The sequence below is a fragment of the Sylvia atricapilla genome, chromosome 4, assembly GCF_009819655.1.
Source record: "Sylvia atricapilla isolate bSylAtr1 chromosome 4, bSylAtr1.pri, whole genome shotgun sequence".
In the NCBI taxonomy this organism is placed as follows: Eukaryota; Metazoa; Chordata; class Aves; order Passeriformes; family Sylviidae; genus Sylvia; species Sylvia atricapilla.
Genome location: NC_089143.1, coordinates 10,052,132 through 10,303,479, shown reverse-complemented (window position 1 = coordinate 10,303,479; position 251,348 = coordinate 10,052,132). Strand labels below are relative to the sequence as shown.

At 38.3% G+C, this 251,348-nt stretch overlaps 10 protein-coding genes across 21 annotated transcripts; 5 read left to right on the top strand and 5 right to left on the bottom strand.

The window, feature by feature from the left end:
* Positions 1-2,519: 2,519 nt before the first annotated feature.
* On the bottom strand, positions 2,520-7,215 carry LOC136360118 (toll-like receptor 1). Of its 2 annotated transcripts, XM_066317101.1 has the most exons (3): positions 7,119-7,212; positions 6,462-6,617; positions 2,520-4,620 (listed from the first exon to the last, which is right to left on the bottom strand). In XM_066317101.1, the coding sequence occupies exon 3, from the start codon at positions 4,555-4,557 to the stop codon at positions 2,605-2,607; it is 1,953 nt and encodes a 650-aa protein (XP_066173198.1). In that variant the 5' UTR covers positions 4,558-4,620; positions 6,462-6,617; positions 7,119-7,212; the 3' UTR covers positions 2,520-2,604. The 2 variants fall into 2 exon arrangements, with proteins under 2 accessions (XP_066173198.1, XP_066173197.1); XM_066317100.1 differs by lacking the exon at positions 6,462-6,617 and having other exon boundaries at positions 7,119-7,215.
* Positions 7,216-8,725: 1,510 nt separating this feature from the next.
* Positions 8,726-38,906, top strand: FAM114A1 (family with sequence similarity 114 member A1). 2 transcript variants are annotated; one of them, XM_066317097.1, is made up of 14 exons: positions 8,726-8,780; positions 11,194-11,552; positions 12,326-12,413; positions 20,842-20,955; positions 21,117-21,223; positions 23,433-23,567; positions 25,326-25,478; positions 27,645-27,768; positions 29,731-29,813; positions 30,397-30,564; positions 31,803-31,942; positions 33,193-33,265; positions 35,236-35,289; positions 36,692-38,906. In XM_066317097.1, exons 2-14 carry the CDS (start codon positions 11,202-11,204, stop codon positions 36,818-36,820), a joined length of 1,719 nt encoding a protein of 572 aa, XP_066173194.1. In that variant the 5' UTR covers positions 8,726-8,780; positions 11,194-11,201; the 3' UTR covers positions 36,821-38,906. The 2 variants fall into 2 exon arrangements, with proteins under 2 accessions (XP_066173194.1, XP_066173193.1); XM_066317096.1 differs by having other exon boundaries at positions 29,728-29,813.
* A 2,665-nt stretch (positions 38,907-41,571) lies between these two features.
* On the bottom strand, positions 41,572-67,199 carry TMEM156 (transmembrane protein 156). Its single transcript, XM_066317099.1, has 7 exons — positions 67,047-67,199; positions 62,467-62,748; positions 60,479-60,727; positions 58,251-58,358; positions 55,104-55,208; positions 50,508-50,608; positions 41,572-42,901 (listed from the first exon to the last, which is right to left on the bottom strand). The coding sequence occupies exons 1-6, from the start codon at positions 67,144-67,146 to the stop codon at positions 50,538-50,540; spliced, it is 915 nt and encodes a 304-aa protein (XP_066173196.1). The 5' UTR covers positions 67,147-67,199; the 3' UTR covers positions 41,572-42,901; positions 50,508-50,537.
* A 2,699-nt stretch (positions 67,200-69,898) lies between these two features.
* Positions 69,899-121,339, top strand: KLHL5 (kelch like family member 5). 4 transcript variants are annotated; one of them, XM_066317108.1, is made up of 12 exons: positions 69,899-70,005; positions 72,786-72,899; positions 91,463-91,645; positions 97,533-97,669; positions 98,463-98,659; positions 106,106-106,318; positions 111,045-111,231; positions 112,127-112,351; positions 112,648-112,810; positions 115,320-115,532; positions 117,818-117,989; positions 119,821-121,339. In XM_066317108.1, exons 3-12 carry the CDS (start codon positions 91,503-91,505, stop codon positions 119,875-119,877), a joined length of 1,707 nt encoding a protein of 568 aa, XP_066173205.1. In that variant the 5' UTR covers positions 69,899-70,005; positions 72,786-72,899; positions 91,463-91,502; the 3' UTR covers positions 119,878-121,339. The 4 variants fall into 4 exon arrangements, with proteins under 4 accessions (XP_066173205.1, XP_066173204.1, XP_066173206.1 ...); XM_066317107.1 differs by having other exon boundaries at positions 91,460-91,645; XM_066317109.1 differs by lacking the exon at positions 106,106-106,318 and having other exon boundaries at positions 91,460-91,645.
* Positions 121,340-122,918: 1,579 nt separating this feature from the next.
* On the top strand, positions 122,919-165,223 carry WDR19 (WD repeat domain 19). 2 transcript variants are annotated; one of them, XM_066317104.1, is made up of 36 exons: positions 122,919-123,182; positions 123,267-123,332; positions 124,813-124,938; positions 126,637-126,752; positions 127,356-127,471; positions 127,815-127,895; positions 128,249-128,361; positions 129,602-129,775; positions 130,979-131,049; positions 132,167-132,339; positions 132,438-132,552; positions 133,262-133,368; positions 133,779-133,901; positions 135,185-135,334; positions 135,863-136,010; positions 136,619-136,823; positions 137,374-137,533; positions 138,132-138,242; positions 139,869-139,978; positions 141,088-141,145; positions 141,370-141,510; positions 141,623-141,705; positions 142,936-143,019; positions 144,064-144,210; positions 144,627-144,751; positions 146,388-146,500; positions 147,383-147,451; positions 147,808-147,885; positions 152,311-152,407; positions 154,461-154,585; positions 155,242-155,323; positions 155,955-156,105; positions 157,402-157,525; positions 159,168-159,244; positions 159,924-160,044; positions 165,147-165,223. In XM_066317104.1, exons 1-35 carry the CDS (start codon positions 123,016-123,018, stop codon positions 160,036-160,038), a joined length of 4,101 nt encoding a protein of 1,366 aa, XP_066173201.1. In that variant the 5' UTR covers positions 122,919-123,015; the 3' UTR covers positions 160,039-160,044; positions 165,147-165,223. The 2 variants fall into 2 exon arrangements, with proteins under 2 accessions (XP_066173201.1, XP_066173200.1); XM_066317103.1 differs by lacking the exon at positions 165,147-165,223 and adding an exon at positions 160,822-161,102 and having other exon boundaries at positions 123,001-123,182.
* On the bottom strand, positions 161,356-194,196 carry RFC1 (replication factor C subunit 1). 2 transcript variants are annotated; one of them, XM_066317105.1, is made up of 25 exons: positions 194,113-194,196; positions 188,990-189,118; positions 187,960-188,035; positions 187,373-187,492; positions 178,192-178,421; positions 177,398-177,472; positions 175,487-175,564; positions 175,093-175,180; positions 174,762-174,997; positions 173,576-173,683; positions 172,885-173,064; positions 172,462-172,566; positions 171,087-171,483; positions 170,072-170,181; positions 168,639-168,753; positions 168,109-168,197; positions 166,931-167,068; positions 166,408-166,503; positions 166,136-166,234; positions 165,549-165,703; positions 165,317-165,434; positions 164,315-164,460; positions 163,650-163,863; positions 162,449-162,640; positions 161,356-161,898 (listed from the first exon to the last, which is right to left on the bottom strand). In XM_066317105.1, exons 1-25 carry the CDS (start codon positions 194,113-194,115, stop codon positions 161,797-161,799), a joined length of 3,399 nt encoding a protein of 1,132 aa, XP_066173202.1. In that variant the 5' UTR covers positions 194,116-194,196; the 3' UTR covers positions 161,356-161,796. The 2 variants fall into 2 exon arrangements, with proteins under 2 accessions (XP_066173202.1, XP_066173203.1); XM_066317106.1 differs by lacking the exon at positions 187,373-187,492.
* A 5,397-nt stretch (positions 194,197-199,593) lies between these two features.
* KLB (klotho beta) lies at positions 199,594-216,192 on the top strand. Its single transcript, XM_066317126.1, has 5 exons — positions 199,594-200,439; positions 208,197-208,704; positions 210,975-211,243; positions 212,755-213,898; positions 215,603-216,192. The coding sequence occupies exons 1-5, from the start codon at positions 199,702-199,704 to the stop codon at positions 215,962-215,964; spliced, it is 3,021 nt and encodes a 1,006-aa protein (XP_066173223.1). The 5' UTR covers positions 199,594-199,701; the 3' UTR covers positions 215,965-216,192.
* Positions 216,193-217,415: 1,223 nt separating this feature from the next.
* On the bottom strand, positions 217,416-222,608 carry RPL9 (ribosomal protein L9). The gene is made up of 8 exons (XM_066317132.1): positions 222,517-222,608; positions 222,100-222,146; positions 221,904-222,019; positions 220,982-221,077; positions 220,542-220,674; positions 219,061-219,141; positions 218,514-218,627; positions 217,416-217,516 (listed from the first exon to the last, which is right to left on the bottom strand). Exons 2-7 carry the CDS (start codon positions 222,143-222,145, stop codon positions 218,521-218,523), a joined length of 579 nt encoding a protein of 192 aa, XP_066173229.1. The 5' UTR covers position 222,146; positions 222,517-222,608; the 3' UTR covers positions 217,416-217,516; positions 218,514-218,520.
* Positions 222,590-232,045, top strand: LIAS (lipoic acid synthetase). Of its 4 annotated transcripts, none has more exons than XM_066317129.1 (11): positions 222,594-222,745; positions 223,831-224,003; positions 224,645-224,738; positions 225,508-225,588; positions 225,833-225,989; positions 226,795-226,852; positions 227,897-228,025; positions 228,774-228,919; positions 229,188-229,258; positions 229,999-230,110; positions 231,105-232,045. In XM_066317129.1, the coding sequence occupies exons 1-11, from the start codon at positions 222,668-222,670 to the stop codon at positions 231,155-231,157; spliced, it is 1,152 nt and encodes a 383-aa protein (XP_066173226.1). In that variant the 5' UTR covers positions 222,594-222,667; the 3' UTR covers positions 231,158-232,045. The 4 variants fall into 4 exon arrangements, with proteins under 4 accessions (XP_066173227.1, XP_066173226.1, XP_066173225.1 ...); XM_066317128.1 differs by having other exon boundaries at positions 225,743-225,989; XM_066317130.1 differs by lacking the exon at positions 229,999-230,110 and having other exon boundaries at positions 222,590-222,745; positions 225,743-225,989.
* Positions 232,046-236,126: 4,081 nt separating this feature from the next.
* Positions 236,127-250,884, bottom strand: UGDH (UDP-glucose 6-dehydrogenase). Of its 2 annotated transcripts, none has more exons than XM_066317094.1 (12): positions 250,703-250,884; positions 249,949-250,117; positions 247,541-247,642; positions 246,001-246,201; positions 245,717-245,914; positions 245,097-245,244; positions 243,780-243,874; positions 242,359-242,489; positions 241,534-241,667; positions 240,365-240,456; positions 240,165-240,275; positions 236,127-237,388 (listed from the first exon to the last, which is right to left on the bottom strand). In XM_066317094.1, exons 2-12 carry the CDS (start codon positions 250,108-250,110, stop codon positions 237,278-237,280), a joined length of 1,485 nt encoding a protein of 494 aa, XP_066173191.1. In that variant the 5' UTR covers positions 250,111-250,117; positions 250,703-250,884; the 3' UTR covers positions 236,127-237,277. The 2 variants fall into 2 exon arrangements, with proteins under 2 accessions (XP_066173191.1, XP_066173192.1); XM_066317095.1 differs by having other exon boundaries at positions 249,949-250,112.
* Between the last annotated feature and the right edge of the window lie 464 nt (positions 250,885-251,348).

The window sequence follows — 251,348 nt, the reverse complement described above, 5'->3', positions numbered from 1 at the left end:
AAATAGCATTCCTACTAGTCACCAAGATGACTAGTCAAATGCCAGGAATCTGCTCTGATATAGTATCTGACACAGTATCAGAACACATTTACACACTCCCTTTTCCTGATAACTGGAGTGCAGCAACAGTGAGACATTTCAGTACCAAATGCAGGCACACATCACCAGGCTGTGCACAGAAAAGGCTAGTCCCTTTCCAAAATGTGCAGATAAACTGGCTTATGTGCTGTGAGACTACATGTGGCCCCATGAACACAGAAAAATTTCTTCATGGATTAAAGCTGGTTTTATAGAAAGGGTTGAGAGTATGATAGAGGTCAAGATAATTGTTTGAAATAGTCTAATAACACTTGAGAAACTCATTCTCTCGTGCGGAATCAGAGAAACTAGCTCTAATGATTAGTTGGATGTTTAGCTGTTTCATGAATTATTTGATAATTATGAAAAAATTGAAATATAAAAAAAGATAATAGTATGTGGGCTTCTGTGGGAAAAAAGGTAATAGCACGTGGGCTTCTGGTTCCAAAGTACAAGTTTTAATTGATGCCCATGCTCATTAAAAGCCACCCTTTCCAATTTATCCACTCAAGGAATCCAGAGACCTGTAATAACAGAGAATTGTAATTACCTGCTTCTGCTTATCATAATATCAGCTACTTTCCCTGAGGTCAAATAGCTCGAAGCTCTTTCCTAAGTGGCAAACAAACCTTGCTTGCCTTGCTAAAACCTTCCACTCCCTAATTTCTGGTAATGGCTATGGCTCCCACATGAGTAACAGGGAAGGTTTCTTGGTGTGCACTCTGAGTTTCAGAAGGTTTTTCTGTCTTCCAGCCAACAGAAGAAGCCAGATGTGTTCCTAAGGTTAAACACAACAAGGGGATGTTAATTGTATTGCAGAGGTTTCAGGGGTTACTGGCCGAAAACTCTGAGGCTTTTGAAGAAAAATTTCAAGCAAGGCACCACATAATCCAGCTGTCCCTGGCTGTGAGAAAGGGATAGGCAAAATAAGCTGTCTGATCATCTTCAGTTTTCTAAGGGTTAAATGAGTCACACACTGAAGCAGTAGTCAGAAGGGAAGAAGGAAGCAGAGAAAACATTTATTTCCACAGTCCTGAATTAAATGTCTTCAATTTGGTAATAGGTGTGTTATATTAATTTTGAGGCTGAGTCGCGTGAGAGAGTTCAGGTGTTAAATTTGACCTTTCTTCTACAGGTCATAAACAGTCACTCACAGTTCAAGGATTCAGGTCAAGAAATCTCAGCCTATTTAGACCTCAGGCAAAAAGAAGCATCAAAATAATAACCCTTTGCTAATAATAGAAGACAAAAATAAGACAAAATGTAAACATTCTATACTACTTGAGGATTTCATCATAACATCTCTTCTTCTTTCATGCACATGTCGAAACACATTTTTGAAGGGAAACTTCCTGCTTGATGGTGATCTAGCTCTGGTATTTCAAACAATCTTCCCTTGTCACAGAAAAGAGGAAGTTTGCTGTCATAATCTTTAGTAGTTGTGAATGTTTGCCTGAGGCCAGCCACACTTCCTTGAAGCTAAAACAGTATAAGTACAGACAGAGGAGCCTGCTATATTTCTGTAAAGGAAAGCAAATACTGTAAATGTAGTTTGTTTTTCTCACTCAGTGAATAAAGTCTTACCTGCTGTCTCAAGACCTGGGAAATTTTTTCAGGCTCTGATTGGCTATTGACTTTCTGACCACAAGTCATAGCTGTGTTAGAAGAGATACTGTTTCAGCTGAAAAGGACAGATTCTTTTAGTAATAAGCATAAAGTAAGACGTATGGATGAGAAGGCAAAAAGTAGAAAGCTAGGGGGAAAGAGCATGATTTAGAGATGTCAGGAGTTTCTCAAAACACAGACAATATGATGGAGTTCTGTCACTGTAGACGCCCTCTCACCATGGTAACAGGACCGTAGAGGTATTAGAACTGTAAATTCACTGCTTCTCCCTTGCCACAATGCCAAGCTAAAAAGTGAAGTACATCACTGGTTTTTTTGTTGGGGTTTTTTTTCCCTTCCCCATTAAGAAAAAAACCCAAAACTTCACTTCCTTGCTCAATCCTTGGTTTTGGCAATTTCAAAGCTCACAAATTTCTGGGTCCTAGCCTTTCAGTCTTCACTGAATCTGAGCAAAGACTGTTTGGCAACCATTTTGAGCTCTGGAATTCAGGCATCTTCTCAGGACCCTTAATTTTCTTTCACATGACCCAATTTTAGCAAAAGATCTCCTTTGATAAAGCCGCCTAAATTTTGTGATAAAGCAGCTCTGCAAACTATCCAGCAGTGGAAGCATTCATCCACATAACTAGATTTTATTCTGCTGAGAAAAACTCACTATAATATTTCAAGTTGTATTTCATAATCCACATCCAAATTCATTTGCAATTTGCAATCTCAAAAGATTTGAAAAAAGGTGAATTGTACTTTGACTACAGTTAGGAGGCAACACAGACAACTAGTTAGAAACAAGATTGTGTAACGAAAAATTAAATACATTTACAATGAATGAAATGAAATCATGTTTATTGTTTCACAAAAGAAGAAACAGATGAAATTCCATTAGAAAGATTCTTAATCTGTTTACTCATAGCAGTTTTCATCAGCTTTTGGCAGGTTAATGCTAATGGCTGCCCTCAGGTTAGCCCAGAATAGGGCACGCTTGCTCCTCTCCTTTGGCCACTCCAGGTAGGTGCGCTTCGCCATGAGAGCTTTCAGCTTGTGATACCTGGCAGGGATAAGGTACGGAGGGATCGGCTCCAGTAAAATGAGGATTAAGCTGTTGGAGTTCTCACTGAACAACTTGTGATGGGCAAAGTACAGCTCATAGTGACACCACTCACTCTGCACAAAGTTGGGAGACAACACAAAGATCGACTTGTAGCTCTTCTCAATGCAGTTAATGATGTTCTCCACGATGCTCTTGCCGGGGATGAAGTTTCGCTCGTGCTGGCACAGTTGGATGCAGCCCTCCCCCTTCTCCAGGCTGGGGATCAGCTCGTTCTTCACCCACAGGGAATCACGCTCGCTGTAGGAAATGAAGGCGTGAAATTGCAGAACGGGCCCCTGGTCTCCGGGGGAGTCGTGCCGAGCTCTGCGCTTGGTCTGCGTCCACTGCCACGTCATCCGCACGTACCACGGCACGTCCAGGTAGATGCACAGAAAGGCCACCACAGCCACCAGCACCAGCGTCAGCAGCAGAGCTGTCACAAGCAGGAGCGTCGTGTTGCAAGCCAGCTGGCTCAGGTGGAAGTCCTTGAGCTCCGTTCCTCGCACGTCCTCCGGGTACTCGCACACGTAGGCCGCCGGCCAGCCAAACAGCTTCCCCCCCGACTGCCTCTCCAGCCCGATAAAGGCTTGCAGCTCACAGGAACACTTGAACGGGTTGTGCCCGGCCTGCAGCTCCCTGACCCTTGGGCAGCTCTGGAAGAAGTCAGCAGATGGGGTGAGGATCGAATTCATCTCTACGTTCAGGAACTGCAGCGACGCAAAGCCGCCGCACTCTGGCAGGTCAGCCAGCCTGTTGGATGCCAGGTTCAGCTCTTCCAAGGATTTCAGCTCCACCATCCCCCTGGGGACATTGCTGATCTGATTGTTTTGTAGGCTGAGTTTTCTGACGTTGACCGGCAAGCACTCAAACACAGCATCGGCCAACTGATTGGAGGACAGGTCCAGCTCTGACAGAGACTCACTCCACTGGCATCGCACGGCAGCTCCATCGTGGCGCAGCAGGTTGTTGCTCATGTCCAGGTACTGCAGTGAGCTCATACGGCTGGTCATGAAGCTTACCTTGAGAAGGCTCTCAAATTTATTCTTATGCAAGATTAATGTCTCCAGCTGATGTAGGTTGTCACATTTTTGAAAAAGTAAATCTGTTAAATCGTTCTTTAAAAAATTTAGGTATCTAAAGGGACTTTTAGATGAAGGACAAAGCATATGAATCATCTCTGAATCAGCTATTGTCATGTCTGCAATATTCATGTCTGCAAATATTCTGTATACGTCATTCTGTGAGAAGTACAAGTCAGTGAGTTTAATTTTCTTCAATGTCAATGCTTTCATAGAGGTACCTGAATAGTTAAAGTCATATCTTTTAATGTCTGACTCTTGTGTTACATTGCTAATATTGAAGTATTCAACGGATGAGTGCCATACAGTCTGAAGTATTTCCATAAGAGCATTCCAATCCACTGACATATTCGTCAGTGTCAGATTTTGTAACCTGGATCCTTGTCTAAAATTAGATAATAAAGCTAGCAATTTGTTTACATTTTTATTTGTGATTTCCGACAATGACAGGCTTTCTGTAGTATTTTGTATCACAACCCAGTTAGAATCATCTCTGGACTGATTGCTCTTTGTATACAGGAGTGGCAGGCTCTTGATTTTTTGGTTAGAACCATCTTCTGGAAAACTGTTAGAAACAGATGTAAAGAGTTCATCTTCCACAGACAGGCTGACATGGTTCCAAAAAGTTAATGCAAATAGACACTTGTAAAGAAAAAAGTTTCTGAGAAAGCTCATATTTTGTGTCATACTGTTTTTTGTTTCCTCGGAGATGCTCAATACTTTTCTTAACTGTCCATCTTTGTTCTAATCCTGTTGGAAAACAAAGAAATACAAGCAAAAAACATATAGCATTATTAAGTAACTGTGTAGGGACCATTAGAGATTTTTTTAAGGTTCCAATTTCTTAATTCTCTGATTCAAAAAGCAGTGCTTTTCTAAAATAATTGAGGACAGACATTCTTTATTAACAAAATATCACTGAAAATTTTATTTGGCAAATATGGTGTATTTAACAAATAATGAGTCAGTTTTTTACAAAGCATCTGATTTCATAGGTGTCCAAAATTTGCTGCTTATTTCTGCTGCGATACAGTGTATTATGAAGGCTTCCTAAACTATGTAATACACTTTGATTAGAAAATATAATAACTGGGGTCAGCACAGTCATCCTCTCCTGAGAATCCCTCTTAAGGGATGTGAACTGGACCCAGAGACATTATTTAAAAATGGGCTTTTTGACAGTAACACTTAGACTGAAACACAGGATGGAGGTTCAAGAGTCTGAATCAAAAGCTGAATGTCCTTAGACACCTGAGATTGGATCACCAGTGCTTCTTTTAACTGAGGAAATTGGGGTGAATGATCTATATTTATGTCGTGGGAAAGTCCACAGGAGAGTTCACTTCTTGTTTGAGCTTGATGATTTCCTGAGTTCAGACTGCAAGTGGGGTGCTCACATCTGGTTTGTCACAGACACACACACAGAGGACACCAGACGCACACTGGAAATATTTGCTGGCTACACAAAAATATATCAGTTGTAGAACTCTGTACACAAAATCCAGCCCTGATCCAAGGACACTGACCTTAAACACCTCTATTGTGAAAGAGAGGTTTATTTAAACAGACTTTAGAGGAAAAAGAATCATAACTCATCAAAGCCTTTGCTTTGGTTTTCCCTCTTAGAAGTCACTTTTTCTTTCCAAATGTAGGAGTATAGGGTAGCCAGCCTCTCTTTGCTTAAGTCAGCCATGGAGAATAGTGTTTTAAACTTCCTTTGGGTATTGCATAAATCCATTAGACCACTCCTCTAAAAGAGGAACTGGTAAGAACTTGGCTAACACTTTTACATGTGTAAATCTTATTCAAAGTTGTTTTCTAGATTTCTTTTTATTTCCTCTTCTTTCCCCTTCTTTCCCACTAATTTTAAATCATAGTCTTGCCTGAATCTTCCCTTAGTACTTACTAATGACTGCATTGGCCTTCAACTTTCCCTTGACATTGAAGAGGTTAAATTGTGAGTTTATATTTCTAATGACTCTACCATGAGACAGTAGATATCACTTGATGGACTGATTTACAACTTCAGGGACTACATTCACTGCACCATTAACTATTCCACAATTTCAGATTTTTCTCAGAATTACTGGGGTAAAATACATGTTCCACTCGACCTAATGATGCAAAAAAATCAACTGAGTTCTTTTGTAAAGAATGCATGAGACTAAGCTTGGAAATAATCTAGAAATCGTGGGGTAATACGACAAAACTTTTCCAGCCTTTTTCCAAATTATCATTTGGAAATGCATCAAAGCCCTCAAAATGCATTTGGGCATCTTCAGTCCTGTTCCTCTGATTGTCTGGGCAACTCTATTAATGTGTTTATAATCAAACAAAGTATATCACTTCAAGAGAAATCTGAAAAGAAAAATCTACTTTTAAATCACTACTCCTTCTTTGGATACAATTTCAGCAATATTCATGGACTAGATGAAAAAAGGATATGATTCTTCTAAATGTGTTTTCTTTTCTTTCTCATTCATATCCTAGCATTCATCCTAGCATTCAGTCAAATTATTTATGAGTACCTTCAAACTTTCTTTAGCATATCCTATGAAGAAACACAAATAAAAACTTTTATAACATATAACCTGTGATTTGAGGGTAATACTGTAGAAATTATCCTTCATAGTCATATCACATTTAATTCAGAAGTATCCTCATGTCTTCAAACTTGATTAAAAAAGCTTAATCAAGAAAAGCAATCCAGGAGGGTAGGTAAGCCAAGAGCATAGCAAGAAAGTGTCCTGTTGTTAAAGAGTGAAGGGAGAGATAAAAAATGAGGTTTTAAGACGTTTTCCAATACAAAATTTGTATAATCTGACTAAACTCCCATATAAGAAATATACATAATATATTCAGCTAAGACAGCTCAGTATAAAGGCATGCACTTCATAAGTTACCAGCGTATCAAAAAACTCTAATGTTACAAACATGCCTTTCACAAGAATGAAACACATGATCAAGTTAGATCCGTTGCAAAACTAGAGAAACTACTGCTATCACTCTGCCTCCCCCCCCCAACTATGGGTGCAGTGCTAATAAAAAGAGACTGCTACTTAGACAGTTCCTTTGGATAAATATTCCAAACACAAGCAACTTTACCATCGTTGCATATCCATACACTTGAAAGAACATCGTACATTTGCTACGGAAAACCAGGCTCATTTTCAATTAAGATAAAGAATATAAAACAATTCCTGCTAACTAGCAACAGCATAAAGTCAAGAAAATTAAAACTTTCTCACCAGAAATCCCTGCAGTCCAAAGAAGCAGAAAATGTCCTCAGGAAAACACAAAAAGAAAACTTCCCGCAACTATCCTACTGAGTAACAATACTTAGGAACGCCCACATTTTTATGGACATGTTTGTGCCATCTACTGACAGCTTGTGAAATGGCATCTGCTTTTCCCCAGATGTATTCTTCACATACAACATTACTGTAATATCCCCACTACTCTATTATTATTGAACTTTGTGGTTTTATGCTATGCAATACATTAAACAGGAGAAAAATGAACATTTTTACCAACTTTCTACCTTCATTAAATTAATATGAAAATAAGTACTTCTTTTGAATAAGAAATTAAAACAAGTTCCTATCTGAACTTAATAATGATCTAAGTCTATATGCATTATTGTAATTTTTTGTCCATTTCGCTTCAACAATTTAGTTGTCAGGCTCTTATCAAGGCTGGTTTATAAAAGTATCATCTGTCTTAGTTTAATTTCCATTTAATGGGAATGGAATAATAATCCCTCTCCTGCTCCAGCAGTGTTGGGATTAGGTTAAACAGCGAACATGGAAACACTGAGTGTGGTTTGGTTTGGGTTCTTTCTTAAAATTAAAACAGACTTTGATACTGAATGCCCAAACACAGGGTTACTGTCCTGGCAAAGACATAAACTAGTCTCTCTTTATTTCCATATAATGTTGGTCAGAAATTTTACCGTTGCTGACATCTAAATACAGAACTGCCACACTATAACCTACCTTTCTGGGTTAGCATATCATAACACATTTATGATTTAATATTTGAATTATTCAGGAAGCAGAGGAAATAATCTTTAAAAACTACTTCAATAAATATATCTAACATTAATAAATTAACCCGCATTCCCTGACTTAAATTCTCTCTGAAAGACCTTCAAAAGAAACTTATTATGTAGGGCTATAAACATTTGGTATGCTACTAACTACCTTAAGGAGAAACTTTAGAGACTTATGCCTGGTAAATGTCTAAGTCACACAGCATGATCGGTTCACTTCGAGGAAGGATTAGACTTTCTAAAAAGAAAATAATAAATTGTTATGCCAGCTCAGCAACTAGATTAATTTTGACTTTTTCTCTCAGAGGACGGCTGAGTACTGAACAGGCTTCCCAGTGAAGCAGCCACAGCACCAAGCTTGTCCGAGTTCAGGACGCGTTTGGAGACAACGCTTTAAGGCCAGTGGTGTGATTCATGGGGTGTCCTGCACAGGGCCAGGAGCTGGACTCGTTCATCCGGATAGGCCCCTTCCAATTCAGCGTAAAATTCCATAAAATTCCCCCCTTTCCCGCCTCAGCGCGGAGGTCCGGCCGGCGCCGAGGGAAGCGCAGCTGCAGCCGTGCCCGGCGCTGCCAGCGGGGGCCGTGAGGGGCGGCCATGGCGGACACGGCGCCCCGCGCTGCCTCAGAGGAGCCCGCCGCCCGGGCACGGCTCGGCAGCGGCGCCGCACGGCCCCTCCGCACCGAGCGGCCGCCTCACACAGGCGGAAGGGGAGCGAGGGACAAAAGGCAGCCCTCCCTCCTCCCTGAGGCCGGCCCGGGCTGCCCGGCCCGCTCTGCCTCCTCCCCCCGCTGCTGCCGACGTGGCGGGGCGGGGAAGGGAAGGAGCCGGGGCGCGCCGGTCGGGGCACTGCTGAGCGGTAAGGAGCGCGGCGATTTCTGCATTTTCTGCCGCTTTTGCACTGGCTGCGCCACACAGCTCTGTTCCAGAGGGCAATTTCGAAAAGGGGAAAAAAGAAAAGGAGAAGCGGGAAGTTGTGGCCGCTGTGGGCTTGCGGGAGCGGCGCCCCGGCGGCTCCTGCCCCGCCGGGGGCAGAGGGCAGCGGCGCAGGGGCGGCTGCCGGCGGCGGGCGCCGCGGGAGGTTCGCCTGCGCTCGCTGTGCCCGCGGAGTCCCGCGGAGGAGAAGCCACAGCGGGCGTCGAGCGAGAGGGCAGCAAGGTGCCGTCGTCAAAAATGTTATTCCTCCCTGCTGCTCGGGGACGGTGGTTCGTGCCCGAAGTCGCCCGGCGGCGGCCGAGCTTTGCTTTCCAGGGGAGATGAAACTCGGACGGACGCTCGGCAGGTGCCGGGCCCCTCAGCGCGGCCGGTCGGTGCGGGCCGGGCACTCCCCTGCCAGCGGGCCGGCCTTAGCATCTCCTTCACCGGCTCCCCGTGGGCTAATTCCCTTTGGGCGGAGCTGTCCGAGTTGATTTAGACCGGGACAGTCTCACGGATGAGAGGTTGAATGAGGCTGACCCCGCGTCCGGCACGGCTCGTGTGTTCTGACAGAGGCGGTAATTCGCCGTTTGTGCTCCTGGAAGGAAAGTTCAGCAGGGAGCTGCAGGGCCCGTGGTCCGAGTGGTACCCAAAGATGACCCAGTACTGCAAAAAATCCATGTGCACGTTTATGTGATCCTTTAAAAAGCGCTAGGCTTACTCAGAGCTAATGCCCATTCAAGATTATGAGGTGCATGTGTAAAGGTTTGGCAGGTTTTGGTAGAGGACCCTCATATCTCATGGTGAATAAAAGAAAAAAAGTTTTTCTTAGGTGATGCTGCCCATCACACAGTGAGTAATCGTGAAACAATAGCAATACTTCCCTGCACTAAAGCATTTTTTAATAATATTTGCTGTTTTTTTAATGGAAATCTCAAATGCAAAGATTCTGACTCGAGATTTCATGTTTTCTGAAGATAATTAAGGTAGAGTGTAAGCTGAGGTAATACAAGTGGTAGCAAGTGCTTGCTTTTTCACTTATGTTTCTTGTTCAGTGATCCAAAGTACTGCTCTTGGAACTGCTTAAACAAGTGATCTACTTTCATGTTAGATAAACAGACTGCTAAAACTATACATACATACAGTTCTGTAGACTTTAATAAAATACACTCATCTAAATACCTGCTTTTCAGGCAAATTTCTCCTAAATCCCAGTTATGTTTTGCTTTTTGCCTTTTTTTTTCTCCTCTGTTCTTCAGTATCTCATAGAACCTCCATTCTTCCTGACAGATTCAAAGCTTTGAGCCATTTTTAATTAATATGGGAGTCAATGAAAAGGCAGCATCTACAGAGAGGACTGTACAAGTCTTTTCATGCCATGCAACTCAACATTTTGCAAGCTCTCTGTTAAGGATTGTCTTCTGAGTGCCAAGTGTACTGTTATTACCAACAAATCAGTGTTAGTAATCACTGACCAGCAGTCCTTTTGGACTCTGGCAAGTCCAAAATCAGCTGCAGATCTTACTCTATGGCTTTATCTTTGCCCATCAGGCTCCTCAGCACAGTGGTGGAAAATACCTCCAAAATTACATTGGAAGATAAGGAATAAATGAGAGAAAACTGTACAACCCCCCAAAAAATCAGTAACTACCTCATACAAGCTTACCTTGGCTTCAAAACTGAAGTTTAATCACACATCTGGAATTTTTGGAGATGGTGAGAAGTGTCGCACTCCCCAAAGAGTAAGACTGGGACAAGTGATGCAGGAACAGTGTGATCAATGACTGTGCTGTGGCTGTGTCTGTGAAATGGCTCTAGGGCCCATGGCCTGTCATATTCACTGATTATGTCCCTTCTCATACACATGAATATCACCACAGTTTTAGTTAGAGAGTTATTCTCCCCTCTATCCATCAGCAGGCTGTAGGGACCTGCATATGTTGCAGTGATGAAAGGCAGAGCAAGAGCTGCTTGACTATTCCAGATTATTTTGTTCTGCAATGGTCTTTCATACACACCTGATAGTGAATATAGAAATTAACCATGTGGAAACTGCTACATTTGACTTCTCCAGACAAATTAATATCCTTTCAGCCTCACTAAACCATGTTTTGGAAAACATTAATAGTGTTCTTCATATTTGAGTGAGATTCTGCAGAGTGAGTGGAGTATTTCCAGTATGATCCTGATACCAGTGCCAGCATGGTGTATGTGCCACAGGGCTCCATGCTTTAGGAGGTCTTAATTACATCAAGGCTGTATTGTTTTTCACCAGTAGCATATGGCAAATGGTGTGTATTTTATAATAAACATTCAAGTGTTTATGGTACCTAAAAGACTTTACTTTCTGTATTCAGAACTGAAAATGTCTGAAGACATATCTGATGGCACCCCATCTGAAGAAAAACCTGAAGTAATGGAAATGCCCGGCAATGAGGTATTGCCTCATGAATCAGTACCACACCTCATAGAAGCTGAGATCTCGCATGAGTCTTCACACGATCAACATGGACAGGCCACTCAGAATGTCAGTAATAGAGAGGAAGGAGACATTCTCATTAATGAAAACCCTTTGACTGAAAAACTCGAAGGTCTGCCTTCCAGCCTGCCTTCCAGTGAAGAGACAACTGAAGACATGCCCACTGAGTGCATTGAAACTGTAAGCCTTGATGCAGAACCTGAATTGGAAGAAACACTGCATGAGCAAAGCAATCCAGTAAGCAATACTCTCTTTTCTGTAAAAGCCCTCCTCTCCCTGCATTGTAAGGACAGAATTTTGTATAATGTGTGTACTGTTTTTCACAAAAACCAAGGAAGCTATGCAGAAAACCTGCATAGGCGTGAACTAAATTGCAACACCAAGCTTTTGAAAACTAGGAATAGTTTAATTTCATTTTTTGCCAGTATAATATTAATTTGGTTTTTCAAGTCTGGTTGCAATGAAACTTGCATTGTATTGAGGTGGTACGTTACTGGAGACTTTCTTGAGACAACAGTTTCTTAACACAATTTAAATATGAATACTGATAATTGCTTAACACTGCCCATTACTGTAAAAGGTGTGCAGCACCTCCCCTGGCTGTGTTTTTATTGAACTCAGTTGTTAGGAGTTCCCTGTGCACATCCACTGAATTACACATGTAGAGGAGACTTCAGAAGAGAAGCTTTCAACTCTGGCTCCTGCCTCCACCCCAGGAAAGAGACAGGTTCCTGCCTCTCCCTAATATTAGCCCTAATAAACTTGTGTGGCTTTATAGGATTTGGTGCCTGAAGAAATCTTAGGACATCTGTAATGATGTCTCTGGAGTTTAAGGCTTCTCCAGGAACAGATGACGTGATCCGTGCTTCTGCTTTTTTGTACCCCATGTAATACCCAATCCATCATCATCTATTAAATGTCAGACTTTGTTGCCTGATAGGTTCTTTGTGTTTCCTCCTGCCTTTTTGAGAGCAAGATTAGACAGTGGAGTAACATTTTTCTTCTTTTAGGCTGCAGACTCCTCATCTAAAGCAAGTAGGTGGGGAGCGTGGGGTACCTGGGGAAAGTCTCTCCTGTCATCAGCTTCTGCCACAGTGGGTAAGTATTCAGTTGGTAAAGTGTGTGGAACTAATAATTTCCATGTGTTATTACACAGATTAATGTTGCATCTTAAGGATTCATAGACAATTTTGCCTTGATTAGCTTGGGAAGCATGATTTTTTTGAAGAGGAAGATGGGCCTCCCTAATTATGGACAAGGCACTAGGTTTATTTGTAAAGTTAATTAATTACTTGATTCTGATTTCTTCATAGAAATTCTTAATTAATTACTTGATTGTGACTTCTTCACAACTTCTTCATAATCCAATACAACTACTATCAGCCAAAGGTTTATGGTTTCTCAAGTCAAAGCAACCCAGATTCATGCTCATGCATGTTAATGGTTTGTATGCCAGGTTTGACTGCTGCCTACTCAACATGAATTCACTTCTAGTAAATCATTCCAGCTTTCATTGCCACCCAGTGAAACTGTCACACTGTCACACTAGATATCAGACAACATATTGAAACATGGGCCCTATACTCCCTCTCCCTATACTATCATTTCCAATATTAGGCCAGTACAAACTGTCTTTGTGAAGACTTTAGGTAAAAATTACTGCTCTTTGAAAACTGACAGACAAAAAGCAAAGCACAGCAATATGTAGTTACCAGTGGGAAATAATTTCTCACAAACCAGAAATGTTTCATAACAAAAGAATCTGTTAGCTAGTCAGTTCTCCTAAAGGTTCCACAGAACACCTTTAAAAGATGAACCTAGGAATTAAAATTAATTGCTAGTTACTAAAAATGAGTTCAATAGAGATACTGGTTATAAGGCTGAATAATTCTCCTCCTCTTCTGTTTCATGGACAGTAAAAGGTTTCTGTCTGTTTCTCAGAGGAGGAAGGAAGTTTCCTTGTACTCTTTTTTTTTTTTTTTTTTTTTTTTTTTTTCTAGTAACATCCAGAGTCAGGACTACATAACTGCATTTTCTTTCAGACAGTCCAACAATTAACATTTCCAGTTACATTCAGAATGGGTTTCTGGGGTGTGTAGAACAAGTTTGTTGTGTAGGCAGGCTGACTTGATAAAGTTGTGTGATGTCTGTTTTGAACAGGCATGTCATCACAGTGAATATATGTTTTTAGGATTATTATTGCCTAAAAATGAGCTTTTTGGTTCCAGTTGGAACAAGTCAAGTTGAAAAGAGCATCCACATGCAGAAAAGTGCAGGAAAAATTTAAAATAATTTTAATTCAACATCAGAATGGTTGCACTATTTTGCACTGAAGACCCATCTACTATTTAGGTTCTGGCAGTGACCAAGAGCAACTAGAAAAGCACGAAAAACCAGATTTATATAAAGCAGCAGTTCCCCCTGTTTTCCTGTTTCTTGGAATCTGCAGCATAGACAGACTTCCTGACCCTGATATCAGGGTAGGTTGAGTTTCCATGTTACTATGTAATAATTTTGAATCTAACTTTGTGAATTTATTAAACAAAATGGACTTTGAATTAAGCAGAAATCAAATGTATGTTATTCCATATTTTCTGAACCCAAGGTCATGTGGGTAATGTGTATGTAGCACATAGCTAGTCTTAGATTTGTTCCAGGAAATCAATGCATCAGGCAATATTTTACATTCCTGATACAGAGGGCTAATTTCCTACTTGTTTATTATGAAAACTCATGCTTGATCCTGTCAAATGTTTACTCTCTGTCACTGTCATGGACAGGATATGGTACTGTGTAGACCACATATCTCCTTCAGTATGATAATTCCCTACTGAGATATCTGGAAAAAACTAAACCTATTGAGAATTTCTATAAATTTTATTATTATTATTATTATTCCCCTTCAAGTTACTCCATTTAATATCTGATCAGTTCATCTCCTATTCCACACCAGAAGATAGTTTTGCTATGGACCAGTCCATTTAAAGTTGCTATTCCTTCAGTGTAGCAAATGCTGTAAATAAAACTGCCTTCTTGGAGTGAAGACTTAATGGCAATACTTTCAGTCTGTGATTTTTCTGTTGGTTCTGTTGTCATGTTGTACAACACAGCTGCTTGCCTGGTGAAATATGACCAATGTTTACTGTTCCTTATATTTTTCTTCAAAATCGTACTTTGTAAAAATAGCAGAAAGTTTGAGGTGGACTAAATAATATTTTAAAAGCTTAAACAAATACATTCTGCTTTTAACAAAGAGTATCATAGACCAGCCAGGGTTGGATGCTACCTTGAAAAGTGTTCTGGTCAAGGGTTTTGTGGGAAAGGCTTTATGCATCTAAATGAGATTATCTAGCATGTTGTCCACTCACATCTTGAAAACCTCCAGCAATGAAGACTCTACCATATTCCTGGGTAGGTTTTTCCAGTGAATAATTTTTCTTACTGTAATTAATTTTTCTTGCATTCCTACATATTTAAGACTGAGTTAAAATGTTGTCCCAATGATCTTAGTTTCATTTTCCTTCAAACACTGATAGAGAATTCACAAGCACATGAGCATTTTTAATGCATGGCTATAATTTGTTTAGCGCAACTGATTTTAGTTCCTGATAATAACACGGTTTCTATATAATTTGTATCTCATCCTCCTTTAAGTTACTCTGTACATACAGCCAGGGATTGTTTTAGTGGTAATTTTTTATTCCAGAGAAAATATCTGTTGTCTTTGGACTGATTTTGACTTTTTTTGGATCGAGGTCCCCACAGTAAGAGAGATGTGATACTCTCCTACACAAGAGAATCTGTGATGCTTTTGGATTAGTTTGTCACTGCCTGAACCATGTGTGGGGTCTTAACACTAGATGTCACACTAAGCTAACTATTGAATCAGGTTCATCAACGAGGTGAAGAGATCTCTCTTGTTTTTAAAAGATGCAAGAAAGTTGGTTCTTCCTTGTGGAACCACAGTGGAGCAGAACCACTGAAATAGTTGCTGGAATGATGAGATGGGACAAGGCAGCTCACTGTGGTATGGAGGAACAACTTGTACTAATTATCAACATTTTAGACTCTTTCTTTTCAATTGTTTTTTTTAGTAAATCAGCCATTGCACAATCCAGTCTTTTTGAGTGTTGATAAAGCTATCCTGCTCAAGAGGGTGACTATTACAACTGAATCAGTTAATGGGTAGTAGCCACTGAAATGTGTAGACCGTCACCTGTCTTTTCCTTGCATGTTTCTTCCTCTCCTTGTGACAGAATTCTGAGTCCTTCTAATCCAGTTCAGGAAGCTAAAATGACATATGAATAACTCTAGAGGAAAGAAAAATCATTTTCTGACTCTTCAGTTCTTTAAACTGACTCTTTGAGAGCAGTTTCAGGGCAAGCAGGAGAGACAAGCATGGAATATGGGGAGGAGTAGAACTTCCCATAACTGCACCAAGGAGCCATTAGGTTAGCTTAGCTGTAACAGCAAACTCTTTATCTCCGGGGCTTATGGGAGGCAAAATATATTTTCAGTTTGTACTGGCAGCTTGTGACTTACATTTTTAAAAGAGCTTCTATGCTTTAAAGCTTGGCTCTTTGGTTTTTCTTCCAACTAATCTATCAGCTAGCTTAATGAAAGTGCTGCAAGCCTTGCCTTTCATGTGCTGTGGTGTTTTGAATGAGGTATGGCACTCATAAGGTACTGAAGTTACGATGCTCAATGAGCTGCATTTCCAAGGAAAGTATGTTCTCTATCATGCTATATACAAATGCTGCGCTCTGTGTAAGTTTAAGGTGTTTTACCTTTATGGCTGTTGCTAAGACTAGCACCTGTTAATACATTCACACAGTAAAAGTAATTTAAAAAATAACCCAGCTGTTTGAGTCACATGATCTCTGAAATTCATACTATAATGCTGCGTAATGCGTCTTTCTAATGTATTGTTTGTAACTGATGTTCTGCTATCTTGATTGTTTTGTTCTTGTGTATATTCTCATACAGTTCCTCAACTATGAGAATGGCACATAAATAATCAGATACCCATAGTTCTCCTTGGTATGCTGAAAAGCACTTTTTGTCATTCAGTATGACAGAACGAAATGTCACTTGAGATGTCACTGTGTTGATGAGCTTGTATGTTATTACGCATGGATGTGTGTAATAATCTGTATTGCATAGCTTAAGTCGACTTCTCTGTGGAACAGAAATGCCAGTGCTGCGGATAATGTGAAACTAAAGTGTTCCAACATTGCAAATGTCTTTTCTAATCTCTATAGATACTATACTCCTATTGCAAAATAAAGTACAATACTAAAAAAAGAAGGCTGGGTGTTATGCTTGTACTTTATGTGATCATAAAGAGGATAGGTAATCTCTTCAGACTTTTTTTATTTCATAAATTCAGCTGATTAAGGGGGAACTACTTTGGGTTGAAATCACATGGTGATCACAACTGTTTTGTAAATAAACTTTACGGCTGCTGTAGCAGCAAAGCCCTTTTTTTACAGTTACTCCTTTTTAAGAATGCTGAATGCAAGTAACAGATGGAAGGAAATGTGGATGCTTTTGGGGTTAGCAGTCCCTTTTGCTTTCTTTATGTCTTTTAACATGGGCATATAGTCTAGAAGAGACTGAGAACCAATAAAATTGTGTTAACAGCCTTTATACTTTTTGCTCTTATTGAAAACTTCTTTGCTTACAATAAGGAGATCTGAATTTAGTCTCATTTACTAGATTCCTGATTTATAGACCGAATAGTAGAAGTATTATAAGAATCTAGCCTGGTTTTCTTTAACTGCAAGGGAGAGAAATTTTGTGAAGGCCTGAATTTTGTGAAGGCACTATCCTTGAGTGCACGTAGCATAGCCTAAAAGGGAGCACAATGGGGTCCCACTTTTTAGTGTACAAAACCAGAGCACAGTTGGATTTTCCACATCTCTATACTTCAAGTAGTGGAGTGATTCTCTTCCAGCCAGTTTTAGGTTCCTCAGTTTCTCATCTAGTGAAAGATGCTTATTTAAGGCCTAAGTCTTCATCTTTGGCTTGAGCCAGATGAGGCCTCATTCGTGTTACTAGACTAAATTTTGATCAGTTCTTCATTAGATGTGCTCACATGGTAGGACTCAGGTTACAAAGGCAGTGTGGTAGCCAGGGACAAAATCTGAAACTCCTCCCCATCTGTACCCCTGAATCAAGAGAGTTTACTTCCCTATGAGTACTAGATGGACCAGGAATCAGTGAATCCTGTACCAGAGTGGTTTAGGTTTCAGACCTAGTGAACTGCCCTTCAGAGGTGTTTGTTTGCATCTCTCAGCTCTGCTGGGACTCCAAAGCTACTAAGCTGGGAGGTGGAATATAAGACAGCTTGCAATGAAGTGGGATGTGTCTGACCAAAGGATTTGTGAGTGCTGTAATCTGGCCTTGGGCAGATCAGGCAAACCAAAAGGCAGGTCATGTTGTTAGGCAGTGTTAGCAAAACCTTCCTATTCAAATGAAAGATCCCAGCTAGGAACATGAACAATAATATTCTGTGGAAATTGCCAGCCAATAGAAAGGCAAGGAATCATGGAGGCAAGAGAAACAAAAGCAACAACACAGGGAAAAAAGAGTGCTTTCTTTCAAAAGCTCACAGTTAACAATGCCCATTGCATAGCTCTTCTGTCTGCTGTTAACAGAAGAGTAAATGGAAATGTCAGAGGTGTCAGCTCGGTTGCATTAGCACACCCAGTGTAACAAAATGAGTGCATCTTTAAACTGTAGGCTTCTCTCCTGTGACCTCTTTTATTTCTGTGCCTTTTGAAGTTACAAATAATGATTTTCAGTTCCAAGGCAACACACATTTCTGCCCTATTTGTGCATGTATGTGTATCTAACAGTTGCTTCAGTTGTGGTCTTCTGATCTCATCTGGTTTTGCTGCTGCAGTCAAACATACATGCCATATAGCTTAGTACAGCAAAGCCACCCCTTGCTGACCCGGAGTATTTTCTTGTTATTCTAGCGCATGTAACCACAGCCCCGAAAATGCTGCCTTTTTAGGTCAGTAAATATCAATACAGCAACTGTGTGCTTTCTCTTCTTAAATGTGTTAGCTTGTCTGCAAAACTATAAGAACCAATTCAAGGCTATAAAAAAAATTGCCATAAAAAAGTGGGAAATTGATCTGAAAACACGTAACTTTTCCAGACAATTCAAAATTTTACTCAAAATGTATAGGATTTTTAATATGACTACAGGACCGCAGTATTTTGTTACCAAGTCAAGTTGATTAAGTCAATGAAAAGAATAAAACTCTTGTTCATTTAAAAAGTTGCGAGCAGAAGCAGTGGAAAGGAATGTGACAGGCAGTATCTATTGTATTAGTGTAAAAGCACAGTTGATAGTGATTTGAGTCCCAGGAATTTGGGGATTAAATAAATGAGTCCAGAATCTATCCACACTAGTATTTTCATTGAGCTCATTAAAATGTGTGGGAGATTTGGATTAGACCAATCAGTACATTGCTCTCTAGGATCTGCATTGGAACAGACTTTGCAAAATTTAATAAATTATCCAGTGATGACTTAAACATTGTGGTGTATAATCCGGTATGACCCACACAGTTGAACTCACTGCTGTTTTTTGTAGACATAAGATAAAATAGATAAAGGTCGTATCTTCTTTAGACTGGTAAAAACACTTATCTGCCTAGGCTGTTACAGTGTAAAACATTAGGACCTTCTGCAGCCTATGAATTCCAGGTCTCTGCAGTCTGTTCCTTAGGATATGTCTGTTCTTTGTGATCACCTCCAGATAGTCCAGTTTTCTTGTATGTAATCTTTCAGATGTGCTGCTTCACATATGTTTTCTAGAGAATATTTATTACTGAAGTCACAGAGCACTTGATGTGTACTTCATCTGGAAATCACAGAATCATGAATCTAATCTAATATTTCCTTTTTCCTACTCCATTTCAAATAAATTTGCTGCATCTTTCTTGAATCAGATATTCAGAACCATATTTCTGTGGCTACACATACACACACACATGTATATGTTTATTCAGAATGCTGCAGAGCACTGGCAAGTGATAGGTTATTTTGCTGTATTGAGTGCAACTCAGAAAAGATCCTTTGAACTTATCTAATAGAATGCACACAGTTGTGGGAAAATGTGGACAACATTTAATGAATCATTATGCATAACTTTTGGCCTTAAATGTCTAGATATCTGCCCAACCATCTGTATTAATGCCTTTTCTGAAATAATTTATCCATTTACAGTTCAGTTCAACCAAAGTGTGAAATTGTCACTAACATTTCTTATAAGTCGTTAGGCAGATAGTTGAAGCACTCTGGATTGTCCTGCTTTAGAAGTGATAGGTGTCATGCAAGATGCACTAACAGTCTACTGTACAAGATAAAAACCAAATCCTGTCACTGCTGCTATTTAATTTTGTGTTGGAAGGAAATAGTGCTCACCTGGTTTGTTGTTCACCTGTTGCACCTCAGCTGATACACAGAAACTTCCAGCTAAGGAGGATCAACAGCTGAGTTGCTTGTAATGAGAGAAGTATATCATGGACATACTTGTGCACATAATCCAGAAGCAAAATAGGCAGACAACTTTAGAGTAGTCTTTTTTGAGGGCAGCATTTTTCAGCTACAGTTGATGCAGGTTAGGAAGATACTGCCTCCCCTTAACTGACTGACTGCCAGTCAGTCTACCCTATCCTACAGTGGGATATTACCAGTCCCTGTGATCTGCTAGTGCAAATAAACTCTGTGTAGAAAACTAGCAAGGCAATTATGTTCTGTCAAAAATATTCAGATAAAAATGGTAGCAACATTAATACTTTATTTTAAAGTAGACCATTTTAATATGGGGCTCGGGAGTCACTGCATGAGTCACGTAAAGGTGGTAAAATCTCTGTAGAAGATAACCTGCCACTGAAGCAATAGTTCTGCCTGTGTCAATTGACATCAGCAGACTTTACAAAGTGTATTTAAATAATAGCTTTGGGGAGAGACACTTCAGAATTTTACTTCAAATGAGAAACTAAGGAACTTAAATCCTGAAACAATTTTGAGGACTGGGGTCAGTATTCCTAAAAACATAGTACCAATTCAGAGGACTGAAGAACAAATTCCATGCCTCAGTCCTGCAGTCATACACAATCCCTTAACTTTGGGTTAATTTTTCTAGAATTCTGAAAATTACATGAGCTCCTACCCCAAGGCCTTAGGAGGACTGTCAGTTTCCATTTAAATTGATTGCAATAGAATATTTGGCATCTTGAAAAGCAGGTAACTAAACTTAAGTGTGCCACTGAAATAACTTCTGCTTTTCAGATCCAGCATAATTTGTGTTATATTTCAGCTTTATCATTTATATTCAGTTAATATAAATATAGTAGAGGAAGTGAATTATTAATCTAGAGAAAATTAAGCAATTGAGGTAAGTTTAATAAATATTTTGTTTGTCATAATTAATGAAGTATAAGAGTATTATGCATGTTAGTCACAATTTTCAAATCATATAGCCTAAAATATGCCTCTGCTACAGGTCATGGGATAACAGCAGTAAAAGAAAAAGCAGGAACTACCCTAAGAATTCATAGTGGAAGTTCAACATCTCTGGAAACAGCAGAGCCTCCTGCAGCTGAAACATCAGTTACTCGTAAGTTGAAGTCCACTGAAATTGGACAAAACACTTTCACCCTGCCAAATCAGTTCATTTTATAAAATTTTAAGATTTTCATCACGGAAACCAGTTTATTGTAATTTGTTACTTGCAGGGTTGAAATTATGCTGCAACCTGCTGTTTTTTTCTGTTGCTAGAAGCAGAAGATTCTCTGGACCAAAGCTCTTCTGAGAATATTCCTTCTTCTCCTTCATCTGGATCTCGTGGCATGCTGTCAGCTATCACTAGTGCTGTACAAAACACAGTGAGTCATTTTAGCTGGTCTCTCTGCTCTAGTTATTTTACATTATTTTTAGGTTCAGTCTCACTGTAAGTCATGTTTTTTAAGTCATAGGTCTTTGTAAAAACAGTTCTTTTGTAAGTCTGTTTGGAGTCTTTTCCATGACAAAATAAATTAAATTAAATTTAAATTAAACTGTCAAATTAAAAAATAAAAAGCAAAACAGAACTATAACTCAGTTACTATGTTGTCACCAGTTTCAGTGAAAAAAAATATGATCTTCTCCTAAACTATGTAGAATTCTGCAAATTTTTGGAGAACCTTTTTTTATAATTGTACCATTGTCTGATTTTTTATTTTTACAGTTAAGCCCTTCCAGATAAAGTGTGATAGGTCTTGTTACCATTTTTGAAGCCAGATAAAATAAGAAAATACTCCATTTGCTTATTTAAAGGTTTTTACTAAGCTCTCTATTTTTAGTTCCTGCCCTTTACCTTCACCTCTCTATCTAGTCCCTCATTTTCATACCCTTTCCAGATGAGGGTCTGATTGCAAACTCAGTGAGGCAAAATCTTTTCTTCACAGTTCTTTCCTATTACACCATCCTTATATTTTGTGTGTTGAACTTCATCTTTTTCTCTTTTGTTGGGTTTCAGATTTTGCAAAATCCTGTACTGTACGGTTTCCAAATCAATTTTTATGTCATCTTCTTGCCCTACTTTTTTTTCACCTTTAAGTATGGTGTTTCACTTGAAATTAAAAGAGACTTTAAAGATTGGCTGCAAGAGCATAGAAGATTCATTCCCCACTGAGCAGGTTTTATGAAATGGCAGTTCTTTTCATTGTGTATCCAGTTCACTCCACCTCATCACTCTAATATCAAAGATTTTGGGAAGAGAAGGAGATTCCTTCCTAAGGAAGGAATAGATTATTCCTAAGACTGTTCCTACAGAGCCTGGAGCATCATATGGCTTGTGAGAGCTGGCCACCAGTAAGATTACTTGAGCATTATACTAGATTTGCCAATAAGAGCAATGTGCTTGTAGCCAGCCTGGAGAGGCTGCTATTCCACAGTGATCCATGTGGTACAAACAGTATCCCTTATGGTCTCAGTAAGTCACCTGTAATGCCATTTGAGACTTTGGTAGGTTTTCCACTATATATCAGGGTACATCAGCATTTGAGTATCTGACATACACATGATCCAGATTGAAATGGAAATCTTTAGCCAGTGAAACTAATTCAGTGTACATAAAAAATATGAAGACACAGAAGAACGTATGTATTTAAATAGACAGTTCCAGAGTCATCACAAGTGTTAAATTTTTAAAAATGAGGTAAGGCACAGTCTTCTCTTCATGATGGACTTGGCTCCATATTTTTCATATCTAAAACAAGTTCCTGCAAACCAGATTCCATTGGATGAAATTGAAGTGGTATTCATAGAATGATAGAGGCACAGAATAGTTAGGATTGGGAGGGAACTTAAGGATCATCTAGTTCCTATGCCCCTGCCTTGGGCATAGACAAGGCTTCTGCTAAACCAGGTTGCTCAAAGCTGATCCAGCCTGGCCTTTGATACTTCCAGTGGTGAGGCATCTGCCACCTCTGGGCAACCTGTTCCAGTGCTTCACCATCCTCATAGTGAAGGTTTATTCCTGATATCCAATCTAAGTCTATCCTCTTTCAAAATAAAGCCATTCCCTTTTGTCCAAACACTGCTTGCCCTTGCAAACATCCCTCTCAAGCCTTCCTATAGGCCCTGTTCAGGTACTGGAAGACTGCTGGAAGGTCTCCTCAGAGCATTGTGTTCTCCAGGCTGAACAGTCCAGATTTTCAGTCTGTCTTCACAGGAGATGTGCTGCAGCCCTTTTACCATATTTTCTTTTTCTTTTTCTTTTTCTTTTTCTTTTTCTTTTTCTTTTTCTTTTTCTTTTTCTTTTTCTTTTTCTTTTTCTTTTTCTTCTTTTTTTTACAATTGTTACGTTTCCCCTGGTTAAGTTCCCCTGGTTAATTAATTGGAAATATTTCTTTGGTTCTTTTTTTTTTTTTTTTTTTTCTTTTGGAAAATGTATTCAGAACAAAGTAAATGCATCAATCCTCTTGTTAGCTAAAGTATAGGAAATGTAGGGACCTGAATGTTCAAAGATGGTGTCTACAAAAGCACTGCTCTTTACAGTTCATATTAGCCTAAACTGGGAAATAAATAACCACATTGCAATATTTTATACAGGGGAAAAGTGTATTATCTGGAGGCTTAGATGCTTTGGAATTTATTGGGAAGACAACCATGAATGTCCTTGCAGAAAGTGATCCTGGATTTAAGAGAACCAAAACACTGATGGCAAGAACAGTCTCACTGTCTCAGGTTGGGTATATTTAAATACTGCTCTGTCAATGCAATTTCAGATTATTTTTCCAGAATTTCACATGCCTCAGGGAGAGGCTTTATTTATTGCAGTATTTGCTGGCTGGGCTTACAGAAATGAATATTATGATTTATAGTTCCTCTACTTTATTTTTCTTCACAGAACAACAAAAGATAATGTAAAGTCATCTTTTCTGCATAATCACATATACAATTGCTGATGTAATTAAGATAGTATATGTGGTGATAAATCATTACACTGTGGAGGCAAAATCAAATTGTTGGTGTTTTGGTAACAGCTGTAGATAGATATCTTCCAGCATAAACATCACTATGCTGTTTTCCTTGCACATCAGTAATACTGGAATATGATGTATGTTTCATTAGGAATTAAGCCTGTACAAGGCTGTATCTCAGTGTCCATCTAACTTAATGGTACCCTTACACAGTTGTGACTCATATTTCTTAAAGCGCAGAAATGCAATAAAAACTGAAGTATAAATACCATCAGTATAAAATTACTTTAGTTCTCCAGATGCTGAGAGAAAACAATAGACATTGAAAAGAAACTATGTTTACTGCATGTTTACTTCCTTGTAGAGAACAGTAAGGTACTTTTCTTTTAATGAGATGTTTCATCTTAAGTATTGTCATTGGAAGAGTTAACAGACTTATACTGTTACAGTCGATCAAAAGCAATTAACTCTTGTTAAGGCCCACAGCGTTAAAATGAGCTTTTGAGAATGTCTCCTTTAACAACATGCATGGATTTGCACATAGAATCTGAGGCAGAACGCAACATAAACCAGTTCTCATGGGTTGCACTATAGCTTTTCAGTGATTTGTTCATAAAACTTAGTTAGCTGAGTTAGCTTCTGAAGATGGAGACTTCAGAGGAAAAATGTACCATTTAAAGTCTTCTGTACTAAATGAATCACTGAAGACAGTATTGTAGGATTTTTGAATGATGTAATAACATAAGTGGTGGGAGTTCTCCTGTATTCAGAGACTTGTATGAGACCTAACATGGAGTCTGAATGTATTTGCCACCTTTGTGGTAGGAAATTCATGAGAGGCCATTTTATCCAGGAATAGAAGGAAGGAGTAGAAGATCATGTTGTATATACTGTTCTATTCTTACACAGATAGAAGTGTATTAAAAGCACACCAAAATATATCCAAGTACATAGAGGGTAGCTCTTCCCTACCTTTGGTGTAAGGCATCAGTCTCTTTTGCCAGTCCTGCTGTCACATTAAAGTGACTTTACTATTTGCTAAGAATATTTTATAGGAAATATTCATGTAAGTGCATTATTTATGCCATTTGGTGGATAGGTCCTGAAAATAATACTCTTCCCATTTTGTGGTCCGTAGAATGGATTGCATGGCTCTTTAAGGCTGCACATGAAATAGTCCTTTCATTATAATTGGTGATGAAATTGATTATATGATATCTGTAGCTGACATTGCTTCTGAAAATATAAGCAAGATAATTTTTTTTGTTCATTGTATTTTAAAGAGAGATGGTTAGAAAATACCATTGGGAAAACCCCACTCAGAATACTATATAAATATTTTATCAGAGAAAACTATCAAAAAAGAAGTTAGCTATTTCATCTGTAAAATTTTAGCTCTGCAGGTGTGATATAGTCCCAAATTTTATTACTACTTCTAGACACACAGAAGCAGATAATAATAAAATCTGTCGCACTTACAGTGCTATCAATAAAACATAGAATGATGTATATATTTTTACAGCTGTTGCGAGAAGCCAAAGAAAAAGAGAAACTGAGGCGGGCCCAGCAAGTTACAGTTGAAAGAACAGCACATTATGGACTACTTTTTGATGAATTCCAAGGATTGTCTCATCTTGAAGCTCTGGAAATCCTGTCAAATGAAAGTGAAGCTCAGGTACAGTGTGCAGACAGCATAAATCAATATAGTTGGTAAAAATACATCTTTAAGTTAATTTTATTCTGCAGATGCATGTAGAATGAACAGTAAGTTCTCCATCAAGTTCAGAGAAAGCTGAATTGATCCTGTGGGCTAGTCCTGGGTTTTTGGAGCTCAATCTCAATACCTCTAAAGTGTAACTACAAGATATAGCTCAAAACAAACCTCATAACTGACAGGTGTTTTTGTCAGGGCCATATGTATTGTGCCATACACAGCTTGTGACACTGCAGCTGTCTTGCAAATTCGCTGCAGAATTTGCAATGAGGTTGAAATCTTTTGGTTGAAATCAGGTACAGATACTTACATTCAGGAATTCCAGACATAATACATGTGGAGGCTGGTTAACTAAAATTAGTTCCAGATACTTATTCACTTCTTATTTTTTTAGTTTTTAAGGTTACATAGAACTACACCAAGATACTATTCCTGGAAGTATGCAAATGTCTCTCTGAAGATGATAATGTTAATAAGGCCTAGCTGATAAATATATATTTCAGTTTCAACTCTCAATTTATTTGCTCTGCTAATACATCAGTAGATCTCTGACAGTGGACCAATAGATTTTCCAGATTCCTAGCAGTGATATTTTTGTACTGAAACCATTTCCTAAATAGATTTCTTAAAAACAAGTTTTCTTTTTTGTTTGTTGTTGTAATTAGTATTCTTTGCCCTGTGGGGTACTTCTTAGTAAAATATAACCAACTTATATTTTAAAATATTTTATTTGCTCTCACAAATAAAAGAAGCTTATATTAATAACAGTTAGGTGCATACTGTCAATGTTGTAATTTTTTGTTATTATCTAAATGAAAAACTATACATTCAAACTGCACATGTAAGGTTCAAGAGTCTGCTTTTGGGAACAAAAACAAAACCAAAACTGGCCAAAATCCCCCACCCACTAAACAGGAAAGAGATAGAGAGAAAACAAGTTCAGGCTAATTGCATGTGTCAACAATATTTTTATTTTACTGTGAAATACCAGAAGGTAAGCAAGACATGTGCAGGTTACCATGAGGTTTCTGATGCACTTCATTTATGTCCTAGAGATGTACATAGTCCTACTCAATCCAAGAGGATTGATGGTAACTGTGTGGGTCAGCAAGTGCAATATCCAGAGAAATGTCCCACTTACACAGATGCACACAGACACAGAATACAGAAAGACTCCTGTAAGCTTGAGACCACTTCTAGCAGCCCAAAAGCCACAGGACAAGTTCAAGAGGTATTGAAGACATCTATGTTTAAGCTTTTATTTTAAAAGTTTCCATTAAAAGAGGTTCCCAGTTAGCCCTTGAAACGGACAGTGCTATAGAGAGAGAGGAAAAAAGCCCTATGTGGTCCTTCACAACCTGACTCGAGTGTCACAGCTTTCTCTTGCTGTTTAACCCTGAGCACAGGAGCTGGACGCAAGGACACACCAGTAGGAAGGTAACAGCTGTCTCCAGCCTTGCACTGAGGTAGTCTGTACATCTGTGGAGCAAGCTTTAAAAATGCCCCTTTGAAACAAACATGAAGGTAAAACTTTATATCAAGGGGAGTAAGGGCATTTCTCTTGGCTTCCATTGGCAGAAGGAGTGTTCTGCTCACAGAATTAACACCAAATAACTGTAGTACAAACAGTGATTCAAAGAATCTGTTTCCATCCCTCTTGCATGTACCATCTTTATTAGAGATGTAGGGACTTGCAGATAGCTGAGACATGCAAAGACCTGCCAACACATTCTTCAGAACATTCTATACAATAATTTTGGCTGCATTTTGAAGGTAACTTTTCCCAGCTCTTCCCATGAGTGCTCAGACTAACCAGTACACCTATGCTCTTTTTGCCTGCTGTCTTTATCCAGTCAATCCCCAAATGTCTATTACAGTTTGCACTTAAACCACAGATTTATAGTTCAAAACTCATGTTCTGGAGGAAGGAAGGGACCTGATGATCTGGCAAGGCTGGTGTAATTTTTGTGATACTCAACAAATTCTGTTGACAAGATCTAAAAATATGTCTAAGCTGGAAGATTAGAGACAAGACTTGAACATAATGGAAGTTCCCATTTCTTAGTCTATTTTGAATTCAGGCTCTAAATTGGCATTTAGTAATACTTATTGTCCTTTCTTTTACAGATTCAGTCACATTTAGCAACACTTGATGGAGAACAGTTGGAGACTGTGAAAAATGATTTAATTGCTATAAAAGAGATCTTTGTTCCAAAGGAGTTAGATGATGAAGTGGTACAGGCACAAAAAGGTAATTAGAAATAGAGAGTCTTAGCCATATGAATAATTGCTACTTCTTTAGCTAGTATTTTTAAAAAACCAGTCTGAATTGTAATTTCTCATATCCTAATAGTCTTCATAAGGTAGTTACTAAACTTAATACTCTAAAAGTTCTGGAAGCTGATCAGTGCTTAATTTTGAATTTAAATTAACTGAAGTGTGAGATATGGAAGACCAAAAGATCAAACGTAAATAAATATTACATTTTCTTGCTATAACATCAGTGAAAGCAAAAAATGCAGAATAATAATTTTTTTGATAACTGAGCTTTTCTTACAGAAATTGTATAACCTGGAAGTTTTGAAGTACTTGGAAATGCTCTTCTGTTCAGCAACTTCATCCTCACTCTGTACCCTCCCTTGCTGGATGGGGGAAAAGATTAGACTATCATAAAGAAATTTAAGGATCCTGATTTTTTTTGAATGAAAGTGACTTTGAAACATAGAAGCAAAGCTGTATTTTAGATATTGCTTGGCAAGACCTGGCATGTGGAGTGTGCGAAGGAAGGCAGAGCAACATAAGCGTTTCTGTAACTGTGACACAGCACAGCATTGAAGAGAATGAGCTGAGCTCACAAAAGTTACAATGAAAGGAGTGGATGCTTTTGTTAGGGGCAAAATAAGTGTCTTAAACAGGTCGGAACAGAAGGATAAGAAGTCAACTTAAAGGCAGCTTAAAGTTCATGTCTTCAGGCCTTTGAGATCCATATCAAACCTCTTAGAGCTAACAGCAAAAATCCCCATGACCTGAAGACTGGCTTATGCCATTGAACATCATATTATTGTGTTTTGGAAACAAAGAAACATAAAAGGATATTTCTTCCACATCCTCTTGATCTTCTCAGGGGTACTTTGCTCATAAAACCCACATTTTGCAAGATGGTGATATATGATTTCTTTAGCCTTCGGAAAAGTTAGAAAAACTTTTTTTAACATCCACATATTCTAACAGGAAAGTAATTTCTTCTCAGACTGCTCCTTCTGGCAGTGCTTACCTTGCCCTGTCGATCCTTCTCACAGGGAGCTCGTTGTTCCTCACTGAGGGGGACAGCAAGTGCTCAGTATAAAGTCTCAGTATGGTAAAGTTTTGTGCTGGTTTTTCCCCTCTTAGTTGTTCCTTAAACCCCATTCTACTATGGAGTTGTGAGAACACAAGTCAAGAAAGTGTATTACCTGCTTAGGAGTGAGAATTCATGAGATGTCTGTCGTTCCTTAATTTCTGTGGAAAGTAGTTCCTTGCTTTGAAACCAACTCCCAGGAAAAGCTCTGTTTCTTGCATGAAGTGATGTTTTCTCTGAAGGTCGGCAGTTCTGGTTTTTTCAGTAAAGAACAACTGCTTATCCTGCTCCTTAAAACATTTACAGGTGTTTTGAATGGCCTGCAACCAAGGCAGTGAGCACCTTAAAAAAAAAAGAGACCAAATCAAAGTGTGCTGCAGATTTGCCCCTAGAAAAGCAAACCACTCATCAGTGAAATGCATTCCTTCTTCCTGTGACTGCAGAAAAAACTATGAGGGTTTTCTGGTACAAGTAGTGGAAGGCCACACACATACCCTTCTCTCTAATGTTTCCTCTCACTTTGATTATGCAACCCTTTAATGTATTTTTCACTGCAGCTTCATTTCAGTTGTTTATGAAATAATAAGAGGAGAAAAAGTGGCTTTACGTACATTTTGAAAGCCATTAACACCAAAAATTTCGTACGTGAGGTTAAATAAGACAGTAACCACATTGAATATTCAAATGAATATCCTAGTTATCAACAATTTGGTGCATATACATGCACACCCCCACACACTCCTTTCTTGTGTCTCTGTCACTGTTTTTCAAGTGCTGGAATACTTGGTGAAACTATTTCACTGGATGTGTTTGATCATATAAAATGCTATAGCAGTAACACGCCAACAAAAACTGTCTTGTTTTTTCTTGCAGCAGATATGGGAGAAGAGTTTGTCAGCATGCTCACAGAACTGCTGTTTGAATTGCATGTTGCTGCTACTCCTGACAAACTAAATAAGGTTAGCACCTCTTGGTGAGCTGCCTTCAGTTTCTTGGGCAAAGAAAGAGGCATCATACATTTCCTTCTAAGCATAACAGTAGTCTGAAGTCCTATAAAGCTTCAAGACTCTTCAGCTTTGATTTATTTGCATGTCAGGGAAATCAGCTCAAGATACAGTGATGTTATATATTTATTTTTCCTTAAAGATTTTAGTACATCTCACCTTTCCAAATTATTTTTCTTTTTTATACACACTTGTCATTTTCTTATTTGGGAAACTGTGTAAGAAAAGTTTCTGTGTAAATTCATTTTAATAATACCTAATAAAGCTGAAATACTAACTTTGGAATTAACAACACATGTATGCATTGATTAGGAATATTATACCTGTAGAGGAGTTATCCCTGGGTGATCTATCTTTATGCTTCTCCCTACAGTTTCTTAAATGTACACTTAACTAAATGCCACTCAGAGGCTTGATACATTCAAATTTCTGAGTATAAAAAGGAAATAATTAAATGTATTGTTAATTGATGTTCAGGAGTATCATCTAATAGTCTCTTTTCAAACTGAACTTTGAGGCTGAGTTCTTTGTTTGGCAGGCTAGGAAAAAAGCTCATGAATGGCTGGAAGAAGCCAGTTTGTCCACCCCAGTAGACATAGAAGAGAAACTAAATGAAAAACCTGAAGAACCTGGTGAAGAAGCTACTCAAAAAGACAATAAAATTGAGAGTGATAAAACAGAAGTAGACAAAAGCAAAACTGTGGAGGTAAGATAACTTTTGGAGGATAAGTTTCATAAAATGGATTAACATGTTGTGTTTGATAAGAGTATTTCTTTGTGTGTTGGCTTTATGTGTCATCCTTATTTTTTAAATTCATGGAAGTAGTAAGAAATAATAATACACAACTATTCACTGTAGGCCCAGCTGAAGAGTAAATTACATAAATATTCCTACTGTTATTCTGTTTCCAGAAGTAAATATCAAAGTAACAGGTATCACATTGTTTTTATTGTTCCATATCTGTGTCTTTGTGTGTATGCATGTGTGTACTCAACATACAGTGAGCTGAGGGATTCTGAGGGTCATGTCAAACGTTACGTGTACACTGAAAGTTGTATCTCAATGTTTCTCAGTATGTCCTCTCAGTGAGAATACATGGGAAAAATGTTCAAACTATTTAAACAGTTTAAATCATAAACAGACAAAACAGAAATATTATTTAGGCAACTAACAACTGTTCATTCTCTTTATGAAAGATAGCTCTTAAGGCTGAAAGTGTTCATTTAGACAGTTCTGATAAGGTTAATTGTGATTGAGTATTTTCTGTCAAGTTAATGGCAATATTAAATGTGGTTACTATCTTTGTTGAGATTATTATTTCTAATTAGAAATTATCTGTCCTGTTTCCTTGCAAAAAAGTCTAAAGAAGCAGACAGAATATATACACTGTATGGATTTCAGATTTTTTATGTGATTGCAGATTTCCAGCTGGCATCAGCTTGTGAAAGTTGTAATGCCCAAAGTGCTACATAGAGATTTCTATCATTGTTGATAAAAGCGACTTTTTTTATTGGGCGCATTACCTGTTTCTGCTCTAGAGATTCAGCAAAGAGGTGCTTCAGTGCTTTTAGCTCCATATGAAAATAATTATGTTATGACTTATTCTAGAGTTTAGGTATCTTTCTGTTTGTTAGGACAAGGTTTAAAAGTGGTATGTTAGAAAATCCAAGAGCCTGACCTAGTTCCCAGCCAAGTAAACAATAGACTTGATCTTACTAATTTTTCAGAGTGAGTAGAATAGCTGTATTTTATAATCTGTGGATATTTAATTTTCCAGTATTGTTTGTGAGGATGACATTATGGCTGATATTCACCATGTATGTGTGGGTATTTCCAGTTGGGGTAGGAAGGGCTCCTATGTTTGAAATTCTTTTATGTATATCCATAAATATATTTATCAGTGTTGTTATTATTGATTATATTACTCCCATTTTTAATTTAAGGAAATCTACATGCTGTCCATTGAAAGTCTGGCTGAGGTAACTGCTCGTTGTATTGAACAGCTTCATAAAGTAGCAGAATTAATTCTACATGGGCAGGAAGTAGAAAAAACTGCTCAAGATCAAGCAAAAGTACTGACAAAGTGAGTATTATGTACTTCATATGTGAACATTTGACATTTGCATAGAACTCAAGAAGTTCCATTCAGCTTGAAGGCACAGTGTTCATGGATCAACAAACAGCATTGGCCTTAGGAGTCCTGGTGCTGTATTTTCTCAGGAAATCAGGTTCTGTAGGCTACCTGTCGTTTTTTGACATAGCTGACATATGTATGTTTATGAAAACATGACCTATACACAGGCTAAAAGTTGTTTCTGCTCCAGCAAGCAAATGTACATGGCAACTTGGGTTGCATTTCCTGTTCCCTCTGCAGAAGATACTGCCCTGCATATATGGAATTTGCTTTTAGAGTATAAAATGCAGTCTTATTATCTGCTAACAGAGTTTCATTATCTAGTGTTTATCTGCCAAAAACATACAAAAATCAATCTGTTGTTCTAAACAGTAGACCACATTTGTTAGCAACTAGTTAACTGTAGTGAAACACCCAGAATTTCAAGAAGCCAGTCGGTCTAGTGGGACTCTAAATTCAAATCTCAAGCTCTCTGTAGTTATTGAGTCTACTGATGGCAGTAAGTTTTCATGTTAAAATATTTTAAACAGTTGACTCCTGAATAAGTAAAATATTTAACTGAGTGCTTATCCTTAAGAATGCTGCTAAGAATGGCAAAGTCCATGGGAACACTTCAGTCTGAAACAAAGCACTTATGAAGTATTTTTCAGGATCAGAGCTAAGGTGTGGTGAACCTGGGAGGATGAGGCCCTATGGGATACACTTGTGAATGTCTAGGAAAACAATGAAAGATCTCAGAACAGAACTAGGTCTTGTTCTCTCATATTTTAACCACAAATGGTCTTCTGCATTTAGCACAAGAGTAGATGTTTTATTGTTCACATATAAAACTTCTCATTGTTCTCATTCAAGTTTGTTTTATTTCCAACACTATTCCCAGAAGTTGCGTTGCTGCAATCATCAGAAAAACCATAGTTAAACTAGAAGTTTAAAATTTGAACAAGTGAAACATTGCACTGTCAAAAAAGTCTGGTGTGTGCAACACATCATTTTGCTGCTGTAGTCAGCAGTGGATTTTTCAGTGAAGGAATATAAAAAAATTATCATTAACAGTTTGTGCCTAAATGTTTTAAAAATAATTAGAAACAAAATTACTTTAAGAACATCTTTGCTTCCAAGATAAAGTTTGTCATAGAGTTTTTGTCTATTGATTGGTCAAGGATGTATATTTATATATCTCTCTTGTTTTTTTAAACTAGTTTAACAAGTGCCATGTGCAATGAAGTTTCATCTTTATCAAAGAAGTTTTCTGATTCTGTAACAGCAGCTGGGGTAAGATGACAGCATTTTCTGTAGCATTTGGGCTTTTTTTAACATAGTTCACCTCTTGAAACAGAAATTCTTATGTGAGTCCAGAGGCTGTCTATCAGCAAAGAGGCCACTTCTTTCCTCACATCAAGAACACAGAGCATTTTTACAGCAGGGAAAGTTTATAAGCCTTGATAGATGACACTGTGTCCCTTGCCTTGTAAAGTCTCTGTTTCTAGAAACCATTTCCTGTTTTTCCTGATCACCACTCTACGGTTCTTGTCTTCTCACGTTGAGGGGCCTCACATTTGAAGTGATGATAATTTCTTCTCAGACTCAGCCTACCCCTTTTGAACACATTTGTGTAAAAGTCATTAACAGATTGTACTTGCAGCACCTTAAGGTGGTTTCACGAGTTGTCTTCTTAGCCTTTACTAGATCCCCTGGCTTAGCACTGCTGTGTTTTCAAAAGGTTTAAGAGATCAGAAAATCTGTTTGGCCCATCTTAAAAAAAATTCCCTCTGTCTTCTATCACAAGATATTCTGCTTAAGAACATCCATGTATCTATGAACATCTTTGTTAGAAATAGCATCCTGCCTTTCAAGATGCTTCAAAGATGACTGACATCTGAACATTATAGCGGGATTTGGAGGTAAAAATTGTGCTGAAATCATTCTGTAAATATCAGAGAAGAACAAATTCTGGTTCTCCTGATTGTTCCATGAAAACATGAATGTAATTCGAAGGAAATTCTTCCAGTGTCCAATTAGCTTTTCCAGCTAATGAGCATGTTTTGTCATAGTTGTTTGTAAAGGACATGATTTATTTCTTTGTTTTTATTTTGAATAATTTACATAACTCAGATTACCGTAAGGAAAAATGCTTATTTTGCATTTTGGGATTGTGCTTTAGCATGTATCTGTGAGATATTTAAAATAAATACATGCACAAGAATTTAAAAATAAATTGCACACAAAATATTATACTGGCTGACTAAATACTGCATTTTGTAATTGATTTTCTGGTAATTGGGAGTAAAAGTGTACTTCTTTTTTCTAACCATCTCTCCTTGGTTCTGCCATCTTTCTCCAAACTAAAATTAACATGTTTCATGTTTCTGTAAATCTGTAATATGAGAGCTAGAGGGTTGCAAGTGGAAATCCTTCAGTTAAATTAATCAGTGTTGTATTCAGTGTTGAAAGAAAACAACTCCTGCTGGAGGTTGCTGTTGTTCTAAAGAACCACAATGTGAAGAACAGTGAGAATAAAAAAGGGAAGAACTTTTGCCATTTTAAAAAGTAGAGGAGCTAATAAATCTTGATTTTTTAGCCTCTAGTAATGTCACTACTCATTGTAACAGCCTTTCTTCTTACCTGGTGATTGAGCAAAATGTCATGTGTGCTGAGCTGTTTCACCAGCCCTGCCCAGCACAGTACATGGGCTGCCTCCAGTTTGAGGATCTGAGTTTCATCTGGTTTTCCTTCTTTAGGGGAGCCCCTCTGGACCCTTCATTTTGTCCTAACCACAGATATTTGTATAACTTCTAAGAACTTTATTTCCTTCTGACATGTCATTTTTTCTTTTTGTGTCCTTGAAAATGAGCAAGGGGTTAAAAAATTTGTGGGATGTGACAAGGTCACTGATAGACAGATGGACAAGCAATGTCATTACATAAACCTCACACCTGTAGAAAAGCAGGCAATTTGAAACTCTGTGGTACATGAATTAATGAAGAAGTAAAACCCTGGGCCTCTCTTAGTTCATTGTACTAGATACAATGTTGTGATCTGTTGTGATAGAAATGTATAGGGTGTACTATGGTGTGTTTGAAATGCAGACACAGTTACTAGCAATACTGAGATAAACAGTTTGAACAAGAATCAAGGTGAAAGAAGACCTTTATAGAATTCATAAAACCGCATCTCAGATATCAGTATATTTCTGTTAAATGTATTTCTTGACCTGGCTTTTTGTTTCGTTTTCTGGTTTACAGAGTAATATGAAGGCAGAGGTTCTTAACCCCATGATCAACAGTGTGCTATTAGAGGTAAGCTCCACCTCTTCACATCAGAAAATGTTGTAATAAAATCATTTGAAATGAGACAGGCACATTTATTTTTAAAGGAAAAGCTATTTAAAAAGTAATGACCATATCATTCTGACCATATCATTATGTTCTATGCCAGCACATAAATGTCCCAATTTTGTGTTCAGCCTCTCCCACAAACACTGTAGTAGTGAGGTTGCATTTACTGAGGATTCTTAAGAGCTGTATGACTGAAGTGAGGCTGGCCAGCTCTGAAACTCTGTATTGGTCAGAACACAGCAACAAGGAGCAGTTTCAGACTACTCTTTTCTTTAAAATTTGGATTGTAGGTATGCTACAGTATTTCTCATCTGCAGACACTTAGATTTCTAGAAAGATTCACAGTCTAGCAACAGCCTTGTTCAGCACATGGGTAACCATGTGTCAGACCAGCAAAACGTTCATGAGTGATTTCTTTCATTGACACCATGATCTGTTTTTCTTCAGAAAAGCGCGGTGAGTAAAACATACTTGAGAATCATCAGGAGGAGGTTGAGATGAAATAATATCCTCATAAAGTCCTAAAACTCATAGGATATGCAGCACAAGTTTTTAACTCTTGTTAGATCACACTTATCTTAACATATAAATAAACATATAGTAGTGACCATAAATTGTCATTCTGTATTTAATAGCTGCAGTCTCTTACAAATAAGGAGAAGATTGCTTTACAAAAAGCGATTTTGCACTGAATTAGCAACACCTTTAAGGAAAATGATGGAAAGTTGAACAGAGCTGTAGTGAGGAGTACCATGCAGTTCCTTTTGTTATAGGGTAAATTTGCTGTTGCTGCTGACTTACCTTCCTGCGCTCCAGGAACTGCAAAATCTAGGAATATTTAGAATTGTGGATTACAATGGTTTGTACTTCATAAATCCCACAGTTGTATACAAATGTGTATTAATACAACCTAGGATCATGGAGAATTACAAGCTGCTATACTGTTCAGCATTAGAAATTCCAAAAATAGTACTGCACATTAAAACAATTATAATTTGAACTGTTAATTTCAGTGACACTCCTTCCACCTACAGCAAATTCAAAATTAGTTCAGTTGATGGAAAGACTAGCTAGTTTGTGTTTGAAAAGTCAAATCTAGTTCTGAGCACTGTGGTATTTTATTCTATTCATATTACCAACGAAACTGTCCAAGAGTTCAAACTTAGAGGCAGTCAGATTTTTCTATATTTATTCAGGCTATGCTATCTGCAGATTCTAAAATCTTGTGTGAAGACATATGCTAATATAGCATCATGCAGATGTTAAAAAAAAAAAAAAAAAAAAGAAAAAAAAAAAGTACAGTGTAATTCCTGAAGTACATGGCAGCTGTACTGGTGAACCATATGTTTTCTCTCCCCATTAGGGCTGCAACAGTACTGCTTATATTCACGATGCTTTCCAGTTACTGCTTCCAGTTCTGCAAATTTCCCACATCCAGACCAGTTGTTCAAAAGTCCAGGAGTTGACAGCAACCACAGACTCAAAGTCTTGAGCTGTGCCAAGAGAAGAGCTGGTGCGAGAGATGTCTGGCCACTCGACTTCTTTGAAGACACTAAATGCGGTTTTGCACACACAGTACTGAACAATATTTTAAAACTCTTTTAGACTTTCAGACTTTCGAAGTAGTCAGTAAAGTGAGTCATTTCTTTTCCAGTACAGTTCATGCTTTGCATTAATTTAAACAGAAGTTTATTGATTTTAACATTGACTTAAATACAGATTCTAAATGTTGACCCTTTCAGTTATAAACAACACATGAAACAAATTGGAAGGTAAAATTCCTTAAAACATTTCACTTAAATTAGCATTTATATTGCTTGTATTATAGCTGCAGTTTAAGAAGTACATTTCAGAAGCTGATTTCAGTATTTAATTTTTGCCAACATGAACAAATTATCATAGTGTTGAGCTTGTCAAATATTATTTGCAGTAGCAAATAATAACATCATATTAATATGTACCACTAGTATTGAAGAAGTTGCACAACATTAGGTATTAACTTTACTAAATTAAAATTATGGAGGTTATGCCTAAAGAATTATAGTGAAAAGGAATTTTCTGAGCCAGTAAAGGTTACGGGTATAGCTCTGTATTTGCTGACCCATAAGTTTATATTAATTTAGGTCTAATTCTTCATTTCAGTGGTTGAACACACAAAAGAAATCTTTTTAATGTGCAAGGGATTGAAAATTTCCCTTTTGTTTGGCAATCAAAGCACCTGCTAAACAACCTTCTCTCAGATGGGTAAACTTTGGGGTTTACGGATACCTACAGTTCAGGAATAGAAGTTGTAGTAAGAAGTTATAAAAAAATTGCTTTGGGTGTGGAAGTCGTCTGTCAGAGCAATCACCTTCTTTTCTGAGGCAATAGTAAGGGCATAAACAAGCAATAGAAATGACATTTCATAGCAACACTAGCAACCATGCTCATTTGTCCATATCTTTAGTTTAAAATCCTGAGCTTTGGACCTAAGAATTTGTTTAGGCTAGTTTACCTCTTAGACAGGAAGAACCTTCCAATATTTTACATAGCCTGTTCTCTTGGATTTTTGTCATTTATTTCTTTCCATTATTTTGTACTTTTTTCTCTTGCTATACTCATGAAGTGTATTTAAATGCTAATTTTACAGTTAATATTTTAATACCTGTAAGCATAGCTCATACATCATAAAAATAACGACGTAAAGCGTGAAGCAGTTTCTGTGTTTGACAGAAAAGAGAAACCATGTATCTGCTTTGCACATGGTAACTTCTTTGAGTCCAAATAAGAGGACAGAAAGGTCTTTTTGTGTTTCACACTATAGTAGTACCTGTTCTGATGTCACACTCATGGTGACGTTTCCATTTTTTGTTATTTAGAGATGAAATTTTCCCTATCCCTGAAATAAGGTTTATTATGCAAAATCTATTTTCTGGCAGCCTGTAATTTAACAGACATGAGATATCTTTCTGGGCAAGTAGAAGGTGTACAGTCTTCAAATTCATTTGTACAGGCTGAATATAATATCAGAAGCCTTGGGGGAAAATGTTTGAAATCATTGAGGGGCATTCTTAAGACAAAGATTTCTTGTCTGAGATACTCCTTACTAGTGGTTTCACTATCTTGCTTGAATTATGCATTTATGAATAGAGTACCTTACCCTGAAGTAAAAGAAGGTATAAAAAGTAACATGGAGACTTAAAGTATTAAATCCATACAATGTAGGAAGGAAAACAGGGCAGGATATAAGCATAGGGATACTCCCATCTGGTCTTAGATTCAATCATCTTGTCCTAGGACAACTGAATATTGTATCTTTAAATCAATTTTAGGTAAATAGTGTTTCAGTCGAAAAGTACTGTATGGACATAGCCAGAATATTTTGTTTACACTGATTTGTATTATTCCACCAGTCAAATAAATCATTTGAGATACTGAACTGAGACAGTACACTGAAAGGGAGTGGTTTGAAGAATAACGTGGTGGGAGCATATTCTCAGTGAAGTAATTTACTTTCTGATTTTTTGATTTACCTTTGGAATGATGAGTGTGATTTTACTGGGAGACTGACAAAAACAGATGTTGTCTTAAACTTTTAATGAAGAGTTTTCTTTCATCACCACCCTTTTCCAAGTTAGTAAACTGAGTGTGCCTTGGCGCTTGGTAAACTACTAGGTTTTAATTACTTGTGAAAATTACCTGTTTTCTTGAGCAGATGTGGCAGTCCATTCACTTTTGAGCACACCCACCCTGTTATGCAGCGACAAAGGAGGCAGGCTTGTGCACTGACTTAAGTCCAAAATTTATTCAGAATAAAATCTAAAATAATGTCTGCATAGCTACAGCCTTGCAGATGATCCACAATTACAGGTCATCCCTGAAGAACAAGCTGGAATTAGACTGTTAAAGGAGTTAATTTACTGTATATTAAGGATATTGACTTCTTTTTTTCTCGGGTTTGGGTTTTTGGTTTGGTTTTTTTTTGGCAAACAAACCAAAGCAAGCTGTAAGTTGTTTACTGCTTTTTAGGGTATAATCAATTCATGTGTAAGCATCTCTTCCCCATGAGTTCCTCCTACACTCCAGCTTCCATTGCTAGAGACAGCTGAACAAAAGAACTGTCTCTTCCACTTTTGATCATGCTGCTTAAATCACCCACTGAAGCTGTTAATATTTTCCTCCAAAATGTGCCTCGGTCATATAATACAAAATCACATCTATTACCAGTTGGGATGTCTTTTAATGATGTGTGTCACCAGTAATGTCCAGTGTCACTCACCAGTCAGGATTCATAACAATTTCAAAGAGTCTAAAACAACACAGTATACTGAATGACAAATACAGTTTCCCCCCTTTTTTCTGATTCAGAGAAGTGTTTTTATCATACAAGCATTCACCCAGCTCCTAGGATTATCTTTGAGAGACATTCCAGTTCTATTTCAGATGACAGCCCTGTCCTTTCTGTTAGTCTCAGAAGAATGTAGAGCGTGGAAAAGGACTTTCCTGAGTTCTTTTGAAAACTATCTCAGAGCAAGGCTTAACGTGATGCCATCAGCCAGTGTGACCTACTTTGAAGTTCTTACAGTTGGACTGGAAAGCCCTCTGGACTTCAAACACTGTTCTGTCTCAGGTCAACCTTTGTTTCTGAAGCTGCTTTTATTGTGTAATTTGTACATTTTCCATGCTGTTTCCCACTTCAGCATTCATACTGATGACGGTGTGCAATTTTAGAATTGAAATTTGAAAATAAAATGTCAAAAATTCAGCTGTATTAAAAAGATGGGTGACAAAAATTATTTTCAAAAGAAAAAACAAAAGAATATGCTCTCTGGAAATAAGAACAATTTTCAAGGTTGGATTCTCTAATCTGTAAAATCTCTAATTCTCTAAAAGCCTCTGTAAAAATATTTTTTCAGCATTTCTCAGAACAAACAAGAGATGGTATCTGATTAGCTCAACAGAACAGGAATAATGCACTTCTGAAGTAAAATAAAAATCTGCATTAACTTAAAGGTTGTCAGAGGTGGAACATTAAAAGAGGAATAGCTCAAAGGAAAGAAGACAGTTAATTTGATCACTGTGGATCTGCAGTGCTCATTCTCCCTCTATTGCCTACCCTGCAAAAGTCCCTGAGTACACATTTGCTAAGAACTCCGTAGAAGTCTCCCCACTTTGATCTCCTCTTCACAGCCTCCTTTACAGACTTTAGAGGATGTACCCAGAGCACCAGGTAATTCAACTAATTTTTAAACACCTTAAGAAACCTCTCAACCCATTTAGTAGATTTGGGAAAATGCAGCCCTGCTCTTCCTGCACTTTGAGATCTCAGGGACTATCGGCAGCTTATCTGGTGCTGGCATTTAAGATGGTCTCTGCCTTCCCTCCAGTTCCCTTTGCCAGTTCGGCCCTGTTTCCATTTTGCATGTTCTCTGCTCCATCAGTTCCCCCTTCCCCACCAGTTTTGTTCATACACACACCCCCTCCTCCACCTTCATGTCTCCTTCCCCTTTCTGGTTTCTGAGGCTCTTCCCTCCTGCCCATCATCTTTTGCTTCAGAGGCTCCATCAGGACATCCTTTCTCTCCTCACATGTTCAGTTCTGACAAAGCCACAGATGAAGACAAGGAGGCGAGAAACCAAACCTCAGGAGAAAATGGCAAGGCATTAAACCAGTTGTTTTCAGTCCCTGCTTCAGTGTAAGGAGGTCGGACCAGCCACCACCTGAAATCCTTTTTCAACCAGAATTACTTCAGGATCACATTTTTTGTTACTATCCTTACCAATGTTCCCCCATTCTTCCATTATTTCCTGTAGTTTGGATCACAGTTAGAAGACAAGGTGAGCTTTACTCAGCAGACAAGAAAAGCCTGTGAGAGCCTTTTAGGGTGTTTTGTTTATGGTGTTTTGAAAGGTAACTTGGAAGATGGAACCTTCCAGGGTGGTAAAACCAAGCGCTTGGAGAACTGTGGGTAATGAAATAGCAAATCATAGGAGAAAGAAAATTAAGTTGGGGTCACAAGAAGCAGGGCTGCTTCTGTCAAGATGTATGGATTACTGAAGGGGAAAAGTGAAAAATATCTTGAATCATTTGAAGCATTTAAACACCAACCAAAATGGCCTTAGCAACTCTGTAGTGAATTGTGACAAATACGTCTCTTAATCTGTAAGTTGTTTTCTATAATAATAAGAAAAAACAACCAAGAAGCAAATTGTGAGAGGTTTACTTCATAGGCTGTATTTAAAACTCTGCTTCTGAAAAGCTCATTAAAAACTCTACTTCTGAAAAACTTTGCTTCTGAGAAGCTTAGTTGTTACCATAGACAAACAATAAGAAGCCCCCAAATCAAGAAAGTATTTTCTCTTATTTTTTAATAATATCTTAAAATAAAAAGCAATATAAACAAATGCTTCAGACTTACCCAACAAAATACAAAAATTTCCATTTGCCATGAAATCATTCAGAAGCTGATGTTCACAACTATTCCTATTAAATCTGAAGTGCTCAGTATAGACTGGAAAATGCAATTTCAGAAAGCTTCAGGAGGGAAAGGCTATATAAATGTAAGGAATGGAGGTAATGAAGTATTAACTGGATGCTAAATTGCTGCCTAGCATGTTTGCAATGGGCAGTTTACAATCTGTTCGTCCTGATGGATTTAGCACGAGGGAGCCTGAAGTCCTGGCAATTTCTGTCTCTGCCTAGTAATGGATGGCTGAGCTGTACCCACAAATCATGTGTTAGCAACAAAGGAGTTTGGGACCCTGCTCAGCCTAAACAGCTCCACTGCACTCAGAGGAGCACTAGTAAATGGAAAGTAAGGAAAAGCTCCAAGAGATAATAAGTCAGAATGCTAATGACCCAAGCTAGAACAAAAGATGGGAATGCAATTTCTCAAAATGTACAAACCCATTTAATGTCCTAATGAGTTATTAAAAACCTGTTATAACGATTTTGTGATTTGAAGCCAAATTAGTATTTTTCCACATTTTTTTCTTTATCCACTAAGGTATTGCATAAATTATGATGGTCTTCCTGGTTTACTGCAGAAACTAACATACTTGCTGAAGAATTATTTTCTTCTGCAATACTTTGGCCACCCTTCTCAACAGCCAGAAACTGTATCTTTTAGGCGTCTTAGTCTTCTAGAGCATTAAGTTGGTTGAAAATTGTGCTCATTCCATGAAAGTAGAGAGGATAATTCCTAGGTTTATACAGACTTCTTATCCTATGGGATATATAAAAATAAACTTCTGCCCTGATAAAAAAAAAAGTAATTATCACAAGGATTATCTTGCAACCACATATATATCAGTATGAATCCTGAACAAACAGGAAATAGATGTGAAATCTGTACTCTGCTGTCGAAGTTGTTTATGCAGCAAAACATGTGTTGTCCATCATTTGTATTTTCTTAATACCAAGTAATTATGATGGAAAAAAATGAGGCTTGTCAAGTAAAATGCATAATTGGCATTCCCATGAAAAGATGGATAACATAGCTCCCCAAGCTGGAAATAGGGAGGCTTTCTTCTGTGGTGCATGATGTGTCTTCTTTCATCAGAAGTGCTGGTATTTCACAGGGTGGTACCTGAAACTAAAGAAAATAGTATGAGAAAAGAATGAGGAGGTTGATTAAGTCTTCTCTTATTTATCTCATCATAATTTTGACTTTCATAGTAACAAATGCTCCTCTTTATCACAAAAGAAGACAACATTGTAACTAAAAGGCAGACAAAATAGATGATGCACATCAGATTGGCACAAAAGACTGAGGCTGATACGTGACAGCTGAGTAGTGGCTCAGGTACCTGCCCACGAGAGTGTGATACAGGAACTTGAGCAAGGCACACCAGGCCTTACCCACTTCCAGAGAAGCTGGCAATGGAAGGGTGAGCAGAGCCAGAAATGTTCACCACATCCACCTAGCTGAAGTGCTCTTCTGTGCCCAACTGTATTTCCCATTCTAGATTTCTACATGGCAGGACAAAATTGGAAATAACGAAATGAAAGCAGCTTTTTCCACATTCACAAGTGAAATGCTTCTCACTAACCATCTATGACACTTTTGAATTTGGATTGCAGCTCCCAGAGCTCACAGATTCCAATCAAGCTTATCTTACTTTTTAGGGAACTGTGCAATGCTGAGGGATGAAAAGAGGGAGGTGGAGTGGAAGTAGAGGATTTATGTACTTCTAACTTGCACACTGAGTGAAAAAGCAAATATAGCATGTCACCCATTCTGGTAGCTCCCATAGCTGCAGGCCGGATTACAACATCTGTCTACATTTTCTTTTACATGATAGGAACTGGGTTCAGAAGTGTTCCTTGGCTGTGAAATTGTACTGGAGGCAGCAGCTGCCTAAGTGAGTTAGAAAATGACAAGTGTAGGCAGGATACATTGCATCAAAAATTGATGCCAGCTAATGGAGCAGTGGGTTTAAACAGTCTGCACAATGCCCCTTATAGTCCAGTTCTGCCAGCAAGCAGGAGTGCTTCCCTTGGAAACTCTCAGTGTCTCTTTTGGAGAGAAATACATCCTGGCATGCATTTAGGACAGGACCCAGTAATTGTGCCAAGTATCCTGGAATGTGCTCAGCAATCTGATTCTGTGAGCTCTTCTGTGCTGAGAGGAGTTGTCATTTTAATGTTCAATTAAAACTAGAATCTCTTACAGAAGCAGAAACAGGAGGGATTACCTTTCATGATATTTAAAAAATAAATACATAATTGAGTGCATACAGTTCTGAAAGCAATTTAAAACTGCATGAGGGCATAAATCATAGAATCATAGTTATCAGCAGGAATTATGGTGTAAAAAAATGAAGTCTTACAAAAACGGCCAACCCACAAATCCAGTAGGTCAGTCCTAGTAGGAACTTCTCCCTTCAGCACCTTCACTCCAAATTTTATGATGACTTTAATGACAGTACTATGACTTCAGAGCACTGAAATTATGCTTTTCAGAAAAACTGTCAAAAGGATAATTGGAAGAATCCCAGCAATTTAAAATCACACCTACTGTTCTTCACAAATACTTGCATGAAAGCAGCTTAAGTGTAATCTTCCTCTCACTCCTGAGCTCACTCGTTACATGCCTTTGCTAGAATGTCTTATGAGTTTCTGTTTTCTCTGCATAATTTCTACCTTCTGTTGTTTGTGTGGGTGCCTTGCTTGAAGACAGATGAGAGAGAGATTCTTTTAAATATGAAAACATTTTTGCAAAGCCACAATCACATAAGGAAAACAGGCAAAGAATATTTTTAGTTGCACTTTCTGTTTGTGCTACTAAGTTCAGCAATGATGGAATTTAAAGACCTCTTCAGGAAGGCAGCAGCAGCGTGAGCCAAAGCCCAGGTAATACCCTAGGCTTTAGGGTATTAGTAAAATTGCCTGGCAGTAGACTGGGGTATACACAGCCAAATTTCTAATTTCCTATGGGAGTGTTTCATTAGAAAACAAGGATGGTGATGATGATCTGAATGTTACTGGATAAGAATCTGCCTCTCACAGACTTGTTGATCTCTTGTGCCAACCCTTGCACCCATAGGGGGTTTCATGCCTACACGCTTCTCAGACTGTAAGAGAGGAAAGGGATGCATCAAATTCTTCTATTTTACAATTTCTTTGACAGAGGTTTTCATCTTTTTAGCCATACACTGTGTGTTGTCCCTGCCAGTTACCTGTCATTTACCTCATATTCCAGTTTTATAATCCATTTCACCTGAAGATAAGATCGTGCCTTAAATTCTATATTCACTGGATACCAATTTGTAGTCTTTAACTGTACAGCTAGACTGTCACTCAGAAAGAAGAAATGAAGCTCCTTATATGTTCAAGGATCTCAAAGCTCTTTACAAAGACAGATGGCCAAAGGCAGTGTACTAAAAACCATTGGCAGTTGCTGATGTGGAACTTTCATTAGCTTTTATGCAGCCTTTGACATATCTACCAGTTTTTTTAAAGAATTAGTGGATGCGGGATACCAAGATTATTTTATCTTGTCCTTGGGGCATTGGTTGATGCAGTAAATAAAATGTTTGGGTAATAGTGACCAGTTTGTGTGAATTTGATCTAGCATCAGGTCAGAGCGTAACACTGGGCACATTCAAGGAGAAAATAAAAAGAAAAAAAAGCAGTTGGCTTTAACGCACTGAGTTTTTCCTCTTTCTCTCTCTCTCTCTCTCCCTCCCTTCTTTTCTTTTCTTTTCTTTTCTTTTCTTTTCTTTTTCTTTTCTTTTCTTTTCTTTTCTTTTCTTTTCTTTTCTGTTTTTTTTCTTTCATTTTTTTTCCTCGTTTCTTTTCTTTTCTTTTCTTTTCTTTTCTTTTTTTCTTTTTCCCCATAACATGGCAGCTCTTCATCCAAGAACTGTCAGATATCTAGCTGTCTTTAATTTCCCCAAACAGAACACTGTTCTGTGCATAGCCATTCATGAAATCTATTAATGCCTGAGAGCCCCTTAATTTCAAAATTATAATGATTCAGAGGGAGGGGATTTACATTCTCCTTTCCAAGGGAGGCTACTGCCTTCCTTAGCAGACACCTGTCTTTCCAAGACACTTGCCCACTTTAATTTCTTACTTCAGTTATTCTTTGCCCTCACTATTTAGGGAATGGCCATTGAATCAAGCAGTTTCAGAAGTGTTAGTCCTCATGGTTTCTCAAAGCAGATATACATCACACAGCCTTTTACAGCAGCTGAAAATAATAGTTGTTGCAAGTAGTGTTCTTAAAGTTAAAAGTACCAGCAAATGCAAGTAAAACTTTGTTAAAAGCACTATGCAATCTCTGTGTTAGCTGAGGATAAACAGTTCGTTCTTATCATCATGCTAATTAGTAAGGAGGCGTCATTAGGAGAGACAGAAAAGTCGTGTCTCCAGAGCCTTATTCTAGCGTGCTCTTACCCGAACAGCATTGCCTCTGAATGTAAATATATGCCCTGAATAAAATGTTCATGCTTCCAATCTAAATAAAATTAGGGTCATTACTGTCACAACCTTCTGACAGCACTATGGAAATACATTGACAGCTGTCATATGTTGTCCTGGTTCTGGCCAGGACAGAGTTAATATTTTGCAGGAGCTGTGAGGGGATGAGCCTGGAGCTGTGTGGGCATGGCTAGGAGATTATTCTATTATCCTATTATTCTATTATTCTAAGCTCAGGTCATTGCCAGGAGCAGGGATAAGGGACTCTTGCTTCCAAGGAGAAGGGTGTTCCTTCCAGTGAGGAGAAAATGTGGTGGGGAAGAGCCAGTCAGTACTGTCCCAGGCTTTCCATGTAAATTGTTTCCTTGCCTATACCTTTTGTTATTTTCTTATCTCATTGCTGTTTCCACTGAATTGCTCGTATCTCAAGACACGATCTTTGCCTTTTGTGCTTCCAGTTGCAGGGGAGGGGAAGCGAGATGCAGTGTGGTTTGGAAAATACCATTCCTAAACCACGACATATGTAAAGTGTGTTTCAACACTTGAAGGACATGGCTCGTTCATTTTTTTCCTGAACAGTTGCTAATATGGTAGTTTAATGAAAGAAGGCAGAAACAGAGGATTCTTACTTTTGGTATTCAAGTGTAGTTGTAATAGTTACTGTGAAAATACACAAAGACATTAAGTGATCTATGCTGAAAACATTCACCTTTGGCAAAGACACAAGTGCAGAAGTTGGTACATTTTTTATTAACTAAATTAGCTATCAGTGTAATAGTGAATAACAAAGCATTTGGGTGCATTTCTGTGTGCACACACAGATAGATATATAGATACACCACACAACTGGATCTAAGTATATTGATAAACATGGCAACACATGTACATTCATGTGTTTATCAATATATTTACATTTTATAATCAATAGTATTGTCTTAAATCTAAAGACTTTAAAAATACATTTATAGAAAGAAATGTCTTTTTCTTGACATAAAAATCAAAACAGCAGAGAATTGCAATGTCTAATTGATTGATCATTGGTATCTCTCTCAATCTATTAATAAGAGCAATACTTTACTGTTGAAGACTAGAGCAACAAGCAAAGAATAGGCAAATAGGTCTCTCCTGACTATTCCTATGGCTAAAAACCATGTTTTTCAGACTTTCATCTTTCAGTGTATTGTGTTAAGGGCTACTGCTGAGACCATCAGCAGGTTCTCCAGCTCATTAGCTATAATGATCGTGATCAGAGTGAGCCTTGCTTTTACATTTCCTCCTCCTCACAACTGCTGTTACACCTACCACAGCTGCTGCGTAGGTAGTCTCCTGACAGAGAAATCAAACACTCTCTGCTGTGGTTAATGATTTCTCTGAGTGCAGCTCCAGCTGGCTGAAGATGAGGAAAAGTATAACTCATCTTGCCTGTCTAATTCAGGGCAGGCATTGTGGTAACTCTTACCAACCAGACCGAAGCCAGGTTTGAGGCAGGGAAGAGCAGTATCCCCAGTGGAGCTCTCTCAGGTTTCTAGCTCTGCCTAGAACCTTTCCTTATTTGAGGCTCTTGTATTAGTGGTCTGAAATTCACACGCTTCAGGGGAGCAGCTGTCAGTGATACAGAGATGAGGAGTTTGATCAAGAAGCTCCCTGGTACATACTTCTCATCTCCACCCCACCTCCTCCTTCAGAGAAAAACCCACACTTTATCAAGCTGATGTAGTCTAGAACTGTCTTTGGCAATTCTGGGAATCTGATTATTTTTTGCATTTTTCCAGCTCAGTACTTGGCTTTCATGTGCAGTACTTTTAACACAGCTTCTCCGTGTTGAGTGAACGAGTCTTCAGCAGCATTCTAGAGACTTCACAGAGGCAAACCGAGCACTCATGCAAAAAGCAAATCACCATTTCCTTCCCCCGCCTCAGCTACCACAAGCACTCGTCACTAGCAAGCTTTCCTGGAACTGAGGCACCCACAGACACAAACAGTAATGACCTGCATCTGACCTTATCAGATAAGAAGAGGGGGTTTTGCAGGAAGTAAAGAAAACTAAAGCAGAAAGTGCTTTTTATTATTTTCACAGAGTATTTAGCTCTGAGACATTATTCCTTTAGGAAATGTATTCAAAACAAAACATGATGAAAGGCAAAATCTAGATCTAAGTTTCTGCAGCCGCATCATTTAATAACATTTCCACCCAATGTCATGTAACACTACAATTTACAATGTATTCAGCATTATTCCCACACATCACATCTGGATTTCACCTCACTGCCAGCTGTCCCTCTGACAGGAAGACTATTTGGAAAAGCAAGCCTAATTCTGCTTCTTCAGCCAGCACTGAAGAAGGCTTTTGGGCTTTCTCAAGATATCTAATCTTTTACTTTAGTCATTCACACAGAGATTAAGGAAAGGGAATAATCAATCCCAAAGTGTCCTGGATCTCACATGTTGTCTCACAGAGCAACTGAAAATATGAAAAGCTGTTACATCTCTTCTTTCTATCCTTCATTTCCTAACAATTAAGATAATGAAAGCAAAAGGTCACTCCAACAGTTACTCCCACCTCTAGCAACACAAAAGTTAGATTTGTAGGGGAATGAGCCATGATTTTTCCCCCCCCCTGCTTCTAAAGGATGAGTTTTAGGTGAATGCAACATCCTGGAAGAAGTATTAACAGAATTAACAAAGCATGGTAATGATCAGCTGTAATACTGTGTAAATGAAGGCACTGAATACGTGAGCACCTGCTTAGCAGCATGTCCTATTTCAACCTTAGAAATGTCTTATTTTTAACCCAAGAGTAAAAAAATCAATTAAGTTGGGCAGGCACCTAGCAGACATGGATATGAGAAGTCACAGGTTCGTCTGAGAGACAGTTGATAGATATCAGAAAAATAAATGGTGTAGTTAGTACTGAAGTGTCTTGGAGGAATCCCTGGAGAAAAGGAAGAAGCTGCCCTACAGAAAGGCTAACTGGAAAGCACCTCCTCAGTCAGAATTTGAGTACAAATGGCAAACAGCTGAACTCAGATGATCCGAGAACTGCTCTCAGTTATGGCATAGAGTTACCAAGTCATATTGTCTATTTGTGTCTCCTGATAACCTCATTTTAAAATAATAATAATAACAACTTCTCACCTTTGTAAGTCTTCATGAGATCTATGGATGACAACCACTTAAACAGTATTTTTAACAACTATAATATACTATCCTATAACCCAGCTAGTCTCATTCAAACACTAAAAAATTATCTATCTTAGTTATTAATTTACTATGGAATTACATCATCTTCTGTCAGCAAAGCTGTTCGAAATTATTTCCTTAGCTCTGTTCTCAATGTACAATTTCATCTTCATGGTTCCAGATGAAGCTCAAAAATCAAACTGCACTTCAGTACAATTTGTTTTTTAAACATAGTAAAAAGATAGCATGACATGATATTGAGTTTCCAATAAAACTCCATCCATTTTAAATAGAAATATAAAAGAAGGGCCTCCTTAAGCTTTTAACCTAAAAAAATTCACCATACACAATAATATCATGCATGCAAGTAGCCATCATCTGGTCTATGCACTTGAAATATTAGTCTGCATTACTTATTCAAGTAGCAGCTGGTCTTTTTCTGGACATTTTAAGTATTTTCAGGAAGAGATATCTCTTATTGCCCATTTCTATGGACACTTGTTTCCTTACATCTGGAATTCCTGAAACAATTACTGTAGCACGGTTTCTTTATATCTGGAGTTCCTGGAACAATTATTGCAGCACAGTGGCTGCAGAAAGTTATGATTGGGAGATTAGTTTTAGTTCTGAACAGAAACAAGCTTCTTGTCATTCCTTCTGACTGGTGCAAGAACAACAGAGTGCTCAATTTCTCTTGCTTGAGGAATTTCATAAAGAAGCTATTTATTTCAAATATGGAATTTTCTTCAGAGATCATTTGCAATTTGCTTTTTTCCTCTGCCCTTGTCAGAAACAAATGTCAGCACAATGCTGAAGTCTAGAACACGATATTTTACAGAGACACACTGGGTTTATTAGGCTAACACATGTGATTATAGATCACTTTTGGTAGCAGAAGTAAAACTGATTCTCTTTTCATGCCACCTAGCTCTCACAAAACACATTATCCAGTTTTTCATCTCACATACTTGGCTAGAAGAAGTAATAATTTATTTTGTGCAGATATCCACTCTATTAATTCTAAATATATGAGGCAAACCAGAATAATCAGGGTTGTAAGATTTACCTTCTTTTACTGTAGAAGGTTTACTTACCTTCTAGAGCTGATCCATATGACATTGCTCTTATTCAGGAATTGCAGGCAATATCTTTGTGGTCTGTGCAGGAAGTGGAATCTCTTGTTTGCTGGTTTTCACTACTGAAAGTTAAAGTAATTTTTATCCATATTATTAACAGCAAATATATCTGCAGAGTGTTGAACTTGCATATGCAAGTTTGAAAATAATTGAGACCTATTTGAACACAAGACAGAGATGGACAGTACTGAAAGTACTAACCATGTTTTGTATTTAACTTCCTCTTAATACTAGTAGGACTGCAGTGTGCTGATTTTAAGTCTCCCTGGGAAGCAGCTTGAAGGTAGGCAAATTAATTTGTGTGAAATAAATTTGTGAATAAATTGTAGTGAAAATCCTAAAGCATGTGAATTTGAGGTTATGTAAGTGTCTCCCAAAATACAAACCCCTACATTTAAGCAGAAACAATGGAAATTTAGAGAAATTCCTGACTCATTTTCTCATGAGGGCAGCACAGACTGCCAAAGGCACACATGGTGTGGCCTCAGCTCACATGTTATACACACAGGGAGAGCTCCTGGGTATCACCCAGTTGTCAACAAAGATGACAGCATACCCCTCAGAAGCAGGAAGGGGTGAGGGGATGCCTTTAGCACATAGATCCTGACACAGTATCTCATGGAATACAGATAAGGAAATGCAGAGATAGCATTGTCAGGCAAATGCATACAGAGTTGTTTATTCAATGCGTTTTTTAAAGAGCTGCTGTAGAACACGAATAATATTTTGACTCTAGGTCCATCTTGTCCCTGACTATCCATTACTTCTGTAAACCTACAAATGGGTTTCTACTGAGTTGACAAGAAGAGGACAAACTGTGCCACTTATATCTAGCTATGTTTATTCTCCACTCACTACATCATTTGGGCTTCTCTCTTCACAAAGGCAATTAAAAAGTGGAGTTTGGATCTTGGCACTTAAGCAGCTGAATATGGAAAGCAAAGTCAAAATAAAACTGGGGTAGTTAAAAAAAATAACAATGAATCTTGTTTCACCCTTAAGGTGAATCTGGAGAGAATGGGAATATAAGCTAATGTCCCCTTCAGTACCTGTGTGTAACAGTGTTCTACGTGCATGCAAATTGAGAAAAGGTAGATGAAAATGTAGAGAAAATGTAAAGAAAAGGTCCTTTGTGCATCAGTGCTCTATGGAAAGCATACAGGGGCTATAAAAAGTTCCCTAAAACCACCTGTATCCTATAGATTTTATCCTTTTTATCTGAAAAAAAAGTTTTACAAGCTCTAAAGTGGTAATAAGGCTTCACAATTTTCTTGGATATGTCGCATTTCAGAAACATTTAAGTCTGTGTTAAATATTGAATACTGTGAGAAGCTTTGCTTTTGCCAGCATTATTAATGTAAATTGTAGAGGGAAGGATAATTATTCAGCTATGTCAGGAACTGAGAGGGACCACCAAATAGGTGATGTTCCAGTTAGCCAAGATTAAACAGGTTTCACACATTTTATGCCACATTCAAAATAGAATAAAAATAAACAAGAAATGTCATTCTTTCTCTAGGAAAAGAAAGTCTAAATGGAAATTTATAGTGATAAGATTCTAGTAATACAAATTCCCACTTAGTATAACCCAACTTATTATATTAATGAATCTTCCAGACCTACTAAGCAGATTCAGCTTAGCTATTAAGTGCCCTGATTTATGCAATCTCATTCGTCTACAGCTTTGTTGTTGTTGATGTTTTTTAATAATATAGCATACAGTTCACGCACACTGGCCTGCTCCCAACAAGTAATTTTGTGCCATGTGCCCAAGATTATCTTTTTTTCAGGATACAGCTACATGAAAATAACTACACTTAGTTTCTAGTAATGGAAGAGGTACCAAAGTGGTTTAGGGGAAATGGGCTAAGGAAGAGGAATAACAGCAGGATAAGTATAACTTTCTTCCCTTTATCTGCATCAGAAACTGATTTAAGCAGTAAGCTGTAAATGACAATTCAGCAGTTTCTATCTGAGCTCTTTTAAAACTCTGTGGGGAATACATTCTAGTCCTTCTAATTGCCATTATTAATTTATTAAGCTGTTCTAAAACCTCTTCTACTGCTTCTTCAATTCAAGAAAGCTCTTCAAAGAAATTCTTGTAATAAAATTCTCTTATGTGGGAATGTCACTAAGATTCTCTGTAGTAAATGCAAAGCAAGGAAGTGTCTTCAATGGGTTATTTCCTATGTGTTAGTTATTACTATCAAGTTCTATTTGATGAAAATGCTCTGTGTCTGGAAATACAGCTCAGCCACTTAGAGAATACTTACTTCTTGCACTAAAAAAAAAGTACCCTCTCTTCTTTCCCTTATCTTGTGGATGCATTTAAGGGCAACTCTTTTTTTTGTCAGTTCATACCATTTAAGGGACAGGTAATATACTTAAATGCAATGGCAGGACTAGCTCCTAAGTCTAGAAAATGTGCTTTGTACAACCAATGGTCTAGTGCCTTGTTTTTTAGCTTAACACCCCAGACAATGTTTAGTCAACATTTATGACCAGAATGCTATTAAGCTCCCCTCTCCTCACTACATGTGCTTAATTCTTTGCAGAACTGTGAATTTGGAAGGTTGTAAATTTAATCCTTCCCTAGAGAACGTGCTATACATTTTCCCCACTCTCCTCTGGTCACTGGACTTAATGACAATGATTCATGGATATAAAGCCATTAACAGTTCCACAAAACTAATATCCATGCTGTAAATTAGCTTTTTGTAGGACCACAGTGACATAAAGCCAGTAATTTACTGTGCTTCCTAAGAATTCACTCCCTTTCTCAGAGTATAGGCTTCCCTCTTTTTCTTCCCTTATAATTTCTTAACTTCAAATTACCTTTTAGTAGTACCTATACATCTTTTCATCTATATGATCTACTGTCATATCCTCTTAAGTACTCATTACTGTGTTTCCAGGGTGATTGTCTTTTCTTCAGTGGATCTCAATGTTTTTTTTTTTCAAGATTACAACCTATTCTCTAATTATAATGAAAATATTGTCAAGGGCTGACAACAAAGTCATCTGTAGCTATTTATAATCCATTATCATGGTAGCAATTCCTAAATTTAGAAACTGTGGAAAGAATAAACTCTTCATATTGATTTGATTCCACTTTAAATTATACTGGTATAAACTGTGAAATTGATTGGATTGACTGAAATTATGGTGTGTGAAACGAAGAAATTTTATATTAAAATAAACCCCATTATGGCAGTTCATGCAACTAAGCATCTTTCAGGGTTACATGGATCGAATGTAGTGGGAGGCACTTAAAAGTGAGAATGCCAGACCAATAAGGGATTCCTATTCTCTTCAACATTATCTAGCAAAACCAGATTTGATTTTCCATAAGACCACATCATCAAAAATGCCTTGGATATACAACATTAAAAATGCCGTTCCGAACACGTGATAAAACAGGTATGATATTAGTGAGGCTACACAAGACAATAGATGTCAGAAAAGTAATTCCTTTCTTGCAGAATGAAAATAACAAGCTCATAAATATATCTCAGAGGCGGCCTGTGCTTTAAGAGGAAGAATCATAAATTGTACTCACAGGAGAGTTCAGACAGACAAGAAGCTATTCACTCTTTTCTAGGTAAAATTGAAATGCCATGAAATAATCAGTTGTTGACATAAATTATTGAGTTTCCTCTTACTCCCGAAGAACTAACAAGACAAAAAGCAAAGTACTTAAGCCTAGCCAAATTTAAACCAATTTTTTTCTTTTACTGGCTTTGTATTTTTCTTTTTTTGAAGAGAGGTTAGTTTGCCATTCAGAACTATTATCTATATGTTCATGTTAATGTTTTTAAAGATATAGCTCCCTTCACAAAAGCAAAGTCTTTGAAATTTATTAAAACATTTCACTCTTTGAGCAATGTCAGTAATACTCACAGAAAAACTGGTAATTGGCACTCACACAGATATTTGTTGCCAAATACAGTTTTCTAGAATCCAAACTTTGAGTTTATCCATGCCATTTAGCTTATCTGTGCTAAAAATACTATGGTCTCCAAAGACCACAATTTTTTACCTATCTGAAACTCAAATATTGCATTTTGTGGTAATTTGACCCTAGAAATAGGCTATGAAGTGCCAGCAAAGCCATTTTTTGAGTCTTGCTACAGTCATTCATTCCACACTTTGGTAGCAAATTTTACCAAGAGTCACAAACATAGAACATACATACACATGTGTACATCTGTGTATACTTTTCATACACACATAAAACACTCAGCTTCCAAACCTCAAAACTGGCACAAAACATGAGCAAAAACTAAAAAAATTCAAAGTCATTAATGCAACACACTGGGAAGACTGGGAGAAGCTTTCCCATGTGATATATATATCTTATAGTTTTGTTGTAAGATTTACTTCTTTATAATAAAAGTGTTTCCTTAACATAAACCAGATCAAGTTTGTGTTGGACCAAAGTAACTCTGAAACAAACCGGAAACATCTCTTGACAGGAAAGTCTTAGAAAGAATTTCTTGACCTCCTCACACCTCAAGATTTGTTAAATTTTGTTTTTACTTTTATATTACTTACCAGGAAGAGGATGAATTTTAGTAGCAGATACAGTTCTTCTTACGTGCCCAGAACCCTTTCTTCTTAAAAGAGTAGAAACTGATGTTGCTACTCTGTGTTTATAATCTGCTTTAAATAAAATATGTTAGCATCAGTCCTGATTAGAAGGAAAGCTTGTAAACCCCTTATTATTAAACTGTTGAACACCTTGGAAAGTGTCCAAAAAATCAGGAAGATGTTGAAATAAGGTGATGAGGAAAACCAAGGGCCAGATAATTTTTGTTTTCCTGAATGAAATTTTCCAGAAATTTAATTCAAGTTTGTCTCTTTCAAATCATTACTTGCCTTTTTCTAGACTGTGTACCTTGAACAAATTTTGGAAGGATATAAAAATAAGGACATGTTTCAGTACAGGTTTGGACTCTCACTGCTGACAGTGGAGTAGCAAGGATGGAGTGTACTGGAATCCTAGGAAGCTGACAGATTCCTTGCTAGTGTGGGATGTTCATCTTGGAAAGCACAATCTGAGAGCAAGCTCCACACCACTGGCAAAGCTAGAGTTGGACTGGGCACCTCTGGCTGTTCCTCAGCACCCAGTTCATAAACTCTCAATCTTTCCATCCCTCTGCTGCTCTCCAAATGCTGTTCTCTCAGTGGATTTATTGCAGACAGTTGTGCAGCTGCTGTGGTTACCCCTGTTCAGCAGTGACTGCAGTCCAGGGCTCAGCCAGTGACAGGCTTGCTCCAATTCTATGCAGCAGAATTTATTTTTATCTTTTTCCTTTGAGAACACTAAGAAATTCATTAAGTTAAAATTATTTAGGTCATGAATTTTTTTATGAATAGCCAGTGGAGATCTAAAATGCTGAAGCCGCAAGCATACACTGTAACAGTTAATGTCAAAGGAAGCTCTGGAAGTGTTTGTGAGACAGGAGTGGAAAGGAAAAGGCAAAACAATTCATTTCTAGTTTAGGGCCTTTGTCACGGATTGATTGTAACCTCCACCAAATTTATTTCGATATTTTATTTTATGCACTCATGAAAATAGCTTAATGATTCAGAGAGTCTCAGAGTCTACCTAGCAGAATATCTTGCAAGGTCTCAAGAGGAAATGAGTAATTCCACATTTCTTAACAGCTTTTAGTGGTGCTCAGAAATGAAGAGGAAAAACTACTAACTGAATTATGGCTGGAAAAAATTCATAACAGCTGTTTTAGGAACATAGTTATGTTCTGCTCTATTCTTTGAGCGCCACTGAAAAAAATTAGTATATAGACTTGCAATGAAAGGTGGCATCTTTATATATATACATAAAACACAAGTTTTATTTTTTATGCCCTTGTCTTTTTATCAGTAACATAACGATGTTGGTTATAATTTTATATATTATAAATTTAACTCATAGACCCACTTTTCCTCAATTAGCAGAAAATGTATCTTTGAAGCTAGTAAGCAATTAGAAGCCTCAAAAGGGCATCTTCTCCTCCCTGATCGTGTTCTTGATGACTCTGCAAACTCGAATTTAATAAAAAATTTATACCTTTAAGAATTAAGGTACTAAGTCATTAATCATCACTACTTACAGTTCTACATTAAAACTAGAATGTTATGATTCAAAGCATAGAAAATCAGAGACATGACATTTATAAGAAATTTTCAAATTACAAATAAAAGTCCTTTAAATTAGAGCACTTAATAGTCCACTTACAAAGTCCTAATTTACACTTTGTGGGGTTTTATATACATGAAATAATTCTCAGAAACTGGTTCTAGCAATGAGGAAAATATCATGTCTTTTAAGCAACATAATCTGGTAAGGAGTTCCTTTCATTGTGGTGGGGAGGGTACAAACTTGACATCTCAAACAAATATTTTGCTTAATCATTAAAAATACATGCATAAAGTATTTACACTATGCAAAAAAAAGCACAGAAATATTTTGTGTGTGGGCACTATTCTTCCTTCTGTTCACTTATGAATAAAGCTAGATTTCTATTGCTCCTTCATTACAAAAGTACCTGTGCATACAGTAAGAATGGTCAGGGGAGTGGATATGTCTTATTATTTGTTTTACTACCCCTGTGACCAGGGTCTCCTTTCAGCACCTCTGAAATACAGAGGGAATGGACACCTGCCTGGGAATAGCAACTAAATGCTGGTTGTCTGGAGGCTTTCTGCATACTCAGGGCTGATGCAAGCAGAATGTCTCTGGAAACTGCTGTGAAAAGCACCTAGGAGTTATTCCCTCAGGTAACAGCTTAAGTAATATTCTTTTCTCAGTGATGAAAGGTAATGTGCTCCTGGTACCACCTTCCTCTGACTTGGCAAGAGGAACAAGGAGCAGCAACTGACCAGAGGTCAATTCTCTGTACTGTGTTTTTTGCAGAGGAATTTATCTTGATTGCTCAAAAGTCTCAAGAACAGGGTATTCCTACAATTTTATTCTTGTTTTATTCATTGTATATTGCTAGAGAAAATACTCTAAATATTATTTCAGCTTGTATCCCAAGAGAAGAGGCTGTCTTGGCTGAAGTAATATTGTAAAAACAATTGTTACAGTCTCTGAACTAATGGCAAGCTCTCTCACAGCAAAATTAGTTACTTGGGCTTAATTCAGCTCTGGGCTTAAGAAGGCACTCCTTTGTTGCCCTTCATGGGATTATGCCACCAATGAATTTGAATAGCCAGTTTTAGGACAGACAGATGAGTGTGTATCTACTCAAATCTCTCCTGTAATTTTTCCTGACTGTCACCTAAATGAATCATCTTCAGGAAGGAAAGGGTATTTCAATTCATTTATACTGGTCATTGGCATTTGTGCCTGAAAATTTCCACAAAGTTTAACAGCAAATGTTCCATCTACTGAAATCAATGTGAAACCAGAAGTTCCTGTCACTAGGCCACTAATCATCTATCAAAACCCCCACATTTAATTTGCCATCAAAAAGCTTGGATTTACATCCACAATTTTTGCATCCAAAGAGGTGAGAGTTGATACTACCAATCATCTGAGTACTTCAGTCAGTCTCTAGGAAGCTTTGAACTTTTGACAATCAAAATATCAGTATCTGAGCTACAGTAATAATCATCAGTTTTGTTATTAGAAATTAATATATTTTTACATGCATAGAAATTTTAATTCATGCAGATTAACATTTCATTACTTACAGTTCTGTTTATTTTCTTGGACTATTTTGTAGATGACAATTGAAATAGTAAACAGAAAAACTACTGAAATCATAGTGAGCCAAGTGATCTTCGTCATACACATCGGATCTGTCCATAAAATGTACAAGAGAGAAAATTAAACAGCAAATCACTAGCAGCAGAGAAAAGCAAAACATTCCACATTGGTAGGTTTCTGGATTGCACCTATCCCCACAAATTAAGAGAGAAAAAAAAAAAAAAAAGAGGGAGAGATAATGCCTTTTTCTTTCATCCTTCTCTGAGTTTTGGTGTTAGAGAATTTAAATTTAGTTTAGTTTAAATTTTTAATGTATTTTAGTTTAAATTTAATTTAGTTTAAATTTTAGCTGTACTTTTATATCTCTATCTGTATATTGCCCCACAGCTGAAATAGATACAAATGACTAATTGAATGAAAACTTTTCAACTTAGCCAATGAAAATGCTTCAAAGATCAACATTTCTATTTAAGGTAGAACAGGGTAATACATGTCTCCTCTGTCTGGACAGAGCATGGAAAGGTTTGGTTCACTGTCCAACATTGGCCTGTTACTGGCATTCTTAACCTCCTGGTCCATCTTCATATATGAGAGATGGCAAGATTCTACATATAGAAATTTTCTTATAAAAAAGTGGGGAAATGCCACCAACAGGAGCCCTCTGGGAAGTCCTTTAACTGAATTTGTCATGAGGGAGAATTTCATGGAACTGGATGCAGGAGGTAGGCTGATTTTTTGGATAACATCTGCTGCAGAAATGCACCCACATTCCACAGGGATTTAGTTCAATAACTAGTACAAGTCAGGACTATAAATGACAAAGGAACAATGTGGAGAACTTTTCCCTCTGGTTGTTTGAATGGCCTTTCAAACTTCTTTGGCAGCTGCATGTTGATACATACCTTAGTACTGTCAAAAAACTGTTTTAAAAAACAGCTATGTTACTATGACTCATAAAAAACCAAATTACACACTGTAGCCAAACCACTGTTTCCCTTTCCCTACCTTAGAACAGTATAATTAGATTTACTCCGACTTCCCTTGTCCCTTGTCCATCAAGAACTCATGAAGCAAATGCCAATGACCCCATGGCTCATTCCTCCTAACTTAAAACTAAAAATATTTTTTATACAGTAATCTAGGCTCCTTTTAAACAAAGCACTCTACTCCATCTTGTAGTGGCTTGTAGTGACTTGATAAACAGCTTTGCTTAGTAAAAGCCCTGAACACCTCTTTACCTGTTTTGAAATAAAGAGGAAAAGAGGATTTATTGTTAATTTTCATTGCTAATATGAGATTACTACTATCCAAGTAAGTCAGTATTAGCAAAGGGTGGTTAGCTCATAGTATTGACTCAAGTTACAGGGCAAGTTATAAATTATGCTCCTCTTATGGCTAGACACACTAAAAAAAATCCCAAACAAACAAAAAAAACAAAACAATACTAAATTGCCCTTTCTTCTCTAGGATTTTCCCAGGAATTATTTAACACACATTATTCCAACTCTAAAAAACACTTTTTCCAGCAAAGGTACAGCATAAAATACATTTGCCATGCAAAACCAAATGTATGCAATAATTCAGCAGTTTCCGAATGACAGGTGTTGCATACAAACAGGAAGCCCTGGCCATGGTCAGGCAATCAGACTAAAAACTGTTGCAGCACAAAGAGAAATATAAAAAGCTGAAGGTTGTCCACTGGGAAAACTGAACTTAGTTCAGCTGAAAAATTATCTTTTAAGCATACTGTAGTGAGACTATATAGTAGGCTATTGGAGTACAACATCAGAATGGTCAAACCTATCTCCTGGTTCTTTTCCCACTGCAGGTAACAGACATTTTTAAATTTACCTCCAAGACAACAGGGTTATGCCATTATCAGGAAAGAGAAAATTATATTTCCAGGGTTTGTCACATGCAATGTGTGAGTGTTGCTGCTAACCAAAAAACAATGTACATATCTTTATTTTGCTGTATTTCTTCTAGGAATAAAGGGCACAGCTAAACCTGATTTAAATCAGTATAAAAATCATCAGTTGCCTACTATGTATTGTTTTTTAACAAGAGATGTTCAAAATTTTGTTCTCTTTTTGTGAAATATTTAAATATTTTCCAATGGTTGCTGGAAGCAGAGAACCACCTACTTGAGATTTTTTGCAAGATTATATTGTTTCTAGTTTGATTTCCATTCTGACTCTCCTTTGTAACTTACATTCCATATAAGACTTCAGTTGCAGTGAAGTATTTATACAGTTGTTTTGGTCTTCCATAATTGCCAAGAGACAAGAATGATTCAGTTGTTCGTCGGCCGCATTTTGTACTCCAACTATAGAATTGTTGATGTAGATTTCCATCAGGTAGTTCATATTATGCTCCACTTCTTTCTTGGAAACCGTATTGAAATTGAAATATTTATAAAAATATGTAACATTTTCTGGTTTCACTTCAAGAGAGCCTTTTGCTTTTGGAAATAAAAATTGAAACAAAAGTGTTATACAAGTGGGATACCAAGAGACAACTCTCAAAAAGAACAGTGAATTCTCTGTCTCATTTGCAAAAACATAAAGATTTCTACATCACTGACTATAAAAATATGGATAAATGCATACTGTGTAAAGTTACTCTGAACAGATCTGAAGAGCATTGATTATCTATACATTTTTCCCCTTTTTGCTTTATTATCACCTTGTTGTTGTTGTTTTTGTTGTCAGTTGTCAAAGGCAACAGGCAAAAATCAGGCTATGAGAAGGATAGAACCCAGGCAGAAGCCATATGATGATAGAGATGTGAATTGTGCACATTGTCTATCTGCTATCAGTTGCAGGAAGCCCTTGCTTCACTTCAAACCACAAAAGCTGTGAACCTTATTCTATGTTTACAAGAAACAGGCGAGAAATTGTCAAAAGTGTTAGTTGTACAGAGAACAACTGAGAACAGAGAACTGAGAACAGAGTCCATATAAAAGTTTTTATATAAGTTTATATGTAAAGTTTTTATTTTTCATACTTGTTAAGACAGCTATTTTGTAGTAAAGAAAATATGCAGTTGGAAATATGCAGTCCTTATATTCAGGACTTGGCCTATTTCTCCTGTTGCTGACAATATTAGAAGCAGGTATCCTCTTCCCCAAAGATTTCAAGATATTTGGAAGTGTATATGGCACAGAAGGAATGTGCTGCTACTGCTCTGAAAAGATGTGGGTGTTGCTACTAATGCCTTAAGTTTTAGCTTTCATGTTTTTCGGATTCTGTGCTGCCTAGGTGTGTTTAGAGCCTCACATTAAGTGTTAGTAAGCTCTCTTCACAGAGCAGAGAGACAAAAGAAATCCTTTTCCTGATGAAGACCAAGGACAACAAGTACAAGTTTCATACCCAAAAGCACAAACAACAGTGGGCTGAAGAGAGAAACAAGAAGGATGAGACCTCACAACCTGAAGCTGTAATTGGACAATTAAACCCCAATATGCAAGTGGACCAAAACTCATAAAAGTGTGAGACCCTGTGACCAGTAGTCCACTTTTGTGACCATTTTGAGTCCACCTTGGGTGTAGCACTGGCCGGGCTCTTGTACTGCCCAAGGTGTATCCTCAAAGGCCTTTTAATAAATATCTACTTTATTCTTTAGCTCTGCCCTGTCTGTGTTCCAGGTCAACCTTCCAATAGGCATCACTAGCTGTCCTCTGTATTGCTGTGCCATTCCCTAGTCAGTGCTGCTTTCTATAAAACATGTAAGGCTGTTTCTGATGCTAAAAAGTTGTGCATAATGTAGACTACAAACACAAAAATGGTTATTTCTTACAAAGTTGCCATTGGAATAGTTACCTACTGAATTAGTTCTTCAGATACTGTCTTCATAATGCCAGCAATCTACATGAAGAGTTCCCCAATGACATTTAAAAGCAAATTCAGCTTGAAAATTTGTCAGAAAGTACAACTCCTTGGAAATAAATTAAGTACTTTAGAAAATACTTGCTACCAACGTGTTTCACTGACAGCCAGGAATGAATGCCACTGAGAATCTGGCATAGAATTTGCATTTTCTATACAGGCAAAGCTAAATTCAAACCCCCATTGTTCATAGACTTGTGAAGACCATAGAGAACCAGGAGCATATAATTTTCTTCTAAGTAGCAAATAAGAACTTGTCTTTTATTTTGTAATTACCTATTTCAAAATTAAGTATTTCCCTTACCTTACTTACTTTTTTTAGCTATTGACTCTGATCCTTGATGATCAACATTCACATTCCCCTTGGATTCACACTCTGTCTGTTTAGGGTGGGACTGTTGTTCCCACCAGGATAACTGGCAAATACATGGAATATTTTGGAAATTGCAATTATTTACAATGACTTTCAGCAAAATAGTCTGGTTTTCTCTTCTTCGTTGCACTGATCTTTTGTAAGAATTGTTAAAAGTACAAAGTGGAAAAGTGGTATTACTTGATGAACAGGTATCCATGCATGACATCATTACAGTGTTAGCTGTAAAAGAAAGAGTGCTATATTAGCCAGACAATCATATAGGACACATGCATATGTGCATAGAAGCATCATTTAGTGGATATTCCAGCCATCTTATGATGAAATGCATTTTTTTTTCTTGAGGGTTATGACAAGGTGTCAAATGCATCATATGTAAGACAAAGCAAGCACAGCTTCCCACAACCCAGATGCTGAATATTATTTGCTGAATTGTATTAAAACTCTTGTGATAGTAACTGTAATTCGTGATGGTATCTAGCCACATTCCTGCTTCAAAGCTGCTCCAATTTGACTGTTCTTCGAAAGAAGAGAAAACTTGTTTGGAACTGAGCCCTGGAACAGTGCAGTTGCAGCATTCCAATGATTAGCTTTATGTTGTAAAATAGCTATAATCAAAATGAAAGATTTCTTTCCAAATGACATTGAAACCACAGATTGAAAATACACAGAAATGCTGCTGAATCCTCCAGCCACACCCTTCACACTCTCTTATATTCAGTCAACAAACATGGATTTTAATTATGACCTTTGGGTTTGGTATTCATAGTCAAATTTCAGTATCAAATTACTATAGCTAGAGTACATTAATGCAGTTCTGGCAAGCAACAAAACCCACACAGTTATAAATAAGTGTGATTTGTCTTCCACATTACAATAGAGCTTTATCATGCAAATTTTTACTCATGTCAACTTTGAACTACTTTTTCAGCATACAAAAAATCAAGTTTAAAAAAAAAATATTGTGTGACCCCCCCCAACATGAAATGTATATTTATGAATAACCACTTCCCAGACCTGATGCAGCACTAACCTACAGTTTTATAGCTGTTTCCAATTCTAGTAGTACCCTTGCATCTCTATAAAGGGAAATTTTTGTATATAACTCCCATTATGAGCAATATGATGATAAATCCTTATTTATAGAGAACAAAATATAGCCTTTAGTTGCTCCAGTGCTCAGCTGCACTCTGACAGCTTCAACGGGCCACCTGTGCTCACAGAGCAGCAGGCTGGCCTCAGAAATGGTTCAATAAGAGATTCCAGACAGGATACAGAAATAAAATCCAAACTCCAATGTCAAAGTCAATTACCTTCTCTTTACTAACACAACATCAGAGAGTCATAAACTCCCTATAAAACATAATAAATTGAAATGTAAAACACATAGATAAGAAAAAGTTAATTTTGATGTAAAAAGGAAAAATATCACACAAAATTTAGGGCTTGATCTTTCCCTGAGGCAAGACAAAGTATTTTCCTTGAAATGCTTACAATCTGACCCACACAACAGGTCATGGAGTAGGCTTCTGAAATCAAATTCTTCCACCTGAAAGAGGCATTTTGTATAGAACTTGTCTGTGGAGATGAGCCAGGAGCAAAAATTGAATGCCTACTCTGCTCTCATGACAAGCCATGACAAGGCATCTGGGCAACCAGTCTAAAACCAGTGCTACACCTTTCAATGGCAATTAATCATAATTCCCTAACCTTTTCACCAAGAAATATGCACATGGACTTGGGAATCTGCTGACTGGACTGTGACAGACATCTATGTTCAGCACTGTAAAGTCCATTTTGAACTTCACAACTGGCTAAACAGATTCTAGAACTGCCTGTGAGTCACCTTGTAGATGTGTAAAGGATGTTATCTGAGTGGAAAAGATGTGAATGCTGTTGAGTTATGGAGGGTGCTTACCAACCTCTTGAAAGGTCTCTACTGAGAAAGCCAATCAAATGATGAACTAGCATGAACAAATTTCTTTTTTTTCCATGTCACAGGACTGTGGCCTTTCTAAGGAAGGATATAGATTGCTGAACACTTGAAGGAAGGCCACAAAAACACTACACTATCCCAGTGGGTTACATGGCAGACAGAGAGCCATCCCATACTCACTGCTCCTTACTGCAGGACTGGGAAGCCCCTCCCAAATGCAAACATCACTCTAGAAATGTGGAAAGGGTTTTGTGAAGTCTGAACACAGGCAGCCTGAATAGTAAAAAAGGATTGCTGAGATGAAGCTGTGCAAAGTAACTCTAGAAGACTGATTTATATTCAAAGACCTGCAATCACATGCTCATGTCAAGAAGTTCTGAGATTATTAAATTCTTTTATAAAACTTCTATTTACAGGGTGGTTTTCCATATAAAATCCAAATCCATTAAAATTAAATTATTCACAGAGAAGATCAAAATTTGTAAAAAACTTGCTTCCCATTAAGAAAATCCCAAATATTTCACTTCGCATGGGTTTGACTCTTTTCCACTTGATCTGCAGTATTCTGTTTTAAGTCAGAGAAGCAGTGTATGCATGCAGTTGCATTTTTTATCACTTCCTTATGGAGGCTAGAGTCACCACACAACATTGTAGAGATGCAAAACTTGCAGTACAAGCTGGGGAATACACAACTGATAGATTAAAGGAGATGCACGCCATCAAGTAGCAGGATCCAAGGGATAGGACTGGAATTGAATACATCAGACCCCAAAAGGATAACCTCCCACTCTAAATCAGTGTAATTTAAAGGTTCATTGACGCGGAACCGAACAAGTGGGTTGCTTTACAAATAAAAAGGAAACATTTCATTTCTGATAATGCTGAACTGTATTCTTTAGAAAAAAATTTAAAGGCTTTTTTTCCCCAAATTGATTTCCCCCTAAATTTTTGTTTAATAAGAAAGTTTCATTTTTATTCCCTCTCCAGAATGAACATAAATGCTGGAACTTCCCCTGGCATGAGATATCCAGGAATTAGGAGCTTTCTGCCATTTTTTTGGGAACTCGCAGAGGAAAAGCCAGTGATTGTATTTCACATCTCAAAGATTTCAACAACTCTGTCTGCTGAAGCCTCATGGTGTAAACAGAAATTTGAACCATTTACATAAAAATCTGTACATTTTAGGTTTGTCAGAAAATCTAAAACAAAACTGCTTTTCAACAGAAGGTTTTTGGTGAACAAGAGACCCAAAATCCTAGGAGATTCTGAATAAATTGTTCAACATATTTTCTTTCTAATGTAATTCAGACATCATTACACAGTCTGTTATATAGTAATTTAGTTTTTAAAACATCCCAAATGCAGCAATAATTCTAATTTTCCAAATATAAATCTGTGCTGCTCCAACTATAATTCTGTTCTGCACATGTGTTTCACAATCTTATTTTAGATATGCTGTGATTAAGACAGAATTGAAGTGATCACACTGTTGCAGCCTAAAGCATGGCCAATATAAGATCAATCTAGAAAAATTATCATGGAAAAATGCAATTATTCTTTGATTTTTGACACTATGGTTAATGTTTCCTTCTGGTAATAGTGCTGTAATTGTTTATTTGCATAATCTATGCTACAAATACTTTGTTTACTTCTGCATGGAGGTAAAACAGTCATTATTCCAACAGCCTAAACTGAATTATAAATGTTATGATATTCAAAACTTATGACAGCTTACCAAGTTTGTTCACTTATAAACTATAAAAATCTATACATTATATTCCAATTACTGATATGTCCATTCTTTATTGTTAATTAAAAAAAATTAAGTAACCCAATCTGGATATTTTGATACTAATTTTTTTCAGAAAATTATATGCTTGATAAAGATAATATGGTGCCTGAGAATACACTCTTTGTCAAAGGGATACTTTTTATTATAATACTTAACTATTCAAAAACTTTCTTAGGAATGAATAGGACTAAACTATTTTAAAATTAATTTACTCATGGACTTTTAACAAAACACTGAACAAGTAACTTGCGCACATGTGTAATTTGCAGTTATCCTAAACCCAGTATCAGCCTTTAGGATCACAAAGAAGCATTTGGCATTTATGCTACAAGATTTGCTTTACTCAGTTACATCTATTCTGCTCACTTTTTGTCAGGTTACTACTGCATATCTCTTTCACAGACAGCATCTCATTACCAAATAGTAATTCTAGAAAGTTTTACAGTGTCTAAGTATAAAAACTTCTAAACCTTTTCTTTGAAGACATGAGCTCCTGCTATAAAAGAACATAAGCACTTTAACTATTTTCTTCATGATGAAGGCAGTAAAAATACAGTTTCATGGAAATAGTTACCAAAAGATTTGCAGTGTATGTAAATGAATTACAAACTTGTTTCAAATTATCACATATAATTAACTCTGCTTGTTTAACATCTAAGAAAAAGAGCCTATATCCTTTGCAAATTCCACATGTGCAACATCCTAACCATTACTTTTAGGAAAGCACATGATAACTATTCAATTGCAGACTTCAGAATAAATGAAAGGTTATTTTAAAAGCTCATCACTCACCTTCATGGACTTTGAAAAATTCAGGTAAACACAAAATAAACACAGTAATTATTCCTAGTGCTAACCTGAAGACTACTGGTTTTCTCAAAAGTAAGCACATGTCACTGAAGCACTCCCATCTAGCATAGTGATGGTAACTTCCTGGTTTATCTTTTAACTCACTGCAGCCATTATGCAAAATAACATCTATTCATTTCCTTTTCTTATAAGGACTTTCCTTTCTACTTCTCACTACATTAACTTGCAGAAAGCCACAGTCTGTTTTCACATGGGCATAGATGAGGCTGATTCATTCAAATATGCTGAATATAAAATTCATGTACCACAGTGACAATAAAAAAAAAGGCAAATATTTTGTATGTTTGTGGTAGTTTTGCTTTAAGAATCCCTTAATAACCACTTTCGTATACCTGTTAAATATTAAATCAATTATCTTTGTGAAGGAATTTTGTTCTCATTTGGCCAAGAAGATTTTTTAAAAATGAGTCAGGCCCTCATTATAAAAATGAGTCAGAACCACATGAGTCAGTTAGGGGGGTTTTATTGTTTTATTTATATAAATTTGCATGAGGCTAGGTGGAAGATAATGTAACATAATAGAGAATCTTTCAGACTTTAATGGACTATTGATTTGATTATTACAATCTAAAGTTTTTTGATATGGCAATCAGTGATATACTAAGTACAATGAACTGAGGATGAGTTGTTCATGTCATTGCTGTATTCTTAAAAGATGACAGATGTGTTGCCAATCTGTCAAGTGTCTTCAGTTTGCATTTTACTATTCTTTACACCACAAGGCTGGATAGAGCCATTGCTATTTCTGTACATCACAGTCACAATTTTTCAGCTAAACTTTCCAGTTAAAAGTGAAGTATTTAATTTGGAGAACCACCATGATATTCTATAAATTTTTCTTATAGATGAGACTGCAAAGAACATTTCTGAAATGTTCTAAATAAAAGTACTCTGAATAATGCATATGTAAAAACAAACAACTTGACTCAAATATAAAGTAGTACAGTATAAAGGATTTCATTAATTCAGAATGATGTCTTCTGAAGTATTTTTCCCACAAGCCATTAAATATTGAGTACTACCCAAATGAAGTAATAGTGTTGAAATTAAAATAAGAAATGCCCTACAAACTCAAAATGCTCTCCTTGTCATCTAGTTATCTCAGAAAATGAGTAAGGCAAGTGGAAGCAAACACAGTATTCATTCTATAGAAAGAGTCCTAATGAAGCTGTCATGAATATAAATATATTAATATGATATTTTAAATGTAGCATTTTCATGCAGTGAAAGCAATGAAATGAAAGCAAAATGAACACTGATTTTTTGGCAGTATGGTATAATTGAAGCAATAGGATGCAAAAAATTATAGGTATGAGTTTAAAAGAAAAACATTACACAATTTATGTGTAATTTAGCTCTACTTTGTTTTTGCTGATTTGCATTGCCCCTTAAGTATCTTCTGTATCAATTCCTTGTATTTTCCTGTTTTCAGTGTTGTATGGTGTTCACCCATTCTATTTGTCCAGAAGAAATGAAGAAAATACTGGAAAACAGCAGGAAGACTTTTCAAGTACTATGTGTATCTATCTGTTTCTGGTACAGGCTGTCACCACTGATGACAGTGCCCAAGGTCAGAATAGATATTGCCCTACAGGATTCCACCCAAGCTCAGGCTGATATAGTACCAACGTGTGGAATACTTTGATCATCAGATTTTTCAGAAGGTGGCTTCCAATAACTCTGCAGTAAACCAATGGGGCATATCTATTTTAGTGCTATTGTGACAGTAGATTTTAGTTTTGTTTCTGAGTTTGGAGTGCCCATGTATGACCTGCGTGCACATCCCTCAAGGACACCGTAAACATTAGACACCGCTACCTTTGGGCAGTTCTGAGAGTGTGTCCGTGTGTGAACTGGCTGAATCAAGTGTGTGTGTGGCCTGGAAAACAAGAGCTTTCTTTCTTGGGGACAATCTTCCCTCCACCTAGCTAGTAATTTTTACACAGCTGGAGCAACTAGCATCTTTGAAACCCACATGTTCCTGTCAAGCTTAGTCAAAACCAGCTCAGTCATTTAATGCCAGGTGGGATGAGAACTGTCAGACAGGCGAAGCACACACCACGCAGGCCGTATTTCTGTGCATGAGCTCTATATCTCATTACTGCATCAAACCTGCACCACCATGCCTCAGCAATGGCCTCCTGCACCCTTACATCAGTTTGAGCAGTTGGAGGTGCATCTGGCTCTCACACAGTCTATTAATTCGGAAAATTATCAACCTCTGGATGGCAGCGGGCCTGGTAAGGCGTTGCGAGACGAGGGCAGGAAAGGCTGTGTGTGTTTGCACGTGAGGCAGTTAGGACCAGCTGCCTCAGCATCGAGTACAGGGTCCTGAGAGGAGGCGAAAGGCTGCACTGTTACTACCACAGGTTTCTTTCTCTGAAATGGGGCAGCGTGCAGCTAGGGAAATGTTCGGCGTTGTGCTTTTGGAGGAACGACAAAGACACCCAGCGACACGATGAGACGGACACCGCCTCCTCCGTCGCTTCCTCGCCCCGCCGGCAGGGGGCGCGCGGCGCAGCCTGAGGGAGCGGCCCCGCCTCCGCCCCGCCACACGCGGCCACGCGCCGCTCCCGCCTCGGGGCAGGGGGCGGGGCCCGCGGGCAGGGGGCGGGGCCCGCGGGCAGGGGGCGTGGCTCTGCATGGCCCCGCCCCTCCCGGGCCGCCTGAGCGCAGGGAGGGGCCGGAGCGGGGCCGCCACAGGGGCGGGCGGGAGCGCCCAGTGCCCGCGGCTCCCGGCGGAGCGGGAGCGCTGGCGGCCTCCGGGCGGGGCGGGAGGAGAGGGCACGGGAGGGGACGGGAGAGGGTGCAGGGGCCTTCCTTGCGATTTTTTTCTTTCTCCGCCCCCTCCCAGCCGCGCCCCCTTCCCGGACCGTGAGAGGTGAGAAGGGCGGCGGGGGCTCGGCAGCGAGGGGAGGGGGCCGCGGCTGCCTGGAGGGGGAGGAGAAAGCGAGAAGAAGGAGGAGGAGGGCGAGGGCCGGCGCCTGTGAGGGGTGGGGGCGGGTTCGCCCTCACCGCCACCGGGCTCCCTCCTGCCGGCCGGCTGCGGAGAGAAGCTGCGGCCGCCCGGTGTCCGGTGCCCGGTGCCCGGTTTCCGATGCCCGGTGCCCGATGCCCGGTGTCCGGTGCCCGGTGCCCGGTGCCCGGGCTGAGCGCGGCCCGGCGGGAAGCGCGGCGCTCGGCGGGGCAGTGCCGGCCCCAGGGGGCGGGGCGGGGGCGGCGGGGCGGGAGCCGGAGCGGGGTCCGGTCCCGCCGAGACGGGCGGCCCCCGTGTCCGGCTGGGTTCAGAGCAGTCAGGGCTCGGACCCGGTGGAAGTGCACTGACACAGCTCTCAGGGACTTAACCCCATGTCTCTTAACCTTCACCATCACAGTATGAAATTGTGGAAAAGAATTTTTTTAAAAAATTTGAGACTGATCGAAAAGATTAGAGCAGCGACTGACTGCCAGCTCGCTACTACGTGGGGAGCGGCGGGGAGGAAAAAGTATAAGTGTTGAACATCACAGAGCTGCTGATTATATACGTTACTGGTGTATGTTTTTCCTTAAAGCGTTTTTGTGGCTTAGGGCTTGGAGCTCGGACTGGTTGAGCTTCGAGAGCAGCGGGACAGCCCATCTGAAGCCCAGGCACCCGGGGCTCGTGGTCGGCTGTTTAGGCAGTAGTGTCAGAACAGTAAAAAGGGAAGGCTTGGCTTTGTTCCTTTCTTTTACTTAAAAGTCGATTATGAAATTACACGAGCTCAACTCCAAATACAACTCCAAATTCATCTTTTGAAGAAAAAAAAATTGCTCAGGCTTTCTACAAGCATGAACAGAAATAAAAATTTGAACTCATGGTAATGTTGATGTAGCGTTTCTATCTAGACGAACTCTATGTACTGGATGGGTGGATGCTTTTTAAAAACAGATCACACAATGTATTTTCATGAGCAAGTCATCAATTTTGCCAGAAATCATCTGATCATTTCTCATAAAGGTCTTTTTGCCTGGGAATTTCATGGGGCATATGTGGATTAATATTAAAAAAATAAAAATAAGGCAGTACCTTGTTTCTGAACTTCATAGGTGCATTCCTGATAGGTCAGATTGTTCCCATTTTATGTTTTTCCTGTTTTCCCCTTGCTGAACAGTGGTAAGGAGCATAAAGCAGGATGAAACCAAAATAATAAGTTATAATCCCAATCTGAGTCAAATAGTGTTTTCTTCTGCTGTGTGTCAGCTTCACTGAACCATCCATCCCTCAATCATGTCCTCTGCATGGGCAAGTCAGCTACCAAAGGCAGCGTGTTTACACCGTGGCAGTAGACTAACATGTGTCTCAAAGAAATGCAATAACTCCTAATTTAAAACAGAAAAGAATTTGAGTGAAGATGAAGAAAATCTTCCATTAGACCATTGTGGTTAAACAGTACTTGCAAGTTGTTGCTAACAATGACAGTTCATATTGGTGGACTTGTTCCAACTCTCTGGACTTTTGTATCACCCGTGTTTTTAAAAAGATTATTGTTTGTTTATTTTTATGTCTTGAGGCATTGTTGATATAATGCAGTGTTTCATAATATGGTAAAAAAGATTACCTAATCAGACATAACATGACCCAATAATGAAAGTTTCTACTGCTCTTAAGAAATTTTAGTATGATTTTACATTTCCCTTACAAAATTCTTACTGTTTCCTCTTTCCATAGCAATTAAATTGCTTTTCTTTACAGCAGTCTCACTAAATAGAAAAGTGCACAAGTTACAAACCTGACTATCCACTGCTTGCTTTTTGTTGTAAGAACAGACTCTTTCATTCAGAGTTACCAGCAAGGCAATGCTGACCATAGACACATGTATTATTTGGCTGCATGGCCTTAAAAAACAGTCATATGGGAGAGGTGAGATTATGTGTTCCAGATGCAAGAATGAGGTGGTATTACCCTTCAGAGACCTGCAAGGTTCTTGAAACTAGTAAGAAAGATCAGGCTGTGAGAGGTTACATATTAGGTATCACATTATGCATGCAGGTATCATGTAAGGCTACTTTCTTTCATTTCCAAGTGCATATAGTAATGTGTTCGGTGCCAAGCCACAAGGATACACATACTATTTCAGCAGGCTAGAATTTTTGGGTCTAACTTTGGTAAGAAAATTTTTAGTGGCCTGTAAATAGGTAAGCTTTGAAAACCACTGTAAGTGTGAATTTTAGAGCTGCTTCGTTTAGGGAAGCATGTTTAGTGGTGGTACTTGGCTTTATTCACCAATGCAGTCAGTGTTATTCTTTGGCACCAGTGTTCAGCTTAAGTGCTTCATGTGGCACAACATCAGTTCTTCACTGTTTCTCCCTTCAGGGAAGACAATCAAAGATAAGGGTGACAGTAGACTAAGGTTAGGGGTTTTTGGGGTTTTTTTTCAGTAGGTCTTTGTAAACCAGTGTTTCTTGAGAATTTACATATTCACACTTCATATTAATTTCCCCTCTTTTTTATGAGTCTTTGTTGATGGGTATGTAAGTTGAAGTTGTGGGAGGAGCTGGGGTGATGGTTGTGTGCTGACACACTTTTAGCATCTTCCTATCAGTAAGTGTAAGAATCACAAAACAAATTGAAAGAAGTTCTATCTGAACAGAGTAGGGAATATGCTTTTGAGATGATTCCTTTTTTTTTTTTCTCCCCTCCAGTGGGTGCTTTTCTGCCTCTAGATTTTTTTCTGCTACCTCAGTTTTTTTGGAAAGAGGAAGACAAATGGAACTAGATGATTCTTTGAACAACTTGAGATGATTCTGGTGTTATAGGTAAGTATTGTATTTACTCAGTTCTAATAGTAAGTTATGCCACAAGGAATATAATTTTAGCCCAGAAGGGTACATAGTCTTCCTTACACCTGAAATTTAATCCTTTTTTTTTTTTTTGGTCTTATATAACACATCTTGTAAGGGCTTCTTGCTGGCAAGTGTGCATAAACAGCAATAACTTTGCTCTTCTGTGGGCTTCACATGCTAGTGTTTGGACCATTTTTATGTGATTTCAACACCTGTGCTCTTTATCAAAGCATGCATTATAGAAGACTGTCAGCATTACTGTAAAGTTCAATTTTGATCTTTTCAAAATGCATGAGAAGCCTTTGAATCTTTTAATCATTATAAGAAAAACGGGAAAATTGATACTGAGTCTGTTAGAGAAAATACTGCTTTATAGAAATTCTTATGAATAAGAATAATTTATTTATAATTCTTATGAAAAAACCAAATGCACAATCAAATCTCATCACTGTAATAATACTGACTGGGTTTTGCTTTATTTCAGTTTTTTAGCAGGAAAATAGTAAGACTGTTCTATGTGAAAGTAATTTTCAAAGGGAGTAGCTTTGACATTTGCACAAAGGAAGAGGATAAAAGAATATTGAAAGCATGAATACATGCAAGAATCTAGCTTTATCTGAACTCTCTATAAAGTAAAATACTGCTGGAAAATGAGTGCTAAGGGTGAAAAAAGCAATCCAATTAATTTAGAAATACTAGGTTTTACTATAGTGAAAAAAATCTGCTTTCTCAACTGTGAGATCTCTCTGCTTTGGGAAAGTTGATAAATCCCTTTAGAATTTACTCGTGATACAAATACAGAAGAGAGATGGTCTTTCTCCCTGTTCATGATATGATCAGTCCCATTGTTTCCCTCAGTCAATCCATATCCTTGTTGGTATCTTCCACCACAGATGATATCAACACTTTTGTTAGCTTTAAAAATTATTAGAACTGCTAAGGTTCCTCGGAAATTGCTTTCTGCACAGGCTTTGTGTTTTCATTACTTTGCAGTAATTCAAAATGGGGTAGCTCCACCTACCAAAATAGCCAACCTCCTCCAGGCTGTCAGAATTTGTGCAGACTTGACCTGCATCCTTTCTATAGTGGTCATGAAAGTTGAAAGGGATTTGGAACAAATGTCAAAGTGTACCACAAAGAGAAGGAACTGAAAAGGTTGATGTCTATATGGGATATATCTTTATTCCTATCTTACTGCAAGGTAGAATGACTAATAATTGAGCAGGGCTGCTGATCTTTAATTATGTCTTATGGACTTTGCTGGCATTTTTCTAGAGGACAAATTTCTTTCAAGTTGATTATTGATTTCAATCTGTTCAGAGGAATACTTCGCCAATTCATTACCTCTTCTGGCAGTTCTAAGTGCAACTGATGTTAAAAATCCTGATGTCTTCCATAACAAAAGGATATACTTCAAAGAAAAAAAATTGAGTGGTAGCTTGGATTCTTCCAAGAGCATCCATCAGATTTTCAAAGTGGAAGACTGTTCACAAAATTGTACAGGGTGGTTTTGTAAAACAGTGAAATTTAAGGTAGACTGAGTACTGGTTTAATTTCTTTGAAAATGCGGGTGGGTAGGCTTGTCTCACTGCCTTAGCTGATGCTTTTGTCAAATAGCAAATATACATTGTATTGATTCTCTTGAAAAGAACTTAATAAAGGACAATGATATGATCTGTCCAGAACAGATTTGAGTGGAATTGGATGGAAGTAGTATCATTCATTACAAGTAAGAAAGTTCACACTATTCTGGGACTTACTGTAGCCTTGATCTCAGAACCAAAAGAACTTGTCAAAGTGAGGCTAAAATATAGCCTTAAAACAGATTAAATATTCACAGCACCTTGCTGTATCATATGATACATATTCCTAGTGTAGAGTAAGCCAAGACTCAAATCCATAGAGATTTACTAACCTGAACTGTAAAGAATACAAATAGTCATACGACCGAATTAGCGAATTAGTTAAAAGTTTACAAGTAGTGTGTGTGTGGTGAGGAGATGTAGAGGAAGTTCCTAGGAAAATGAGATTTTTATCAGTGGTTTTGATGGTTGGATTGTTTGCAAGCAAGTTCTTACTTGCTTGAGTAGATGTTTTATGTTGACTTTTGCATGAATAAGCTATTAGCCTGACAGTTGCTGTGAAGCATTATATGTTGGTTATTCATTAGATCCCTCTGCATTGCCTTGTAGATAGATAAAATGTATTCTAATATTCTAAAAAGAAATACTTTTGAATATTAAATGATCACTTCATCCTTGCCAAAGGTGAAACCAAAGTTTAAGTCTTGCTCTTTTACATGCAGTATGGGAAATTATACTTTTGAATGTGAATGTAAATGTAATCACAAGCTTTTGCATTCAAACTGTAATGAGAGCATTAAGGAGGCAGGGCATTTCAAAATGTTATCATAGCTTGATATGGCTTGGCAAGATCTTCACCAAGCACCATAGCATTTTAAACTTGGAAGTATTTTCCAAGGAAATAAAAGTAATTGACTAGAATTTGTCTATGAGTTTATAAACATGTGGTCAGATCAAGTGATAAGTAATAGGACTTCATTTTGTACCTCCTCTTAATTCCTGATAGTTTTTGTAATTAACAAATACAAACTTAAATTGCACTTTTGCATAAGACATTGTCTGATGGTTCAACTCAAGAACAATTGTACCTAAACCAGATTATGTGATAGTTTTCAGTGACTATTCGAACATTGTTGTTTGAAAACCTGTAAGCTCAATGAATGAAAAATATTTATTACAAATACTGAAAGCTATGTAAAGAATTCTTAAAACTTTGAACTAATGAAGAAGAGCAATGGGTAAATGATTGCAGATCATCTAAATCTGAGGAGATCTATATGCAATAGTAAAACACAGTTTTGTATTTCTTTTAAGAAGTGACTAGAGTTGATATGAGAGAATGGAAAAAAACATATGCTAAACAAATAATTAATGTTTTTATCAATTATGCTTTCTCCTTCTGACAGTTTAGCAATCTGGATTCAAGATTTTTCCCTTTTTTGAGCATATTATTTCAGTAATCGACCTCATGCCCCTGCTAGTGCCCACAGTTCTTCCTGGCACTTTACTTATATTGCTGATGTCTAGTTCTTGCTCCTTGTGCAGAACAGGAAACATTTAGGGGTTCCTTTAAAACCAGGGGTAAGGCAACTAAAATGGGATCAGTGTCCCATTCAGCTATCCTAGACAGCATCAGTATGCTGTTCAGGATAGCTGAACAGTTAACTCTGCAAATAATTCAGTGATTTAAAGCTTTAATAAGTGGTCAGATTTCTGCCATTGTTGCCTCTATCCTTAAGCTCATTTCAGTTTTACGCAACCATGGAAGGGTAAGAGCTCAGAGCTGTGTTTGAACAATCAGTCAGCTTTTGTGTTGATTTCATTTCTCCTTTGTTTATTAATCCTGGGCTTAGGCAATATGTAGCCACCCAGGCTAAGGCAGTTGTGCATACTCAGAAGCAAAAGATAGGCAACTTGTGAGTCCATAAGTTCCCCAGGCAAGTTTGGTTTATGTCTTGTGGTTTAGTCAGTTCTTCCCTAATAACATCTCTGTCTACTTGCCAATTTCAGTCAAACTCTGACAGAATGGAGCCCTTGTTGCATTTAAATTCCTGAAAGGTTTTGAAAATACAGGTAGGTAGGAAAGGCCAATGAAATAAAACTGTTTGACCTGCCAGCTGATGAGCCTGTCTGTTCTCAGTCTGAATATGGCAAAGAATTTGCTTGTCCTGCCTGTTCTGGTGCTTGGTAGGGAGGGATGTGTACATGTAGGGTAAGGGAGACTACAGGAGGTGAGACATGCAGAAGAACTGTAGTTATCATCAGAAGAGTTTGTAAAATAAACCATACTGGGGAATATGAGATTACTTTCACATGAAACTGTGGAGACAGAATAAAGAACCTAAGCAACCAGTTTTCTGATTGTGGTTAGGAATACATGGTGACTTGATGCATAGCTTAACCTGAGGTTTAATAGTATCCAAGTATAGAATTAAAAGGTCTTTTTCCTTATGTGCCTCAGATACATACTATTTTTAGCAACATTGATCCAGGCAGTAGACTAGTTTTGTTTTAGAGTGAAGAGGATAGTTAAATATACTGCGATTTGTTCTGCATTTTTTTTTCCTGGTAATACATCCTTGAGCCAAGTCACTAGTAAAATCAATGGAAGCCTTTAATTAACATCTCCAATTTAGTCATCTTGTTTTTACAACTTTGGGAAGCTTATTGAAGCATGAAAAATTTATCATCAAGTTACAATGCTTGTAATAAAAGCATATAATACAAGGCTTTGTGTTCTCTCCTCAAGTGGGGTCACCAAGAGCAAGTTGCCCAGACAGCTTTTGAACATCTCTAAGGATGTAGACCCCACAATCCTTCTGAGCAACCTGTAGTCAGTCATCCTCACAGTGAAAAGTTTTTTCCTCATGTTTAGATGTTGTGTTTTAGTTGTTTCCTATTGATTCTTGTCCTGTCACTGAAAGAACTTTTGCTGCATTTTCTGTTGCAGAATTTCTTAGAGAGGGAGGACATGATTTATATTTGGATTAAGGTTTGAGCTACTCCAGCCTGGGCCCCAAATTCAGGCCTGTGAAGCCTGTGTAGAAATTATGTTAAGGTGTGCACATGGGATAGTGGGTTTCTAGGTGTTAATAGGTATAGTTTGTAGTGTGAACATTTTAGCCACCTTAAGAATAAGAGAAACAATGTTTGTTTGCGTTTTTCTTATGACCTGTAATTGTAAACCATACCAAAGTGTATATAACCCGCCATTTGAGATAGAATAAAGGCAGAACATAATGTTAACCATATTGGTTTGATCTGCATTGCTCTGTCCAGGCTTCCCATATTTTAGGGGTTCCCTGTCGATAATTTTCTTTGAACCTTCCTTTCAGATATTTATGCACGTTGATGAGACCCTCATGAGTCTTCTCTAGGCTAAACAGTCCCAACCCTCTCAGACTTTCATCAGACAGAAGAGCTCCAGGCCATTCCTCATTTTAATGGACTTTTTTGCACTTCCTCTTAAGTGTGATCATATCTCATACTGCTGAGTAGAGGGGCAGGGTCAGTACCTTCACTTGCAGGCTGCACTGCTAATGCAGGCCAGAGGGCCATTAGCCTTCTTTGCTGCAAGGGCATACTACTGGTTCATGTGCAGCTTGGCCACCAGCAGGTCCTTTCCTGCAAGTTGCTGTCCTGCTGTGTTCCCCACAGTGTGGGGTTGTTCCTTCCCAGGTGCAGGATTTTACACTTCCCTTTGTTGAACTTCATCAAGTTCTGAAGGCTGATATTAGTAAGGACTGAGGACATTCAATACCTCAGCCTTTCCCATATCCCATGTCACCAGGGCCCTGCTCCATTCAGCAGCAGGCCCATGTACAGAAGACATTCCCTAGACATCCTTTGTTACCTGTGTACATATGCAAGTCCTTCACGTTACCTATGATACCTCTACTGAGATTCAGCTCCAGGTGGGCAATGGTGGTAGAAATCTTTATATTGAGAGGACTTTTATGAGAAGTTCTGTTTGACGTCTGCAGTGTTATGCACAATCGGGTTCTAAAAATAAGTCCAACACTGATTCTAAAGTAGAAGTTGTTTTTCATATTTATGAGACATTATGGTTCTCATAAACATTAATCTTGATACTTATAAATTTTGATATGATTCTTATAAAGCCTTCTGCCTTTTAGTGTGGGGATTGTTGGTTTTATACTTTGATCATGTGTGTTGCCTTTCTGTAAACCCTGTTTTATTCCAGCTGGTGGATGGGATCCGCCACTTGGGACCCAGAGAGCCACAGCCACCCCAAAGGAAGTTTCGCTAGAAACAGCTCCTTGGGGGGTCAGGGCGCTCCTCAGCTGGACAGAGGGGCTTCTCAGCAGCGGGCAGAGCAGTGATTTTTCAGCTCAGTGATTTCAGCTTTCAGTGATTTCAGCTCAGTGCTCTTAGCTCATGCCCTTGCGAGTTAGCCCCTCTTTTAGCCGGCCGTGGTGAGAGAGAGAGAGGTCTCATATGGAATTTCCGCAGGTGGTACTTTATTGAGAGGGTACCAGCGAAAGGGATGCAGGGACGAGGAACCTCTGCCGACCAGAGGAAACCCAGGGGTTTTTATGGGACACCAGGGTGGGAGGAAAAGGGTACAGAACCAATCAATTGTAACAGATCTACATAAAATCCCGATGGGGCTTGTGGGTCTCCAGACAGGTCGCCGTGGCTAGGAGGTTTGTCTTTGTCTTAGGGGCTCAGGGTGAAGTTGCAAAATTCTTCCTTGACTCCTCAGCTTGGCTCCCTCCAGGGCAGAGCAGCCGGGGATCCGCCCACCCCCACACCATTTTCTGCAACACTACTTTTGAATTGCAATGATCGACTGCACACAAGGAATTCCAGATGATATGGCACCACTTGTTTTATAAATATGTAATAAGATATGATATCGTCATATATTATCTCTTATACAAGTTAAAGTTTCAATTGGGGGGTGGGCTTAACTGAAGCTGCTAATTAAACAGAAGTCCTCACTGAGAGAGAAGTAAGTCTCTTCAGGTGTTCTTTGGTGTTAAATGATTAGTTTAGAATGCTCAAGTCAGTGTCTTGAAATGCTTTGCTTCAGGAGCTGTGGCATTGCATCGTTTGACATTTAAATACAGTGTAAGCTTTTCGCCCACAAACCTCTATGTATTTCTCTTAGAAGTTTGTGTAGTCTGGCATCGGGTACTATGTTGCATTATCTAATCACTTGCAAATCTGCTTCTTCACTGTTTTTTAATGTATCATAACCTGGTGGATTTTTATATGCTGCCTAATATAGAACTGTGAATATTGGTAATTTTTTACCAAATAAACATCCACTCTGCTGTTGACAATGTTGAGAGTGTTATCCTTTACCCAGTTTTCTGTGAGTTTTTGAGTCAATATGAATAGTTCATGGTGAAATAACACTGCTGCTGTCTTGGAAAAATATTAAAATATTGTCTTTAGTTTGCCCAGCAGATCTGCCTCTAAAAGGAGACTGTCTCCTTGTTATTTTGTTTTGATTTGCCTCACACTTCCAGTATGTCCTTTATGGTCTTTTGTAACTTTATTAGGCAATACCTTCCTAAACTGGTTCTAAAGAATGGTTTTACTTTCAGCAGGACATCTTTAAATGTCTGCAGAAAGTGTTTTTGTCACCACTCATGCTTAACAGTGACATTTCTAAAGGACATGATTTGTGCTGGACTATTACTGTCTCTGGATTGATGACTATCTTGTTTCCACTAGAACTGGTGCTACCAGTATTCCTGGAGTGGATGAACTGGGAATCTTTTGCTTGTCTTCACTTTGTGTGTTGCTACTTGACCCTTTTAGTGCAGAAAACTGGTTCTCTGTTTTGAGAGACTGCCCGTTCACAGTGTTGTCCATTTTGTATTACAAGTAAGTTTTAACCTAAACCCAGCATCTGACCTGATGGATCGGTGTGCTCATTTTTTGAGAGTGAATAAGCTTACTGTGCTGTTTACTTAGGAATAGCTCTTCACTATGGCTTTACTTGTAGGTGGTGCAGTCCCTGATGATACTTCAGCATGAATTGAATAAAGCAATATTATTGTTTTAATCTTAAAGAAATACAAGCATCTTGAATCACAACTTCTGTTGTTTGTGAACCAGTAAGATATTTGAGTTTGGATCTAACAGTGTAGTCTTGTATTACATGTGGAAATCTCTTGTTCCCCACCCCACTCTTAGCTGAATAAAATAAACTGCAAACCAGGCTGTTGTTCTGTACAGGACTTTTCGTGCTGCTGTTAAACTGACTGCTCCCTCATGTTCGGAGGGAAATGTACAATGCAAAGTGGCAGAAAGTTGGGATGAAGTACCAGTAATTTGGCTACAGCTCATTTCTGCCAGTCAGAACAATGAATTTAAGTACATAAAGTCAGTAGCTGTATGATATTTTCCTCTCTTTCTCCTGAATGAATTGTTCCATAGGTGCTAATGTAAGGCACTTTTCACAAAACTGTAAACCAGAAGTGTTTGCATTTATACGAAACTTCGGGATAGGAAGCAATTATTGTTTTATAGAATCATGAAGCATTATTATAGCAATCTTCCTGACATCTTTGTTGAGATATTTCTGTAACTTTGCATCTGGAGCACAGGAATAGGGAAGAGAAAAGAAAGTAAATACTTAACACTTCTTCTAACATAAGAGTAGTTATAAGCAGAGTTGGAGTTTGAAGTTCATCTATAGCAGTTTTCTTCGAGTAGTTGTTTTAATGCCTCAAATTAATATCTTAAAGTTTGGAAATTCCAGTTCAAAAGGTGTTGGAGTTTGAATGCCTTTTAATGGTGTAAGTATGTATTTGGTTGATTGATGAACATCTTGTGGTCAGTGAACCTTTCTTATGTTTTCAAATACACATCTAGGATCACTAAACACTGTTGGTATTACTTTTTCACATCTTAATGAGTCTACTTATGTCTAAAACTTATCTTTTTATATTTAATGCTTTTTTAAGCAGTATTTTTTCAGAAAACAGGTTGTGTAGTCATAACAAAGACTTTATGTAATTATTTTGACATTTACATTCTTAATTGGCACTTAAAATGATCATTAATATCTTCTCTGGACTAACTGATCTTTTATGACCCCTTTTAAAATTCATTTGACACACTAAATACCTTGAAAATATTATATCTGAATTGCCTTGAAGTTGAGTGGTGAAAAATTTTGGAGCCAAATCATAGTAGAGACAGAAAAAAATGTTACCATGAAAAGCAGTGTTGAAATTTAAATCTCAAAAGTGCCTCAAAAAAGGAATTCCCTATACATGTATGTTTATTTGAAAACTTGATTAATTTCCTTTGGTAAGAAAAATGAAAAATAACAATCAACAAATGCACTGTGATTATTATTTAAATAATAATATTTCCATATTTCCCAGAGATACACGATAAATATGAAGCACACCTTCTCTCAAGATACACAGTAGAAGTATCTTTAGACTAAAATAGTTTAAATTTATCTAGTTTATGCTCGATTGCAATCTATCTATAACTCTTGTTTGAATAAATGTATAATAGATCAGAGAATATCAGTGTAGTAATTTTTTTTTGATTAGTAAAAAAAAGGTTTTTATCTCTGTGCAGATAAACTGTCTGAAGATTTTGAAAAGGGCAATTTCTAAAGCTGTCAGGCTGTGTTCTTGGTGTTACCTATTTACAGATTTAAGAAACAGCATTTATTTAGATGTATAGTTTTGTTCACAAGCCAGAATCTGGGAAACTGTCCCCCACTGCTAACTGCAGGGATTTGTAGCTTTGTGAAGCCCTTCACTTGAGAGAAATTATGTGCTTAAAATGTTCAGGTGTTCCACTTGAAGGAATATCAGTCTGTTCAATTAAAAATCAGAGTTCTCCAAGTTGTTTTCACAATAACCTTACACAACCTCATTAATATGAACAGAATTATGTTCTCAAAGGTGACAGTGTACTTATATTTGAAATGTTATTTTGATTCACCAGAAAATAGAAACTGCAACAATGCCTCAAGGTCAGAAAAAATGGATATAAACACTGTTGTTTTGTCAATAAATATGAACTTCTGCCCTTCTAGATGAAAAGATACTTCAGAATCCTTGCCAAGTCTGTGTGTACTGTGCTTGACTAAGATGGATTTTATCAGGTTTCTCAGAAATATGTTAGTGCCTTAGAAGGATGTATGATGGAAGGCCATAGAGGGTGGGCATTTGGGTTTGTGAGCCCACATCACCAGATGAGATGTCAACGATGAAGTCTGGGTGATCCTAGTCAGTGGAAGTCCTGACAGTCCATTGTTTGAGATCTCAAAAATCTTTTAACTCCTGGCTGGGGATCTGATAAAAGATATCACTTTATTCATAATAACAAAGATTGTCCAGAACAAGAGGCCCTCAGTTATTTCTGAGGAATACTGTCAATTTAAACTGAAGAATTAAATGGCACTTGTCTTATCTTGTCATCTATAATACAAATGTTCCTATGAAACAGAGAAATATTTTAGATATTTATGCAGTCACTCTTAGAACTGTAATTTTGAGAATGTGTAGAGGAGTGAGAGTTTCTTTAATCTAGAAAAACTAAAGAGAAAAGAAAACAGTCTTGTGGTATGGTCTGTTAAAACTACAGCACATTTTGTTTCCTAATCTCTGTTTGAGCCCATAGCTTCACAGCCAAAGAAAAGCAGTAATTGGGCTGGTTTTGCCAGTAAATCAATGAAAAGTGCTGAAAAAGCACTAGAATCGCAAATCTGCCACTGTCTTAGTAGACTTGTACTGGGACAGTTTGAATTTTAAATGAGTCTGTTATACAAGAATGAAAATCCAGGTCACTCCTGATGTATAATGGATTTACCATACCAGCAGAAATAAAGGTATTTAAAGCTTACTTTTTATAGTTAAATGAATAATTAAAATATTAGTGGTTTGATGAATGATAAATACACCAGTTACTTATCCTATTTCTTCACCCTTGAAGAACACCCGGCACCAATACAAAACAAAAGGAGAGGATAAATAAAAATATGCCATTTTTTTTACTTCTTGAAGCCTTACTCCAGTTTCACTCAACTTGCAGTTACACAAATGATGGTATTTGACCACTACAGTTAAGCATTTAATAATTAGCTATATACATACAAGATGAACAGGGGCTGCATGTCATATCATTTCAGTTAAACATCCACACAATTTTCATGCTAATATATTAAAACATTAATCCTTTCCTGAATATTTCTCTGTATATCTGTGTTTAAATTAAATCCCCTGGAAAGATGATAAGGGCTTTATAGATTTACCTGCTTAATCATCTTACATCTGATGCATCTTCAGCTTTTTTTTGGATATGCGGCAAAGGTCTCAGTATTTGGCTTCTGGTAGGCCAGGATGCCGGCAAGATGCACACTCTGAAATGCATCTCTGTGGAAACAGCTGGAATGCAGCTCCTATAGAAATGAGCTTTTGCTAGCCTTTGTGAGAAGCACTTAGATAAATGACTGCACTCTGGGCAATGACAGGTGAGCTTTCCAGGTTAAAATTAGCACTTTCAGCATTGTGTTTCCTCAGAAAATAGCGTGATATTCTCCTGGCACTGAGTTTGAAGCAGCGTGGGGTTAGGGTGGTAAAATTTGACACTGTTTAAGTTTTCATGTGGACTCTGCATGCAGCCTGTTTTAAAGAATACTGCAGGTATCCTAATTACAAGATTCCATAGTTTGGAGTTCATCGTGTTCATCTGAGAGAGACTGGCTTTCACTTTTGATGAAAACCGTAGGGTAGTAAAGAAACACTTCTTGTAAATTTGTTGCATATGTATCCTGGAGAGTTGAACAGACTAAATAAGGTGTAAAGTTTGAAAATGTAGATCTCTGTATCAAAGACTGATAAAATCCAGTGCCTCTTTTTTGTTCTAAAATTGTTATTACAATTTCCATGTGACTGAAATTAATCTCAGCATTTTATACCTAACTAGCTTCATGTCAAAGAGGAAATAGGTTGGTTTTCATGGGAACTGTAAATTGTTCATTCTGTATTTTGTGCTTTAGGCTTTCTATTCCTCATTTGCGTAAAAACTTTTGCTGGATATTTTAAGGTGTTAAGTAAATTCCTAGGGGGAATTCTGTCTCAAAAGTATGCACCTCTCTTTTTTGCTGTTCCGTCACGGTACTTCTGACATGATGTGGAACAGCTGATAGTCTAGGATTAGAAAGAAGCTTTTTGAGTGGTCATCTTGTATTGTTAATTTTGCAGGGGCTTGTCTGGTATCTTGCAATGACCGATTGGCTTTTTCTTGCTTTCTGTTTTAGTGAAGTATAAGTGAATGGAAACCATTAGCTCATTTCAGATAGAAATTTTCAGTTACTGCAGACCTAGATTTTAATCAAAGCGCATCAAGATGAAAGGCTTTATAGCCTCCACTACTAGTCCCTTGAGCCTTCTGAGGCTGTTCTTGTCCTTTTTAAGTTAGTTCATGTCCTGTAATGAGAAAAAGAATTATTTACAGTTCAGCTTCTCCCCAGCATAATCAGTTATCTTTGGGTTGGTTTTAATTATTTGTAAATTTATTTTTTAGCAGTGTAGAAGGAATTTAATTTGATTTTTCCAGTTTTTTCCCCTCTGTAATTGCAAGAGTTAACAGAATAAGAAACAGATTGTAAGCTGCAGTATAGGAATTGCCTTTGCTGTCATTTGTGGTTTATGCAAAGGGGGTGGTATTTAGCTCTTGAAAGGGCTTTGATGAATATTGTTTAGTGTTTTTAAAACCTAATGGTCAGAGGCAGCATCAGAAACAGCCTCGGAGCTTTTAGTGTGAAGTGATTAGCATTTTTCCTGATGGAGGTGATTGTTTCACCTCCTCTTTTATGTCAGCGTTTTTCACTGTCTATTGCCTTTTGTTTATATTCCAATGACAAACCGTTAAAGAAGCCTTTTTTTTGTGATTGCAATGCTTTTTCCCCTCCTTCTGTAGAAAATCTGCTTGCCACAGACAGGCAGAGCATGTGTTTCTCTTGTCTTGGTTGGGTGCACAAATCTCCTTTTATGTGTGCTGCTTCTTACCCTGTTGCCTAGACGATCGCTAGCTTTCACTAAGAATGTCTGGTTCTCGTAAAGAGTTTGACGTGAAGCAGATTTTAAAAATCAGATGGAGGTGGTTTGGTCATCAGGCATCAGCCCCTAACTCTGCAATTGAAAACCATCAGGCAGACTTCTGGAATAGAGGACAAAATGTAACAACTGGTGGCACGAAGTTTTTGGATTCAGGTAACTTACCTTTAACATCAGTTGGTTACAGAAGGTCCAGCCAACAAGATTTCCAGAATTCGCCTCTTTGGCCAATGGCATCCACCTCAGAAATCCCTGCATTTGAATTCTCAGCAGAAGACTGTGGAGGTGCACGATGGCTTGGCAGACAAGAAACAGATGATAGAGCAAGTGAAGAAGAAAATGAATCGGACAGCAGTTCGTGCAGGTTAATTATTACTTTTGTATTGTGAGAAATATGTTTTTATTTCATGTTTGTAGTTAGCATGCATATATAGGCTAGCCTTTGTTCTGAACTAAAATGCTTCAGAAACCTAGCAGCTATTGTGAATCAATATTGTGAATCAGAAACAAAATATTAATTATAATCAGATTCTGTGTATTTACTAGGACCTTTTTAAAAGGCAATCAGTAGGGATAAAGCACGAACATGGATGTACCTGTGTTTTAAGCAGTGTGCTGGTACATGCTGCTGTGAACAAGGTACTGCTCATTACATGGTAATGTTACAGAATGCTTTCTGCATTATTTTGAAGTTATAGTGATTGTTTAGTTATGTCAGTTAAGAGAAGATTATGAACATGTAAGCTTTTTCTGATTCTCACCTTGTGTTTCCATGTTTGTCTTTAGAAGACAGAGAATAAACTGTAAAAAATACTTACCTATAAATCAAAGAAAAAAATTACATCTATTGAAAGTCAATCAATTTGTGCTTTAAAGTGATTGCAGTATCCCATTTGATTGTATTAAACTGTGCATCTGGCATAAAAAGAAAAAATGTTTCTATTGCATCTGTGAAGATGTTTTGGTGTTCTTTTCTTAGACATCGTTACTGAAGATGAAACTGTAAAACTTGTACTTGGATGAAAGTTGCTTACCAGTTGTTGTAAATTAGGCAAGTTAATAACCTTTCTTGTAAAATATCAGTTAAATTGTTTTATTTCGTTTACTGCATGTCAGTCATTCTCCACTAAAAGTATTTTTCTTGCTTTGTAGTTCATGTAGTGCATAATAGCTTACCATTTCAGCAAATTTTATGTTTGCTTTCTCGCTGTCAAGATAGCTTTGCCCTGATGTGGCATTTCAGAAAGTGTGGCTACTTAAAAGGGTACACTGTTTAATAGAGGTTATTAAGGACAGATCGATCTACTTATAGCAGTTTAGTGTTTTTCATTCCTTGGGAGAAGAATCAATTTAGTGGAAAGGCAAAGTAGTCCATAATATAAATACTAACTGTTTATTGTGTATATGACCTTTAAAAATTCAAGGAAAAGAAGGAGAGTAGAATTGCTTAGAAGTGAACACAGTGTATTTGCTTTTATCACCACATGTCAAAATACTAGAATTACTGGGAAAAAGAAATCCTACATACTGCTGCATCACAACAGCAGTCTCACCATGCTGCAACAGCTATGTAGTTGTAAGTAAAATACCTGTGAAGAGATCCCATTTTAAATTACATTCAGATGTGAATTTTTAAATAGCTATGTCATTGGATATGATACAGGTGTAACATCACCTTCCATTTCAGCAACATATATTTGTGATGGGAAAGTTTTATGTGCAGCGTTTCTCCAGTTAGAATATTCTCTTCACAGCAAGGGAATCACTGTAGGAAAAAAACCTGTGAAATTTTAAACAATAAATGTGTAAATTGAAAATACTACGTGTGGTCTTAATTGTAAGAGAATAATGTGCATATGACAAAACTAATTTATTACATTGTAGGGCTGGAGAACTGCAGGTATTTATTTAGGAGGTTTTAGAAAATCTTCTTTTTTTAGGTTTTTTGCAGACAGTTGTATACTAGAGAAAATGCACAAAGGATTTTAACTTAGTAAATTGCAAATATCTTAAAATATGTGCTTAATCATGTATAGCATCTAGTGGGTTTTGCATTTCTGTTATTGTCTTCTAATTCATGCTAATGTTTACTTACATGCTTTTAAATAAATTTAGGTAAATTTTGAGTTCAGTGTCAGTACAATTTAATACGTAACTAATGGCAATGCAGGAACTTGCTTTGGATTGTTATCTGTATCTCTGTCTTATGGGGAGACTGTAGTCAAGCCATGTTTTATTCACTTCATTTATTAAGAATGTATAAGCTCTTGGACAGACTACATAATTCTGCCTAACACCTGGAGTTTTTCTGATATTAGGAACTTAATAAATGTTTTTCCTTTGTAGTATAAAATATGGATTCTTATATGTTGACTCAAAGAAAAAAAAAACATACCAACATTTTCATCTACATAGTTTTCAAAGAGCCATTTTTCACATATGAAAGACCTGTTACTTCCTTTACAAATAAACTGTGCTCCTGAAAAAGTCCTTTTAAAAAACCTTCTTCTAGAAGTTACAGTTACCATACTTCTATGCTCCGCTGTAACTTACTGCCCAGTTACAAGCCCTAAAACGATGAAGTAACAGAAGCAGCTCTACTGCTTCATTTGTATCAATCTTTCCCTTGTCATATAGTAGAAGGAAAAAAGCATTTAGATCAGGTCTTTGTCATTATGACATAATTTGGATCATTATGTGATTCACTTAGAGGAGAGCTGCTGTCACATTAATTTGGTGTTATTATAGAGCTGAATTCCAAGTTTAGAACCAGATCTTTGACCAAGGTTTGGTTTGAGTTGCAGACAGATCATTCAGATTCAAGAATCAGAGCTAGTCAGCTGTAATACTGTTCCCATCATACTCCTATGTGTCATTTGTAACCAGCATTAGCTCGAATGGTTGTTTACTGGGACAGTGAGTTTTGAATCCTTCTGCAGATTTTCATCTCCTAGATCTCCTCTATTGCTGCTGTTTGTCAACTGTCCTGCATCCTGGAGGCAATAAGCATCCTTTTGGATTTGTACACTTTTAAGAATTCACTTAACAGCTGTGCAGGCTCTTGTACAGGAAGTGTAAGCATATGAGCATTAGATTTGTTTTTCTTTTTTTCATGGTGCCTTAGCAGCAATCTACAGACCTCGAAGGCATGGTGGAGATAAAGCTAAAAATACCTACTGTACCTAGTGTGCAGTGTTATATCTGGTTCATTTCATCCAGGTATTAAAATACGGGAATTACTTTATTATAGATTGAAGTCTGGAAATGTATTAAAATATATATAAAATGTGTATTGATATTTGAACATGAAATACAAGCAGAATTTGAGAATTCATCAGTTGTGTGCTGACCTTGAACAGTTTAGTAAAATGTCTGTAATTATTTAAGGCAAGGTCTGAATGTACCAGGTGGTAGCAGCTCTGCAATACTGCTCTGTATGATCAGTCTTGGAGATAGTATGTTGTAATTTCCCATCTAAGTCTGTCTCCTCACCCTGAGTTTTTGAGCAACAGAATCCTCTGATATGTCTTTTCTTTCACCTCAGACTCACTGAACTTTGAGGGTATAAGTTCTTTAGGAATTCTCCCAGGTTGTCATTGCTGTAGCAAATGGAACTGGAAAAAGATTCATAAAACAGTTTGTGGAAAGAGGGGCATTTAAATTTTTCCTACCCAGTCTCAGGGTAACAGGTACAAATAGCTTTTGAAGTGACTTGGTTTTGTGGGGGGTTTTTTGTTTTGTTTTGGTGGGTGGTTTTTGTTTTGTTTTGGGGTTTTTTATTGTTGTTGTTTTGTTTTGTTGGGGGGGGGGGGGGTTGTTATTTGTTTGTTTGTGCGTTTTTTGTTTGGTTTGGGTTGGGGTTTTTTGCAAATACCAGAACTATTAGACTGTCTCTTTTATATTCTCTTTATAGACCACTGAACCTTAGTCTTTCTTCCCTTCTCCTGTACCTTTGTTCCTTTGTTATGGAAAATAGTTTGTAAGTGACTAGCTAGAGGACAAATATGGGATTGAACATCTTTAGATGAGGGGGAGAACTAGGCTTGACTCTGCTGTGTCCTGAATACATGCTTTATTGTGGGTACTAGAAAACAGACACCACTGCAATTATTTTTCCTTATTGAACGGGAATGATGAATGAGTTTTGTGTGGAAAACCTGCAGTTTTGAGGCTGGCAATAGCTCCAGTGAGGTTGTGTTCAAGCAAGTGCTGGCTTGGAAAGCTTTTTCCTTTGTTGTTTTTTCCATTCTATCTGCAAAACACTTTGTAAGGTTGTAATATAAATAAAATCCTGATAGCATGTAATTTTTTAAAACTTACTGATGGAGTTACTTTAAAGAATATGGGTTAAAATATAGTTCAAACAAACAGCCAAACAAACCAGAAATAACCCACAATGTGTTAACCCAATTGAGAATGTGCTAAATTGTGATACAGACATACAGAATAATTTCCTAAGTATTTGTGTGTTCACCAGCCACCTACTCTTTCCACTGCTGTTTTTGCTTTTCAGGGCTGCTGGTTGAAGAGTTGGTTTTACTGAGTGCTTCTCGCTCATTCCCTTGAGAATGCCACGCAGCTGGCCAATATAATGTTGTCCATGGTTACATGGTTACATCTTTGAATGAGCTCCTGATTCAGTTTCTAAAATGGCCACAAAGAATACTTGTTCCCGCCTGTTAGAGGGCCGGTAGTGGAGCAGAAGAAGTGACTTGTAGGTTAGGGAGATTAGGGAAGAAGTTGACAAATAAATAAATGGCTAACCAGAGCTTCAGCAAGAATATTTAACATAAAGTCCCCCAGGGGAAATCAGTAGGCAGGTATCTCATTTCTGATCCATTATCAGATTTAGCTCTGAATTAAGTACCAAACTGCTTGGCTTTTTTAGCTGCCTCAGTATATGCAAAAAAAACCCCAAAACCAAAACATACAAAACCAAGACCAAACCACAAAGTTCCCCTTTACAGAAAATCTTCTATTGGAAATTTAGACTTTGGTTTTGAGGAGCTGTGTCTTTAAATGAGTACCCTATACCAAGGAGTGAGAGAATTTTTGTGGTGGATTTAGCCCCAGGCATGCTGCTCAGTTCATGACATCTTTGTTGAAGCAGGGATTGGGATGCAGATCTTGTGAAACCACATCCTTCCAAATGTTATGGTGCATCCAGAGTATTTTCTAAGTTGCCTGGATTGTTGAAAACTAAGTAGTAGTCAGTTAAAGAGCTGTGAGCAAGAAAACGTGCTTTCCAATGCCCATAATTAGGATTCATTTCCTGTATCTCCTAAGCCCATGCATTCCTTTTGCATTTTCCCAATCTTCTGTGTTTGTGTATACAGACAGGAATAATTTTCCTCCCTATTCACCCTTGCTTTCACTTCCCTTGACATCTGATGTTGTAGATCTCATATCAGACACAAGGAGTGCAATAGGAGTGGTGGGGTATCAGTGTGTTTCTTTGTGGTGTTTTTCCCCTTTTACTAGCTGAGTTTTGTTCTAGCCATCTTAGGCTAAGTGTGAAACAAAATTGGCAGGGAGGGATTTGGTTCCTTTTTGCCATCCTTCATTACTTTTTCACTTCATAAAGTCTTGGTGGATGTTCTTCCTTAACCATTAGACAGTGCTACAGATACAATTGCTGGGCTCATCTCTGTGTGTCTCCTAGTTGAAGAGTACAACATGAAATGTTTGTACCTTTTTTACCAGGGTGTAGATTAGGTTTGGAGAGAAATTATGAATATGAAGAAAAATAAAATGGCAAAGGAATATATATTAATATAAATCATGCATATAAACTTTAAAATCACATGTGATTTTTATTTTACCCTTTGTAGATAAAATTTCATGTGAATACTGTGTGAACTAAGATTTCTGTTATTGTCTTCAGCAGAACCTCTGACAGCAGTCACACCTTATCATCTTGTCAAACAATGGAGCCCTGTACCTCAGATGAATTTTTTCAGGCTCTCAACCATGCTGAGCAAACTTTTAAAAAGATGGAGAATTATCTTAGACACAATCAGCTATGTGATGTGGTGTTAGTTGCTGGTGATCGTAGAATTCCAGCTCACAGGTGAGTTTATTATAATTTGAAATAACTTCATAATTATTTACAAATGCACCTTCCAAGTGTATCCCATGTTTTGTTAAGAATATGTCAGAACATCCTAAACAATCTAGAATACTTTAAACACGTATATGTTTTCTTAACAATTATTTGGAAAAGTTCATTTGTCTGTTGTACGCAATACAGAATTAAAAAAAAATATTTCTTTTTGTTTCCAAGTATACTTACAATATTCGCATAATGAAATTAAAAGCCCAGAAGTCCCAAATACACTCCCAGAATATTATAAGTTGCAGTGGTTTCTTTACCATAGAATGATGTCAAATTTTTTTCTTAGATTTAATTTTTTCTTTGTACTAGCAATTATGTTGTTGGAGTCACAGTTAACAGTAAGGATGATCTGTCCATATGAAGGTTTTTTTGCTCCCATAGTAAGAAGAGTCTTTTGATAGGAGACTTCAGAACACTGCCAGTATTACGTGTCTAAATTAGTTCAAACATTACCCTCTCTGTCATCTGTGTAATCAACAGATCATATGTGTGCAACGTAAAAGCTAGGAAAATACCAAAGATTGCAAAACACAGGCATGTGTAAGTGAAGCACATTGCGGTATTTAATGCACAGAATTTGTAGTTTGAATAGGAATCTAGGTATAATTAAGCTGTGATTTCCTAAGTTGAAGTCTACAATAGAAATAGCATCCTAAAGCATTCTTGTATTCCATCACTCATTCCTACTCCCACAGTGAAACTGCAGCTCAATACTTTAATAGTAATAAAAAGATGGGAAGATGTTGCTGGTTTGGAGTTGATAGTTTCCTTAAAAAGCCAGATCTCTGCTTTTATTCATGTATTATCCACATCGTTGTGCTCATTCAGGTGAGGGAATGACTTGAGAATCAGCGAGGCTTTTAAACTATAGCTTGCTGTTGCTCTCAGAGACTTCATTTTATGAAATGTTCAAATTAGTTACTAAACTGTGTTGTCCCTGTGAAAAGAATGAATCAGGTGAAAACAGGGAATACACACACCCCTAAGTGGGCACATGCTCAAGTAATTTAGGGTCAAAAAACTTCAGAGTGGTTTAAACAGGAAAAAACAGTGATTATAGTAAGGAAATAATTTTATTCCTTATGGAGCCAAGGTAACACCTTTGCAACACACATTTGGACTGTGGCTTATGTAATAGTTAAAAATGTGTAGAAAGTGTGCAGAGGACAACCATGAATATCTTGTAAGGACTGGAAGATTTTATTTGCAATGAAATAAACGGATAGACAACACACTAAAAAGTCCTTTATGTGGTTCACACTTGTTTCTCATTTATTTAGTGGACTGACTTCGATTCTCCAGTTTCTGCTACTGCATCTATTTCTGTAGTCCATGAGGCGTATGCTACTACCTGTTATATGCTCCAGACTTGTCTTCTGAGGAGAAACATCTTGCTGTAGTTAGTATATTGTGTGTTAAATACGCATGAAAGTTAAGGCCAAAGAAGCACACTTTGTGCTTGTAGCAGGAGCTGGGAGTCCCTTGTTTGCTTTATAATGTTGGAGCAACTTACAAAGAAGCTGTGCCTTTTGCATAATAAATTACTTCTCTGTTTTGTTTTCACAGAAAAGCATAGCAATAACCACAGTCTTAATCTCAGTAGATCCAAAGTGTCTTACTGAAAACTGAATTTTTTTCATAGTGGGAAAGATACATATGGAAATCTTAAATTTCATTTAAATTTTGTAGAAATTGAGTAAGATGACTGCCTTTATATACTTGTAGGAGCCAATGTTAAAAGAAAAACTTTTGTAGTATTTTTTGCTGCCTCTGTACAAGTTCTGACTTCTTTAGTATTGACTGCAGGCTGGATCAGTCAGGGCATTTCAGTCTTGAGACTTAATAAGCAACAGAATATGTATTAAATAGATCTTTTAATGGCTTGGCATTCTAAGATGAGTAAGAAAATAGAAGGTTCACTTACACTGGACAGCTTTGTTTTCCTTTATTTATTCATAAGCGAGATAAGAGTTTTTCATAGTATGTGGTCACAGAGCTGGTAAGAAAGAACATTTTTCATTATTATTACTATTATTCACACTCATATGTAGAGAGTATTCAGATTTTCTGTTTTGAAACTAGTATTTTTAATAATTTCTGTACTGTTAAAATTATCAGTTTCTACTTTTATTGAGTTTTGTGAGATGCATGATGTATCTTTTTAGAGAAAAGAGACATGAGTTTGGTGTCTGCCTTGGTAATAAGCACAGGTAACACATTACTGTGAAATTCTGAGAGGGTTTGTATCTATTCAAAGAATTCAGGCTACGAGTCTACTACAAGTAAATGCATCACATACAGAAATGATTTTTCTGAATATGGCATTCTCTATTGTTCCAGAACTGTTTATCTTCTTTTTCTATGCTGAAATTATAGTTAAAATCTTATTTACAAGGTCAAGAAGAAAGTAGGAAAAGGGGACCATTCTCCACTAGGAAGAAATATATTATATTCCCATCCCTTAAGCTTGCAGTTCCATAAAGAAATTTTGGATACTTTGATTTAATTAATTTAATTAAGTTTTTCATAGCAGGTGTTTATTTTGTGTCCACTGCAATTTCAGATGTCTGCCATTTATTATGTTCATATTTATTACATTCACCTAACTGCTATATCCGTAATGAAATCTTGTTTTGTTTGGTAATAACCCACTGATTAGTACCCTCATGGAAGAAAAGGGAAACGTGTAAATTCCTGCCCAAAGGGTGTTTAAAGCCTGCTCCACATCCTTTAATGAGCAGTCTGGACAGAGCCATTGTCTGTCTTTCTGTTGACACTGAAAGATGGAAATAGAAAAGACAGGGAATTAAGAAAAGAAGGCAAATGGAACCTTTTGTACTCAAGGGTTTAGGAAGCTTGTTTGAAAGAGGGTGAACTCTTCAGTATCACCTTACAACTTCAGTGTATGCTGATAGTGAGTTTCCAAGGACGGTTTTCAGCTGTTACACAGCCACAAACAAGGAGCTGCCTAGGAAACATCCCTTTTATCTCTCAGATCTTGAGCAGCTTCGCTTCATTCTGTCAGGTGAGATGGGTTTGGAGATACTAAACCTATAAATTGCCAGGTTTGGCAGCTGTCATCATTTTACACAGTAGTTGCTTTGGTGACCTAGAAAACTATCTAGATGATGCAGATTGTGGCAGTTCCAACAAGTAGGGATTTTAAAGAGTGCCACATAATTTTGCTGGCTCTCAGTGGAAAACTCTTTAAAATAAGTTAAGCCGTTATGGTAGATCTTTCTAGTTTTGGATTAATACAAACCACTGAAATTAAAGACATCAGTAGCCTTGGAGCCTCCTATAGGACCAGAAAAAATGTACTGAAACGCCCAGGTTTTGTCAGTTCTTAGTGACAAGTAATTATCAAGTCACATGTGTATAGCAATAATTGATTTTTACTGACTAGTGGGAAAAAGACAGGACAAGAAAAGGCCAGTTGGCTGAAAGTCTACCTTTGTTTTCTTTTATCCTAGCTCAGTGTCACCTTGATGCATTGTCACATTATATTTTGATTCCATTTCTTTCTTTGAAAGAACTTTTTTTTTCTAAATTAGTTGATTAAGAGAAAAGTGTGAATACCTCTTCTAAGGCTTTTCATTGTGAAATTATTACAAAACTACTCTCAGTATAATTTGTGCTTTTTAAAATTACCTGTATTAACTACTGGACTTCACATCCTCTGTCAGTATATGCAAGTCACTCTCTGGAAAGCACTTACCACTGTGAAGCATGTATACCTCCTCATGAATCTGAACATGTTTGCAAAAATAGTAAATAGATTACATTTCTGATAATTTCCTTTGGAGAACTCTTGAGTCTGGAAATTACAGGGAGAAATTTGCTGATATCAAACCTCTGGTAGAAGGCATTGGGGGCCTCATGTTATTATTTGGCATTTGTTCAGCAGTTGTTGCTAAAGTGTGTACAGTCCAGTGTTCTAAATAATAGTGCAGCTACCTAGTCCAGTTGCACTGCTGGGAAAAAAAAACAAAACAAAACAACAACAACAACAACAAACCAAAAAAACAAACAAAAAACACCTCCCAAACTGTGATATGACTAAATATTAAGTTCTGTTTCCTATTGCAGAAGACCTATCTTTTTCATGCTCTGTTCTGTGTAGAGGTTTCAAGTCAGAACTGCCATATGTGCATATGTTAAATTGGTTGTTTTGCCTTTTTAAATTCTGGATTGGACCTGCAGAGATACTTGGGTTATTCAGACCACTTTCCCTTCCAATGAGAACCTCTAGTTTGTACACAGAAATGTGATCTTGTCATCTCATTTTGGCATCAAAAGCACTTGCAGAAATTCTTTCTTGATACTTACATGAACATACTCTCTCATTTACTCTACTTCTATAGATCTCTGGGAACCAGTATTTTCATTTAAATGCAGATTTCATTAACCTGAGGTTAAAATGCCTAGAAGTGATGCTTGAGCCCATCCTTGGCAGAAGTTTCTATTTTTTCTAGTCAGCCACAGAATAAATCTCATATTTCAATAACATAATTTCATTTTTCTTTAGAAGAACAGAACTTTGTTTCTTTTGACAAAACTTCAATCATACAAGGTGTTAATCTTTTTCCCTTGCGCTCATAACTCGACTCTGTTGCCTCAAGAACTAGAAGAAAAAGATTACCCTTTTTTTCTGTAAGTCTGTAAGCCTGACCAAATGGTCAATTATGAGAAAATTAACAAGAAAAATGTATTATGAAAGTGATTAGTCAAAATTTTATTACTTTGCCATTAAATAACTGAGACAGTTCCTTGTATTTCATTACTTTGTATATGTACCTGTAAATCCTCCCCTAAGGTGCTCACCTTTTCAATTAGTTTTGCTCTGTTTTGTGGTTCCTGATCTCTGTCATTTTAACACACCAGTATTAAACTGCCTGAAGTATTTGATTAATTGAATGTATGCATAGGGACTGTTTAATATATTTGCAGTAGGCTGTGTTCTTGGCCTTGCTGTTTGTATAGATCACGGTGTATACCAAGTGTATTTATACTGAATTCCCCATGGGCAAGGCAACAATGAACTGCTGCAGCACAAAAATTGATCCAAGCCACAAGGCCATCCCTGGAGGTGTCTTATTCCTCCTGAATAGTAATGGTAGGTTTCATATTCCTGCCTCATATAGTTTTCTCTTTAACCCCAGTTTCTGAACACATACTCACACATTTTGCAGAGTGGCATTATTATTTGTAGTGAGTGTTTTACTCTCAATAATCCAAAGAAATGTTTGTTGTGCATTAACATGTTAACTTAGTATTGTAAAATAGTCAGGATTGTTAAAAAAGGCTAAATACCTACCCACAAAATAGATTACTCAGCATCATCTCCTCATTTACTGTGACAAGTTTTGTTAACAGTATTAGTAATTGAATGTATATGTGTGCACCAAGAGTAAAAGCATTTTAAAGCATTTCAAAAAGGAGTGGTAAGTCATTCTTTCACATTTTAAAAAGCATCTAATGTAATATAAATGAAAGTCAAATGAATTTTATTTTTATTTAAATAATGTGTATTTATATTCCATTTCCAATTTAGGTGGATCTGGGGGTGATATGTCTGTGTTGGCTATTAAAAGTCATTGAGCTTTGAAAGGGTAATTAGTTTAGATCAGTAGCAAATGTAGGTTTAGTATCAGTATTTCATTATTCATACAGAGAAACTAGAGTATGGTGCACTTCGTGTCAATTTTTAAATGTTTTTCTCCCTACAGTGTTTCTTCAAAGGGCAAAGTAATGAATCATAAACTAACAAACATCAGGTTGACTAAGGTTTTTTTTCTTTTCTTCTCTGTTTCTCTCCTTTTCTCCTGCATGTCAAACTCAGATTGGTTCTCTCCTCTGTTTCGGACTACTTCGCAGCAATGTTCACTAATGATGTAAGGGAAGCAAGACAGGAAGAAATCAAGATGGAAGGTGTGGAGCCAAAGGCATTGTGGGCTCTGGTTCAATATGCATATACAGGTAATTGAAGTGAAAATGGGAATTTCATCTAATGACTTGTCCTCATGTGAGCATTGTATTCCATTCCTAGATTTCAAATGCTCTTTACAAATTTTTCACATTATTTAAATTCTTATAAATAAATAAATAAAAATAAAACATAGAATATCCTGGGTTGGAAGCAACCTGCAAGGATTCTCGAAGTCTAACTCCTAACCCTGCTCAGAACACCCCAGCAATCACACCCTGTGTCCCAGAGTGTTTTCCAAGCACTTCTTGAACTCTGTCAGGCTTGGTGCTGTGACCACTTCTCTGGGGTGGATCCTGTTCCAGTGCCAGCCACCCTCTGGGGGAAGAACCTTTTCCTAATGTCCAACCTAACCCCCTGACACAGCTTCAGGCCATTTCCTGGGGCAATTCCCATTCCAGTCAGCAGAGAGAGGAGATCAGTGCCTGCTTCTCCCCTTCCCTGGTGAGAAAGGTGTAGACAGCAATTAGGTCTCATTGCTGTTACCTGAGACAACCTGACAGGATAAAGTTTCTCTGATAATACTATATTCAGTTAGTTAACAAATTATGTGACTCTATTAAATGCATCATGACTGACAAAAAAAAGAATCTCATTAGGATTCCCTTTCCTTGCATCATTATAGATACTAATTTTGAAAACTGTTAGTTATCTAATGCTGAGGATGATGTTTCCTAAGCCTTCTATTCTGTCATAATCTGTAAGTAATTCTGTTGCCTTGGGGTTTCAGGGAATTTTTAAGACCATAAGAGCAAATTAATGTGATTTTCTTTTTGATATTACTAGGTCGCCTTGAATTAAAAGAAGATAACATTGAGTGCCTGTTGTCTACAGCTTGCCTCCTTCAGCTCTCTCAGGTTGTAGAAGCATGCTGTAAATTCCTAATGAAACAGCTTCACCCATCCAATTGCCTTGGAATCCGATCTTTTGCTGATGCACAGGGTTGCACTGACTTGCACAAGGTGGCTCACAATTACACAATGGTAGGTTGTTAAATTAAGTGTCACCTGCTTTGTTTAGTAAGGAAAATACAGAATGTTTTCCTAAATACAATACTAATGTTTTTCCCCCAGAAAGCCTTCATCGTTTTCAAACAAGAATGCTCCTATGTTCCCATGATGAAAAATTACAAAATAACTGCTAAGTTGCTGGTTTAGAGTTGGAAGGAAACACACAAGCATTAATGTAACAGAAATGGGATTATGCATTTAATAAAATATTGCAAAATCTTGTTCTTTCTGACAGTCAAAAACTGCAGATGTCATACTGGGCAAGCTGCCATCACCTATTCCAAAATTACACATTACTAAATGGAAATGTAGAGGTTTTTTCCTAATGAACTGGAGTAATCAGATTCTGAGTTATACTTGGGGTATGAATGTGGACATTCAGCAATGTAGATTCTGCATTATCCTTAATAACTTAGCAATGGGATGTCAGGCATCAAAGAATTTAACCTTAGGCTAGGTAGTATATGAGTAAGTACAAATTTGCCAGTTATATTTTTGAGATAACTCACAGAAACTCAGACCTATCAGCTTAAGTAAACTTCATCTGCTTAACAGTCATCCTTTGATTTTAATACAAACTGTTCTTTTTTTCTTCTCAAAAGAGTATTTTAGTAAAGTTATCAGAAGAAGGCTGGAGAGCTATCTCTGAAGATAGCTCAGTTCATCTGCTCTTTGCAGTTTTGTGAGGCATTTTGCTCACTTGTTGATGAAATTTTGCCTAAGTATGCTCTTGGGATCTGAATGAGGGCATGTAGATACTACATAAGAGATGTGGGAATGAAGACAGTAGTTAATTTGCTTGTGTGTCATGGCATTACCTTGCCATTAAGATACTGGCTTAGATCCAAGAGTTGTAATTTATGTCTTGTAATTAGTATTAAAAATCTATGGGTCTTCCTCTTGCTGCCTTAGGTTTAAAATAATTTTTCTTAAAAATTACTTCTTCTTGGCTTAAAATTAATCTAGTTTAGTATAAATTGCAGTCTAAGATAGAGGTGTATTAAACAAAAATATTGTTTAATAAACAATATTTTATTAAATGCATAATCCCATTTCTGTTACATTAATGCTTGTGTGTTTCCTTCCAACTTTTCATATACAAGACAAAGTTCTTCCACAGTGAATGGATCTCTCACATATTTAATATCATGGACACACAGATTTACTGAGGCAGATCAACAAATAATGTGCAGATTGTAACTTATGTTTCTATTCTTGGTCTCCATTATTGCACAAACAAAAATAAGGAGATTGCAGTTAGGTAGAATGTGCAATGAAACAGTAAAGTAGATGTGGCTTATGCCTTTGAGGAGTATTACAATTTATGTTGAGTGAGACCAGTGATAGAAAAAATATGTGAAAAGAGAAACTCCCTCCTCTGACCTACTTGTTCTTTTTCAGAATAAGCATGTATTTTGGTCTGGGCTATTGTCATGTCCTTTATAAGTGAACTGCCAAGATCAGAATAGTAAGAATTATTCAACTAATGCATCCTTAAAGGGGAATGTTGGCATTCCAGTCTTAGTATTCTGACTGGCAATTCATGACTTAGAGCAAAAAGGGACTGTGAACTTTCTAAAAGCCATTCCTTTGCAGCACCTATCTTTCTTTTCTTCAGACCAGAGAAAAGTAGTTCTGTGCCTTTTGGCTGTTGTTTACTTCAGTGGCAAAATTGTTGCTTTTAAGGCTTTGATGTGAATGAAATTCTAATTAGGTGGATTTTAAAAAGCCATTTTCAAACCTAATTAGTTGTGCTAGATGGATTTTTCCCAAGGCCTCTTTTAATGTTGTTTAGTTCCAACAGAGACATTAAATTGAATTTTAGTAATAATGAGTAATAGAGAAGCAGCTTCTTTATTTTGAAATGAATGTTGCTATGGAAACTGCATAGAAATGTATAGTCCAATTGAATCTTCAATTAAAATAAATCCCCAAGTAATTTCATTTGTTTAAAAGCTGTTTGAAAAAAGAAAATGTTCAACACTAATAAGTGCTAGGTACTTGATGCTCTTTCCATTAAGAAGTATGAGTGTAAGGGTTAAGTACACCTGTAGTAGCTGGCAAAATTCTCTTTGTTATAATGGGGAATTATTTTTATGCTGCATTGGGCTGCATAGAACAGTGTGGGATTATACTGAGTACACTTTACAGTTCTTTATAGTTTATGGTTCTTTTAAAATACTTGAAGGTAGTGAATAGTATAAAATACTTAAATTTTAATTTGCACATGTTGTTTTCTATGTTGTTTTTGACAGAAAAAAAACCCTGATTGCCATCTAATATTTTTACAAGTAAAACAACTTCTCAGTTTTAAAAGTTTTTATGACACACATAATAAGTTTGTAATCATCTTACCTGCTTCATTAAAATACCTTTTTACATGAAGATGTGAAATTCAGGTAAAATTAATAGTTGTTTAAACTGGAGGGTGAATCAGTGAGTTACCCCATTAGATCTGCCTCTATTAATAGGGTTCTTCTGCCTGAGTAAAGTACATTAGTCATTGGAAAGCATCACTGATTTAAAAAAAAATATTAAGAAGGACTTGAACACTGCATTTCTTCATATTATAGATGTGTATTATGCTAAAAGGACTGAAGTGTTGCATTACTTTATTGCTTACTGTGTTGACACTTGATAAGTTGTTTTGACAGAGGGGAACAGTTTATCAAAAATGGTCAATTACTGGCATTACAAGCTTAAGCTTAAAAAGTCCTCAAGATACATGAAGTGAAACATGAAATGAACTGAAGTGATTAGTAGTGGATTTAATGCTGTATAAAGAGCAACTTTACACATCACAGTTTTTAAAATAGAGTTGATAGAATCCTGAAATGTATCTGATTAAAGATATCTTTTGAACAAAGGCTATCCTGTTTTGCTGTTGTTCATATATAGTATTTGGGGCATACAATTATAAATGTAGCAATTTTATTAGACTGGCCAGTATTTTATCTGTTTGCTTCAACAAATTTGTAAGGACATTTTTGCACAAAATGCCTTCTGCTCATTTTATTGCTGTCTTCAAAGTCAGAACAAACACCCCTTTTTGACATCTTGTTTGTTTGAAACAGTTGATAGTGTACCTTGAATGAAAGCCAATAGTTCCTTTTCCATGAAAAAATAAACAAAAAGGAAGTTAATACTTTGAGATAAGGAAAAGCTAGCCTGTGTTATTTCCAGAACATGAAATATCTGTTGTAACTAGTGAGGTGTTCTTACGTAAGTGTCAGTAGCTTCTTCAGTAGCCAGATTTTAACTTTCTGATTTACACCTAAAAAAGAAAGAGCAGACATTTGAAACTTTATGTGTGATAGTGCCTGAGTTAGTCCCTGTGTAATCATTGTTGCTCAGCTGTGCATGCTTAAAGCAGAGTGAAAAGTCATTTTGATTTTCACCAGAAGTCTTCAGAAAGTTCATGAGCAGTGATAGTATTACAAGATTCAGATAAATTTAGTTTCAGAATTTGTGTGATTTCTGATCAAACCAATGGATGTATAAAAAGAAAAACTTAAAAGAACAGAGTAATAGATTGAGTCCAAGCACAGAAACTAGGTGGTTTTGCAGAAGAAAAAGTATGGCAAACTTAGACTTGCTTTCTTCTGTAAGGCAGTAAGTAGTTGGGTAACAAAAAGTCATGGAGTTACGATTTGAAATAAAAGAATTAAAGGAGAATAATTTGTCTTTTTTTTTTTCCTTGCAACAACCGGGATAGCTTTTTCTTTTGTTAGTGAGGAGCATGAAGAAAGAAGACATTTAAATGCTTTTTGTCCATAAAGAGCCAGAACCAAAGATTGTCATAGTGCCTAAAACAAGGGTTTACATTCTTGCACCTGAAATTGCAGTCCAAAATATCCTGCTCAGTAATCAGCTGACTTAGAATATACTGATTCACTTTCTTTTTACCTGTGAAAACCCAACATATTTTTGTCTTTCAAGTTCCCTCAGTCCTGTCTAGCACAATAGATCAGTACTGCCTTTTTTAGACTGAACAGGTTTCTGAATGCTGCTGAGCCTGTTTTGGAATCCTGAAACAGTGCAACGAGGAGTCAAGCTACAATAGCTGTACTCTAAACAAACCCTGCACACAATGCAAGTATTAGGTTGGTTGATTGTTTAACACATCAGTCAAATCTGAGTAAAAGTGTAAAGTAGGTGGTATCTGACAGCTATTTGACTATTAATAGTTTACCAGGAATTCAGCTCAGTTCTTAGTGAATTCATACTTAGTTGACCAGTGGACTGAAGCAGTCAGCAGACAAAATAACATTTCCTGTTTGCTCTTGCTTTTTGGTTGCCCAAGTTCAGAGTTTAGGCAGAGCCCTGTGTTTAGAGCTGCCCATTGGGCAGCCTCAGTCCCTCTCAACCTCCAGGTGTCTGATTCTCTCCAAGGTTTTCATCCTTCTGACACAGTTTGCAGGGAGACCAACCCCCTCACTGCATCCCACTGTAGGAATTAAGTATAATTTAGAAATGCACATAATAACATCTTATTTTTTTATGTGCTCCTAATATTTTTTTGCTCTGTACCAAGTCCAAGGCAGATCTGTGGTTAAGGGTACGAGTATTACTCACTCTGCAGTTGCTGAAGAATGAATTTGAGGTTATGATGTGAATGAGCAGTACCCAGCATTGAGCATGAGGACTGAGTGTCCCTGTCTTGGTTTACACATTCGCCTCAGGCTACTTATTTGATAAAGTTCCCAAGCTCTTTGAGGAGGTAATTTTGGGGTAGGGAAATTCTGTATTCTTTCAGGACCAGAAAGGGATTGAAACTGCAGACGGTTTGTTCTCTGAAACATCCTGTTCTTCTGCAGAGAGTTCCCATAACAAGGACAGAAAAGGCTAATGAGGAGGTTAAGAATGCTAGGAGATACACTGGCTCTTTCTTTTGTCTTCAGAAACTCTGTCTGTAAAGGAAGAGGAATTTTCAGATTCTGATTATAAAAAAAACCCAGACATAGGACAGAGAGTGCTGTATTCCCAGTGGAATGCTTTGATACTGTGCTCAAAAGGAGTCTCTGCTTTAAAAATAGAATGGGAGCAAGAGGAAATTGAACTTGTTTCCATCAGAAAGCAATGGTCTGCAAGCAACAAGAAGGAAAATCAGGCTTTTCATACATTACAACTGTTGAAGTGATGAAATCCAGTTGGAAAAAAGCTTTCCAGAGAGGATCCCTGATTGACTTATGGGGGATCAGCTTGTTGTTGCCTCCAGAGACAAAAGAACTTTTCATGCAAGTGCTTTCCCCTTCCTCTTCCTGTGATCTGGATAGACAATTTGAAAAGTTTAAGGTAGTAAGTGTTGGTGTTTCTCTTTGTCAGTGCTCACTGCATGTTCATTCAGCAAAACTAAAAGCACAGCTCCAGCTTGCATACTGTCTAGGAAAAAGAACCAACAAAAAAGCAGCCAGTGGAAAAAATGAACTCAGTGGAATATGAATTCCTGTGAACTGCATGTTTAAACTGTGGAAATAGTTTTGATCACTTCTCAGAGTCAATCTTACTGCCAGGCATTTAATATCAGAGTAAAATAAATAGCAAGGCATGTGTACTGCTTCTGAATATTGGTACAGTCCTTTCACTGTTTTTAATTCATATATTTGTTAATTTGGACTTTTATTTTGTAATACAAATAGTTAAATTAATGAAAGAGGAAAAGACAATTTTCTCTCCCTTCTATTCTACTATAGCTTTCACTTGGAAGTACTTTTTTTGTGTAGACAGTTGGATCTTTGTTGTAGGAAAGCTTTTCAGATATTATATATTTTCAGTTATTAAATGTAAAAGTTTTCTTTCCAAATTCTATCCACAAGTAGAATTATTTACACTGATAACAGTTTCAGTTATTTTCCTGATTTCCAGAATTACCCATGGAGTGGAGTAACTTTGATCTTTCCCTTTACATATCTTGTAGCCTTTTTATATACATCTGGCTTTCATGTAAGATGGACTGTTTACACCTAATTAGTTTTTTCCTCTTAGTTCTGAGGGGTTTTTTTATTAGTCAGTGTCTTTGGAGTACAGAGGTATAGCTTTGAAAGTATTAGACCAAGCAATAAAAAATGAAGTATTAACTCTTTTGCTTTGTTGTCATGATGCCCATTGCATATATAATGCCAAACTGTACTGTCTTTTTTTTTTTGCAATTTTAAATACTAAATTCATGCCTGTTTAGGCGTCTAATCTACAGGTTTTTTTATTAGCATGCAATTCTTTCTTTTTAAATTGTTAAATAAGACACTAAGTAAGGCTGATTTTCATATTAGGTCCAGTCAGATTTCCAGGTTTATGGATCTAACACATTTTGTTCTCCAGGTGTTTTAGAGGTGCATATGATAGCAGAGCAAAACCAGCATACCATTAGTTGGCTATCTAGCAATCCACAGTGCATTTAATAAATCAATTGTAACACTGTTATTATCATGAAGTTACTCTCAGTCTTGAGAGTGAATTTAAGTGGAGTTTGAGTTACCAAAATACAAGAGTATATTGTGATTTTACTTTTCTGCCTTTGCATTGCTATGCTTTGCTGCCCTGTAAAGTTATATGAGGAGAGAGGATAGACACCATTTTCTGTTACATTCAGGTTTTTCACTGTAAATTCATGGTGCTGATTGTGTTTCTACATACTTCTGCTATTTCAGCCTAAAATGGTCAAAATCCTTACAGAATATGCTGCAAGTCCTCATATTATGAAATAATCAGATATCAGTATAGGATATGTTACATATTATGAATTTCTCATTTTGAAGTAAGGATTTGTTGCTGAAAATAACAGGATGAAAGTTAGAAGATTGAATCCTATCAGAATAAATATTGTCAGTGTAGCAAGGCATGTGTAATATCGTGCATTCTTTGTATGTTTTGCTCCCCAGTCAAATCAGATCAATTGTATAAAACCTATGAAATAGCAAAATAAACTTAAAATAATCCCTTTTAAATCAACAATAAAATTGTTAGTGTTGCTTATTCCTTCTGAAAACTTACTGCCACATTTTCATCTTGCAGTAATGGAAACAGTTACATGTGCCCAGTTGTTGTAGTGTGTTGTGCTCTTTGCTTGACAACAGGAACAAACCACATCTTTTTAACTGTGCTTCAGAAAGTATTTCTTCACTCTGCAGTGCCAAGATAGTAACACCCACAACCTGTAGCTCATTTCTGTCTGTACACTTCCCTCGGTTGTTTCAGCACATCTGTCTGTGAGACTTGAGTGACTGAGTTGGGGAAATGATCAGGAGTGAAAATAATTCAGCACTTTAACGACGTTTTTGGTCTTCCTCCTGAGTCAGTATTCCAGTGGGACAACTGAGAGATGGCATGAAGGGAGGGAAAAGAGGGGAGGATACAGCAGGCTTTGCATAAAATATCTTCAAATTATGATCTTGCCTCTATTAAAATACTTTTCTTTTTCAGGAAAACTTCATGGAAGTAATTAGAAATCAGGAATTTCTGTTATTGCCAGCCACTGAAATTGCTAAGCTTTTAGCAAGTGATGACATGAATATTCCTAATGAAGAAACTATACTGAATGCACTACTTACGTGGGTTCGACATGATTTGGAACAGAGAAGGAAAGATCTCAGTAAACTCCTGGCTTACATTAGACTGCCTCTGCTTGCTCCACAAGTAAATTGTTCAGTTTCTCTCTAGTTTGTATACTGGTTACAGTGGGCATAATGTCTTCAGCATAAATATATTCATAGTGACAAATCATAAAGTTTATAGTGATCTGGATTCTTAGAGCTGCATGTAAGAAGTTAGAGTGTTGTCTATAGTGATAGACACAGACACAGATAGTTTGTGTCTGTGAACTGCAACATATTCTGATCCTAGGACACAAGAAGGGGTGGAGCTTCTAGAAAAAGTTGTTTTTCTTGCCTATAAAAATGCTTGTCAAGGATATCTTAGTCACTAGAAGCTGTGACCTTTTTAAATTTCTTCTGTATTGAACTTGTGCAGTTTATTTGGTTCATTATATTTCCTTCATATAGAAGTAGCTAGTATTGTAGTTTGAATTAATTGTTTGGAGTGGTTTTTCTTCTATTAATTCTTGATAGGCCATCATTGGGTACTTGTTCTTTCCAGTCAATACTTTTACTCCTTCTTGGACATTAACAGGAATTGTTGGGGAAGCTTTGGGCTCAGTTTGTTTAAATAGTTGTGAATTAGTTTTCCTAGTCCTGTAGGAATGACAACTCTCATTAGTCTTGTGCTGACTCCCCCAAAGGAAGGGATGCCCTGCAGAGAGACCTCGACAGATTAGAGGGCCGGGCAATCATCAGCTGTAGGAAGTTTAACAAGGAAAAGTGCCAGACTCTGCAAATGGCACGGGGCAACCCTGGATGTACAGACAGACTGGGGAATGAGATGCTGGAAAGCAGTGACATGGAAAGGGACCTGGGGGTCCTGGTCAGTGGCAAGATGAACATGAGTCAGCAGTGCCCTGGCAGCCAGGAGGGACAACCCTGTCCTGGGGTGCATCAGGCACAGCATCACAGCCAGGCAAGGGCCCTGCTCTGCTCTGCACTGGTACAACCTCATCTTGAGCCTTGTGTGCAGTTTTGGGCACCAGATATGAGAAGGATCTAAAGCTGTTAGAAAGTGTCAAAAGGAGGGTAACAAAGATGGTGAAGGGCCTTGAGGGGAAGCTCTCAAATATAAGGAGTGGCTGAGGGCACTTGGGTTGTTCAGCCTGGAGAAGAGGAGACTAAGGGGAGACCTCATGGAAGTTACGACTCCCTTCTGAGGGAATGAGGAGGAGGGGCACCCACTGATCTCTTCTCTGTGGTACCCAAAGACATGACCTGAGGGAATGACCTGCAGTTGTATCAGTACAGATTTAGGTTGGATATTAGGAAAATGTTCTTCTCTTAGAGAGTGGTTGGGCACTGGAACAGGCTCTCTTGGGAAGTGGTCACAGCACCAAGCCTTTACAGAGTTCAAGAAGTGTTTGAACAATGCTCTTAGGCACAGGATGTGACCCTTGGGGATGTCCTGTGGGGTGCTGTCAGTTGGAGTCGGTGATCCTTGTGGGTCTCTTCCAACTCCACTTATTTTGTAATTCTGGGATGTAGTACCTGATAGCAGGTTTGTAAACTAGGTTTGATTGTTTTTTTATTTCTTTTTCCTTTCTTCTCTTTCCTTGCTGGACCTTCTTTAGTAATATTTAATATTTACTATATAGTCAAAGGATTTTGTGTTATGATTTTCATTCTGTTTAGTGAGAATTCGCTCTTAAATGAAGAAAATAGGATTTTTATGGAACCTGAATAGTAAGTAAAATTCATTAACACAAGAAAAATAGAATTCAATTAATTCATAGTGATAAATCAAATGCACTACATTCTGTGTATTACTTCTAATCTGATGTCCTCTTGCTGGATAGTAAGATTCTCTTATGCAAGCATTTTTGTATTTATTTCCATACTGATTATTATATATTCAAAAGTGGGATTTTCTCAGTTGTGGCCTTGACTTTGTAATTCACTTTTTCTAGAAACAATTCAGTGTAAGGCAATTGACAAGGAAGAAATCAATCTTTTGTTGAACATTTAATTAATTGATAACTAAGTAACCCCTGCTGCATTCCTTTTATTTAATTGGCTGTCATTGAAACATCTTTAGAAAGTGAAATTACAGAATATATGCCAGAAATATGTACTGAAATCAAATTATGTCCACTCAGTAACTGATTAGAAAAATAGCAAGATGAAATACAAAAGCAAAATTATATTTTACTTATTTTATGTTTAATTTTTCATCTCATCTCCAAATATATACTCATATTTCTAAAACAAGATTTTTCTGTTACGTTTTATTTATTACTTTCTTTAACAAAAGTGTTAGAGCTTTGATTTTAATATGGAAACATAGTAGATGAGTAAACTAATAAGTTTAGTACCCAAAATAGTCTTAATATTTTCAGAATTGTGTTTTTCTTCATGATCGTGTGACATTATATATAACATAAACAGGAAGTATAACATAAAAGCTTTTTAGTTTTATGGTTGATGAGTTAAAGGTGTTTGAAAGAAATTAAATTCGAAAATTTAACAACTTGCTGAAACCAAAAGCATTGCAAGCAGAGAGGCAGATGCACTTAAAAAGAATCTTCAGGAAATACTGTAAAACTGTAGCACTGGAAGCAAAAAAATTGTAAGTAATTGTTAGTTTTATTGGTTGGTTTTATTCATCTCTTTTTAGACAGCATTCTGACATCTCTCTGGTTTTAATGCAAACAGTGTCCTAAATATTCGTATGTTTCTTTTTCCTAAAGATGAGTATTTGTCAGCCTCTTAAGCTGTAAGGTGGCTGTGATAAATAATGAAAAAGATGATTTAGCAATTTCTGAATTACAAGATGGCTTACATTCCTTTTAGACAGAAATTCTTAGTACTGGAGTGTCCACACTACCATTCTCCTTATCAGATTTGCAGTTACTATGATTTCATGCTAACATGTCATTTGTAAATGCTGTTAGAAATGTTTTTAGCACAAGGACCTATGTAAATAATAAAACTTGGGAAAAATGTACTTTTAGTAAACCCATTCTAAGTTCTTTGAGTGAGGAATAATTATAGTAGTTTTAGTTTCAAGCGCCTGCAGGCTAGATTGCATTTCTTTTGAAATGAAATGCTTTCAGAGACTGTCACTCTGCTGTGAGAATTTCTTTATAGGTTGAGTGGGTTAGAAACCGTAGAAAATGAAGGTTGCATCTTGTTGTTGCAGAACTCATATTCACACATAGTGTTGCTTTAAATATTATATGCTGCTTGTCCATCAGAAAAATATATTGAAAGTCTGGATTGGTGATGTTGTGTACCAGCCTTACTTTTCATGCATGCAGCTCTGATTTAGGACAATAAGAATGGATTTCTTTTGTATCTGTTTTTAATCTGTGTGCAGTTCTACAGCACTGCAGTTAAACACTGGCAGTTAAAAGACAGCTTATAGTTTACTATTTTATAATCACAAAGTGCCCCTGTGAAGTGATACAAGTGATCCTTTGAGTCAAAAGAAGAAACAAGGGAAGATATGAAAGTAAAGGATGAGATTAAGTTCCTCTACTAATTTACATGAGAACACTTCATTTACTATTTTAAATAGTGAGAACTTCAGCCACTTAGAGAAATGCTGCAAAAGTCTGTTTTCTGAAAACCACTGATTAGGGCTTTGAAAGGGTTTTTTATTCTCTCTGTGGTGGTTAGTTATGTTTTCTGTCATAGTTTGTGTTACTTTGCCTGATACTGAGGTGTTCAGGTTTAGCCATCTGTAGTTACCTGTATCTCTTCTGGAACCATGGTTATCACATTTGCCACTTCACAGCCCTAAGACAGCTTTAAGCCAGGGATATTCGCACCATATTGTGCACATCTATTTCACAGCAAGACCCTTTAGTACTTCTGATGACTGATGTCAAGCAGTTTTGTACCTGTTAGTAGTTGGCTGTCAACAGCTCAGTAGTGACATCTCATTCTGGTTTGTGGACATGTATGTCTAATATTCACAGTGTTTGGATTTTGGCTTTTCAGAGGCATCTGCTTTTTTTCTCTCTCTCTTTTTCTGACAAATGTCCAAATCCCAGTGGGGCACTTAATTTCTTTTTTCTCTGTTATTCATGCCATGTTGTGCAGCTCAGAAAAATGCCAGTTTCCAGACTTCTGATAATTAGAATGTGACTCTGAACCTAATATTTTTTTCCTGCTGTTTGATAAATATGGAGTACAAACCACTCCAGAATCTTTTAATTTAAAAACTTCTGTTAGCAGTCTTAAGTTGAATTTTATTTCATTCATATTTAAGATTTAAAAGTTGCCAAAATTGCTTGTAAGCTTGATATAAAAATTTTAACAAAGGCTTTTATTAAGTGATTCACTGTGATCTTGGTCACTGTCAGGGTGAGGAACAGAATATATATTAAAATATTCAGCATGTGCTGAAAGGGCTTTTACAGATCTCTGCACTGGGTAGATTTGGGAATAAAAGCATAAGGTTGAACTGATTTACATACCCAGAACCTGTTTCCATTTTCTTGAACATTCCTGCACAGCACTGGAACTCAGGGAGATTATGTTTCTTTCCTTTGGACCATTAAGCTTAAATCATCCTTAAGATCAGATGGGCTTCCTCTTTAAGTATTTGTTTGTTTGATGGTTTTGCTCCAAATGTGAATGTTCTGTTTATTAGAGGTTTATTTTTACCGTAGCCTTTTTTATATGACCATTTTGAAAATACAGAGATTTTGATCAAGAAGTAGAAGCGTTTGTATAAAATATTATTTTGATAATCCTGCTTTTATTCTTCATGTGGTTTATATCAATACAGCTTGTTTGATTTTCTTTCTTTTTCACAGTTTCTGGCAGATCTGGAGAACAACGCACTCTTTAGGGATGACATTGAATGTCAAAAACTCATTATGGAAGCAATGAAGTACCATCTGTTGCCAGAGAGACGACCTATGTTGCAAAGCCCTCGCACCAAACCTAGAAAATCTACAGTGGGCGTTTTGTTTGCAGTTGGAGGAATGGATGCAACGAAAGGTATTAGCCTATGTAATGTTTAGCTGATGAGCTGGCTTGGTTCTTTTTAAAAGAAATGTTTGATAGATTTTTTTTTTAACAACCTGCTAAATCTAAAAATCCAGGATTTGTCAGTACAGAACATAAAACATCTAAAGTGTATACTGTTTATTAGGTTTAAAAGCCCTATGTATCTTTAAGAATACTGTAAATATTCTGGAATCTAAAGTCCTGACTTGAAATTACCATAGGAGTACCTGATATCTGAGTAGTGAAGTTTAATTGAATACAAACTAATCTTTATTTACTTGAGGGGGCTGTAATTTGGAAAAGGAATAAAAGGACTGAAAGGCCACAAAGGTGACCTGCACATGCTTAAAAAAAAAAAGCCAAAACAACAAAAATATTTTGACTAATTATTAAATAGTTCTGTCACAACTACTTAGATTATTTTTTTCATTGAAAATTCCATATTTTTTAATGGTAACTAGAAGGGATCTGGAAAATTAGAGAGAAAGTGTTTTCTTTAACTTGTTGTTTTAAAGCTGTTTCTTGGTAGTTCATGATACATACCATCAGCTTTTTTGTCTAATATTACAAAACATTTGATTTCAATATATGATTGTATTCCACACAGTTTCTATTCCTAATATTTATATTTCTAAAGGCTTGATTCTGCAAAGCAGTTACATTACCTGTTTTTTGTCTTGAAAAGTACCAAGAAAGTTGTCCTTTGTAATGGTGCAGGTAATTCCTGAAGAAGTCAAAAAAGACTATGTGTCTACACAAACTTAAGAATATGCTGCAGAATATCATGGTGTCTTGTGGGATCAGCATATTGCTAAAATAAAAACTACCCTAATACTTCAGAACTCTTTTTTTTTTCCATATATAACTTGCAAATATTGTCATTCAGGAGCTACAAGCATTGAAAAATACGAACTTCGTACCAATACATGGACTCCAGTTGCAAACATGAATGGACGAAGATTACAGTTTGGAGTTGCAGTCTTAGATGATAAATTGTTTGTTGTTGGTGGCAGAGATGGACTGAAAACATTAAATACTGTGGAGTGCTACAACCCTAGATCAAAAACTTGGAGTGTAATGCCACCGATGTCGACTCATCGTCACGGTCTTGGTATGTACAGTTCTGTAAAGGCTGAGTGAATATTTTTAAAGGTTACCTCTTTTAGGATTGGTCAAAAAAACATCCAGAAATAAAGTTTAGGAGGGTGGAAATTTTGTTTTAATGCCAACTGCTTATTCAATGTCCTTTCTCCTTCAGATTATACTGAAGATTGTATTTGGCAGGATCAGCTACCAAAAGGAATTTTTTTGGTTTTTTCAGTTTTGTGGTGCACACTGGACTATCTAGAAATTCTGATCTTAATTCCTCTTATCCAGAAGCAATTGATTTTCATATCTCTGTTGTAGGAGTAGCTGTATTGGAAGGCCCCATGTATGCTGTAGGAGGACATGATGGCTGGAGCTACCTGAATACAGTGGAAAGATGGGATCCACAGGCTCGTCAGTGGAACTTCGTAGCTAGTATGTCAACTCCCAGGAGCACCGTTGGTGTAGCAATATTAAATGGAAAGTATGTGAAGGAATTTCTGTCTTCAAATTTAAAATTGCATTATTTTAATGTTATTAAAAGAACATCCTAAATGACTACTAGTAATTTCTCTTGATAGATACCAGTTAGTAGCATTAAGAGCTAAGTTTCTTCATTCACAGAAAAGATGCCTGCTGGGACAAGCAAACCTCTCCACAGCGTTACAGCTGTATGTCAAGTGTTCTAGCACCCTCCTCATCCTAGTGACCATCAGCTGGACTTACTCCAGTATGGCAAGATCTTCTTTATACCAAGAACCTGCTGCATTAAGTAGGAAATTTGGCAGAAAATAATCCCCCTTACGTTCCAGCTGGTCCCCAGAGATCAGAGGGGCTGGGTGCAGCTTGGCCTAATTTCTGTTTATAACCAGTTCAGTGCTATAAGTGTGGTTGGGTTCAATACTTTCACAATCACAGACCCACAAACAGTGTTGTTTTTTTAAGCTACAGAAATGCAGGTTTGGAGCTGCTGCTGCTGCTGAATGCACCTAATGCATCAGCACTAAATATACTAAGACTAACCAGTGATTAACCAAGCTAAGTCAGCAATTCAAGCTAAATTAAGAAATTCAGTCTCTCAGTTCACCCTTAATTAAGCTTAGTTTCACCTGGGTATGCACCTACGCAGTTGGAGATGCAGTTCTTACTAAAGAAGTGCCCCTGCTTTGGGAGTGGAGAGAGGAGCAAGCCATGTTTTGCCAGGGTGCCTACAGGAACACCACAGCAGACAAATGCTACTGATATACGGAGTGCTGCTGTGGTTGTGACAGAATATTTGCACTCTGTTGTCCACAAATTTTCACTTCCTGATAATGTGCTATCTGATGCATCTCCCGTGAGCTACTTGAATGCTGTCAGATAAAAAAACATTTCTCACACTTTTTTTTTTTTATTTTGGAAGCTTAGTCACTGGTAAATTAATGCTGCTGAAAGGCACCTACAAAGGGTTCTGTAAGATCTGGAGTAAGTCCAGGAATTAGTGGAAATGCTTGCTGCCTACAGGGAGGAGGGATGAACTTGAACGACCAGCAAGCAGAGTTCCTTGGTTGCCTTGGAACTGCAGTCTCAGATTACTCAGTTAGGTGTTAAGTTTGGTCTAGCGCCTCACATTTCCCTATTATTATAGAATGTTGCCTAAACTCTTAAGGGAGGCAGCAACAAAAGATCACTACAGCTGACAATTTTAAAATGCATGCAGCATTTCAGTTGCAGGAGCAGTAACCTCTGCACTTTCCTGTAATGTCTTTCTGTAACTTGGGAAGTTTCAATGACTGAATCAAAGCCTTCATATAGAGAAATTAATATGTCTTTCTCTGTGTCCAGGGTGTGAAATCACTGCATAAGTGATCAAAACTCTCTCATGTTTTGAGGGAAGGTAAAGTTGGGGGCTTCATAAATGTTATGTTGCATAAAGGATTGATTTTATCATGGACTTTATGGAACTACAGCAGTGTTCTACAGAAACGTTCAGTACTTTCCTTACCTCAAACAAACTGTATTACTAAACAAAGGAACTTGCATGAAATTTTTTTAAAAGCGTATTAAAATTGTTACTGAGAAGGACTAGATCAACCATAATTACAAGATGTTTGTATTTAAGTTCCTTGGTCAGTATATTTAAAAAGCCAAACAGTATTATTATCCAACCTGAGGACATTTTGAATAGTGCTTCATGGTAACTGTTGAAAATTGTTCACACTATCATTATCTACAGTATCTAATGTTTGTTTGATTATTTAACCATTCTTAGGCTCTGAAATTATTTGAGGTGATCTCTCACTGGATTTTACTTCTGTGCATTGCTTCCTTTTTAGAATGGCTTCTGGATTCCTGCTTTTCCAAATAATAGTGGTGGCATGTCTGCTCTATGCCTAGATTGCTCATAAATTCTGTTCATAAGCTCTTTATGAAGTTTGATTATTTGATTAGTTTTAAAGGTTCATCAGCGATTGAGTCCTCCTAAACCAATTTTTTTTTTAATTCATTTCAGCCAGCCCATGCAAATAATTGAAATCCTTTGTACCAAATGCTAGAAACCTTTTTCTTAGGACTAAGCAAATTGGGCCACCTAGTGGGTGTGAGGAATTTAAGATAGTGCTGTCAGTCATGAATTAAAACCCAGGTCCAGAAAAGTACTTGAATGCCTAAGATGAGGCAGGGCAGAGATGGTGCATGCACGGATCCACTACTGAATTTGTCCTTCTGACCCTGTAAGTCACATATGTGATTTTGAAATTGCTAGCTATAGGCATAGGTTGGAATATAAATGCTGTGTCAATCTAAATTATTGTTGTTATGCATTGATCATTACAGTAGGAAAAGATTGGAGCAAAATCTTGCCTGTGATTTCACAACAGAGCAGTCTACTGAAAGTTGAAATTCTCCTTCTAAACTTCCCTTTTAAACAAACTTGGAATCCTTCATGTTTCACTAGAAACATGTCTTATTCAGACAACATTTATTTTCTTCTTCTTTTTTGTTTTACTTTGTAGGCTTTATGCAGTTGGTGGTCGAGATGGAAGTTCTTGTCTTAAGTCAGTAGAATGTTTTGATCCTCATACAAACAAATGGACTCTCTGTGCTCAGATGTCAAAAAGAAGAGGTGGTGTAGGTGTAACCACCTGGAACGGGTTCTTATATGCAATAGGTGGCCATGATGCTCCAGCATCCAACTTAACATCCAGGCTGTCAGACTGCGTAGAAAGGTAATATCCTGATGGAGGCATATCCTGCTGTGAGATTCTAATAGTGCTAGTCTATTGAGTGATTTAGGGACAGAGATGTAAGTAGAAACCAAATAAAATAGGTGTGTTATTTTTAGCATGAACAGAGGAAACTTACATACAAAATATGCCTTGTAGTCATACTGTGATTCAAAATGTTACCAGCACAGATTATTTAAAGCAAATTCTCCTTAATGCAATTCATCTAGATTATTTTAACAATCTCATTGAATGAGTTATGATTGATAACTGAAACAACTTAGAATTAATGCTTATAAAAATGGAGCAGATCTTCTTTCACAAAAGAAATCTGAATCTAATCATCTAACTTTCAAAGGAGTTAACAGTTAGGCTTTGTGGATCTTTATATATCTAATTCTTTCTTGAATCCCCTAATGACACTGAGGAACCGGCATGTAATTCAGTCATTCCTAGGTTGGTATATCTTTCTGTAAAGTGATTGATGAATGACTATATCACAAATTGCAGATGCACATGTGATCCATAAAATAATTGTAAAAGATAGTAAATACTTAGTAATTCACTGTATTAAATGTTCACTGGAATTTTAGGTATTTCTGAACTATGCTTTAATTCTCTCCCTGCTCCCCCACCACCAGCTGTAAAACTTTTCTTCTTTCCTGTTACTTCCCATCACTTTAAGTAAGTCTTCATTGTCCCTATTCTTCTTTTACTACATTTTTTCATGCCACGACATATATTTTACCCTTAACCCCCCAAAAACCCCCAAACAAAAGAAAACAAACACCCTCCCCCCAAAAAAACCCCACACCAAAACCCCCCAAAAAACACAACAAACCCACAAACCAAAACAAAATAACAAGAAAACACACCACAAAAATCCACCACAAGAGAGCTGTGTTTTTCAAACTTTCAGTCCTAGTAGACCTGAAAATACAGTGTGGCCCATGGCTCTTAACATGTGGAAGTTGCACTGAAAAGACCCCAGAAAGGTTTGCAGATAGGAAGTTACTACTTAGCAATTTTTAGGGCAATACAGATAATAAGAAACCCAAGAGAAGCAGTAAGTCTGCATATTTTTCTACATCAGTGTTCTCTGAAACGAAGTTAGAGAACTCATGACTTTAATAAATAGGAATCATCTTGTAATGCATTTTGTCGTTGCTATTTAAGTGAGTTGAAGACCATCAAATTCATGGAACTAGTTTCTTTAAAATTAAAGAATTAAGAAATATTATTCTTAAAAATCAGGCTTTTATAACCCCACTAAGCTTCTGAATTGTATTTTGCAACATAAGTTGCTATTCCCAGATAAATACAATTGTTTATAAATTATAAAATAATGAGGAAAGTAATTTCTACATGTGGCTTACTGATCACCCTCTTCTATTTGCGTATGTGCTTCAGGTAGTGTTTTTGTGTTACGGTTATGCTTGCATGCATTTGTGTAGTACTTTGACTAGAGGACAGAGAATAAAATTGTTAGAGCTCTTTCTATCTATGCTCTTCATGCAAAAAAATTAAGACCACTGTCTTTCAACTTGTTTCTAGCAAGTATGATTTTAGCCAAATAATTATTGGCTTTGTACTGTTTTTAGTGCCCTTCAGAGCTCTGTAATTACATTAGTTCTGCTCTAAGCGTCTGCAATTTTAAAAAAAGATTGTCTCTTTCAGTCAGATTAAAATATATTCCTCGGCATAAGCATAGCATGGAGTCTCCTATGTAGTTCTCAATTTAACTTGTAAAGAATGTTGATAATATTCTAGAACCACACAGGTTTTTTTCATTAAACCATCTGGTGTTTACTGTGCTGATACTTCTGATTTGAGAAGTGTTGTAAATTGTCTTAAGGGTTTTGCATTTCCCATATAATTTTCTCAATCCACTTTTGAGGGTCATATTTTTGAAATTGGCCATCTTAGTAATGGTAATATTAGTACCACACCAAATTTTAACAGCCTGTGCCTTGACATACAGTACCTCAAGTAAGCACTTGCTCTACTGTGGTGTAGCAACAGAATTGTTTGGGGCATGGTATGTTTAGACTTATAAAATGTAGTAAGTATATGGCTGTATGACTATTTGGAAGTAGACATCTGGCTAGTAGTGACTGTGTTACCAGATGACTAAAGAAACAGTTTCAAAGTGAGGGGAATATCCTTTAAAATTAGCACACAGATCTGTACGGTCCTGGTTTCTACTACCTAGATAGCATCAATTCCAGTACATTTTTTGTTGTTGTTCAATTTTACAGTTTTAGAGCCTAACGCAAATTATCTTTTAGGTATGATCCCAAAACAGATGTGTGGACTGCTGTGGCCTCCATGAGCATTAGCAGAGATGCAGTGGGAGTGTGTCTTCTTGGTGACAAGTTGTATGCTGTTGGAGGATATGATGGTCAAACATATCTTAATACTGTGGAGTCTTATGATCCCCAGACAAATGAATGGACACAGGTATAGTTTCTGATCAGACCATACACTACTAATATTGTTATTTCAAACAAGCCTACTTTTGCTTCTCTAAAAAGCACTTTCATGCTAGTCTGTTGTGAGTCTCTTTTTTCTTTTGTGTACCATCTTGAGATGATTTATCTTGAACAGACAGTTGTTAATTTCCAATCAACCGCCCTCCTTTCTTTTGTAAGAGTATAGCTATTTTCTTTGACAATTTCAGCTCCTTTTAATAAAATGTATTGCCACATTCCCCAAACTGTCATAAAGGATTTTGTTTACATGTCTGTTCTGAAGATAAATTATAAATGTAGATTACTTTTAGCTCTAATGAGTCTCTCAACATTGATTTCATCAAGGTTTTGGTCATTTTTTTATAAATAATCCCATCCTGAGGTGAATACTATGTCCAGTGTGTGCAGGTTTCAGAAAGCCTTTACCCATTTTTCTATTTGTAGCTTTAAAATAAAAATAATTCTTCAGTTCATGCTCAGAAACCATTTCTGTCAGTTCAGAACTCGGTTACTTTTATATAGCTCCAGGAATGTGTCTCTCTGTGGGAAGAGCACACTCAAGGACATCGTGAGCTGATTGTCCTTTGCTATGTGAAAAAAAGAGAACTAAACTGCTGTTTATAAAAGTTCCTGAACACAAAAGACTCAACTGTCCATTTCCCTCCATTTCATACTGCTGCAAGCTCTTAAAACACAAGTCGTCAAGGAGGATCATCAGAGCTTGGGGCATTCACTGGTACTCGTAATGATAACCCATAACATTGTTAGTCCTGCTAAAGAAAAAAAAAATGTACCAGAGGACATCGACTGCTTCTCACCGGAGAAGAGAAACCATGCTTCTCACCATTGCATCTAAACGAATCTCACATGTCTAGGTGGTGACCATCTGTATGTACCTTTGTATCCTTAGCCTTGGCCTTCTGCATCTCGCTGAATGCCATGATCCCGGTATTTAGGATAGTTTCAAACCCTTCCCAGAGGGATCTGGAAATATTTGTATAGCTTCCCTCTCTCTTGATTTGTCAGTAGTCTGCCACCTCTTCATCTATACACAGCTCAGGAGAAGGCAGTGGAATTTGCTCAGGTGATGGTTGTAAGAGCCACAGACAGCTCTATAAAAGTCTATTGTTCCTGGGGAAAAAAAAAAAGAAATAGGAGAGTTGGCATAAACAGCCTTTTTGTCTTCAGGATAGCCTCTGTACCACTTGGTGTGCTATTCACATACACTGCAATACTATGAAGGTTAAAAAGGGAAGCAAAGGGGAGTGTTAGAAACTAGTGCCCTCTGTTCAAGTCCAGCAGAATCTCATCAGAAAAGCGTCTTGCCAGAAGTAAATTCTGTTTGCAGTTAAAGAATAAAGACTGGTAAATTGGTTCTGATTTCAAGAACTCTTAACATGATTTTATCAAATAATCAAGTAAAAAGGAGAGGTTGCTCCTATAATTTTAGACATTTTCTGTTTCTGAGGAAATGCATTATTTTATCGCCCTTTGTTCAGTTGTCTGACTGTCTAGCTCCTTTATACAGTTTGTACTATAAAAAAAGGTTTCTTTTTGCTGTACTTCCAAATAATTGAAATTATCAGTTAGAATTGCTTGATGTCCTTAGGGCTTGCTCTTGTTTTCAGAGTGCTTCACTCTAATATATAAAATATCTTTACCTTTTATTTGTGTTTGTATCCAATTTTGGACCATTTTCTAAGTCATGTTAACAGAGCATGGGTGATATTGTCATTCTGCTGAAGCCGTATAATTAGGGGGGAAAATTACTTAAAGCTGACTGCATTTATCTCACGGATGGTTTGTTTGTTTGTTTACAGGTTGCACCACTGTGCTTAGGAAGAGCTGGAGCATGTGTTGTGACTGTAAAACTCTGAATTATTTTCTCTGGGAAGGTGACATTCTCCTGCGTAGACTCAGAGGATTACCTTTTCCTCCAGCAAATTAGGAGTGCACCAATAAACACCAGGTGCAGGATATCTGCCACAGAAAAGTGTTTGGTCTGAAGCTGACGGGATGTTCTTATGGACCAATATTAAGCACTTTTTAAAAATGTATCTTTGTCATGCATACGTTACAAGAATTCTACTTGTAAGACAGTCAGCTGCAACCTGCCAGTTGGCAGTAGAGGACTTCTGTTTAGGAAGTGCTAAGAAAATGAGTGAACTCACTATAATAATCAAACGTTATGGTTCCAGGGCCTTGATTTCCCCAAATGCAGAGCAATGATGCTATAAATGGATATACTTTGTTACAATTGGGTCTGTCTCTGGATGCAACAAGTTATAGGATTGGACCCCATAGATTTAATTTGCCTGTAATAAATGGAAAGAAGTATCTGAGTGACTACAAGGCAGGATAACAAACCAATGCAAACTATTGTAAATGGCAGGTGTATTGCCTGCCTTGGAAATGAAGTTGTGTATTTGGTGAATCTTTTGCACTTTTTATCATCATTCCTAGTTTAGAAAACTTTTAATTTAACCAAAGCCTTATTTTAAATATTGTCTTATGCTAACAGAAACCTGCTATTTAATAATTTCTGACAGATATTTTTGACATCCAGTGTACTTTTGGGATTTTCAAAGTTGTTATGCAAGATGCAGAACATAATACCCTTTTCTCTGCTTTGGTTCTTGTATTTACTTTGCTATTTGTATGAGTTATTGGAAGAATTCTGAAGTGTGATAATTAACTAATTTAAGTTTAACATTTGCACTTGGGAATTTTTGAAGCATTCCATTACATCTAGACTAATTACATTTTTAAATGAGGCTTTGCACTACTATGAGAAGTATAATTTTATAAGATGAAGAAATTATCTGTCTTTCCTGTAAGGTTATTTAAAAATGTAAAGGGCCCAATCCTGCCAGATGCTCAGCTGCCACCATGTAAAAGCACGTTCGGCATCTTGCAGGAGAGTGAGGTGTGCCTCGCAGGACTGTATCAAATATATTAGTTACCTTATTTAAGTTACCCGGTTTTTTCAGATACTTTATAATTTGCCTTTCTCGAGCCCTCCGCTGTTACATCGAATTGCTTTGAACGGTCTAAATGTTCTCGGGAGAAGCCTTTTCGTATTTGCTTTTATGTGCCTTGTCCTTTTTGTTCTCCGAACAGCGCCGCGCTTGAAAAACGGGAAGATGCGAACTCATTGAATGTTTAGGGCTTGTTTTTTTAAAAAAAGGCTTGAATTGCCCGATACCCAAAGTCCTTTGTACATTTGTAATTTTAAACCTATGTTTTAACGCTCTCGACGAACTCTTTATTGTTTAAAAAGAAATCGGTGACACTTTGTGATGAAGCTTTGCAGTTGGAATACAGCTGATCTCAAGAGGCTTTTGCTGGCGGGTGTGTGCCTTTATTCCCTCGCTTAGAGCCCGTTCTGCGTGCCTGCGGTCCAAACCCCCTCCTTTTCCTCTTGAGAGCTGCCCGTATCGCTCTCCGGGAGCCGCTGTCTCTGGCAGAGCTCCTCCCGCTGGCGGCCATGGCCGGGGCCGGTCTCTGCCCGCCCTCAGCCCGCTGCGTCTCCGCGGTAACCGCGGCGCCGTGGGCGGGCGGCGCATGCGCGGTGCGGGCGCTGGCAGCCCGCGGCGGCCGCGATGAAGGTGGGTCTGGGCGCCGCGGCCCCGGGCGGGCGGGGGGCGCGGGTCCCGCCCCGCGGAGCGGCCGGCGGCGCCCGCGGCCTGAGCAGGGGCGGGAGGCGCGGCGGGAAGGGCCGCCAGCAGCGGCAGGGGGGCCTGGTGTGCTTGCCTGCGTTCCCGTGTTTGTTTACTTTCTCGTGGAGAGACTTCGGCTAGAAGGGGTCTTAGAGGTCGTCCAGTTGCAACGCCTCTGCGATGGTCAGGGGCATCGTCCGCTAGCCCGGGTTGCGCAGGGCTGCGTTCAGCCTGGCCTTGTGCGCTGGCCTTCCGCCGATGAGGTGTTCACAACTTCCACGGGAAAACCTGTCCAGTGCCTCTCCACCGTCAGAGCAAATGCCTCTTAATAAGTAATCCAAACCTACTCTCGGCCTGAAGCCTTCCCCGGCGTTCTGTGGCTGCATGCCGTTACAGTAGTCCCTCTCTGTGTTGTAGGTTTCCTTCAGGTAAAGTCCACAATTAGGTCACGCCAAAGCCTTCGCTCCTCCAGCCTGAGCAATCTCAGTTCTCTCAGCCTTTCCTCAGAGATAGAGAGGTGCTTCATCCCTCAAATCATCTGGGTGACCTTCTGCTGGACTAAGATTTTTTTTTTAATTATTTTTCAAAATCAGACGTCATTGTCAGATTCCGTTTGTGAGTGTGGCATGTGGTGGTTGCATTTTCGCCGTTCTTGTGAGCAGAACGCAGATTCAGTGTGAAGAATGCCTCAGTTTACATTGACCGAAAGGAAGGGATGAGAACCTGTGGCAGACTTGAGCAAGCCTGACAGGCATTTGGTGGACAGCAGGTGTTGGTGTTTATCTTATAACATGTAGAGATACAAGTCACCATAGCAAGCTGTGAAACAGACTTGTGGGCTTCATCTATACCCAAGTTACAGAAAAATGTTTGTGGGTGGTGTGAAAGAAAAAGGACATTCAGAAATTTCCTCCGTTGGAAGTCAGAATCTCTTTCTATAGTGTGTTGCTTTGAGATCTTAAGCTTTTAAGACCTAGCAATTCAGTGTAACACAATGGTTACCTGTCTCTATAAGAGTGAGTGTTGAGCCTTCTGTGTTTTACAAACTAAGGATGCTTTCTGGTCCCAGACTTTTCTATTAAATTTAGAGAACTATTAACATTGTGGGTTTTGAACCAGAAGGGGAGAGTCCCATGCAATTTTTTTATTCTTGTGACTAAGAGGCAAAAATAATAGTTTTAATAGATCCACAGTTCTCTGTGCAGACACCCAGCAGCAGAAATTTCAATTCTTTCCACTCAAACTGAAAGAACTTTTTTGTGGGATTTTGGTACTTTGGTTCATTGGAATCAGACAGAAGTTGTGTTTTGGATTGTTTGGTGGGGGGATTTACCTCCACAGTACTCAGTTGCTAACATGCTAGGAAATTGTAGTATTCTTATATCTTATGATTTTAAGATGTATCATTTCCTACTTTTTTTTTCCCCCCAGCAAGTATTCAGTCTGTATGAAAAAGCTTGGTCTGGTTCGCCTGTGCAGTTTGCTTGGCAGAAAACTTTAGGAAATTTTCTTGCTGTAACAGGGTAAGACTGCAAGTATTTATTGCATTTGTCCATCAAAATTACTGATAAAGAAAGGGAATTATTCTATATATTAATCTCTTTTAGAGGTGATCGTGCTGTGAAAATTTTTGATCGTCATGGTCAGAAGAGAAATGAAATCAGCCTACCAGGGTAGGTACTAAGATAGGTGTAAATTTTTTTTGTTGCTGTTTTCTTTAAAAATGCTTCTCTTCTGGTGAGATACTTGGTATAGCATCCTACAAATTTCTCACATGGTGTGTCTCTGGGAACTTACCTGGCAGAGAAGACAAATTTTGTAATTAAAATGTAAAAAATGCCCCCTATCACATTAAATAGGATCATAATGAGGTTGGGTACAGTATATCGTTGTGTTCTTGATACTGTTGATTTTCTAACAGTTTCTTATCATGGCTTTGCCGAGGAAAGATACTCCTTTGGTTTACATCAGTGACATAAATGGTAAAGCAACATTGGCATTGTTGCTTTAGGTCAAGATGATGCTTCTGAAGTGAGTCTTTTTTCTCAGCTTATCACGCTTTGGTTCACATCAGAGAGTGGTATGGGAATTTACTGGATTTTTTTCAGATTAAATTTAAAAACTTGTGTACTTTGGAAGATATATTGAACTTCTTAAAAGGCAGTCAGACCATAGGAACAGGCTGCATGTGAATCAGAGGAAACCTAGGGAAAAATAGTGTGACATTTTGTCATCATATTGGTTTGCTCAATAAATACACTTTTATTTGGCACCATTAATACCTCATGTGTTTTCATTTGTGTACTGCTAATCTCTTCTTAACACTTTAACTGTTCTTAGTCATCATGGGAATTTTTAATTTTATTTCCAATTACCTGGTTAATTTCAATTAAGATAAACCCCTTAGTAAAGACAAAACACCCATGGTCTTTAAGGCTGGAACTTCTAGTCAAGAATATAACTTTAATTTTCAGATTGTCACTTACATAGCCCTGTGTCATTGGTAAATATGAGCCAGACTCACTTAGTTCCCCAAGAAGTTAGAAATCCAGTTTTTGCAGTTCATGATACTTGCCACCTTGCACCAAACCAAGAGATGCAATTCTCATTGTCTTTACCAGACTCACTGTATTTCACTGACCATCACATCTTGCTGTTTGAGTTAGTCATCATTCATAATATGGTCTGGCTGTGTCAGTTTCTTTTGCTTGGTAATATCCATGGCCTGGGTCTTTCTGTGCAGCGTTTTGGATGATAAATGCACATTCTCTCTGGAAAACTGTCCAAAGTGAGGACAGCTGTGTGGAATCAGAGGTGTATTATAGGAAGAGTAATCTCAACTGTGAATAGCCTCTAACAAACCAGAACCTTACAGAGGACTTTACCTGTCTCTTGAAAATCAAGGTGACAGTATTTCAAGTACTAGAACATATGTAGCAGTGTCTTTTTTGACCTTCCTCTTAGCCTCTGTCGTCAGTGAGATTTGAGTAAGAGTGGGGTTGCTATAAAATTAGTTTACAGATAAATCTGCAGTCTCTCATAGGTTTGCAGGGGAGGGGAGAGGAAGAATAGTGACTCAATTGTTCTGGCTGTTTCTGTACACTTACAAACACATTTTAACATTCATAGTGTTTTTGTTTTTTTTTTCTTCAGTAACTATGTTGCTATGGACTGGGATAAGGATGGAGATACTTTAGCAATAATCACAGACAAATCTAGCACCATATTTCTGTGGGATGCAATCACAAACAAAACAAGCCAAGTAGACAGTGGCATGAGGTAAGAAATTTTTTTTTAACGTGTATTTAAAGACTTGGACCACTGTGACTTGTTGATCTGAAGACTGTATTTCAAGATCAATCTTTTATTGGAGTCCTCATATATACTCATTAAATTAATATGCTACAGTTCATTGTTAAATCATTTTTATATGATTTGCTAGTTTTCAAGTGTTTGTTGTGGATGGGGATTTTGGGGATTACAGGGTGTTTGTTTATTTTTTGAGTGTCAGCAGTGCCATAGTCTCTAGAGAGCTTCTCTTCCGTGTTACAGCTTTATGGGCGCAACAAGGATAGGTGAATTTTTTATCTGCACTGACTGCTCTTTCTCCTAAGTCTTTTAACACCAGCTAAAAGGAGCTTAAAAGTAAAGGAGATGATATCAGTGGTGCTAAGATTTTTTTTTTCCCCTTAGATTAATAAGGGGGCTAAAATGCTGTTCACAAAGTAGACTAGTTTAGGATAGAAGGAGATATCTAAGGTTCAAGTTCAAAGCCTTACCTTTCTGAATTTGGTCACAGAGTTTAAACTCTTCTGGAGTCTGAATAACCATCCAGCATTGGATTAATAGATAAGGTTGGTTGAACAATTAAACATTTGGCTTTTTTGAGTCTATTCCACTAAACTCTTGCATTCTACATAAACATTCTTCTTGAAGGAAAGAACGTGGAAACAGCTCTGTCCTCTGTTTGTTAAGGTGTATGCTATACACGTGTTATATTGTGGGAATGAACAATACTGTAACATTTTCATATGTGAACCAATACCATGGAGAGAAGAGTAACCTGCCAGTATGCAAGCAAAAAAATCCGTAGAATGTACTTAACAGAATGGAGTCTGCAGTTAATTGCAGTTCCTCCATGACCTTTCTCTCTAATACTGGAGGTAAATTGCTTACTGGAGGCAGTCTTGTTAGAACATTATATATCAATGTAACTCCCTAATCCTTTCTTTGTCACAGTGTTATTGCTTGAGCAGAATAAGCACCAAGACATAAACAGTATGATAATGAGGCTTTTCTGATATCCTTCTCTTTCTGAAATTGGAAAAACTCGCCTATATGCAAACCAAATATATTGGAGGTCATTTCACATGTCAATATTTCGAATTTCTTTCAAATTTCTATTGCATGCCTACAGTGAAATTTAAAAAGATGGGAAGGGCTGCACTAATCAGAAAATTCTGATTTCATTTTTTTTGCTTAAGAGACTCTTTGTTTTTTACATGATGTGTATAGTATCTGTATAGCCTTAAATATGCTTCAAAATAGGCCTTGCCCTATTTTAAACTTGAAGTTAAAATAAATCTTTCTAACTTCTTTATTATATTGACTAGAATGAGACCTACTCACTTTTGAGTTGGCTAAATGCAGAGGGTTATTTAAATACAAAAAAAAAAAAAAAAACAGTACAGAAGGTGACTGGAAAATTACCAGTGATTCCATCAAAAACTCTTGATGTTTGTAGACCCATTTTCATTTGTATGATTACATTACCTCATACAATTTATATTACTTTTACTGTCTTCTGCATACTTTGATAGTTCTGATATTGGTAGAGAACATTTGCTTAATTTAAAAGTTCTTCTTGGGCTGTATGACTCATAGAAATTAAAGACAATTGCAGAATTTCTTATGCAAAATATGTGAACACACGGAAGAAATCTCTACTATACAAAGTAAAATTTTTCTTTGTTTTAGGGATGCAATGTCTTTCTTGTTGTGGTCTCGAGTTGGAACTTTACTTGCTGTTGGAACAACAAAGGGAAACTTACTGATATATAACCGTCAGACTTCTCGCAAGATTTCTGTTCTTGGTATGGGCTGGTTTGAAACTACTCTGGCACATGTGAAAGTGGAATTTTGCTAATATACATAGTTTCCTTTCCAGTTCTCTATATGAACATGCAGGTAAAAAATGTGCTCATACTCAGCTTACACCTTCTGCTTTGGTGTACTCAGCAGAGTATTTTTAGAGTATACTAAGTTTTATATATATATATACGTACACAAATACTTAATACTGCCTTACTGCCTCATGAAGGACTTGTGTTACCTTTCTTGCAAAGAATTTGTGTGGTGGTTCATTTACTAAGTTACTCTTTCTTACCTGCTTAGAGTGCCTCTGGGAATAAGGGCTAAGGGTGTAACACAATCCCCAAAAATGTGATGCAAACAAATGGAAGAACAGGGGCTGTGCTCTTTCATGTAAAGTCAAACGACTTCCATCTGAGAGTGGATTTTTTTTTAAAAAAGGCTCTTGCTTTGACAGGTTGTTTCACATTCTGACAATCTGTGTTTGAATGGCTGAAGGGTATATATTTCCATCACAGATCTTTATTCTTTCTTTTTTGTTTCTTTTTTTTCTTTTTTTGGTAGTTGTGCTTGCTTTGTGTTGTATAAGTTTTTTTCTTTTTCAGGTAAACACACAAAGAAGATCACTTGTGGCTGTTGGAGCATTGAAAACCTCCTTGCTTTAGGTGGTGAAGACAAAATGATTACTATAAGCAATCAGGAAGGGGATACTATAAGACAGGTAGTATCTATAGTGCACATTTGATTTTAAGGTGTACATTAATACTCCTGGTTCCCAACAAAGCTGGAACCTATGAGAGCTTGTGCCTTTTGAATCCCAGTCCTTTCAAGGACAAGGAGCTCTTTTTTTCCCCCCAGTATATTTTATGCTAATGTGTCATTAAGACCTCAACTAAGGTCGTGTTTTCTCCAATGATTTTCTTGATTTTTGGTACTAAATGCAGTAGCAACTTTCTCTGTCTGTCTTTATGCAAAAGTATACATTGCAGGAATAATGCAATTATTTGTCATCACTATGTGCTACATTAACTGTTGATTTCTCACTCTGCACTTCTTTCTTGCAGACCTCAGTCAGCTCAGATCCCAGTGACATGCAGTTCTCAGTTATGAAGACTGATGAAAGAGTATCAACCAGGGAAAGCACAGTAAGAAGTCACTGCAAAGTACTGTAATTCAAGTGGGAATAATCTAACAGGATAACTCCATGTGACCTGCTGCCTTTTCTTCTAAGGAAATGGAGCTGACTTCTGTAGGAGGAAGTCCTGATTTTGAGATGTGTGTTCTGTTGAGCTTGCATTTACATTTGTGAACCACTGGCTCATGCAGGGGAATGTCCTAAAAATCTTTTCCACTGCTGATGAAGATTCAGAATTCAAATCCATGGGATCCTTAAGGATTATTCAAATTCCTAAATCTCATCTTTTAGTGAAGATATAGGGCCTTACTTTTAAGTTATGCCATTCTTGTCATGTTAATTTTTCTTTTCATTCATTGGCAGGTAAGTGTAGTGGTTGGCAAGAGGACTCTCTTCCTTTTTAATTTGAATGATCCTGATAACCCAATTGATCTGAAATTTCAGCAGCCTTACGGCAATATTGTAAGCTACAAATGGTGAGCAGAACTTTCTTAATTAATTATTCTAGTATCAAGAAGCTGCCTATTTTCCAAGTAGTTCTGATAAATGGTGGAAACAAAACCATCTATCTCTTGCTCAGACTGGATTTTTCTTGGCTGTATTGTAGACTTTTCAGCAATTCTTTTCTGAACACAAGGTAGTCTACATTTTTTTACTATTCTGCTCGATGATTAATAGCTCAATAGCTATAGAAACAGTATCTTCCAATAGAATCAGTGTTGGTATGCTCAGCTTTAAATGAAAATACATTGCTGTCTTGACAGAAGATTAAACTGAGGGTTTTTTTCTGTTTGGATGAGTAACTGATGAAAGAACTAGGAGTTGTGTCCTTCAGCTAGTTTATTGGTTTGCAAAGTTGTGCAAAGTTCTCATAGCCTTCTTATTGTGCAATACCACTGGTAGTGTTCCTATGAAGAAAACCTAAGCTAGAAGTTTCATATCTGTCCCAAAAAAGTAGTTGTACTATTTCTGTATCTTTGAATCATTACAGCTTGTCTTTTAATCCCTGTTCAGTCAACATGGGATTGACATCCCTTTGCACTTCAACTCTAAGAAAACCTGAAGCTGTATGCTTCTTAATTCATGACCATGTGTAGTAAGGTGTACCTGGGCTGTTTCCCTTGCAGTGATTTTTCTTGCAGTTGAGCTGATGAGATACTGTTTGGATTCGTCTTTACATGCTGTAACTATTTGTGCCTTAACCTCATTATTTCTACTTGACACTGTGAAAAGTAAACAGAATATTCACAAATTTCTTGCTTTGGTACTTCCACTGTGTTTGCTGTCCCTCAAAGGGCACAGTGACTGGCATTATTGTTTTGACATGGGACCGCATAGGCCAGCACCTTGAAATGAAAGTTGCCATCTTCTGGTATGCTTATTTCAATGAAAGTACCAGAAATCTTTCTCCTGGCATCACTGCCATGTGTGCAGCTAGCTGAAAATGAAGTGGCATTATAGAATACAGGAGAGAATAAAGGTAACTTACAAAGCATCTGGGCACAGACATGGTTCTGTCCTTTAAGGATTTTTAATAGGTTTCCCTTAACCCATTTTATATTATAGGGTTCAATGTGATATATATAAATTTCCATAATTTGTTTATTTGTTTTGTTACTGGGAGGCATTGACAGTACTCCAGCAGTCTGAAAGAAAATGCTTTTCACACGTTGCATTAATAGATCTCTTTTCTAAATTGCTGCTTTTTTGTAACAGGTATGGTGATGGCTACATTATGATTGGTTTCTCACAAGGGTGTTTTGTAGTCATTTCTACACACATTCGTGAAATAGGACAAGAAGTCTTTCAAGCTCATAATCATAAGGATAATCTAAGCAGCATTGCCATATCACAGTCATTAAACAAAGCTGCATCATGTGGAGACAATTGGTAAGTGTTGGTTTTATATATAAATAATAGGATTCAACTCCCAGAGCTGGAGGTACTGGGCATTCATGCTATGCTTCCTAAGGCTTCAAGGCTCCCTAAGAAGTGAATTTAGAAAAAGAAAGATGAATTGCTCTGTGGAACTGCTGCTCTGCCTGGAGTTAGGGGAAGGTATTATTGACAAAAATCTCTGCAACTTTAATTAATATAATTAATTGTAAACAAAAAAGAAATAAACTTTAATATATATTATTCCTTTTGATTCATTATTTTTCTGTTTTGTTGCTTGGCTACAAAAAAGTCCAAATTTCTTTACTGAGATTTATTGATTGAGCATAAACATCTGCTTAACAACAGGAGAAAAATTAATTTAAATCTCTACTGAGTATGTTGATACTTGATATCCTCCTCTCTGATGTTTGGTCTTACCTGCAGTCTAGGCAGAAGTTGAGAAGTGTAAGCAATTAATGAAATAAATAATTAAATATACTGGAGTTTTTCCAAAATGTTTTGTGCATAAGATAAAATAGCTCCTTTAGTTCGTTGTCTGCTAATCCCTGATTCTGTGATATCTGAATTCTTCAGCAAAAGAGGAATTGTGTCACAGTAGAGGTCAAACTGTTCTTTCTGTCCTCAGTTCTGTGTAGGACCAACTGCTGATTTATGACACTTGTACATCAAAAGTGCTGTAACTATGAGCAAAACATGGTGCAACTTCAAGCACTTGAGCTATTGTTCAGTAGGGGTTATTTCTTTAAGGAGTGGTTTACCTTGCATTGAGTGACATGACAGCATAAGTAGACTCTCACTCTGTCCCTTTTATATGCAGCAGGATTAAAAGTATTATTTGCATCTGTGCTTCAAACCCTGTGTGTCCATCAGTAATGTCTTTTAAAAATAAAATACTATAACAGATCAAAAGGGAGTAACAGTCTATGTTTCCCAGCCCTGAATTCTTTCGAATTGGATTTGTGCCCTTTCCTCAAATTTTAGTTCTCTGAGCAAATATTTTTGTACTGTGATACAGTGATACACTATTTACAGTGATGGATAATAATGTGTTGTTTTTAGGAAATTAAATACATTTTGCATTTGTATTCTACTTTTTGCTCCGTTAGGCTGTCTTGATTGGACTGGATTTCTTCCAGTTAATGATGACTGAGATTTGGATGCATGGGAATGACTGACTCTTTATTTTTGTTTTAGCATCAAAATCCATGATCTGACCGATATGAAAGAAATGTATGCCATAATAAACCTGGATGATGAAAACAAAGGTATGTTAACTTTCCCCATGGGGATAGAAAATTTTACAAATTAAGTTAACTGGAATTTTGACAATATCTCTGGTCATGGAGTGAAAGTACTGCTGTTGGAAAAACTGTGTAAATGTAGAATTTTTCAGAAACTGCTTTCCCAACTTGTATTTTTTAGGTGACCTGTAGCGAAATGGGAGCATATTTTACCTATTCAAAGTATAGAGAAGTACAGCTCTCAGAATATTTGATCAGTTAGTGTTATGCAGTTTTGAATCTGTATTACAATATATTCAGATTATTACAATAATACACTTAACTGGTTTCTGCTTCTTTCTATGTTATTTTTCTGTGCTTTTCAGCCTGTTTTATACTAACACTGATATTTGATCTTTTTTTGTCCTGATGTACAGGACTTGTTCTTGTGGCTTCAGTGAACAGTGTTACAAAACTGTTTTCTTGAGTAGTGGATTTCCACCTTTATCTCCTCATGTAGTGTTTGTGAATGCCTCAGTTATTGTCAAGTAGCTGGTTGCCTCCAGCATTTTAATTTCTAAGAACCTTTCTTTTTTAATTTTTTCTTTTTAAGAAATTTAGGATCCTTTCAGCACAACACTTCTCTGTCTCCCTTGGAATATTGGCATTAGTCAGTTGGAGTATGATTTTTCTAATGACATTTTCAGACACTGAGGAACAAACACCAGTTCTGTGTTTAGTACTTATTGATTTGGCAGTAAGGGGAGTAAGATGGAATTCTGCTCAGCTGCTTCCAGTATTATGGAAGTCAGTATTGAAAAGAGTGTTGATCAGTTTTGTAAGAGATCTGTAATCTGGTGTAGTGGAAGGTGACTTGCACCTAGATGACCTTTAAGGTCCCTTCCAACTCAGACCATTCTGTGATTCTGTGAAGTCTTCACTCTCAGGAAAATGCTATATTATTAAATTATGTGTTTGATTTGAGTGATTCTAATTTGTCTTGGAATTGTATTAGTTGGTTAGCTTTGACTACATTCGTACATATATTCTAGATGTTAATTTACCAATTTCACAGTTTAGAGCAAAGTAATTGCTTGTTGGTTACAGTAGTTAAAGCAAGGACTGTATTTTTTTTTTTTACAAAAACTTGTGAACATTTTAGGTGTAGATCAGATGGCTTGGACAGATGATGGACAGCTGTTGGCAGTATCTACACGAAGAGGATCACTCCATGTTTTCTTGACAAAGCTTCCAATCCTTGGAGATGCCTGCAGTACACGGATCGCGTACCTCACTTCTCTCCTTGAAGTCACCATCGCAAATCACGTGGAGAGCGTATGATAACCTCTTCCTTTTACACTTCGTGTAGATGTAAGTCAAGTAAGTATTAAAAGTGGATGAAAATGGTATTATTTTGTTTTGTTTTCTTACAGGAGCTGCCAGTCACAGTCTCTGTTGAAGTAGAGCCCAGTTTTGTCGCTATTGGTGTTTATCATTTGGCTGTAGGAATGAACAATCGGGCTTGGTTTTATGCACTTGGAGAGAATAGTAAGCATAAATTTAGTTCTCTTAAAACTAATGCAGCATTCTGTCTTATTTTATTTATTCAGTATTGTGTTTAGTTCTGGACATTCCACATTGTACAATAAAAACTTGAATTTCCTATGGTCCTGCTAGGATGAGATAATAATTTTTACAGGCTGAAGCAATTATGGCAAAGCATTATAAATAATAGAAATAAAACTTCTCATTCAGGATATTGGTCATGAAACATAGACTGTTGCTTAGTTGTTTTTTCACATCATTTTGTTAATCAATGAAGGACTTCACTGTCTGTGTCTTGAAGTACCAAGTTTGGCAAAGTACCTAGGAACGTTGATCAGAGAGTTTAAAATTTCAGTTTGGTAGATCTTCATGTTGTTTGTATGGGATAAGGAAAATTTGGTTATGCTGTATCCAAATTTTAGATGGTGTGTTTCAAACTTTCATGTTTTTCTAAGCATCTCCTTTTTTTCCGTGACAGTGAATTAAATAAAACTGTAACAATACTAGTCAGAGTTGCATAGGAAAAGAGCTTCTCTTGTAGTTTCTAACCACTTCTCTGACTTCTGAGAAGGTCTCTTTATGTGTGACTTGTCCCCTCTCTGCTCAGTTGTGATATTTTCACATGTGCTTAGTTAGCTGCAAATATAGATAAGCAAAGACCTGTACAAAATCAAAATATTTTTACCTTTTCTTTTCTATTTGAATCCTTTAGATGTAAAAAAGCTTAAAGATACGGAGTACCTGGGGACAGTAGCAAGTATGCACCTTAATTCCGATTATGCTGCTGCTCTATTTGAGGGTAAAGTCCAGTTGCATATGGTAAGAGCTCTGACAGTTTGGATTGTTGAACTAAAGAGTTGATATAAGCTGAACAAGTTAATGTAATTTTAGAAATTAAATAAAATGAAATTATCTTCAGTTAATGGAGATAAAAATTAAAAATTCTTTGGAATAGTTTTGCTGTCTAAGTAAAATACAGAGCTGAATTTCTGTAGACTTAGAAATACAACCTAGACTAGAACAGGTGAAGAGAAACGTTTTCTTGTCAGCTATTTAACAGGTTTTATTTTAAAGGTCACTGATAGTGTGGCAGAAGTAGATGCTAGGTTCTTAAGAGATGCACATGCAAAGTTTTTTCATCTAATTTTCTACAGTTTTATACAAGCAACACTATGATACCCTATTGTTAACAGTGGAGTTTTTCAGTTCATTCTATTCTTTATATTTAGATAGAAAGTGAGGGTTTGAGTGCCCAAGAAGAACGAGAAACTCGACTTTTCCCAGCAGATGATGATAAATACCGAATTTTGTGCCATGCTTTAACTAGTGACTTCCTCATATATGGTACAGATGTGAGTATTACATGAGTATTACTTCTTTTAAAAGATACTTTTAGACGGAATATATTTCTGTCTGAATTTTTTTTATTACTGTTCATGCTTTTGGCAGAACAAAAAGTGCATCTGTGAACTTTAGAGTGGATTATTTTCTATACAAGAACTTTGAGCAAATACAGTCAAAATTGCATCCAGCTTCCTTTACTGTTGCATTTATATGATGTGCCTTGGCAGGAAGGTTAAGTTTTGCTTTTAGTAGTGTTTGTTGCAAAACACTGCTTTTAATAACAATAGAACTTAATTCTATTGCATTACTGAGAGGATTGGCAATGAAAATGTCTTCCAGATATAAGAAAAAACATAGCGCTTGCCTTGCAAATTTGGTGATTTAGGTAGTGATGTGAAAAATGTGGACAAAAAGGTACTCCTATACATGTGTCATAGCATAAATGAAAGCCTTGACTTGCTGCTGAAGCCTTTGTCCAAAGAGAATTTTTGTAATGTTTCAACAAGGATAGGAATTAAGGAGGGCACTGAAGAAGGGTGAGGACATGCTGATGGATTTTTCTGGAGATTTTTTTAATGTATGAGGATAGTTTTTTGTCCTTTTAATATTTTCTGGCACTGGGAATACAGGGCACATTTGGCATTGTAGTATCATGCTCTTTGTGATACTGACTGATGTATTGACCTTCCAGAGGCAAGGCAGAACTGTCTCTGGTTTAGTAACTTGAGTGTGAATTTTGTAGCAGATGAGGCCTTTCCCACCTCCTAAGTACCTAAACTGATACTGGTAAATTTGGAGTACTAAATTTGCTACTGATCAATTTGATGTGTACAAATTGGTGACACTGATATCAAAGCCACGTTTTTTAAATATACCTTTAATCACAAATCAGTTTGAGTGCTTTTATTCCCTGAGTTATGTGCCTCTCTTCTTAAGAATGTGTGGTTCTTCCTTGGAAACAAATTTTACAGCATTTTTTAAAGGTTAGGCTTCTCTCAGCAATGAGACATGTTTCATTTGTTTAGAGAACTGCACAATAAACACTTGTCTCCACAAAGCAGAGGGAGGTAAGTATCAAAAACCACTCAAACCTGCTAAATCCTTTCTTTGTCCCACAAAAGTTTCTCCTGTCCTACCCAAAACAGGGTGTGAGAATGAAGGAAAAAACCCCTCTTGGAGGTACTTTTTTTGAGCACTCAGTACTCTAAGATGGAAGACAATACAGCCAAATTGATTACCTGCTTGCCACTTACTGATGTAATTATTAACATTTTCTGTTATTTGTTGTTAGACTGGAGTTATTCATTATTTCTACATTGAAGACTGGCAATATGTGAATGAATATCGACATCCTGTCAGTGTGAGAAAGATTTTTCCAGATCCTAATGGAACCAGAATGGCTTTCATAGATGACAAAAGTGATGGCTTTGTCTATTGTCCAGTAAGTTGTGTGGGATACCAACACAATATATTTACAAGCAGGCTTTCAACTATATATATATATATAGTGTTTTTAATAGAAAATGAAGAAGATTTTGTCACTCCAGCATGTATGCTGATACAAGAAATTGGCAAGGAAGCTTGAAGATAATTTAATGGTAATGTGAGGAAATAAAATCTGTCATACTAGATTAGGACAATGTCATTATACTAAGTTCCTGATAAGTAATTTTAAAAAATGTATGTGTTTGTGTATTTAAATACAGATAATTTAGCCAGTTTCACTGCCCCTCTCCATACCTTTTTTTTTTAAGAATAGTAAATATCATTTATATAATGTGTATTTTCTCTGCTTCAAATTTAAATTCTTGTGTTATTCAGAATCACTGCTTATAAGGAAACCTTTTCTTAAAACAATTTTCATATTTCTGCACTAACTATATTATTTTTAAGAATTTTAATCACAGCTGAGATTAATATTTCTTGCCTTAGTCACTTGTTGGTAATTTTACTTTTGCGTTATATGTAGGCAAATGATAGAGTATACGAGATTCCAGACTTCTCACCAACCATTAAAGGAATCCTGTGGGAAAACTGGCCAATGGATAAAGGTGTTTTTGTTGCCTTTGATGATGATAAAGTGTACACCTACGTTTTTCATAAGGATACCATTCAAGGTACCATAAACTCTTTAAAAAAGTTATTCTTAAAGGTTGTACTATGTTAGTTAATAAAGTAAAATGTTCTGAATCTTTATTTGTCTTAAATAAAATGCATATAGAAATAAATAGTACTACAGAAGATTTTAAGTGCAACTGATGAATAGAAAACTAGTTACTTTACAGGTTTCTCTGTAAGACATTTTGGTCTCAACTCCATAAGCTATTATAATAGTTCATCTGAAAGTTACCTGTGCTTCAATTGTATTTGGAAGCATTAATGAGAAAAATTTCAGGGTCAGGGTGATAAAACTTGCATCAGGGTCACAAAACTTGTATTCACTGAAAGTGTTAAAGTTGTAAACATAGCCATTTCTATATTTGCAAGAAATAAACATTTCAATTTACCTACAAATATTTGGAAAAGGACCTTACTGGTTTAGAAGCTTTATATTCTGTATATTTACTGAAAGATGTGTGCTTGTGTAGTTGCTGCTGACTGCCAGAATTACACACCCTGAATTAATGTCCTGCAAATATACATGTTTTCAGCTGCTTGCTATACTTTTTACCATGTAGGGATTTTTACATGACGTCTTTTTTTTCTTCCTGATCTTTGCATCTAGGATCAAGGATTATTTTGGCAGGTGGCACGGAAGTCCCCTATTCGTATAAACCTTTATTGTTGTATAACGGAGAATTAACTTGTCAGACTCAGAGTGGGAAAACAAACAATATCTATTTAAGTACTCACAGTTTCCTTGGCAATTTGAAAGGCTTTGGACCTGATACACTGAGACAAATCCTTACTCAGACTCTAATGTTGAAAAGGTACATTTGCATTTTAATTATATTGTGTAAATTGTTTTCTTCTGTGCTTATAGTTCAATAATATCCTGCTGATTTTGAAGTGTCCTGCTGAATACTGATAAAGTTCACATAGCTCTCCAGGCAGACCAAGCAAAGTAAATGACCCAGTGGTGGTCTGAGGTTTTTTTACTGTTGAGTAAAAGCCTAAAGTAAGTTTTTCAAGATTTATTCGGGGTTTTGTGACAGTGGCTCCTCCGAAACTGGTTGAAGGCGCTTCTGTTGTACTCTCCTCCCTCTGCAATGAAGCAATCCAAAATCAGTACAATGGAAAGAATGCCAGAGTAGGGAAAGCAGATGGTTTCCTGAGAAAGTATGGTAGAAACAGGAGAAACAGAACTGTAAGGTACACATTTGTACTTTTACTTTCTTCCTGATACACCTCTCTCTCTGGCTTAGAAGTAAATGTTTTTTATGTTTTCTCTAACAGAGAGAAAAAAATATTGAGAGGGAGTTTTGAGTATGAGTAATACTTAAAATTAAAAGAGTTGTAAATATGTTTTACCTTCTATAGGTTTTCTGAAGCATGGGAGGTTTGCAAACTTCTGAATGACCAGTCTTGTTGGGATGAGCTGGCCAAAGCTTGTTTACATCATATGGAGGTGGATTTTGCAATACGTGTTTATCGAACATCTGGTAATGCTGGGATGGTGATGTCACTAGAGCAAGTAAAGGTAAAATATAAAGTCTTACCTAGGAAATATGGTTATTTAATTCCTCTTTAAGACTTGCTGAATTCTTGGGATTTTTTTGCAAGGGGAAAGGGTTGTTTTTGTTCAAACAGAAGTTGAGTTGCTTTCGAGGGACATAGAGGATAAAATGCCCAAACTACAGACTGTTAACTTGGTTTTCTCTTGAAGCAGTTGCAGTCTCTACTAGACTGCACAGTATTTCTTTCTGCATTTGCTTGAGAACAGCAGAATGTATTCATGTCTCAGGCATTGGGAGGCTCTTGTTTCCTTTTGTTATTTTTGAGAAAATGTTGAAGACTGCTATTAAAAACAAATCCAAAACAAAGCCAGATTGTATTTATACATCTAAAAATTAAATAGTACCTCAAAATTATACTTCTGCAAATTGCTGATTTTAGACAGTGTTAGCTGTACTGGCAATAAGGGCTTTTTCTGGTTTGTAGAATTCAATAAACATCATTGTAAAATGTAAGGATATTTTATTTTATTATTTTGCTTTATTTTTCTTACTAGATTATGTTATTTGTACATTATTTCTTTTCTTTTGGACTACTTCTGTACCTATTATGTCTTTCTGTAGGGAATAGAAGACCACAACCTTTTAGCAGGACATCTTGCAATGTTTACTAGTGATTTTAACCTGGCTCAGGATTTGTATCTGGCATCCTCCTGTCCTATTGCTGCTCTTGAGGTATTCATTTATGATACGTGTTTTTTCTGCTGATTTTTTTTCCAGGTTAATGCTGGAATATTTTACCTTCTGATAATTTTGTCCTTTTATGATTTTGATCTTGCCGTTGTGTGACTGGAATCATAGACTGTCCTGAATTGGAATGGAACCACAAGGATCATTGAGTCCAACACCTGGCCCTACACAGAACAGTCCCAAGAGTCACACCATATGCCTAAGAGCATTGATCAAATGCTTCTGGAAGTCTGTCAGGCTTAGTGCTGTGACCACTACCTTGGGGAGCTGTGCCAGTGCCCAACCACCCTCTGAGTGAGGAACCTTTTCCTGAATCATATCCAGTGTAAAACTGCTCTGACACAGCTTCAGGCCATTCCCTTGGGTCCTGTATCTGGGAGATCAGTGAGATCAGTGTCTGCCCTTCCTCTTCCTCTCAGAAGGAAGTTGTAGACTGTGATGAGGTCTCCCCTCAGTCTCCTCCAGGCTGAACAGACCAAGTGCCCTCAGCCACTCCTCACATGGCTTCCCCTCAAGGCCCTTCACCATCTTTGTTGCCCTCCTTTGGACACTCTCTAATATCTTTATATCTTTCTTATGCTGTGGTGCCCAAAACTGCACACAAGGCTCAAGGTGAGGCCACCCCAGCTCAGAGCAGAGCAGGACAATCCCCTCCCTTGCCTGGCTGTGATGCTGTGTCTGATGCACCCCAGGACAGGGTTGTCCCTCCTGGCTGCCAGGGTACTGCTGACTCATGTTCATTTTGCCACTGACCAGGACCCCCAGGTCCCTTTCCATGTCACTGCTTTCCAACATTTCATTCCCCAGTCTGTCTGCACATCCAGGGTTGCCCCGTGCTATTTGCAGAGTCTGGCACTTTTCCTTGTTAAACTTCATACAGCTGGTGAGTGCCTAGCCTTCTAATTTGGCAAGGTTCCTCTTCTTCTCAGGGCCTTCCTACCTTTCAGGGGATCAAGAGCTCTTCCAACCTAGTATAATCAGCAAACTTATTTATTATACTTTCGGGTCCTGTGTCCAAGTCATTTGTGAAGATGCTGAAGAGCACAGGGCTGAGGACAGAGCCCTGTGGAACCCCCCTAGTGACAGGTCCCCAGTCTGATGTCACTCCATTCCCTATAAGCATTTGTGTCTGACTCGTGAGCCAATTGCCCACCCACCCCATTTTGTGTTTATTCAGCTGGTGGCTGCACATTTTGCATACTCTAAGAGACTGTATTCAAAGCTTTATTGAAATTCAAAAAGATTACATCAACTGTCCTTGATCAGCTAGGTGGGTTACCTTATAATAAAAGGAAATAAAGTTTGTCAAGCAGGACTTTGCTCTCCTGAAGCTGTGCTGTCTGCGACCAATGACTGCATTGTCCTTCAAGTGTTTTTCAGTAACTCCCAGAGTAATCTTTTCCATAATTTTACCAGGCACTGAATTGAGACCAACAGACCTGTAATTTCCAGGTCAACCTAACAGACCTTCCTTCTGGATGAACATCTCTCAAATTGTCTGAATCTTTCTAGATATTAATTCAATATTTATATTTAGAATAATTTAAAGTTCAGAATAGAGGACCAAATTTGATACTTGCATGAGAAAATGTTACTCTTTTTTGTTAATAGATGCGAAAGGACTTGCAGCACTGGGACAGAGCACTTCAGCTGGCTAAGCGTCTGGCCCCAGACCAAATCCCTTTCATATCAAAGGAATATGCAGTGCAGCTTGAATTCATGTAAGTTCTCCTGTATGGCTGTTCCTATAAAACCAATACTCATGTAGTATTAAAACAATACTCATGCTCAATAGAAGAGCACAGAATTGAGATATTTCAGATTACTGCATTGCTGAGAGAGGATTTAGTGAGGTTGTGCAGCTATAGTATGAGGAAGAGGAATTTTGCAAGGAATCTTTCATGCTAGAGACATGTTAGTAAACCATAGTTCCTTTTGACTATTTCTGGTTTATGTAGATTCTTTGCTACTGGCAGATCCACTGTATAATAACATCTACTAAATAAATACTTTGGTGCAGGCAAGTGCTTGGAAAATAGAGAAAGTCCGAATCATTTAACATTTCTTACATTGGTTGAAAGCCATGCCTTTTGCCTGTCTTTCTTTAAATATCTATAAGCCTTCATTTTCTTAAACCATTTAGGTATAGATGTATCAAATTTCAAGGCTGCCAATCCCTGAAAGACAGAAGGTATTAACCATTTCACGTAATTTTAAAGTCTATTTAATAGTTAATTCTTCCCAGATAAAACCTGGTCTATTTGATATCTAAGTCAAGAGGAAAAACTTAATTATTATTAGTTTGTAGACAACTCCCTCTCCCTGGCAGTACACCTGGCATTGAGAGGACACTTGCTGCTCACAGAAAGGAAGGAATGGTCACAGTTGAAGCAATGGAACCATCTGGAACTTGAATTCTGAATATACACTGAATATACAGGGAAAAAAATTCCCTTTAATTTTGTGTTACGGAAATTCTAAATAATTTCAAGAATTACCTTTCATTTCAGAAATATCTGGAATACACCTGAGACTGCTGACGTGTATTTTGCAGATAGATTCTTTGCATTTCAAGGGAGATTTATTGGTCTCTGTCCAACAGAATCAAGAGGTGGAATTGCCTCTTTGACCAAGAGCTTGATCAAGTCCATGGAAAGTGCCATGACATTCTGTGTAACTCTCCACATCTCAGATACCTCACAACCTTCTGTGCAGTTGTTATGTCTAAATCAAGACAAATACATGCATAATGCGTGCATAAAGTGGGAGAAGGGCAAACATATCTTCCAATTAAAAATATTTGTCTGTATAACTTCCAATTTTCTTTTAGGGGTGATTATGTTAATGCTCTGGCACATTATGAGAAGGGAATCACTGGAGACAATAAGGTAATTCCTTTTTAGGAATGCTAGCATTGTACTGTCACAATATACATTAAGTTGTCATGTTTCAGACTCATTTGAATTCCAATTTTTTAATTCCGCTCTAAATGAAATGTTATTAAGTCTGTAATATTTTGTTAGTTTGTTTCAATGCTTGATTATACTGTCACTTTTGTGGGTTTCTAATGTGTAATCTATAGTTACTGCTTTTTATTTGATTGCCACTCCAGGAGCATGATGAAATTTGTCTTGCTGGAGTGGCTCAAATGTCCATTCGAATGGGAGATATCCGTCGAGGGGTAAACCAGGCCATTAAACATCCCAGTAGGTTACTAAAAAGAGACTGTGGAGCTATCCTGGAGAATATGAAGGTATTCAAAAGACTTAATATAAGTTAAGGCTGAATATGTGATTTCACTAGGTTAGTAATTTATCTATGATCTTAATTTAGAAATTCTATTTTAATGGTTTCCGATATTGTAGCAATTTTCAGAAGCTGCTCAGCTGTATGAAAAGGGACAATATTATGACAAGGCAGCGTCAGTGTACATCCGGTGTAAAAACTGGTAAGTACAGGTTTCAGGGAAATGTTATATTTCAGAGGATTTGCTGGGGTACTCTTTTAAAAGATTGATTCTCTGAATAGCACAAATGCATCATTAACTATGTTTTATTGATTTTAATGTTCCACATTCAAGCTGAAGATTCTCTCAGAAATTTATGTTGTTTTACTATAGTCCTACTGTAATTGGGAAATAATTTTTTCCTTTTTTTTTTTTGTGTTATGGTAATGTCTCCTGCAGTTTCAAGTCCTTTGTGGGTGTGTGCACATGCACACATCCACACTGAATTTAGTGCTCACTGAATATAGTAATTATATTTGTGTAGTTACTGTTTAATTAATTATATTTCTTAATTTTATAACATGCATAGCTGAGACTGAGTATTTGGACAAATGGAAATGATTCAAGAGTAGCCAGAAACATAATTTTCTTTTTTTTTTAAGTTAATTTGATTGTTGCAAAGTCTCCATTGGAAAAATCCAATTTTCTGAGAGATTTAAGGGCTCAGTTCTGGCCTGATTGCATTTTATGGACTCATCACATTAGGAACTGATCAGACAGTTCAGTAAGACCTCTTTCATATGAGTGCTGTCAAGATTAGGTTGGAATATTATGTGCATTTATTTGAAAAATGAAAATGTTATTCCATCAAAGAATTGTCAGTGGCATCAAAATGAGCCAGGAGAGCAGTTGGTTAAGGGGAGTAGCTTCCATCTAATGATAACCTTGATTTGGTAAGTGGGAGGTACAAGTTTTGTTTACTCCTGAAGTGGGAGGTTCAGTTCGAAGAGTGCCCATATTTTAGTCAGAGAGGTGAGATTTAAAGTCAGCCTCTGTTGAGTCTCTGATATCCTTTGTCATGAAAGGCCCACTGCTTGGTTTTCTGGGTTTTATAGATCTTTCAGGTTATAGTTTTAATGCTGTGCTTCATTTGTTGGTTAATCCAAGAACACCTGAGGTAAAAATGGTTGGTCTTGCACTTCTTATGCTTGTATACCTCAGACTTACAAAAAGAGAAGAGACTGTCTTCAAGCCTGTGTGCTCATAAAGCAGCCTGAATTTCCAGTTCTTACAAAGGGCAACTTTTTGAAAATATTGGAGTGACTTCAAAGCTTATCCATTATGTTCAGTTTCTTCTATCAGACTCTTTTTTGGTGTTAATATAAATATGACAGTTTTACTGGAGAAAAATTGGAACCAGATGTATTTATTAAATAGCTATTATCTTTCTAGGGCAAAGGTTGGTGAACTTCTACCTCAGGTTTCATCTCCAAAGATTCACCTACAATATGCAAAGGCCAAGGAAGCAGATGGCAGGTACTTTTGAATGCTCTTTTTAAATATAAAACATGTTATTGCTGTTGTTGTTGTTATTATTATACATTGGTGTTTTTGTAAAATAAATTAAAGCACATACTGAAACTTTTGCATAAAATAGTCATGTGAAAATGGATTCTAAAATATGTTAAATTTACACTTAGTGTCTTGAAAATTAGAAATACAATCTAAGGACATTCATCTGGTATCAAAGATGTGTTTCTAATTAATTGTTTTCCTGTCTAAACATTAATCTTTCTAACAAAAATCATCAAAAGTTTTAAAGTACTGAATGTCATTCCCCTTAGCAGAGTATTCAAGTTCAGTTTGTTTCTAGCAACTCCTTAGTTGTGATTTTAAAGGTCTTTTAAAGGCAGAATAATCATTAAATTTTTTTTTCATTCTAGAATCAAATTACTGGTACATCTTAATGGCTGCACTTGCATAATATTTTATTAGCTGAAGTGAAAGCCCCAAATAGGTTATATTTAATCACAGAATGTAGCTTCTCCTAGTCCTTACCTGTAAGTAAACATGCTTCAGAATAATGATACTTTACAATATGAAATGGCACCAGAGTTTAATGTTTGCATTGATGAGACTAGAAAATACTATTTGTATCAATTGCATAGTAAGAGAATGAGAAATTTCTTTGTCTTGTCTACAGCACAGAAAAGAGGTCTTATTTTTTAAATATTGAGCACATAGCTATCATGTTTGGTTTTTATTGTTCTCTTGCTCCCAAGGGATTTCATATGGAAGAGATGAACTTTTTTTAGTATATAGCAAAAGAGATGCTGGCAGAGTAGGTTAAAAATAGTATTGTGGTAGATATTTTTCTGTTGCCTCTGCTTTTCATTCTCCTAAGAGAAAATGAAACCAAAAATAACATAGTAAATGCAGAGCAATGTGATTACATGCAAACTGAAAGGAAGTTGCTATAAAGTAATCTCACAGAAGTAAAATACTTTGTATCCTTCACACTATATTATGAAGAGTTATTTACAAAGTTAAAACACCTGATGTGGAACCATTATTTTGCAGGTATACCGAAGCTGTGATAGCTTATGAACATGCAAAACAATGGGATAGTGTAATTCGACTATATTTGGATCACCTAAATAATCCTGAAAAAGCTGTTAATATTGTGAGAGAAACACAGTCTCTTGAAGGAGCAAAGATGGTGGCCAGGTAACAATCATGTTATGCACATTAAAAAGAAGTCTATATCTATTGGGAGTTTATGAGGCTTGCTAACATATAAGACTCTGGTTATTGGTACTTGGCAAGTGACTGTATAATTCAGTTAATTGATTTGAGTTCTTTACGATTTGGACAACTAAACAGGTACTGATTTTTTTGTTGTTGTTGACTTTCTGATTAAAATTATATTAACCTGTAGTGATAAGTTTATACAACAATAAAAAATCACCATGCTGTATCATTCATACTAAGTTAATTTTAGGACCCTAGTTAAAACAATCCAGATAGAAAATGGATTGGAAGTGTGTCATATTTGTATGTATGTAATTTACTATCTTCCTAAAACATTTGGTGTTTTCATTAAGCTAATTAGTACTATGGTATTAATTTGTCATTCTGATTAGATTCTTTCTGCAGCTTGGTGACTATGGTTCTGCCATCCAGTTCCTGGTTTTGTCCAAGTGTAATAATGAAGCTTTCACATTAGCTCAACAACACAACAAGATGGAGATTTATGCTGATATCATCAGTGAGTATCCCAGGCTCATAGTTTGCATGCATTATGTTTTGCTGTTCTTTTAGTTGATTTTTAACCAGTTTGAAATCATAAAGACAGTGAGCATTAAGTTTTGTTCCCCATTTCCAGTCAACATGGCCAGTTTTGGCAATGATATGTGTCTTTGTTCAGGCCTACAAGCCAGATTTTGCTTTCAACTTTGCTGTCTCCTTGGTTTTCAAATCTTGCCTGTCCTAAAGGGTTTTTTTTCTTTATCCATAGCGATAAAACTTTTTTCTAGACTATTTTCTTGTGCCCATTAAAGATAATCCCTTTCTTTGACCTTGATACAAACCAGAGCATTTGACTGGTACAGTTCTTGATTTTTGTTCCCTTTTCCTTTTTGTCTTGGTTCCAGCTCCTTTCTTACATGTCACTTTATTTCCTTTTCTACTCTTTAAGACCCTTCACGGCCTCCTCTTGTATCAGTGAGAGATGGAAGGGAGATCTTACTGAGAAGCTGACTTTTATCTTAGTTCATCAAGCCAGTCAGAGTCCACCTTGTCAATTTGCACCAAATTTTATAGTTTCCATTTGTGTGAGGCACCTTTGAAGAGTGCCCTATCAGCTCCACATATATATCTCCCAAATTCTCATATTTTCAATTAATCTCTTTGTTTAGACGTTGATTTCTTATTTTGAAGGTTATAAAAACTTGGCAACAGTTAGCTTGGAGATGTATGGTTGCAGATGATTGTCAAGGTGACCACAATTGTTCTACAGTTCCTTATGCTTTTTTACTTCTATCCAAAATAGGATCAAACTGTAATCTAAGTGGGTAAAAAAGGAGTTTAAAACTAACTTCGGAGTAGTGACTGCCTTTGTTTCATGTGTGTACAGCAGAATGGTTAGAAGACTTAACTAGCACTCGCTGCTACCACATGGTTGCATTGGCCCTCATAGCCTTGCTTTGTACAATACAAAGTATGCTTCCATATTCTGAAACTGTGAAAGTAATTCAGGTGATAATCTCATAATCACTTGCCCTGCTTTATTGTTGCCAAGACATGACGGAAAAATTCATTATCAGTTCATAGCAATGCCCATTTCATTATGATTTTTTAGAAGAGATTGTAGTGACAGGATGAGGGGGCATGGTTTGAACTAAAGGAGAGTAGATTTAGATTAGATCTTAGGAAATATTTCTTTGCTGTGAGGGTGGTGAGGCACTGGAAAGGTTGCCCAGAGAAGTTTTGGATGTCCCATCCCTGGAAGAGTTCCAAGGCTAGGTTGGATTGGAGGTCTGGGCAAGATGGTCTCATGAAACCCCCCCCGCCGTATGGCAGGGGGCTTGGAGTTAGATGATCTTTAAGATCCCTTCAAACTCAAATCATTCCATTATTCTATGATTGTGTGAAAAACATACATTTCATTATGGTGTAAAACCTGTGGAAACAATTTATTTCACTATGTTACTAGCTTCTAATGTCTGTCATTTAGTCTGATTAAATAGGAAAAAATAAGTAAGACATAATTTGAGTCTGTTTGGCTTTGGTTTTCTTTGAATGCAAGTAGAAAAACAAAATAGAATTGGAATATATTCCTTCAGTAGGGTCTTCATCTTATTTGATAAGAATACCCTGCTATCACTCAGATGTGTTTGTTGCAGGTTCTGAAAGTTCTACCAATGAAGATTATCAGAGCATTGCACTATATTTTGAAGCTGAAAAGAAACATTTTCAGGCGGGGAAATTTTTCTTGCTGTGTGGTCAATATGGACGGGTCAGTATTTAAAGGATAATCTGGTGAAAGTTAAATGTTTATAGAAACTGTTCAAAATGCAGTTTTCAGGAAAGTTCATATTAGATTTTAAGTGCCTTAACTGATGACATACTGGTATTTTTGAAAGGGTAAAAAAATGTAAGCAAACTATTTATATTTACAGTTATCTAGACTGTGTTCCATGAATGATACATTGCCATGCACAGAGGTTTTTCATAGCAGTAGAAGCTTGAGGTGAATCAATGATACACTATTGCAAATGAATTTCTTGAGTGTCATAATCTGCAGCAGCAATTTATTTGCATTTCATTGCCTTGACCAGTGGAGACTTGGTTGCAGAGTAACTAGTTCGTTTAATTGCTGTTGCATGTCCTAACTGAAAGCTTTTTTAAAAAAAAGAAAATATGTTAATTGAGGTATGTTGATTGACACACTTTTGATCAGTTACAAGTCTGTGAACTAATGCTTATGAAAAGTTTGACTTTTGCATACTGAACACATACCAAAATAATATGACTGATTTTTGCAAATTGTAGCCATTGTAGATGACAGCTCCTTCAACTGTGGCATGGGGGGCTCCATGACATTAAAAACATTATGACATTAATCACATTGTGACCTTATTACTTTAATCATTAATTTGTTATCACCATATTGCTGTGAACATCATTCACAGTTAGTGAAGGTGTACACCAGAATTTGGCAAAGTCTCAATTGTTTCTTGCATGAGTATCTGTAAGAGCAGCTGCTACCTCTGTAGTTGAGATAAGCATTCAGTGTGACACTTGTCTTATCAAAATGCAGAGAGCGAGAACTTGATAAAAATGAGAAAAAATTAGCTTCATGTGTCTCAATTTTAATTTCTCTTCTGTATCATTTTAGGCATTAAGGCACTTCTTGCAAAGTCCAAGCACAGAAGATAACTTGGCTATGGAAATGGCAATTGAAACAGTAAGCAACTTTGATAAAAAATTCTTCTTTTTAAGATGTTTACCTTCAGTACTGTGACATTTTTCCAGCGTCACTGACTATATTTAGACAGATTTCAAATAGAAAGAAAACTGTATCAGTAAAGATGATATCTAAACATGTCTAAAAATCCCAACTTAACACGTTAGAAAATAAATGCAAACTGCTGCATGTCAAAGCTGATGAACCAAGGAATCATCTGGTTTGAACATACAGAACTAAAAAAACCCAGGTTCTAAATCTATCTAGTTTCAGTGTTTTATGGAAAGGCTCCTTATAAGTAAGTTATTTTTTTCCTTCTTCTTTCATGTAATAATTTCTTTTGTCTTTTTTGATAGGTGGGACGAGCAAAAGATGAAGCCTTGAAAAATCAGCTGATTGACTATCTTATGGGAGAGGGGGATGGCATGCCTCAGGTATTGTATTTTTATCAGTGCTATTGTGTCGCTTTTCTGTGCTACAAGATATTTGAGTTTACTTGGTCCTAAAGTTCTTAGTAGGCACAGACTGTGCTTTAGCTTTCATTAAGGAGCAAGACTTGTATGATCATTCCGTGAGTCATTCACCCAGTAACTCCAGATTCAGATATATAAGAAAGGAAGCAACTATCCTAGATATAATATTTTTCTTCAGTTATCTTTATGAAAGCAGGTAGTTGGACAGAGGAGGTTCAAATTAATGCTCATAATGAGAGTAAGAGACAAAACTTAGCTGTTTGTTATCACCAGTTTGCCAGCTGGCTGTTGCCTTTCCCAGGTGGACAGTCAACATGTGTATGTCTGGAGACGAGCTACAGCTCTGATCTCTTCCTGCAGGGGCAGAGTTGGTCTGGCTTTTGTGGTGGAAGAAAGCAGTTTAGAGTAGGAGATGCAGGTTGAAACCCCAAAGTTGACCAGGCTATGATAGTTCTTGTGGTCAACATCAGTGTAAGGCATAGAATGTTGTGGACAGATTTTCAAAATTAGCAGCTCCTTTTTGATTTCTGATTGGCTTTGATGATAATAGAACTTGTTGTATATTCAGTCATATGTGGGCTTCAGTTCATGGAACTAAGTGGCTGAACCACTTGAAGTTTTACTGCCTGTTACAGCAGACCTGGAATGTGAGCTAAGTGGTGAAAGCCAAACCTCAGGTGAGGGTGTTTGCATCTGCAATCAGTTGCTTAGTCAAGGAATACTGGGTCTCATACAAAGTAATTGTAAATACAGTCAGGTGCAATATGGCATGTGTGGAAGAATAAATTATGCCTTGCTGAGGGCAGTAAGATTTGGTAATTATGGAACTGACAGAGGCTCGATGTAGTAAGTTGATTTCACCCCTAATATTACAGCTGTGGTTTGCAATTCTGTTAGGAAATTTGAACCTCTGTCTCTTTCCTCTCTGTATGGATTAAGAGCTTGAGATTTTAGACTTTTAGAGACACTATCTATTTGATGGCCAAGCAAACTTTGCTTTTGCAAAAGGTAAATAAAAAGAGGAACCAAACCAAACTTCTTATCTCTTTATTATTTATGTCCTACTTTACCTCTAATAAGAAATTTGAACTTCAATAAAATTATGAGAGAAGCAAAACATAGCAAAACAAACAGAATTCATCTGCAAGAACCCAAAGGGAATTAAGCTGTTGGAGGCACAGGGTGAAAAATCTGTGTGGTATCAGTGTAAGCAAGACTAGTTTTGTATTTACTCTGGAAGTTGGGTGGAGAGAAACTGTAGCATTCAGTGTCTTTTCTCAGAACAGCAGTCTAGCTGCCTTGTTCAAAGTCCATGGGACTGTGTAAGGGAAGTGATCTCCAGTATGATCTCCAGTATGATCTCCATAGTGAAGAGGTTCTAAAGATTTTAGAAAAGACTTAGGAATTTTTTGAATGCCATTATTGCTATATTTAACATTGTTATGAACTTCAGTGTAGAGCTTTGTTTTCCTTATTTAAAAGCTCTCTCTTGTTCTTCTGAATGCTTTAATCCAATCTACCATAGTCTCTCTCAGTGAGTAACAAAATTTTACTTTATCAAATCATACGTATTTGCTTTAAAAACTACTATAAAAACACCATTATCTTCATTATGCTAAGGAGACTGTTCTTGAACTTGTCAAGCAAGATATTATTGTTTTTAGAAAATAGAAGCTTCTATGTTGTGACATTTTTGTAAAGCTGAAAGTAAGAGTGAATTTAATAGTAGCCATGCAGCAGAAACTTGCTCATCATTTCAAGCATTGGTCTTCAAACCAGATCATCACTGACAGCAGGCTGATTGCTTTAGCTCTTTCACAGCCAACAATTGTGTGGCACTTGAATGAAGTGCCATATTATCAAAATTATTATGCTCACCAAAATTGTGCTACACTGTTGTCTGACTAATTATAAACTATTTCTTAGATGTGTGATTATGTCAACTGTTGTGTTTGCTAACTTCAGCATATAGAGATTCCTAATTTGTCAAGTGCACTCTTTCAGGGAACATTAACTAGCAAGTTTCTGCTGTTTTCTGTGTGCATATTTTCTGAGTACATACGTTTTAAAAAGAAGAATTAAACTCAAAGTATGAATATCTAATAGCAAATTAGATTGCAATAATAAATTTTCCAAAGACCTTGGGAAATGTATTAGAAAATTCTTTCCTGCATTTTCTGCTTTTTAACTTACTGACTCTAAAGGTAGGAGTATAAAAATAAAAAATGGGACTAATTTTTCTGGAATTACTTTCACCCTTTTTTCCCCCCTTATTTTTTTTTTTTTTTTGGGGGGGGTGGGGGATAAGTATCTAAAATATATTATTTAAGTCAGATATAATTAGGAACATGGCAAATACCATATAAGACCACTGGTCCCTGTGCTGGGACAGGATCCTTTCCTGCTACAGCAGGAGTAAAGGGAGAAGCAGCCTGGATGGGGAAGGAGTGCTGCTTTTTGCTATTCATCAATGCAATAGCTATCTGTGGCTAATAGGTGATGTCAGAAGTTGGGAAGAATTATGTCATAACCCACAATTTTTACTAAGTTTTGGTTTATCCCACTAAGGGAATAGCAATTTTTCTTTTTAAGGCAGCTTACAGTGGATGAATAATATCTGTTAATATTAATAGACACATATATATCCAGGTAACCATTATTCTTAAGTTACAATTGTTATGATGTTCAACCTTTTCATCATATGTTACTTAAAATTCTGCTCCATCATTAGTTTACCAGTAATTACTTTTGGTCACTCAATGTTTTTCCTTGTATTTCAAGTTAAAAAGAAGATTTTGTCTTCTCTTTTTTCTTTCCATGTGCTATTCTTTCTCTCTTTTATTTTTTTTTTTAATTTTTCTTTGCTTCTGAAGTACAAGCTAATCTTCATAGTCATCTTTTCTACAAAAAGAAATCTTTATATCTTTAATATTTCTGTTCCCTTGAATTTCTGGTGGATTTGGTTTTGTCCTTTTGGCCATGTGTGAGACTCACATACAAAACCCACACAGTGTTCCAGAGAATAACACAACGTTGGTTAATACAATTATTGTTGTAGTAATTTTTATACCATTTTAAGATAGAATACACACTTTAAATGTTTGGATTTAGTACTAATATTGCAGAATTGGTTGGTTTGGATTTTTTTTGCTAAGCTGTCCATAAAGTTGCCAGTGTCTTCTTTTTTTGTCCATTTGTACATTTTTTCTTCATTTGTACATGGAACCATACCATTATATACAATATTTAGCTTAATTTAATCCAAATTTACTAGATATAAGTTTATCATATACAGGCTTTACTGTTTATTGACCCCATTGTAGAAATCACTGCTAATGAGATAAAATAGTGACACTTGCCCAATTTTTTTCACTTAATATTTCCTTTTCAACATAAGCAAAGTAATTTTATTTTGCTATTTCCCCTAATTCTTTAGTAGCAATAAATATAATATTTTTAATATTTACTTTTTCTATTCGTCCCTTTATATTCCTATATTTTCTTTTGTGTTTTTAATAATTACCTCTTCAAGATTTTCTCAAAACCAAACCAACTGATTTGTTATCAAAGACCAGTTCTTTCTGTCATTGGTATTTTTTTACTAGTCTTCTAGACATTTGAGTACACTTAAAAAAATAGAACTCATGTTTGTTTTCTACAATATTGCCATCTTGGTTTTTTAGTTCTGTTTTCAAATTATTTCACTAATTTGCCTGTTGTTAGATTGCCAGTTTTTGGGTGAACTGTTTACTACATTTGCCATTCTTAAGGTTGTGTAATTCTCAAAAGTACCTGGTGTAGCAAATTATAAATTTTATGTGTCTTCTTAGGTGGTTGTCCCCTAATTTTCAGTTTTTATCCATCTTGGATGTCTACCATCTGGTCCAGAACAACACATTTGTTAGGGGTCAGATTTTGTCATCTGCAGCCAGACTAAACAATGTTTGCATCTAGATCCATAATGCAATTTCAGCATTTCTGGCAAGATTTCTGTCTCTCAAAGGAGTCCCTGGGTTGTTGGGGTTTTTTTGTGGTTTGTTTTTTTTTTTTTTACCCCATAAATGCCCACACAGCTGGAGTTGTTTGGTTTCCTCCTGTGCAACTCTCCACATGCATAGTGGTCTGTGGCTTTCTGCATCCCTCCTGACAGGGTTTGGCCAGCACCTGCCAGGACTCCCTCGGGCCCTTGGCCTGGGTGTTCTGTGCTGGGCAACACCCTGCAGGTGACTGTGGCATAGCTGAAGGGTGTTCATACAAAGAGCTCTTCACAAAGCAAGCTTGTCTGCTTTCTTTGGACAATGTGGTGGTGGGATGAGCAAGTCAAGAAAGGGAGTACAGCAGTATGTATTTGGTCAGTATTAATTGCTTTTGTATGATTTCATTCAGGATGCCAAGTACCTGTTCCGCTTGTACATGGCCCTAAAGCAGTACCGAGAGGCTGCCAGAACTGCCATAATAATTGCCAGGGAGGAGCAGTGTTCAGGTAAGTCTGTTTTCTCTGATGTGATGGCATCTCTCATGCTACCCCCTAGGTACCATACTTAGGCTGCTGTTATTTGTGTAGGATTATACTTAGAGAAGACGTATGCTTTTAATTATATTCAAGTTCAGTTTTGAGTTTGAAAGTTGACGTGGAGAAAACCTGTGGACTCACACCTATATATTAAATACTGGGAAAAAAAGTGTGGAAAATATCTGTGTTCTTTATTACATTCAAGTAAACATAGTGATTAAAACAGCCTGTGACTTTACCTTTCTGTCTATTACAGGTCATAGAATTGCCATTTCTGCATATGGTTTCTGACTTGGTGCTAAACTTTTAGTCTTAGCAGCTGACTTTTATCAGTGGAAGATGGGCAGAGGAGTTGATTTCTGTTGAAGAAAGACATATGCTTTAAGCTTGGTTTTCCTTTGTAATGGTTGCTAAAGTTAAAAATAGAAAAAAAAGAAGAAGAGGGCTAGAAGCTAAATAGCTGCCACCTCCAATATCCACGCTCCTCTGTAGCCATGGCAACAACCCTACCCTAGCACTGCTTGCTTTTCATTTCAATTATGTAAAAGAAAAATCTATAAAAGAAAAATAGCAGCCTCGGGAATAATCCAGGAAAATTAACATTTATGGACTGGTCCTCAGCATTGGGCTAAGGAGTGGAAAAACCTCTGAAACCCTTAGCAAGCAAATCTCCCAATGCATCATAGTAGTGAATAATGTATTTTTGCTAATTATATAAGCAGGAAATACAAAGGCTCAAAGGTTTAAATATTACTAGCTTCTCTGAATTTGAAAACTTGTATCTAAAATGCAGTATCCCATTGTGTATTTCATATTGCCTAGTAGTATAAATGTGTTCTGCAACATTGTAATAAGAAGCAAAATATTTGTCTCACTAAAAGCACCAATCTTGCAGTAATTGTTTCTTCTGGAGTAGCAGTTTTACATCAGCCCCCTCTTCCTTCAGCAGATTTCAGTGAGCTTGATTGTGAAATTTGCACCAATATAGTTTGTTCTTTCCTTAAAAATCCATCTAATGATAATACTTAAGTAGTACTGCTTGATATTTTCCTTTGTGCATGCCATTTTTAGTGCAGTTTTCCCTGTTGTTTTTATGTAATCACATAATTTTAAGACTGTATTATACTGAGAGTAATACAGTAATACAATATAAAAGAGTAATATTGTTTTCCAGCAACTAATTCTGAAGTGATATTTAGCTGTCTCACACAAATTTCACAGTTCAATTCAATTGTAGTGTATAACAAAACATTACAAATTGCTCTGTAGAGTAAAAACATCTGCTGATAAGAGAAATATAGGGAGGCAAAGGAAAATGTTTGCTGAAATAACTGGAATTTCCTTTAAATGCCTCCAGCTGCAAAGAGTATGACTTTCTCAGCCTCTAATAATGCAAAAAATCACAAAACAATCAGAAAAGCAACCGCCAAAACAAAACAAGAAAAAAACAGAATTGCAAAACACTACTTGATTTCAGCTACATTGATAATTTAATGAAATCCTGTGGTTTCTGGACAATCCTAGATAGTAACCTTGAAGCAGTATAACCTAGTGAAGTAACATTCAAATTTTAACTATCCCTTGACAGGTTTTGGGTTTGTTTCATTGCAGAGGCAAGAAGTTGCCAAGGCAAAAGATCAAGTAAAAGTATGCTAAATTGACATTTAAAAAGTATCTTTTGAATAACTGACATTGAAGAACAGCAACAAAAAAAACCCAACTTTACATGCTCTGAAAACGTGTTCCATTTTTAAAGTTCATTATATTAAATTGCCATCATATATAGTTTACTACTGTTTAAATTACTTCTCCCAGTGTAATTTTTGTTGGTTTTTAACTTCCTTGCTGATATTGTTTAGGATACTGTGACAAGCAACTGCTTATGGCTTTCCACAGAAATTGTCATGCAATGGTTTTATTCAAAGGATCAACATAGCTTCAGTTTCCCTATATGTCATTAGTAAAGATATTGTTTGTTATGAAAAGTTAAATTTACTGTTAATTTTTGGGTTTTTTTCTTAAGGAAACTATCGAAATGCACGTGATGTTCTTTTCAGTATGTATTCAGAGTTAAAGACCCAGAAGATTAAAATCTCTTCTGAGATGGCTACAAACCTTATGATTCTACACAGCTATATTTTAGTGAAGGTAAGGAACTGAGAAATTGAATTTATGTGTAAGTTACACTGTGTCTGATTTATCGAACTGTATGTATGGATGCTCTGTGTACATAAATTATATTTTCACGTAGATTGTATCACAGAATCCAAGTGCATGCTAACAGTAAGCTTCAGGAGGACAGTCCATAGTTGTTTCTGCCTCTTTGAGTAGCGTATTTTTTTTAAATACTGAATAATGAAAATTACATATGGCTTCCTGTTTTTCTTTTGCATTCATGCTTACAAATACTGCACTACTACAACTATTCATTATGATTGTTGTTGTTGTATTTGAGGTTATTATCCATAAGTAGATCAGTGCTTTTCTGTAAATGAAATTAAGCAGGGGCTCAAATGTTTTCTGTTAGTTAACCCATGGATGCCCATGAGGATATCCATTCCTTCAGCCAGCTTTGGCCTCCCTCTCTATCAGCAGTGAGGCAAGAGCTGCAAGTGGTGGGCTGAAGGCCAGAAAGACTGGGAAGGAGCCATGCTGCAGTCTCTGGTCCCTTCTGTAGTCCAAGTCTGCTAAGTTTCATGAAGGAGCTGTTGGCATGGAGCAGCAGGATGAAGAATGCCAAGAGCAGGCTGCAGGAATTACTCTCCAGTGGCTGCAGTAAATGTGGTTTCTTTGCTGCATTCCAGATTCACGTGAAACGTGGTGATCACATGAAGGGAGCTCGGATGCTTATACGTGTAGCCAACAACATCAGCAAGTTCCCATCACGTAAGTGCTGACAGCAGAGGAGCTGTGCTCTGCAGGACAACTCACTAATCAGCACTGAATTGCAAGGTTCATCCTCCCCCTGTGATCCTGTGGGCAGCAACAGAGTGTAACTACACAGTGCACTCTGCATCCTCCTCCAGGCAGCTCTTCCATACAGAGCCTCCAGGATGGGATCCTCTTTAATGGATAGGACAGCTCTTTAATCTGTCCTCACATTAGTGCAGTACTGAGCAGCCCCAACCACACTGAGTCTCAGGATTGTGTGTAATGACCTGCCAAGTTCTGGGACTTGACCATAAAATTTTAATTGATCTTTTCTAAAAATTATTTTTGGGTACATGGAAAATGTAGGCTAAAAAATAGGCTTTAAAGGATGCAGACCAGATCTGGGAGAAGTGGTTGAAGTCAGAACATTCCTGCTGCCATGCTGAGCTTCAGGAGTGTGAGGCAGTGAGAGGTGAAACCATGGTTTTCTTATATATAGTTCTCAGGAATGGCCCCAGTTGTGCAACTGTGTACCATGACAAAGAATAGTCTATCATCAGTACTTTTCTAGCTGTATTAGCTCAAAGGTTTTAAACATTACTATTGGTAAATAAATATTTGACAGCATTGTTTCATTCTATTACAGATATTGTGCCAATCTTGACTTCAGCAGTGATTGAGTGTCACCGAGCAGGATTGAAAAACTCAGCCTTCAGTTTTGCTGCTATGTTGATGAGACCTGAGTATCGGAGTAAAATAGATCCAAAATACAAAAAGAAAATTGAAACAATGGTCAGGTGATGTTAATCAAATGCTCATAATTTCAAGGCTTTATTCGCAATGCTGTTTTTGCTCATAAAGCCTGTAGACTGTTTTCATATTATTTCACTGTCTTATATTTGAAAGGCTAAGAACCATTTCCCACCCTTCTCTGAGAATTAAAGACTTCCTTTGAATGTGATAAGCCTCAAAGGCAATGTGCATTTAAAATGCTTCCCAACCAGCAATAGCATTTTCCATCTTCTCCATACAGACACAAGTAAAGCCACACAGGTTTAGCTGCTTTCTAGTCGAGAATCCACAGCCAAACTGTTGGCTACTACAGCAGTTGTGTTCTTCTGTGATTTAGATGACTAAATGGCTAAGATAAAAAAGAATTAGAAGGCAAATTAAATAGATGAATTCCTGACATTTTCTTCCTTATCTGAAGTTTTGTTTTGATCCTAGTCAGTATTTTCTGCCAGAGGAGGAAGCATAGGTAATTGTACAAGAGCAGGGCATGCATATGTAACACTTCTGTCATTTATTCTGCTAGTCTCTAACCAAGGCTCAGGGACCTGCTAAGCTATGGGTGGTTTAGGTATTTATTTATTAAGTCTCTAAGCTCTCCATGAGCTTATCCAATCGCTCTAAGTCAAGTAAATATTTAATGAGAGTTGACTCCTACAAGAAGTTCTATTGTGTCAAGACTGGTATCTAGCTAGTTTAAGGTGATGCCTTGTAGTTTTCCTCTTGGGAGAGATCTATGTTTTTCTGTGTCATTTATGATTTTAAACATATCCATATTTTATTTATTTCCCTTTTATCAGTTATATCTTTCCAGGTGAAGAGTCTCAGCTTACACAGCTTTTTTATGGATACTGGGTTTTATGGTGTTTCTCTGAAATGCTTCTTACAGCCTTTTTGGAGGCTGTTAGAAGCTGTATAATCCTATCAGATAGTCAGTTTTTTGTTACTCCTGTTCTTTGTGGTCCTGCCAAAGAAAATCTCTAAAAACAAAGACACCATAGCTTTATAGTCACTATATATAGACCCAAGTTTTGAAATCTTATAAAGTATTAAGATCTGTTACACCTTTTAAAAGGTGGTGGTGTTTCTAATTAAATGGAAAATTACTTATTTCTGAGTTGACATAATTGTGAAGCTTGAGTGATAGTTAAAAGGAAGGAGCTAATACAATGTAAAATAGCAGCTGGAAGCTGTGCAAGTAACTCAAAGGAAAAACACTTGCTAATTATCAAGGACATTGTAAAGCAGCTTTGGTAAGTTCAAACAGCTTGAGGGTTTTATTCACAGCTGTATCTATGTTTTAGACATCGGGACACAACTGAGACGGAAGAGCCAACAACAGCCTGTCCCTACTGTGCTTTCCAGCTCCCAGAGTGTGATCTTCTGTGTCCCAGCTGTAAAAACAACCTTCCATACTGCATTGCAACTGTGAGTGTCTGCTGTGCTTTCTGGACTGTGACAGCAAAGGCAAAGCTGCTTTCCCTTCTAAAAATAAGTTCATTTGAACTTCAGTTTGCTAGTAGATCCAAGCTAGACATTTTTATGCATTTATGGGTTTTTCTAATCTGTTGCTGAATTTCTTTTTGTCTTTCACTACCATAGAGTGTCCCCACTTTCCACCTACAAGTAGCAGGCACTTGAGGGTGCCAGTAAATTCAGGAAGTCATTCTGGGAGACTTCAGCTTCCAGAGAAGGCAGGTGCAGCACCAGGAATTCCCAGCACACACATTTGGTGCACTTGGGAGAGCAGATAGGCTAATGCTGCTGATGCCTTCCCAGCTCAGCCATTTGCCCAGGGACTCAAGTGCTCAGAGAACTAACAGAAGTCCCCCTTTCCTTTTCCATGTACAGGAGCTTGTGGAGGGCACACCTCTCCTCCCCTAAGCTACCCAAACTTCAAATTAAAAAAAAAAAATTAAAAACCAAACCAAGCAACTGAACAAAAAAACCCCAACAAAACTTCAAAAATCTGTTTTGGGGTATTTTTAAGCACATCCAATGCTAATGGTTCAGGCAGAAACCTCAGCATTTCTTACATTATTCATGCTTATGGAAATGAGAAGTTCTAACATTTTTTGTTTCTTTAGAGTGTACTGAAAAGATAAAGATGGCATACATTCCTGGTGGAAGTCACTGTACAGCTACTGTGTAACTAACAATTTTTACTGGGTTCATGTCAATTGTCATACTAAAACTGCAGAGAAAAAAGAACTTACTTGAACAGGAAACAAATGTTAGAGTTAACGTTCTTTATTAAAACTGAAGAATTAAGTCTCACAAAAAATTAATGTCCATTATGTGTGGATATTTTTGGTAAACTTTAGAAGTAATACCTTTAGGAAAACAAAGTTTAAAATATAAATTTATGAGCCACAGTGTACTTGTTAATATATGTTACACAGTATTTATTTAGGCTCCATCTTGGCCACAGTTTGTTTATGTCACAGGTGTTTGTAGACATTAGGACTGTGGCATTTTCAAATACCTAATGCCAATCAGTGTCAACACAGTCTGCTGTTGCATATTGTATTAGAGCATAAATTTCTCAGTATAGTTCAAAGTGCTGCTGTGTTTTTATAGTACTGAAAGGTACATACAAACTCATTCTATCAAAAGTAAACCAGTAAACTGTAGCAAAAAAGAGAAAATATAGAGTAAAGAGGCAAAGGTCAGGGAGGCTCACAAGCTTGAGTGACCTACTGGGCTCAGGTGCTTTGGGGGTACTTTTGGTATGCCATATACAACACCAAAAATGCCAGATTTAGTTACAGATACAGATAGCATTCTAGAATTGTCAAACAAAAAGAATTTTAAACACTGTAATTCAGTATATTCTTAGATTTCCATTTTTAAGAGGAATGCAAATGGTAACACTGCATCTCTGAGAGTTCCTTTTCTATTTACAGAATTTACACAGTAATCAAGCCACAGTAACACATATATGAGGCCTTTAATTCAAAATCTTAGAACTCAGTTGCTGAGACTTTTCCATAATAACAGGTTGGAAAGTAAATGCCCTCTGTAGCCAGGCAGCACTTGCCCCTTATTTACCTGCAGGTTTTGTGTGCAGGGTCGGCACATGGTACGTGATGACTGGACAGTTTGCCCACACTGTGACTTCCCTGCCCTCTACTCAGAATTCAAAAGGTAAGTTGGGATTTTTTTTTCTATTGCAGTATTCTGATATTTGTTCCTATTTTAGCAGCTAATGGATCGTTTGATACTAAAAACATGTAACAGCTGGGCTGGGTGGAAGAGGAATTCCTCTTACTTGGTAGTTGCACCTATGACACTCACAGAACATTACTTCAAAGCTGACCAAAATGATAGGCTGTGATACAGAATTGGGCCAGTGATGCAGGGCTCCAACAGGAACAATAATGAAGATGGATGGTGAGCTTGTGAAAGTTCTCAGCTCAGTCCAGGAAGAAGGCCTGAGATGGGGGCAGGGCAGGAACACAGATGTACCAGCAATCACCAAGACAAACAAAATGCACATAAGAACTGGGTACAGACTAATATAGCAATGTCTTGTCCCTGATAATCACATGTGACAAGGGGATGGGATAGCTCTGTTCCAATGCCAGAAACTCTGAAGCTGCTAAAACCTCCTTTGTTATGTGTTTCAATGCTGAAAACAGCAGCCTTCCTGGTGTGGTGTTAGCTCTCAGCTGTTGAAAATATAGACAGAAGCAGCCATTGCTCTGTCCTGCACTTGTTACATAGCACTGGTCAGAACCTTGCTCTAGGCTTTGTGCCTTAGGCCCAACTTCCTTTGAAAAATGTTAGAATTAGCTTTTGACCAGTTACCCTTCCTTTAAAACAGCATGTTACAGACTGAAAATGTGTGTCCCATGTGTTCTGAAAGGATTAACTTTGTTGATCTTAAGAAAATAAATGACTGCACAGAGCACCTCAAACTAGAAGATGAGGACCAATAAATTCAGGTATGTCCTATAGTCTGTACTTTTTACTTAGCAGGGTTCATTTTAAACAGCTCTGGGAGTTCTTCTGAGTAAGGAATCTTAACTTACAACCTGGGTCAATGCTCCAGGCAACTTGAGACCCAGTTCTATCACCTATTTGCTCTCAGGCATGCAAACAGCAGTAGGTTTTGCCACTGCAACTAACCTGGTTGTTAAATTGGGCTTTAACTCAGTTCACCCCTATCACCACATTAACATCCACAAGCTGTTCTGGTTTGGAACATGTTCCTGAACAGCAGGTGTTCTTGAGTAGCATGGAATAATTTGAAGATCTCAACATCATCCAAAGTTCTCCAGGTCTTCCAGCATGGATTTAAGTATGGGGGGAGAGAGCAAGAGGGGGACTAACTGGAAGAATCTGAAATGTATGTTACATGATCTTAACTTGCCTGTTTAACAGAATCTATCCCAGGATAACAACAAGAAGTATTAGACTGAGATACTCATACTTCAAAGAATGAGAGCATGGCTCTGTCTAGATCAAAGACTTAGATCCAGAACTTTGGTTTTGTTTTGGTTTTTTTTAATGGTAACTAAAAATGAGTTAACAATGTTCCTCAATAATGTTAATAATGTCAAGCCAGATTTACTATTACAAATACGTTATGTGAAAACTCAGCTGTAGGTCAGAGTAACACACTAAAGTTCTTTTGGGGAATTTTGAGTTGATTTTATTTCTCCTGATCTGCTATCACAGTATATCTAAGAATATAATTAACCACCTCTCTTTATTTCCAGAACTGCTTATGTTGGCTGGCAAGCAGCAGGGAAAGCTCTATCACTACATCACACATCCCTTCCCCAGAAAGGCCTAATACCAGCCATGTAATTTCTATTTTGTAATATCTAACTATTTAGCTTTTGATAAATTTTGTACTTTGCTTTATTGTAGTAATAAAACTGATAATTAATACAAACAAAATCTGCATTTTATCTGCACCAAAGGAAAACCATGGGGTCATCTTTTAAATGAAAAAAGAAAAACCACCTCCCTACTGTTCTTTTTTTCAGTATCAGTTCTGAACTGTTATATTTTCAATTTAACATTTACTCTTTAAATATTCCTTTCTGGTTTTGATTAAAGATGTAACTTGTAAAAGTACAAGCAACTCAAGTTTTGGAAGTATATTCCTCACTGTTTTTCTGTGTTTCTCACTGAACAAAAAGGAAGTTCTAGGAAAAGAGGAATGCCACATCATGCATGTGAAGGAAAGACAAAACTGGAATAAAGGAGGGAGACAGGACAGAACACTCCATGAACTTTACCAAAGCTTTAAAAGAGTCCTGTGAAACATTTTATTGTCATTTTATATACTGCTTACTTTCTATAATGTACAAATAGGCCATTTATGTATGGGGTTTTAGCATCACATGCTATTTACAAGACTTTACCACATAATGTCATGGGATTTATATAAAAAAAAAAGCAGTGATGTCCTAGGAAGACTCAGCAGAAATGCCAGGTACTGAAGCATAACATTTTCAGCATGTTCATGCACCTGGTGTCTGTTGCACAAGGACATTATAGCTTGTAACATATACCATGTCAAGAGTTAAGCACAGCAGGGCATTGTGTGAGAGCACAAGAGCTACAGCACCTCTATAAGAGGAGCATTTTCAATGCACTGGTTCTACCTTCCCAGCAGCAGCACTGGATCTGTTTCATGTTCCTGGAAGAAATCAGATAAGCAAAGCTGTGTGCAAAGCAAGATTTTACTCTAAATGTCTTGTTTTCTCTTTTCTTTTCCCTTCTTTTTTTGTTTTTTCTTCATTTTTCTCTCTTTTTGGCAGCTTGGAAGACTTCACCTTTTTTTGCTATAAACAGAAATATACAGTCAGTTTAAAATCCAGCTGCAACCTGACAAAAGTTAAAGTCAAAATGTAGTCAGTGTTAAAGAAAAAGCCACCTCTTTCCCTCCCCTTTCAAGTGTGAAGTTTCCAAATGCCATGGACAATACAGACTACAATATTCAGTCTTAAGGACTAACCACAGTTCACCATTTGGTGATACCTACAAAGATATTACTAGAATTGTCATCTGTAGTAACCCCAAGCACAGGCCTGGCACCATCCACATCAACACTTGAAATATACTAAGTTTTGGAACTGGATGCAGAACTCACAGGTTTAGAGTGATGTTTCAGTTTGGTCCAACATAAGACCATGGATGGAAGTAACTTAAACTTTTCCACACTACCACCCGTTAAAAATTTAAAAGTTGAGACATTCATTATTTAATACCTACTATGATTTTTTTCTTAATTCATTTAGATTATGCTGAAAGTCACAGAAAGGTAACTAAAAACAAACAAAAAAAGCCCCAACACTTCAGTGGGGTGGTTTAATACTGAGGAAATTAAATCACCTTAATCATTGCATCACTGTCAACAGTATCCTGCTCATCCTCATCAGACTGGATTTCTTCCACATTCAAGTCTTCACTCAGATCTAAGGTTGCTGCAGATCCTGACTGCCTTTTAGATGCCTTGACAGAACTAAGTGAATATGGAGTCAAATGTGCCTCTTTGTTGTAGGCCCGTGTAAAAGCTGCTTTGACCTGGCAGGGTGGAAGGAAGGAAACTGGGCATTAGTTTAGGAACTGTAGATTGTTAGCTAACCAACTGAGAGATTCCACATCAATTTTCCTTTGGGAAGATGTGACCAAAGATAGATAGAAGACTGCATTCTCTCAAAAGGACACAGAAAGCATTTAAGAGCTGTATGGTGAAGGCTCATTTCAAACAAGTCCCACATAATCCTCAATAAAGTGTGCATCTTCAGATGCTTCTTGCTTAGGCCTATAATAATTTCAGCAGTCACACCTGAGTCCCCTTCAGCAGCACTGTACACTTGCCAGATTAAACAGCATATTCAGACTATGGGAAAACACTTGATAGTAATGTAGGTTTAGTCACCAGTGGTTCTTCTCTTTCTGTGAGCACCTGACCTGGATGAGGGAGATCATGGTTCAGATCACATCTGCCTAGTTTGTAAAAGCAACTTGAGCTGAAGCTCACCTTGTACCCAGTGAGGGTCCCAACCACTGGAGTGCAGTAGTTGGACACTGGAAGAGCAGGACACAAAGCAGTTCTAACAGGACTGGGAAAGGTGCAAGCTGCAAGGCAGCCTCTGAATGCAGGGCCTGCTCTCTAACACAAGCACCTGTGTGTCCCTCCTCCTGTGCAGGATGGTAAGTAAGGGAGGGCTGAGCCTGAAGGACACAGATCTTACAGCCAGAGCTTGCCTCTAGAAAGGTACCAGCTTTCCCTGTCCTTCCTGTGTTCTGCTTCTATATTCAAAACACAACTGACTCCCGCGTAATCCTTTACACCAGGAACAAAAAGTGTGGGACTCCTGAGTGAAGCACAGCCTGATTATCTTTAGAACTTAGCCCTGAAGTTTTAGTGGTATGTTTGACAGCTGATTGACAAAGCCTACTATCAATTATGGTTAAGCTGGTGCACCAACTTCAGCCTTTCCAAAGCACATCCATACCATAGCAATTATTTCAGGATTTCTTTTTTATGATATGGAAGAAAACAAAAAAATTCACTGGTGAATTTTACCTTGGGATCCAGCTTTGAAAAAGGACTGGGTTTGCCTCCCCACGTGCTTATTTCCATGATACTTTCAACGTCTTCTTTCATCAAGCAGTAAGAGTCCATAAATGTTATAGCTTGTTGTACACCATCTGCTCCAAAGTCTTTCAAGGGCTGGACAAGTGAATCCCGCAAATATGACAAATACTCCATATTTACTGTCCTCTTGCATGTCTGAGTTCTTTATCAAATTGAAAATAAAGTATTGAGTAAGTTAATCTGTCCAACCAGCACCACTGACTTGTAAAGACAAGAACAAATAGGTAAGGAGGCCCTCAGCAATTCAACAATCAGATGCCTCAAGAGCAAACTGCAAGTTGTACTGTGCCATTCCTTTTGCCATACCTGCATTAGGGAATAACCAATGCAAGGTATCTGAACACCAAACAGACTGGGGAAACAAAACCCTAACTGAGAAACAACTTCAGGGGAAAAAAGAAAAATGCAAGGTACTTGTAATTATACTAAAAGCATTTCCACTTTAGACTTGTTCAACCTAAGCACTGAGAAAAGTGTCCCTAATAACATAGGAACACATTCACAGAACACATGAACGTGTCACTTGTTAAGGAATTGATGGTAGGTAAAGAACTGCACAAGAAAGAACCGTATCAGAGGAATACCAGTAATACCTGAGACTCATGTGCATTGCCAGTTCTTGAATGATACGATCATGTTTGCCTGTGGATGAGAATTTCCCCAGCCAGCTGGGAAAGACAGGAAACTGGGACATGTAACCTCTCATCAGCTCCCCTGGGAGAACACTTGCATAGATAGCCTGGAAAAGTAACACACATGCCAAACTCAGATCACACTGAAAGTCTCATGGACACCATGACATACTGCCCTGCACTGCACTGTCCACAGGGAAGAAGGGTAGTCACCACAGGACCACAGTGGAAAGAGTTCATTGGGTTGGGTTACAGCTTCACCCCTTGTACCTGTTCCTTACCATGTTCTAAAATACCAGTGAAACTATCTGGGTTTCAAAACTCAAAAAAAACCCCAACCCCAAAACATGGCCTTTTCTCATGCCTGGTTTAGAGTGCAGTAAGACAAATACTCACTTCACAAAAACAAGTGATCTCCTACACAAAGACATGGTGAAGGAGACATTTCCAAAGAACACTGCAAATCTACATCAAGTCAGCTATGTTCCTAAGCAATTCAGATCTTTGGACCTGTACTGAGCAGGGGGGTGAACTAGATGACCTCCAGAGGTGCCTTCCAATTTCATCTACAATGCCAGTCAAAATCCTTTAAGCACAAGTCTTGTCAGTGTTTCAGTGAGCATTAAAAGAAGTACAGTGACCGAACTTCAGTCCTCTGTGCTTTGGGAGAAATCCTGCCCTGGTGAGAGGAAGGACAGAGCAGGCTTGTAACAGCACAAGTGATAACCTGTGCTTCTGTGCTTTGTGACACTCCAACTTTTCCAAGTTTCAGAGACTTCATTTCATGTTGCAGCATGGGCTCAACAATATGGAAAACTCCTCTGATCACCAGTGGAACAGAGAATACTACATGAAGTACAAATTGTATAGATCACACAGTCATACTGAAACATCAATTTCCACAGATCCACCTTTAACACTGGACATCCCTTAAAGAACATAAAATGAGTGTTAAATGCTCACCTGTACTGGAAGAAGATTCCAGTTCTGCTTGCTACGAATCTGCCTGTCCACTATATCACCATCACATATACTATCAGCTGCTCTACTCAGGAGCACCAGGTGCTTTTTTAAATTGCCTCTGGAAAAAAATAAAGTTGACTTTATTACAAAGCAGAAATATCCAGATGGCTTTTGGTCTACTTTGCTCCCTAACATAAAAGCCTATGTCAATTTAGGGTTTGGAGTAACTCACCCAGCAGCAGCTGGTTTCACATGCACATAGTTCTCTTGGACAAAGAGAGGTGCTAGTGAATAATCATGGAAGAACAGATCTGATTTGTCTATAAGAGACATCCGAGCAGTCTCCTCTCCAGTAGCGAAAACCTTCCGGACAACATCAAAAGGGCCCTAAATAAACAACATTTCAAGAAGTCAGAGGTTAGAAGGTCAACACAAAATGTAAGACACAGCACAGTATCAGCTAAATTAGTATCCAGGAGTATCTTGATTCATCAGTACAAGCTCCACGTTCTGTATTTCCACTCTAGAACTTTACCAGTTTTAAGAACTGTATTTTATTTTTAATATTAAGAGAATAAACTCCTAAACAGAGAACAAAGGATGGGAAGAATGAGCGTCATAATTGCATCTTAAATAAGAGACCAGTATATCAAAATATATACTCTGTCCTTGATACACTACTCTCCAGTTACATGAGGCAAATGCGATAGCTCTTGGCACCCAGGCTTCATCCAGTGCTTCAGTTCAAAAGATGCTTATAAAGCCTTGTGATTATATCAGAATATGACAGTAAAAGCCAATCCAGTGTTTGACACTTACCAGTTTGATGTCCTTTTTGGCTCTGCTGGCATCTGCTTTAGCCTCATTGTAAGTCAGTGATTTGTCTTTTGCACACCACATATTAAGATTATGCAACACCTAAAGAAAAAAATTTACAATTTGGTAGCATAATAGAATTTAAATGGAAGACTCCAGCAGTAACAGCCTGATCTTATACATAAAAATACTGCTCAAATACTTTGAAGTTAATGTACATAATCTGCTATCTGTGACCAAATCTGAATGGTCACTGATGCTGAATGGGTACTGACCTGTCTGATGTCCTGATTTGCTGCCAGGATTATCTCTTGCATAGCAGGTGGGGGAATTTTTAAACCTTCTTTAAATGCAATAGACATCATGGCACCCTGTAATCACAATTGAGAAACTGTCACTAGAGAATTCCTATGAATTCCAGTAAAACATACTGACTCACGAAACTGACACTGTTCTACTGCATATTTTTCTGAATTTTTAAAGCACATATAACTCAGATTTTCTTTCACAAAACATAAACCATCATTAACCACTGGTGTAAAAAAAGAGTACATTCGTTTATAAAAACCCATTTTGGATATATTCTTAAACATCTTAGACATCTAAAGACAAAATTATTAGATATCTAAAATCCAAAAGGCTTTGGGAAGAAAAACTCAAACAATTCATTCTGAAAAGCAGTTACTCACTGAGATGATCCATTAAGTGGCATATCCAATTCTGAATAAACTCTGGCACATGAAAACTGAAGTTACTGATGGTAACTCAGTGCAGTCCATACAGCCAGAGCTTACTTACTTTGATCTGTTCTAGCCGAGGTCTCTGAAAACGAAGATCCAAACAGTAGTGCACCAAGGAACGCATTTTAGGATGGTTGCGATCATTGCACATACAAATGATGGGTATCTTTGTGTGTCGGATCAAACCAATCAACTCCTGTAATTCAAACATGTTACAATTACGTCAGATAACCTGGATAACAGCAACAACTAGAATGTCATACCAAGCAGCATTAGTGCCTGCCTTGAATCAGATCCTTGACAGGTGCCAAGTCTGCAACACTCCTCCTGCTGTAACCACATTTCTACACAGTGCAAATGTAGCCCCTTGCCTACGTTTTTCACTTGCTGTTCTATTCAGCTGCATGAGATCTCCTGCTTACCCATTTCCACTGTCTACTTCCAGCAATTATGTTTGCAACTGTCCTCAAGAAGCAATGAAGACCAATAGCCCAGAGTACAGGTGTCCACCTGCAGAACTAGACTCATTTCTCCAGAGGCCAATTTGACCTGCCTTATGCCCAGAGGGAACACACAACTTGGTGCCTGCACCCTGCCACAAAGCATGAAAAAGCAGAAAGTAAAAAGATCAGCTCATCCCTGCTTCAAGAGGTTTGATCATTTATAGGCTTCCAAACAAATTTTGCTAGCTGTAATGAAGGTGAAATTCAGTTCAGTTTCATTCCTACAATGGAAATACCTGCATCTGAGCTAAAAAGCTGTATGCCCTTTACTGTCAAAGTACTGCACGTGACTATAGGAACTCCTCAGAAGCTAAAACTGGAGTTACTAAATAGAACAAAGGATGCTGCTGCCTATGCCACACATTAGTTACTCAGTGTTACTGCCTATGCAAAAGAGCAACAGTCCCAGCCAGATTATGAACCTCCCACTGTAGGGAGATATCACCTTACAGAGACCTTAGGATAAATGTACTTGTTCTGAAGCACATACACACAAGTTCATCACTCCAAGTTGCTTCTACACAAGTAGAATTTTTCCCCTCTCTACCAATGCACAATCTTAAACAAAGACAGGCTTCTAAAAAAGTCAGACTGTACTCTGCAGAGAGTTTGTTCATGGACCATGGGTCCATGAAGCAGAGTGGAGGACAGCAGAGTGGCTTGACTATTTTGTGCTATTTGTATGGCACACACTCTTGGCAACGGCATTAGCTAGGAACTACAGTGGCTTCACCTGAATCCCTCCTCTGTCTTCATTGCCTGCCATACCATCCACTTCATCCATGATCAATACATGGTTCCCGCTAACTGATGAAGATGCACCTGAAAATGAATATGGATAAGAAAATGAGATGGGAATAAAGGAGTCTTGCTCAGAGTTTTACCCAAAGCTAAGTAAGATAACCCCATCTTAGGCAACTGAGGTGGTGGCTCTGCTACTTGATCACATGAACCTATGTTCACAGACCAGACTACAGCCTCATGTCATCTTCTGAGAAACAAGTCCCATGAAAGAGAGGAGCAACTGCAGAGTTCTTGAGTGGTTTGTGCAGATTAACAACTCATGCTATGAATAGCAGGATTTAATTCTGAATTGAAGAAATGCAACAGCTTACTACATGAACCCATCCCTATTAGAGCCAGGTCCCTCCACCTGATAAGCAAGGTAAATTCCTAACGTTGTTGTGTAATAAGGAAGCTCTGTCCTTCCTCTTACCAGACTCTTATGAAAACAAAAACCTCTTTCACAAACAACAGACGCACCAGAACAGAAGTCTTTGATGCTGGTGTTGTTAAGTGACTCAGCAACTACTTCCTTGAGACTGTTCTTGCTGCGAGTGTCGCTGGCATTCAGCTCCACGTAGCTATACCCCAGTTCCTGGTCCAAACACATAAACCACATAAAAAGTGAGAACACAGATCAGTGGAAAATCATACAGCTCTAATTAGTTTCTCCCCTTATATTCCTTTTCCCTAGCAAGTCAAAAAAATTTATAACCATGTGTGGAACAGATAGGCCCAAAAAAGATTATTTTTGTTTTGTTTTTGTGGTGGATTTTTGTTGTGGGGTGGTTTTTTTAATAGGTTTTTTGTTTGGATTTTTTTGTTTGAGTTTTTTTGTTGGTTGTTCGCGGCTTTTTGTTTGGTTGGTTTTCATTTCATTTTAACTGAGGGGGATGGGGAAGCACTGGAATCACTGGCACATATTAAATTTGGGAAGATCAACGGAACTGCCGGAACTACCAGCAGGGATAGAAACAGAGCTGAGCCAAGGCTGGCTAGGCTCCATGGAATTTCCAGCTGCATAACAAAGAAACATACCAACATGGCTCTGAAAGCTGCAGGGAAGAGAAACTTTAACTGTTTAACCAATAGGAAACACATGACTGACTCCCCCAGCAGCATTAACACAGTCCCTGACACAAATTAACCCAGCTGCTCTTTTATGAGCAAACTCTCCTGCCAGAGGCAGCCAGAACACAGAACTGAGCACACACAGCCTTGGTCTGTTTTGCTGGCATTTCCTTTGGAGCAGAGAGAAATGCTCTGCAGAGTCCTGAGGTAGCTGAGGCAAGCCAGGTTGGAAACCACCAGCTGAAAAGACCATGCTTTGAGAAAAAAAATGAGCCCAAGACAACACATTCACCTTTTCTCAAGGTCTAGTTCTAGGTGTGGCATCAACTTGTTGTCATAAAGCTCAAAGGCATGCAATGGGGGAAGGGGAGGAAAAGGATTATCCTAAAGGATCATCCTAAAGTAGCATTTCAATTTAGAAGGAATCTGGGAAAGATCTCTCTGTTAGATATATAAAAACGGTAACCTTAGGCTTTCAAAAAGCTTGCCAGAACTTGACTCCTGCTAAATAATGTGCAAATATTCTCCAACTTGCAGAACTAGTGCTGGATGCTCACAGTTGGAAAACAATTTCCAACTGTTTAGCACACTGTGATATGCTTCCTCTTAGTGTAACAGAAAGAAATCCAGACACCCATTGGTACCTTCTTACCTCAGACCTGATTAAGGTACCAAAACAGCCACATATTTTCACCTGTAACCCTGTTCTGAGCAGGTGCAACCTGGCTGAGAGCAGATCCTGGTCATTCAGAACATACCCACCTGCACACTTCAGCTGCACCCAGATACAGAATTAATATGTAACAAAAAAGTGCTGGGAGCAACCATTACTATGAACTCACCTTACAAACCAAAGCAGCTGTAGTAGTTTTACCAACTCCAGGTGGACCAGAAAGTAATGCTGCTTTAAAGCCTGTCCCATCATCTTTGCTTCCAGTTTTAGTGGGTTTTGCTTAAAAGAAAAAAAACAAAACACAAACAGGTTTTACCTATGTATGTAATTATAAAACAAACTGCATGCTCCTAAAGATATCAAGCATCACTGGAATTTTTCCTCATTTAAAGCCTGATAAGAACATCCAAAGATGCATATACACCTGCATCCTAACTGCTTGGAAAGAAGCAGCTTAACCCAGCTTACAATTTATGACTTGCAGTGATTCTGAACTGAAAAATACCAGTAAGTGCTATTAATGTAACAACTATTTCAGCAATTTCCTCACAATCATATCATACAAATAAAAAACCAAAACCACCACCAAACCCACACACCACCACAAACAAATTAAGCCAACGCCGCAACACACCACACACAAAAACCCCACTACCCACTATGGCTTTAAACCCTCTTTAAACACAGAAAAAACTTGTCTGTCCATAGGATGATGAACTGTCTACTTGACATGTGTACTTCTTGCCAGAGGCAGGACCTTAACAATTCATCCCTACACATGACAGCAGCCCTTTAGACCTGCTCTTATCCTGTGTCTTCACTGTTGGCAGTGCCTAACCTTTCTCCCTCTTGCTGAGGAAGAAATCGATAGGCTCAACACGAGGCCATTTTTAGATACATCGCAGCTAGGGTTTTTGGGGGTCTTTGTAAAAATGAAATCTAAGACTTGGGGGAAAAAATCTTGAGACACATTTTTCTGCTCTTCTCTGAAGTGGAGAGATGGGTAGTAAATGAACAACTATTCTGCCAAAAAAAATTCAGGCTCAGTTGCTGCTAAAAACACATCTGACTGCAGCCTTATTCCTGATTTTTAGAGTTGCTCTGCTACCACCCTCACTGGTCCAGGGAACCAAGGAGCATGATTAGCATAGAAGAACACAGAGAAAATTAACCAGGCCAGTCACCTTGTCCATCTTCCAAGGCGTTCTTGTGCCAATTTCTGAGCCATCGCAGCAGTTTATTGGCACAGCTTTGCTCACCCTGTTGTCCAATAATTGCCTTAAGAGACACAGGCTTGTATTTATCTACCCATAGCAATTTCTCTGTGTCATCTTCATCAACCTCAGAAACCAAGTTCCCCTTAGGTTTCGGGGCTTCTTTCTCCTCTACAGTCTGCCATTTAAAGTCTGTAAGTTTTCGAACAGCAGTGGATTCCTTCTTTACAGATCTGATGGTATCTCCTTTTTCAGGAGTAGACTTGTGTTTTTTATTATTAGCTTCTGTCTTGTAGGGGCTAAAATTCCTTTTTCCAGTTTCAGCTGTCTGTGGTGTCTTTTTGGGTTTTGACTCCACTTTCTTTGCCTTATGAAAATAGAAAAATTAAGAAGAATTTTTTTAAAATACAGTAAATAAACAGCATACTTATTTAAATAATTACAATGGTGCTTAGAAAACTACTAAGTTTATGTATTGATTAAAAGAATTTCAAGAGCAGATACTCTCTGAGAAATAATGCACAATGTCACCAGGTTCTGTAGTGAACCTTTCTGTAACCCACAAAAAAGAGGCAGGAAGTGTTCTGTCATTCCAAAAGCAGTCCCCTTATTCACAAAGCCTAAGGCACCCTACAGTGCTAAACTGATGACTCTCAGGTTGGAACAAATGGGTCAGACACCCTTGAAGCTCTTGCAAAACATTTGCAGAAGTTGTTCAATCCAATTCAAAGGGAACAAAATCAGCTAATAAGTTTAGAATTGCTTTTCCCTGGGATGTTAATGGTATCTTTGCATAAGTAAGTCATGCCTGTACTGAATGCACCACATGTTACAGCTAACAGAGATTTTAATAACATTCTATCTGCCACTACAACCTAAATATAAATGTGCACAAAAAAACTTGTTACCTCTTTTTTAGTATTGCCTGAAAAAATACCTTTAATATTCTTAGTTCAGGTACCACACAAAGACAAGGTCTGTTATATATAACATAGTTTACATATTCCTGGGCCTGTCTGGGTACCACATGCTATCAGTCACAATTACTTATTCTAAACAATTAATGAATACTCCTTGTTTAAACCCGATGCCATCTAAGGAGATGCAGTTACCTGCTCTGTCAGTACCTAAAACGCAGAATAATGTCAGAGTGGGAATATAACCTTTAGCTCCCAAGCAGAGTCATTTGTCTTAAGTACCAACAAAAATTTTCCCTTTTAACCTAGAAGGTGAAAGCGATGACTGTCGCATTACTATTACTGGAACAGAAGACAAACTCCTTTCAATTAAAAACAAACCAAAGCAAAAAACCACCCCTAATCCCTTAAGTTTACTATAAACATACCTCTGTTTCAGCGGCCAGCTCATATTTGGACTTTTTGCCTGGCATAGTTCGAATAACATCAAACAGACCATCCTCATCAATAACTTTTGTACCTAACGTTGATGCCTGGAGCAAAAGAAAGAATTAAAGGTGAAGTCAAGTTACACTAGGATTTGCATAATTCGTTTCAAAGTGTTTTCCAGTAAAAACTATGACTGGGAACACAACTACAAGAGTTTATATATATGTATGTGTGTGTGTTGTGTGTGTATGCACAGAAGCAAAAACAAAACAAAGCCGTAAACCACTTGGCAACTTTTCATTTTAAAAATGCAGTTTACTGTTAGCACTGCTTCCTGTTGGCAGGGAAACTGGACATTACCAGTTAAGAGAGGAACAACTCAGTTTCATTTTGCCTTTGGCCAGACACAGGAACACACTCACCTTCTCACGTTTGGACTGGCCACAGTCTCTCCCCACCACCAGGTAATTTGTCTTCTTGCTGACGTTGCCAGTTACTTTTCCTCCATAACGTTCAATCAGAGACTTGGCCTCATCTCTCTCAATACACTCCAGAACACCCGTAATTACAAACGTCAGGCCTTCCAAGCAGTTTTCAGCTCCCTGAGAACAGGAGCATTGCAGAAAATGCCATTACTGACACAATGCTACCAGATAGCTCTTAACCATCAGCTATTTTAACACCTCTACCATGTCAAGTACCCTATGAAACTTTACAGATAAGATTATCATACCTAGCTAGGTAATAGTTCTAGAAGTTCCAATGGTAATAGCTACCAACAAAACTTCACACATTGTTTACCTGACCATACTTACAGCACTCTGCTTCAAGTGTAGCATATCAGTCAAATGAGTGACAGCAATCCTCAACTTTGAGACCAGTAACTATTTTTGATCATCATGACTTCCTAAACCAAGTTCTGAATACAAATTCTTTACTACACTTCCTTACATTTAGTCACTGCTTCGCATTACAATTTGGGTTTTTCTAATATATTCTTCCTACTGGGAAAAAAATACCAGTCTTTAAACAGTTAAGTTGATACTTATTAAACCACTTACAGCAGTAGGTCTACCAAACACTCCATGTATAGAATCCTGTGGCCAAACTCACCTGAGGTATCTCTTTGGAACCCAGTGCTTTTGGACCCTCACGATTCAGGAAGCTTCGGTAAGCTTGGTAATTGTTTCTCTTCTTTTCAGAGTCCTCAGGACTTATAGACTGGGTCAGGAGAGGGAAAAAAATTAATATACATATTACATATATAAAAACAGCAAAATAAACCCAAGCTTCACAGTTTAAGACATTTTCATGCACCAAAGGAAAAGCAAGTTCTAATGTTTGTTTTTAATCTATTAACATGCAATACTGAAGCTTGCTCTGCTTTTGGTGCTTGTGTTGAAGTGTTTTTCTTGTTCCTCTTAAAAATATTTCAAAAATGTGAGAGAGCTTAAAAAATACATCCTCATTGTTTATTGTCAGGTTTCTGTAAATTCGTCTATCAGAGGTGTACAGGCTCACTTAACTCAAACTGTCACTTGAAATTCACATCCTATTTAATTTGTGATCTACACTTACATAAAAGTAGAAATACTATGAAGTAGACTTAAAGAGATACTTAAGCTTCTTAATCAGTAAAGAACTGTTAAAAACTCACCTCAAAAGGAGGTGCAGGCTCTCCCTTCTAATTACAACAGTCATTTAATTTTCAAAATGGGATACTTAACACTGTATGATTAAAAAGTACCTTTTGATGTTGCAAATAACTGTCAGTGTTCAACAAATACAGCTCTCAAATCAGATAAAACCCCCTAAATTCTATTCCTACACAGCATATAAATAATAAGAAAAAACAGGAAACTAGGGAGAGAAATATAAATCCCTAAAACAATGCCACCTATCATTCTAGCCACAGAACAGATCCTCAAAGTCACCACACTCACATCAGGGAGTTTTCACTCACTAAGTAAGTGTCAGAATTCCTGCATTCTGTGTTTTCCAGCAAAGTTAAACAGAAGAAAGCACAGAGCTGATTTAGCAGTGTACCTGCAAACCATAATGAGCACTGGAGAACCTCAGGTCCATCATCTGTTTAATTTACACTTTGCCAGATAATTTTTTTCACACAATTTTACAACTGCTGTAAGGAAGGAACTTACAGTCTTACCATAATTCAAATCCTTAAAAGCTGCCCAGGAGATTCAAAGTACCAAGTTACAACAGTGACACCTATAATAAATGAAAACTATTTTCCTGCAAACTCCACTAAGACATCTAAATTAATTTTGATAGCTCCTACCTCAGCCTTCTTGGGAGAAACTTTCTCCTTCTTTGGTGGTGTCTTCTCTTCTTTCCCTGAAGCTGCTTTTTCTCTTGATAGCGAATTTTGAGCACCTCTTTCCTTTTCAGCAATCTCTTCTTTTTTACTACCAGATGATTGTGGGGATAAATGAGAGCCTTTCAACTGCTCAGATTTACTTTGTAGCTTTGCAGAGTTTGAATTCTTTGCTGTACCAGCTGACTCTGTTGCTTTCACTTGAAAGAAGGCAGAGGGAGAAGAGCTCATATTTAAAAATGTATCTCATTAATATTATAAATGAGTGCAACGCTTTTCAGTTTCTGTGTCCTACCTCTTTCTGATTGCTTATATCCTGCTGTTGTATTAGGGCTGCTGTTGATGCTCAGCACTGTTTGCTCTCCTTCTGTACCTTTCCGAGTCTAAATAAACACACAATGCCAAAGTCAGGGATGTGTGTCCCAAGCTACCACTGGGACACAGCAACACACTTCACTTAATCATCCCAACAGAGGCATCCAGCACACACTGCCTGATTAGGCAGGGCACCCTTTACTGAGCAAGGAAAACCTAGGGGGGAAGTATAAAAAGTAAGTATGCTATTTCCATGAAAATATTTGCCTGCTGTCTTTAATGCATTTGTATGGAAGTCTCAAAACACAGGTGTCTAAATAAGAACACTCCCAGCAACGCAAATCCTAAAAGCTCACGTTTAAAAAGAATTCAACCTTTTTCTTCCCTGGTGTTTCATCCAACATGGCCAAAGTTCTAGCAAATTCTTCATCTTCATGCAGCTGTCTCTCCAGCTGAAAAAAAAAAAAAAAAAAAAAGAGAGATTTTTAGGCTAATGCCAAACAAGTTCTAACTCTAGTATTTTTTTTAAAAAAAACAACCTTTAAGTGAGCACATAGCTAGAAAAAGGGTGCCCACCAGAGGCAAATAAATTTCTAGAAATGGCACTGAAGAATTACTTGTTTCCCCCAGAAAGCAAGACTAGTTAAATCTAGTGAGAAAAACTGATTTGTTGCACTAGAAACACTACTAGACCTGTATAAGCTATTTTCAAAGGAGCTTTTGTTAATATTTTTATTGTTGTGTACCCTTTTCTTTTAAATAATCAAACTTTAAAGGCAGCACCTCATGACAAACAGCTTGCAACAAGATGTAACTTGTTGGCTTTATCAAAACCAGTCCCAAAAGACAAGTAGTAACAATGCCTGTTAAAAATTATGTCTCCAGAATGCATGTTTTAGTCTCATTTACTACTAGCAACATAAATAGATATATTTAAAAAAAAAAAAAAAAAAACAAACAATCTCCATTTTGTATAATTTAACTACTGCCTTTAACCCTGGTCTTAGTGTCAGTTCTATCTACTTTAGAGAAGCAAATATACTTTAATTTTCTATTATTTATAATCATGCAACTGATTTTCTCTGATAGAAGAACCAGTAAGAACAAATAGGCCACAACATCTGTGACAGTTATTTATTAGTTGTAAAAAACTCCACCAAAGTCAGTTCATTTTTACTTCATTTCATTTTTACTTCACTTAACAACATAAACCTGCCATCTCCAGTGATAAGTGATCCTTCAGTTACCTTTCCTGTCCAATATGGTGCCTTGGGGAAAACCTTTTCTATTCATGAATATTCTATTCAGTAATGAAGTGTTGATTACTGCCAATAAATATTGACCATTGTTTCAACAAGAGAACAACAAAATTACTTTCATAATTGGAATCCAATCCAAGCTCTAAGATCCCAACAGACGATTTTATAAAACCAATATGCCACAGGCATTGTTTGTATGTCACCATAACAGTGAAATCTACTTTCCCTGTGTATAGTGAGAAAGGGAAAGGACAGTGACCACAAAATACAAAGCAGACTGAGGCAGAGATACACCTGATATAAAGTACTTTGATGCACAGAAACTCCGACTGTTATAGATAAGATCAGCTCAAATGAAAGACAATCTTATTTTTCCTGACAGGTTGTTTAACTTTCTAGTAGTGTGAAGTTGCATTCATTTACTCTCATCCTTACCTTCAGAGATGCAGATTTGTCTGTACAATCTACTTATTTCAAACAATACTCAATCTTACAGATATATGTGGGAAATCAAATTTCCCCAAAAGCTAGTCAATATGTGTAAATGTACCTTCCCCTCATATTAGTTCTGATTCAAACAGGAAAGTTTAAGGGTCATTCACATTTTTGTCAACTACAAGAAAATTCAGAAGACAAGTAAAACAGGTCATGGATGGCAATGACTCTTAATTTTTCACTTCAAAAAATGAAAAAATAGGTAACACCATCAAAACACTACCAAGACATGAGGAAGCAGAAAGTGAATTCTGTGTGAAAGGCAGGGTTATTAGAAGTACATCAGCTGCACAGATAAAGAAAGTCTGGATATAGAGAAAATAGATTAAGTGATAGAGTCTATTTACATAACTGATATAATTCCTATAAAAATAACTGTGTGAGCAGGTTTGCACATATTGATGAATTTTATTACACGTAACTAAGTATAATAAAACAGCATACCTGGAAAGTCCATCTTAATTTCTTAAGGGAAAACAATTTAAGTTAAACTGCTCTTGATATAGAGCATGAAATTTGTAGAGCTTTTACCTCTGAATCTTCATCAAGCTGCAGTTGCCTAGCAATGGCCTCATCATCTAGAGTGCTGTCTCTGCTCTCTGGAGGCTATGTTAAAGAAAAAAAGACCAACCATTCAGTTACCCCATTACTATGTCAATTATAATAATTTAATATGTATAGATTCCTTCTGTATGCTTCTAGAAAAGGACTATGAATGAGATATGCGACATTAATTTCTAGCTCTCTAACCTAAGCACTATTTAACAAGGCTATTTTCAAGGGATTTTATTATTCAAGACAAGACTGTGCTACAACATAAATATCTCAACTCTTCAAACAGTGCTGACCATCTCTGAAGCTATCACAGTTGGCTCACTTGAAAAATACATCAATAACAACACTGGGTATTTTTAAGTTCCTCCATACTTTACTTGGTGCTTTGTTATTCTCTGAACATGTGCACAATAAAGCTTGGGAAAACAACCTTCTGCCTCTCCTGCCTGCCCTCCACCCTCAAAATATAAGCCATCTCTTCCACTCACTAACCTTAGAAAACTTAGTGGATTTCAAGAAAAGTCACTTGGGAAGAAAATATTACCTTCAACTTCGTGCTATTTTATCAAGCATGGAAACTCTACTCCGAACTTGTATTTGAGGACCTGAGGTGCACACACAGATCATCAGAGCTCAACTTCCACCCCAGTGGTCATTATAAGTAACACGAGGTAGGAGCAGCAGTTAAGTACTTCCTTAGAGTCAAACTGCTCATTTTGAGCTGCCATCGGACACAGGAGCAGCCTAAGGGGAACATCATCAGTACTCACCTCTTTCCTTTTACTTGCTACCAGTTTCTTTTCTGAGCGTTGGACACTCCTTGTCCCAAAGAAATCAAGTGCAGAGGTGGGAGTCTGTTTCACTGGAGAGAGGGGCTTGCTTTTAGCTTGTGGTTTTACTTCTTTTTTCACTGTATTTGTTCCTGGACAACCAATTGCTGACGTCCCATTCTCCTTTGATTTCAGGGAAATTCTTTCATTGGCAAAATCATCATCTTCATCTAAACACAAACAGAACTGCATTACTTCAGTACACAGAACTCAAGTTCAAATAATGGAACTGCCAGGACAACTATTTTGGCACATTACATCAACTCAAATCCTAAAAAAATGCTACAAGCATTCAGAAGTTTTTTGAAAAAAAGTTGAGTTGCACAACACGCAGTATTTAACAACTTTAATAGCATAACTCGAGTCTGAACAGATTCAGTACTAAAATAACAACGTGACATTTGTTACTTGTGCTCATATATTACCTCTCAATTAGACAAGTTCACAAGGAATGCCTTCTCATCTTAAATGGGGGGAAAAATAAACAGAAGATCTAGAATCAATGATATTTGAACTGTCTCCTTAATTAATGAATGTAAAATTGTACTTCACATAAAATGTAAAGAGTTGTGCTGCTCAAAGGCGCATTTATTTTACTACTTCACAGTATTCATCAACAAAGCAGCTAATATAGGCTTTGCAGACATGTATTCTTAAGAATATCTCCAATATTACAAACCAAGGAAAAACACTAGAACATTTTCTTTACCGGAGATTGTGGGGTAAGCTTCCTTGTTATTTTTAAAGTTTATTTTTAAACTGCTCATCGTTTATGAATGTTAGCAAAAACATTTCAATGCCATTTTTTCACTTTTTCCCTTTTAGAGGTTCTGTGAGCTCTCTACACCTCTATACTTAAACACACTCTTCTTCCAGTACAGAAAGAAAGAAATAGAACAATTTCACAGAACACAGAAATAGCAAGATAAAATGGATTTTTCAGTTTGAAAGGAGGAGGAAAAGTAGCATCCACAGTCTTACTAAGAACTAGCCCACAGACCATCAAACAAAATTTTAATCTCTCTTTTTCAGACTCTTCTCTAATAACCAGGACACGGTCTGCCCAGCAGTGAGAGTTTGATGGCCATTTATTCATTCTGAACCCAAACTCTTCATCCAGTCAATCAACCAACAAAAAAATTAATAACAAGGAGTTCAAAGAGTTCTATGTTGTGCTGTGAAGTATTACTGACAGTTTTACAAATGAAACCCTCTCATTGAGGCACACAAAATCCCACATATCATTGCCATGTGGCTGGATTAATACTACAGCACAGAAGACAAACATCACTGGACAAACTTCTGACTACTGATAAAAGCACCATCCTTCTGAATTCTTCTACAAACTCAAAGTGAGTAAATAAACAGAGAGAAAATCCCCCAAATTAACATTAGACACACTAAAAAAGCAGCACAAAGACTTGACAGGAACAGAAACAGAGGCAGTTTTATTTGCATGTCTCTAACTGAAGTCTAGTTTTACTTTTCTCAAAATAGAGATGTTTTAGACACTCACCTCAACATATCATAAACAGATTGTTCTAAACATCTGGTTTTTTTAAGAGAGCTTAAACTGACAGCACTTATCACAAAAACATGCTCGTTTTCTAGCAACCCCTAATTTAAGTCCCCATATTTCTTTTCATGCTAAAATTTGTTTTCTTTCTACTTCCCTAAGTTTAGATGATGTCATATGTCTGTCATCTCTTTTTGTTGTTGTTGTATTCTAGATAAAGCTGGAGGGAAACAATTATTTTTTGTTTCACCTGTTCTCAACAGATGGCAGTGTTTTAGAGTGTTTTAGGCATCAGCTAGAGCTTGCTGCTACTGAACACTTACTAGGCAGAAGATAATGAGAACCAAGCAGGATTCCACCTATTGCTGGGAGAGAAAGTTCAGAGAGGGAAAAAAGTAACACAAAGATGCCTCTGTAAGGGAGTAAATTGGTTCAGCAGTTAAAATTTTATCCAAGAGAAAGTGGCATTTCAGCCAACTCAATTCACAAAGCAATATATGGAAGGGGAAATTCAATCCCAGACCCTCAGCTGACAGCAGCAAGTTTTATACAAAGCTAAAAGCTTTACTATTCTCAGTGCAATTTATTTTCTCGATGCAGCAGTGAATGTCCTGCTGCCATTTAGCTCAATTTAACATGCTATGACTTATCAGGGAGATTTGGACACTAGATGCTGTAGACTCCTAGTTTATGATAGTTTCAAGCCTGAATAGGAGATTGCTTATGTCAAACAAATTCAAGAATATTTTTGGTTCATTCAAATTTTTCAGTTTAACAAAAAAAAAAAAAAAAAAACAACGCAGGAGTAAAATATACTGTTACCATAATCAGCAGTTAATGTAGATATAATTACATTTATTTGTCTTAAGATGATACAAATTCTATTCTGCCCCCCTGCTCCCAGCTTTTCTTAAGCTAAGGACTGCTCAACCTAAAAAACCACATTTTTTACTATCATTACTGTTATCAGAAGATCTGTATGCAATATTGATTTTTTTCATTATTCACTTATAACCACAAATAGCAACAAAACCCAACAGGATATTGCTCTCCCTTGAGTAGAACAAAGTAAATACAATTAGATTTTAATTAAGAAATATATGGATTCAAGTCATTTATGAAGTCAGTACTACATATTATCAATAGTTAGAACTTGGCTTTAATTATGTTGTTTCAAGAAATTACATGATTAAAAGCATTTATTGACTGCAAGCAGTGTCTGAAGACAGATAAGAGACGTACTTATGAACAGTCACTGATAAATGTAAATAAAGAAAAGGGAGAATGAGAACATGCAAGTTGTCATTAGGAAACAAAACCAGCCTGATTATATTAAGTGGGTTTCAAAAGAGGCTTTTGGGGACTGACACTCAGGCTACAGTTTCATTCCAGGTTCAGGAAATTTATAAACACATCACAAATGCACCTGATCTCCAGGCATTCCCCTTATTTCAAGTACTGATAAACATCAACTTTTTCAGCAAAACCTTAACGCTTTTCCTTGAAACAAACTGCCTCCACACACCTCCTGCTACAGAAGTGAATAGCAAAGTTAATCAGCTGCACACTTCTACTTTCCTTACAAGCATGAAGGCAACCTTATCTACTGCTCTGAAAATGCCAAGACAGTAATACTATTGCTGCTGCACTAATCAGGTCAGTATTTCTCAACATCTGACCTGGAAAAGGAAGAAGATGTGTTCTTATTCATACAAGCAAGCCAAAAATTGTGGAAAATACAAGTGAAAGATTGGGTTTTAACCTGTAAAAATTGTAGATTAATTGCATTCTTATAGCAACTGCTGGGCAAACCTTAAGATAGCCCTACATGGGGACATGATCTTCACCAAGAAATAGAAATCAATTTCATCATCAACTAGATGACTTTTCTGTTTTCTTTCTATAGCAGAATATGACTATTTCAAGAACAGTACTTTCTGTTTACATTGATCCATTTTTGTGTGCTACACAATGAAAAAAATATCCTGAACATACACTTTATTTTTCCAGGATCAGCTCAGAACTATAAACACAAGAAAAGACCATAGATTCTAGTTGAGGCTTCTGGAAATCAAGTACATGTGACAAAAGGAAAGCTAATCATGTGATCAAGGAACCCACAGGCAGTGACAATCAGGAGATTGGTTTTAATTATGTTGTATGCAAACACTACACAAGAAGAAGGGATCTATTATGCCAGGCAATGTAGAAGGAGAAACTTCCCTAGCAACGAACAGCTGTCATCCTGGGGGTTTAAGAGCTATTCCATGACGTTAAAGCACAGCTGGCTGGCTTTCATTTTATATACCATCCCAGCAGTAGCACAATTATGTAAATAAACCAATGCCAGCAGGTCACTTGTAACTGTTATTCCTCTTCCTCCTTCCTATCCTCACTCTTTCTCAAAAGCGTTTCACCTGTTGATTACTGAATAACATCTGTGGCTGTTCCCTAACTGAGCCTGATGAAAATTACCTAGGCTGTTTTAAATGTAAATTCAGATCCTTTTAAAAGGCTTGGGTACAGGAATTACCTCAGCCAATCTAAAAAAGGAGCAATCTATTGCAGGCAGGGACAATGGCAACAAGAAGCATAGGACAGAGCCTCAGAGGGCCTTCAGAACAATGTATTTTATTGATTTATTTTTTCTGTACTGTTGAGTTGTTCATCACTAGAGAATATAATTCTATATATTCTATTTAGGATAATGTATGTATCCTAAATATATTCTATTTAGGATACAAAATATTTGAGGCATTTGGGTCCATATTCTGGACATTTTTTCAGTTTCAATGACACGTCTTCTGCACAAGTACTTAAAAGAATTCCTGTCCTACAGAACCTGCCATCTCCAGCAACAGGCACTGCTGCCTAAGCTAAACTGAGGATGCAGAAGGTAAGGTTTTTCTACAATCCTAGTACTGACTTTATTTACTTTACCTATGCATGGGTCACTTCTCAACACTCCCAACACTTGGCAGGACTGAGTTTTGTTCTCATCTTTTGCCTAAAGTAACCCTTTAAGAAGATTACCTTTAAGATAACCACTTCTCAAAAAAGCCAGCAAGTCTATTGCAACTCAAGCCCTGTAACTCCTTCCAAACAAGATACTATGTGTGATTAGCAAAGTGTATTTTTATTTTCCCCTCATTTAAAAAAGCTAGTAGTTGCAACTACATTTAAAAAATTAGATATACATAATTTTAGATTTTTAATGCCATTTCTCAAAAAGGTAACTGATTTTAGATATACTACAAACATACACTTTAAACCACAATTGTTAGCACTTGGCCTATATTGACATGTCAAGGTTCTGTGCTGTTATAAAATATAAAGCTTACCTGAATCATTTCACTTTTACACCCCTGAAACAAATTTACCTTTAGATTTTCCAGTTATAAAAGGTAACCTCAGAAAGTTGCATCTGCTTTATTTTTCACTTTGAGATAAAAAGGTTTAGGGATACAAGACTGAAATGCAGTTAACTACCACGAGTTAGACACTTAAGTGTCAAACTACATAGCCTTTGCTATCCTTATATACCAAATAAAATTGTTAGTCAAGTCTGTATGCTTAGTTTGGGATCATTAAAACATGTAAGAAGGGTGAATATATTTAAACCAAAGTAAATTATCTTAATCTGCAAACCCATCAATTATAACAACTCCTTCCAAATGAAATGCTTGCACTTGGTATAGAAACAGCTGTGTGTATTACCTCAGCAAGCAATTAAAGGGATCAGTCCATTAACTCATTCCAACTTATTATTATTGAAACTTTTATTCACTTCAGCAGATTACTTTCCTACAAATAATAGTTCACAGAAGCAGACCTGAATCCCACCATGCAATGAAATTTCATGTTCTGGTTGAATTGCCTGAAGTTACCTGCGTGAAAGGAATATTCAGTAATGCCATGTGAATAATTATAAACCAGGAAAAAAGGTAACTTCAAGCAATACAGGCAAGTACAAATGTGCTAATTTTTTCCAGCTGCAGCTCAGGCAGCTCAGCTTACTGAGCCTCTCAGGACACAGTGCTGTTTTCAAACAAAATCAATCAGTGTAGGAAAAAAAATCCAAATGTAAATCCTCTTTTTACATTTTGAACTAAGCCAGCAGATTAACCATATTAGGACTGGTTATTACTCTGGCAGCTCAATAAGGAGATCTGAAAGGGAGAAAAAAGGTCTCCAGCATGGAGAATAGTAACAGGCAGAGGAAAGCAGCAACATCTTGAGCTAACACAGCTACAGCTTGAAAAGCTGCTACACAGACTAAACTAAAATTAATTTTATTTCATGTCCTACCATGTTTGAAATACAGGCTGACAAGTAATTCTAATGTCTTCTGATAAATAAAGCCCCTTTTTTATTCAGAATTACCTTTATTTTTCAGTATTGCTGTCATCCTAATTTCTGTAGAAAGGAAAAAAAGACCACTTCTATACGAATAAGATTATATTTTACTTCACCCACACTTCTGGTTTACACTTACCCCCCTACTCAGAGACATTACTACTACCATATATTCACACAACACTCCTCTCAACTTTTAAGAGTTTAAGAGCACATTTACCATTATATGACCCTTATGTTGTACTGCTGGTATTCCCAAACCTAGCCACATCAATTTTAAACAGGCTCACTCCTCAATAAATTTTACATTCTCCTCTACAACACCCACCCCCCCACAACTCTTCAGAGGATTTCTGCCAGAACCCACCCTCATTCCTCAAATGCATTTCAAAACTCCCTTAAGGTTCAACTACACCTTCGCAACAGACCTTTCATGAAACATTTTAGAGGAAGGCTGGTACACACAGTACTATTTATCTCTTCCTCACATTTTCATTTAAGTATAGCATTTTCCATAAGTAAGTACAATACCAGTATGGCCCAGGAAATGCCAGTGACAGTATTTTATTTCCCCATGAAATATTTCAGTGAAAGACACGCTTATTCACTGACAACTTGCTGCCCACTTGGACCTGTGCTTGGATGTGGGCACTACTTGTTCGCCCACCAGTATTAGCACTTAATTAATTTTTTGTCTGAGGTCGTTTGGGTTTGTTTTGTTGTTTGTTTGTTTACCCATCCCCAATACTCTCTACCTTAGAAGAATCTATATTCAGCAAGGACCTTCACAAGCTATTCTTTTTGTCCTGTCTTCTGAGCTGTAAAGGAACAATTTTCCAGTAACCCAGAGACTACCACATCAGTTTTTCTACCTCTATAAATAATTCAGCCTACCACTACAATAAGACTTTTCTATATTTAAAAATATTTAAGCAATCAAGGCAATTGCTAACGGACATGATTACTTCTACACAATGTCTATAAAAGATTAAGTATTCACTTCAAGCGAGGTCAAAATTCTTGCTAAACAGCCACCTGTGATGAAACCAGATGAGGTTCAACAAACCACACTCACAGGTCATCTACAAAGCTCAAGGTTCCATACTTCATTAAACAGTGCAAGTATTATTTTCACAAGTAAAATGAACATCTGGATTTTTCCCAAGCCCCTAAGACTGTACTACCAACAAAAAAGGCTCTTTTTTTCCCCTTTATTGCAGTGCAGAATAACTTCGTTTTATCTTTGGCCATCATTAAACTAAATATTTATTTAGATTAAATGTATGAATAAAAACAAAGAGCAACTATTCTTGCTTTGTTCTTTTGCCTTTTAAAAGATTAACTTGTTCACAAAGCAATAATCCAGATCAGTCTACTCCTACACAAACCAAAAGGTTGATTTCCCCAAACATTTCTGGAGAAAGCTGCATCCCACAGAGATATAAAGATCAGCTGAAAAGAAATTTAAGCAACAATAGGAAAGAAGTTTCAAATTAAATTGAAAAATAGGTTGAGGCAATTAACTACTAAACTTCTACTGCCTTCTTGATGCCAAAAGGCTCTTTCAAACACTGCCACGGACAGAACCTTTGAGAACTGAGATTCTGACTTCGCAGCAAGTCCAAGCAGCATGTTCTTCATTTAAGTTTTCAGGGCCCTAACAGTAAAAAAAAAAGAAAGGACAAACATCTACAAATTTTGTTAGGACCTTCTCTATCTGCATGTCAATATTCCTATCCTGGTAAAACGTACTTATCTCAAGCCAACTGCTGTATCAATACCACTAAAATGCACTCAGCTTGACAGTTCCATCAAGCTGAAGAAACAATTTATAGAAATTAAATGTAAACAAAATTCAAGCATTATGTCTCAGGGTTATAAAGGCATTGTTTTAAAATACACTGTTAAATCAAACCTGTGTGTACTTAAGACTCTTTTGATAAGAGTAACCTTGAGCCAATGGTTTCTGGGGATTTCACTAATGACCTTGAATAGTGTTCCCATGGTATCCCTATGCAGAAAAACCTGATTACACCACTTGGAATTGCATAATAAACCTAAATATATGCTGTTTATTCCCCAGGAATTTGATCGTTTACCTATTCTGGGATAAATGCTTTTAAAGATCCTTTTAATTAGGAAAGAATTGTGGGAAAAACTGTCAAAGGAAACAAAGCTTTGAGTTAAAGGGTAAATAAGATGAATAAAATGCTATTCTGGAAAATTGAGCTCATTTGAATACTTAATATGATACAGCAGTATGTCAGGTCAACCACCTAGGACAAACAAAATAAGCACAATATATCTTCGAGATAGAAAAGATCCCAAGGAAGAAGAAAGGTACAGAAAAAAACCAGCTGAGCCACATTTCTAATGCAATGCTGCAGCAAACAATCTCTTTGTTTTAAAAATGCATGGCATTATTATAGGGAGGCAATGTTTATGTTTAGCAATAAACTTACAAAAGAAAAATACTACCATACCTAGCGACAGTGTCCACTCTTCCAAAACAAGTATAATAAAATTTAAAGAGGGATTACAGAAGCTCTACTAAAAATCTATTATTTAAAAACCATTTTTGTTCAAAACAGATTTGGATTCAAGTCTGTTAATTCAATCACAGTTTCCTCAGGAAGTACTGTGGCCAGTAAAGAACTCTACTCCAGAGACAAATACAGAAGGCAGAAGTTACAGCTTCAGCCTAACTCAGACTGAGTGCACAGGTACAGGCAAACACTGCAGCCACTGACAAAATAAATGTTTGTGTTGAGAAGTAAAATGAAAACTCAAGAACTTTTTAGTCACCAACATATCATGCAGAGATTAGACATGGAAGATTATATACCAGGTAAAATTATACTCCCTGTTTTATAATCTGCAGCCAACAGTCATTTCAAAGTATGCCAATGAGCAGCTAAACTATATTAAAGGTACTTCCTTAATTTCCTCCCCTAAATCTATGGAATTCTCTTAAGCAAGGAAGCACTGCCTCATTAAACTATATGCCTATTTAAATCAACCTAAGCCAGTACTCAACAACACTTAAGTTTTCACCCTGCTCCAGACTTTACAGTACCTGAGGCTAAATTTCTGAAGCGTTCTTGGTTAGTTCGTTTAAGAACATAATTTGTTTGCCTCAATATTTGGTTTTATGGTCACATTTGAGTCTATCAGTCAAACAATCCATCCCACTGTAACATAACCCACCCCACTTCAGGTGAACACGTAATGATATATTTCTTCCATTACCTGTCTCTGAAATATAAACAACAGGATCCTGCTTTAGAACTTTACCAAGTTTTGAAGTAGCTGCTTTTTTCTCAGGTGGCTTCTTGGAATTTTTCACTGACTGCACCTCCTCTTCTGAATCTGTGTTTTGACCACAACATAAATGTAGATTTCCTCCACATACACATAGGCTTTAAGTAACAGATCATATAACAGTTAACATCTTCACATATATTCAGCTGAGTGAGAAAAAGACTCCATATTCCTACCATATGGTAGGAAGGCCAGAGCACAGCTTCCCTTTTTAGCCACCATATAAATGACTAAATGAAAATTTGGTCAGAATTCAGTCTTGAGAGCATTATTTCTCCTTTTCTCTCCCAATACTAAAAGGTTAGAACTTGCCAAATCTCCAAACAATACCAGTATTTTAAAGGTAGCAGCAATATATTAATTTTGTACTCCTACTATTCCTCACTGCTGAACAGGAACTGTTTACAAAATTCAACCCACAAAAAGCTTCAGATGTACAATTTACCTAATCAATATGGCATGCTGATGGAAAAAAAAAAAAAAAAGGAATATTCAGAAACAATCGTGAACACTACCTGAATCATAGATGATTCTTCTCTTCTTTTTTGTCCGCTTTTGTGGGGAATCATCATCACTGGGTGAATTATTCACCTAAGTATAACAGTCCATTAGTTCAACCATTAAACAGATCCTCTCAGCTTTTAGTCAGTCAGACATTCAAATTTATGAGTTTCAAACAAATTCTAACAGAAATTATTTATTTTCCAGTATTACATTTACAAATAGTCTTGTGCTAACTTCTGCATGAGAAGGGGAAAGATGCAGCATGAAGAAAACAAGGAAGAATTTCCACATTGAAATTACACAGTCAGAATACTTATTTAAAGTAGCATGTTATTTCTAAACTGTTACGTTTCACATTAAACATTGCATCGTATTAGAAATTCTTCCACTCTTTAAGTGATTTTAAAACTAGCTTTGGCCATTGCTTTCTTTTTTATACAGCTCGGATGATTAACATGTAAAGTAGTCTGAAACCAGAACAAATCTAGTTTTAATCTGCCATTTTAAAGAATTTGGTCTTTGCAGCAAGTTTAGAGAAGTGATCCCAACAAACACAATGGTCATGTTTCCTGCACAGGTGTTTAAAAAACTGGTCAGCAGGCACTACACCTCAGACTTTTACCTCATTTGTAAGCATGACACCTTTATGATATGTCTACATCTACTGGGCACAAACCTTGGGTTTATTAGACTAAAAATTACATTGGCAAACCTAATTAGAGAACTATGGCCGAAAGTCAGAATCACTTAAAATACATCAGATGTTTCTTACACTAGCACCTAACCGTAAAAACTTCTACCTACCTTTGTCCTACAAACCAAATTTTTTAAATTAGCAATTTTCTTCACCTCTACAGTTTTGCTGCTAGAATTTAATTTTAAGTGGCAGTTTCCTGCCATGCCTATAAAAACAACTGACATATAATCTGTAATTTTAGTATATGAGAAGAACTATGACTTTAAAAAATGTTAGATACACAAACAACCCAGCAACAGAGAAATTAAACCAAGCACTTCATAAACATGAAAAGCAAAACTAACCTTAGTTTCCTTCTCCCTTTTCTTCCCACCTGAGGGTCCTTCACCATTTTTAATTTTTTCACTCTTTTTCACAGTCTCACATTCCTGTCGCTTTCCAGAAGGTACAACAGTCAAGAATCTCCGGATATCCTAGTCAAAGGGAAATGAGATTTATAAATTTTTAAATACAGACAGCTCTTCACACTACAACATAGCAGTGCACTGAAGGTACCTTCTCAGCAGCTCCATTACAGTTATTGATTTTGAAATTCTGTTTACAGTTCAGAAAACAAAGCCCAGATAGTTTAAAAGTAGCTACTTAGACACCCACATCACCTGACTCTAGTCTGTGAATCACGAAAAAAATTATTTTTTCCTTAGCTGGGCATCTTCACCAATACATACTGCAAGACAAACTTCCAGCAGCAATGAAACACCATGACTTAAGACGGATGTACAAATAGATTTTTTGTTTCTGATTAATTATCGCAAACCTAAACCAAAGTATTTCTACAGTTAAAAATATTAACACAGCTATGAAGTAGTGTCCCACATAGAAAGAAAAGGACCAGGAGCTTGAAACAGTGAAGTAATGGTACATACTGCATTCTCCACCTTCCCATAAATTTTTAAGACAGTAACTTACACCTCACTAAAAATCTAGCCAGCAAGATCTATTTTCTTACCTTATTTTAGTACCTGACCACAATACAGCCATAACAAGCTTTCTAAGCACGTAAAATCAGCAGCTGGAGCTTAAATTTTAGAAAATCACTACTGTACACACAAAATCACATCTTACTACTCTTTTAAAAATCTAGCAATCCAGTTTTACTAAAAGAATTTGAGAACAGAGATACCTGGCTGGTATCACTAGCTCCAGGTTTAGCAGCCATGTTAGAGAAAGGAAGTATCTCCTGTGACCTAAATCAAAGACAGCAGTTAAAGGATGGGGCTCAGGACTCCACTATAAACAGCTGAGAACTATTCCCTATCATGGAGTTCAGCTGGCACTTCTTTATCATTACAGGGAACTACAAGTAAAGGAGTACATTCTGAAGAAACTGGCATCAAGTCTGATTGATGAGGGGTTTTTGAGGCTCTTTTTCTAACAGTCAACTCCTGTCAGTTTGGATTTAGGGCTTAAAATCAACGGAACGTGTAATTTGAAAGTATAAACACAAGACGGAACATGTATAGATTTATTTAGTGAACATAAAACAATTTTCTAAATTGAAAATGTCGTTTCCCATGAAAGTTTAGGCTCTTTGTGTTTTAATTGCATATATTAATATGGATTCAGCAAATGGCAGATTGAAAATCATTCTTCCTCAATGTAACTTCACACTTTTCCATCCATGGAATTCGTGCCTTGAAGCATAGATTTTCAACATTCTACTATTTTACATATATTCCTACAATATAAATGCAGTACTATATTAAACACTGAAATTTTGACTGCCAATACATATAGCTAATAGGTCTGAAGACAGCATCTATTTAAAAAGTCTCCAAAAAGATATTTGGACTTAATTGCCCAATTACACTCATTATTACTGACTTCTTTTTCATCTTAAGGTGACATAGGCAAGAGAAAAAAAAGTCTCATTAGATCCTTTATGTAGTAAAATAATTTAATTACTTAATACAACACTGAAAATAAAGTGATTTTAAGGTTCTCTCTTTTTTTTAATAGTTATTACTTTAAAGCTTAAAATACTTGAGGATTTAATTTAGATCAACAGTAAGGCTCTATTCATTCTACTGTTTTCACTAAAAACTGTTAACCAAGTTAACAACCTCTGTGCTACTTGGAAAATGTTACATGAGGGAACATTAATACATCCCAAAATCACAATCACCAAGCTTGTACACCTTAAAAGTGGCAGTAAGGAATACATATTAATTGGTTACTCCAGCTTAAAACCCTACATCTGCTTGAACTTATTTCTAAAGCTTTTCAGCAAAAGGCCTTTCCAAAGGCTTTTAAGCAAGATTTATTAACCACTACTTTTCCTCTAACTTGATCTTGAGTTTGGATTCTGGTTCTGGAACCAGTGTACATAAGTGATTTATGTACACTTATGTACACTACAAAAATTATGTACATAAAGTGTACATAATTCTGGCAAAAGCTTTGCAGAACCTTTTGGTGTTTTGAGAAGAGGCAATACTATTAGAACTCTTAAAGATTTATACAAGGTTTATGAAATGCAAACTTAAAATACACAGCCCTAAGCTACAAAGGAAGATTGGCATCTATGCAGTCTTCTTCAATATTCTGCTATAAATTCACCAGTCCTCTTCAGCTATCCTGCTCCCCAGAGGAAAAGGTAACACTTGCTGACATAACACAGCGAATAGGGAATTGCTTGGGAGAAAAGTATGCCTCAGGGCAACAATAAAGCTACCTTTCAGTGAAGCTTTTATCCAAGAATCATGAAACAGATTTTTTATGTTTTTATAAAGATGTGCCAGAGAAATTATTAATTCATTGCATAACTAACTGCAGAAACCAAGCCACAGAGGTATCTATCATGCAAGCTTAGATCCCAGACATGACCACTTTCCTCCATCCTGGGCTTATTTAACATACTCTGACTGACCTTCCTATCGGTATCTTATGCCATCCATACATATATAGGACCACCAGGTGGAAAATCTGTGTGTTCACCTTTTATCTACGCTCGTTCCAATGAGGAAAGGCTGGAACTGTCAAGTTTCCTTCCTCTCCAAAACCACAGCAATATGCCCTGTGTATCCTGGACATACTCACCAGCATGGCTGTTCCCTTGCCCACAAGGCTAAAATTAACAGGCAAGGCTATTTTGGTGTGGCTCCCCAGGGCTGCTCCAGCAGCAGCACCAGCAAGGGGTAACTTTGAGCAGACCCACCTAGGTAGGAGTTGTAACTAAGAATGTCTGATCACCCTCCCTTGGTTAGAGGGGCATCTGAAGGCCTGAAAAGCTGGCTCCTGCTCAGCTTAGAGTTGCAGCCTGGCATAATTAATTACTGTGGTCTTCTGTTACAGTGTAAGATGGAGGATCTGAAGCAGTTTCCAGAGCAGGCAAGGACTAGATGGCACTGCCATACAAGTTTTCTCTTCAAAGATTTGTATCTGTCTATTGGGGAGAGTAACACAAACAGAAACTGAAACTCATTTATTCGACAGGACAAAAACTGGTAACCCAAAGAGTGTTTTTACAAGACCAGTGTCCAGTAAGGCAGAATATTTTCCAAAGTAACATCATATAATCCAGTCTGCACCTCAAAACACAAGATGGAAAACTGAACTTCACCAACTAGCTCAATGACTGCAGCAGAAAGTAATGCACCTTACTTCAGGTACTGTGTGTCTCAATGAGGGCCTTACATCAAAACAATCACATTTCTTTCCATCTGTCTATTTCGGCGCAAGTTTTGACCACATATGAGCTCTGACACTTGGCACTTTCAGAACAACTGCACTAACTAAAATCATACTTACACTATCACTTCAGTGAAACCAGTAATACCTGTTTGGATAACTACACTTAATGAACAGTTAGATACTGATAGTGGTAACTGCAGCAGTTTTTCAAGCAGTATCACAGTTATAAGTGCATCACAGCTGATGCTCCAGCCATGAGTATCCCTCTCAGCAAAAGGAAACTTAAGAAACCCCTATTTCTGGGCATTCATTCCCTCAGGTGTATCACTGTAGCTCGCTGCTTGTGAACTGGGTCATGGCCACTAATCTGGGTGAAAAAACAAATCCCTTCTAATACAAATCAGTTTGTTGTGTAACTCTGCACACATCAGTTCTGCACAGCTGAGAATATGCTGCAGAATCAAGCTACCAGAGGCTACTCACACTTGACACTACACCACAAAAGTTTGCAAGGGTGTGACACTGACTTGCAATATGCTCGTGTTGTCACTGCACAAGCAGAACAGGCTGCACCATTAACAACATCACTGTACTTTTGTCTCTATTTCCACAGCTGCAGCAGAGATGGTTGAGCAGCCACTTCAGCAGTGAAAAAGGAATGGGATGAGGCAACTTTTACACTCGCCAAAATGATGGTTGTCTTCATCCCTTCTAAGACAGGGCCAGACACTGTGAGATGCGTGACATTCAGAAGATCACGCAGAGGGAGAATGCCTTTGTTCTGGGAAGGTGGGAAAGGAGGAAGCAAGCCTTCCCAGAAGATCAGTTTTCTAAAAAGGTGATAGCAGGGACACAGGAGAGGCAGATTTGTCCTTCCATATAAATTTGGAGTCATCGGCCAGCCCAAAACAAACCATGAAAATATCACATTTTAATAGTGCCAGGAGCCTTAGTGCTGGCAGACCTCTGTCGGTACAGTAGAAGACTCAGATTGTATCACCCACCATTGCAGAGCACCAGGTGTAAGTTACCAACAAGCTTAAACTCTTTGGAGAGTCCAAAACTAGAGTTGCACGTTAACTTGCAAAATGACATCTGTAGTTAAGCCAGTAAAAAATGTGCACAGAGGCTCCATCTGAATAAAAGACTTCATCTCTGAGCCAGAAATGAAAAGGGGATACCATCTTATGGTGACTGCAATAGGTGAGCAGCACTTTGGAAAGCACAGGAACACGTGTACGTTTATATCTAAAATCTCTTTGCATCCTACGGAGGGTTGCATCATTATCTATAAACAATTGTCTACTTCCAGAACTTTCAAGCTCTTTCCTTCCCCCATCGAATTGTTTTTCTGTAAATACTCCGCACCCTCCAGCTCGGCATCAGAAACGCCTCGTGTGCCTGCTGGAGTTAAAGGAAGAGGTCACGCTCCGGCGCACCGCTTCTACAGAAGGTTTGCTCATCCGCATTCCTTCCCCGGACGGGCCCACGGACCGCGCCCTCCTCCCCACCCGCTTTCGGGGAAAGGGAAACTGGAGAGGCTCAGCCGCATCCCCCCCCGGCCAAGGGCATTTCCTCGGCCGCGGGTTCGTGGGAAGCCTCGGTCCCCGCGGTCGGGAGCGGCCTCTCCGCCGGGGCCTGTCCGGCAGGGCTCATCGCCCATCCCGCGCCGGGCCCCGCCGGCCTCACAGCCTGCCCCGGGGCCGGCGGGACCCTGCGGGACCCTGCGCCGCCCCCGCCCCGCACGCCCCCGGCCCGGCGGGGAGCCCCTCACCATGGCGGCGGCGCGGTGCCTGTGCCTAGCGGGACGCTCCCGGTTCCATGCTCCCGCCTTCGCGCCAACTCCCGCGGCCCGGCGCGCAGCGCTGCCGTCACCGCCGCGACGGGCGGGGCTGCGGGCCGGGCGGGGCGGGCTCCGGGCCGGGGCCGTGCCGGGGCTGCCTCCCGCGGGCTGTGGGCCGCCCCTCTCCGCCCTGTGCCCGTCCGTGGGGCCGCCCCTCTCCGCCCTGTGCCCGTCCGTGTGCCGGCGGCGGCCGCTCCGTGAGGCCTCGGGGGTTTAACCGCTGCGGCCCCGGCGGGAGCCGGAGCGCTGCTGCTGCGCCTCGGAGTGCAGCCGTGTGCTCGGGCACCTCCGGCAGAGCCGGCAGGCTGAGCTGCTGGGTGAAAACACAAGAAAGCAGTGCCAGGCCTCCATGACTTTTATTCTCTTTATAGGGCCCTGAGGCGAATGCAGCGCCAAGAGCAGGCGGGCAGGCAGCCCCGGCTGAGCGCAGCGCTGAGAGGCATGTCCTGGCCATAAACATGAACAGTCCGCTCCTTCCCGGCTGTCGGGGCGTCGGGCTCTGGTTCCTCTAATGGCACTTGCTCCCGTGCGCTGAGGCTGGGGAGAGCTCGGGATTTAGGAGTCCAGGAGAACCCGGGGAATTAATTAACGCTGTGTCTTCTCCTACTGACTGCTTCGTTTTCTAATTAATTTCTGATGAAATCTGTATTTTCTTCCACTGGACCCACTTGCCGAACCCTGGAAGGGGATAAACTTGGTCAAGCCAAATAAAAACAACTCCAGTCTCGTGTTGTCTGCTGTTTAGATTCTGTCAACCTACTGATTTGCTAGTTATTGTTGGACTTCGAGAAGAATGGAGAGGACAAACTGAGTTTGTGACGTTACAAATGTTGCAGGTGATTTAGGAGACCCTTCATCAAAAAAATCCAACCCGAGAGCTCGATTTGTACTTGTCTCATACTGCAATCCCTAATGCTGTCACTTGTGTTCCCTCCGTGTTCACTGTCTACTTGGTGGCGTGGTCTCATTCCAGATAGCTGCTAGTGATCCCGGTTACCATTCCCGTTTAATTCCTGAAACTGGACTTGAAGTAATTTTAAGATTCTCTTTGTACAGAAACTGCTACCGTTCCTTTATGAACACACGTGATGCTGTGTATTTTCAGCATTAGCATAACTTGTGAATTCGGGTTTCTGCATAAGGAACACAGGGAGCAAGTAAACACAGACCCACAGCACAGGCTGTGCTTTTTGGCCTGTTTTGCAAGTTATTCCATATGCACTCAACATGATGGCTATGCAAACAAAACCGATAGTGCTTTAGAAAAACATCTCCAGTGATAAGTTTGTATTTACATATTTAATTCTCGTTATGTAACTTTGAAAGCTGTGCCTATTCCTGATACCAGAACTAAAGATCAGTTAAAATGGCTGACATTCGTAAGAGCCAAACTGTTCAAATAATGCTAAAAGAGTTATTGCAGGTGGTTATCTCTGTCTGTGGTTGATAAAGCTACCTAGAGTGACATCCAGAAGAGGAGTATCTGTGGGTTTGTGACATCTTCATGTTTCTTGGAAGGCAAGAGTTTAACCATTTATGCAGACATCAGACTGAGGAACAATGCCTACAATTCACTCCTGGGTGTGGTGGGCAGACACAGGATGCCTCTGCTCCTGTCTACATGCCTGTCGAACCAGTGGGAGTGGGAAAAACCTTGCTCCCCCACTGGAAAGAAAACTAAATACTCATTACATTATGGTGTGCTTGGCAAGATAAAACCAAGGCAAAAACTGAATCGATAATTGATCATGGGTTCTGTTTTAAAGGCCTATTACCCAACTAAAATTACAGCCTTTTAAAAAGTAGCTGAAGTACACTTGATTTCACCACCCTATTTACTGCTATGACAGATCATTTTTACAGAATTAGTATTGTTTCCTACCTTTCTGAAACTCACAGATTATTTGGCTTTTTATGTTGGTACGATTTTTTTCCAAAATACATTTTGAAAAGTGAGATGTTGAATCTTGAACTTGAGGTTTTTCGCCCTATGTAATAAGCCCACTCCTACTATTAATATTATTAGTGAAGGCTTTGTCTTTCTTGTTGAGAGAGGAGGGTTTTAATAAGAAAATTACATTTTCTTATATTGAGAGATAAAAAATAGTCTGTTTTCTTTTTGTTAATATCTTGTTTATTTTATTTTCTCTTTTTTTTATATTGCTATGTTGATATTCTTTTGGAATTTAAACCAACTTTTTCAGTGAAATGTCAGGTTAAATTCCGATTTTTTTTGTAGTAGTAGTAATAATGAGCGTTAAAATACTCATTTACTAGATTGTAGTCTCTATTTTAGAAAAATCCCACAAAGCATATTTTTCTTACTAGACTCTCTAATAAAGAAAATAATTTTTTTCTGGCATTGTAGAAGCAGAAATTAGCATTTTGTTACAGATGAAAAATTCCAAAAATTCTTCATAAAGCTGTGGTGTAGTTTCTATTTACATTAGGCTTTCTATAGTATCTACCACAAGTACGTGTCTTTAGAAAAGACTTGATCCCATCTCAAACAGTTTTTGCTGTATAAGGGGAAGATAAGGGCTTTGCATGATGCTGCTGTGGGCAATTACGTAAGTTGTGCTTCTTTGAGCACCTAACACTAGTAGATCTGAGCAGCTGATGGTAATGTAAACATTACACTTCCTCTGAGTGATCTTTGTCTTTAGGTTTTTTTCTTCATTTACACATCTAGGCAAAATGAACATCTCAGATACTCAGTCTAACATTCAAAACTCTATCCTTTCAACTAATGTGTTTGGCATTTCTGTAGATCAACCCCCAAATTTTCAGGCCAAACTGCGAAACATGGGGAGTATATATTCAAGAGTCAAGTGAAAAATTGTTTTCTTCATTTGAATCACATGCCTTGGCAAAGGCAAAGAAGAAAAGGAAAACTGATAAGTAGGAATTGAACTGAATAATCATAAAGCTTCCTAACTACTGAATCTGTATCAGCAAGTGCCCTGGGAGATTTCAGCTTCTCCCAGTCTTTGATTCATTCTGAAAACAGGTTGATTAGGTGTATGGATGGAGGCAGGCAATCCCACTGTGCAGCATCATGCTGTATGATGTCCTCATACAGCATCAGGGTTGGAGCCTGTCCTGATTCTACCACGTGAGCCAGTGGGATCATTAATTCTCTTCCCCTCCTATCACACCCTTACTTCCCAACAGCCCCTGATCATACATCACTCTTCTGTGCTGATTGCTTTCCAAGTTAACAACAGTCACACTATTTCCTTTCCCCAAGTCTTTGCTCAGGCAATGAAATCCTCCTTCCAAATTTAAGTCACTATATGATTCTCATCAATTTAACTGCTTCCTCTTTCACTTCATGAAGTTAAATTACACCCCAAACAGTTAAATATGACCAAGCAGTAAGAAACTGGATTCGCAGAGGCTTGAAACATTGAAACACTTTCAAACCATGATTATAGCATGGTCCCAAACACGTCAATAATAAGGAAGAAAGTACAGTTCATAACCTTATTCAGGCTGAGCATCTGAGAGCACCAGTCTCTGCTGCACCTTACACATCTGAGGCAGGTGTAACACAGTGTCTGCATCCAGTGCCAGTGGTACTAACACTGCTGTATTTAGTGGGGAAAAGCCTGCTCTCTTTCCCTTGCCCACAGATTGCCCAGGGGGTTACAAAGCTGCTGTGGGTACTTAGAGCTCAAGCATCTGGTAAGAATGGTGATTAGCTCCTTTAGAAGTGTATCAGCATTAATAACGACATATATTTGGGTTTTCTTTCATGAAGTAGGATACATAAAATCAATGCTTTTAAATGTCAAAATGGAAAGACGATGTTGATGCAATAACTATCAAACAGCATTTTAAATGCTGTTCCATAGAACAAAGAAGGAAATGCCAGTATGTACTGTAGATGAACTGTGTACAGTCCCTGTCTGCTCCTCTTGTTCCCATGCTGCCTGTGTGTGGTAGGATCTTGGCCCAGAAATGTGGATAAGTTACTTCAGGTAAGAGGAGAGGCTCATGTTAGATGTGTGGATACCTCACCCCCCAGGACCTGGAGTGCAGAAGATGTCAGTGGGAGATTTTATCTTCATCTGTGTTGAAAATGTTTTTTGTACGGGCTCTGCAGAGAACTGCTTGCAAACGTGGACATTTTGTTGTTTATTGTAAAATTAAATAAATTAGCTTCCATTTGTATCAATCAATCAGCTTTGCTGATCAATTAAAGGTGTATGTCAGTGGCATTCTGCCGTGCTCGGAGCATGTTCTCACAGGGAGCAGGAGCAGAAAAGCAGCAGCAGCCCAGCAGTGCATCTGGATCTCATGTTCTACAAGGCAGCAGGGCTAATTCATCTGAGCAGAGTGCTCTGCTCTGATGAGAAATTGTTCCCATGTTCAGATTTCAGTGCACATCTTTCTCGCATGCAAAGTTACTTCATACTTCCATGTTGTTCCTCAAGGCTCTTCTGCTGCTGCGGTCATACAGTTTCTATTACTATATTACTATTACATACTTTTTATTACTGTACCTCAAGAAAAGCAAAAATGGCAAGCATCCATCTTACAATATTGAGTAAATTGACTACATCTCAACATGCATACTGTTGCTAAACATGTTAAAAGATTTAATTATACTGCAAAATTGCTCTATAAATATTTGCTGTACTGATACTCCAGCTGTGTATATGAATTGTTAAGTTAATCAATACTTAAATAGCATCTTTCAGGGCTAATTATCTTTGCTAATTGTGTTTGTTTGAAGAAATCCAGGAAAATTGTGCAAGAACTGGAACTGAAGACCCCTGTTGATTTTGTACTGCTGCTGTGTGTAGTGCTATACAGGAAACTTTTATACAGGGTAGAAAAATGGTCGCATGTATTTGAAAGAAATATTGACTTGCTTTGTGTTTTTATATAGTATAGTTAGTTGGATGCCTGTGTACCTCTTGTTCACCATAAAATTTCCCACAAGCCCAGGAAGAGTTTTTCAAGCAGAAGTAGGTTGTTTGAGCCAGGTAGGACTGAGGAATCATGCACTGCCCTTCCAGCCATCCAGTTACACAGATGGGATAAATCTCCTTTAAATTGGTGATTATGTAGTGTGAATTGTATTAATGTTTCCTCAAAATACAGTTCCACAAGAATAAAGGATGTGATAGCTTCTTAGACCCTCTGTCACCTATATTATCCCACCTGAATGACTGACCTTCAGATGAGGATAAATTAGTTCCTGGCATTTCTGTTGCTCAGGCAGCCTGCAGCAAGAAGCCAGGTAGGTGTCTCAGTGGTCATACAGAGGCCACCTCCCTATAAATTGCACCATTACGGGTCATTCTCTGAGCCGTTCTACGTCTCACAGTTCAGGCTAATCATTGACAGGGCTTTTACAATCACAAGCTTTTAGTGAAGCTTTGATAAGACACTCCAGCAGATTGTGGCAAATGAAGACAGTCTGCACGGCGTGGACTCCAGCACAAGAATGGAATTTTTTCAGCAGCACAAGAAACCTGATTTTTAACACTGGCACTATAAACTGGCATAATGTGTGGCCAGCGACTGGAGAAGATTGTTGCTTTTTGGACATTAGTTTTCATAAGGATGGTTACTGGGCTTGCTGGAGAGGGAAGATCTGTGTGGAAAAAGGACTCCCACTTCAGCCCCGTGAGTGAAACACAGATGTTTTTATATGACACTTTCCCCAAAGAGTTTCTGTGGGGTGTAGGGACAGGAGCTTTCCAGGTGGAGGGCAGCTGGAGGAAGGATGGGAAAGGCTCCTCCATCTGGGACCGTTTCACCCACTCGGAGTTCAGGGACGGTGACAGCACAGGCACCTCCAGTGACAGTTACATCTTGTTGGACAAAGATTTGTCTGCTCTGGATTTTTTGGGAGTTACTTTTTACCAGTTTTCAATTTCATGGTCAAGGCTTTTCCCCACTGGAGTGGTAGCAGCACCCAATGAAAAAGGACTTCAGTATTATAACACCCTTATTGACTCTCTGCTGTACAGAAATATTGACCCCGTAGTTACCCTGTACCACTGGGACCTGCCCTCGATGCTGCAAGAAAAATACGGGGGATGGAAAAATGAATCAATGATTGAGATCTTCAATGACTATGCCACGTTTTGCTTCCAGACCTTTGGGGATCGTGTGAAATATTGGATTACAATCCACAATCCATATTTAGTTGCTTGGCATGGGTATGGCACAGGTGTTCATGCTCCGGGAGAGAGAGGGAAAATAAGAACTGTCTACTCAGTAGGACACAATCTGATCAAGGTACAGTATAATAGGATTTTACAAATTGATCTTGCACTGCTGTGGGAAATAATAGGAGGAATTGGTCCTGTGATCAATGATTTTTTTAAAAAATCACCTACTGTGAAAGCACCAAGAAATAGCTTTTAGCTAAGTCAGTCTTTCTGTTAATCCTCAATTTGATGTTACTGCTTGTCACAACAGCTGACTAAGTAATTATTTGTTTTAAAGTGCTTGTTTATTATTTTATTTAAATTACCTTTTACATACAAATTCTAACTATTAAAGAGCATTCTTTGTTGTTTACATTTAGTTAAACAGATTTGGCCATACTGAAATGACTATGCTATTAGTTTAAAAGGAAATTCATTTGTGTTTGCATATTGAACCAATTTTACTGGCCATGGAGTATGTATATGTAAGTATGATTGGTTCTAGCTTAGTAAGATCATATTGCAAAATGTTTGCTTTTAAATTAGTAAGGTTGGCACTTCTTGGGTTCGGAAGAAAGCAAATGTCCTCTTCAGTACTTGAGAGTTTCAAATTATTTCCATGATGTACAGTATTTTTTGCATCTGCCATGCTCAAAATACTTTACAGAGCAGGTACTTTACAGAGAGGTATCCCACCTCTGCAGCCAGTGTAATTCCCCCTGCTGAGACTATTCTTAACTGTCACTAAGAGAATTTTTCTACAGTTTGCCATACATTATACATGGAATTAACAAAGAAATCTGAATGAGTTTATCCTACAGAAAGAAGTATGCATGTGGGAAAAAATTATTTGCCCGAGTGGTTAAAATATTCTGCAATTGACAAAATGTATTTGCTTCTGGCCTTGAATCTTCAGAACATCATTTTTCAAAACAGTCACACTGCAGTCAATGGAAGTTTTACACCCAGAAAATTTGTCAAGCATCCCGAATCACTAACTGATTTCAGACATAGCAGAAGAATGATTTAACTATAGAGATTTGTGAAGCATCTCAAAGAAAACTGATGCCAAATCATTATTTTTATTTTCAAGTGCTGTTTTATATAATGCATGTAAAAGTTTGCAGTATTTCTTGCCTTGATTTCTAAATGTCACGATCAAATGTGGAGTACCAGCTAGGCAGTCTCTGCCTCTCTGTAAAATCCATGTAAGCAGCATGTCACACACAGGGAGCCATACTCCTCTGCTGAAGAATTGATTGGATTTTCCAGGAAGCCAAGCAAAGCTGGGTCTGATACAGAAATTACTGACCTAATTTTCTTAGCCAATATTATTTGTCTCTCAGACTTGATTTGATAGTTGCTTCATGTTCTAGAGTATAATATATTCTAGAGTTCTAGAGTATAATACATTTCACTTGGATGAAAGAGGTAAGGAGACTTTCAGCAGCACACAGTCCTTTAACTACTGTTCTATTATCCTTGGGCAGAAAATACTTTCCTTCTTAGAAGCCCATGAACATTACCTAAAGTATTAGCGGTTCTCTCCAATACCACTGTAAAATTTCTGAAGATTTTAGATTTGAGATAAATGAAAAATCTCAAATTGGTAGTAAAGTTTTTGAGGAACTGAAGTTTTCTGGTTGAGGTTAGAGATAGAATGGAAACTCTTGAGGTACCAGTGGATATGAGTAAACACTTCTTATCTTTAGATAAAATTATTTATTTCTCTTAATAAACTGTAAGGCCTGCCAGCCATTCCACAGAAGTCACAGCTGGTACTATATGTTCCAAGCCAATTAGCCAGAATCCTTCTCAACTATCTTTGTGTGTGTTTAAATGTTCGGTTCATTTTGCATTGTTGACAGTACAGTATTAATAGAATGTATGGATGCACAATCAGTTTTCATGTGTTGTGAACTATCTCTCCTTTGAGAAGCAAGAAAAGTTATAAGGAAAAATTATGAGAAAAGTTATAAGGTTCTCTCTTTAAGGAGATTTCACATAGGTTTTTTATTTCGTGACTGGTATATACTGGTCTGTTTGCCAGACATTGTATTATCGCTACCTTCTAATTTTCCACTGCAAACCAAAAACATTATCCCAAAAATAAAAGATAACCAAAATGTCAGGTTTTGACAGTGTGAGGCAAGGCCTGTTAAAGCTCTTGAAAAGATTGCCATTTATGTCATCACCTTTAGGAAGAACCACATTGTTGTCCATGTCAAGGCTTCATTTTTGGACAGGCTGTTGATAGACATGGTCCTCAATGCCACCCTGTGCACAAGGCAGGTCCATCCATTAAGCATACAGAGCAGGAAAAACAGGTTAGGTAATGCTGAAATGAAACAAATCTTGCCACATTGTTCCACAGCAATTTGCTGAAAATCATTCTCAAGCCTTTTTGTAGTATTTTTAGAGAACTGAAATGAAGCTCTCTCATGAATCTTATTTTAATTTCCTTGTGCTTTCTTGCAGTCATAGTGTTACCAGAACTAATCACTGTTTATATAAAGGAGTGCTTTTATATGGTGTATCAATCACAACCTCAAACTAAGTTTAATAGAATCACAAAAACAATATAACAAACCATAAACCTCTGCTTTTTTGGACTTTGGATTATTTTATTGTAAGAACAATTTGAAAGTTGCAGGAGATCTTTGTCCCTAGAAGAGGGCTGAAGAAATTTCTCTTAGTTTTAAACTATCAATTTTATTGCTTTCAAAAGCAATACAAATTCTTAAACCCCAAATAATTGGCTGGCATATAGAAAAGTTCATAGAATACCAGATTGGAAGAGGACCTCAAGGATCATCTCCATGATGAGATGCATTTTAGAACTGATTAAAAAATTACCTGCTTCCATGAATGAAGTCATGTAAGTAACTAGGCAGATAATGATTTTATTAAGGCTTTCTAACAAAAGTAGGGTTGGACTGTCTTCATCCAGTCCCAGAGCTCTGTGTTGGCTGGCACAAGGCATTGCTGATGCTGAATCACCTCCCACCTGTGCCCCCCTCCAAGCCTTGCATCCTGTTAAGGGAATGCCCCAGACACATCTACTCAAGAGACTGCCCTGCCTTTGACAGGAGTGGCTAGTCAGGATCTATAAAGAGAAGTAGTGAATGCAGAATCAAAGGCTGCTGAGCATGGTGCTTAGGAGATCCACATTGGAAAAATAATCCAGAAGAAGAATTTCAAATTTCAGTTTAAAAAAAATTTCAATTTTAAAAACTATTTGCGTGTTGCGATGTATTCTAACCATACACAGAGGGTAATCATTGCTACTGACCATTTCAAAGGACTCGATACTACCTCTATGGAAATTGATATGGAATCTGAACTTTGATGCTTATTAATTATAAATTGCTAAGGAATTCTCGTAGATAAATCTCTCTTCAATTGTATGGTCATTATGAGTAATAAAAGGAGCATGTGGAATCTTATACCAGATGGAGAGGGGCCATCAAAAGTGCATTTCTGTTCTTCATTAAAGGACACTGCACTTCACAAAGGCAACATCAGAAAACAATTAATGACAACAGGTAATTTGATATGCAACATTTGAACGACGCACCAAAGAAAATTAAAAATACCATGAGCTTGCTCCTGAGGCAGATGTCATACTGAAGCAGAGAAGAAAAAAATGGCACACAGAAAAAATGTGTGGATTTCTTTGATTTATCAGTAAATAAATCTGACAAGAAGCAAGAAAATACAAAGCAGATGAATGATTGTGGCTGGACCTATGTGAGATGTGTACCTGATATATTATTACTGATTTCTCTATATCTAGTTACGTTCTTTCATACTTGGATTGAGGTTTGTAAATATCACAAGGGCAGACCAACCTGTCTTCTTTTCCTCCTCTGTGTCAGTGCCCCAGTGCCCTCCAGGGAATTCTGCCCTTTGTTAGTAGGCAGAGAGGGGAGCTTTTTTTTTTTTTTTTACCTATTAAAGATTATTCACACTCCTTTCCATCTGGCAGAAAAGCCCAGGGGAGAAATATCATAATGAGGTCTCTCTAAAAAATGTCTTCATCACATACTTGGAAAAAGTAATAAATACACTTTCAAGCCTGGAGTCTCCTGATGGGTCCATTGCAGATCAGGTTCTTTTCTGTGCCCAGCTGCATTACTCCTGGCTCCTTGATAGACCTCACTTTGCCAGGATCACTGCTGACTTTGGGATCTGTGGATGACTGTGCCCCAGGAAAGACCTATAATTAATTCTCCTTAAAAACAAATTTCTGTTTCATGAATGCAAAATAATTATTACTTCTATGTCCTACTAGACACTTCCTTCCCTTCCCCCAAAGGAGACTCCTTTCCTCATGATGCAGAAAGATGAAATTACACCCACACCTGTATTTCTTACAGGAAAAGGGAAACCTGTCTCCATCAAGTATGGCTCTAGTGTAGACACCAGAATCTATGCTTGTAAATGTCTTTGCTGGAAGATTTTTCAAATAGTAGTAGCCATCAGTGATTATGTAAAATTCAGCACTGATTCATAGTTTTTTGATGATTTGTTATTTTCAGGTTCGCTTTCTTAGATTTCTTGGTAATGATTAGGGAAAACAATCCAAATGAAGGACAGTTAACATACAACAAATTTGATAGTAAAGCCTCAGTCCTTCATAACACTCTCTCAAGAAGTGTAGTTGCCTACATCTTGAGATGTAGCCAATCCTTCATAAGAATTGAGATTCAGTTTGCAAAAGAAAGGGTTTAGTTCTACTTTAGCTCTACTGACTATGGAGCATCTTTACCACAGACCAAAAAAGCCTTGAACAGAAATACACTCTCCAAATAAGCCACATACCCCTGCCCTTCTTCTGAAGTGTAACACCATCATCATCCTCTATATTGTAGTTCTTCATGGTTTAAACACCAAGCAAGTAAACAAAAAGCCCAAATAATTTTATTAGCATTTGTGCAATTCTAGTTTTCCTAAATGTTCTTGATTGCCAGCACGCTAAAATAACTCCATATACCCCTGACATTGTTTTGTATACCCATTGCTGTTCAAAGAAAAACTGCTTGACTAAAGTATCTTAGGAATTTGAAAGTATTGCTCTTTGTAGTGAAAGCTCTTTGCATACATGGATGTTAAATTACAAGATCAGAATTTAAAAAGTACGAGAATATTTCAAAAAGAGAAGAACAAAACTGTTGTCTTCAGTTTATTAAGTTGACTTTTCTAGCCTTTTTAAGGGGTTAGTACTAACTGACATAGCACTCTCTGTGACTTTCAAGACTAGGGAATATTTTCTACATTAATACCAGGAAAATATGCTGAAATTAGTGAGTCATACGTATCTAGAATAAATACCCAGTATTGATCCTACTTTAACTGTGTATTTAGCCTTGACATTTGTCCTTGCTCTAACAAGGAAAGTGAAAGATTAGGGATTAAACTCTAACTGAAAAAAGATTAGTCAAGATTTACTGAAAATGCCCAATTCGATGTATGATATGGCTTTTATATTAATGTTTGTTTCATATCTGGTCTTCAAAAAATTAGATGAATCAGCTGTTTCCATCAACAGTAGTTTGCATTTAGCAAACACCTTTTGAAAATGTTAAGCTTCTTTAAATAACAACTCAAAACAGAATTATAGCCAAGCAAATTATATTTTGTCTGCTGTGTCTGTAAAATCCTTACTTGTGACAGTGACAAGTTTTTAACAGTAATAGTTAATCCTCAGAATTTATTAATCAGTGATACATACAAATTTGTGTAGGATTCTATCTTGACTCATGTTAAATATACTTATTTATACTTGAGGTCTACTCCTCTAGAATTATATCTGTGGCTGTATTCTCTACTGTACACATTATTTTTAATAGTAACTTTATTTTCTTCTAATCACCTCCTGAAGATGTGTATGAATACAAGTTATCCATGATTGGTTTTTACATGTCAATATGGTATTCTAATCAGTTGGTTTTTTGGCAAAGCCGTCTTTCTCCACTTCACCTCAAAAAAGTGTGATTTACCTGGTGCTATTACCATGGTACTTGGCACTGTGCATTATACAGCTGAGTGCAGTGGGGGGCTTCTTGTTAAGCCAGTGCAGCTGTATGCCTCTCGTTCCACAGAGGTGTTCGTGGGCTGTGTCTGGAGAACAAGTGTACAAACCAGGTGAGAAAACCCTGGAGGCAAAGCACAGAGTGAGGCTGGCCCCAGCAGCCACCCAGGCTGGAGGGACTTTCAGGAGAGGACAGTGACGACAAGTGAGGAGATGACACTGGCCACATAAATTTTCAGATGAGGCTGCTAAAAAAATCCATTTTATAAGACTTTACCTCTGTCTTGCAATTTACCTCATGAGTCCATTTTTGCTGGCTTCCCTCTTCAGCTACAGAACCTGCATTTCAAAGGTTAGTGTCACTTTATCAGTATTTTCAAAGACAGACCTTGAACAAATGTTACGAGCATGACCTTAGAAACCATAAACAACTGATACACAAAATTTCACAAACTGTAATTCTTTGGTACTCCCCAGCTTAAACAAATACCTACCCGACATCAGGCCTTTTGGAGTTTTTTTAAACTGTCAAGGCTGTGTGTTTCTAGATAAATTAGCTGAAATTATTGTCAAAGGCAAGCAATGCTGTTTGGCTTGGTAATGATGGCAATCTAACTCAGCACTCAGTGTTTCACAATGCTCCTAATGTTTTTTTTTCTGGGTGCAAACTATTATTTTCTCTCCAGCTTAAGAGTATAAAGCCACACCACAGGGATAAGGTAAACCCTGGGTTACTTGACAACTCTTCAGCTGGAAGAGGTCAGCTCCCCTCCCCTGTGTCAGATCACCTGATGTGATTCACACTGCAGTCCAGAGTCACTCTTCTCTGACCTACCTATCCTGTTTCCTTATAGGAGTTTGACAGTGCTAGTGAGTCCTCGGTCTCCTGTGTATTTCTGGTTTTGTGTAGGTTTTGTCTGCTGCATGCCCCTATTTAAGTGATTAATGATGTGACATTTGAAGCTAATTATGATGTGTGATAATGCTATGCTTTCTAAAACATGATGATAATCAAAAAAGTGGTATTAAGATGTGATACAGTGCAGTGGCTCTTTCAAAGAAGAAAATAACTAAAATCCTGAACAAAATTGTCACTCAGAACTGTGAAAATTGTCATTTGGGTTCAGACTTCACAGCTGAGTCCTTTCCCCAAATTTTTACATGTAGGGATTGTGCAGATATCAAAACTTGAACACTTGCTTATATGACTAGCAAAAGTAAAACAACTAAATCCCAAGAATAGGGATGGGGTGGATGTGGTTTGATCAGAGTAAGTCTAGGTAACCCCCGGAGCACAGACCAGTTAATAGCACAGAGTCACCACTGACAAATGAAATGCCATATGATATGCATAATTGATGGAATAATTGTAAAGACGGTTTGAAATTTTAATCATGTCAGGAACCACCGTTTGACAGGGAAAGACTCAGATGGGGCTGGCTGGATCCCAGAGTTCAAATCCCACTGTCAGAGCTGTTCCAAAAGGTCCCTGTAAAGCCATTCTCATCCCTGCTGGGATCTCCCCTGAAATTTAGATGTATGTTAAAAGGCAAAAAGCCACAGCAGTAACATGTCATAGGAACAGCCATGTTCCTGTGACACGAGTTACTGAGCATTGCCCTCATCCCAAGGAGCCCTGCAGGGTAAGAGTGGTTGCCCATTAAACCGTGCAGGGTAATTCAGGTATGTGCCTTAACTGATACTTCCATAAAAGCCTGCAGTGACTCAGATGGAGCTACCTGCCTCTCTAGCTGCCAGTGCACAAAGAGACTTATTACAGTTACAATTTAATGGTATTTTTCTCTCATCAGGCTCATGCAAAAGTTTGGCATACCTACAAAGAACACTTTGAACCCTCTCAGAAGGGGATGATATCCATAGTATTGGGATCCCACTGGATTGAACCTAACAAATTGGAAGACGAGTCAGACATTTCTAAATGTCAGAAGTCTATGGAGAGAGTACTCGGATGGTTTGCTAAACCTATCCACGGGGATGGGGATTATCCAGAAGAACTGAAAAATGAATTCTTGTTCTTGCCACACTTCACCGAAGATGAAAAAAACTACATAAAGGGAACAGCTGACTTCTTTGCATTTTCCTTTGGTCCTAATAACTTTAAACCTCCAAACACTCTACCAAAACTGGGACAAAATTTGTCACTCAATCTGAGGGAAGTGCTGAACTGGATTAAACTGGAATACAACAGTCCTCGAATCTTGATTGCAGAGAATGGCTGGTTCACTGACAGCCATGTGAAAACAGATGACACCACCGCCATCTACATGATGAAAAACTTCATTAATAAGGTTTTACAAGGTTTGTACAGAAATTACTTGTTGGATTTTTAGAGAGCATTTTTGATCATTTGATATTTAGTTCTGTAATAATCTTTTTTTAAGAGATAATGGCAACAAAGTTAATCATTAATTACTTATACTGCATGAGTACAAGTCATGGATCAGGATCTACTGGTGCTAGGTATTGTACAAACAGAAAAAAACCCATAGCCCCTGTCCCAGAAAGCTAAAGTCCAACTTCTGCTTTGTTTTAGGTTTGGTTAGGGTTAGAGTTTCCATACTGAAACTATTACTCCTACAAGACTCCACCTATAGTATGTCCAGAAAAGCCTTGAGATCTTCTTCTGTGAATGTCACCTCTGGTGACACAGGGAGCTTAGTTAACTCCAGACCTTTCCTACCTTTGGCCCCTTGTTTCTGCCCCAAACTTCCCCCTTGTTTTTCAGGAGGGTTTTCTCATCCTCACTCTAACAGTCAGTATCCTGACCTGTTTTTACCCTCTCCTTTCACTGTCCTTGCAGACAATGCTACAAACATCCTCTCACTCTGATCCACCAGCTCTCTACCTACCACCTGCCTAACTTTTAATTTTCTTTACCTTAAAGCATAAGTGAAATATTACTTTTCCCCCTACCCATTTAAATTTAGAGTCTCAGCATGCACTACGTCAAGTACCAGAATTTAACTCACCCCCATGTATTCAGTGTGCTTCTACAAACAAAAATGTTCTCAGTTATCACTTTGTCCCTAGATGTCCGCTCCCATTTGTTCAATGTTCCTCATTGCAGACATCAAGTCCTCATCTCTAGTTGCAAGGCCATTCTAGCTTCTCTCTTTGTCCTCTACATCATTCTCTGCCTCTGCATTTTGCAATGAGTGTTTTCAGACATTTTTGTACTTTCTCCCGTGGTTTCCCTGATTTAGAAGTTGCTTTCTTTGAAAATACATGCCATTGTATTGCTTTGTTACATTTCCTCATCTCCTTTTCAGTATTCTGGCCTTGTCTATCAGCTTCTCATATACTCACATTGCAAGCTCTTCGGCTTTCTGTTTTCAACTGGCAACTGGGAAAACATCCAGCTGGACTATGCCCATGCTTCTGGGTACCTTGGAACTCTGCTGCATCAATACATGCAGTGTGCAAAACTGCTTTCTGCTCAAGCTGCAGCCTAGTGTGATTAGGGCAAGGAAGTTCAGTGGAAATATACAGTGATGCAAAATGAAATATCCTGAGAAAAAGAGGCTAAACAATATTGGGGAAGAAGAAACCAGAAAACTTCATGTTTATTCCTTGGCTTACTGGTGTGGTGGACTACAGGTAAAATATGGCTTTGTCCACATGTCTGTGTCAAAATCCTCAGCAACCTTACTTGGTCACTGCTTTGCCTTGGGTATTGCAGCCCTTATAAGGTCAACATGAGGAGTTATCCCGTGTTATTTCCTAGCTTAAAGCTGGTGACAGGCGGTGAACACGACTGACCATGGAGTTTGGACTCTTTCTTCCAGGCTGCCAGCTGGCACGAGCCTACATACATGGGTTAAAGGCATTGTGGTTAGTTGGTGTCTGCTGAGAAGCTGCTTTGCAGGTTCTGCTGCCCTTCCTGAAGAATCAGGTTCCACATCTGAGAAAGTAATTGTGTTGTCGTCTTTCTCATATATTATATGTAAAAGATCATATCTAGACTCCTTCGAAAGAGGGACATTAAGATTGCTTGAAGAAATCAGTATGCACTGCACCTATTCTGTAACTAAATCAGTCTCTGGATTGGTCAACCCAACTTTCCTAAAGTCATTAACAGTCCCATGCCAACAAAATAAATTTTTCAATTTACAAGCTGAGTAGACATTCCCAAATGTTTGAGCTTGCAGACATCTTTCAAGTAAAGGTAAAGAGTTTTAGCTTCATGACAAAGTTACAAACCAGATCAACTGTTGCTCCCTTTATTTTTACTCATGATTCTCTAATTTCACTGGCATTATTTTACTGGCAAATTGTCAAATGCAACTTCAAACCTGGATGTGGTATAATATTTCTTGTTTGCTCAGAGCAGAAATAAAGCATCCTACAGTAATTTAATTTCTTCAGGAATTATTGACACCTTTTTTTAATTAAATTAAGACTAAGATATAGATGTCAGTTTTGCAATGAATTACAGTGGGTGAATAACCCTACAAATGTTGAGAAGACACTCAAGATATTCGAAGTAAATAGCCCTTTCTCATAAATGTGCCTTATATATGTTAGAGTAGTAAATACAAGACTCATGGATGTTGCCTTCTCTTATGCAGCTATTAAATACGACAACATAGATGTGTTTGGTTACACAGCCTGGTCCCTCCTTGATGGCTTCGAATGGCAACATGCTTACAACATCAGGCGTGGATTATTTTATGTAGATTTCAAAAGCAAAAAAAAGGAAAGGATTCCCAAGTCATCTGCACTTTATTATAAACAAATAATACAAGAAAATGGCTTTTTCCCAAAGGATTCTACCCCAAACTTGCAAGCTCAGTTCTCCTGTGACTTCTCCTGGGGTATCACCGAGTCTGTTCTCAAGGTAAGCATAAAATATTAAGAGGATCACTGGAAACAGAGTGATCAGGAACTTCAACTTTGTGAACAAATTACTGTATACAGCACCTTGGATTCAAGAATTTCAATGCACACTGCCAACAGAAGTTAAGCCCTAATTGCATTGGTTCAACTTCTTGTGTTTCCAGGTTTTCAGGTGAGCTGGTCACAGAGTGCTGGCACTCTGTCCCTGCTGCAGGAGCCCTTCAGGCACGGCCCTCCCTCTGCTTGGGTCTCCATGTTGCAGATCAGATGAGGAAATTTCAGAGCAAGAAGAAATTGATCCAACCAATTGTTACTGGGTTATTTTTCAACCAGGGGTTTCCAAATCCAGTTTGCAGTGCAGCAGCCATAGGGATGCTTCTGATGGCCTGATGGAGAGAGTGACAAAGGGCAGGGACAAGGTGATTAGCTGGTGGCAGCAGAGCTGCTTGCAGGCTCCAGGTCTTGTCCACAGCAGAAACACATTCCTGGGTTAGGCCTGGCTCTACATGCCACTTAGACAAAGTGGGTAAGAAACCATTCTTTAAAAAGAAACAGGTGAAGATAACCAACCATGAGGTTTTAACATCTGAGATTACACTAGAAAACAGATCATATAGCCTTTTATCCAAACTTAAATAGGTTCCTACAGGACCTATTTGTACTTTATTTTTCTTCCATTTCTGCTTTAAACTTAATAAATAAGCTAACTATATATATGGCCAGTGTTGGGACACCCTTCTTGTCATCATACACAGACCAGTCCCATGACAAATACCAACCTCAAAAAGTAACAAAAAAAATCCCATAATTTAACCTATTCACTGACAAGCACAGGGGGAAAAAATTAAGCTTCTATAGATCTTATTAATATGCAGCACAAAAAAGTACATTTTCTTTAAAAAAAAAGCAATCTAAATATTTAAACTCCACTATATTGTACTTTGAAACCTACAAAAAGCATATAAAAATTGGAACATAAAACAAATATACATGCTATTCGGAAACTTTTCAACTAGCAGGAGATAGAAAAGATGCAAGTGCTACAAGCTGTTTGTGTCAGACTACTATGCCTCACAGCAGCAGCAGTGCCAGAACAATCTATGTTCAGCTCATACAGCCCCTGGTGCTTGTGCTTGCACCACTCTCCTGGCAGCTGCCTGAGAACTGCTGTGTGCATGACCAGAGTGAATTCCATCAGGGAGAGCTGTGTGAAAATGTGTCGTGTAGGCTGGTGGCAGGGCAAATGCCCATGTGTCATCAAAAAGAAAAAAAAGTGCAATTTTGATGTTTTTCATAGGCAAAGGAACAGAATGATAAGATGACCACTAGTACAAAGCCCATATAGGTGAGTTGGTTATCCTCTTCCCCTTGGAGCATCTAAGCAGGGCCTTCTGACATCCAGTACAAATCAACAGCTAAACACAGGCAGATGTGTTTATACCTTGTGTAAATACAAACAGATATTACATTAATTTAATTAAAACCCATTGTAACATATTTTAATTTTCACAGGCAGAATCAGCAGCTTCCTCACCTCAGTTTTGTGATTCCAACTTGTACCTCTGGAATGTCACAGGAGATGGGCTTCTGCACAAAGTTGAAGGGGTAAAGCTAAAAACCCGACCAGCACAGTGCACAGATTTTGTCAGTATTAAAAAGCAACTCGATCTCCTGGAGAAAATGAAAGTCACCCATTACAGATTTGCACTTGACTGGTCACTAATTTTACCCAATGGAGATCTGTCAGTGGTCAACAGGCAAGTTCTTAGGTATTACAGATGTGTGATTAGCGAAGTCCTGAAACTCAATATTCAATCCATGGTCACCTTGTATTATCCAACTCACACCTACCTGGGCCTGCCGGGTCCTTTGCTGCAGACAGGAGGATGGTTGAACCAATCCACTGCCTATGCTTTTCAAGACTATGCAGCTTTATGCTTTAGGGAACTTGGTGATTTGGTTAAACTTTGGATTACAATAAATGAGCCTAACCAGCTGAGCAATGTCTACAACAGGAGCAGCAATGACACCTATCGGGCAGCACACAATTTATTAATAGCACACGCCATGGCCTGGAGAATATACGACGAGCAGTACCGGTCCTCTCAGTATGGCAAAGTGTCCCTGTCCCTGCACTCGGACTGGGCTGAGCCTGCCAGCCCCTTCCTTGAATCTCATTCAAAAGCTGCCAACAGGTTTCTTCAGTTTGAAATAGGCTGGTTTGCCAATCCCATATTTAAGACTGGGGACTATCCAGCTACTATGAGGGAGTACATCACCTTTAAAAACAGAAAAGGCCTCTCATATACTTTGTTGCCATCTTTCACAAGTGAGGAAAAGCAGCTTGTCAAAGGTGCAGCTGACTTTTACGCACTGAATCATTTCACCACCAGATTTGTGATTCATGAACCTCAGAATGGAAGCCAGTATGAATTTGATCGTGACATTCAATTTCTGCAGGATATCACCTGCCTGAGCTCCCCTTCTCGTTTGGCGGTGGTGCCTTGGGGAATACGCAAAGTTCTCAGGTGGATCAAAAAAACCTACGGTGACATTGACATTTACATCACAGCAAATGGAATAGATGACCCGTCCTTAGACAATGATGAACTTCGAAATTATTACTTGGGCAAATACGTACAAGAGGTTTTAAAAGGTGAGTACATGACAGATGCAAGCTCCCCAGAGCCACTTCCATGGCTCAGACCCAGGCACAGCTAAGTCATGGAAATGGCTCTGGGGCAAGCACTCCTGGTTCAGATGCAAGAGCCAGCAGCACTGAACCCCCTGAGGGGCCCAACTCTGCAGTCACACACAGGGCAGCTACGACACAAAGCAATGGCGTCAAGTACCTTGCATAAAATGCATCTAGAGCTGCCTCCAGTTTAAACCATGTGAGAAGCTCTCAGGGCATGCACATACAGCAGAGTAGTTACTCAGAAGTTATTAGGAGATGGCACTTCAGCCCAACAACTCCCAAGAGACAATTAAAATTTCTACTCTACAAAGGCAAGAGCCTCCTTGCTTGCTGAACTAGTCACTGGACAGGAAAGTGCAAGCAAGTCCAGAGACCTGGAGGGCTATAGAAAGAAAAACAGCAGGGCACCAGCTGCTGTTGAAGGGAGAGTCCAACTCTAGTTCTTGTTCCACTACTTTTTTTCTCCTGGGCACATATGGAAATCTACTTCTTTACTTTAGAGAAAAATTAGTTAGAAGTTATGGAAGTAGATGACAAAAACATTCAAAGCAATGATCATCAGTAACAGCTTATTGTAGGAGAAATGCTGCAGGGACCTCATGCCTCCCCTCCCTCTTCCTCCAACCAATCATTACAGAAAAACAGTGAGACACAGGCTACCAGCAAAGCCTTGGTACCTGAACCATACAGGAAAAAGGAGATGTGCAATAAATCCCTGCCCTCACTGGTCCCTATGGTGAGCATTAGAGAGACCCTGATCAGGACATGGGGGTGGTTCTAAAGCTTTTCTGAGACAACTGACATAAAACAGTCTAGGTATCCTGGTTTCTCCTCTCTAGGAGTTAATAAAACTGAGACAGATCTTACTCATGGCTAAGCATTGGCTTCAGATTACTTCTAGACACTAAGAAATAAAGTGTTCTCTCTCCAGTGCTTAGCTTTCTCAGTTACTACAGGACTAAGGAGCATTTGCGGATTTATTTTCCATGCTAATTTCATACTGCAAATAAAAGAACAATACATTGTTGAAGGGAGTAAGTTATTAAATGAAACGGTTGTTTAAAGGGCACTTCATTTATTCCCATTTTAATTCTCAGAGAGCACGACACTTTACAGTACTCACAAAAAGATCTCCCCATTTACATGTTCTTAATCTGGGTCACATTCCCTCCTATGCTCACTGCTTGCACATGACTTCAAGGCCTGCTATTTGTATTTTCATCCAGCACTTGGGTGCAGCAGTGTAACATGGAGTCATGTGTGCTGCAGGGATGAGCAGCTGAGTTTGGAGCAGGGCAGGAATTCTTGGAAAGTTGCTCTCATGGCACCAATAGGCAGCTGCTCCTCAGTCATTGGAGCCGACTTCAGTTAAGAGCAGCATCTAGCTCTTCCTAAGAAAACAAACTCCCAGCTCCAACCCTGTAAAAATCCAGTTTTCATGGGGTAGGTCCAAAAATTCCCAAATCATTAGGATTTTAAACAGTAAGGCACTGTTCCTATGTAACTGAGACAACTGAGTATTAGCAGCAGTAAGTATTTTATGATGTAAGTACATTTCTTGATAACAATTTGAAATCTGAAATCTTTACCACAAAGTCTGCAGGTTTTATTTAAAATATAAGTTTTTATTAACACTTTGTTTCGGTTTCTTTTCCTTCTCAGCCTACTACATTGACAAAGTCAAGATTAAAGGCTACTATGCGTTTAAGCTGACAGAAGAAAAATTGAAGCCCAGATTTGGATTCTTCACTTCAGATTCAAAAGGAAAGCCTTCAATAAAATTTTACAATAGCCTGATAAGCAACAATGGCTTTCCTGCTGACTACTCAGCCTGTGGCCCCTCTAGCCACGAAAAGCAATGTAGCTTCTGCTTGTTTATTTCTCAGAAGAAACCATTAATATTCTTTGCCTGCTGCCTTTTCTCTACCCTCATTTTGCTTTTAGCTATTATTTTTTTTCACAAAAGGAAAAGAAGGAAACGTTTTAAGGCAAAAAGCATCAAGTGCATCTGTGTCTCATTTTAAGATGGGGCACAAGCCCACCTTCAGTGAGATCCATCACTGCATTCTACAGTGGATGATGCCAGTCAGACAACTGTGGAAAGCACTGAGTCACTCCAGTCACACACCCCAAACATTTCATCCAAAAACAAAGCAATCACATTTACAGGAAGAAGACCCATGGCACTTGCTTCTGGTGAAATTACTTTTATCCACCTACTGTACATAGAAGACAACTTCATCTATTAAAAATTATGACTTTCTTGTGCCTTGGAATAACATTTAAAACATTTTACTTGCAAAGAGCAGCTTTTGAGAACTGATATGCACTTTTTGTATGAATAAATGTGTCTTATGATGTGTATTCATGTTATGAGTACTGTTGAGCATAAACTGCAGCTGTTAGGGGTAAGAAAATGTTATTAAACCCCACAAACCTTCAGCTGACCACCAGGAATGAATTGTACCATGCCAGCTTCTGAAGATACCCCTGAAAAAACAAAACCAAGTTAACTCCATTATTGACCAACAGGCATCCCTTACAGACTGGGTGAAGTAGTTTTAAGCAAATATAACTGGAGACAAAACAATATACAATCACTATTTTTCATCTCCAAAATGGGGCAGCCATAAAAATTTTTACTATCAGAGAAGATCTCAATGAATAGTAACAATTAACCCACTCAATAGAGTGATGAATGTAAATTGCACTTGTCATTACACAAGTGGACCTCTGGGCAATTTTTGGGATTTCTTAACATGTGTGGGATGCTTAAGCAACTTGTTGCCAAGTATGTTTCTGCACCATCCCTGTATTTCATGTATTTTTTCCAAACTGAATGGAGCAAGTGACAATGTGGATTTTACTACTGCACAGAAATAGTGCAACCTCCCAGTTAGATGTTGCTACATGGCAAGATTAGTAGTGAAGAAATAAAGCTGTATCCCCAGATAACACAGATAACTGCTGGTGAAACAGCAGTACACTCTGAGCTTTGAGGTCAAGTCCTTTGTTTTCTTAACTGAGCAATAAAAATAAAGTTTCATATTTTCAGACTACTGCTTCTATCTATGTATTTAGTTTAAATGGTCTTACAAGTCTAGTTCTACTGATTTCAGTTTTGTTTTTTACCTATTTCAGATTCTGTCATCACAAATCTTAGGCCTGAGAAAAGAGGTGAAAGAACATTGGTCTCCCCTCTGTAAGAACAATGCTTTTACTATTCCTTAAGGCTGTGACTCAAATATGCCACTTCATGACTTTGTCACAGGAAGATCATGGTAGCATGGCCTGCACATTGCCCTACCAGTCTCTGACCAGTCTTTCAGTCTGAATGAAATTTGATGGTTTGAAAACACATTGGTAGTGTGGACCTAGTGTGCAATCTCGTCTCTAAACGCCACCAGGTTCATGCAATCATTTAGTTCTTTAAGAAAAAAAAACAAAAAAACCAAAACCAAACAAACCCAAGATATGAAATAGAATTTGTTTTATTAAACCTCTGGTAAACACCTTGGTACCAGCTGGCATTGCTGGTACAGTGTCTCACGGTAGTTTCTATTAGAATCCAGACATCTGTAAATAAAAAATAAAGAGCTTTTAGAAAGGTTTTAGCAATGCAGATGTGAAACTGAAAGTTTATAACCATTTGATGTTAATTTAGCTGATGATTTTAACGCAAGACAGACATCAATAGCTAAAAAAATGTTTGATTTTACACAGAGAAGATAATTTAAAGATGCCTTCAAGCACAACAGCTCAACTGTTCAACAAATCTAAGTTGTTCCATCTCTCATGGCACTTGGAACAGCACAAGAAGTTTTTTTTTTGGAGGCTTGCAAATGTTTCGTATCTGGATGGTGATTTAAAAAACAATGGGTTTATGAAACACACTTTATTAATCTGCCTCAAGCTTAGGTTCTGAAGGCACACAACATAGAATTTATTTGCAAGTCAGACTATCTCATCCTGTACATGTGTTTTGTACTGCATATGAAACCACACACAGGTGAAATGCATCAAACTCCTTTAGCAGTTTAAATCCCTAAGTTATCCCCAAATCCTTGTGCTGAACCTCAGCAACAAATGCCCCCAGACAATGTAAATAATTGTCCTTGTTAAACTGACCTGTTTACCAGCATTTAGATACTAACTGCTGGGAAGACCCTTATAAATAATTGGGTGCTATCCACTATTTTAGTGAGGGCAGTGTCCAACCAGGAAGAACATTAGCCTGAGGTCTTCTTGTAAATAGCTGCAAAGTAGTCTGTCAGACCCTGTCAGCTGATTTTAAATTCTTATCCAGCACTGCAGCTTGCATTCACAGTGCAGAGTACAGCATTGGAGAGACAGGTTGTCTCCATACAGTAGCAAAATGCCAAGTTGATGAAAGATGGAAAACTGCTGTTGAAAGACCTAGCAAAATTCAACTCTTACGATGCATCTTATGACACCTGTTACAAACAAAATTTCATCCCTGTTGTTTAACCACGGCCATGTTGAAGCAGATAAACCTTGTTAAGTCCCCATCTCTACAGAGAAGATGTACAATGTGTATTAAGATAACACCAACCTGAGTTTTATTCATCTGCCTGCTGCACTGTTCCTTTCTCAGAGACATAGATACCATCCAAGAACTTCCTGATATCCTTGTTCTTGACTGTGGTGGCTTGCTGGATCAAGGCAGCTGCAGACGGAGTGAGACCATTAGCACAAAGCCAACTTACTGTAGCCTTTGGTTATGCTCCTGTATTTCAACTAACAAACAGGACTGTCATCTAGAGACAGAAATTAGCAACTTAAAATCCTGTAAGGTCTAAAGAAAATAGGATGCATTTCACTGAGCTTATCTTAGCAACTCAGGGCAGTGGCACTTCATTACTGCACACATGTACAACTGAAAAGCTGGGTACCAAAAAGGCCATAAGGTTCTGCAGAATTATAAAAACATCTTCAAGCTCAGAAACAGAGTAAAGAACTATGAAAAGCAATTACAGTGACTAGAGCAAAATAAAATTTGGTCTGTTGTTTACCTCAGGGTTTGAGGTAAAGAGTTTGCTAAGCTGACATCTTCAGATAGAAGTTTCCATATTATTTTCCACACATCTACTTTCACAAACCTGAATTGGAGACCAACTCAATATCATTCCCTTCAAGGATCAGCTCATCTTTCTGGGCTTGAGATACTGCACAGGTAACACCTAAGGAAAGGCAAACACATAATCCACACTGTTGAAGGTGTTAAGTGTATTAAAGAAACAATACTAATATCCTGTCCCAATTTACATATCTAGACAATAGTATTCAAGACATTAGCTTCTATGACTTTGTTAAATAGAGTCTCTTAAGTCCATTCCAGAGTTTGTCCTCCCCCCCAGAATTTCAAAATTGAAAGATTAGTGCAAGCCATGCTCTGGAGTGAAAGCCACTGAAGGGATAGCCCTGCCTACCCATTATTAGATTAGAGCATCAATCACCAACACTATGTACAAGCCAGTGCTTTTGCCAGCACGGCTCTGTCAGCCAGGTGGTGCCAGCTCCCACTGGCTTGTGCTCATTGAGATAAAACTGGAGTCATCCCAATTAAAAGGCATTAAAAACCACCCACCCCCATCGTGTCATGTACTGTGTTTACACTAGCAATACTGCAAATACTCATAAGGAGTAAACATTCAAGAATCTAATAGGAAACTTGAACTTGTAAGGAGAAAAACAAGTTTTTACAGTTTGATCTACTTAATCAACAGCAATCAGCTTTTAAGCCAGCCTTTTACTAACAGTAAATGCTGAGTTTAAAAAAATCTAGTATAATAACCAACCCCACCCTTAATATCCCACAATAAATCAAACCCCCTATAACTCTGCACTGTTATCTACCAGTGTTTTGGGAAAAGTCTGATGCATTCTTCTACAGCCACACCAAAACATCATCAGTCACATTAAATGTCCTTACCCACAGCTCCTTACCCTCACCAGAAATGAAATTAGAAAAAAACCAAATAGATAAGGGAAGTCTTTCCTACAGTTTTTACGTATGTGTTTATGACATGGTTTTTGCCTCCTTTCAAGAGTTTAACAAGCTCCATCAAGTGCCAGCTTTTCTGTTAGACATTTTACTGAAACTCCAAGTGTGCAAGGTGTAGTAACATCTAATAAGATGGCAATTTTTAAGTTTATTGTGCATGCTCCTAGATAATCAGCAAATTTAAACTAGAACACCTTAAAGACCAAAACTATGATGTGGTATGAAACTAGTTCATGTATAATGTTTCAAAACAGAAACACAAATCTAACATTAAGCACCTGCAGGTTACTAACTACAAACAGTTAAAATCTCCCAGTGACTAAAGTAAATCTAGGACTCCCTGTATTACTAATTCCAGACTGGTTATTAGCTAGCTCTCACTAGTTGACATAAATTACAGAGGCACTATTAATGACAAATCCAACAGCAATGGTATCATAAGATCATGTAAATTCCGACAAGCACACGCTGCTCCAACCATTATTCATCCTCTCCCATTCTCAGTGGCAGAGCCCAAAGGACACAGCTTGGAAAGCCTAGTTAAAACCAGCAGAACACATCTCCAGAAACACTCACCTGGCCTCATGCGCACCCTTCGGATGTACTTCTCTCCCAGGAAGTTCCGGATCTCCACCAGCGAGCCGTTGTCCTGAATGACAACGTTGATGGGGAAGTGTGCGTACACCGACCGCATCTTGTAGCGAAAGCCCTGGGATGCGGGACACAACTGGGTATTGAATGCTGAACACGCCCAAAAGGCACAACAGCTTTACAGGAGAAACTAAAGGCAAGGTGTATCAACGGCTTCTGCTAAAGGGCAGGACACTGAGCCCAAGAGACATTTGTGCTTTGCTCCACCTGCAGAACTTGCCTGACAGCAAAGGCAGGACAAAAAGCAGAAGGAGGAAGAAGCTGCATCTTAGATGCTTAGAAATGCTCTCCCTCCATAGAGTAAAAGGCTCTCACTGCAAGTAACAAAACAGACAGCAGCTATCCTGGGTCCAAACACAACTCACCAGAGTGACCCCCTTGATCATGTTCTGTACATGGCTGCAAATCGTCCGAACTGTCGCCAGCTCCTTTCTGTTACCCCACCACTTGTCAACACGCAGCTGCATCAAAAAACACAGTAACGAAGCCTTCAGCTACACTTCAAAACCAACAACAAAATAATTTTGTGACAAATAAGGAGCAAAACTTTCAGATGAAGTACTTAACGCCCACCAACCAAAAACACAGAACGATTTTGTTTCTTTGACAGACTAAAGGCCCACCTTAAATCCTAACCACAAGACACGTGAGAAATGTTTGTTTTCTTAAAGTCTTGCCACTAACAAGTCTTCAAAAGAGCTGGGATAGATAAACACAGAATCTTGAGCTAAAGGGTGTATTAGCAATTGCTAAGCATGCTGTTTCAAAGTCTGCCTCCTATGCATAATTAACTTAAATGAAACACTATGCATGGATCCACTATCTTAATGAAATATTCAAGCACTGTGAAAGAGTAGCTGAAATCAATCACTCGCATATTTTCTTATATTTTTAAGACAATATGAGAGCATTTATTTATAAAATATCTACTCTCCTCATGTAACTTGCAGTTTCTGGAAATCCAATAAACTGATTTTTATCCTCTGAAAGAACCAGTTTGTAGAAGAGCATACAATGATCAACCCCTTTCCCTATAACTGTCACTACAGAAGAATGCAATCGACGTGGGCCCTCCCAGTGTCTGAGGAGGCCCCATGTCTCCAGCAGACCAACCTCTCTCTTAAAAAACACAGGAATAAGCAAAATCTACCGAACAACACACTCGCAGCTGAACATTTCTGATCACGCTCCTACACCACCAAAATGTTTTTAAGCCAGCTGTAAAGCTCCCCTGCTGTAAAGCTCCCCTCTGTCTCCGGGCAGCGAAGCAGCCTGTGCAGCACTCACCTTCTTGTGCTTCTTTCCCAGGAGGGACAGCTCCACATTGATGTGGTTAAAATCTCTCCGCAGGGTTCCTCGGGGCCCCTTCACAATGACCGTCCGGCCCTTCAGCGAAACTCCAACTGCGAACCAAAGGCGGACACGCGTTACGGGCTGCGGGGGCGGCACCGCCGGGCGCCTCCCAAACGCGGCGCGGACTGACCTTGTTCGGGGATGTCCACGGTCTGGTTGCTGAGGATGGTCTTCATCCTGCGGGAGACAACGAGTAAGGCTGGAGGCTCCCCCGGCCTTGTGCCCGCGGGGACCCCGCCCGCTCCTCCCCCGCGCTACCCCGCGCTCCCTCCCGCGCTGCCACCGCCGGGCTCCGCTCTCCGCACGGGCGCCCCCCGCCCGGGCCCGGAGCGCCGCGGGACGCGGCGGCCTCAACGGGGCCTTGCCGGGAAGGCGCCGACCCCGGGCCCAGCTGCGCAGAGTGCGGGACAGGAGGCGCCGGCGGGACCCAGCGCCGCCACGAGGGGCTGCCCCCGCGCGGGCCGGGTGCTGGGGGGCTGCGCGCCGCGGATGTTCCCGGATTATCCCGGTGAGCTCAGGCGATCCCGGCGGCGCCATTCGGCCTCACCTCGCAGAGCGCGGGGCCAAAAGAGACAGCGTGTGACGTCATCACGTATTTGTAGTTGCTCCAGTCACGTGACGTCATCACGCCGGGGGAGCCGTCCAATAGGCAAGAGTAGCCGAGCTAGCCGAGCGCATCGATCGGGCCGGGTGCCGCCATGTCGCTGCTGCTGCCGCGGGGCCGGTGCGGGGCTGCTGCCGCCCGGGGGCTGCTGGTGCCGCGGGATCGGGCCCGGGTGAGTCGCGCCGTGTGCCCCGGGGCCGCCGGCAGCAGGACGGGCCGGGCGGGTGGAGGGCGCGCGGTGTGGCAGGGCAGGAGGAGACCCCGCGGGGCGCACCGCCGCACCGGTGCCGGGCGGGTGTGTGGTGGCGGCGCGGGACAACGCGCGGTGGCCGCGGGCAGACCCCGGGAAGGACCGTCCCAGCCCCGCACGGGCACATGCATCCCCAGGACACCGAGCCACGGCCCCGCTCCAACGGGACAGCGGCCGGCAGTCACAGGAACCACGGCAACGCCGCTTCCTGCGGCCCCGAAACACCGGAGTAACACACACAATGTTATTTCACAGAATCTGTTAGGTTGGAAAGATCTCTGAGATAATTGAGACCGCCCTGTGACCAAACACCACCTGGTCAACTGCACTATGGCACCGAGTGCCACATCCAGTCTTTCCTTAAACACCTCCCGGGGCCGGGGCCTGGTGACGCCACCACCGCTCTGGGCAGCCCATTCCCCTGTCTAATCACCTTTTCTGGGAAGAAATTCTTCCTGATGTCCAAACTAAGCCTCCCCTGGTGAAGTTTAAGACCATGTCCTCTCATCCTGTGGCTGGTTTCCTGGGAGAAGAAACCAATCCCCACCTGGCTGCAGCCTCCTTTCAGGCGATTGTAGAGAGCAGTCAGTTCCCCCTGAGCCTCCTTTTCTCCAGGTTAAACACCCGCAGCTCCCTCAGCTGCTCCTCACACGCCTTGTGCTCCAGACCCTTCCCCAGCTCCGCTGCCCTTCTCTGGACACCCTCCAGCCCCTCAACATCTTTATTGTAGTGAGGGACCCAGAACTGCACACAGGATTTGAGGTGTGGCCTCAGCAGTGCTGAGTACAGGGGAATTTTATGTTACACTGTATAACTTAGTGTGGTGTTATGATAGATAAGTCTGTTTCATGAGGCTTAAAATAAAAGAGAATTATACATTTAACTTAAAAGCCATTGGGAAAATGCTTACACAAAGCATAGGTTAACCAGCAAAAAGGCAAATTGTTGTTTAGTATATGATGCCATCATGTTTGTTACTAAATGAATTACAATTTTGCTTGCTCTAGGTGTCAGGGAGCCATGTGTGTAACCAGTATGGAACATCAGGTTCTTCGCTGGGGGAAAAGAAAGATTTCCTGCAAAATGGACCAGACTTACAGGACTTTGTCTCTGGAGATCTGTCAGACAAAAGCACATGGGCTGAGTATAAAGGCAATTTAAAGCGTGAGAAAGGAGAAAGGTAATAGACATTTTAAACAACTTTATTTTCTTCCCAGCACAATCTTACACGTTTAGTAATGACTACAAAATGTATGCTATGTATCTTTATTAAATTCTACCTTACTGCATTGCAAATTTAATGGTTATTCAAGAAAGGGCAAGTATCAATAACTTCAAATCCATAACAAAATGTGGAGCTGTGGTGATATTTTCTTCAGTACCAGTAACTAAATTACAAATGTACATCAGTCGGTGAATGTGTTGAAAAAGTACTACTGGTAGAGAAAACAAAAAGTGAAGACTTATGTTCAAAAATTGTTGAACCCCTCATATTTCCACTTATAGATTGATCAGACTGTGATAGCTGTGCAATATCTGCTGCCATTAGTTGTTGCAGTGTGGTACTGTTCAATCCCTCTAAAACTGTGAACACTTTTAAATATTTCAATGACAACTCCCATGCTTGAGTGTTGGAATGATGATGAACAGGGAAGAAAAGTCTGGTCTGGCCATGAATTATATTAACTTTCATTGCTGAGTTGCAACAGTTTTCAAGGGACCTTTCCTTGCTGGAATCTATAACAAATTAAAACAAATCTATTAATAAAATTTACCATGTAAGTAGTTTATTAATCTTTATGTTTGCTTGGTGTTATTCAGGCTGCATCTTCCTCCATGGCTGAAAACAAAGATTCCCATGGGAAAGAATTACAATAAACTAAAGAATACCTTGAGAAGTTTAAATCTTCATACGGTAAGTCTGGCACCAAATGTTCCTGTAGAAATAAGGCAAATTTTATATTTTTCTCTGTGGAGGACAGGTAGAAATAATGTCTTGCATGATCTTCAGTGCTGAAACCAAGCCTAGTGCTGACCCTTTTTGCTAGCAGTGAATTTTACCCCTAAAGAATAAGGGTAAATCCAACAGATTTAGTGTTTTTCCTACTGTGATTTTAAATACTGGGATTTACTACTTACATCACCAGAGATTAGAAGATTTTATGTGCAACTGTTTTTAATGGAAGTGCACCCAATTTCAGAGTTACATACTTGATTTTCATGAAAAAAGACTGTACAGATTTTATTAGTTGTACTTTCCAGATAGTAAAAAGTGGTGGAATGTGGGGAAGTGGTTTTTTTTCCTTTTTTTTTTTTTTTTTTTTTTTTTGTCAGACAAGGTTCATGCTTTAATGAATCACGTACTTTGTGAACATTTTATCAGATTTTAAATTTAAAATATCAATGCTAATGATAGGCTGTGCTAATTAATAAGGCAGTTATGTGGCTGAGCAGTTTTTGCAGTTTGGAAGTAGAGAAAATAATGGTAATGCATATCAGGAAGCAGTTCTCTTCCTCTCTGTTCTACTGACTTGTTACAAACAGCAGGGAACTGTTAACCTCATTTATCACAGAAGGACTTATGTTTTGTTTGTAGGCTACTATTAAAATCCATCAATAATACAATAATTATTTGCAAAAATAATATGGAAAAACCCAAGTACAGTACAGCCTTTCACCTTCAGGTATGTGAAGAAGCACGTTGTCCCAACATTGGAGAGTGCTGGGGAGGTGGGGAATATGCCACAGCCACAGCTACTATTATGGTAAGTCATTAACCAATTTCTTCAGTGTTCCCTTACTGTCTGAGCTGATTGTACTCTATTGTTGGATCTCTACTGTAGTGGAGTGGGTTTATTACAATAAATTTGGAGTAAGGCACTGTCCTAATTTTTTTTTTTTTTTTTGCTAACTGTTTAGGATTTACCCAATGTAGCTTATACAGCTGTTTCCCAGCTGAGCCATAGTGACGTGTACTGTGTAAAGGCAGGAATGTCTTTCATGTTGCAGCTGATGGGTGACACGTGCACCAGGGGCTGCAGGTTTTGTTCAGTAAAGACCGCAAGGAACCCGCCTCCGCTGGACCCGCAGGAGCCGTACAACACAGCCAAGGCCATCGCCCAGTGGGGCCTGGACTACGTGGTGCTGACCTCAGTGGACAGAGATGGTGTGTGTGCTACACACAGGCCCAGGACACTTGTATCTGCACAGCAGGAGTGTTTTATAGCAGGCAGCAGGGCTGAAACTTTGCACAGTTCCTACGTATTCTTAGTATTTCTCCGTGTCTGGTGAAATACAACAGAAATTACGCTGTTAATAAAACATCAGTAAACACTACAACGCTAAATATTTTATAACTGATGTTTAGCAGAATGCATGCACATATATACACCACATTCTATTACTTGGATAGCAAAAAGACAAACATTCATATACAATACCATTACAGAGCTTCCTTCCAAACACTAAACCTAGAATATATTATATATAACAAAACTGAAAGTCGTGTTTTCCTCAGGAAGTAGCTCCCTTGCAGTCACTCTCTTGTGGTGACACTGTATTGGTGAGGAAAGACACTTTAAAAGCTGTTCAGTATGATGGCTGTTCAGTATGATGGAAAGACCAGTGGCTTCAAAGGGGCTTAAAAGAGCACTAATATATATACTTCTCAATTTTTGTACAACTGTTTTTCAGATCAGAACCATAAATAGGTAAAACCATTCTGTGCTCAGGGAGACAGGGAACCTAGAGACAGGTGAATCTGAACTCTACCCTAGACAATCACTTAGACTTCATGCAGAGGCTTGGTAGGATATCTTTTGTAAGCCCTTGGAGTAAGTGATAAGAGCGGGGTTTGACTGCTTTATTATTTTGCATTTAAAGTTTGAATCTGGATGGGTTTTTTGGCTTTGCTAATAAGTAAATACATTTCTTGAACAGAAAGATTAACTGAATAATTGAAATGCTTCTAGATATGCCTGATGGTGGAGCGGAACACTTTGCAAAGACAGTCCTGCATCTGAAAGAAAGGTATGCCATTGATGTATTACTATTACTGTTAAAACTGTAGAATGTGGTACTGCATGTAGGTCAAAGCTCTTTTAGCTGGGTTATTCCACGGGCCATGCAAATACAAAAGTCTGCCTCAAGCCTGTCTGTGCCCTCTTTTTTTTCTTTCTTTCTTCATCTTTCTCATAGAATGGCCCCAAACTGTTTTGATTTTGGATGCATTTCCAATTCTTCCCAGGCTTATTTAAAGCTAAGCACTGGCTTCTTTCTTTGAGCAGACAGCTGGTTTACCAGGAAATTAATACATTCTTCTGAGGTATTTTCATTCCTGAAGCTTGGGGCTCATACATAGCAGAGTTAGGTAACACTGTCACCATGTGACCAAAAGAGTGGTTTCTCATTCAGCAGTCACCAAATTGCTTTTCATTTTGCCTCAGTGGCCATTTCAAGTCTGGGATTGTACCTTCCTGCTTTCCTTGGCTGGTGCTGCCTTCACCCTACGTCAATGCCCTGTATGCAGTTTGACAGCACACTTGTCTGCCTGCAGAATTTATCTGTGTGACCTCATTTAAGTCTTTATCCAGTGTATCTTGGGGCTTCAAGGGTTCCTGCAGTTTTTCCCTACCTGCCTTTTTGAGCTGAAATCAGGCTCCTGGACACCAAGACTAGATTCTAGAGTCAGAGTCTTCTTATTCCAGAAGTAGAGTTTCAGCTCCTCTGTATTTTGGAGCTAAGATCTTAACAAAACACATTCCTGGTTTTACTGATGTGAGCTGAAATACAGCAAAAGCCGAATAATAAATACAAAAGCAATTCCAACAGTCTCAAACATTCATGTGCACCGTTTATATATTATTTTTGTAAGGTTAACTTAACGTGAGTTTGTTATAAAGTGTTTGCAGAAACCTCTTGGTTTAGAATTATCCTGAATTAAGTTTGGTTTGCTTATTAGAGTTTCATGTCTTCAGTTATGAGGGTTTTGAGGGTTTTTTTGCTACCTTGAGTTCTTCAGCAACAGTGACACAAAATGCCACGGGGTATGTTCGTTTTGTCTCTCGTTTTCAGGAATCCAAAAATCCTGGTGGAATGTCTAACTCCCGATTTCCGAGGGGACCTTAAAGCAGTGGAGAAAGTCGCCTTGTCGGGGCTGGACGTGTATGCCCACAACGTGGAGACAGTGCCGGAACTGCAGAGGTGAGCAGCGGCTCTGGGTGTGCGGGATAGGGGCCGGGTGCGGAGCCGAGCCCGGGATGGCGACTGGGATGGAGGACCGGGCTGCGGGCTGGGAGCCGGGATAGGGGCTGGGATAGGGGCCGCGATAGGGGCCGGGTGCGGAGCGGGGCCGGGATAGGGGCCGGGCTGGGAGCAGGGTGCGGAGCGGGGCCGGGATAGGGGCCGGGCTGGGAGCAGGGTGCGGAGCGGGGCTGGGAGCAGGGTGCGGAGCGGGGCCGGGATAGCGGCCGGGCTGGGAGCAGGGTGCGGAGCGGGGCTGGGAGCAGGGTGCGGAGCGGGGCCGGGATAGGGGCCGGGCTGGGAGCAGGGTGCGGAGCGGGGCCGGGATAGGGGCCGGGCTGGGAGCAGGGTGCGGAGCGGGGCTGGGAGCAGGGTGCGGAGCGGGGCCGGGATAGCGGCCGGGCTGGGAGCAGGGTGCGGAGCGGGGCTGGGAGCAGGGTGCGGAGCGGGGCCGGGCCCGTTCCCGTTCCCGGCGTGCCCCGCGCGCGCCGCCCCCGAGCCCGCGGCGGCCGGCAGGGGGCGCACGTGGCGCGGCCCCGGTCAGTGCCTGGGGCGGGAGTCCCCGGCCCCGTCGGCGGTGTGCGGCTGCGGTCAGAAACCCTCCGCTCTGCCACTGGGCAGGAATTGGCAGAACGCGCCTGTCCTGGCGTCTCTAACTAATGTGTGCCCTTCCACGTGTTTTTCCCCCTTGTGCTGGAAATGCGCGAAGGAAGGTCCGCGACCCCCGGGCCAACTTTGAGCAGTCCATACGTGTGCTGAAACACGCCAAAGAGGTCCAGCCCGGCGTCATTTCCAAAACCTCCATTATGCTGGGGCTTGGCGAGACAGATGAACAAATATATTCCACGATGAAATGTAAGTTAGTGTTGAAACAGATGCCAGAATTCACAGGTATGAATTATATGTGTTGGAAAACAGCTGTAAGCATCTTTGCCTCTACATGCAAATCAGTTTGGTGCAGGAAATGTTTTCCAAGTTCTATTGAAAAATAAAAGTTTAGTTTAAAAAGACTGAATTTCTGAAATATTTTGTCTTCTTATTGCTTACAGATTCAATTTGACAAGTAAATCCATTATTCCCCTTGTCGTCCTTCTGCCACTAACAAGGAATTTTGTTTTTACAGTACTGCGGGAAGCAGATGTAGATTGTTTGACTCTAGGACAGTATATGCAACCAACAAAACGTCACCTAAAGGTAAAAGTGCCTTTACTTTACAGGCAGAGTTATGTTCCCTACCTTGCACAGTCATCCTTACCCTAACTGCAGATGTTGGGAAAAATTTCCTTCCTTGTTTAGCAGGACAATGATTATCTGTTAGGGGCTCTTCATTAAAAATGACCTCAGCCAGCTTCCATCTTCTGCAGATTTCCCAGTGCTAGTTTCTGCTGTTAGCCAGGGAGACAGCTGGAGCTGAGGCATGATTCTGGAAAACAAGAGCTTCAGTGTATGTCTCAAACCTAATTGCTCAAGTCAGTGTCCCTTCACTGTCTTACAGGCTCTCCCTTATTGGTGCCACTTCAGCTGGGAAATTTACCATTTTCTGCTTCTGCAATCTGTCCAGAAATTTGCTCTCTGTCCTGTTCCTGTGTTTCACTGAATTAACTGTTAGTGAAGAGATTTGTAGGGCTATTGTGATTTTTCACTAACTTGGACAGAAAAAAAGATCTCAAAAGGACCATTCAAAAGCAGAATGAAGAAAATGGTAAAACAACAACTAGAAATTAAATTCTGAACTTTTCAGCTAAATATGTAAAGCAGATAAAATAGATGTATTTGGTAGAAAGTGGAGCAAAAATTCAGTTGATTTCACTGATGAAAGCTTTGGAGTATAAAGTTTTGAACTTGCAATGTAACTGTATTTCATTTCACTGTATGCTAGCTACAGCAATTTCCTTTGCATTAATACCTGAGCAAAATTAATTCTTTTCCCCCAGGTGGAGGAGTACATTACTCCTGAGAAGTTTAAGTACTGGGAAAAAGTAGGAAATGATCTTGGATTCCATTACACTGCTAGCGGGCCTTTAGTGCGCTCTTCCTATAAAGCAGGTAAATTACTGAAAGGCCTTGGATTATTTAGCATGTCATATTTTATTATACAAAACTAAAACAGTGAAGTAATGTGCAACAAAGCTCACCTGAGCTCAAGGACACCTCATATACTTACCTGAATTTAAAAAAAAAATTATTTATGCTATTTCCTATTTGGAATTCAAAATTTGAAATTTTGAATTTCCTATTGGTCATCCAAATGCATCAGTATGACAGTAATTAGTATTTGTATAATTGCAGTGCTGCTTAACCTAGTTGCTTTTTCCAAACCTATTCTGTACTACAGTTAATGTGTGAGGCAGGATAAAGGGTACCAAATTTCCAAGTTTTCCTTCATGTTCTGTCTCTTGAATGCTTCTGGGTTCAGTGAGGTCCTTGGTCGGTTGTGATGTAATTTTGTTGCTTTAGGCAGAATTTATTTACAGTGCTTTAAAAATAATTAGAGGTGCTTATGGCAGTACTATTTCTGACAAAGCACTGGGTATGAAGTAGCAGCTGAAATTAATAGAACTGTTGTGTAGGTACAACATCCTGCTTTTTTTCCTAAGGAAGTAGCAGAGAAGACTCATCTGGAGTACTGTGCTGCTCAGTCTGTTTTAATGCCAGCTCAAACAAGATTTGTAGCAGGTTTCAGTATAACTTGCTGATACTTTATGAAACAGGAATTAAATTTTAATTAAATTATTTCACTCTTGCCTGTTGTAATGCACAAAGCAACAGAGCTATTTCATAAAACTGGATGGGAGGAAAATCAGGATTTTGGGAGTCGAGGGGTTGTGTGTTGGATTATAGTTTTGAGGGTTTTTTAGATCTCTGCTGTATGTATTGGAAATGCTGTTATATAGAATTGAATTCCTATAAAATAACAAAACAATTGGCAAAAACAATTGTATTATAGAATAGAGCACTCATGTTAAATAAGAATGCATTCTTTTGCCTTATTGAAATACCTACAAATCATTTTGGTGTTTATTTTTTTCCTTTTAATTAGGTGAATTCTTCTTGAAGAACTTAGTAGAAAAAAGAAAGACAAAAGCCATCTGAAAAGGAGTGTGAACCTATTTAAAGCACCCACTTTTAAGAATCCTTTTCTCAGTGCATAATTATACTCAGTTCAGAAATGCAGAAGAACAGATGGTGGCTATATGAATAAACTTACTATCTTTCCAGAACGATTTTTTCTCATCAAAACACATTATTTTACCTCATTTCTCCTGGCAAAGCTACAACAGAGTACTTCTCGTATTCAGGAAAAAAGACAGAAGATAGAAGCAATTTTGAAAGAGTGATGGAACTGAGGTGGAAGAAATCAAAGTAAGCTGGGAACAAAGGCTGGGCAGATTTCTAGGTCTCCTAGGACAGTCAGCATTGCTGCAGTTAATACCTGTGAAGGTGCTGCTAGTAATTTGAAAGGTACTGATACTTTGGTTTACTGTTATGTAACATAAGCTTGCAGAGGCTCTGGGAACTGTAGGAGTTATAAAGAAAGACTCTGTACATGATAATGCCCCAGATTAGGGCTTTCTTCAACAGAGCTAGAGAGACAGTGTAGTGATACTCCTTCAAAAGATGGTATCATCTGCATCAGAGAAAATGAGCTGTACCATTTGGATAGCTAAAGCTTTTCCAGAGCTTGCTTGTCTCCAAGTGTGAGCCTTAGTATATATAAGGTAACAAGCTAAAGAAAACAAAATGTCCTTTCTGGCAAGACAATTAACCTCGTGTAGATACCATTAATTTAAACCATTTGGAAAACCAGTTGGTGTAGGAGTATAAATGGAGCTACCCCTAATTTATGTACGTGACTGTAACAAACCCCACTGAGCTGCACAGATGCTTCTCTAGTATTGAGTGTGCAGAACTGCTGCTATTCTGTACTGTGCTCCTATTGCATGGCTATTGTCTTGTCATTAAAGGAAAGTTAAAACCCCAGTGGTTGTGTTTGGTGGGTCTGGTTACCTGCCCCTTGAGGCTTGGTCTGGCTGCAGAGAAGTGAACCACATGGTGAGTGAAACATGAAATCCACTGCATCTCACACTGAGCTCAAGCAGAAATGAAAACATGGCATATAGTACATTAACATTCTACTTGCCTCTCCCTAATGCTCAGCTATGCACATTAAATACCATCTCTTAACTAACTTCACCTGTATCCTTTGTGAAGTTATTTGGGAAACATCCCAGGACTTTGCTGTCTAGTCCCAAACTCTCATCATGCAGGTAATTCTATGACTGGCATCAGCATTTTTTAAGCTACTGTAATCTGTAGAAGGAGAGTGGACCCTGCACACACCAACTCAGCAAGATGACAGAAGGAGGACAACTACCTAGCAAGATAATATATAGGAGAAACTTGTATGAACATAGTATTATACCACTGAGGCCAGTGATGCACACCTGACACTTCACAAAATTAAGTACAGTAATATTAAAGCATTATGAAGACAAAACTTTAACCAAGAAGGAATATACTCATTCACCAGTGTGAGGGGAAGAGAAATGTGAGCCACGAGGAACAAAGGGGAAGAAGGGATAAACAAAAGAACAGCTGTACTTTGTAAGGGCAGAGAGACAGGCAAGGCTGGTTTTTTTTTTTAATGAACAATATTAATAAAAATTTAAAAAGAAATTAAAAGGTCTGATTGCTAGTCATGGGAAGCCCAGGTATACTTTGAGCCAAAAATGCCCTGCTTCAGCTAAAGTACACTTGAGTACTAGAGCAGGGAGAGGTTATCAAACATTGCAAGGAAATTCAACACTTCCTCCACTGCAGGAGACGAGAGAGGGTTGCAACATCATCTCCAGGATACCCACACATTTAACAGCTGCCTGCCTTTATTAGAGGTCCTTCTGTAAAGAATGGTTTTGATTTTCATCTGCTACAGAGCAGTTTTAACAGAATATTACTTTCATTTCTGCCAAGTTACTGCTCTTTCAGCATATCAACAGTAGAAATATAGAAGAAAGGAGCTCTGAGCCATACAGCCATTATCAAACTGGAACAAGAGAACATTGCACAGTGAGAAAAATAATGCTGCTTGAAACAGTCCAATATTGTGTCATGTTAAAATTCTCTTGTGAGTTGCTGCTGGGTGGTTCAGAAGATGATCTCATGCTCTCTTACACAACTGTCTGGTACCAAGTGTCAGAAACTACACAAGCTTTTATGCCTGCTTGTTTTGCTGTGGATTCTAATGAAAGTCATCCTTCGACTTCATAGATTGGAGGGGGTCTTTGCCTGGGTTTTTTTAACAATGTTTGGGGACAAAGCTCTGAAGTTCTTTTCCAAGTTACAAATTCCTGCTTGTACAGGCATTTGACTTCCCCTATTGTCAATTCAGTTTTTTCATAACTGTGTTAAAGCACCAAATTCTCACAAATATAATTTTTGTAATTCAACACAGGTTTCATTACTCTGTTTAGTTGAAGTTTCATGTTTGGTGACATTTTCATCTTGTACATCAATCACATCATTCTGTCAGTTGTTTCACAAATCAGCTATAAAATATTTTTAGAAACATTGATCATCCTTGCAACCAGGAAAATATTAAACTGAGTTTTAGGAATAAGATTTAGAGTTGACACAGATACTTTAAAAGAATGAATAGTCTTTTTGGCATCACATCCATCTACTACACCGTCTGAAACATAATTAAATGTTATTCATAGAGAATTGTTGCATCTTCCAGTAACTTCAAGTCCTTAGGTGAACTGAGCACTGGCTTTGTCAATCTAAAAAGTTTTAATTTTTTCCTACTTGATGAATAATTAATACCGGTGTCCCCTCCATTAAAAAAGTGTCAAGTATTTTTGCTTCTTTACTACAATGTGGTAACTTATTGCAGGTTTTCAGCTTGGAGCAGAATTTTTAGCTTGATTTCAACACTCCTAAATCAGATCTCCATTATGCCTTCCTTCATTGTTTAACAATTAAATTTCAAGTCCAGCTGTTGAACAAGATTATAGCACTACAAGAACCTCAAATGAGAAGTGTAAACTTTTTGTCCAGCACAAAATCTCACTCCTAACTGCTCCTATAATAACTAGTCTTGGTCAAAAATGTGTGTTCTATTCACTTGGAATATTCTTGGCTATTGTATTCCTGGAACCAGACTAGTTTTGGCTGCACAAAAACATGAACGCACATACTCAGAACAAACATTCCATCTTGCCTGGCACTTACAATTTGTCTGTTTATGTCTTGGGTAAGACCCAACTTATGCATTCTGTATCATACTACTTCTTGACTTGTACTATATCCTGATTTTCTTCAGCTGCTGCATTCACATTTTTGCAATGTAAAGCAGTGTTACCATGGGCTTGCACTTTAAGAACCCTGTAAAAAGAATTTCAGAGCAGTGGAGTCCGTTGGTCACGTTACACAATTCTCATCCAGAATGACATGCTGTAATATCCATACACAGACTCAGTGGCATTAAACCCCATCTCTTATGTACTCAAGCCTTCATTACAGGAACACAAGTCACCTCCAGTTCTTATTTCCCAGACAAGTGTACTCTGGAGACAATGGCTTACAATTCACAGTGTTGCACAAACTTCTGAAGCTCTTCCTTTTGGCCTGTGGTAAGGGTCTCTGGCATATATGCAAGGTATGTATTGCTGTATCCTGAACGAATGCCCCCCCTAGTCCCAGTTCTCCCACTAAAAGAATGCAGCCACCAAGAAATTAAGTTGACTCTAAGAAAGCAAGAGAAATGCCAGTACTAGTTACACCTCTTATTTGCTCTTGAGGAAGGACCTTTGCTAAGAGAGGGAAGTGAGAGTGATCCCACTGTAATGAACTTGGCCATTCTTAAATATCTTTATGACTAACCAACAAGTCGCAATACAGGCTTTGATTAATTCTGCCGAAGAAATTGGGTTGCAATAGGGATAACAGCACTTAGTGTCTCCATTTCTTTGGGATGGCTTGTGAAAAGCCACTGGAATCTCAGGAACACTTGCACATTTCTAAAAGGACCGATACAGGGTTGTTACACATGAGTAACATCTACTCTTGTGAACATCTGAGTTCATCATCTGCTTCAAACTGATGAAGACAGGTCCCATACAGAGACACTACTATTAGAGGTGCGTGCAAGTTTCAGAAAGGCATCCTGATTTTTCTGACACCTCTACTCACCGTCCTAGTTAAGATGGGCCCTGAAGCAGTGCTGTGCTAACCTGAACAGTCAAGGACAACAGATCTTTCGAGTACAATTTGTCAGCAGCCTCTTTTTAAACCCAAAGAAGCTGTGACCAGCGTGGCTCAGCTGCTACAAATCCAGAGGTAGCCAAGAGGACACTCACCTGCAAAACCAGGGTGATCTGCCCCTTGGATCACAGAGCTTACAAGGACTGCATTGCAACCCTTGCTGCATTCCAGGGTTGATGCATGAAAGCAGCACTAGTCAATAGGGAGGAGGAAATGGCATGATGAAAGATGACAGTTTGATTTGAAATCCCCATAATTCCCACTCACGTTGAGTGGCTTCTGATGTGCAAAAAATCTTACAGTAGGACAAAAAGCCTCAGGCAGATTTGCCCAAAGTGCCAGATGATTGCTGCAGATTAAGTCCCTATGTGGAAGCCATTACTAGGCAGAATCTGGAAGCATCTGGTTCAAGGACACAGCTATTTCAGTCAGATAACAGCGTCTGGTACTGTTTATCCAAATTGTTACACAAGTTCCTTAAATCCTCAAGTAACTGTCCTAAAGCTTAAACTGTATCTACATTTCTGTGGGTAAGCAGTTACAGTAATTGCACTCATTACCAAGACACTGATCTTAGCTCCTGTTTAACTATTGATACATCATGCTTGAAGGCACACCAGTTGATTAATTCAGATGGTGTTATTTGAACAGTTGCAGGATAATTCTCTACTATCCCAACATTCTATTATTTACTTAAGATGTCTATACTTTCCACTCTGAAACTTGTTCATACTCATCCTTCTCTACCTTCCCCTCCATTTCACAACCCCATGCAACAAGCCAAACACTGACAAACACAGTCATCTCAAGGATTTTAATAGCACTGGCCAATTGAGAATAATAAAAACAAGTAGAAACAAAGTAACAGTAAAGGCAAAAATATCAAGAGAACATTGGAAGTATTCATTCCTGCTAGTCAAATGAGGTAGGATGCTGATTTATGGGGCTGAAGTTATTTTTAATAATTTCTTCACAGCAGAGATTAATTTTTTGCAGATTGCTTAAAAAGACTGCTTTCAGATGGAGTATGTAAGGAAGGAAAAAGATAACTATCAGGTAACATCGAAGCCAATATTTGTTTTCTTCTTGGGCTGATACCAAATTAAGGTAATTCTCCTTAAATTCAATGTTCAAACAAGCAGAACACTTCTCTGCTGAAGACAGGTTGTGTTGTTGTAAGTTAGGGAATACTTGCCCCAGGAATCTGATTAAATCAAAAACGTGCGGATGTACATGGAATGTAGGCAAGACAACCAAAGAATGAAAACTGAAGATCTGCCAGGGGATCAGTTTCTAACTGCTGTCCCCTGGCACAAATCACACAATTGATACCTGCAGAACGATCTGGTCTCCCAACAGATGCAGCTTAGACTGCATCAGTGCCAATCCCAACAAGGACCGGGGCATTACTGCTGAAGTCAGTTCTGTCTTAGGGCTGGGCCTAAACCCACCAATTTACTTAGAAATGATCTTTTGACTTCAATGCCAGTTAGAGCACGCATTTAACCAGGCAAAGAATCACCCAAAAGAAATAAAAAAATTGGTGAGACCAAAATTCCTGTCTGTAGATCACAGTTTACATGGCCTGATTACAGTCTACAACTGGACTAAGGTACAAAGACACTCTATTTCTTTTGTTTACATATAATTTGAAATATTTAAAGTGCTGCTTAGGAACATTTCTGGAAGCAGAAATCTGCAGTTTGAAGGTAACTTTTTCACTTAAAAGATGCTTCATTATTAAAAACCGGTTTGTACCATCTTCAGTAACCAAAAAAAAATTGCTATAAAAATAGAGATTTGAAAATAGACTGAATTCACATGTACCAGGTACCATTTCTAGTGTAAAATTGGTTTAGTTTATGAAAAATATATTTCCTTTAAAAAAGCATAGGCTTACAGTATTATCACTAAGAAGATCCACAGAATTCCTTCAGTATCTATTAAACATTATACTCTAGGCTTTTTGACAGGTGGATCCTGCAGACTAAATTTAGGAATTTCACAGGAAGAAGCAAAAGGAATTCTTTTGGCTGACACCTTCTTCCCAATTGTTTCAATCTGAAAGAGAAAACACATTTAATAAGTAAGTGTGGCAAGCTAACAATCATGTCAACCTATGAGGAATCTACAAAGAACGCATTTTATGAACACTAGAATAAAACAAGCCACAAAGCACAATGTGCCAAGGACAGTTTCTGTGACTGGAGTTGCAAAGAGTTTGTTCAAAAACCAAAACAACCAACCAGCCTTTTACAGGTACCTGCTTTTCCTACTTAATACTGCATCTTGACAATTTGAACATTCATCTGCCTCACCTTCCATAGGACTACAAATACAAACACCATAAAATGTTTCTGAGTATTCAGTAAATGGGGATTCAAGACTTCTCGTCCTGAAGATTTATACTAAATTAGCACAGAAGAAGCTTTTTCCCTGCCATAACAATTTCCAATAATGCAGTAGGCTGTGAAGCAACACAACTCCGAAAGGCTAAAGGCAGCCAACACAAGTGAAAGCCTGTAACAAAGCCAACACACACAAACCAGGTATGGCAAAATTCAAAGAGCAAGGCAAATTCCCCTAATTTCTAGGTCAGACTAATGTGACTCAGTAAGGACAGAGTTTGTAGAAGACAAAACACCAGCTAGGTAAGACAGTTCAGGCACTCAGTAAAAAAGCAGAACTGTAGCTTTGCTCTTAAGCAATGCAGGTCAAATGAAAAGGTACAAAAGACAAAATGCTTCAACTCTTCTATTTGAACAAAATTTTGATGAGTATATTCTAGGCAGACATCTGAGTTAACGCTGAAGAGCGTTGTTTAAAGAGAGCTGTATGTACCATATTTGCCCTTTAACAGCTTCAACTGCCAGGTTAAATGGATTTATACAAGCTGGTTCACAAACAGTGTACATACCTGTAGCTTAAACAGGGAAAAATATCAAGAGAGAAATCGTATAGCCATTATGAGAGTAAGTACAGTACTCAGGAGTGCAGGGAATGAAAAATGACTGAAACATGCATCTGGATCTGGCTTGCAGATTTTGTTCTTACGGTGTCTGGCTGAGATGCTTCTATCAGATTATTCAGGGATTTGGTGATTTTAGTATTAGTCAAACTCCATCTATGCTGAAAGTGCTTCTAGCCCTTCAATCAAGGCTTACTCTGCTTTCCCTGAGCAGACGTTTTTCTCAAATCAGAAACTACTCTGCCTAGAATCACAGAGCTTCCCATTCATATTTCCTCAATCAAGTTTTAACTGTGGAAACAGGTTATAATTGAAATGGTAGGTGTGTTTAACATTATTTAAACTCCAGTTTGAGAAAAAAATTAAAACTACTTGAATTCATAGGTTTGGATTTGATACAATGGAATTGCTATTAGCATCAGGCTACCTAATGCAACAGCTTTTAACAAATGAAGTTAAAAAGACTAGGGCCCTAAAAATTTAAATTTCAGGATTGCCCATTTAAGACAAAATTACTTTTATTATTTTATGCAGAAAATATAGGTCAATTGTGAAATCCCTTTGCAATGATAACCTAGATGAAAAATCTGGATAGTAAACCAGGCTGACTAATTGCATTCTGAATGGCAAACTCACTAACTGGTCAAGAATTCAACAAGAATTTTATGGAAGAAACAGTCTCCCATCTATAAGTCTTCAAGCCACAGAAGACTTCAGAAGAGAAATTCCTAGGAAAAATATCACAGATAGTAGAATTTGATATAGAATTTGCTATTAGCTTTAGCAAAACACTTAGCTAAAAAGTCAAGCTTCTGGGTCCTTCGCTCTGGTATAAACAAACAACATTGTTTGGATCTTCTAGCTGATCTTAATCAAACCCCAAGGAGTAAAAGGACTAATCAATCATCTCCTCCAGCCTCTCATGTAATACTTCAGCATTTCACTGACTACCTTCAGATACATCTTTGCATTCACTGCTTTCACCTCCAATATCAGCCATCTTTACACAAACCTCAAGAAGAGTCCAAAACTTCCCTTAATAGTTTGTTCAAGTGAAGATCTCACTGGCTGATAAACATTCATTCCCTGCATTACATCTTGTTCAGTGCTTAAGTCTCGTGTCTCCAGTAAACCTGCTTTTGTCTTTTGTGAAGAGCAAAAATGGTACTTACAGCTTACATTTACTTCTGCAGGCAGTGTGTTTTGCTATCCTGTTCCTGTCAATTTCAAAAGCTGGTGGGGTTTTTTTTTGTTTGTTTGGGGTTTTATTTTGGTTTTGGGTGGGTTTGTTGTTGTTGGTTTGTTTTTTTGGTGATATTAAAATAAGTCTTAGTAAGGGCTATCCAAGTAAGGGTTATGCCATAGGTTGTAACATACAAACTCAGCCCTTCTGCTGAGTAGCAGTGAAGACTGCAGGTCTGGAAGAAAACGGGGAAGGGGTTGGTTTTTTGAGTCAAGTATAATGCCTAGAATAAATTTAGGCATGAGGCTTAGCAGGTTTTCATATTTATCTCCTAACTGTCCATTATTTCCCTACTGCAAAGAAGGACAGAGTAGCATTCAGATGTTAGATTTATGGTTCCATTCTATGACCTCAGATGTCTTTTCCAACCTGAATGATTCTAAGGCAGGCTTATACTGTGGAATGTTGATGGCACAACCTCAACTGTAAAAGCACATCAGTCTGTGAACGTAGTAAGGTTGTGGAGGAAGACAATACTAATGAACACTTAAGAACAGACAGGTTTACATTTAAATCCTCACCTCTAGAGCGTTTTTTTTTCCCCTTGCTACTCAGTCACTGAAGAGGGAGAGCAATAGGGAAGAGAGCAGAAAGAAAAACATAAGAAGCATCACCCAGATGATTACCTGGAAGCCGATGACTTGTAGTTCATTGTGAAGATCATCTAGAACTCTCCTACCATCAAAGATAAATGCAGGCTTGAGCATTTTCTTATGAATACGTTCATAATCCAACTCCTGTAAAGAGTAATTAAAGCAGATAGACTAAATAAGCACCATAACACTCTCTCTTTTCTCCTTTAGTTTAAATTAAAGATAACATTTACCTTAAACATGTCCCATTCAGTGCAAATTACAAGGGCATGAGCTCCATCACAGGCTTCATATGGATCTTTACTGATAGTGACCAGCCGAGACACTGTAACAGAAGGAACAGTTTTATTCTGCATGACTGTAGCATCAATCTGTGGCATGTTTCTGGCAAATGAGTCTCTTTCCTTGCCCTACACAAAGAAGTGGTTTCAAGTCACTCATCTAGAGGTATTTTCTACCAAGATACCTAATATTTTGATTTTACTTATTTAAATGAAAGCAGGCGGTACCTGGCATCTGAGTAGTCAGAGCACTTAAAGGTTTGAAGTCAAGCATTCAAATTTGATGTAAACAGTCAAGCACATCTCTAGAATTTGAAGGTACTATGGAGTGCTCAAATGCCAACTCTCACAAAGGTCCTTGTACAACAGTAGCACATCACACTTTCTATTTAACACTGAGTTCACACTAGAGAAGAGACACACGTGGCTCCCCAGGGGCTGCCTGAGCAGCTGCCTAGAGGAGAGTCTCCCCTTCCCCTCTAATTCAAGGGCAGTACACCCTTCATTCTTCATTGCAGCTCATTTTGCTCCACTCTCTTCACCTCTAGAAGCCTCAACTGTTCTCCCCATCCATCAGCTCTATCCCTTCTCTCCCCAGTAAGAAAACAGAATTCCCAAATACCCCTTTACCTCTGTAATCATAGGTGATTATTTTAAAGTTTTCTTGAATGTCAGGGAACAAAATAATTTGGAAGTGATATGAGGGAAGGGAGAACGCTCAACAGTGCATTCCAGAAACTCCTTTTTTTGTTTTGTTTTAGATATGTAAGAAAGAACTAAGAACTTGGGGCACAAAGGAGCTGTCAGAACTAGTCTGTCGTTCTGGACATTCTTCTTTCTCTTCCTTTTAATTATTCAGAGATAAAATGCTAGGCATCTATTCATATGAGTGTTTATTGAAAGAAAAATATATAATAGTTGAGAATTAGCATTTATCTAAAAAAGCTACAGGGAAAGGAAGAAGCATGAGAGAATCCTCTGAGCTATAACAATTTTCCAGTAAGTGCAATCAACAGCACAATGATGTCATGCTGAAAATGAATTTATAATATTTAAACAGACCCATGTGTATTGAGAATATGGCAGGAAGAGGTGAATAAACTCTATATGAAAATTCTTACCTTGGTTATCTTCTGAGACACCCAGATGTGAGAGATCCAAGATGATTTGCTCCTTAGGTACTTTAGGGTCATAGATATGCAGCTTTGCTCCTTCATCCATTAAATACTTGCTAATGTAGATACTGGATGACTCCCTAGGCAAGAAAATCAAATCAGTTAAAGAACCAGGTGGCATGTTCGAAGTAATGGAAGTTTTCAAGTACCATAATATGCAATGCCAGAGTTTTTATATCATTTTTACATTAAATATCTTAGTAGCAATCATGCCAGCAGGAAATTTGTAATCTTGATTGACACCAAGGAGGTACAAAAAGGTTTGTATCTCTTTTGCTGAATTGTCCAAGAAAGTTAAGTCTGATGACTCCCAGTGACCAAAATTATAAAGGCCTAGAGTTTATAAGCTTTCCCCACAAACTGCAGTTGAAGAATTGTATCAAGTTTGACCTTTACAGGTGAACATCATTAACCACTTCAGGAAATCAAGCTGAAACTTTGATTTCACAAAGCAACTTAGAACCAGCTGCAGAAGTGTTTGCATTCTTTTCTGTGGAGAATGGAAGGAGTCTGTCAAAATCTCTCCTTGCTTGTGCAAGTTAATAAGGACTAGAATTATCTGCAACTTCTGCATGATTCAGGTCTGTTGTAGAGCTCAAGAATCAGTTCTCACCCACTTAAGAGAGACTAATCCTTGTTACAAGCCAATTCAGTCACAAGAAAAAAGGGGCCCATATCCAGCTATTAATTCAGTTTAGAGGTAGGCATTAGCTGGGTGGCTGGTGACAGCTGTAGAGAATCCATGCTGGTGAACTGAGCTTGCTTGCTTACCTTGTGTCTCCAGTATCCTTTTTGAAGGCAAACCCTAAAATAGCAATCTTCTTGTCAGCGACAGTATTAAACAAGCTGTCAATAATGCGGGAAGCAAATCTTCTTCTCTGATAATCATTCATGTCTATTACCTGAAATTATACAAGCCATGATGGTACAGAAGGGGGCCATTTTAAACTATAAACAGATGCTGTCAAGCCAAATACACACAATAACAGAGACTTAAGAGAGAAAGCTAGGCATTGTTATTCCTTATCACAAGCAATCTGAAGATAAATCTAGTTAACTAATCAAATTCTGAGATAAATCCTATTTAATGAGTGAATACTAATGCACATATACACATTTTAACACATTATGTAGTTTAAAGGCTAGGATTTTTTTCAGATTGCTTTTTTAAAAAAATTAAAGCTTACTGCTTTCCATGTCTCTGCCTAGAATACAATTTCAGTGTTAGGGTACTTGCTGTCCCATAGACATCCCCATTGCCAGACCTACACTGGGAATGTGTCACATTCACACTTTTTTACATGCCATGTGTAACAACTGAGAATATTTTCTGCTATTTTAATCCACACTAACAGATGCCAATACACAAAACCTGTGTAATTCAACCACACTTAAATGCCTCACTTTTGTTACTTTGTTATTACATGCAAGTGTTCCAATTGTTCCTGGGATGGAGGAGAGTGAAGGGAAAGAAGGCTAACCAAAATGAAGACAAAAAACCGCAAAGCTGCTAATAAGGTAGGCAAATCATATACTTGATATTCTGGGGGCATCTGCTAGGCAGCCTTATCCTTGACCACCAGAGACAAATCAGGACAATAAACCAAAGGGGTTTTCTGACCATACCACACACGTCAAAGCTTCTCAGTCAGGACTAGGAAGGAAAGGTGAGGTGCTTTCACTGTTTAACAGGGAAACGCTACTACAGACTGGGTACCATTGCTGCACTGCAGCCAGGCCTGAGAACATCCATATCTTCCCAATCATTCTTAACATTAAACCAGGGAACAACAGCAAGTGCGTTTATTTTTTAAGAATGACAAGATCTACTGAGTTCTTTCAGAACTGTGAAAGTAGACCCTGAGGAAAAGATCATAAATTCTGAATTCAGAGTGGACAGATACCCAACTGCAAAAGAAAGGACACATACTTGTACATCACATTTTCTACTGCTGCTAGACAGCTTCATAATCCATTTAATCCAAGTAACTTAATTCACCACAAAAAACCTAAGCACCCACAAGTATCAAATGCCAGTGTTAGGCTGAGGGCCTTGAAATGTAAAGGTGATCAGCACAAAGGTACTTGCTCCTTGGAGTCAAAACAAAGTTTGTGTGGGCAATGCTTAAATGCCTGAAAGCTGAGTGCTGAAGAAACACCACCCTCTGAAAAAACTGGGGAAGAACTTGTACCTGCTGCCAGTAGCGAGCCACCTCAGGTAAGTTCAGTGCCTCACAGAGGTACACCAAATTCAAGACATCCTTCTGAAAGCAGCTACCTCCAAACCCTGAAAGAGAAAGCAGTTATTTTACAGGTGACTTAATCAGCATTATCATTTTTCCCAGTATATCACTGCTAGCAAATGAAAAACCTTAATCTCTTAAAATCCAACTCTGGGACCTAGTTACTTTGTCAATTACAGAAGGCTTAATTATGCTTCAGGTTCCACTGAAATCAATGGAAGTATTAACACAGAAACCTGAACTGAAAAGCAACTATGGGCTATTATTAAATGTAGGTAGACAAGATCCTGGGCTTGTTCTCCCTTCACCTCAAGATCTAGACTAATATTTCTCAAAACAAGTGTGTTAGGATTAGGTGCCTTCCTCTTGCACCCCCAAATGGATATCTAATCATTGCTAAGAGCCAAAGATCATCACAGCTGACCAAGGGAGAACTGAGACAGGGATCCTTGAACCTAGAACTTTGCTCAGCAAGCAGAGTCCCAAGCAGAGTCAACACACTGTAGAAGGAATTCTAACAACCTAGTAGGAATTTTTGGTAATGCATTTGCTATCTATTTTTCGCTCTTGCATAGACTCTAGGACAGGTTACTATATAGTAAGATTTTTTAATCACACTTTCTAGCATGAAACCATACAGAGAGGCTTTAGTCTTGTTCTGAAGTTTGAACATTTGATGCACTGATCACCACTTCATCACATTTTACCCTCTCATAAATCTAATCCAGAAATGACTGTATATGGCATTTAGAGCCATGGCCGAGCTGACAAAGTGGTGATTGGCCAAAGGTTGGACGCATGGTTGGAAAAGACCTCCAAGATTATGATCCTATCAATTCATCCTACAAATCAGAAGCTGTCATCACACGTTCTGAGCTACAGGTATTCTTTGCCTCAAGCCACTGGCAGCAACTCCCAAACAAAGCTGCAGCAGTTGCAACTGGGAAGACATCTTAGAGATCACTGTCATCAGTGATGCTTTAGAAAATTAAGTCACAGCTTTTCTTTCCAGTGTCACAGGCAGGGTAAACCATGCACTCTGAACTCTCCAGTTTCAGGTTGCTGGGTCTGGAGCAACCTCAGTTCTACATATTTTACCAGAAAAATGGATTTATACTAATATTCTATAGCAGTATCTTCATACATTAAGCACTTCTAATGCTGCAGAAAATATCAGAGAATCAGATTACGTATTTCAAAACACTACCATTACACTATTAAACAGAAGTCCAGTGGGGAAAAAGAAAGGAGGAATTTTTCACTTACCAACACTGGCTTTGAGAAATTTATTTCCAATTCTTTGGTCTGTTCCAATAGCTCTTGCTACTTCTTCAACATCTGCTCCTGTAGCTTCACACAGAGCACTGATTGAGTTAATGCTGCTGATTCTTTGGGCAAGGAAAGCGTTAGCTGCCTGCAAATAAAAATCATAGTAAAGAACTTCATTTTTCCAGACAAGATGTCCACAGATCAAAGGGAGTTACTACTGAAAGGATTACTTCAGTATCTATGCAACTCCACTGACATACAAACGGGTAACATAATGAGTTTAATGTATAGATGCCAGTTAATGAGATTTAAGCAAAACAAGATAATGCCTAACTTGCAGAGTTTGAACTGTTTTATGATGGCAAATCAGTTTCTGCAGCACTGGAACTTGCTCTTAGTAATAACTAACATCAATAAAAGTGAGAAAAGGATTTCACAGAAAGTCGGAATCATCTATTATCTAGGTCAGCTGAGAACTGGAAAAGATCAATATCCTTTGACATACACATTGGGTCCTCCCAACTTCACCTGCCTTTCCTAGCTGCATCACTCAGTGTCAACAAAATTCTGCTTCTGAGCTTTGCTCATTGCAGACCACAGCAAGGAGCAACACTAACCAGTTTTGAAAGTTCCGATGACCAGGTATTGGTTGTGAGGATCTTTTCTTTGGGCACCCAGTGCTCATAAACAGCACACAGAGCACGGACAGCTTTCTGCCCCTCTGGAGAGTCATCTCCGCCAATGAGCACTCTGTCCGGGTTCTTCAGGTCCTTGATGGCCGTTCCTTCAGCAAGGAACTCTGGGTTAGACAGCACCTACACACACAGGAAAAAAAGAACAACAAGTAAAAGCCAAAAGCAACAGCCAGCCTCTAAATACACAGCTCGAAGATTATGTTTACCTGCAAATCCAAGTTAGGCTTAGTATTAGCATCAAATATTCGACGAATGCTCTCTGCAGCACGTACTGGAACTGTGCTTTTCTCAGTGACAATTTTATAGCCATTTGAATTCTGTGCAATTCTTCTAGCACAAGCTTCAATGTATTTCAGATCAGCTGCTCGGCCTTTTCCCATTCCATAGGTCTTTGTTGGTGTATTAACCTTATTACAAATACATGAAAGGGGAAGAAATGTTACAGGTCAGTGCCTCTTGTGTTGAGGCAAGGTGAAATTGTTAAGACTGAAGTACATTTTCCTTCGCAGGGGAAGGAAAATGCTTCTACCCCAAAATTTTTCTGGTTAGCACATCAGATGAAGAAGCATTAGCTGTCTCAATTATCCATTTTGTTTTCTACAGAAAGCTACTGGTCTCTATTCAAATAGGATTTAAACAAGAGCAATTCACAGCAGCTCTGCAAGGTTTGGTGAAACAATCCTTATTCTGGAAACACCAGTAATTTCTTCATGATTATGGTCAGCCACTTTTTGTAACCTTTCCCACAGTAGGAGTACAAAGACTCATGGATGAATCTTGTGGCCATTGAGGCAACTGTAGTTTAAACTCCCTTTGCAATGAAACCTAACTGTAGGGCTGATGAAAATTAATGTACTGATGCAGACAGAAAAGGCAACATGAGGGAAAACACATAATTTGGACTAAGACAGAGGGTCCTTTTCATTAGAAATGGAAAGAAGAAATGGCAACAACAGGCAAAACACAACAGCTTGTTTTGAACCAGGGACAGGTGGCAATATATGGGCTGTATTAGTGGCTGTCATCCAGCCACACAGCATTCATTTTAGACTTCATGAATGAAGAAAAATACTGTCAGAAAGGGAGCTCCATACTACAGTGTCCTAACAAAGAGGAGACCTCAAGAAAAAAGAACTTTAACAAAAAACTTAACTGCAACCTCCCAAAGCAAATAGCAATCAGTTCTTTTGATTTCTGCATTAGTAACAACTTCTAGATTACAAAATCTTAGTTCATCTTTGACTTAATCCTCTTTCTAGTGGTGTCAGTAGCTTTGAAATATTAAAGCCACCCCTGCTTCCATTAATACACTATTTTGAAAAGCTTCTAGAAATAGGTCATCTTTGTAACCAAAAAATCAGCATATGATTTTATATATCTGTCTAGGAATTTTATCATTATTATCAAGGTCCCACAGATTTCACCAATACACTGCAATAACAGAGCTGCACTACACTCTGCTCTGACTCCTTACACCTAACCAAGTTAAACATCAACATTACCATTTTGACTCATTTGTAAAAGGTGCTACTGGCTATAAGAAAAACATATAAGAAGCTTACTTAACATTTTTCCCACAGTACACAGAAAAACAAGGAGAAATCTGTGACAATGACATGGCTAACTGAATCTACATGACAAAACAAAGGCAACTTCCTAAAAGAAAAGCAACATAACTATTTGGTAAGAAAGAAAAAAATAAAATTAAAAAAGATAAACACAACCATCTTCTTCTCCTAAACTTACAGAAATAAATACAAGATCAGCTTCTCTGATGGCATCATCAATACTGGTGGAAAAGAAGAGGTTTTTTCCTCGACAGGATTCTACTACTTCTTGTAACCCTGGCTGAAAAAGAAGCAGGAAAAAATCCAGTTAAGATTAATGCAGTGAAAAGAACAGCAAATGCTATGTCCAAACAACATAATTTCAGACAAAGAAAGATTTTATTTTTTTCCCTCCGTCAGTGCAGCATGTTTTCAGTATGGCAGAAGTAAAGCTTCTGAAGATTTACACAGCAAAAAAGTCAAGCTCTTTCTTATTCAAAAGACTCAAAATGCTGTCCTGAAACTTCCAACCACACTGAATCGCTTATTTGCACAGCCAGATTTTGACTTTCAATTATTCCTGTGCTCAGTTCCACTACCACATGAAGCAATTAAAGAAATACCTGTAGAGTGACATTAAGTAGATTCAAGAGGAAGTCTTACAATATTCCCTAGACTGCAAACAAGAGATGGTCTCAATCCTCCTTTTCTCTCTTTCCATGATCCCCTTAATATCAGATCTAAAACTGCTTCAGCACAAAAAAACACCCCATGAAGTCTTCCACCAAGTAAGCAAGCCCAGTGAAAGATAGGCAGCAGAGTCACACAGGAAATCAAGACCAGTCTTTTAGCAACCACCCATATTTGGGCCAGATTAAACTTATCAGGGCACCACTCCTACAGTGTGGAAGAATCACAACAGCTGTAACATGATGAAATTCTTTCCAGAGACACATACAGTGGGTGCTATAACACTTTCCTTTAACACTTCCACTCAGACAGGAGAAGCTGAAGGTCACATAAATGAGCAATTCTCTGTACTAGAATGCTCTTAAAATATTTAACCAAGATATAGTTGCAACAGATAAAAGAAGCTTTTAATTTTGTTTGAATAGTTAGTCATGCACTTTCACATGGCAATCATATCTCCAACATGAGACATCTATCATGACATTAGATATTTAAGTAAAAACCTTTGCCAGAAAGGCAAAGGTTCACTGGATGGAGAGATGGAAACAAAGCAGAAGCTTTCTTATGCAAGACATTTTTACTGCCTCATTTTACATCAAATACCACCCACTTAAAAGAAAAAACAAAGCTCAGAACAGGCAAAATAACATGTCTTACAACCCATTGAATATTTCAGCTATGGTCTTAAAATGGGATGTAAATAGAAAGGCAGCCCACTAGACAATTTCTGAAACTGAAAAGAAACAATCCAACCCCAAAAAAAACCCCACAAAAACTTCACTGTGCAATGACTCAATTTTACAACTGTCTGAACTAAGTCTTGGCAGTTTTTGTACATTCTTTGTAAGCAAAGGACACCATTCCAGGAAACAGATGTTACAAGTTTGGCAGTTTTTTTTTTTTTTTAAAAACCAACATAACAAGGCAAGCTCTACTTTAGCTCATTCAGTCTAAGTGTTAAAAGAAAGCAAAGTACTTGCTTTCAAAAACTTTATTCATGTCTCACCTGCCAATCTGAACATTATATACACAGTTTCTTTTTAATTTATATGACAAAGGAGGTCTATTCATCTTGACTTAGTCACAGTATAGCTCTGGTTTTAAGAAGGAAGAAGACTTCTTATAGCAAAAGAGCAACTGTTAGTACCAGTCAGATGCTTTGCATTTGAGAGATGAGTGAAAATAAGTTCTCACTCCTACTTAAAGATCTCAAATCTATAAAAACCGTATTTCGTGAAAGAATGAAGGAAAGAAAAAGAGACCTATTCTTTTATTATGAAAAATAGTGGAAAACAACAAATGCTAAGAGAATCAAAACAGAAAAATGCTTTATGTCTTTTCAAATCAAAGTAATTCTGTAATGAAGAAATGACAGTGTGGTACATTTTTCTGGCCTAGGCTTCCCAAGCTAGATTGAAGATTTATGGTACAACTGAACCAGAAACATGACTGTCCCCACCTTTCACCATAGTTAAAGTTGGACAGCACACAGATTGAACTTTGGCAGTATTCAGAAGGCAAATAAAGCTTACAGCTCAGTATTACACTTTTATACTGTGCTACAACACAGTGGGTATTACCTGTAACTCAGCAAGAGGACTATGTTATGATCAAATCAGGTCCCAAAAGAAAGTCAGCATGATTTAGCACAATTCACTATATATAGAATTACATTTTCCTTATTAGGCCCTTCATATAATCATTAATACACATCTGCACCAGCTGCATTAAGCTATTTTTAAAATCTAGTTTAATGAGCAGCAGTGACAAGCAGCTGTTCCAGAATACCCTTTTTGAAGGACATCACTGATGTGCTAAGCTTGACATGCTTCAGAAATGGGCTGTGGGGAAATGCCAGGGAGTGGGTAGCAAGCAAAGGCAACGCTGGCTGGAAGAAGAGACAACAGCGGTGTTTACCTCATAGATTGGGAGCGTGTCTGAATTCCAGGCATTGATTCTGGCCTCATTGACATCCACAACAGTAACTTTGATATTGGGGCACATTTGTGCGATAACACTACAGGTTGGCCCACCAACATAACCAGCACCAATGCAGCAAATCTTCTTAATTTCAAACATGACTGCTCTAGTAAGAGGAGGGGAAAACGGAAAATCAGGAGTTACAAATAAAATACCGGCCCACAATTCAAGGAAAACAAAGACTTATTAGTGATTTCAGATTTTATTATGCTGCGGCCCACAGAAGCGTTTTCTTACGACTCAGCTCTTGAAATGAACTGCTACTCCTCTCTCCAACCCGTGAAGGCTTTGGAGCCTGCCCCTCTCCGGTGAGCCAGAGCACACAGACCACCAAAGAAGCGTTTCTTCGGTCGCTTTGAGCCACGACACGCCAAGAGCAGCCTCGGGCCGAGGAGCCGCTGATGCCGCGGCAGCCGCGGGCCGGAGCGGCGCCCACCGCTGCAGAGCCCTCGGCGGGGCCCCAGGCTGCGGACACCGCCGCGCCCGGCCCCCGGAGCCCCCGGAGCCCCCGGCCGGCACGGGCAGGCCGCCTCCTGAAGGAGGGTGCGGGCCGAGCTGCCCGCGCTCCCCCGGGCTCCATCCCCAGGAGCGCAGCGGGAAGGGAGCGGCTCCCGGCCGCGCCCTGAGGCGGGCAGGGGCCCGGGGCAGCAGCGGGGGGACTCGCCGCCGGCACCGCAGCACGGACACTTACCGCGGGCAGGCAGGCGCGGTGCGGCGCCACGGATCGAGCGGGAGCGCTGCGGCGGGGATGCGCGGCTGAGATGCTCGGGGAGGATGCGCGCCGAGCTCAACGCGACGCTCTGCTGCGAAGGGAGCGGCGGCGGCGGCGGCCGCTATTTAAAGCGCCGCGGCGGGCCCGGGGCGGCCGCTTCATGGCGGGGACGCCGAGCGGGCCCGGCCCGCCCCCGCCTTCCCCCGGGGGCGGAGAAGGGCGCCGGCCCGCCCGCCCCGCGCTCCCCGCCCGCCGCCGTGCCGGCGAATGGCCCGGGGCGCCGCGGGCAGGCCCGGCCCCGCCAGGCCCAGCGCGGCGGAGGGGCCGCGGGGGCCCCGGGCACGGCTGGGAGCGCCGGGCCTGCGCCGGCCCCGGGGCCGAGCTGCTGCTCCTCTGCCTCGGCGGCTTTTTGTGAGAGGACTTAATTGTGGTGGTTGAATAATATTTTTTTTTTTTTGTCCTTCAGCTATGGTTGCTGTGAAGTAAAGAAGGTGATGTTCCTTCTCTCTCCTGTACGGTAGCGCCGTCTGAACAAAGAGAAGTGAAAGCAAGCGTGGATAGGGCACGGTAAAGTTGAGTGTTTAAAGCCCAGCCTGTAAACATTGCCCCGAGGAAGGAAATAAGA

Excerpts from the sequence above, each read along its gene's own strand:
- LOC136360118 (XM_066317100.1), bottom strand. The coding sequence starts at position 4,557 with ATGACACAAAATATGAGCTTTCTCAGAAACTTTTTTCTTTACAAGTGT.
- FAM114A1 (XM_066317096.1), top strand. The coding sequence starts at position 11,202 with ATGTCTGAAGACATATCTGATGGCACCCCATCTGAAGAAAAACCTGAA. Across the intron at positions 11,553-12,325 it reads TGCATGAGCAAAGCAATCCA|GCTGCAGACTCCTCATCTAA; the intron begins GTAAGCAATACT and ends TTCTTCTTTTAG. Across the intron at positions 35,290-36,691 it reads TCAACAGTGTGCTATTAGAG|GGCTGCAACAGTACTGCTTA; the intron begins GTAAGCTCCACC and ends TCTCCCCATTAG.
- TMEM156 (XM_066317099.1), bottom strand. The coding sequence starts at position 67,146 with ATGTGCTTACTTTTGAGAAAACCAGTAGTCTTCAGGTTAGCACTAGGA. Across the intron at positions 55,209-58,250 it reads CCAAGAAAATAAACAGAACT|ATTATAAACACAGAGTAGCA; the intron begins GTAAGTAATGAA and ends TATTTAAAGCAG. Across the intron at positions 50,609-55,103 it reads TAAAATTCATCCTCTTCCTG|TGAAAACCAGCAAACAAGAG; the intron begins GTAAGTAATATA and ends AACTTTCAGTAG.
- KLHL5 (XM_066317111.1), top strand. The coding sequence starts at position 85,563 with ATGTCTGGTTCTCGTAAAGAGTTTGACGTGAAGCAGATTTTAAAAATC. Across the intron at positions 115,533-117,817 it reads CTGTCAGACTGCGTAGAAAG|GTATGATCCCAAAACAGATG; the intron begins GTAATATCCTGA and ends ATTATCTTTTAG. Across the intron at positions 117,990-119,820 it reads AGACAAATGAATGGACACAG|GTTGCACCACTGTGCTTAGG; the intron begins GTATAGTTTCTG and ends GTTTGTTTACAG.
- WDR19 (XM_066317104.1), top strand. The coding sequence starts at position 123,016 with ATGCTAGGAAATTGTAGTATTCTTATATCTTATGATTTTAAGATGTAT. Across the intron at positions 144,211-144,626 it reads GGAGCAAAGATGGTGGCCAG|ATTCTTTCTGCAGCTTGGTG; the intron begins GTAACAATCATG and ends CATTCTGATTAG. Across the intron at positions 156,106-157,401 it reads AAAATTGAAACAATGGTCAG|ACATCGGGACACAACTGAGA; the intron begins GTGATGTTAATC and ends TCTATGTTTTAG.
- RFC1 (XM_066317105.1), bottom strand. Across the intron at positions 175,565-177,397 it reads AGCTTGATGAAGATTCAGAG|CTGGAGAGACAGCTGCATGA; the intron begins GTAAAAGCTCTA and ends TTTTTTTTTCAG. Across the intron at positions 168,198-168,638 it reads CATCAAAGACTTCTGTTCTG|GTGCATCTTCATCAGTTAGC; the intron begins GTGCGTCTGTTG and ends ATTCATTTTCAG.
- KLB (XM_066317126.1), top strand. The coding sequence starts at position 199,702 with ATGTGTGGCCAGCGACTGGAGAAGATTGTTGCTTTTTGGACATTAGTT. Across the intron at positions 208,705-210,974 it reads CATTAATAAGGTTTTACAAG|CTATTAAATACGACAACATA; the intron begins GTTTGTACAGAA and ends TCTCTTATGCAG. Across the intron at positions 211,244-212,754 it reads TCACCGAGTCTGTTCTCAAG|GCAGAATCAGCAGCTTCCTC; the intron begins GTAAGCATAAAA and ends TAATTTTCACAG.
- RPL9 (XM_066317132.1), bottom strand. The coding sequence starts at position 222,145 with ATGAAGACCATCCTCAGCAACCAGACCGTGGACATCCCCGAACAAG. Across the intron at positions 222,020-222,099 it reads CGTGGACATCCCCGAACAAG|TTGGAGTTTCGCTGAAGGGC; the intron begins GTCAGTCCGCGC and ends TTTGGTTCGCAG. Across the intron at positions 219,142-220,541 it reads AAGGGTGCGCATGAGGCCAG|GTGTTACCTGTGCAGTATCT; the intron begins GTGAGTGTTTCT and ends GCCTTTCCTTAG.
- LIAS (XM_066317128.1), top strand. The coding sequence starts at position 222,668 with ATGTCGCTGCTGCTGCCGCGGGGCCGGTGCGGGGCTGCTGCCGCCCGG. Across the intron at positions 225,990-226,794 it reads GACCTCAGTGGACAGAGATG|ATATGCCTGATGGTGGAGCG; the intron begins GTGTGTGTGCTA and ends AAATGCTTCTAG. Across the intron at positions 226,853-227,896 it reads GTCCTGCATCTGAAAGAAAG|GAATCCAAAAATCCTGGTGG; the intron begins GTATGCCATTGA and ends TCTCGTTTTCAG.
- UGDH (XM_066317094.1), bottom strand. The coding sequence starts at position 250,110 with ATGTTTGAAATTAAGAAGATTTGCTGCATTGGTGCTGGTTATGTTGGT. Across the intron at positions 245,915-246,000 it reads AGCCTAACTTGGATTTGCAG|GTGCTGTCTAACCCAGAGTT; the intron begins GTAAACATAATC and ends CTGTGTGTGTAG. Across the intron at positions 237,389-240,164 it reads TACAAGTCATCGGCTTCCAG|ATTGAAACAATTGGGAAGAA; the intron begins GTAATCATCTGG and ends TTTCTCTTTCAG.